Source organism: Pocillopora damicornis, chromosome 13 (assembly GCF_964200805.1).
Source record: "Pocillopora damicornis chromosome 13, jaPocDami1.2, whole genome shotgun sequence".
Classification (NCBI taxonomy): Eukaryota; Metazoa; Cnidaria; class Anthozoa; order Scleractinia; family Pocilloporidae; genus Pocillopora; species Pocillopora damicornis.
This window is the reverse complement of record NC_142682.1, coordinates 16,581,781-16,862,051: the sequence shown is the minus strand read 5'-3', so window position 1 is coordinate 16,862,051 and position 280,271 is coordinate 16,581,781. Positions and strand designations below refer to the sequence as shown.

The 280,271-nt window shown below is 38.5% G+C and overlaps 29 protein-coding genes, 5 long non-coding RNA genes and 2 pseudogenes across 54 annotated transcripts in view; 14 read left to right on the top strand and 22 right to left on the bottom strand.

Moving 5' to 3' along the window:
* LOC113681134 (2-aminomuconic semialdehyde dehydrogenase) overlaps positions 1-11,770 on the bottom strand; it is a 13,241-nt gene extending 1,471 nt beyond the window's left edge. The window contains exons 1-11 of the mRNA XM_027198202.2: positions 11,280-11,770; positions 8,657-8,852; positions 8,255-8,459; positions 7,192-7,380; positions 6,697-6,791; positions 4,912-5,063; positions 4,451-4,592; positions 3,387-3,543; positions 3,239-3,294; positions 1,837-1,970; positions 1-579 (exon numbers count right to left, since the gene is read on the bottom strand). The exon at positions 1-579 is cut by the window's left edge and continues 1,471 nt beyond it. Coding sequence (XP_027054003.2) covers positions 438-579; positions 1,837-1,970; positions 3,239-3,294; positions 3,387-3,543; positions 4,451-4,592; positions 4,912-5,063; positions 6,697-6,791; positions 7,192-7,380; positions 8,255-8,459; positions 8,657-8,852; positions 11,280-11,314 — 1,503 coding nt within the window. The 5' untranslated portion in view covers positions 11,315-11,770 and the 3' untranslated portion in view covers positions 1-437. The remainder of the gene's footprint in view (positions 580-1,836; positions 1,971-3,238; positions 3,295-3,386; positions 3,544-4,450; positions 4,593-4,911; positions 5,064-6,696; positions 6,792-7,191; positions 7,381-8,254; positions 8,460-8,656; positions 8,853-11,279) is intronic.
* A 1,803-nt stretch (positions 11,771-13,573) lies between these two features.
* Positions 13,574-15,915, bottom strand: LOC113681146 (uncharacterized). Its single transcript, XM_027198213.2, has 4 exons — positions 15,719-15,915; positions 14,748-14,930; positions 14,026-14,058; positions 13,574-13,780 (listed from the first exon to the last, which is right to left on the bottom strand). The coding sequence occupies exons 1-4, from the start codon at positions 15,804-15,806 to the stop codon at positions 13,773-13,775; spliced, it is 312 nt and encodes a 103-aa protein (XP_027054014.2). The 5' UTR covers positions 15,807-15,915; the 3' UTR covers positions 13,574-13,772.
* Positions 15,916-17,116: 1,201 nt separating this feature from the next.
* On the bottom strand, positions 17,117-18,264 carry LOC149035737 (5-hydroxytryptamine receptor 4-like). The gene has a single exon (XM_089190795.1). It carries the CDS (start codon positions 18,134-18,136, stop codon positions 17,198-17,200), a length of 939 nt encoding a protein of 312 aa, XP_089046921.1. The 5' UTR covers positions 18,137-18,264; the 3' UTR covers positions 17,117-17,197.
* Positions 18,265-20,029: 1,765 nt separating this feature from the next.
* LOC149035736 (melatonin-related receptor-like) lies at positions 20,030-21,117 on the bottom strand. Its single transcript, XM_089190796.1, has one exon. The coding sequence runs from the start codon at positions 20,971-20,973 to the stop codon at positions 20,038-20,040; it is 936 nt and encodes a 311-aa protein (XP_089046922.1). The 5' UTR covers positions 20,974-21,117; the 3' UTR covers positions 20,030-20,037.
* Positions 21,118-21,862: 745 nt separating this feature from the next.
* Positions 21,863-25,223, top strand: LOC149035735 (uncharacterized). Its single transcript, XR_016182532.1, has 3 exons — positions 21,863-22,050; positions 22,876-23,214; positions 24,975-25,223. It is a non-coding gene; the product is annotated as an uncharacterized LOC149035735 (long non-coding RNA).
* Positions 25,224-30,137: 4,914 nt separating this feature from the next.
* Positions 30,138-33,934, top strand: LOC113666200 (uncharacterized). The gene is made up of 2 exons (XM_089192288.1): positions 30,138-30,213; positions 32,438-33,934. Exon 2 carries the CDS (start codon positions 32,455-32,457, stop codon positions 33,457-33,459), a length of 1,005 nt encoding a protein of 334 aa, XP_089048414.1. The 5' UTR covers positions 30,138-30,213; positions 32,438-32,454; the 3' UTR covers positions 33,460-33,934.
* Positions 33,935-37,005: 3,071 nt separating this feature from the next.
* Positions 37,006-48,595, top strand: LOC113666196 (tryptophan 2,3-dioxygenase). Of its 2 annotated transcripts, none has more exons than XM_089192689.1 (16): positions 37,006-37,140; positions 37,234-37,300; positions 41,476-41,569; positions 42,050-42,123; positions 42,793-42,858; positions 43,145-43,206; positions 43,535-43,610; positions 44,089-44,123; positions 45,001-45,076; positions 45,307-45,414; positions 45,662-45,718; positions 45,881-45,935; positions 46,586-46,643; positions 47,111-47,190; positions 47,459-47,549; positions 47,665-48,595. In XM_089192689.1, the coding sequence occupies exons 1-16, from the start codon at positions 37,115-37,117 to the stop codon at positions 47,930-47,932; spliced, it is 1,293 nt and encodes a 430-aa protein (XP_089048815.1). In that variant the 5' UTR covers positions 37,006-37,114; the 3' UTR covers positions 47,933-48,595. The 2 variants fall into 2 exon arrangements, with proteins under 2 accessions (XP_089048815.1, XP_089048816.1); XM_089192690.1 differs by having other exon boundaries at positions 37,032-37,140; positions 37,237-37,300.
* Positions 37,682-40,413, bottom strand: LOC113666198 (uncharacterized). The gene is made up of 2 exons (XM_027181961.2): positions 39,317-40,413; positions 37,682-37,861 (listed from the first exon to the last, which is right to left on the bottom strand). Exons 1-2 carry the CDS (start codon positions 40,269-40,271, stop codon positions 37,740-37,742), a joined length of 1,077 nt encoding a protein of 358 aa, XP_027037762.2. The 5' UTR covers positions 40,272-40,413; the 3' UTR covers positions 37,682-37,739.
* Positions 48,596-49,298: 703 nt separating the features above from the next.
* LOC113666199 (cathepsin O) lies at positions 49,299-56,991 on the bottom strand. The gene is made up of 12 exons (XM_027181962.2): positions 56,640-56,991; positions 55,826-55,934; positions 54,769-54,886; positions 54,384-54,426; positions 53,756-53,769; positions 53,419-53,578; positions 52,480-52,550; positions 52,053-52,097; positions 51,448-51,539; positions 51,097-51,171; positions 50,214-50,306; positions 49,299-49,734 (listed from the first exon to the last, which is right to left on the bottom strand). Exons 1-12 carry the CDS (start codon positions 56,844-56,846, stop codon positions 49,700-49,702), a joined length of 1,062 nt encoding a protein of 353 aa, XP_027037763.2. The 5' UTR covers positions 56,847-56,991; the 3' UTR covers positions 49,299-49,699.
* Positions 56,992-61,310: 4,319 nt separating this feature from the next.
* Positions 61,311-62,514, top strand: LOC149035734 (uncharacterized). The gene has a single exon (XM_089191717.1). The coding sequence runs from the start codon at positions 61,452-61,454 to the stop codon at positions 62,151-62,153; it is 702 nt and encodes a 233-aa protein (XP_089047843.1). The 5' UTR covers positions 61,311-61,451; the 3' UTR covers positions 62,154-62,514.
* A 3,365-nt stretch (positions 62,515-65,879) lies between these two features.
* On the top strand, positions 65,880-68,821 carry LOC149035733 (uncharacterized). Its single transcript, XR_016182531.1, has 2 exons — positions 65,880-65,994; positions 68,553-68,821. It is a non-coding gene; the product is annotated as an uncharacterized LOC149035733 (long non-coding RNA).
* On the bottom strand, positions 68,665-81,436 carry LOC113681136 (uncharacterized). The gene is made up of 21 exons (XM_027198204.2): positions 81,143-81,436; positions 80,296-80,391; positions 79,534-79,692; positions 78,676-78,782; positions 78,312-78,370; positions 77,699-77,853; positions 77,285-77,347; positions 76,417-76,523; positions 75,943-76,001; positions 75,508-75,644; positions 74,937-75,257; positions 74,328-74,428; positions 73,751-73,809; positions 73,353-73,498; positions 72,679-72,732; positions 72,068-72,283; positions 71,585-71,644; positions 71,041-71,133; positions 70,218-70,466; positions 69,594-69,774; positions 68,665-69,305 (listed from the first exon to the last, which is right to left on the bottom strand). Exons 2-21 carry the CDS (start codon positions 80,354-80,356, stop codon positions 69,254-69,256), a joined length of 2,439 nt encoding a protein of 812 aa, XP_027054005.2. The 5' UTR covers positions 80,357-80,391; positions 81,143-81,436; the 3' UTR covers positions 68,665-69,253.
* A 783-nt stretch (positions 81,437-82,219) lies between these two features.
* LOC113681125 (monocarboxylate transporter 10) lies at positions 82,220-87,718 on the bottom strand. The gene is made up of 4 exons (XM_089192286.1): positions 87,283-87,718; positions 85,015-85,589; positions 83,801-84,173; positions 82,220-83,189 (listed from the first exon to the last, which is right to left on the bottom strand). The coding sequence occupies exons 1-4, from the start codon at positions 87,443-87,445 to the stop codon at positions 83,002-83,004; spliced, it is 1,299 nt and encodes a 432-aa protein (XP_089048412.1). The 5' UTR covers positions 87,446-87,718; the 3' UTR covers positions 82,220-83,001.
* Positions 87,719-89,477: 1,759 nt separating this feature from the next.
* LOC149035732 (monocarboxylate transporter 10-like) lies at positions 89,478-97,334 on the bottom strand. Its single transcript, XM_089192287.1, has 4 exons — positions 96,906-97,334; positions 92,560-93,137; positions 90,691-91,063; positions 89,478-90,035 (listed from the first exon to the last, which is right to left on the bottom strand). The coding sequence occupies exons 1-4, from the start codon at positions 97,066-97,068 to the stop codon at positions 89,848-89,850; spliced, it is 1,302 nt and encodes a 433-aa protein (XP_089048413.1). The 5' UTR covers positions 97,069-97,334; the 3' UTR covers positions 89,478-89,847.
* Positions 97,335-101,749: 4,415 nt separating this feature from the next.
* Positions 101,750-105,322, top strand: LOC149035731 (monocarboxylate transporter 13-like). The gene is made up of 4 exons (XM_089191329.1): positions 101,750-101,960; positions 103,014-103,600; positions 104,103-104,475; positions 104,817-105,322. The coding sequence occupies exons 1-4, from the start codon at positions 101,750-101,752 to the stop codon at positions 104,999-105,001; spliced, it is 1,356 nt and encodes a 451-aa protein (XP_089047455.1). The 3' UTR covers positions 105,002-105,322.
* Positions 105,323-106,401: 1,079 nt separating this feature from the next.
* Positions 106,402-111,797, top strand: LOC113681077 (monocarboxylate transporter 10). Its single transcript, XM_089192285.1, has 5 exons — positions 106,402-106,749; positions 108,400-108,626; positions 108,834-109,405; positions 110,156-110,528; positions 111,164-111,797. Exons 2-5 carry the CDS (start codon positions 108,419-108,421, stop codon positions 111,349-111,351), a joined length of 1,341 nt encoding a protein of 446 aa, XP_089048411.1. The 5' UTR covers positions 106,402-106,749; positions 108,400-108,418; the 3' UTR covers positions 111,352-111,797.
* A 773-nt stretch (positions 111,798-112,570) lies between these two features.
* On the bottom strand, positions 112,571-118,106 carry LOC113681099 (monocarboxylate transporter 10). Of its 2 annotated transcripts, none has more exons than XM_089192284.1 (5): positions 117,903-118,106; positions 115,721-115,979; positions 113,936-114,516; positions 113,285-113,657; positions 112,571-113,123 (listed from the first exon to the last, which is right to left on the bottom strand). In XM_089192284.1, exons 2-5 carry the CDS (start codon positions 115,761-115,763, stop codon positions 112,936-112,938), a joined length of 1,185 nt encoding a protein of 394 aa, XP_089048410.1. In that variant the 5' UTR covers positions 115,764-115,979; positions 117,903-118,106; the 3' UTR covers positions 112,571-112,935. The 2 variants fall into 2 exon arrangements, with proteins under 2 accessions (XP_089048410.1, XP_027053968.2); XM_027198167.2 differs by having other exon boundaries at positions 115,734-115,979.
* Positions 118,107-119,713: 1,607 nt separating this feature from the next.
* Positions 119,714-125,536, bottom strand: LOC113681117 (monocarboxylate transporter 13). 4 transcript variants are annotated; one of them, XM_089192281.1, is made up of 5 exons: positions 125,388-125,536; positions 123,549-123,788; positions 121,627-122,201; positions 120,318-120,690; positions 119,714-120,194 (listed from the first exon to the last, which is right to left on the bottom strand). In XM_089192281.1, exons 2-5 carry the CDS (start codon positions 123,763-123,765, stop codon positions 120,007-120,009), a joined length of 1,353 nt encoding a protein of 450 aa, XP_089048407.1. In that variant the 5' UTR covers positions 123,766-123,788; positions 125,388-125,536; the 3' UTR covers positions 119,714-120,006. The 4 variants fall into 4 exon arrangements, with proteins under 4 accessions (XP_089048407.1, XP_089048409.1, XP_089048405.1 ...); XM_089192283.1 differs by having other exon boundaries at positions 125,397-125,520; XM_089192279.1 differs by having other exon boundaries at positions 119,714-120,690; positions 125,388-125,529.
* Positions 125,537-127,259: 1,723 nt separating this feature from the next.
* On the bottom strand, positions 127,260-137,781 carry LOC113681118 (monocarboxylate transporter 10). 4 transcript variants are annotated; one of them, XM_027198190.2, is made up of 5 exons: positions 134,409-134,633; positions 129,336-129,577; positions 128,557-129,131; positions 127,638-128,010; positions 127,260-127,514 (listed from the first exon to the last, which is right to left on the bottom strand). In XM_027198190.2, exons 2-5 carry the CDS (start codon positions 129,550-129,552, stop codon positions 127,327-127,329), a joined length of 1,353 nt encoding a protein of 450 aa, XP_027053991.2. In that variant the 5' UTR covers positions 129,553-129,577; positions 134,409-134,633; the 3' UTR covers positions 127,260-127,326. The 4 variants fall into 4 exon arrangements, with proteins under 4 accessions (XP_027053991.2, XP_089048403.1, XP_089048402.1 ...); XM_089192277.1 differs by lacking the exon at positions 134,409-134,633 and adding an exon at positions 137,712-137,781 and having other exon boundaries at positions 127,260-128,010; XM_089192276.1 differs by lacking the exon at positions 134,409-134,633 and adding an exon at positions 134,685-134,912 and having other exon boundaries at positions 127,260-128,010.
* On the top strand, positions 130,597-132,335 carry LOC149035730 (uncharacterized). Its single transcript, XM_089192278.1, has 2 exons — positions 130,597-130,889; positions 130,995-132,335. Exons 1-2 carry the CDS (start codon positions 130,874-130,876, stop codon positions 131,846-131,848), a joined length of 870 nt encoding a protein of 289 aa, XP_089048404.1. The 5' UTR covers positions 130,597-130,873; the 3' UTR covers positions 131,849-132,335.
* A 6,725-nt stretch (positions 137,782-144,506) lies between the features above and the next one.
* LOC113681101 (tolloid-like protein 1) lies at positions 144,507-160,952 on the bottom strand. The gene is made up of 15 exons (XM_089192274.1): positions 160,134-160,952; positions 159,588-159,728; positions 154,138-154,255; positions 153,523-153,701; positions 152,512-152,745; positions 151,518-151,853; positions 151,084-151,193; positions 150,084-150,315; positions 149,451-149,573; positions 148,832-148,998; positions 148,179-148,350; positions 147,723-147,848; positions 146,691-146,830; positions 145,856-146,063; positions 144,507-145,247 (listed from the first exon to the last, which is right to left on the bottom strand). Exons 1-15 carry the CDS (start codon positions 160,228-160,230, stop codon positions 144,859-144,861), a joined length of 2,772 nt encoding a protein of 923 aa, XP_089048400.1. The 5' UTR covers positions 160,231-160,952; the 3' UTR covers positions 144,507-144,858.
* A 753-nt stretch (positions 160,953-161,705) lies between these two features.
* LOC149035729 (uncharacterized) lies at positions 161,706-163,466 on the bottom strand. The gene is made up of 4 exons (XR_016182530.1): positions 163,233-163,466; positions 162,522-162,608; positions 162,301-162,422; positions 161,706-161,986 (listed from the first exon to the last, which is right to left on the bottom strand). It is a non-coding gene; the product is annotated as an uncharacterized LOC149035729 (long non-coding RNA).
* A 9-nt stretch (positions 163,467-163,475) lies between these two features.
* Positions 163,476-167,228, top strand: LOC113681074 (uncharacterized). Its single transcript, XM_027198141.2, has 5 exons — positions 163,476-163,608; positions 164,997-165,080; positions 165,998-166,105; positions 166,553-166,775; positions 166,938-167,228. Exons 2-5 carry the CDS (start codon positions 164,999-165,001, stop codon positions 166,942-166,944), a joined length of 420 nt encoding a protein of 139 aa, XP_027053942.2. The 5' UTR covers positions 163,476-163,608; positions 164,997-164,998; the 3' UTR covers positions 166,945-167,228.
* A 1,332-nt stretch (positions 167,229-168,560) lies between these two features.
* On the top strand, positions 168,561-179,862 carry LOC113681138 (endothelin-converting enzyme homolog). The gene is made up of 17 exons (XM_027198205.2): positions 168,561-169,403; positions 170,785-170,838; positions 171,262-171,375; positions 171,526-171,606; positions 171,902-172,029; positions 172,777-172,999; positions 173,198-173,296; positions 173,755-173,841; positions 174,014-174,117; positions 174,979-175,037; positions 175,226-175,280; positions 175,454-175,521; positions 176,041-176,171; positions 176,457-176,522; positions 176,780-176,878; positions 177,689-177,765; positions 178,346-179,862. The coding sequence occupies exons 1-17, from the start codon at positions 168,660-168,662 to the stop codon at positions 178,464-178,466; spliced, it is 2,310 nt and encodes a 769-aa protein (XP_027054006.2). The 5' UTR covers positions 168,561-168,659; the 3' UTR covers positions 178,467-179,862.
* A 634-nt stretch (positions 179,863-180,496) lies between these two features.
* On the bottom strand, positions 180,497-188,344 carry LOC113681123 (patched domain-containing protein 3). Its single transcript, XM_027198196.2, has 4 exons — positions 187,759-188,344; positions 184,105-185,313; positions 182,514-183,658; positions 180,497-182,104 (listed from the first exon to the last, which is right to left on the bottom strand). Exons 1-4 carry the CDS (start codon positions 187,851-187,853, stop codon positions 181,896-181,898), a joined length of 2,658 nt encoding a protein of 885 aa, XP_027053997.2. The 5' UTR covers positions 187,854-188,344; the 3' UTR covers positions 180,497-181,895.
* A 698-nt stretch (positions 188,345-189,042) lies between these two features.
* On the bottom strand, positions 189,043-198,806 carry LOC113681096 (uncharacterized). Of its 3 annotated transcripts, none has more exons than XM_089192272.1 (6): positions 198,675-198,806; positions 197,046-197,375; positions 194,820-195,093; positions 192,831-194,510; positions 191,137-191,675; positions 189,043-190,877 (listed from the first exon to the last, which is right to left on the bottom strand). In XM_089192272.1, the coding sequence occupies exons 2-6, from the start codon at positions 197,127-197,129 to the stop codon at positions 190,695-190,697; spliced, it is 2,760 nt and encodes a 919-aa protein (XP_089048398.1). In that variant the 5' UTR covers positions 197,130-197,375; positions 198,675-198,806; the 3' UTR covers positions 189,043-190,694. The 3 variants fall into 3 exon arrangements, with proteins under 3 accessions (XP_089048398.1, XP_027053963.2, XP_027053964.2); XM_027198162.2 differs by lacking the exon at positions 198,675-198,806 and adding an exon at positions 195,832-195,858 and having other exon boundaries at positions 197,046-197,247; XM_027198163.2 differs by lacking the exon at positions 198,675-198,806 and having other exon boundaries at positions 197,046-197,480.
* A 1,876-nt stretch (positions 198,807-200,682) lies between these two features.
* Positions 200,683-207,102, bottom strand: LOC113681121 (leucine-rich repeat-containing protein 59). Its single transcript, XM_027198193.2, has 7 exons — positions 206,907-207,102; positions 206,246-206,305; positions 204,287-204,550; positions 203,588-203,660; positions 202,886-203,038; positions 202,721-202,774; positions 200,683-201,890 (listed from the first exon to the last, which is right to left on the bottom strand). Exons 1-7 carry the CDS (start codon positions 207,006-207,008, stop codon positions 201,760-201,762), a joined length of 837 nt encoding a protein of 278 aa, XP_027053994.2. The 5' UTR covers positions 207,009-207,102; the 3' UTR covers positions 200,683-201,759.
* A 9,669-nt stretch (positions 207,103-216,771) lies between these two features.
* On the bottom strand, positions 216,772-218,747 carry LOC149035728 (uncharacterized; annotated as a pseudogene).
* Positions 218,748-220,467: 1,720 nt separating this feature from the next.
* LOC149035726 (histamine H2 receptor-like) lies at positions 220,468-225,615 on the bottom strand. The gene is made up of 2 exons (XM_089191327.1): positions 225,007-225,615; positions 220,468-220,837 (listed from the first exon to the last, which is right to left on the bottom strand). Exons 1-2 carry the CDS (start codon positions 225,498-225,500, stop codon positions 220,468-220,470), a joined length of 864 nt encoding a protein of 287 aa, XP_089047453.1. The 5' UTR covers positions 225,501-225,615.
* LOC149035727 (uncharacterized) lies at positions 220,838-223,432 on the top strand. 6 transcript variants are annotated; one of them, XR_016182524.1, is made up of 5 exons: positions 220,838-221,628; positions 221,941-222,049; positions 222,200-222,267; positions 222,435-222,476; positions 222,753-223,432. It is a non-coding gene; the product is annotated as an uncharacterized LOC149035727 (long non-coding RNA). The 6 variants fall into 6 exon arrangements; XR_016182529.1 differs by lacking the exon at positions 222,200-222,267; XR_016182526.1 differs by lacking the exon at positions 222,200-222,267 and having other exon boundaries at positions 221,941-222,121.
* Positions 225,616-233,722: 8,107 nt separating the features above from the next.
* Positions 233,723-235,825, bottom strand: LOC149035725 (melatonin receptor type 1A-like; annotated as a pseudogene).
* Positions 235,826-236,711: 886 nt separating this feature from the next.
* LOC113681116 (melatonin receptor type 1A-like) lies at positions 236,712-239,597 on the top strand. The gene has a single exon (XM_027198187.2). The coding sequence runs from the start codon at positions 236,712-236,714 to the stop codon at positions 237,708-237,710; it is 999 nt and encodes a 332-aa protein (XP_027053988.2). The 3' UTR covers positions 237,711-239,597.
* Positions 239,598-240,957: 1,360 nt separating this feature from the next.
* On the top strand, positions 240,958-258,680 carry LOC113681103 (octopamine receptor beta-2R). Of its 6 annotated transcripts, none has more exons than XM_089192208.1 (3): positions 240,958-241,009; positions 241,525-241,816; positions 256,063-258,680. In XM_089192208.1, the coding sequence occupies exon 3, from the start codon at positions 256,666-256,668 to the stop codon at positions 257,770-257,772; it is 1,107 nt and encodes a 368-aa protein (XP_089048334.1). In that variant the 5' UTR covers positions 240,958-241,009; positions 241,525-241,816; positions 256,063-256,665; the 3' UTR covers positions 257,773-258,680. The 6 variants fall into 6 exon arrangements, with proteins under 6 accessions (XP_089048334.1, XP_089048333.1, XP_089048335.1 ...); XM_089192207.1 differs by lacking the exon at positions 240,958-241,009 and adding an exon at positions 241,156-241,289; XM_089192210.1 differs by lacking the exons at positions 240,958-241,009; positions 241,525-241,816 and adding exons at positions 251,809-251,867; positions 252,438-252,505.
* LOC149035724 (uncharacterized) lies at positions 252,172-254,583 on the bottom strand. Its single transcript, XR_016182500.1, has 2 exons — positions 253,798-254,583; positions 252,172-253,125 (listed from the first exon to the last, which is right to left on the bottom strand). It is a non-coding gene; the product is annotated as an uncharacterized LOC149035724 (long non-coding RNA).
* A 2,588-nt stretch (positions 258,681-261,268) lies between the features above and the next one.
* Positions 261,269-280,271, bottom strand: part of LOC113681104 (gem-associated protein 5) — a 22,150-nt gene continuing 3,147 nt past the window's right edge. The window contains exons 5-27 of the mRNA XM_089192205.1: positions 279,847-280,081; positions 278,717-278,861; positions 277,569-277,781; positions 277,093-277,178; positions 276,439-276,512; positions 275,695-275,822; positions 275,378-275,451; positions 274,928-275,055; positions 274,114-274,194; positions 273,374-273,522; positions 272,600-272,774; positions 271,686-272,147; positions 271,097-271,231; positions 270,303-270,428; positions 270,076-270,213; positions 269,531-269,678; positions 266,659-266,778; positions 266,484-266,568; positions 265,855-265,980; positions 264,909-265,059; positions 263,996-264,189; positions 262,376-263,632; positions 261,269-261,823 (exon numbers count right to left, since the gene is read on the bottom strand). Coding sequence (XP_089048331.1) covers positions 261,614-261,823; positions 262,376-263,632; positions 263,996-264,189; positions 264,909-265,059; positions 265,855-265,980; positions 266,484-266,568; positions 266,659-266,778; positions 269,531-269,678; positions 270,076-270,213; positions 270,303-270,428; positions 271,097-271,231; positions 271,686-272,147; positions 272,600-272,774; positions 273,374-273,522; positions 274,114-274,194; positions 274,928-275,055; positions 275,378-275,451; positions 275,695-275,822; positions 276,439-276,512; positions 277,093-277,178; positions 277,569-277,781; positions 278,717-278,861; positions 279,847-280,081 — 4,640 coding nt within the window. The 3' untranslated portion in view covers positions 261,269-261,613. The remainder of the gene's footprint in view (positions 261,824-262,375; positions 263,633-263,995; positions 264,190-264,908; positions 265,060-265,854; positions 265,981-266,483; positions 266,569-266,658; positions 266,779-269,530; positions 269,679-270,075; positions 270,214-270,302; positions 270,429-271,096; positions 271,232-271,685; positions 272,148-272,599; positions 272,775-273,373; positions 273,523-274,113; positions 274,195-274,927; positions 275,056-275,377; positions 275,452-275,694; positions 275,823-276,438; positions 276,513-277,092; positions 277,179-277,568; positions 277,782-278,716; positions 278,862-279,846; positions 280,082-280,271) is intronic.
* Positions 267,665-269,096, top strand: LOC149035723 (caveolin-1-like). Its single transcript, XM_089192212.1, has 2 exons — positions 267,665-267,887; positions 268,622-269,096. The coding sequence occupies exons 1-2, from the start codon at positions 267,801-267,803 to the stop codon at positions 268,958-268,960; spliced, it is 426 nt and encodes a 141-aa protein (XP_089048338.1). The 5' UTR covers positions 267,665-267,800; the 3' UTR covers positions 268,961-269,096.

Here is a 280,271-nt window from a genome sequence, read left to right as displayed (position 1 = left end):
AAAAACAAAACCAAGTTGATCGGTAATAATCACAGCGAGCAATCAAAGCAAAGGTTTACATCATTATCAGCCAATGAGAACTCGAAGCGCGGGAAAAAAAACGCGAATGACAAAGTCGCGATTGTTTTTAGTTTTGCATCTGATTGGTCGAAAGGATCGCGCGAGTTTTCTGAGCCAATCATAGTGAAAATTAAGCAAAACGAACACAATCTCGGAATACTTTCGACACGTAATTGAAAATTGCTCTATCAAACTGCCAGAAACAAACGTAAAGGAAGAAGAAATATTGCTTTATATAAAGCGCTACCTTGATAAGGAAATCGGAAATTTGTGGCAGGTTTTTCAAGGGGTTTTTCGATCCTAACATTTGAAATGTTTTTTGATAATAAACATGACGAAAAACTTGGCACGATATGACGAGATGTAGCTGCAGTGATTCAAAATGTTATGCTAACAGTTTTCAATTCGGTATAGAAATCTATGGAGTAAGCCCCGCCTGTTCGCCCTAGTCCACTCTGCTTCCAGGATTCGTGAGGCATGTTGGGTTCGTTTGGAAGCCAGCTGTTAATCCATACAGAGCTAAAAAAACAAAATCAAATAAGTTCACGTGAGTGCAAGGTATTGAAATTTTCTTCATTGTAAAACAGAAGAATTTGGTGCAGAACGGCAAGTACGTACGTTCTACTACATCAGCATGCAATCCACTACTCCTTCGCGCTTTTTGTGAATTATTGTTATTTTTTAACTACTGCTTTTAAGGAGGTTCTAAAGAGAATGCTGCTCATGCATAAGTACTCTTGCTCGTATCCGCCTTTTATTATATACTCAACAAAATATCGCGTTTCTGATTGGTCAATGATGAATGCATAAATAGGTTATAGAGTGCAATAGAGGTTATAGAGTGCAATACGGAGAAGTTGCCATGGAAACACCGGGGAAGCGCCAAATTTGAACACCAAATTATAAAAAAAAAATTATAAATTATAAATTATAAAAAAATCGAGAATATGATAAATAAAAAATCGTATGAACCTGCTCGTGCATTTCGTGATTTATGGTCACTCGTGATGTTTTGAAAGTTCTCAAATTGCACTCGCCTACGGCTCGTGCAATTTTGAGAACTTTCAAAACATCACTCGTGCCCATAAATCACGAAATGCACTCGCGTTCATACGATTTCCCATACTTACTGTGTCACGCGCCACTCCTTTCAAATCTATGTGGGTTACGTGACAACCCTATAACCGCTGCGAAGCAGACTTCAATGCGAATTGCGAAGTTTGTCAAATGCCGGTCTTAACTAAGTTACGTCTACGACGTTCTCTCATGAGATCAAAAAATTGCAAACCTTTCCGGGAAATCCTTTGTTGAAATTTTTGTGGGAATGTGCAATTTCTTGCTTCTAGGCATCTTCATTTAACTCTTTGTTTTCATGGGTTTAGAATGATGGGCGGTTCATACTTTACAAATTGTGATAACTAACAAGTATCAAGTTAAACTGGTCAGTGGGTCCTTTGGTGGATTTTCAACGCAAAAAAATTACAATAAGAACAAAGAGTTTTTGGTTTAAAAACTCCATACGTATACAAAATCATAGGGCCAGTGCGTAAGTAAGGTGTTCACCAACGTGACTCCACGGAGTCACCTCACTGAGGATCATAAAATCTCTAGATTCACCCGTGACTGTCTGCACCCCATTGAGGGTGGCTAAGAATGGCTTTACATCTCACCGAAGATAACGGCTAGGGGAAAATCAAAGATGAAAGCCATAATGATGATAATAACAGATCGCGGAAAACATAAATTTGCCAATTAGTTTCTGTAATAAAGCCTTACCCGACATTTAACTGGTCTGCAATACTGTGAGCTACTTTAACATCTTTGCACCAGACCGAGGCTGATAAGCCATACATTGTTCCGTTTGCTCCTACTATAGCCTCGTTTGCAGTACGAAACGGTATGATTCTTACCTAAGGGAAAAGCAAGCTGTATATATTTCATTCCGAACAAAAATTAGAGGGGATAGAAGGAAACGGAGACAGAGGGTTGTTAAATTTATAAAAAGCTTACGCAAACTGAAAAAGAAATCAAAGCACTCAAGAGAGTTTATTTTGTTGCCGCGTTTTCTTGGTACAACTGCTATCAGTCTTTCATGTTTCGTTCCTTAAAGGAAAGAATCAAACTGTCCTTTGAAAGGAAATAAAAGAGAGTGTTTGGGCTAATTACTTTGCTGAACCTTGCGTCTTCAGGAGTTGGTTTTTAAAGGTTTTGTCTGACATAATCCATGTAGGAGACGCATTGTAATCTAACCAACGGCAACACTTACATCAGTTTTGCTGTTTACATTTCTTTCTTTTCTCATTAATGATAAGCTTCGATTATTCTGAGAGATTCTATTGACTTCTCGTCGAAATATAAGATTACAACGTATCGTATAAATGGACAATCCGTTTCCTAGGGGTCACAATAAACTACGATCTATCTTGGGGTAAACACGTTTCCTACATGGTAAACAAGGCGAACAAAGTGTTGGGTATAATTAGGCGATCACTTGGAAACGATAATCGCTATGCGTTTTCCTGCCTCTTTAAGTCGTTAGTAAGACCTATACTCAAATACGCTGTCCCCGTCTGGAGCCCCTACCAAAAAAAGGATATCGAATCCTTGGAAAAAGTCCAAAGAAGGGCATCTCGGTTGGCATTAAAGCAAAAACGCGGAGAAATGAGCTATGAAGACCGCTGCCGCCTACTGAATTGGCAAACTTTGGAGAAACGAAGAGAGTTTTTATCTCTGATCCAGTGCTACAAGATAGTTCTGGAAATAGATAGTCTTCATTTTTCGGACTTTTTTGAACTTACTAAATGTAATCGAACTAGAGCCAATCACAATTATAAGCTCTACGTAAAAATAGCTATCGTAAATTGCTACAAATTTTCTTTTTTTGTACGGATCGTTAATATGTGGAATAATTTGCCTAAAGATATTGTACACGCAGGATCATTGACTTTATTTCGTAACAGACTAAAGATTTACATGAATATTGATTGAGATGATGGTAAACAGTTTTTAATTATCTGTATATAATGTTTTGATCTTTTTATTCGGGGAATCTTTTATATAGGGTTAACCTCTAGAATATCCCCTTTCGAGAGATACTTTTTACAATTTTTATTTTCCTTCTCTTGAATAAAGTATTGTAATTGTAGTACTTTCTGACAATAGAAAAAGGAGTATTTACCACTGGGCCTTGAACCTCCAGGGTGTTTATAGTACTAATGGTTGAACTTTGGAAACCTGCATATAGATATCAAATGTTAAGGGGTTAGTAGGAATTTAAAACCATTATCATACTCCTGACTGATTGACGTAAAGCTATTTATGCTGACCTCCAAGTACCGTGGGCTCCAGGAAGAAACCTTTGGCTAACTTGCTGTCAAGTTTTGGAATTTTCCCGCCCCACAGAAGCTCTGCTCCATCGTTCACTGCGCCTTGAATAAGACCTATGATCTTCTGGCGATGTTCCTTGCTGATTAAAGGACCAACCTAAAGTATATGATAGATTTTAACGACTAGGTTCTCAATAAAGTAAGTTGAAGATAAACTTTTTGCATCCTCATGAACTTAATCTACATGTTTGAGGATGGTTACTTAAAATCCACGGAGTCTTTTTCTTCAATCAATCTTAACTGTTAGTTTATTCCATCTTTGCAAACTATTACTTGTTTCCCTTTCACTATTTAAGCTCTTGACCCTAGCTCCCAAGATTTAATTAGTAATTCTCCTTACTGTCTATCATACAATTCATGTAATGTTAGCTTGAAGAATTTGGAATTGGATCAACCAATAATTCCCTAATTTATATTTTTCTTTATTCGTATTACTTGTCTCCTTCATATCGTACCGATAGTGTAAGGAGAAATTCTGTCTAGGTCACTATTGGGACTTGAGGGGTTAAGGGAATTAATTCTTTATGTTGCAAAAAGGACCAAAAGACTGTTATCACTATTTACGTAATGCGGGCCATTGTCACGTGATAGGGTAGTGTGAGGCATCAATAAACCGCCATTTTGAATTTGGTGCGATGTTGGTTTATTTTGCAATTGACCTTTTGGAACTTTGAACATTAGTTATTTGGATTTTAAATTTGGATATTTGGATGTTAGCCTGGCTAACAGTGGGTAACTTCGCTACCTTTAAGACTTTTTAAACTTATTTAGGTACTTTTTTTGTGAAATAGAGTATTGTAATTTTTTCAATCTTCGGCACTTACGCTTAATCTAAGATGGTCAGAATAGATTGAGAGATTTCAGTCCTTCTATAATCGTAAATGAAATGCTGGGATGCAAACAAGAAGATTTGTGGGCTTGACTTGCCAAGATTTTCTTCGAGGTTCAGTGTTTTCCTGTGATTTGTGAGGAGGTACATGAGGCCGAGAAAGACGTTATTTTACCTGTATCCCTGTCTCATGTGCACTGCCAATCTTCAACCTCTGTACCACTCTGATGAATCTTTCAGTAAATGTTTGCAAGATGGATACGTGAACGAAAATGCGGTTGATAGAGTGGACGTTTTGACCCTCGTTGCGGAGAAAACTGGGAACAAAACAATACGCTATTGAGCTGGTGCTAATTTCAACCTAGTTTTAATTATGGCTAGAACCCACTTTAATCATCCCTTGATGTATTTGAGGGCGACAGAACCCGAATATTGTTTATCATGGTGATTGGAACATTTGGATTGCGACCAGCACTCCAAGAGGATCTACGACACAAATTATTCGAGATTGACGCCGCATGATCGTAATAAATTCAGCGCATATGACTGATTCACAAACAGCGAAAACTTGAAATGATAAACAAGTCAGGCAGGATTATGTGGGAGTGTAACTAAAAGAAAAGCTATTTTCATTACCTTCCTCTGATTGCAACTGGGAGAACTTCCTCTAAATTAGCGTCGTCGAAGACGATCATCGGATGACAGTTTCCTAAGCGAAACATGAACTTTTTTGTATAAAGAAGCTGACTTACAGCAAGTATGGCAGATGCAGTCCTCTCGCTTCCTGCCTAAAGAGATGGAAAAATTAACGGTTATTCTGCATTAAGAACGTCAATGCACATGCACTTAAAGTGATATATCTCTCAAGTCAATCACTATTTTAACCGTATAAGCGGATTGAATAGTGTACGAATGAAGAAAGGAAAACTTCCAGTATATCTGTCAGCTTCTTTAAACAACTTGTAGGGAATATCCTGAGTATGAATCTTGAAAGTCGAAAAGAGGCGATAAAAGAGTCAACATTTCTTGCTCAAGAAAATTGTCAGTGTTATAGAGAACAGGGATCCAGACCTATACGTAGTCTGCGGAGTATTCTCTTCATCTCGTGTTGGAAGAGCGAAGGCTAGATTGAGTCCTACGCCTTCCTGTTACTTAAACTTCTCCGTTGGCCGAGGAGAAAAGATGAGGACTGCCACGCAGGTTAACCCACACGCGCATCGCAAAATTGAATGGGCAAAACACTGGGTTCTTCGCTTCTCTCGAATTAGATGGAGGTCTTAAAATTTTAATATAACAAACTTTCTTGAAGACCTTCTTGAAACTAGTGAAAAGCCAACTAGTAAAAAACATTCTTCCTCAAATGGAAATTAATACCTGCATTTCTTAAAACAAATCTTATAACATAGCGCGCGTGCTTGCCCTATATAAGTCCTATTAAGCCGCTATGAACAAAATCTTTATTTACGCACGCCCGTGTGTAAATAAGATGACGTGGCATTTTTTTTTAAACCTGGCTTCAGAGTTTCCGTCCTGTTAAGCTGCAGTGCAGTTTTCCTTCTCTTTGAAGTTTGGAAGAAACCAGCGAAGAACTGCCCAATTTTTCTATCGGCATTGACCTTTTCGGTCCTGATCCAACAAGCAACAAAAATAAAGCCGAAAAAAACTCACAAGTAACACGTTTCGCAAATTTGTCGGAAGCGTAAACATTATTTTGAACTATCAAATCCCTTGATAACTTCGGGTCTTTGACTTTTAAAACATTTTTTAGTGACACGAGTTCATTTGGCTTTCATTTCCTTCATTTTCCCCGTAAATTTAAGCTTTTCATTCACAGTTATCGGTTAACTGGATCAAATGTTTTCGCTCAAACCAAAGGATAAAATGTGGCGTGTTTTTGGCCAGCCAATAAGGACGTTTGTTTACTTTTTTTGTGCGATGTGAGAATTTTCAATAAGAGGCTTCTTCGCGCAGATCCTTGTTGTCGCTCTGTTATAAAAGAATTTGCTCATGCTTTTAGCTGTACGGATATCGAGTTATGAACGTACTTGGGAAGTTTGGAGAGCACTCAAAAAGCTAGAGTTGCTCTCGGCTGCGCCTCGAGCTACTCTTACGCATTTTTCGTGATCTCCGAACTTTCCGCGTGCATCCATAACTAGATATACGCACGCTAACCATGAAAAAATTCTTAATTTCTTGCTGCGGCTGATTATTAATAAGATATTTGTAATTGCCTTAGTCAGCAAAAGAACATCTTGATCAATGTTTTTTTAGGCCTCTCTGATATGATATCAGCACACATGACTACATGTACTGCATCTGAAGGTTCGATGAAACAATCAGCATTAGATATTTGGAAGAGTCGACAGATTCATTTCTATTTTGATGAAGTTATCCAAAAACTTTTAACGATAAATATCTTACCAATGCCAACGCTTTCACAGTTGGATGCGCAGCCATGGCTCTTCCAAGCACGTCACCTTTGCCATAGACTACGTTCACGACGCCCCTTGGAATCCCTGAAATCAAGGAATCGAGTGTTACGTACACAAAACGAATATTGACTGAACAGATAAAGAAACAAGTAAATAACTGAATGAAAGGATAAATATATCATGCCATTTGTTACCTTGTAATTTGCTTCCTTTCCTTAATTAAATTCGAATAAATTAAGTTCTTCAGCCGGCCTCAGACAAATCTTTAATTTCAAACTTGATTCGCGAGAGCATTGAACGTTATAGAGCAGGAATTACCCCTTCTCCTACCACGTTAATGCCGTTCGTGTCCACCAATGTCCACCACAAGGGTCTGGGACTCGATTCCTCAGGGAGAACGCCTTTTTTCTACTTTGTTTCACGCTCGTTCTAAGCTAAAAACATCTTTCGTCTTAATTATAGAACTTTCTCTTGTCTCAATTACCTGCATCGCTGAATGTTTTGGCCAGCAAATGGACTTCAACAGGAGCCAAAGATGAAGGCTTTATAACCACACAGTTGCCGCTGGCCAGTGCTGGGATTGCATGCCATAAAATCGAATGTAGAGGAGAAGCCCAAGAAGTGATTATACCAACCACACCAAGAGGATACCGCGTACTATAGCTAACAGAACCTGAAAAATAACCAGAGTAGTGCAATCTTCAACTGAGTTTTGACCTAGCCAGGTCTCGCACTTGGACGTGTGAACCCTGAGTTCTGGGCACCAACCATAAGGACACTCTGTCTCCAATAGTCCATTTTACAGTTGCGTGCTTGGTTGCCAAACCTTTGACCAGGAGTGAGGCTAAGAGTGACCTTTTCATGATACAAACCTTGCTTGCTTTTCAAATGCAAATTACTTTGTTATCATGCTAACTAGATACTGGTCGCTATCACAACAAGGTCACCTTCAGCTTCACTCCAAATCAAAGGCTTGGCAACGAAGTATACAACTGTAAAATGGCCTATTTTAGACTGCAATAAATACTACTTTTCCGGAAATCTGTGGTGTTACATAGTAAGTTTACATTTTACTGTAGATTTTATTTGCCATTAAGAGTTTGCCATCAATTTCCTAAGTAAACCTCGCTCACCGTGGAGTCTCTGTGACTCAGTGGTAGAGCGTCGGGGCGCGGAATCCGAAGGTCTGAGGTTCGATTCCTCATGGGGACTCAGAGTTTTTCCTTTGTCCCAAGCTCGTGACAAGACGAAAAACATCTTTCTTTACCTCTTTACCGAGCTCAAAACTTACCATCTCTCTAATTTCTATCTACCAACATTACTCTATCGACATTGCTGATCCTAGCAGTATGCAGGACACGTGTCATATGAACTTCGTAATAGACCTCGCTCACCGTGGATTCTCTGTGGCTCAGTGGTAGAGCATCGGAGCGCGGAATCCGAAAATCTGAGGTTCGATTCCTCATGGGGACTCAAAGTTTTTTCTTTTCCCACGCTCGTGACAAGACGAAAAACATCTTTCTTTAATTTCTTAAGTACTTTCTTACCTTGTGATTGTGTTGCTGATTCCACAGTAGCAACGGCTTGCGCAGTAAAATATTTAATATTGAGAACCTCTCTGGTAATGTCGTTGTCTTCCTTGCTTACACCATGGATTGCTCTACCCTGGTCCATAATCTCGGCGCGAATGAAAGCCTCAGACCTTTTCCCCAATAACTTCGCCACTTGATTTAAAATCTTTGCTCTCTCATTCTATTTCCCGCACAAAAAAGTCAAAAGGACAATTAAAAACACAAAAAATAAGAAAACTCGCATATCTTACGATCAGATGTCAGGAGGGGAGAACTTGGGTTCGATTCCGCGTGATAATTGTACATTTTTTGCTTTATCTTACGCTCCTGACCTGCATACATAATTTTAGAGTCATGAGACAAAGAATAATCATTTACCTTACATACTTTAGACCATGAATAAAATGCAGACCTGGCGGCGTCTATAGCTCTTTCTACATCCTTCACAGTCGAGACTGGGTATTTGCATAACACTTCCCCTGTACTTGGATTCAAAGTGTCGGCGAATCTTCCATCCTCTGGAGGTACGAACTCGCCGTTTATAAAATTTTGGATTTGTTCCGAAATGTCACGCCTGCATTAGAAGATAAGCACGATGTAAATCAATCGCGCGGTGTGATCATTAGAGTCAGCGGCAGTCTGGAAAAAGGATTGAGTCATTTACTCGAAAGTTTTGGAAGTTACCGATTTTGAAAACGTCTTTTTCCCTTGTTTTTCTGACAAGACTGGGATATCAAAAGTTTGTTAAAAAAAAAATTAAAATATCAGGAAAAGAGACGAATTGAACTAGCATTTGAGCTAAGACCAGCACTACTCTCCCTTAAGATTCTTATTTAAAATTAGTTATGACTTCAGGCCCGCTTAGTTCCCGGGACTTTCGAGAAACGGGCCCCAGTGACTGACGTTTCGAAAATCTTAGCGGAAGTCTTTCTTTATTTTATGACGACTTCCGCTAATGATTTCGAAACGCCAATCATTTCTATAGACAATCTTTCGTTTTAAGACTACCCTTTCTTTGAGGATCATACCACGCACCGACTGTCGCACGCAATCGGCCGTGTTTAAACCGTTGAGGATCTGAAAGGCATTAACTGACAATACTAGCACTGAAATCTATGACCGGAGGTACTAATAATTTCACAGCATTAAGGTATTAATTTTCTACGGGAGTAGACATTATGTCGCGATGTTTATGACTGAGTCATGAATGAAACAGCTGCACAAACAGGTTCTTGGCCTTTAGAGTTATTTAAATATCTCTATCAAATTACTTAAACCCTTGTTTTACATAAAGCCTTTGATCGGCAGATGGCTTTTAAACGATGATAATGGCTTTAATCATTTTCCAGTCCTTACCATCCGAAAAAACGAAATGTTTCACATTTCCACTTCGATTGCGTAAAAAAATAAATAAAAATCACTAGGGGAAATAATCTATATAAATCATGATTGCATCTTTAGATCTCTTGTCATGAAATCATGTATTCAAAGGTTTCCCGGAGTTATTAACATAAGACACTCCTGAATACAAAATTATAAATTTGCTATTTCCATCTAGATCGAGAGAAGTGGGACAACTGTGTTTTCAGCCGGCCTTCACAGAGAATGTTTCCGTTACTACAAAAGGTTGCAATACCGCCATGGCAAAAAAAAAAAAGAAGAAATGGAATAATTTTTCTAAATTGGTCAAGCAAAAACCAAAATATACAAAAAATACAATGAAAACACCAGAGGCAGCCTGGAACATTTTCAAAGCGATCAACGTGATTAGGTGATCGCTATAATTCATTTATATGCAGGTTACCCAGGAAACAACACCAATTCGAAAACATTGTCTCTTCGGGCAGTAATCAAATTGCTATTCCAAACGGGAAAGACTTTGTTATGTGAAGTTGAATAGTTGCTGATAAGGCGGGTTTAAAAGTACTGACTTTGAAAGCAGCTGTAGCGAAAGGACACTAAATGAAAAAAACAACATATTTTAAAAGATAGTTTCTTCGACCTATTCTATAAAGTTTGCGATGAGATAGAGTAGTATAGTTTCCACATCTCTTTAAGGGTCCTATAAGACATTGAAATGCGTTTTAAACAGGTCAGAAAGCCTTGGGGCTAAATCGCAAACGTATGACGAAAACACGAAGGCGAAACACGGTCCTAAATTCCCGAGAAATAGAGCAAATTACAAAAACCCATCCCACGGAAACCAATAGATTCAGTTGTTCTATAAATATTAACATAAACGTTGACAAGTGCGAATTTCTTTGCAATCAAGTACGACTTCCATGAAAACATGCATAAAAACGTGGGATAATGTGTTTCGCCAGCGCATGACAAAAAAAGTTAGTTACCTGTATCTTCTGTTTTATTATATATAAACATGAACCAGAGAAGGTTCATGTATATATAGAAAAGAGAGGTTAGAGAATGATCTTGTGAGCGAATTTTCAAGACAATAACTGGGTTTAACCGGGTACAATTCCAACAGATATCACCAAGATCGTTTGTTTTTATGAAGCTTAAATCTTGAATTTAAATTTATTCCCATCACTTTATTTCGCGAAGGCTACAGATGCAACAAGTTCGAGCTAATTTCTCTAGGTGACGACGCCATTTCCTCACCTTTCGAAAAGTAACTGAAGAAACGATCAGTCGAAAGTAAACACAGCGCTTGTTGATAACATGTCTTTTAAGGGAAAGTTGAAGTAGATTTGCTTAGAAGGTTCGTTGAGATCGAAATAGCCATGGTGCGAGCGTCGAAGAAGTGTGACCACAAGTGTCACAGAGGGAAATTTCTTTTTCATTAAGCATTGGCGACACTGAACGTCTCCCTCGGTGATCGATTCTGTTAGCAGTGTTGTCTGTAAAAATTAAAGGCCGGAAAACGCCGGCAACAGGTTTTCTGCTTATAGCTTAGTACCGAATGTAATCGCTGTACAACAAACTGGTATTGCTCGCACATTCGGATTGAGATAATTTAACGGATATTTTCCAATATTCTTACCGAAAGAGGTGGTTTATCTGGGACAGAAAATCCATCTGTGATGAGTACGCTCCTGATCGAGTGTTTTGTTATGTAAAAATCTCGCAGCTCCTTCCCAGAGACCGAGCTTCAGTCAAATCCAGTACACATATGGTTAGACACGAAGCCTATACGACTTTTTTTCATCGCAAACATCGAGACCGCGCATTAATTAACACCATCCAACGACATTTGAACGTCAGCTATTTCTAGAACCAGAGTTCATTATAAATGCGAGAGCCGCCGCGAATTATGCTTATTAATTGTTATGTTGCTGTATCCAACGAACCTGGTCAATTGCATGAATTGTAAAGTTCAGTGTAAGTTGAAACGCTCCGGGCTAGGTCGCACGGAAACATCATGTCTTCCTCATGAAAGAAAGTCAGTTGGCTTCGAGTTATTGTACGTTAAAGCTAAAAATTGAAAATGCAATTATTTAAGGTGGTCAAGAAACGTGCCAGCTGTTATTCCCCGTCGTCTGTTTCTCTCTTCGAATTAATATTGGTAAATAAAAGTGATCAGAGTGTACTCTCACTGTCAAGGAACACGTCAAAATTGACAACATTTTAATTCATCTTTGAGAAAATGAACCTGTCTATCATTTGAGGACAGCAAAGGGGTGGGGGGGGGGTGGGATGGGGTGGAAGGGGAAGAGAGCCTGGGGGTCGTTTGTCGAAAGTTCCGGTAACTTATCAGGCCCGAAGCCATATTCTAAATTCAAAATTTAAGAACAGAAAAGAAGGCTGTGGCTCCCTAAACAGTCCATTTGGTTTCTTTAGCTGATAGTGTTACAGCGTCATTGTAAAGTTTTCAAAACTTTTGAAACCGCCATCTTGAATGAAATCAGAACAGCTTTACGGGCCCGTTAAGTTACCGGGTCCTTCGAGAAGCAGGCCCCTGATCCCGTTTCACGTACAAATTTCACAAAAATTCACATGTAACGTATACTTTAAATAGCAATTAGCGTGTCACGAAAGCCTCGCCTTACTTTGACTTTGTGTAAAATTCACTTGTCACGTATAAACTTTGCGCTAAATCACGCGTCACGCACAAACTCTTTGCTAGTCTCTTATCTGATCAACAGGCCTCACTTTTACACTGTGTAATGTTAACCACGTAACAATGTTGGCAATACACGAAAAAATATCGTAGTCACGTCGAGTGGGGCTAATTTCCTAGCAACTCAAGCCTTCGAATTCTGTTCAGATATAACAACCAGCCATATTACTGGTAAGATTGAGGAAAAACTCGGCGAATTCGCAGAAACGCAACTACAAACAGGTTTAGAGCACATACCAAGCACGAAAATTTTAACAATTTCTTTAAAAAAACTTCAATTTTTGCGAATTTCTTGAATGGTAACCAACCTTTTGAACACAAACGAATCATGTGTTTTGCTCCGTTAGACTTAAGGGCATCCTCATATTTCGCCCATATTTGCAAGAAACTCTTTGAAGCTAAGTTTCAAGCTATTTTTCTTGACTAATATCACCAAATATTGTGAAGAACGAAAAACAAAGCTTTTAATTGACATTTACATAAAAAATATCACTAAATCAGGGCAGCAACATTTTAGTCACTTTTTGGCTCTCCAGTGAGCGACTTTCCAGTATTTCACGAGTACAATCTGGAGAGGCCTATACAGGAGAACTCGGTGAAAATTCTGAATTCTGTTCAGATATAACAACCAGCCATATTACTGGTAACATTAAGGAACAACTCAGCGAATTCGCAGAAACGCAACTACAAACAGGTTTAGAGTACATACCAAACACGAAAAATTTAATAATTTCTACGACGCTTTGCGTTAAAAATACACACTAAATGTCGTAATCATATTTGAATTAATTTTCTGGGACAAACCCAACCAGGTCCGAGTTAACAGTTAGGGTTCTTTATCAAATGAACAAGAGAGAAAGATTTTGCCAGCCAAGCCATACACTACGTCTACGTGTATTGTATAGAAAGCCCCCTACACACAGCTGGGATCTGCTATGCCCAAAAAAGGAGAAATTTTTGTGATCGGTTGTTAAAATAGAGAAGAGAGAATAAGTGCAGCGAGCGAGAAAACAACGCAAAGGCAAAAAGCAAAAGGGACCAGGAGGAACGTCCTCGTTACTCCTTCCCAGACTCCCACAGATTTTTTTGGTATTTGTGTGGTATATACCAAACAGTGATTCCACAAAATGTCAGTGAAATTGGATATATACTGTACCTCCATTTTGATGAATAACTGTTAACTGTGTTGTCAATATTTCTCAGCCTCTCAAACAAAATACATCTTATTCTTTTATTAACTTCAAATCAGACCACTTATATTTACAATGCAAAAAATAACTAGAATATTTTGAACTGGTGAGTGTTGGTTGATGTAACAGTAGTTGTTACAGTTTAAAAAACATGTTTTGATGGAAAAGTCAAACTAAGACACTCTGAGTTTGCAGTACCAATTAAAGGTTCCTCCAACATAAAATGTTATTCATCTGTGAAAAGAATGATACAACATTAGATAATGTATGGTTGATCACCATACAAGTCAATAAGTCAATAAACACCACAAAGTACATGTAGAATAGGGCTTGTGAAGGCTTTCCAGTAATGGATACATTTATTTTCTCTATGAGGTTCACTTTGCCTGAATTGACAGGGAATCTTAGGTAACAGCTGATTGCCTCCCAACCACACTGATAACTGATTTTAATCAAACAATACATAACTTCACTCTCACCTGATTCTTCTTCTGCAATGTCTGCCATGATCGCTAAAAATACAGAGAGAAGAGCAATTGTGAAATGATTCACATTCTTGAATGTATCAATATTAGGATCATGACACATGTTACTGTTGTTGGGCTTGCACCAAAACAATTCATTCATATAAAATGCAAAATACCATTGACAAAATTTTGTCTTGGTGTCCTAATAGCTGTCTCGATGCTATAAATCCTAGAAGTAACACTCACTTATCAAGCAAAATTATGCCTCTCTGCTTCTCTCCTCCATTTTCACAAATGAATAGAAACTCCCAAGGATTTGTTATATAGATTTTGTTTATTACTTCTCATTCAGCCTTGCAAAATTATACAGTACTAGGAAAAATTATCATGGGTGCCATGCACCTGTACCATGGTTGAACCTTTAGGATCAGCTTTGTTAATTATTACACAGCTTATGTTGATATCAACCATACACCACTTTTTATAAAATCATCGTCTTGTAACAGTAGCTATAAGTGTTTGTATGCACAACTAAGATCTTATTTCCCCCTATAACATTAGTGCTGAAGCAAACATTATGGTCGCAAGAATGAAGGACATGATTGCCAGCTGAAGTTCTTGATCGTTTAACATATTATTCTTGTCAGCTCTTGATGAAATGTGTGGTGAGTAACATGGGGAATATACATATTGATGCTAGAGGGTTGAGGGAAAGTTCTGCAAAGCCTACATACCTTCCTTTAAGACTTGTTCCCTGGCAGCTTTCTCTGCTAAGAGCTGAGCCTTTGGCCACCATGGTACATTTTTGTGTTTCTCTACCATCTCTTCATACACAGCTTCTCCTTTATCCTCCCATTTATGGATCAGATAGCCTGCATACAGCCCAATACTTGTGAAGAATGTATGCATCATGGGTTCTGCAAAAATTTAAAGTTTTCAGAGTTATGCTTTCCAACATACATTCCTCATATCTGATAAAATATATTGAAGCGATTAAGAGATTTGGAGTACCCTTGTACAGGTCTCCAACTTGTGGAATGTTACATAAGTGCCTTAAAGTAGTCATAATTATTGTCACTTTGTCAGGAATTGTGTCAGATTTTGCGAGCTAAAATAGAGACTTGAGAATGAAAGGCAATTGTCATAATTAAGAAGCTTGGAAATAAAGTTAAGATTGAAAAAAAAATTCTCAGGAATTAACCATGTGATAATTAATTCATCTTATTACTACAATTTTCAATGGTTTGAATGTTTTTCATATTATTGTCTGTTGAGTACACCTACAGTATTGGATGGGTGAACAAATGTGGAACAAAGATTTCATACAGCTGCACTGTACCTATTTCGAGCACCGTTAGGGTTCTTGACTGCATTGATTTTGTCTAAACTTTGCGGAACGTGTTCTTCACTAACTACGCAAAATATTCCCACCAGCAGAAAACTTTTAGATTTTCAAGTGGGTTCAACATTCTACCCTCAAGACGATCAATATTATGGTTTGTGTGAATAACCATTCGCTGAAGTGAGATGTCCGGATAAATGCATCTCCAAGCTGGGAAACTGTAATTTTAATGAATCTCAATTCGGTTATTTTAGATTGCCGGTACTCATGTTTAATTTCAATACGCTTTACTGCTGAAAAGTTATCTGCGGTTACAGATGAGCAAGCGTTTAAGGCATGGCAGCAAAAACATCAAATACTTACTTCTCATCATTGGCAAGCCTCGCACCAAATTGGAGTAACTTGAGGCAAAAAAACCAGCACCACCAAACCATATAATTGTTCTTATCATGACTACAGAGCTCTGAAGAAAGACAACAGCACCTGTACTACACTAAACGCTAAGAAGTTATCAAGAAATTCAATATGGCTTCTTCTTCACCATGAGCTTTGTAACCTGGCTTGCAGATGAAAGCCGCTGACTCCATGTTTACAAACATCGTCAGAAAACGGAGCGCGGAAGGAGAAGTGAAGCACGATGGGGAAAAAATATAAACAAAAAAAACAAAAAAACAAAAAAAAAACTATGACTTTGCGTGATTATCGGTGTTTTTAGCTTTCTCACAGGGTTGTGTAGCAAACAAAAAGAAGGATGGGCCGGCTGAACTTGGTGAGAGAAATGTGAATGGTCGCACTTCTCGCTAAAGGTAGGGAACGTACTACGGCTACCAGTGTTATGGGCTGGCACTGACTTTATTTCCAAAAATTCCACAATTAGGGGCACTCGTGGAATTTATCTTCAAACATCGTTGACGGTAGATTTGTAACCATTGACGGTAAATTGTGACCTGCTTTATGTAAGTTACAATGTTTAATGCCAAATTTACAATGCCAAATTCCAAGTTTTACAAAGCGCATCAGAGCTTATTAATATGGAGAATGCACTAAATAAACTGGGAATTATTTATCATTATCATTGCCACAGAAGAAGGAACGTGACGTGAAAGACGAGTTTTGTGCGATAGCAACTGCAATTTTTCTGGTGAAAGGTTACTGCTTAGGTTAGAGGGAAACCTGCTTATTTTTTATGAGACTGAAGCTAGAAGTGAACTATTCTTATCTTTGTGTACATGATAATTAATGAAGGGGGTAAGTTTCTAAAGAAACTGTGGCGTTGCGTCAGTAGGAGAGTATAACAGGGTAATTTAGTGTTATCAACTGAGTTGAGAACGTAAATTGGCCACCGTAAAGAGTTTAAAACTGACGTTTTGAGTTTTAGCCCTTCGTCAATCGCTCTGACGCTCGAAACGTCAGCCTTACAACTCTTTATGGTGGCCAATTTACGTTTTCAACTCAGTCGATAACCTTAAATTACCCTTTATGCTAATTATACAGAGATTCTTTGTATTTTGATAGTATTCGGCTAGGATTGCTACTTAACCACTGAAAAAATTCTATATATTCAATGCCCCTATTCTTTTCAGAAGACATCCGGTTTCGCTTGTACTTGTATGCCAACAAGGCTGATAGATTTCATGAAAGCACAATGTTACTCGACCAAGAATAAATATGAATCAATTTTTTTGTTTAGTATAAAGAGATTCATTTATAGATTCATTTAGCGATATTTTTGACAGCAAAACGTGGGGGGAGTGAGGGGGGGGGGGCTGTATGTGCCCTCAGATTTTTGTTTCGGGGGAGCTACGCCTCCCTTCCCTACCCCCCTCGCTCCGCTACCATTGTTCATTCCGAGCCTTTTCTGCAAAATATTAGTTTTCCAAATTCCTTACGCATGGCTCGGTTCATAAAGCCATAGATAACAGGGTTTATCCACGAAGAGATTGAAACCGAAAATGTATACAGCGACTGTACATAGAAAGGAATGGACACTTGGAAACCAAATTCTAGAATCAACGTGACGATAAAGGGAACCCAGCAAATGCAATAACCAAATACCGCAGCAAAAAGTACTTTAGAGATCTTGATTTCCTGTGCGTTTATCGGCGTTCCTTGTTGCCGGTTTGCTTCACGTCTGCGCGAAGGTACTATGGCGATGTTATGTCGGCTGACATGACGGTAAACACTGAAATATCCCAGTATTACTATAATCATGGTTACTGTAAAGATACTGCAGAAGAAGACATAAAAGATTCCCAGAAAGCGTTCATCGTTAGACGTTGCTCGGCAGTACAAAATGCCAGAAGTCCATTCGTATACAAGAGGCGCTATATGAAAACTTACAGTGACAACAAGGGATGAAGTCCAGACAGCAATTATGGAAAAAAATGTTCTTTTTCTGGTGAAGTACAAGGGATATTTTTGTGGCCTCACAACGCAAAAATATCGATTAATCGATGTGAGAACCAGAGTGTAGGTAGATACCTGCCCCCAGTAAACTGAGACGAAACCGTGGAATTGACAAAAGGTAAAACCGAATGGCCATCTATCTAATCCAGAGGCGACTGCTCCAAAAGCAGACATTACAGCCATCATTAGATCAGCCAATGCCAGAGATAACACGTAGAAATTGGTGATAGTTCGTAAACTTCTGTTTCGGTAGAAAGCCACGCAGACGAGCGCGTTTCCTGTGAGGGACAGAAGTGATGTACATGCAAGAAGAACCGTGTGCGTCACAACTGCAGAGAGGATTCTTTTACCTTGACCGAGATCCATTTCTTGCATACAGAGAGGACGCGCTAAACTCGATTTCTTGGGATGATTCGACGTTTCTCTATTCACTGAGGATTGAGCTCGGCGCTCGTATGTATCAACACCTGCTCTTCAGGCTTGATTCTGTCCTATCAACAGTCGACCCCTATTGTGACCGCTTGCGTGCAATACAGTTTCCTGCAACTAAAAAAGGCGATTCTATTGTCCTTAAAAGAAAACACACACACACACACACACGCGCGTTAAGGTGATTTCATTATTTGCTTGGAAGAAATCTACTTTGATGGACTTTAATCTAAGCTAAACAGCCTTTTGTTGGTCTGTATCTCTTCGCACCTCTTTGTTTTGTTGTTTATTGTGGAGATCTTCGCTTACACGGGAGATATTGAATGGCCTAATTGTGAAGCAAATTTTACCCACCATTCAAGTGTTTATGATATCTCTAAAGGGTGTAAAGAATGAATGACCTCTGAGAACCTGCAGGTGTACCTTGCTTACTTTTATTTTCATTTCTGATTCCTTTGTCTTCACTGTTAGATTTAAACTGAGTAAAAAATTATTAATATGTGGGATAAGATCTCCATGAGATCTTTTGTAAACAATCAAATCAATTTATGTAAATATTTTTCATTGTAGACTTACAGGTAATGTATTTTTCCAGGGTATATTTTTTTTCACTTCAAAATTTGAATCTATATTCACTTGCGAGTGCGTATTAAAATGCGGAAGAATCGCTACGCTACCATGTTTTGTTAAACCGCACTTTGTAAAACAAATTAATTATTAAAATGTTATTATTATTAAATGAATTAATAAACAAAGCATTGCAATAGTTTTGTGATGTAAAGATGCACTACATGTTTCACTCAATTTTAGCTAATGTAAACTTAAACCTTCTACAAACAGTAATTCTTTACTTTCTTCCTTTTTGTCTTACTTAGAGCAATTTCCAATTGAGTGTTGAAACTATTCAGGGATTGCTTAGGTTTTACTGAAATTGTTCTGTTATTAGTTTAGAAAACTTGCCCCATCCTCTCAGCCAATCAGATGCAAAACTAAAACTGTCTCTAGACATTTTCATTCGCGTTTTCCCCCTCTCAAGTAGTTTGATTGTTTCAATTTGAGTTCTCATTGGCTAATGATGATGTACATCTTTGTCCTGATTGGTCTTTGTGATTACTTTCGGTTTTGCTCTTACGACACTCAATTCAAAACTATTCCAATGCACTCGATGGTTTTTTCCCTTAACTAAGGAACTTGTTCGATCACCAACGTGCTTTTCTTTTCCTGAACTGAAACGGATGGCATTGAGGTACCGATTCAATTAAGCTCTCCATTTGATATCAATGACTTCGAAACTAAATTTCGTTGTGGTTGTGGATGAGAGAAATATCTTTCTGGCAATTTTCAAATAAGAGCGAAATTTTATTTGGTCTTGAACTCCACACAATACACATGTTATGAACTAAAAAATTAATGAACTTCGCCAACAACGACTGTGACCAGCAAAAATTTGCAAGGAGTTGGGAACTTCAATGCATGAAAACCGCTTTCATGGATAGTTGTGCATATAAATTGTCGCTTTGAATGCTTGGTGGAACAGGGAAAGGAAATTCTCATTTGGAAAAAATGTAATTTTTTGGCGTAATAACATACCTATTTTTTAGAGACCTTACATATTACAAACGGTTATGGGGAAACTTGCATACGAGCATCCAGATAACCGGGCTTGTTATCCACTTCGCTTATGTCACAATAAAGATAAACAAACAAGCAAACAAACGAAGAAAAGGTAACAACATATTGAGAACCGGCAAAACGCATGGCCCTCGCCTTTGCAGTCAGCTATTTTCTTTCTACTGAATGGAAAACTTACAGAGAAGAAAGATATAGTTAGTGCCTAATTTAAAGAGTCAGTTTTCTTTCCGACAGAAAATAATATTTCTATATTCCCTGTGCATGGCCCTATTCATGACGCCATAGATTACAGGATTAATCCACGCCGAGGTAGAAGCGAACAAAAAAGGAATTGACCGCGCGGTCGAAGGTATAGACACAGCGAAGCCATATTCTAGAATGATCAGAACGCCTGCAGGAATCCAAGAAACGCAGAAACTGAACACTGCCGCAAATGAAACTCGAAAAGCTTTCATCTCGTGCACTCTAAACGTTCCCTGGAAGTTCCTTGAACCTTGTAGTGAAGGGAGAACAGCATTATTGTGTCTCCTTACGAAAAGAAGGATCTTGCCATAAGCAGAAAACACCATGGACATCGACCCGAAATTAAGACATGCAAAAGTTACCTGAAACGTTTTATGAAATCTCCACCAGCCGTAAGTCCCTCTACAATATAAATCTTCTGGTTGCCATTTGTAGATGATGTATACGACGTCATGAAATACAACGTAAAAAATACATAGGATAATCCAAACCGAAGAGATTGATATGATAGAATTCTTTCTGGTGAAAAGGGAGGCATATCGTTGTGGTTTCACGACGCAAAAATAACGATTAATCGCTGTTATTGCGAGAATAAGAAGCGAAAACTCAGCCCAGAAAGTTGTGAGTAAACCAGTAAATTTACAGAAGCCGTGACTGAAGGGCCATCTGCGTAGACCAGAAGCGAGTAGAACAGACGGAAACACAAAGGTGGCTACCGTTAGATCAGCCATTGCAAGAGAAAGCAGGTATATATTGGTGATGGTTCGCAGTCTTCTGTTTCGATAAAAGGCGAGGCAGAAAAGTGAATTTCCTAATAGAGACAGAACCATTGCTTGACTGATTAAAACAGTGTGAACGACTACCTCTGCGAAGCTTCTTGAATCTTCAATTTGTTCCATTTTGTCCATTGACTAAAGAACAATTTAATTGAGGCTGGGAAGTTGAGCTTTCTTCTTCATTCTTTTATCTCTTATTCATTCAGGGTTAAACTTATTTTAAGCGTCATTTGTTAAGTTTTTTTCTAATTACCTTTCTATATGCTTGCCTGCATAATTATAATTTGCAGGGCGATTGGACTCTTTGTTTGCAAAGCACTGTGGTTTATTACAAGATTTTACCTTTGCTGTCAATTATGATCTGGCACAAAATTAACCGATCTAGCCTTCAACTTTACACAATAGGTGGAATGTGAATAATAAATCGATCGGATGTCAAATAGCAATGTCTTTAAATTTGACAGCTTGTCAGGTAATAATCAGAAAGGAAGCTCGAGAGTCTATTTTTTTGGTTCAACAGTTGATCTGCATGTATTCTCACTACAAATTAATGTTTGCCTTTTTCTCGTTTTGCTATCTATTATATATGCAATCTTAAAAAACAGAAGCCATAAACAATCACTTTTTAAGCTACAAAATGAAAAATAGTCGGTAGAAAAGAAAAATGATTCAGTTGTCTTTTGTAAAGCGATATTCACGATTTGAAAACATAGATGGCCAAATCATCTCTGCGGAAATGAAATAACTACTAAAGAATAGTCTATCATATTTCCTCAATTAGGGACCCGGCGTGTACCTGCCTGTTTTTTGTTTATGCGGCATGGAAGGGTGTGTATTCGCGTGGAGTTCATTTCAGATCGTGGGCGCTCGTTTACAGAAACAGGCGCACAATCAAGAAAAAAAATTGAATTGAGATGGTTATCTGTCACTTCTTCAGCTGAAAACGTAAGGTCTTCTTTGCGGTCGCGATCGACTGTTGTCTTATAAACAAAAAAGTTATGGAGAAGGGGGATATGGTCAGTAATGACTCCAAATCTTATTTTTAAATGAGAAAACCGAATGTTTGGCCATTACAAGAGATAGAAGGTTTATCAGTTGGTGATGGTTCGCAGTCTTCTGTTTTGATAAAAGACGAGGCAGATGAGTGAATTTCCCAATAGCGACAGAACCACTGTTTGACTGATTGAACAGTGTGAATGACTATTTCAGGTAAGCTTCTTGAATCTTCATTTTGTTCCATTTTTTTTCATTTATTTAGAACGCCTTTTGATTGAGTCAGGGAAGTTGGTTCTTATGTTCTGTGTTATTACCTTGTCACTCTGTGTGAATTTTGTTTTTCCATAAACGTAAACTGCAGAAATTCTCCAATTACTTTTCTGTATCCATGTCTGAATGATTGTTTGTTAAATACTTGATTTGAAAACTTGTTTACAAAAGGCAGCGGTTATGATACCGCTTCGAGGACAATTGTAATCAGAAAATTAACTAAGATGACACCGGCTTGATATGGATTTTACACCGTCAGTAGATAAAAAAAAAAAAAAATGGTGCATAACCGTAGCTAAAACCATCGACATTTGACAGGCTAGAGAAGTCGGTATGGAATCGCGAAGAGCCATAATTTTTTTGGTTCATCTGCATGTGTTTTACAGGCCTTAGTTTCTTTTCAGTTTAGAAGGCTCAACATAATGACAAAACTTTCATTTATACTCCAGTCAAGTACAAAGCAAAGATTGAACTCAGCCTGCAATGCTGATGAGTGATATTTTTGGAATACACCGACTCTAACAAACTAAATGTAAAATAAAGTGTACTTAAGCACATAAGTTTTTCAACTTCTGAACAACCTTTGGTCAAGCCAGTATAGATGCGCATTTAGAACTATTACTCGACAAATAAAAGTGTCTTCTCCAGTGACCAAGAAAAATATAACTATTTTTTTCACACTTGACTGATGTGTTGTTTACCAACTTGACGTCCTTGAATCGAAAATTCAGATCACTTTTCACTTGTTGTCTCTCCTTTTGTCTGAAGCTGTGTACAAACTGCCGCCATGGCTCGTCGAAACAAAACTGTCATTGATGATCATCCGCGCATAACTGTATCAGCGACATTGCCGGAGTATGATACTGAATGATGATTTATTAACTGTAGTAGAGAAACAGAAACAGACACAGTTCGACCTAAGGGAACGAGAAGCATTATACTCATGTCTATAGATCTGCTGTCGACAGCACCATAGTTGGGTTTATCAGTCGTCCAGCTTGTTGGAGCCATACTATACCCCACAAAATACGGCTCAGGAGACAGGAGAATAAGGTTTTCTGACAGGCTTGATATAACTGCCCACAGGTCAACAACGGCGAAGGAAAGGTACGGAATAATCGATCGGATTTTTGCGATGCATGACATGAGATCAGCAACAGCTATATTAATTTTTGAGGATTTAAATCAAGCCACGTGTTTTTTCTGAGCTTTTTAGCCGCCGGATAGTTGTTCATTTAAATGTGCTTGCCAATCACCTTCTTATGTCTAAAATCATTTCTTGAAGCTTTCTCAAATAGGCAAATGAGGAAATGTAATTAACAGGCGACGCTGAAACGCATCAGTGGTAAAATGCCATAATTAACTCAAAGAAAAACAAAACACTACACAGCTGCACGAAACGCTCCAAAATTTATTTCGGGTGTTTTTCTGGCTTTAGTCAATTCAGACCGTGGAGAAAAAAAAACTCCTTGACAGCAGCCAAATCAGAATGATTGTTCTTTAACTCACGGTAAATGGATCGATGACGGACCGAGATAGTTCATTAGCCGACTTAGGCTTCTTTGAATTATCTTTTGAATAGCTGGTCAAAGTTCCCCTAAGCAGTTTGTTTTCTCATTGATCAACACGCACCGATCATAAGATCATAACTGCATGAGTTTGCCGTTTCCAAGGAACAGTACCAAACGATGCTTTGGTACGCAGTGGACTGAGACAGTTCACTAGCCCACTTAAGGCTTCCTTGAATTATCTTTTGAATAGCTGGTCACAGCATTTTGGTAGGGATCCACTTCCTTTTTTGGAAAGATATAAACCACAGACTTCCCTACAGCACTTTTTTTTCTCGCTGATCAACATGCATGATAAGATCATAATTGCATGAGTTTGCCGTTTCCATGGGACAGTACCAGTAATGCTTTGGTACACAGTCCCCCACCAAGGATTTAAATCAGAAATAGTCTCATAACTTGCTTACATACAGAAAAAGGGTTTCTGATTAAGGAACAGTGAGAATGAATACCGTTTACTTCCAGTCCAATTTCACTTTTTGATGGCAGTTACTATTAGTTTCTCTTATGTTTCCTCGCTACAAAAACATGAAGGAAAGACAAAGTTAACTGGTCGACTTAAACTTCTTGTTGAATTGCAGATTGCAAGAATTTGGTCAGGGTCCACTTCCTTTCTCAGAAAATATCAACCGCAAACTTCCCTTTCAGCGCTTTGTTACTTTAATGATTGACACGTATGCATAACATTATCATAACAGCTTTCGCTGTTTCGAAGCAAAAGTACGCAGTAATGTTTTGTGTCCCACAAATGATTTGCAAAAGAAATAGTCTCATAACTTGCTTACAAACGCGAAAATAGTTTTATCAAAGGCTTATTGAGGGCAAAGCTATTTCAACGAGAGAGAACAATTGAGAAAAAGAAAATTGAACGAATGTGAAAGAGATTTTAAGCATTGACGTCGTTCTGCAGCTATTCGCTTGAGTTTCACTTTCCTCTTTAAACGCTATTTACTTCCAGTCCAATTTCACTTTTTGATGACAAAGTTTCTGTTACTTTCTGTTATGTTTTCTAGCAACAAAAACATGAAGGAAAAACAGAACAAAGTACATTGGTCGACTTAAGCTTCCTGTTGAATTGCAAGTTTATGGAAAAATATCAAGCGCAAACATCCCTCTCAGCACTTTGTTACCTAGCTGATTGAGGGTCAGAGTCTACTTCCTTTTCTCAGAAAAATATCACCTGCAGACTTCCGTTTCAGCGCTATATTACCTTGCTGATTGACATCCCCACCCTTAGGCACTACAAATTTTGCATAAATTGGCTTGGTGTTGGGCTGTTTACTATCACTTGGACTTCAGCGGAGTCAAATCGGAATTACTGACTTCAGCACTTTGTTACCAAGCTGATTGGGGGTCAGAGTCCACTTCCTTTTCTCAGAAAAATATCACCTGCAGACTTCCGTTTCAGCGCTCTGTTACCTTGCTGATTGACATCCCCACCCTTAAGCACTACAAATTTTGCATAAATTGGCTTGGTGTTGGGCTGTTTGCTATCACTTGGACTTCAGCGGAGTCAAATCGGAATTACTGACTTTCGGGAAGTTATAACTAAAGGTAAGCGCAGCTGTGTACGTAACTTTAATTGTGACTTTTAGTCAACCTGGTAGATCCTGTTGACTACTGGCAGGAACTTGTTGTAAGAAAAATGAGTTTCACTTTTAATAGTGTGTATATCTACATTCTGTAGCTTTGCAATCTAACCTAGAGAAATTGAAGTTTTATTTGCTGACAAGGGTCCTATGTAATGCTGAATTCGAAAAATTTTTGGAATATATAATGACTCACCGTGCACGTTCTTATAATTTAGCTTTGATTGGCGTCGCAGTTTACGCGGCTCTAAGCGAGAGAGGCACCATGAAACCACTTGTGAATTGTGAGTGGTCAGTTTTAGGCTTAGATATGAACGCTGCAAGACAGAAATACTACCACTCTAAAAAGCGTTCACATTACATGAGTTTTCAGCCATGCACGATTGTATAACGATGCCGGAACACGAGTCGTCCAAAAATTCATATGGCCATCTGGTTGCCAAGAAGTTCGAATGTATCGTCTATAATCTTTTGAAGGTCAAATTGCGCAACTATGGGTTGAGAACACCTTAACGAAGCCTTGTAAAGTTGTCAAAAAAAAGCGGATATGAAAGACTGAGGGCTTTATCATTATTATCCTGGCCTTGCCTCCAGAGGGTCAGTTTATCTACATATAGATGTCTAATGAAACTTTAGACTCCTTCCCTATTGCGGAAAATGAAAGTGCGTTAGCCAATGACTTATATACTTTTCCAGTTAAAGATATGGTTAAAATATGTCATTTAAATAAGAGTTTAGAATGGTTTTGCATGCAAGCATCAGACCGAAAAGTAAAACGAGCAAAATGGAAAGAAAGTAAATTTTGTATGGAGATTGATCGCCTATCGTCAAAAATCACGTCTCATGGCACTAGCACGGCTTATCAATTTATTCCTGGAGAAAAACAATGATGGTACTTACGTAACACGAAACGGAGGAGATTCCAATGCACCCGATGGTTTTTTCCCTTAAGTTAACTAAGGAACTTGTTCGATCACCACCGCGCTTTTCTTTTCCTGAACTGAAACGGATGGCATAGAGGTACCGATTCAATTAAGCTCTCCATTTGATATCAATGACTTCGAAACTAAAATTCGTTGTGGTTGTGGATGAGAGAAATATCCTTCTGGCAATTTTCAAATAAGAGCGAAATTTTATTTGGTCTTGAACTCCACACAATACACATGTTATGTACTAAAAAATTAGAGAACTTCGCCAACAACGACTGTGACCAGCAAAAATTTGCAAGGAGTTGGGAACTTCAGTGCATGAAAACCGCTTTCATTGATAGTTGTGAATATAAAATTGTCGCTTTGAATACTTGGTGGAACAGGGGAAGGAAATTCTCATTTGGAAAAAATGTAATTTTTTGGCGCAATAACATACCTATTTTTTAGAGACCTTACATATTACAAACGGTTATGGGGAAACTTGCATACGAGCATCCAGATAACCGGGCTTGTTATCCACTTCGCTTATGTCACAATAAAGATAAACAAACAAGCAAACAAACGAAGAAAAGGTAACAACATATTGAGAACCGGCAAAACGCATGGCCCTCGCCTTTGTAGTCAGCTATTTTCTAGGCTAGAGAAGTCGGTATGGAATCGCGAAGAGCCATAATTTTTTTGGTTCATCTGCATGTGTTTTACAGGCCTTAGTTTCTTTTCAGTTTAGAAGGCTCAACATAATGACAAAACTTTCATTTATACTCCAGTCAAGTACAAAGCAAAGATTGAACTCAGCCTGCAATGCTGATGAGTGATATTTTTGGAATACACCGACTCTAACAAACTAAATGTAAAATAAAGTGTACTTAAGCACATAAGTTTTTCAACTTCTGAACAACCTTTGGTCAAGCCAGTATAGATGCGCATTTAGAACTATTACTCGACAAATAAAAGTGTCTTCTCCAGTGACCCAGAAAAATATAATAATTTTATTCACACTTGACTGATGTGTTGTTTACCAACTTGACGTCCTTGAATCGAAAACTCAGATCACTTTTTCACTTGTTGTCTCTCCTTTTGTCTGAAGCTGTGTACAAACTGCCGCCATGGCTCGTCGAAACAAAACTGTCTTTGATGATCATCCGCGCATAATTGTACCAGCGACATTGCCGGAGTATGATACCGAATGATAATTGATTAACTGTAGTAGAGAAACAGAAACAGACACAGTTCGACCTAAGGGAACGAGAAGCATTATACTCATGTCTATAGATCTGCTGTCGACAGCACCATAGTTGGGTTTATCAGTTGTTCAGCTTGTTGGAGCCATACTATACCCCACAAAACGGCTCAGGAGACAGGAGAATAAGGGTTTTTCTGACAGGCTTAATATAACTGCCCACAGGTCAACAACGGCGAGGGAAAGGTACGGAACAATCGATCGGATTTTTGCGATGCATGACATGAGATCAGCAACAGCTATATTAATGAGGATTTAAATCAAGTCACGTGTTTTTTTCTGAGCTTTTTAGCCGCCGGATAGGTGTTCATTTATCTGTGCTTGCCAATTTATTGCATAGATTTTAGGTCTAAGGGTTTAGATCGAATCCCGCTAGGTGTTTTCATTGACACCGGGTTGTAAAACGTCTTAAGTGCTCCGTAATACTGTGGGAATTAATCCTCAGCGATTTTTCCTTTACTAGTTTAAGCAAGTATGGTTAGAAAAATACCGGAGCAATATATAATATATACTCTGGAACATCTAACAAAAGCGAGATGAATTGTTTTTCATACCAGACAGTTATGCCTCGCCTTGTAAGATAGACGTATTGTTAAGAGAAATAGTATATATATTACCTTTCCCATAGTATGTTCAGTAGAGCAGTTAGGATTCTGCAAACGATGTTTGCACAGGCCTTTAACATAGGGAACCGACGTAATGATAAGTTGTGACGATAAGTTTTCGTTCGCTACCCTGGAATTTTCGCGGGAACGTACAAACGAGGGAAAATAGCTCGGTAGAGATCACTCGGCTTGCGAGAACGGAACGGAAATTCGTCACGTCTGGTATAGAAAATAATACCTATCTTAATTGCAGCAGTGCAGCTTAGGAAATAAAAACGGAAAAGCAGTTAAAAGTTTCTGCTTATCTATGCAAGGTTGGTGTGGAAACTATCGTATGAAAATAATTTAAAGTTACGAGTATAAACTCAGCTGCTAACTACCATGAAAATCAATGTTTCCAGAAAGACTATTAACACTTACATTTACCTAGAAAAACCATGTAATAAATAACAAAAGTGCTGACAAGCAGGTGCATATAATGAAAGCGAGTAACAAGCAAAAATCTATTTCAAAAGCTACTGTGGTTTTTATGCATTTTTTGATTGACTAAAATGAAACGACTTGTTTCTTTTCGTTTCGTCAAGGAAGCCAAGTTTTTCATGATGAGTGTTCACAGTCGAAAGCCCTTTGAATTTTCAACCGCCAAAGCCACCCCCTTCCCTTTCCCATAACTGCTGACCAAAAGTTACCTTCTTATGTCTAAAAACCATTTCGTGAAGCTTTCTCAAATAGGTAAACGAGGAAATGTAATTAACATGTGACGCTGAAACGCATCAGTGGTAAAATTACCTTAGTTAAGTCAAAGAAAAACAAAACACTACACAGCTGCACGAAACGCTCCAAAATTTCTTTCGGGTGTTTTTCTGGCTTTAGTTAATTCAGAACGTGGAGAAAAAAAAACTCATTGACAGCAGCCAAATCAGAATGATTGTTCTTTAACTCAAGGCAAATGGATCGATGACGGACTAAGACAGTTCATTAGCCGACTTAGGCTTCTTTTAATTATCTTTTGAATAGCTGGTCACAGGTTGGGATCCACTTCCTTTCTCGGAAAGACATAAACCACAGACTTCCTTGTTTTCTCGCCTATCAACTTGCGTCATAAGATCATAATTGCATGAGTTTGCCGTTTCCATGGAACAGTACCCAGTAATGCTTTGGTACTGACAGTCCCCCACCAAGGATTCAAATCAGAAATAGTCTCATAACTTGCTTACATACAGGAAAAGGGTTTCTGTTTGAGGAACAGTGAGAATGAATACCATTTACTTCCAGTCCAATTTCACTTTTTGATGGCAGTTACTGTTAGTTTCTCTTATGTTTCCTTGCTGCAAAAACATGAAGGAAAGACAAAGTTAACTGGTCGACTTAAACTTCATGTTGAATTGCAGATTGCAAGAATTTGGTCAGGGTCCACTTCCTTTTCTCAGAAAAATATCAACCGCAAACTTCCGTTTCACTACTTTGTTACCTGGCTGATTGAGGGTCAGGTTCCACTTCCTTTTCTCAGAAAATATCAACCGCAAACTTCCCTTTCAGCGCTTTGTTACTTTAATGATTGACATGTATGCATAACATTATCATAACAGATTTCGCTGTTTCGAAGCAAAAGTACGCAGCAATGTTTTGTGTCCCACAAATGATTTGCAAAAGAAATAGTCTCATAACTTGCTTACAAACGCAAAAAGAGTTTCAAAAAGGCTTATTGAAGGCAAAGCTATTTCAACGAGAGAGAACAATTGAGAAAAAGAAAATTGATTAAAGAATGTGAAAGAGATTTTAAACATTGACGTTGTTCTGCAGCTAGTCGCTTGAGTTTCATTTTCCCTCTTTAAACGCCTTTTAATTTCACTTTTTGATGGCAAAGTTTCTATTACTTTCTCTTTTGTTTCCTAGCTACAAAAACATGAAGGAAAAACAAAATACTCTGGTCGACTTAAGCTTCCTGTTGAATGGCAAGCTGCAAAAATTTGATCAGGGCCCATTTCCTTTTCTCAGAAAAATATCAACCGCAAATTTCCCTTTCAGCACTTTGTTCTTACTAATCGACTTACGTAATGTTATCATAATGAGATAATTTTACATAAATTGGCTTAGTACTTGGCTTGTTTGCTATCACTTGCCTTCCGTGGAGTCAAATCGGAGCTTCTGACTTTTGGGAAATCATACTTTGAGGTAAGCGCTGCGTAAGTAGGTTTAATTGTGACTTTTCGTCAACATAGTAGATCCTGTTGACTACTGAAGGCAAGGACTTGTTGTAAGAAATATGGGTTTAACTTTAAATTATGTGTAAATCTATTTTCTATAGTTGTGCAATCGTACTTTGAAGAAACTTGAAGTTTTGTTTGCCGACAGGGATCCTATGCATTGCTGAATTCGAAAAATGTTTGGAATATAGGGCTCACCGTGCACGTTCTTGTAATTTAGCTAATATTCGGGTTACAGTTTACATGGCTTCAAGCGAGAGCGGTACCATTTGCGAATTGAATGTGGTCAGTTTTGGGCTAAAGTATGAAGTTGCAACGCGGAAATACCACCGCTACAAAAGCGTTCATTTTGAGTTTTCGGCCACGGTTGTACAACGATGCCGGAATACGAGTCGCCCAGGTTAGAAATTAAAATTCACATGGCCATCTTGTTGCCAAAATATTCGAATGCATCGTTCATAATCTTTTGAAGGTCAGATTGCGCTTTTACGGGCGGTGATGTAGATCCTAACTCGGTAACTATGGATCAAGAACACCTTAAATAAGCCTAGGCCTAGTGAAGTTATTAAAAAGAGCGGATAAGAAAGACTGAGGGTTTTATCATTATTATCCTGGCCTTGCCTTCAGAGGCTCAAATTATCTATACGTATACATATATAATGAAACTTTTCACTCCTTTCCTATTGCGGAAAATGAAAGTGCGTTTTTCAATGACTTGTATACTTTTCCAATTAAAGTTGTTGCTAAAATGCGCCATTTAAATATTGTTCGTTTAGAATGGTTTTGCATGTATCTAAACGAACAAAGTGGGAAGAAAGTAAATCTCTCGTAGGCACCCGGAACGGCTTATTAATTTATTCTTAAAGAAAACAATGATAGTACCTACATAATACAAACTGACGGAGTTTTGATGTGCTAATTTTTCGGGTGTATCAAAAAAAATACCTTCCTTCTCAAAAACAATCAAAAAACGCCCGACAGGGCTCTTAAATTAATTCTAGTCAGTGCCAAACAGTTCTGTTAGAAGCCAAAAAAAGTACGGAGTTTTAACGTGTACGGAATTGGGCTACAAAATAAGATTCTCATGCTTTGGTCAGGAAATTTTGCAGCTTTGCGTTTAAGATTTTGAAAGTTGTTTGAACTTACTCAAAATCTAACCCTAAGTTATGCTTTCAAATTTTTGTTTAGCTAAAGCATATATTAAGCAAAACTTCATGTGCACGTAGTTATAGGCAATTTCTTTCTCAGTTTTTGAGCCGTAGTATTCGCTTCGTTTATTAGAGAGGAAAATTCGTTGCTCATTTGTCATTTTTAAGCCTAAATTTGTCGGAAAGGTTTTCCTATGTTTATTTACTTTTTACTCTTTCGCTTAGAGCTGCTAAAGGTTTACATCAATCAAAAGAGCACAAAAGAGATGTTTAAATTCTTGGAAGTCGGCTGAGCGGACGAAATAAATATAAAGTCTTCATATGATTGCAAAATGGTTATTTTACTCTCTAATACAGATCAGATTATTATCTTTATTACACCCATTTTGAAATCACTGGTGGTCCCTGTAATCTGATTGGCTCTAATTGATGCGATTTATTCACGAATCACACCATTTTTTGCTTTAAATCACATCTTTTTTCCAGCCAATGAGGTGGCTACACTAAAAACAAAACAACCAATCAGATTTCAAGGCTTGTTTAAAGTAACCGATCAAATTGCAGGAAAATGAAAGACAAAGAGTATCAGTGGCAAATTTTGCAACTTTTGTTCCTAAAACTCTTACTTTTTCCCCCCCAAAAATGGATAAATTTAATTTCAGACTGGCTCAGTACTGCATCAATAAAATATTTGAACTTACCAAGTCCTGTATTTGGGTGATTTCAAAATGGATGTAATAAAGTGGTAATCGAACCTCGTGTCGTGCAATTTTGGTCTGAAATCATACTTGTGATTTCAAATCAAAGTCGCGCTGCGCGCTCGTTTGATATTGAAATCACGCGTATGATTTCAGCCCAAATTACACTCCACTCAGTTCAATTACCATTATAAAACAGATCAGACAAGAATGATGTCTATTTGTCGGTGAAGTATCGTTGGTTTATCATCAAATGAGGGATTGATTTATGTCCTAAAGCTTATATTTTCCTCTACTAATTGATTCCTACCTTAATATCTTTGTTTATCTTTTTCTATGCATTAAGCTCTTCAAACTGGTAGCATGGCTCGTATTATGAATTTGTCATTGCTAATCATCGGAACCCTTCTCGCGATATTGACTCAAGTTGCAAATGTTGATGCACATGATGGAGACGACAATAGAAAATGCAGCGACTGTATTAATTGCTGCAATAACAATAACGAGGAGGAGAAGACAAGTTGTGTATCTGGTGATATGCACGTAGAGGAGCAAAGCAGAGGAATCATCCGCGTATCACAGCTATCCGATGGAGACTTCATCCGAGGAATTTCCGGAGCTGATCGTAAGCCTGGTTGGTGCAGAGTTGAAGCCGTATATCCCTCGTCATACGATAAAGTAACCACATATGAAGGTTTCACAGCAAACCACATGGTCGTTGATGATGACTCAGTACACCAATTCGGAGAGAAGGGAAACGCGACCGAAAACATACCATTTAAGCTGGCCACAGAATGCGATGCAGCCTTGAATACCGCTGGTCAAGTGTTTACACCCATTAGCACCGCATTCTGTCCACATGATCTGGCTTGGAGCGAGTATCTGACTTTGATGGGCGCTATTCGACGCGTCACAGATCGCACTGGGTTTTTCTGGTATTTCAGTGATGCCTTCTATGACAACGACACAGCCCATATTCCACAATGGATGGACATGCTGCATGAAATGTGCCTGGAGCTCCTGAGCTGCGCCCGCGATGGAAAATGCCAGCAGTTTGAGAATGTGATGGCCGAGTTCGTCCGAGAACACGTGAATAAGAAATACGTATACATTGTTGACGTGGTGTTTCCCAACATGGGTGGTGATTTGAGCAAAGAGGAAGCAGGAACTATCTCAGAAACTGTTCGACCTAAGGAAACGAGAAGCATTTTGCTGATTTCTGCTGTCGGCAGTGCCATAGTTGGGTTCTTGCTCGTCCTCCTTGTTGCAGCCATACTGTACCGCAAAAGATACAGCCGAGGAATCAAGAAACTGCAGGATCTGCAAGCCAAGCACCCGCAAGTCAACGCTGATGATGAAAAGGCTTAGAACTGTTGACTGGATTTTTGTGTTTCATGACAGGCGTTAGGTGTTAGTGTTAGTGTTAGTGTTAAGTTTGAACGCAGCTGTTGAACTCTTTAGCTCATAATATAGCAGCAAATAAATCGAGGTTAGGCATTTCCTTGCATGGTTTTCACTTTTTTTAAGTATAAATTCTGCGTGATAACTGTATGTGTGACGTTTTATATCATTTATATTTTAGGAACGCTGATTGACGAAAAGGTTTTCAGCTTTTTAACGATATTTGTTGTTGAAGCTTTAAGCGTTTTTGGGTAATTTTGAATCAACATTCCGTTTACTTGTTTTTTTGAGCCAAACTGAATGCGATCTTTTGTTTGATTTTGAAATATAGATTTTAGGATATTTTTTTTAACTGAGAGGTTTACACAATTATTTTATTGATTTTGTGACGCTGTTTTGAATGCTTCGTTCATAGAAAAGAATAAACTGCTTTGTAACTCAATCACAGGTTCTGAACGTCGTTAGACGAACAGAGAGCAGAAGGAGGGGACACAGAAGAATGTTGAGACAAAAATTTCTTGTTGGGGAGGGGTGTGCATACTGATTGACCCAGTTAATTTTTTGTTGGGTAGAGGGGTGGATACTGATTGGCCCACTTCGTTCATAGTGGATTTCCGAAAAAACACAAATCCACCTACAACCGTGGCCACTCACATTTTATGATCACTTTGCAATTGTTATCAAACCTTTGCGCTTGGATAAAGACTGTATCTATAAGACTCAATAGACCTTTTTAACCATTTGGTCACGTGTTTTGAAGAAGGTTAACAAGAATTCAAAATGGCTGCCAATTATATGCCCCAGACGACATTTTATGGACGAAATTCCTTCTCCTTTTGCTGAGATTTTCATATTCACCGATAAATCTGTACTCAAAAGACTGCGGTAGTAAAGAAATCGGCCACGATCTAATTGTAGTCTTTAATTGAGATTATAAGCAACGTCAAATTTGAAAAGCAAACCCGTTGCGTTTTGTAGAGAATTTTACACGATTTGAAAGCTAGATGGTCTATTCGTCTCTGCTAAAATGAAAAGATTACAAAGGAAAGGTCTATCATCTTTCCTCAAGGGGCACCCAGTGCTTGTAAGATTTAAAGAAATGAGATGGGCACATACCCGGAGCCGTCACTCGTTCTTATTGTTTTGGCTCTGTTTCCTGATAGAGTTTTAGCCAATTGTGCATCATATTTGTGTATACCCTCAACTTCTCGCTTTGATAATGTTTCACTCATTTTACGTTTTCTTCTTTTCTTGTACGAAGCCTCGTGGCATTTCTCAATCCTTCTCTTTTCTGCAATTACGTTTCTGTAGGCGTGTCAGAATAATTCACAGTACAATCTGAGGCGATTGGACTCTTTTCTTACAAAGTACAGTGGTTAAGATCTTACCTTTGCCGTCAATTGTGATCCGGCACAAAATTAATCAATATAGCTTGCAACTTTACACCATAGGTAGAACTTTAATAATACTCGATGTGGAATATTGATATCTTTGACAGCTCGTTATATATAAGATCAGAATGGAAACTCGAAAATAATTTTTTTTGTTCGTTAGTTGATCTGTAAGTATTGGGATGATTGCATTTCTCTCGTTTTGCTATCTTTTTGCCCTATAATGAGCGACTAAGTTAATCCACTGTAAACAATAGAAATCTTGAGTTTTAGGGGCACGTATCGCATGAATCGTGAGGGAGCAAATCAACGGGCAGATTCCAGTTGCTACAGGAGCTATTAACTGTCACTATTTAAATTACAAAAAGCAAAGTAGTTCGAAACAAACCAGAATAATTCAGATGTATTTTTGGAAAACGATATTTACAATTTGAAAGCGTATAGATGACCTAGTCGTCTCTGCCGAAATGAAATAATTATGTTTAACTAATAGATTCCAAGTTTCCGTGTGTCTGTTCAGTAATAGATCACAGATGACGTCAAAATGTGGTAAGAACAAAAAAGTGGCACACGAGGCGCAGCAACTGATTTTCTTTTACATTTTGACGTCCTCTGTGACTGAAAAGACGCACGGCAACTTGGAATCTATTTGTTTTATATAATAAAGAATTAAAAAAAGTTTTAATGATGACGTCATCTATATATCTTTCCTCCAATAGATCATAAGTGAGAACCAATCAAAACGCGTGCATAACTGAGCTTATTATATGATAAAGAATAGTCTATCACATTTCCTCAAATAGGTTATGATATCACTAATAGGACAATAGTGTGCTCGGAAAATTAACCAAGTTGACACCTGCGTGATATAACTTGTATTTTAACGCAATAGGTTAAATAGAATCGCGAAAAGCCTATTATTTTTGGTTCATCTGCATACCTGTTCTGTATTCAGACTGATGTTTGCTTTTCCCACGTTTTACCAACTATTGTTCTCATCTGATTTGATGATGCAGAACGAATTAAGAGGGAACCAATCGACTGGCAGATTCTATTTCTACGAAAGCTGAAAAAACTGGAGAAGCCATGAACCGTTACTCTTTAAGCAAAGGAAAATGGTCCGAAGCAAACAAACATGATCCAGTTGCCTTCTGTAGGACGTTTAACACGATTTGAAAGCGTACGTGTTCTATACGTCTCTGCCCAAAGGAAACAATTACAAAAGAATCGTCTATCATATTTATTCAAATGAGCACCAAGCGCCTTTTGGCGATTAAACTGACTTACTGACTCGGAGATGGCTACATGTCTGGAGCTGTCACACTTTAATCCGAATTGTTTGACCTCAACTCACTTTCATTGCAGTGCCATTTGCTTACAATTGGTCAACGACATCAATAACACACAATCAAAGGGGTTTTATACTGAAGTTGACCTTGCACGAATTGTTGACGCATTCGCCTTAGAGGCAAGCTGCACGATATTTTTTCATACACCCCGCGTTCCTCTTGCCACCCTTGCTATCTAAGCACCTGCCACGGTTGCAGACAACTTCAAATTGGACTTGAGGATCGAGTAACGAGGAAACTGCTTTTTAAAATTACCATAATTTTTCTGTGATACGGTCTAAACGAACGCTTCGATGGGGATAGGGAGAAACTAACTGCGGAGCTGGTACTATTTTCTTAGCAGAAGGCATCTAGGACCCGTGTATGCTTATCAGAACATTAACAAAACACTTTTTACGAGGATTTCACGAACGAATGACAAAGTACTCAATTCTTCCGATCTAAAAATCAATCCTTGATTAAGAAAGCGAAAATAGGAACTTTAGAGTGTGTCCAAGGCAATGGAAGCAAAACAAAATAGTCTTAAAGAGGAAACTCATTGTGACAGCTAAGTCCCAAATAAATTCGCACTTTAAATCTAGATCTGTACATTAATCATTAAATCATAACCACCTAATGAAATAATATATAGTTTTGTGTAGTATTTCGTATTTCCTTTAAAAAAGATTCTGAAATCGTCTCTTTGAGGAACACTATGATGATGTACGAAATGGGCCCAAGGGGTTCTGTCGTAGGGTATCAATTAAGAGCCAGTGTTACGCCTCCAATCACGCCCCTTTAGAGTAAACGGTTCCAGTCATTTCGTTCGTGAGCCGGTCACGATCGCTTTTCGCGCGAGTAGCAGATTGTTGGTCAGAGTTTTCAGAAAATTAATCTTTCACTATGAGTTGCCCCTACGCTCACGACGGGTAAGAAAGTTCGATCGATATCTTAATGTGTTCGGAGTTTTACGAGTCGATTCTGCTGTTGAAGTATTTTGATTTTGTATGGTTTTGATTCAGCAGGGAGAATATACCAGTCCGCAAGAATGGCGACGACAAACGGATGTCTTATGGAGATTATCTACAGGTTTGAGATCGTTTTTGGTTCGTTTTTACGTATAATTTTTGGTTAAAACGGTAACCTTGCCTTTTACATCTTTCGGTAGGCACATTTATCAAACAGTTGATTGTTTGTTATCGCCATGATTCTCGAAGTGAGCATATGTCTGAGTTTTACGCTTCTGTGAGCTCCCGTTATGTAAATCGCATGCGTCCCTTGCGGGAATACCTTATTAGCCCTTGGTGATTCAACTTTTCGTATGTAAATGCCATTTGGAAACTCATAACTTTTAGGAGTTTATTGTACGAGTTAAGTCTTAACAAAGCGATGGTTACATCATACAAACATAACTGTGTGTGTATCAAATTTCTCGCGCCTGATTGTTATTTATTTCTTGTTATAAAATAGCGGAGCACATTTGGGAAGTGCAATCAGTATTTCTCATGGTACCGTTCCTTTATGTGAATTATTTATAACTGGAGGCTATGACAAGGATTGTCGAATAAAACACTGATAAGATGTTGCGATTCTCTTTAATATCCACGCGGTGGCTCTCATCTGGAAGGAGATTTTTCGCATCTGAAGTTTCTGAAGAGTAAAGGAGATTGAAATATTTTGAATGAGCTCATTTTGAGTATTAAAAGTGTCTTTAGAAAGGAGAAAAATTCCGACAGTATAAAGAGTTGTACATGTACAATAAGTAAAGAAAATTCGCTAAAACTTAAAACGATGTTCAATTACCTAGTTTAGCCTGTTCAATATTACATATATGGTGATATTTCGTGCATGGAAATTGCTTTTTGTGTAATTTGGAATGAAACGTCGTTAAATTATGTCTCTGAAGTGTGTTCCTGTTTATCGCTATTAATTTTGAATGAGTTTATGAAACATTTACTTAATTCCTGTTCAGATATCACAAGTTATTTGCATATGTATAACATAAATAGATTTTATGCATGTAGTAAAATAATACATGACGTTTATGTGATGACAGTCATGAACAAGAGTAGAGAAAGAATATGATCATTACTGCGCAAATATTAGATTAGCTTTAAAAAAGCTTTTCCTCTTCATGCATTCTCAGATATGCAGGGTTCACTGAATTAATTTTCTTGCAACTTATGATATTTCTGGTGTAATTTTGTTTAAGTAGGTCATAAAATGATATCTTGTTGTGATCTATGACACACACAAGGGAAGTTTAATGCTACTGAAATTTATGATATCTGTATAACTCTGATTTCATTTGTGGAATTATTTCATGGAGGCTGATGTAGCAAAATCTTATTTTATGTTAGTTAATTTCCATGTGTATGTTGAATATTTAATTTGGTACAATTAGGAAGTTAACCCTCTAACTCCCATGAGTGACCAAGACAGAATTTCTCCTTACAATATCAATACAATATCAACCAGGCAAGTGATGAGAATAAAGAATAATATCAATTTGGGTGTAATTAATTGATCCAATACTAAATTCTCCAAACTAATGTTATAAGAATTGTACGATTGATAGTAAGGAGAACTACAAATTTGATCTGGGAGTTGAAGGGCTAAGTCAGAGTATTTGAGAGTTTATAGCAAAATTTTACAACCAAGTTCAGACTTTTAAATGCATTTGAATCCTAGTCTCCTTCACTGCAGATGTTTGGTCTCATCAAATACAAATACAGGTGTTCTGTCTTGGTACATGATATTTTGATAGAGAATGGGATTATTTTCTGCTGGCTCCGATCATACCTGTTCTTTATTCAAAATTTTTCCTTCCTGCTTTTACAAATTTTTATACAAATCAGATGCAAGATTTAGATGTCATTTAAAATTTGTTACAATGACCTGTGATGACATGTACATTCTGTAACTTAATTATTTTGCACAACAACTGTTTAAACACCAAATTTTGTTTACATTACTTATCTCGAGGTTTGGTAGCTAAAGACCAGTACAATTTATGATCTAGAACAGCTGGTGTGGGCAAGAGACTATCTATGCGATCGGTTAGATCCAGATAATCATTACAGTCAATTTCACTGAAAGACTTACTGTCTAACAAAGGCAGTGTAGTCAGTTTGTCTTCCACATCAACTTTGGATTCTACATTGAGAAGTTTCCTGTTATCACCAAAAATTTCTATCTTCTGATCTCGATAGTTCTTTGGAGATATTTTTCTTGCTTTTGAGTATTTTCTGTGTATCTCTGATGACATTGTTGTGAGGCTTTGGTTTCTTATTTTCAAATCACGCTCATTGCGGAGTTCTTTGGCTCGTTTTATAATACAAAATTTACTTTCAGTATCAAGTGTTGGTAGTGAGTAATGGCAAGAATCCTTCCCCTTTTTTTGAAGTGAATTTTTTGGACTTACCTCAGGAATTGGAGGTAACAGTACTTTTTTATCATGTGGGCTTTTTTCTTGATCTATGAAAAGTTTCTCACTCGTCAGTGTGCTTTCTCTTGGGAAGCTATCATAACCTTCTTCAATTTTTGCAATTTTTGCAAACTTTCTATTGACCTTGGCAACATCCAATTCTTTGTCTGGAGAGGGATGCACTTTTAACTTCTGACTCTTTCTAATTGTTTTGGCTCTGTTTTCTGATAGAGTTTTAGATTGTGGGCCATTTTTGTTTATACCCTCGACTTCTAGCGTTGACAATTTTTCACTCGTTTTACTGTAACTTCTAATCTTGCATACAGTCTCATGGCATTTCTCAATCCTCCTCTTTTCTGCAAATTCATAAGCACTATCAGAATCTTGCATGCTTTCATCCCCAGCTTTCAGTATGCTCATCACATTTCTAAGTGTCTGTTGCACTTCAACATTTTGCATGAGTTCCACCTGATTGAGTGTCTGAAGCCATTTGCTGCGATAGGTGTATTTGGGGAGCTTGTGCCCCTGTGTGACTGTACCAAGTTTGGATGCCCATGATCTTACTACATAGTTTGGATCTTTACCACCAGTTGTATATTTGTCAAGTTCAGATCTTGGTAAACTGTTCCTCATGGTTTTTTCTTAAGCTCTTTGACAAGTATCAAAGTTTGATTCTTCATTTTCTGTATAATTACATATGTGGCATTAGCACTAGATAGGGGTTATTTCCTGACTGAGCTCTGTGGAATTTGTCTTGAGAATTTTGGTAAAGGAAACTTGAACCTGGCAGTGGGTAGGTTTTCTGTTTGCTTCTTTTGTCTGGAACACTCAATACAACAACCATACATGTAGCTCCATTATCTTCTCTCAGTCACTGAACTTACAATTGTTCATTCCTAAATATCCTTTATAAAGACCAGCTTGGACAGATCTGTCTCTTGCTAAGGTTTCAACTTTTAAGGGAATCTTGGTAGCTTGCTTTCGTTTAGATATTGATGACTTCAGTGTTGCTGTCAGCAGACTTCTTAAACACACAAAGTAATTGACTCTTAATAATGCACCAGTCAACAAATCCGACAGCCTTAGAAACGTTATGAATAAATTATCAACTTTCGATCCTTAATTTGTTGACATAGCAATATTCTCAGGGGAATAGGCGAGCTAATGACTATTGCACAGTTCTTCAATAAAGGGATTAAGACTTTTGTTTATTATCTTCCTCTCACAGTTCCTCATGAGGCATATGGAGACCAGATATGTAGCATTTTATTTTTATTTTCATTATACTCTTGGATGGATATCGAAGTAATGAATCAGATATAAATCCGTGATCATAAAAGCTCTTTTTAAATTTCAGTACATTTGCTATTAGCTAAATCAACTCTTTGACTTTAAAAGTTCTGCATCAGTGCCAATTTGCAAGCTATTGTTTCATCACAGGAAATGAAATTTTCCTTTGGAGTGGAGAACAAAAATTCATAGGAAATCCAATAATAGGACAGATGGTATTTTTTCACACTTATATAACTATCAGGAGAAACTTGATTTGTAAAGTGAGAGGTTTCCTTCCGTGGCAAGCAAGATCGTCACGCTGTATCACTCAGAGACAAGCAGTCAAATGAACGCGCAGAAAACGCGTCAGAATTAAAGCGTGCACTTTCTTGTAAATTTCCCAAACGCGCTTAATCGAAATTTATTAGCACGTGTAAGCTGTTGTTCATTTGCATGTTGAATATTGGTAACGTTATATTTCGGATGCTATTTTTCAGTAAAGTACGGCGGCGAATGGTACCGTTGTTTTAAAAGTTTCCTCTCTGTGCATTATTTTGTTTTTTAGCTCAACACTCTCCTTGAATGCCAGAAGCCAGCAAGCACTAAATTTGGTGATGCAACCGTCCATGATGAGCTCCTTTTTATCGTGGTTCATCAAGGTACGTCTACACAAGCTTTTTTACCCAGGGCTCCGTGGCTCTTTCTATGGAAGCTCTAGGGTGGACAGAATGAGTTTTGATCTAACGGATAGCAGAGGTGGTGTCAGGAATTTTTGATGGAGGCGGGGGGGAGGGGTCCAGACTTTGGTTTAGAAAACACAGAATCTTTTTCAGCTCGGTTATTACCCCTTCGACTAATCCACGCCCGCTAATTCCCCCCTCCCTTTCACTCCTGGTTCTCACAGCTTGTTGAGAAATCATAAGCAATCTTGCTGTTGCATGAATTTTGATGTCATGCAAGTTTGGAAAAAAAACCCACGGGACTGAATTTAGGAGTGGAGTCCAGACCCCGATCATCCCTCTGGATCTACCATTGGATAATGATGTCTCAGTGAAACAGCCTATTGCACAGTAATCGTTGAAAAGTATTTTGAAAATGAGCTTAAATTGATTAATTATTGGTACCTATTTTTCCTTTAGCTTATGAATTATGGTTCAAGCAGATTATTCATGAGTTGGACTCCATCAGGGACATTTTTACCTTTGAGGAATTGGTAGGTTTATTTCAGTTTTGTAGTTGTTAAGTTTAGCATTCATTTGTGTTTGTACAGTCATGTTTATGTATGTAACGAATGGATGGACGGATTTGCGTTCGGAATTCGGGCTTGAGAGCGCAGAGAAGCGCATGGAGAGAATTTTCTTAACCTCTAGCGCAAGTTTCTTCTTCTAAATCACCCGCGCGCCTCTCAGATGGAGCACCCGCCACGCAAGCTAGGCAAGGGGGTAATTCATTCTTTATCCAAGTGACTTGCACTGCAGCAATGGAAGTCTGAAGGTTTGAACCTGCTTAGCGTGGGGAGGGGGGGGGAGGGGGAAGGGGGGTGGGACAGGCTGCTGAAATTAATGGAAAATACAGATATTCATTTATCATTGATTTGGAATCTCCTGTAATAAAGAGCAAGAGACGGGAGTGTGAGAGAAAGCAGGGTAGGTACACGGGGTATACTTAACTACTTGTTTGATATCCTGCCAGCGTCTTTGTTACTCTAATTAGGAGTGTGATTGAAAATTGACTTCATTTACCTGTATCTTGTGACACCCCGCGTTCAGTTTGTTTCTACGCAAAGGAGGACAATCCGGTGGAGTACACGAAGTTGGTGCTTTAACTTAAAGTTTCTAAGAAATTACCTTTATAACTCTGATAATGTTTGGTATTTTCCCAGGGCACTGATGAAAGAAAGATGCTTGTTTTAATCTCAAGACTGGGTCGCATTGTACAGATTCAAAAAGTGAGTCATTGAATTAATTCTTGTCCAGAACTGAAAATGTTTTTACTTGCCTGTTTGTTTTGACCCGAATGAATTTCAATCCACCCTGCATAATTATCGATAAAAGATGGGTTGGTAGTCTTTTCATCGATGAGGGAATTTCTGCGTTATTTTCATTAGAAGACATGTAAAGATCTTTGATTTTCAAAAACCAGCTTATGCTCCCTGTAATAATGCATGATGAAGTGAAGTTTAGACACTTATAATCAGCTTGGTTGATTTTCCGTTTATTTGTATTATTTTTTAGCTGTTACGTGATCAGATCATGATCCTAGAGACCATGACTCCACTGGATTTTATGGAATTCAGGTCAGTCACTAACCAACATCCCTGTCGATCAAGTACAGTTTTCTGGCGAACTCTGATCTTTCAGGCCGTAACGGACTTCTTTCTTTCTCAGGGTTAAATATTTCATATTTCTTTGTTGAGATTGAAGATTTTAGATCCTTTTGGTTTATTTCTGCAGAACTGGAATGGAACATCCCCGAATGTACTTCATTTGTTTTACAAATCTAATTGCAAACCTTAACATTTGAAAGTGTTGAACGGGAAATAACGGGATGATGAAGGGTTTCTCGTTTGAAGATGGATAAACCTTTTCTTTCCTTTTTTTTTCTCTTACTTTTCTGGCCTCTAGAGATTACTTAGCACCCGCGTCAGGATTTCAGAGTCTCCAGTTCAGGTTGATTGAGAATAAACTTGGCATCAACAAGGTATGTATCATCAGTATGCATATTCTCCATAGTAATCCCTTGACATTTCCAAGGGTTCTGAAAAGGAGAATTTGTTCAACAATCAAGTGCCTCCTTAGTTGGTGATCATCTCCTTTATTCTCATGACCCTAATGTTTGATTCAGGGGGGGTGTTGTGAGGAGAAATTAGATGTTAGTCATTCTTAGGGGTTAAATAGTTAACAAATTTTGAACATACCCCACGGCAGAACACTTGAGAACAGAAAGACTCTGAGTTTTCTTCAGGGTGAAGTAAGAATTACTCTGGCCTTGTTTATGAAAATTTTGGAAAGGAACCCAATAAATAATCGAGATAAAGAATCTTAAGTGTCCAGACGTACAGTGGCAAGGACTTGATCATAGCTGAAAGAGCGCTATCGCCATGCCATGGGGATAAAGGAATTAATTAAATCTATAACTTTTGCTTCTGTTGTTGTTTTGGTTTTCTTTTCGTAAACAGACCCACAGAATCCGCTACAATTACCAGGATTACAGGTGCGTGGGAATAAAATTTTAATTGTGTCTTAGTTCAATGCACCTTTGTTTGAACTCACGAAGGCTTCCTTCGTAGTCTTTCATGGTTATGGCATTACCCTATCTTAGCGAACTCCAGCTTTCTGAGCTATTCCTATGCTTTTCCTATAAGACTCAAGCACCTGAACTTATGATATGAAATCCATCATGACATCGTGCAAACTCTGCGGTTTACTCAAGTAAATTTTGTGCGAAAAATCCCTCTCCCCAGATTTCACATACCATTTGTTCCTGAGGTATAACATTAAATTTGCTAGAAAAAAAAATTCTTATGGCAAGGGACGTCAAATGAATGGTATTTGTATAAAAATTTGTGAATACTTTTCTCTTTAGTAACCGCCTAAAAAAATCAAATCAGCCTTTTTAACGGTTGTAAATTTGTCAGTGGAAGTTTTCCTCACCCTTTCTATGCCTTGACCCTTTCACCTCTAAGAGTGATAAACATCTTATTTCTTCTTGCAATATCTCCCCTGATTATATCCTGATTATTCACACGAATAAAGGAAATGATTACCAACGAAAGAAGGCCTTGATTGTTAAACAAATTCTCATTGTCAGCACCTTAAGAAATGAATTATGAACTGTATGGATAATATACATACTGATAGTAGCGCGTAAAGGGTTAACTCTTGAAATCCTTACCTTCCACTTGCTCTTAAAAATTCAAAATTATACGTATACCCTCTTCCACCGAATAGGAATGAACGAAATCGTTATTACTTTTTCGTTGAAGGCGCCAATTCTTAGTTGGCCACACAAAATATTTATTTCTTATTCCAATGTATTATTTGCTACTCCTTTTGCTGCATTTTGTTCTTTGTTGTGGTTTATTCTTCAGTAAAGCATTCGATTCGCAAGATGGGAAGCAGCTTGAAGAATCTGAAAGCACAGCTTCACTGTTAGAACTCGTCCAGGTGGGTTTTGTTAACAAAGCGACCTGTCATTTTGTGATTTGAAAAAGCGGACAATTTTTCACTCCGTAATTTTTTAGTTTTTCCAGTGGCTGAAAGCTTTCAGAAAACTCTCGAATCTTCCCAAAACAGTTCCTGAAGACAAGATGACTTTTTGATTCTTTGAGACTGTTTGCGATTTTGTTTACAAATCAGAGGCTTGCAACATGGATTGATTTTTTTCTTACCTTCAGTGTTGGTTGGAGAGGACTCCTGGCCTGGAAGAGGATGGCTTTGATTTTTGGAGGAAATACAAGACAAGTGTTCAAACAATGCTTGAAACTCAGAAGGCCGAAGCTGAGGTTTGTTTGTCCTCTAGATGTTTTAATTACCGTCGTAGCTGTTTCGGCAGATTTGCACGAAAACCGACAAGTCTTCTTATGTTCTCCTCCACAAAACTTCGTTTTGAGTACACAGGGAACACGGAAACTTGCAGAAAACGATGCAGAAAGGCTGAGAATCTTTTGTCTAAGCTCAATACGATAAACGCAGCTGCATCTGCTTCTTTTGTCGAAATTTTTCAAACAATTTGTGGCATGCATTTCACAGGCTGAAGAAGACGAAGAAGTGCGAGCGACTTTGTTCAAAGAGATCAAAAAGCAAGAGGTAGGCCATGCGATTTTTTATTCTCTCATTTGTAACCTTGAGGTCATTCGTCGTTAGGTTTTCGCAAATACGCCTCTTAATCAACTAAAACATAGTTATGTTTCCTTTGGTTTAAGTTAGTGAAAGGTAATCACATGTTTGTATCAAACGTTTTGTCAACAGGATCATTTTGAAACAATCTTCAGTGAGGAGAGGCATAACCAACTTGTGGCTCGAGGTAAACTGTTATTAAGCTCCACGGTCATGTTATCCTCTCATAAGACCCAGAAAACGGCCTTTCAGTAGAGAGATACTTTAGAAATAATAACTGGGTGGGGGAGTGGAATACCAAAATAGCGAAGACAAATTTTATTAGGAACAAACTGGGTTTAGATGAAGCAGATGAGGGCGAGTTTTTACCACTCGAATCTCTACGTAACCATCCTTTGGTGAGTGGCTTTTACCAGAGGGTAGTTTAGTATTGAGCATATTTGATTCGCTCCGACGAAGGGCTAACGCTTGATAGGTCAGCTTTGTAACTCTATAGGGAGGACAATTTACGTTATCAACTCAATTGATAATACTGAATTACCCTGTGATACTCTTCCACCGACGCAGCACCACAGCTTCTTTAGAAACTTACCCCTTTTTTGGGGGGGCCTTTTTGTTTTCACCAGTTTTGTATCAGTCGACCTTTAAGTTCAGTTGCAAGCGACGGCACCAAACGTCTCGTTGAGTACAAATAAAAAATTCAGGCTGCAGCGTTGTTGAATGAATAACCATTCGCGTAACTTGAACATTTAGAGAATGGTGTGACGGTATGACATCAGTGATATTATAAAATATTCAAGTGTATGAGGACCGATCAATTTTCTTGCTTTGTTGCAGGCGAAAGAAGGTTTTCCCATAAAGCCATGAAGGGGGCATTGATGATTTACTTTTATCGGTGAGAATTTAAATGCTTTATCCTGCTTCATTCGTTTAGTTTCATTGGCACGATGGCTAATGAATAAGCCGCACCCGGTTCTTTAGACAGATGGTGTTCCCCAACTTTCAAGAGTATGGAGGGTCGAGGGGGAGGGGGGAGGGGGGGGGAAGGTGCCAAGTAGATCGTGTGCCGCACTTAGGCCTATATGGACCATAAAACCAGGTTAAATTTTCGGGGGGGCAATTCTCCCGGTCAGGTCTTGCTTTGCCTTTCTCTTTCATCTTACCAGAAATCCTTTTTTTTAAGATTCCATTATTCGAAGCATGGGTAATACTTGGATAATAGCTCAGTTTATTCAGAAAACCTCAAGGGATTTAGTTAGGATTGCCTTCAATTTTTTTTTTGTTCTTTTTGCAGCCATCTCGTTTTCAAAGCCTAACTTCTATAAAATTTAACAAGTTGTTCTTATATGTCTGTTTCTCCAGGGACGAACCTCGATTTAACCAACCTTTTCAAATTCTTCAACTGCTGATGGACATCGACTCAAATTTAATCAAATGGCGATGTAAGTCTAGTTCACAATCGTTTAGTCCGGTGGTTAAAATAACGTTGGAGGCATCCATTTCAAATTGGCTGCAGAATATTATTTGAATCTCTGAATAGTCACCGGAGATTGGTTCATGATAGAATCACCTTTTGAATCAATAATTGGGTTTATGTTACCCATTCCGAATGTTAGTCAGAGACGCTAATCACAGTGGAGTGTTGCAAACTTGAGTTAACAGGTTCCGACTGTGTGCACGCTTAGCAGACCTATTCGTTTTGCTTTACAGACAATCACTTGATGATGGTTCAGCGGATGATTGGCAGTAAAATGGGGACTGGCGGAACGTCTGGATATCAGTACCTCAGGTCCACGGTCAGGTTGGTCTACACAGACGACGATTTCAGTCTTTGGTGCTCATTTATTTATTTTTTTTTAATTTTTCTTCGAATAATTCAGTTTTACTTTGAAATAAGTTATTCTTTTCCTTTCCAGTGATCGTTACAAGGTTTTCGTTGACTTGTTTAACTTGTCCAATTTCCTGATACCGCGTGATCAAATTCCGCCACTAAGCTCCTCCATGAAGGCGCGCCTGCGCACTGCGCTGGTTGGAGGTCGGCTGCACGACAGTGACAGTGCTCACTTTAGCGACAGCAGTGAAGATGATCAGGTGTCAGCCCTTTCCTCCCTTGTCAAGAACGCGGGCATTACAGGTGCACCAACTGTCGACACTGAAGGAGACGAAGTGGCAAGCAGTAATTAGTCTGAAGTGTTACCCATTCAAAATGATTTTTGGGATTCTTCCAACGAGAGAGTATTTCATATAGTAGTCATTTCGAAAATATGTGTTCCAGGAACTTAATTTTGTATAACTTCTGCGACTCGATTTTTATTGACAAAATGTTTTTTGCTTTTTCCCTTCCTGGAAAAAAAATGGTTATTTGACCGAATACGTATAATTTTATTAGGATAAAATTTTGAAACGGCTCATGAAGAGCTGCAGGAGCAGAATTTAGTTGTATGAAATCGGAATCCTACTATTTCGATATATTTGTAAATACAACAGTATATAGTTTGTTAGATTTGCAGTTGTAGTCACGTCATTGTGGAATTAGTTGTATTTAATTTGACCGCAACATTTTTCTGAATTGGCTTCCCATATTCAAAAGTTAATTACATATATACATAAAAATAAATATGCTTTAGCTAAGACAGCCAAGAAATTTTCTATCCCCGTTTTTTAAGTGGTTTTTTGATATTTGCAACGGAAACGATAAAGCAAAGATACCATTTGTAACTCGTTTTAATATTTAATGACAATGCTATTCTCGTGGAAAATGTTGTTGATAAGGCATGTAATATTTCAGGTGTCTTTCGTAATATTTAATAAAATGCGCTTTAATAAAGATACTCTTTTCAGGAAAAATTTTTCACTTTATAGTTGATGTCGTAAATTCGATATGTTGATGTTATTCTCTTGGTAATTTTTCTCAATGTTACTTTTATATTGGAAAGGTGGAGAGAGTGGGGTAGAGTTTATTTGCGATTGACTGGCACTCATTCCCAGGTTGATCAAAGGGTAAATTACAAAACCCACCAGATAAATCTCTATCCCTTGTGCGTTTTGTTTGCGCTAAACCATTGGACTTTGTAAAACTGGGCCTAAGCTCTCTGGCCACGGAACATTTAACTCTGCGACGTAGCGGTGGCGAGGGAGGGGGGGATTGGGGCGGACATTCTCTTTCCCTCCAAGAGTTGTGAAGAGAGACCCTAGAAACCAGGCTGCCTCCGCAGCAGCTTGTACCAAGCTTTTTTTGTCATCGGTGACGCGAGCAAAAGCAAACAAGCGAAGAAGGTCGGTCAGGGAAACAGCAACACACCATTTTACATTTCGTCTTTTCTCTTGACCGCAAAACAAGATACCCGGCTGCGATACATTCTGGTATAACTGATTATGGCTGATTATCTCATGATCAAAGCAATACGCATTTTCTCGGCAGTCTTCCTTCTTTACTCTACTTAAACACCACAGTGAAGGCTATCACAAGTTGCAATTTACCGGTAATCACTTCTGGGAGTTAATGGTTAAGGTTTCGAAAACAATTATGCGAAATAATACAAAAGGACAATTTTGCGGAAAATCGTTTTAATTTAAAAATGATAACATAAAATCATTTCTTAAAATATTTTTTACACAGTTTAGAAAACTTTAAAAAGCCTCACAGGAGATTTTCCATATATAGTCAGTTTTGATAAAGATTCCAAATATCTACGCAAAATAGAATAAAAGGAAAACCATAAAGAAATGTTTCAATACAAATAATTTTGCTTAAGACTTTGTACCTACTATGGGAACTTTGAGAGCTCTCTTGTGTGACGATAGCTTTTCATTATTTACAATTTACAAATTATCTATTGGGGCATGTGGGACGTGTTCGTCTTTGTTCCAAACACAACCCTTGATTCTAGGCGCTGGAAAAAGTTGCGTTGAAGTCAAGGGTTGTGGTAGTTTCTGTTGTCTGTTTTGGATTTAGATCACTACAAAGGACGGCGTGTCAGCTACACCTGAAATACAAAAGGACGTGAAATCAACAAAAAAGTAACACGAGTAATTTTTTTCTTTAAATGAAGCTATTTATTATAAAAATTTTTATACCGTTTGTTCGTTAAAGTCAATTTAGTAACCGAGAAAAATTTCTACTCCTTCAAAGTTGCGGAGCGGCCACAGACGAGATTTTCTAGCAAAGATTGGGGGAGGAGGGTCGCAGAGAGCACACCAGCTTCTAACTGGATTTTGGAGGACACCAGGATGTCCTATTCTATGATACATCAACTGCACACGGAAAGGAGGGGGAAGGTCCATGCATTCTTCGGCCTCCCCCGGCCTTTGAATATAACGTTTCTTAGTGTGACCGCTCTCATGCTGCATTAAGAGCGTTGTGCTCAATGTCCTGTGTTCTTTACGACTTTAATGAACACGACTACATCGAATAGTTTAAGCTGTTGTTGCAAAAGTACTCGGTTAAGAGCTTAATAGAACCCACCACACAAGTTATCGCCCATTTTGATTTTCAAATATCCTTGTTCGCCATAGTCTTTTCCCCAGGAATTTCTGACGATCCAATACCAAATATGGCCTAAAATTGGGAAGAAAACGAGTAATCAGTGTTAAGTAGAGGAACAGTTCCAACTTTGCCCGAATCGGAATACTAAAGCTTTGACGCTTTTGCAAGAGTCCTGAAGTTAAGAAAATTAAGAGGGATAGCAAGCAACATGTTTCAAAAATTATCTGCTTAACCATAATCCAGACGTTCCCATTTTTGTCAAGGAAAACTAATCTTAACATATTCTCTCTGGCGTTGTCTCTTAACTAAATGTCCCCGCACGGCTTGGGACAAGATTGGTTGACCATAAACTGAGAGGTTGACCAATATTTAATGAGATATCCGGAAGAAGATCAAACTGTGAAAACACAACATCCTTAAGTCTGAGTTGCGCCAATCAAGATAATGCAGTGTCCACCGTGAAGTAACGGTCAAAATCTTAGCAACCGGTTACATAAACCTCTCAAAAATACCATGAAATATGGTGGCTTAGTATTAGCGCAGTCTCTCATTTTCTGCGAGGTCCGTCGCTCGAGTCAGAAATAATCAGTGAGAAAAAATTGGAGAGAGGCGCTCACAACTCTTACTTTTTGAGCGAGTGCCTCACTCTACGAGCTCACTGATTTTTTTTTTGACTCGCGTGACAGACTTCGTCGAATAGGAGAGACTGCTCGTAGTCCAAATATTAGCGTGCCAACTCCCTCAAGAAATCCCGCTTGGTTCACTATTTTCATCCTTTACCAACTTTATTGTTGTGTTTTACTGGCTCATAACGTCTAACTGACTTAATTTTAATACTTTGTATAAAAAACAGACAGCGCACCGTTAAAATCATATCCTACGATTTGCACCGCGTGATTGATGTCTGTGTCTGTGCAGTGATGCTGTATAATCCCACCTACGAAATTAAACAAACAACGAAACGTTAAGCAACCGACCAACTGTCGGCTCAAAGTAGCCGATAAGTAAAGGCCACCTGCTGGCCGATGTGGCAGTTTGATCAGACTTATTACAGTAACCTTTCCCTTGATCTTTTCTTACTCGCATGCTTGTGAGAAACAGATTTAAAAAGTCGTTTTAGAGGCCAAACCGTTGTAAAACATAGAGTAAGACGATTCTCCTCCAATTCAAACCTTTCTCAATTGCACGACAACCTTTTATACACAGCACTAACCAAAATAATCGTGCCACATGGTCGCGTCCACATTCACAGCAAGCGGACCATGTTGACCAACAAGGTCCTTCATTCTAGTGTTCTCTTCTTTTCTGAAAATATAAGAGAAATTCATGTGAACAGGCTAGATTATACTTGAGGGCACTAAATCAGAAATTTTGAGGCGTTTGTGGCGACGGGCAAAATCTGTAAATCAATAAAAGCTCTGAAATATGCATAAATGGCAGCGGCTATTCCTAGCTTGCGAGAAAGCCCTCATTATCAGCGCTGCGGTGGCACGAGCGTTTCTTTGTCTGCAGGAAAGTATGAGGCCTCAAGCAACGCGAGAGGTCTGCAAGGGGTCTGGCACTAATAATTATTAGGGCTAGACCCCCGCAAACCTCTCCCCGACTCGTCGCAAATCTTCCCGCGTAAATTTTTATATCAAATACCACTCCTGCTGCTACTAATAATGATACTGTTATAAATAATTATATACTGAGAAGCTCGATCTTTGGTATAGATCCAAAATATTGGACCAGCCGCTCTTACCTAATTTTCAAAGTGCAAGATGTTTATTGAAACAAAATTTACGGTTAAAAAAACTCACAAGTATTATAACTCACATCTGCACCGCACATCCGCATTTTATCCTCACTCCCTTCTCAGTCCTGCATAAAATGAGCATCAAGAGATACTTATTACAAATTCAGTTCTGATGCTTGAACATCTTGACACTTGACACACTACCTAGGCCGAAAATTCTATGACTCCCCTTTTTCTGAGAAAAAATTCTGCTTCATTCCATGATTCTACCACTTGAAAAACTTCTCCATCCAAAATAACCAAGCAACTAAAAAACATCATTTAATATGGCACTGATACAAGGTGTGAGAGATGAAATATGAGTTGTCAATTTTGTTACAAACTGACACAGGACCTGAGACTAGTGAGTCTTGATTTTCTTCCTTGCTCATAATTGGAGACTTCAGCCAATGTGTACTAAAAAAAAAAAAAAAAAAAAAAAAAGTTTTCAGCAGCAAAAGTACTTACAAAAGATCCTCTCTACAAGTTGTTTCTTTATCCACATATGGGAATTCACTAGCTGAAGCAAGTGTGTAATTCTGAAAAGAAAGATAGTTACATACATAAACCATGTGGGTGACTAGAGCTTTAACAGCAGGTCATTCAAATCCATATTAACCCTTTAACTCCCAAGATCTCATTAGTAATTCTCCTTACTGTCTGCGATACAGTTATTGTGATGCTAGTTTGGAGAATTTGGTAGTGGATCAACTTAAAATCCCCTAATTGACATTTTTCTTTATTCTCATCACTTGTATGCTTGGTATTGTATTGATATTGTAAGGAGAAATTCTGTCTTGGTCACTCGTGGGAGTTAAAGGGTTAACCATGATAATATCCACATTTCATGCTAATGTACTGTAAGCAATATTAGAAAAAGTCAAAAAGCTCAGGCAAACAAGCTCATGCTGTAAGTTAAAGTATTATAAGTACTCTGGTCAGGAGTATTATTATCCATTCTGGATGGTGTGGTAATCTATTCCAGGTTCAGTCATTCCCTCTCCCTGTTCTGCTCCTTGATGGAAAGAGGCACTGTTCACGCTCAAGTGTCTTGCCCCAAAACACCTTACCATGACCTGAGCCAGGATTGTCCTGACCTTTTCACCTAGAGTCCTGGGTGCTAACCAGTAATACATGCAAGTCAGCCTACTGCATCCCCCATAGCCATTTACTTTGACCCTTTAACCCTTACGAGTGATTGGCATCTTATTTCTCCTCACAGTGTCTCTGTTGAATTAGACATTATAGTCATGAGAATAAAGGAAATGATCACTAACTAAAACGGCTCTTGACTGTCAAACAAATTCTTCTTGTAAATAACATAACAAATATATAAAAATATATTTATAGCATAGGCATACTGATGTTAGGGTGTAACGGGTTAATGTCCTCATTGTCACCACTTACCTTTGTTTGTAACCATTCAAGAGCTGCAAGGGTATTACCACCTGAACATCCTTGAGAAGGAGAACATGAAATCAGTTCCTGGACACTGAGGTCTTTTATAGTCTGGTGTTCATAATGAATTGCCCATTGGCTCTCTACACATTCAGTTGCGGTGAAAGCCCTGGAAAAACAAGATAAAAAAACACCTTTTAAAATATTAAAAAACATGTGCCAAATTAAAGACTTAACAAATAAAAAAAAAAATAATCCAAAGTGAAAAAGTAATGTTTGCTTCATTCAGTTCCTCCTTACATGACTGGCTCTAAGTCACATTTTTTTGGAAAAAAGTTTTACTCACCAACAACTTCCACACTGTTCCCATTCAGTTAATGTAAAAAACAGGGCATGAAAAAAAGAAAACTGTCATTAGGAACAGATCATCACCAAAATCATTGATTTTAGCCATCTTAACACTTTTCCTATAACTAATATTATTATTATCAATAACATTATAATGATATAATTGGAAATTTGAACAAATGATCATGACATCTGAATACAAGAATTTGATAATAAAATGTGCCATACAGCTGTCATCACAATTCATCAGTTACAGACTTTTTAAGCATAGACTGAATGAAACAAAAAGGATTGAATGACGCCAATCACATTCATTGGCGATGAGGTATCATAAATATAAAATTAATCTGAAAATAATGTAACTGTATTCTATTAAGATTTTGTTTTAACCTAATTTCACAAATCTGTCAAAAATACTGAAGATACTGCAGTGCACGCATATTAAACATAAATTATTGCACAAATACTCTTTTGAAGCTATATTCATGTTTTCTCAAGATTCTAAAGCGTAAAATAATTTGTTTTATTTCTGAAACGGTTATGATGATTACAATTATTGTAAAAAGTATATTGAATTTCGATCAAGACTTCATAATTTGATGTGAAAAATTAACAGTATATAGCACCTTTCCTTGATTGTTCACAGCTGATACTTTTCCATCTTTTCTCCTGAAGAAAAAAATAATCATGATGTTGCTTACAGAAACAAACAAAGTTATAAACAACATATTTATAAATAAATGAAGAATAAACAATATATTTATTGGCATGCAAATGGTAATAAAAAATGCTACACTATCCAACGGACAGAGATCCAGTGGATAGTATTAACCAGTCTTCCAACAAGTGGAGCTTGTTGAATAGTTTTATTTATTTATCATTTTGTTTATCCACAAATGTGTACTCATGAATTTCCTCAAGACCAATTTTTGACTTAGCAAATCCAGATTAGGATGTTCACCCCGTTTTTTCCCAGTTCTGACCTACAAGATCTTTTTTCTGCATACTTACCAGTCACGATTAGGTGGTGTGTTTGAAGAATTCAGTTTTGGTGTACAACAGCCAGAAGGTGTCATGGCATTCTTGGTAAATGAGACATGATCTTCTTGTACCCCTCTTTTGAGAAATTCTATAAAAAGGAATAAACAACACGGAAGTTCTCATCTGTTTTTCTTTCGACAACAAAGAATCTATGGACCAACACAGCAACCCGGCTATAGAGGAACAGAAAAAAAGTCACTTAGGATCAACAATATTTTGTTCTTTTCTTTTTTCTTCTTCCTTATTTCAAGGCAAGATATTTAACCCCTTCTAATAGAGATATCAGCTCTAACTAAGATATTTGAAGATAACTGATAAACATTAACCAGGAACAGCAGTCAATATAGTGTGAAGGCTGCCAGTACAGCACAGAGCTACAGCTGTAACATCCCACGAAAGAACTCACCAGTAAAGTATGAACAGTTTAATGTATTATTTCATGCAACAGAAAGTTGAATATGGCCCAGGTTATTGAGTTTAATTTTGGTGAGGAAGATGATGGACTAATTACAATGCCTCTCTTTACCAAGATGTCATTGGTAATTGCTCAAATTTGTAGGGAGCTGACAAGTTGCTCAGCATGAAGTGGGAATTGTCAGTACAATCGTTCAAGGAGAAGAGAAATTAAGTTCTGATCATTTTGTACTTCAATCAGAATGTGGTAAAGTGGAACATGCAGTTGTTTAATAATCAGTGTAGTTGGACTCTGGGTTGATAGACCAGGTGCGAGACCTGACCTGGTCACTGTGTTGTGTTCTTTTATTATTCACACAGAACCTCTCTCCAAATATACAAGTACAAGTACAAACGAGTTACAGCAAATTGTCTGGGAAGCCCAATGAAATGTTGGGGGATATTACCTTGTGATAAACTAGCATTCCCCATACTGGGGGAATTAGTAATACTCCTACTCACTTTATGCTATGGAAACCATGCATGATAAGCTCAGCTGCATGGGCCAATTTGCTTGAGTACAAACAGGAGATTGAATCAGCCCTTTTTCAGAAAATAGGAAACAGTCACCCACCTCTAAATTCTTCTGGTGTCCAATCAGAAAACTGATTTATGCCATACACAGCAGTACCATTTAATTCCAACTCTCTTGCGTTCAATTTGGCATGTCTGACCAGGCTTTGCTACAGTGTGAAGATATTTAACATATGTAAGTGTATGATAGGCATTTAAAAGTTTAAAGTGATTAATATCAATTCAAATAAATTTAATGAAGTATTGATTTCAAATCCTATCATACTATTTAATAGCAACTTGATGAACTAGATGCTTTAAAGTCACAATGTTGCAACCTTTCCGATGACTTCTAGATACAGATGATTGACAAGGAAAATGAAAACCTAAAGGGCTTTTAGTGTAATTGTTCATGGTTAAAATGTTTTTATAAGGAGAAATTAGTTTCTGTTTCAAACATCAAATATCATACAACTATCTGTCGGAAATCGACGTAACGAACAAGCATTCTTTCCGATGAGCATGTACCTCGTGATGGGCATAGAAGAAATTATTAAGGAATGTTGCTATAAAAAATTTCCAAGAAATAACACCTCAAGATATATTCTTCATCTCGTAAGTTATAACACTTCATATCATTATATAACAATTCCATCAATATGAAAATATGACAATTGCCATTCCTGAAGCATTATTGCAAAAGATGCGAACAAAATTTGGAGTACAGAAGTTATTCATGTGATCGAATTCATTCGCAGAGTAATAATACTCTGCGAATGAATGATCACTCATTAATAACTTCTATTATATTTCGACAAAAGATAAGAAGATTGGTATACTTTTGAATCCATTAAAGTAAAGGTAACTAGGCTCACCTTGAAAACAGACTGACGCCAGATGTATTCCTCGGGATTATTCAAGTAGGCCTTGTTGAATTTTCGAACAAAATTCTTAAACATCGAAGTCACAACTGTCCGGTCTGTTTCGTTGAACACGAGGCTTTGTGACCTGTTAAAAACTCTACCTTGAGCGGGAAGTATGTAAAACACCGAAGCGATCGAGATAATGTAAAACAGCGGCATGACCGCCAACTTAAGAACTTTCGATTGTGGCGATGGTGGATGGGGTTATGTTTCCTACGAGAAGAAATTCCCAGGCGCCACTTCCAGTAACGAAATGTAGGCCCGCAACGCGAACAAAGCCTCCATTTAGAAATTAAATCTGTCTTCAATGGGTCTCAAGCGCACTTGGGTCGCCGGGTAAAAGCCCGTCGTTCATTCCGCTGACATTCTCACTTTGGAGTAGTTGTAATGAGTAGTTGTAATGAGGGTATACACCTGAGAAGTGCTTTTTGGCAACTTTTAATTTCCTCTAATAGAGTAGCTATCAGAAATTAATCGTTATCGTTGGTATGTTAGTTTGCTTGACGCGAAAATAGGCAAAGAATACAACTGAATCAGTAGAGGTATGATTATGACGTCTTAACGTATACATGTAGGCCATGTTTTGTTATGAAAACTTGGGTTTGTTTGACATTGTATCTTTAATTGCTTCCTTGATAGCTGAGCCTTGAAAGTTTTGGAACTACGTATACTTGTAGCAAAAATTAAAAGAAGGGGACCGATGCAGTTCTTGTTGTTTGTTTGATGTCTGGGATCAGCATGAGAAAAAAAGATGTCAAAAATAACTTAAGCGACAACATTCAAAACAACATGTCATTTTTTTTACGCTCAGGCTACAGTTTTGAAACTGGCATGATTGCTTATATATGAAATCTTTTAAAATGAGTGTCAGTGGAAGTCGATCATATGTTCCAAGGGCAGTACTAACGAAATGTTATCACCATTGCCAATGATCTTCTCTGGTCAATCAAACGATTAAGCTTCTACCGTAATTCATATTATCAAGCTCACGTAAGTCATTCATTTGGTCACCTTGATTCTAAGAATAGGAAGTGTTTGTTATTTGAAAGGGAGCCCAAGTTCACCACCGATAAAATGTATTTTTCATTAATGGACTAAGACTTGTACCTTGAAAGCAACTCAAAGAGTTTTAGAGTCTCGGATACTTTGACGAGGGAATAATTACATCTTCGTGCAGGCGGAAAAATTTTCACAAAGAACTCGGGATTTTTAATCTATTGCCTGACGTACAGGATGTCTTCACAATGTTATTCTCTTCGTGTCCTTTTTCGGCGTGGCGTAAACCAGCGGAAAAACCAGCCTTGAAGTGACTGTCCTCAAACCTTATACCCGTGATTGACTTAGTTCTATTATCATAAAAAGTTTTTTGCTCGTGTCTCTTATTATCTAATAGGAAGACCTTTGAGTTGTTTTGTTGATTACTTCCACAATGGACTCCATTTATTTTGTGAGGAAGCTGGAACACCATTGATGACTATCCCATCGCCAACAACTATACAACCTTTTTTCATTAAACACTTGAACGCTTGAGATAGACTGTTCGTTGGAAACTCAAACTGTATTTGTTATTCACTGACTTCAAGCTGAAAAGAAGGAGATTATCCCTTCAGTGACTCCTGCAAATATGATTACATACATGACGTCTTAACAGCTCGGCCTAGAGAATAACTAAGGGGAGCCTTTTTAAGGCAACGAGTCCAGAAAATTTGATGAAGTATTTTAGTTATTTATCTCTCTGTGTCAACCAACCCTTAATTCTATCATTTGATTTTGCTGTTAATTTTATACCTTATTGATAACATGTACAAGGCAAAATATCTATAGCCCAATTATTTCATTTGAATTCCGCATATTCGAAGTGACTTTACATCGTGAGACAAACAATTATACTTCATCTTGAAAGTGCATATATTCAGCACTACGACAAAGTACAGCGACATTGCATATGTATGATGCTCACTAAGAATGCATGATAGCGAGACAACTGATTTCGAGATGAAACGTGCTAGCGTGATCGTTATGGTCTTTGCAGATTTATGGCTCAGATTTACTTTTGCAAGCAAGATCTTAACACGTTCCTTTGTTTCTACCGTGCGAAGCAAGACAGTTGCTGCGAAGTTACTGAGGCAAATAACTAACACGCAACAAACGCGTTAAAAGCTAGTTCTTTTGTTTGAGCGTGCAAGCATGCCGTGTGCGTGGGTTCACCTCATTCCCTGAAATCCCTTGGAGGTCACATGTAGTCCATAGTCTCCGTGAAGAGTTGCATATTTAACTCTGCAAATATTATTTTGTTTTGAACCTCTTCAAAAGGGGTTTGTTATTTTCTTCCTTTCTTTTCGGCGTGGCATAAACCGGCAGAAAAACGGAATTAGTTATAGACCCCTTCCAACAAATTGGATGGCTGCCAGACAAATGATTTCGAGATGAAACGTGCTAGCGTGATCGTTATGGTCTTTGCTGATTTATGGCTCAGATTTACTTTTGCAATTAAGATCTTAACACGTTCCTTTGTTTCTACCGTGCGAAGCAAGACTGTTGCTGCGAAGTTAATGAGGCAAATAACTAACACGCAACAAACGCGTTAAAAGCTAGTTCTTTTGTTTGAGCGTGCAAGCATGCCGTGTGCGTGCGTTCACCTTATTCTCTGAAATCCCGTGGAGGGTCACATGTAGTCCATAGTCTCTGTGAAGAGTTGCATATTTAACTCTACAAATATTATTTTGTTTTGAACCTCTTTATGCAAAGACAGGTTTTTTAAGAAGGAACTACCGCTCCAGTCCTGCCAATATCATTACATGACGCCTCACAGCTCGGCACAGACCATTACTGATAAGGGCCTTAGAAGTATTTTCACAAAGAACTTGTGATTTCTAATGTATAGATTGACTTACAGGATGTCGTTACAATGCTGACTCAGCGTTGACTTTGGAGGTCAACGGTTAAGGAGTTTGTTATTTTCTTCCTTTTTTTTCGGCGTGGCATAAACCGGCAGAAAAACGGAATTAGTTATAGAGCCGCTCCAACAAATTGGATGGCTGCCTGTGGTAAAGGATCGAAAAACCTGACCAGTGGGATCAACTTTTTACTATATGTAGTCCGTAATCTCCTTGAATAGTAGCACGTTACACTTTACATATCTTCTTTTGTTCTAAACCCTTAAAAGCCTGGGTTTTAGCTCCCGCTTGTATCATCACTGGATATTGAGTATCGTATCGGCCAGGCGTGTCGGTTAGCTAAAAAGCCCCACAGCTTAGGACGTACTTCTTGTACACATCGAAAGGAACTTTAACTTTAAAAGGCGTGTTATGAAATTGGCACGATCACCGTGCTATATCGTGCAAAGTTGCTGCGAAGTTAATGAGGCAAATAACTAACACGCAACAAACGCGTTAAAAGCTAGTTCTTTTGTTTGAGCGTGCAAGCATGCCGTGTGCGTGCGTTCACCTTATTCTCTGAAATCCCGTGGAGGGTCACATGTAGTCCATAGTCTCTGTGAAGAGTTGCATATTTAACTCTACAAATATTATTTTGTTTTGAACCTCTTCATGCAAAGACAGGTTTTTTAAGAAGGAACTACCACTTCAGTGACTCTGCCAATATCATTACATGACGCCTCACAGCTCGGCACAGACCATTACTGATAAGGGCCTTAGAAGTATTTTCACAAAGAACTCGTGATTTCTAATGTATAGATTGACTTACAGGATGTCGTTACAATGCTGACTCAGCGTTGACTTTGGAGGTCAACGGTTAAGGAGTTTGTTATTTTCTTCCTTTTTTTTCGGCGTGGCATAAACCGGCAGAAAAACGGAATTAGTTAGAGAGCCGCTCCAACAAATTGGATGGCTGCCTGTGGTAAAGGATAGAAAAACCTGACCAGTGGGATTAACTTTTTACTATATGTAGTTCGTAATCTCCTTGAGTAGTAGCACGATACACTTTACATATCTTCTTTTGTTCTAAACCCTTAAAAGCCTGGGTTTTAGCTCCCGCTTGTATCATCACTGGATATTGAGTATCGTATCGGCCAGGCGTATCAGTGAACTACAAAGCCTTACAGCTTAGGACGTACTTCCTGTACACATCGAAAGCAACTTTAACTTTAAAAGGCGTGTTATAAAATTGGCACGATCACAGTGCTATATCGTGCAAAGTTGCTGCGAAGTTAATGAGGCAAATGACTAACACGCAATAAACGCGTTAAAAGCTATTTCTTTTGTTTGTGCGTGGGTTCACCTTATTCTCTGAAATCCCGTGGAGGGTCACATGTAGTCCATAGTCTCTGTGAAGAGTTGCATATTTAACTCTACAAATATTATTTTGTTTTGAACCTCTTCAAAGACAGGTTTTTTAAGAAGGAACTACCGCTCCAGTGACTCCTGCCAATATCATTACATGACGCCTCACAGCTCGGTATTTTCACAAAGAACTCGTGATTTCTAATGAATAGCTTGATGTACAGGATGTCGTTACAATGCTGGGGTCAACGGTTAAGGGGTCTGTTATTTTCTTCCTTAAACGTAAACGGCGTAAACCAGCAGCAAAACGGAATTATCTAAAGAGCTGCTCCAATAAATTGGATGGCTGCCAGTAAAGGATCGAAAACCTGACCAATGGGATCGACTTTTTACCATATATAGTCCGTAATCTCCTTGAGGAGTAGCATGTTTCACTTTACGTTGCTTCTTTTGTTTGAAACCCTTAAAAGCCAGGGTTTTAGCTCCTGCTTGTATCATCAGACCTTCCGTGAATTATATCACCATGTCAAGCCGGCTAGCATTCGTAAGGTCCCTCAAACTCGTTGAGTCTCTGACACTCGATTCGCCCGCTGCCAAAGTTGTCGCTGGTAGCCTTGCTTCCTTTACCCCTGAGCTGAGTACTCAACAGATGCATGACGTCCAAAACTCCACTTTGTTGGCTCAGCTGGCGGCAACCAAGAAGTTCCCTGACAAAAGGGATGTCGGATACTGGTACCAATTTTACTTCGATGTGCTAAGCAATGTGGGCTGGGATATGCAAAAGTTCGGCTTCGACGAGTACAAGTCTCATCAGGCTTCTTTCAAGTTATCCGAGGTAACTTTGGAGCTTTTGAGCGCACTGGTGGGTAACGACAAGCAACTGTTGACAGTCGTAAAGGAAACCTTGGATAGCTTCGCTAAGTCGCCACAAGGCCTAACTCTGTTCGCAGATAATAGTGCATCAGAGCAACATGGTCTTTTCCAAATCCTTCCATGCACAGTTATGAATGGCCAAGTCAGCCTTGCTTCAATTGCTGCCTATTTTAAGGCCAGTCAGGTGTCGGACGACTACTTATTCTCCAACTACAATTCCCAAGATATAACTTTGCACAAGGCAACTCAAGTCATCACCCTAGACGAGGAGGTGTATGGGAAAGTTCGCCAAGAAATCATCGACAAGTTGGGCCCAAACGCCTATCAATATGTCAAAAATTTGCCAGTATAGACTGATTAAACTGATTCTTAAAATCGGCTGCGAACTGTACATTGCTTTGAACTGATTGTTCGTTCTCATCAGGTTTAACGATATCGTGTTGTTTTTGCTTCTTTTTTGTTCGTTTTTGAGGAGCTCAATTTTTTTAATAGTACGTAGAGGTAACGGATTTCCTTTTAAGAAAAATCAACCATGAAGCTTTTGCTATTTTTCTTCAAATTTGAGTGGCGCTTTATTAGCGATATGATCGGTAATTGTAACTTAGTTCAGTCTGTAATTTATTTACGTAATCGCTGCGAAAACTGCCCATATACCGTGCAATTACTGAGGGAGGCATTTTTAATAAAATGGTGTGTATTTAGACATTCAGAAAGTAGCTTGGTCTAAAAATTGTTTAACTTTCTTGATTACAGTTTGATGAACTTGGTTTCTATTTTCCTTTCATTAAAGGGTTCCTCTCTCATCTCCTTTTTACATGCTATACTTTCAAGACGAGCTGAAGTCATTGACAGATATTGTTAGCATTCGTGGTCCGCCTGTTGCAGACCTCAAGTAATGAACATCGGATCCCTCAGTTCCCTCAGACAAAAGGGGCCGCCCCACACCGGTTTTTCAAGTATCTAAATTTTCTCCAATTAGTTGTCAGTCGCGGTGGCTTACTTTGCTGAGCTCTGCAAGGACAGATATCATTCATGACACTCGCGCCACGCATGATCTCTTTCCTACGGACTGACGGGCTTCTTCGAGAAGAAAAAGAGTGCATGTAAACTCGCAAGAGTACAAAAGACAAGTTTTGAATTAAAATAAGGATAGGATGTCTTCAAGACAGAAGCTTCCGCGAAAGCTTTTGTTATCGGCGTAAAGCCCAAAATAACCTGCGGAAAACCAGCCTTGTAATTGCTGTCCTCAAACCTTATACCCGTGATTGACTTAGTTCTATTAATATCATAAAAAGTTTCTTTGCACGTATTTCTTATTATCAATAAGAAAGAACCTGTTTGCTTTTAATTTTTAATACTTTATCACCACTGATAACATGCACAAAAGAAGATATCTATAGCCCAATTATTCCATTTGAATTTCACACATCTGAAGTGACTTCACTTCGTGAGACAAAACAATTATACTTTATTTTGAAAGTGCATGTTTCCAGCACTATACGACAAAGTACAGCGACATTGCATTAGTACGATGCCCAATAAGAATGCATGATAGTGAAACGATTGATTTCGAGATGAAACGTGCTAGTGTGATCGTTATGGTCTTTGCAGATTTATGCATGGCTTAGATTAACTTTCATGTTGTAAAGTGATGTAGGCAGAGGCAAAACAGAAAGATGAACTGAGCACCAAGGCAAATTCAACGCTATCGACAGGAAGTTGTAAAAGAGCTGAAAAGGCAAGGGACGAAAAGCTAACTGAGAGAACGGAATTATCTTAGGAACCGCTCCAACAAATTTTATGATTGAACTCAATTCTTTGGCTGCCCGTGGTAACGGATCGAAAAACCTGACAAATGAGATCAACTTTGATTTTTACCGTGGTAAAAAATAGTCCGTAATTTCCGTGAGTAGCGTGAATTGTTTAATTCTACAAATATTCTTTTTTTTTTAAACAGGGTTTTTGTTCTCTTGGGTAAAGAGGAAATTACCGCTTCAGTAACACCTGAAAACTGAGTGTAATTGCATGACGTCTTACAGTTCGGCCCTAGACAATCATTGAGAAGGGCTTCATTAGACTTCGAGTCCAGAACATGTCATAAAAGTTTTTGTTAATCAGTCTTAGCCTAACAAAAAGCTCTTTAAACCGGAAATTGACACGATTGCGTACCAATTAATCTCTCAATTGAGTATCATTTGGATTAGATCATAATAAATATCATGACACTTCCCCCTATTCCGAGTCGCTGTTGCACAGCTACAAGGCTAAATACAATATTGGAGGTTGGAAGATAGGAGGGAGGGGGGGAGGGTGGGGGGAAGGAAGTAACAAGCATAAGCATACGAAAAAGAACCTGTTTCCATTCACGCATGCTTCAGTTGAAACTTACGATTCTTTTTAGCGAGTTAAAAGGTGAAATTTTTGGCAACGGCAAACGACAAGAATAAAGTCTAGTTTAGTTCACTTTTCAATTAATCCATTCGTACAGATGTAGAAAAACTCAAAAGCAAAAACTAGATAAACAAAGCAAACAAACAAAAAGTAACATACAAAAAAGAAATGACAAAATCAACAATTAACATGTTTATATTGTAAGGATGTAAGGACAACAATTTTTAGATCTGTATGGTGTACTGACAAAGGGCTGAAAATAGATGGTAAGAATATCTATTTTTGTTTTCCACGGCCAGCTGTTTAAGTGATACTTATTTTTTTTAATTCTTTGACCTGGTATAAACGTAGATTCGCATGTGGTACTTACAGTCTTTCATTTTGTTACCGTCAATATAGTCAAACGAAAGGTTTTATTCCAAGGTTACACTTGATGCGGTGAAGGAAGGATAGAAAATCGTTCCTTTCCAGGTAGCAGAATTTCGGCATGCGACCGGTTTCGTATTCCAAATTTCTTAATTTTTTCAATTTGCTTTTCATCTTTTCATTTATTTATCATCTCGGCAATATATTATAACCATAGTTATTTGTTCACGCTTAAAACCTCAGACCGAAAACTTTAGTTATGTGCAAAATCCAGGCTGCCTTGAAAACAAGAGGAAGGAGAAGAAAAAAATATCACTGACAAATGTTTTTCTGTCTCAATATCTTACTGCTCGCATTATTTCCTTTCCTGAGATTATCATTAGCTTTATTCAATTTTTCCAATGTCTTGCCTTGGCAGTGGAAGGTGCAACCTTAACACTAGTGACATGTTTGGTGAAAAAATGTTTTGAGAGTAGTCTTGAAAATTTACGATAAAAAAGGGGTTATTTCTTACTTCATCTGAACATCAAGCGCTCAGGGTCACAGCAAAAGAGGAAATAGTAAGTTGAGTGGAAATAAAGCATTGAAAAGATATTGATCTTCACTCAAATAAACGCGTTTCTGATACGATTCTTTTAGGTTTTTTGCTCAAATTTCGTTGATTATTTTACTTAATAATTTTTTTTTTTAATTCTTCCCTTTCAACATATTTTTTTGTAAATGCATTATTCCTTTTCCGACAGAAACATCCAGCTAAAGAGGCGAACTTTCAGTTTAAAAGCTTTATCCTTAAAACTAAAAGCAGCTCACATCTTCGCTAAGAGATGCATTAAGCACAAGAAAACTCTAATGGCAAAAGGAAGGGTACTAACTTGAAAATGTATTGTAAAAGCTTAAAAAGCGTATAATGTTAAATGGACATCACTCCATTGTTTACCAACTTGAAAGTGCTAAAAGCGTAAAGCACTACTCTTGTATACACAGGAATAAAAGGTCCATTTGATTTTCAAAAACACTCCATTAAAACACTCTCTCCTGTTAAGCTCTTTCACTCCAGTGTAATCCGTGCGGTCGAAAGGAAAGATTTTTAAGGACAAGCCTCTTTCGAACGCTCTTGATAGCACGGGAATCTTTTAAAACGGCGTGTTATTAAGGTGAACGCTTCAGTGCTCTCTTTCCGGATTCCTGATTAATTGTCGTTTAATTATCAAGGTTTAATCCATTGATATACAAGCCGACTAGAGTGAATGCAGCTTTAAGTATTTGAGTGGTGTTTACTTATTTTTAATTGGCCGAATTTCTTCGTTGAAAGCACAAAGCGAGTTCCGTAAATAGACTTACTCGCTGAACAACGAACAGACCAATTTCTAAGGTGTATGTGATGTTGAGGATCAGGACTAAGAATTGGTCTAGCTCATCTAGCAGCCAACTTCAAGGTTAGTATTTATCCATGGTAACATTGGTGTTATTTCATACATGTTAAGGCACTTTTATCGCAAAAAAAAAAAATATTTTTCTTAGGGTTTTTTTTTGTCTGCGACGTTTCGTGGGGCGGTAACAACTGCCGATTCAATAAAAACTAAATATATTTAAGATGTTTTAATAGATTTTTCTGTTCGCTAGAAAACATTAAAAGGGAGCGTCTGAGATTCGCCACGTACAGGGGACTGGATACCACTGAACTAGCTTTAAAAAAGCTTACGCTATATGATGATGTTCCTAAAAAAAAAGGAGAAATGTTTCCTTTTTGAATTAAATGCAGGTGGCTTCTTTGATCGTCTCTTTGTGTATGGTTTTGAAAAAACCCGGCCATTTCAGTTCGGCATTTAATGGAATCATAGCCATAAAACATGATCAGTCTTTGAAAATATCGGTAAATTTCCATTTTTATTTTAAATAATAATTCAATAAGTGAAGCGTGTTTTATTCAACACGTTTTAGCCAGTAATGTTCAGTTTACATTTCGTTTTTCTTAGTTAAACAATATGATCCGTATTGACTTGAGTTCATCAGAGATGTCTTGTGCGGCTTGAATTTTTTTTTTATATCAATATCAACATTTAAAACAGCACACGCCAAAAGACAAATAAAAAGATAAAACAAAAAAAACCAAAAAAAAAAACCAAAGTCCCCAAGGCCTGAAGACTTCAAAGTTTCAGTCAGAGTAGAGAGAACGTCACCATTTTCGTCAATTGACTTGGTCTTCAAATTACTTTAAATCTAAAAATTAAAAGATAAAATGCCCATGTCATGTTTTGGAAACTTAATACTTTGACTGTAGAGCATTGAATTAGATATTGACAGTTCCCAACGAATAAATTTATTTCATGCCGCAGGCTAAACTTTTTTACATTTCTTAACATTTATTTATGTCCCAAAAGGTCCATTATTTATCGCCTAAGAAGGGAAAGATTTGGGGGGGGGGGAACAAATGGTTTTCGGGCGGGGAAGGGGGGGATCAGTCATCACTAACAGAATATAGAGGGGGGACTATAGGAAATTGACGGTCAGTGAGGGGATCATTAGAATATTTCAGCCCTTGAGGGGAGGGGGAGGGGAGGAGGGACGGAAAGTTTTATTGTGATTCCATAACCGGTCTTAACCCAGGAAAAGAAAAAAACATTTCCGCTTTTTGGTAAAGCACGAATACGCATGAAAGGCAAAATGAACATAACTAAAAATTGACTTAGAACAAGAGAGTGCAGACCTAAGAGCCTGCAAATAACCTTTATTCCAAATGTTATCCGTCTCGTGGTCTCAGTTCTGAGGTATATTTAGACTAAGGGTTCTGGCGGGAAATCACGTGGAAGAATGACATATTTATCTCTGCTTGAACTTTGCGTTATCGAGGGAGAAGACAAATGTGAAAAGAACCAAAAAAAAAAAACAAAAACGGGATGAGTCAGCTATAGATCCTTAGAGAATTTTCAAAAGTGGCAGTGATCTAAAAATAACCTGCGAAGAGTTTCCTTAGCAACAACACCCATGTGGGGGTTTAAACTCTTAGACTGATACTGTCTCTGGTGTTACTACTTTCTTTCAATTCTGTATACTAAATGTGCCGGCCGGCAAGTGTCATTTTGTCAAAGCTCGATTAAGCCTTTGGAACAACAAGTATTGATTCCTTGTTTAAAAATTATTGATAAGACTTCTGGTATGTTTCGTTAGTGCTCATGACTCCTGTTTGGAGCAAGAACACCCAAAATAGCTGAATTTTAGTTTCCAGCTATGTTGAGTGTTCTCATTCCCAGCAGGGCCTTCTCTGCGACACGCACACGAACTGGAATATCATTTTGAATAAGCGGGACGAGGAAGATTTTTGGTTGAAGACGGGGGAAGGGAAAAACCCTCTCCACGTTAAGAGTACAGTAACCGCTGATTTATCTTAGATTTTGGTGGAGCTCGAAGTATGAAAAAGACTGAAACTCGAAACATAGTAACAATAATGCTTTTACAGAGCAATGATTCATAATCTTTTGACAAATTTAGGCTTAAGTATGGGGACTTGCCTGACATTGAGTTACATTGGACCCCATTGTTGATCTCTGAATTATGTTACTGATAAGGACAAAACCTGATGCAGTTCTTTCAAGTGTTTGTCCCTACCCAAGAAAGGAATGGGTAAAGATAGTTATTATTGATCAGGCTTACGGCCCCGTACGTGTTTTGAAACATTTGAAAAGATTCCCTTATAAGGGCCGTAGGCTGTGTCGCTGCGAGGCCGGGAAGAACCCTACGGCTCGCGCACAGCCCGCGAGATGAGAGAAACAGCAGCGGTCTCATTATACGCAAAACGCTCATTGGTTTAGTGAGGGGGCTAGACAGAGCTCGCTGCACTCGGACTGTGCGTCCGATGATGACCGCGGGCCAAATCTTATCCTGAACCGCTCTCCCACTCAATCGATAAATTCATACTATTAACTGGAAGGTTTGTGCCCTGCAGTGAACCGTTTGTAATGGATGATTAGTAATACTGTTATCTTATTCATGATAGGGAAACGGGAGTAAGCTGTGGAACCAAGCGGGCTGCTGAATTCCCACCAGTGGATTTACATCATCGATGGAGTAACCCCCCGCCCCCCCCCCCAAAAAAAGGGATGACTATATTCTAGACAAAATAATCTTTTAATTGTCTTTGTCTTAGCTCTTAGCAACATTTATCTACTTTAATTTTTTTTTTGAAGAAGTCATTAGGAACAATCAACTAAGTAGATTTCAATTAAGTAGGCAATTAAAAGAAACTTTGTGAGTTAATTGTTTTGATATTTTTCATCTAGAATTGATCGACGTTCTTGTATTTTCGGAACAGGTGAGATTTTGTAGATAAAACTTCACTAAGTTTCCTCAGAGTGGCAAAGGCCATTCCTCGGACTATTTTAAAGCTGGAATTAGATTTTAAGAAGGGGTAAAATTCATTCAAAATTTTGTTATTAAATAAATTTGATTAGAACTTAATCATTGCCGTAAGAACATTCCAACAGCAGATACGTTGTAAACAGCAAATCCAAATTCAATTTCACGAGGTGAAAAACATAATAAAAAGTTCTACAAATTGACTTCTAAGTGCAAAGTGTACAAGATTGATGAGGTATGTTTAAAGAAACATATGAGGTTAAAGCAAATTCAAGTCTAATTTACTCTTAGACGGACTGCGGGAAGGCTGAGCGAAAATTAACATTTTTTTTAAAATAAAATCTACATATCCATATTCCTTCCTCTTTCCATTTTTTCCATTTGCGATGCAAATCTAAAAATAAAAAGGGAAGATCACTATTTTATCCTCGTGAATGAACAAACCACCGCAGAATAAGGTGTCATAATGGTCATTTTCTAATATAGTAGGTTGAGCTTATGGTGCCTTGCTTTTTGTATCAGGGAATGATAATTGTCAAGTGTAGCCATACAACCCTTTTACCTTTACTTTAAATTTAAAGATGAATCTTTTTTTTTTCTGAGTTGAACATTGAGTCATGTTGTTGAAAGAAAATTTTAGCCATTCTTTAGTTCATAAACAACTCTAATTTATATTCCTGACCTTTTATAAATCTTCATAGCTTTTGTGCTCAGAGTGATATCTTCTCTCAGTTCTCTCTTTTTCTTCATTTTTCCGATGAAGTTATTTATCATGTGCTTAATGTTGGTTTTCCAGTGAACAAGGGGATTTCCTTGTCTTGCACCAGCGTCCATCACCTTGTGAATAAATGTGCGGCCATCCGCTAATAGAAAAAATAAATTATTGCATCTTTTAGTGTTTGGACTCGCTACTGGTAAATTTTAAAAGGTGTAGTTACTAGGTAACCACGGCATGGATAGATACTGGAATGCAATTATGGTCGCCATTCCACTGAAATATCTGCCACACCTTAATTAGCATTTGTATCATAATGAACACCAAATGAAACGTAGAAGCTGGGCATAACTGAATCTATCACAACAACAGCCATTACAGGGGTGAAAAAGTCACCCACGGCAACAACAATGATAACAGCAACAACCATATGAACAAAAACTACAGCGCATTCCAAGGAGAAGTTTTATAAACGGGCCTGAGAATCAGCCGCAAGAGAAGAATGTTAACAATAATTAATTCTTTCCTGGATCAAAATTTTTTAGTAAAAGTGAAATTTAGATTTCCTGTCTTTTCTCCCTTTGAACGTACCGGTGTTTTCAAGGCAAGCTCTCTTGTCCACGTGTTCTTTGTCATAAGCTGACAACCTTATAAGGATTGCATAATGCCAGTAAAGCCAGTATCTTTGTTCCGGACCACCTAGGAACTCTATAGGGTTTGGTTCGTCCATGTTCTGACAAATAATGTTCAAGTGACAGTCTGGCCGTGCTTGAATAACATACTCCCCGTCCTGTGACCCGATTCCAGATGCGCGGATTTCTGCGCATGACTTGGGAATTCCTGAGATGTGGATTGTCAAAAGAAAAAAATTGGCAATGAAAAATAATTTCAGATAAGAAGGCCTACTGCTTGAAACATAATTATAGATTTAACTAAGTGTTTATATATATTACATTATTGACCATTACTTAGAGGGGGAAGGGTGGAGAGAAACATGTAACGTCAAGGGTTTGTGTTACTTAGAAGGGGAGGGGTAGAGAGACACATGTAGAGTCAAGAGTTTGTATTCGTGGCGAGAAGACCACCTTTGTTACTTTATTAACAAATTATGGGTAGTTAACAGAAGTTTCAAAGGACAGAGAAAGTAAAATTGATCGTGATTTTGGTTTAAGTGACAACAAGAGTATCAGGAGAAGAAGTGATAGCTGAGTATCTTCAAATCTAGAACGAATAAAGAGCAATTTAATGGAAAATTTACAATACTTTTACAACTTTATCTTCGATTAAACGGGACGTACTCGAGCTTTGAATTTGACTAAAGTTTGAAATAAAACACACGAATGAAGAAGCTACCCGTTGTTCGCTTTCGAGCCTACATTGAAAAAATAGATGTTATAGCCTTTCAACATTTTACCTGCCGGTAGTGGTATAAGACCTCCAGTATAACCAGGTGGCGTGGAAAGTTTACCCAAGCCTGAAGTCTGTGTTTGAACGTTGGATGTTTGCCCTAAATTAGAAAGAGGCGGTAAAAGATTAACGAAGCTTCCTTCAACCCTCGGATCAAACTGGAAAATTTAATCCACCACTCGTAGTTCAAGGGACTGAGATGGGCTGTCCATAAACTATCCTCTCTTCCTGCAGTTTGGTTGGCATAAAGCCTTTTTGATTTCAGCAGGTTCTGCATGTGGTATGCGACATTCAAAAGAAGTGTTATTGCAAAGGCGCGTAGGAAAACCACATGATCGACAAAAGCGTAACTTTTTAATACATATGCTCTAAGGGTATACATACATTATGTTCTTTAAAAATCGGATTTGACATTTCACTTATTGTTCATAATTTGATCTAAGATGACTAGATGGAGAAAAATTTGCAAATGCCCCTCTGGTTCATAATATTTGTCTTCCCTCTACAGAGAGGGTAAACCAGGGTTAATAATTGGATATCAAAGAGCTTACCATACTGATCAGATGCCACATTGGAAGTGTTAGACACCGAAGTGTTCTGCTCGTAGGTGACTGAATAAAAAGGAAACAAACAAAAAAACACCTTCTTCTTATTATGCGGATACATCACAAAGACGATCTCTCATTCCCATTTGATGATTTTGCGGGAACATATTGACTTTTTTACTCCAATCGTGTTTGGTTTTACGAATGATAATTTTGTTTTTTTTTTAATTTGTAATTTGTTTTCTCCTGGTTTCCGAGAACGATTGGAACCAAGCTATTCGTACAGCAAGGAAATTCCAGAAAAAATAATGACATCCTGACATGCTCGATTTACTCATTGAAAAATTAACCACACAAAACAAACAAACAAACAACCAAGGCAAAACAAACAACAAAAACACAAATAACTCAACAAAGTAATAAAACTAAACTGGAAAAAAAGCGAAAAAGATGGAAAGACATCATCACAAGGAGGAAAAAAACCCCTACCGGAACCAGTCGGCACTTGGACAGGGGCTGCCGTGGCATTGTACACCGACTGTGTCGGAGCATACACAGCTGCAGTAGGAACTGGGGCAGGTTCAATAGCTGGTGCTACTGCTGTGGCATTGAATGTTTGAGAGGCATTGGGATAAGCTGCAGGAGCCGACGTCATATTATTAGCTGGAGCGGCATAGTTTTGTGACAAGGAGTTGTTCGACCATGCTGGAGAATATCAAGTTTAAAGAGAGAACGTGTCAAGTTACAGTGCATGTATAGTAATTGGTTTTCAAAATCTGCTCTTGTAGGACCCCGACGAAAAAAGTAACGTATATTTGGCAGAACTATTAGGAATCGATGACAATGGAAAGGATGGGAGAGATGTTACCAGAGAAAGTTTGAATTTTTGCGTTTGCGACTACTTTGATCTCTGTCGGAAATTTCCCATTGATATCACGAAAATACAAGCTCTAAAAGAAGTTCTGTTCATTGATAAAGGTTCGTTCATGGAGTCACGATCTTAGACTTCAACCATCTGGTTAACGAGGGATTAAAAACAGATACAGCGATCTTTATGCCAAGAGTTTCGTGTACGTATCTCAAATTTTGAAAACACATACCTGATGAAGGACTTGTTGGAGCGTATGCAATTGGAGAAGGTGTTGTGCCCATGCCTGGAATTGATAGACCAATCGTTAATCATGCACACAAGTATTGCATCAGTAATTTTCAAGATGAAAGAGAAATCTTTTTTTTTTTTAAAAAAAGCAGGCTTGCTTGGCGACTCAGGTTGGTAACCAGAAATCAATCCAACTGGAACAAAACAGGACTAACCATTTCACTCCCAAGATCTCATTAATAATTTTCCTTGCTGTCTGCGATACAAGCCTTACTATGCTAGTTTGGAGAATTTGTTATTGGATCAAATAATAATCTTGGAGTTGAAGGGTCAAAACCGTCTTGATTTGTTTTAATTGTCGGTGTATGATAATTTAACTTTTTTGTTCCCATGCACAACAGACCTCCTTGATAAAAGGGCAATGCTCGCAGTTTTAAGTGCCGTTTGACTTTAACTCAGCGTTCAAACGACTAACTGACATAGCTGAAAAAATTGAATCCGAGATTATTACCGTTTAATGTTCACTCAGGACTGTTTTACATAACTTAATCGGTAAATATATTTCCCTTTTGATAGTTATTTGTTATCAATGCATTTTTGTTTTCTTTATTCTTTCAAGAGCTTACTGAAAGATTTAAAATACAACCCCATGCGAATTTTTTAAAAACTACAAACCTGCTTCCAGGACAGAATCACGAAACACGGGGATACCACCAAGAAGACCCCCCTGCACGATCTGCTGTAAAGGTATCAGAGTCGGGGTCTCTCCGGGGGGGAAGGTAATCGTAAATGAAGCTAGTACTTCATTATCATTTGTCTTGCTGCAAGTGAACAAATTGAGTTAATAGATAAATGAATAAATGATTGTAGAAGGAAGGGAGGGAATGAAATTCTTTCAAGTTTCTTTAGTCCTTTACCTATTAAGAACACGCATATCTTGAGCAGAAATAATCAGATGATTTAATCATTTTCCCTACGAGAAGTTTACCTGGTCCTGTTGAATGCGTTAAAATAACTTAACAGCTTTAAGAGTTTCATAAAATAAAATTTAAAAATGTAAATGGAATGCTTACCTTAGTCCTGTAACTTTGGATGTTACTGTATACCTGTAAGGTTCGTACGCGTTTCTTATCTGTGCAATGTGTAAGGTTAAAAAAAACGATTACTAGGTGCTGTTTCCTTATTTTTAGAACTAATACGTGCAGTGCAATGAAGTGAGCGAGTGAGTGAGTCAGTTAATCTGTCATTCAGTCAGATATTCAACCAGCTATCCAGTCACGGAGACACTCAATCAGTTATTCACAATGCCGCCCTCACTCAGTCAGTGAGTCGGTCATTGAATCAGAAGATAATTTGGCTCTATCAGTTGAGTTAATAATGCAAGTAGGCCACTGTAAAGAGCTTCTAAAGCCGACATTTCGAACGTTAGCCCTTCGTCAGATCGAGCGTGAGCCGTTTCCAACATCACAGCTTCTTTAAAAACGTACCCCCCCCCCTTTTCGTTGCATGAGTCTGTAAGTTAGTGAGTGAGTTTCAGTTGAACAATTTAAAAAGCACCACAGTCCTTCAACCGATGACGCAGTCGATCCTGCATTTGACGACAGATAGACATTTTCCAAAATAACTTTAACAATTGAGGAATATGCTCACCGCTTGCTCAATATCTTCTGCTAATATCTTGAAAGTTGAACTCTGCGTATTTCCCATGTAATCGTACCACGACTCATTCAACTTTATTGTTCCATTCAAAGCTGGAATCAAAATGCAATAAGATTAATAATTTTTTTTAGCCATATCTTTTCTCCGTTGAACTGTAATGTTTGGTTTGACAAACCATCTAACACTCTAGATCTGATTGCTAGTTCTCCCCTCTGGCTGTATGGACATTATAGGGAGAAGTTACGTGTTAATCATTACTGGGATTTCAAGGGTTAAACGTTGATGTTTACGGATCAATAAATACGCTGTAGACTGCAACATACACTCCACCGCTATGATGATTGCAATCAAAAGTCGTTCAAATTTTCGAAGAGGAGTGTTAAAAAATTATGAATTGATTTGAGACCGAACATTGTCGCTGGTTATGGTACATGTCGATAGTTAAATTCTAAAGTAGTTTGGAAGCTGATTATTCATGCATTAGGCTGAAAAGCCATCAAAATATTTCCAATCTTTCATTCGAGTCTTCGGTGAACTGTTGTCCTTTACAAAATGAGAAAATGCAAAAAAAGGGAAGAAAGAAATCTCTCTGATACTTACACTCGCCAGGCTGTGCATACGGAATTTGTGAATTGGTGGGCACAGGCTGGTCTTGAGGTAGTGTAGGTTGGGGAGCAGCTGAAGTTGCTGGAGCAGCGGTGGGTTGGGCCTGGGGTACCACTGAAGCGGGAGGATTTACTTCCACTGTGTTATTCGCCACTGGGATTGCTGGAGAAGGAGCCACTGGTGATGGTACTGCTTGTACCGGAGCGGGGGCAGGAACTGGTGCAGGAGCGGCCTGAGGCGATGATGTAGCGTTCAACTGGGGCACTGCGTTATGTTGCGAGACGGGAGGGTTCTGCGTTGGATTCATCTGACCATCTGATAAAAGAAAAAAAGAATGTCTGGATCAGTGATTTAAACGAGACTGCAACTAATGGACTATTATTCAACGAAAATGAGATTGAAACCAGGTGAAGAAGCGTGTAAGCTTGAATTCAGTTAAGTGTTTTCTAACCCAACATGCGCGAATCGCATAACTTTTATCAGTTTTACTTTTCCTTAAAAAGAACAGATTCACAACCGATTGCTATTGCGGGATAACCAATCAAAACTTGTGGGATGCACTTACTCAGATAGTCATTGAAGATCGGAACTTCTCCGAGGTGACCAGTTGTTACCAATTTCTTTAGTATTTCCTCGGGATCTGTTGTATTAGGTTTAAATCGAAGAGCAATTCTTGCATGGGGATTTCCATCAGGATCTTCACTGTAAAATGAGTAATTGGGAATACTTTAAATTGATATTTAGTGCGATCTTGGATGATTAAATATTGAATGAATAGCAGACTGTCAGTTCTGCTAGTAGGCGGCTTTTATCACTGCCTCGAGCCAGGCCCCTTGCATTTATGATCTTCTTTTTAGTCGCAACTTTGCAACGAAGAATTGCACACAAATGGAATGCTGGGTCAAATTGGAGAATGACAGAAATCCATAAAGACTACTAGTATCAGACGAAACCTATTTAACTTTGATCAAAAACAAAGAGAAAGATATATTGAACTTACTTGTATCCGATTACTTTAGCATCAATGAACGATGGATCACCTGCGAATAACTTTTTGAGCTTAAAAAAAGACAAATAGATGATTAAAAAAAGAATTGCAAAAATTTATTTTGAAGGGTCTCAAAAGTTTACGATACAAATTGTTTCCTTTTACATTGTAAATTAAAATTAAAGAACACATTTTGAGGGGTGTGAGACTGTTATTCGTTAGACCAAAGGGAACTGAGCAGTTCTTTTAAAATGCCTCAAGAACTGCTAACTGTTCAGCATAACTCAAGTGCAACCAGGAATACCAACTGCTCAAACAGTAGCTGCTTAGCCTTCCATTCAATTAGAGTTTTTCACATTTTCGTTGCGAAAGACGTAGGGTTAAGATGGGAATTTTGATAGTCTAAAATCGGAGAGAAGTTTAAAAGATTGGGTTGACTTCAGAGTACCTGCAGTGTATCGTGTAGTATCAGTAAATTATACTTACAGTGTTCTCAATGGAAGAACTCAAAGTTTTCGTTTTAGGATTGTTTGTATCGCTAAGGAAGGGATGCCAAGATAACTGCAATTTCACATCGAAAGGGAAATCTTGAACTAGAACGAAGACAAAGATGAAATGAATAATCAGTTTTATGAAGTAGTAATTTATCAGTTGAATATTAATAATAGTTACTGGATAAAGGCAGGTCGGGGGGAGTGGGGTGGACATCGATATGTGCTGTACTGCAGTACTGGACTGTTTTTCTTTCGGTATTTCGGCAATTTTTATCTCGAACTGCGGTATGCGGTTTTTAAAGCATTTTCGGCGTTATTACTAGTACTCTCCAAGTCCTTCACCGTTTTCGGAGCCTTTTCCAGTTTCCAATTGTTTCGGGTACAGGTTCAAATGGGCAACTCTTAGTTGTTATTTCCTTGTTATTTACTCTAGGCGTACCAGAGTAATGGTTTCGGCATGACATCGAGCTTCAACTCGTGATTGAAGTTTTACGGTATTTGGCGACTTTCTGTTGCGATATTGCGGTATTAGCCGAATTTTTTTGTGGTATTGCGGTGTTCAGAACCTCCCCCCCCCCCCCCCAGTCTCCCCTTTGGTTAGGGACCAATCACGAATCATTATTCATCGTCGAAGGGCAAGGGGGTGGAGGAGGATTTTTGGATGATAACATGGTTTCCAGGGGGAACAGGCGGGAGATCAGTTGTTGCTTACAGAATATATTGGGGAACTATAAAGGATTTATGAAGGGATCAATAGAATACTACAGAGACTTATGAGGGGGAAGGGGTGAGGGGAAATCTGGTAAATTAGATTTGGTTCACCAATATGACAGCGTGACTTCTTGGCCATATGTACTTACTTAGAGTAGGAGTGGGTGCTACATTGCTGTTCTGTTGATCAGCAGCACTTGGGTTGTTGTTGCCTAAAATTTTCGTGATTAATAATTATATGAAAAGGTAACTTTTCATTTCATTTGCAACTCTGAGAACATATAGTATTCAAATATTTAGTCTCTGAGAATACATAAATGAAACAAGCAGGGAGTCTTAAGAAGCTGGAAACTGAACAAAGGAAGAATAAAAATTTGGATTATATTGGAGATATTGCAGAATTTTCAAGCATTATTAGCCACACACATCAAACGGCTAAGAGTAGCTCATTGGAAAACAACATCAACGGCCATAACAACACAACACTAACTAAATATATATACGTATTACTAGGACAGCACAGCAACACCAACAATTCCTGTATGTATCGCACAAGACATTACCTCCAAGGACAACAAAGTAATCTGGGTAGACCATCATGCCAGAGATGTGTCCATCTGACACAATAGCACGGAGATGTTTGACCGGATCAAGCTCGTCCGATACAAACTGCAGCTCGATGTCTGCTAAAACGTTTGACTTAGGCTCATTGGAGCTTCTACAGAAGAAGAAAAAAAAGCCAAAATAACTCAGCATGGGTAATTTTAAGTTTCCTTGTACGCTTTATTGTGGAATCTTATGCAAAGCCATTCCCTTGTTTTGTGTGCGGACAGCGAGACACCAATACTCCACAGTTCAAAGACGCTCGAAGGTTTCCGAAGACGCCCGAAGATTTTCGAAGACGACCGAAGATTTTCGAAGACGCCCTAAGATTTTGAGGGCGATCTCAAAAACTTTCTATATATTTATGAAGTTGGCTCGAATAAATAGAATTTCTATCCATTAGGGTAGCAAAGAAAACTGAACACCAACGTAACGAGATGACGTGATGTGATTTGGAGGGCATAATTGGCTAGCAGGCAAAAAGTCGCTTGGAATCATTATTATCAAAAAATAATGGCGAAATTTGGCCATGCAATTAATTAATTCTCAAATATGATTGTTCATATTACTCACTTTAACGTCATCACTGCTGAACTGAGGTAGTTTGTGTCCCCAATAAGTTCTGTTGTTATCTATAGAAATTTATTAAAAAATCATAAGGAAAAAGTAATAAATCGATAAAATGAGGTAAATGAAAACAAAGGAAAGAAATTAAGACAAAATGATTGAGGTACAAGGAATGGTTCGTCTTAGAGAAAAAGGGGGATCTCCATTTCTGGAAAGAATCAAATTATAGCAGTTTGATAACAGCAATAATCACTGAAAATCCTCCTAAGGACCACTCTTACCTTGAAAATTGAACCAGACGATCAAATTAAGAAACATTTTTCAACCAAACACATTCATCTAAAAGGATTGTGAGAGGAGAAGTACTTACCGCATCAACAATATTCCCATCCAGCAGCTTATACTGAGAACTCTGACTGTCGGACATTTCCTCAAGCCATTTCTTTTTGAATTTTATTTCCACCCTAGTTTTCGTGGCTGTAATAAAATTCAATATTTTTTTAAAGTGAGCAAATTATAAGGTTAGTGCCTTGACTTGAGTCTCCATTGCGTATAATTTGGTTTGATTTTTATATGTGTGATAAAACACTATTTCATTTCTACGGTAACAACCTAATTTCAACTTCGACGTAGAATATTCAGTGAAAGAGGAAAATGAAGTCATGATGTTACCCTTAATGCAAATTTTAATGCGCTTGCTGGAAACGCGAAATAGCATTTGAGGATAATTGACTCTTTGTAAATCCAACATTTTCTTTATATATATTTGGAACTAGATGCAAACTGCGCGTGGGCTGGGACCAGGGGGAAGATGGAGAGCCTGCAAACTTGATTCAGAATGGATGCATTGAACTGTCTAGTTTTGGTAACCTTTGATCACAACATTGATAGATAAACAATATCCTCTTTTGGACCATTTTGACGCTTATAACATAGCCCTTAACATGAAATACATTTTTTGGAATGAGGAAGCACGAGATTCGCCGTAAATTAACTTGTCGTCTATTTTCAGTAGAAAGGATTTTTCCTCATTGCACAATCCGTAAATGTCATTTTTGCCGTTTGCAAACGCTGTAAACGTCACTTTTCAACATAAAGAAGAAAAAAGTATTAAAAAACTTAATAGCTTTGAAACATCTTGTAAGGTGCACGCGTGAATGAGTCTTTTCAGTAAGGAAGGCGTTTGGAGGAATTGTTCCGTGACTTGAGCTTCAATTGTTTCACTTACGTGGACCTGTCATGAGTTCCCTCCTTCGTCTTGTTAGTATATTCCTTCTCACCAACATTTCGTACAGGCGCTTAGAGGAATCTTTAGTTTTACCATGGTCTTCATGAATTGAACGTCGCACATGAGAGTGAGGTTGAGAACTATGATGGGCTCTTTTATCTAAACAAGAAATAGAAAATTAAACTTATTTCATTTTTCCTTTTAAAATGCCACACTGGGTGCCGAGAATGGAGAAATGTATCACGTATATCAGTGCTAGGGCTAAAAACAGTGTGTCTAATCTTTCAGAAGAATCGTAAACTCTGAAACTTGATCTTAAAATATCTTTCATGGTTGTTTTTAAAGCACACCATCGTTCAAGTAAAAAATCTTCGCTCGTTATTAGATTAAAAGAAAATATACACTTAATTTAGAGATCAATGAAATTTCCACACTTGTTAACGACCGCACTGGTCAAATTTAGGGGTATTGTAAATTAATTAGTAAGAGTAAATTAGTTATGCATTACAGACATATTTCTGCCGTTTTTCCAAGCTTAGTCTAAATCTTTTTTTCTTTCTAATGATCGTCTTTTTTTAATTTTCAAATAAAGCTTTTTGAAATTCTGAGCGATTAAAAATATCAGTTAAAAATTACACTGGACCCAAATAAACTTTGTTAGGAAGACAATAAGAATGCAACCATCAATGGAATGAGATATATTTTGTAAACAAAATGAAACTTTCTATTATATAGCGGGGAAAAGTTGGATATCGTACTTACTTCCTGACGATTTTGCTACCCAGGTCAGTAAGAGAAATAATCCTAACGCATAAAGTCTCATTTGGTTTCGAGATATGCGTGAGTCACGCTTGGGTCCTAGTAGAGATCAAGAGAAAGATTCGTTTGTGTTACTAGTCATCAGTTATCAAGTAAAATAGCGTTTGTAAGTCTACGAGAAGATACGCCATAGTTTTAGAAATCTATTTCAGAAATCTCCGTCAGCACTTGTGGTCTTGTAAGATCTCTGTTCGAGCGTTGCAAGGTCTGTTACAATATTTTCTATAAGTTTACTAAAAAGGCAGACATCTTGCTTTTCGTATATTAAAGTTTCTTTTCGGTTCTTAATGTCATATTTATCGATAAAGTAGCATTCGATTATGAAGCCAGCTTTAGAGAAAAAATATCTTACGATTTAAACAAGGACATAAAAATCCTTTTGTTAACTTTTACATAAAAAAAAAATGCAAGAACATTTTTCAACCCTCTCTCTCCTGCTGTGTTAGATAGAAAACTTCAACCCTTAGATCACGGAAGTTTATCTATCTAACCAAATTGACTTCTATGCCCCACATTTACCTCTAATTCTGATCATTCATCACGTTCAGAAAGACGCTGTTAATCTAACAGAAACAACTCAGACTGTTCAAAGAATTCTACAGAGGCCAATATATGAATAAAGTTCACCTGTCAAAACCAACTCTATCGTCTGACAAAATAACGCCTTGTTATATATGCGGCTTTCAAGGAAAAGCGCATTTCAAAACACATTTAAACTCTACTTTCAGTAACTTATGTTATTCTATAATTTTTGTCGAATTTAAGCCTGACTAAAACCTGAGGTACTCACCTAACTATGATAAAATCCTGATTTTTGGCCAAAATACACAAACGAGAGGGACAAGCAACAACTAGAATTTACCGAAGTGGTCGCTCTTGGCTTGGCATTCTAAATTAAAATTCGTGCTTCAATCTTGCAGCGATCAGATCTCCATCGCACCTCTTTCGCCCGAGTTTTTAACTTTTCTTCCTTGGCGTAAGTTCTCAATTAATCTAAATGAATTGTGTAAAGAGCGGGAAGGGCCCCAGAAGAACAAAAACACCAAGAAGCTAGATGGCTGAATCTTATCTCTTATTCATGTCCAAAAAAACAGTACCGGTTCGACCTTTGGTCACGTGATTCGAATTCTCGCCACCAGTTGTGAAACGATGTTACACCTGTTGAGCTCAATCAATTAGCGAGCGTGCTCCACCCGTTAAAATAACTGTCAGATTCATTGATCCCAACTATTGAAAAATGTAAAACCAGGCGGAGTTTTTTTGCTCGAGACCTGCTTTCAGGGCCGTAGGGTTGTAAATCATGGACCGCTCAACTGAATCGACGCTTAAATGCGCTAATTCACTGATGTGATGACATCTCAAGAACTTGATTTAATTGAGACAAGAGGCTACGATAGAATGAATTTTGCAGATTACTACATGACTTAGACCATCGTGGTGAGGTGATAAACTCGATATCAGTCGATGGCAAGGTGGTTGTTAGCATAAGATATTTACTCGAGGGACGTTATTTATATTTTGTTTCTGCAAAGAGAAAAGAAACGAAAAAATCTATCACCCGTTAGAGCATTTGTAGAATGATGGCTATATTTGATTTGATTCAACAATAGCATTATGCGTTTGAATATGCTGAGCATATTAGAATTCGAACTTCGAATAAAAAGCATTATCTGAAGTTCAATACTGCCGTCAAAAATATTTTCTCTAGACCGGTTTCAGTAACTCCTTCAACCCGGTTTGCTTACATCGTGACACATGTAAATAGGTACTTTTGATTGTTTTCCAACCTATTGAAAAGCCAAAATTTGTATTTCTTTAATTTCTTTTGGTTTTTTTGAACGGATAAACTTGATATTTTTGCTCGGTTGCATGAAAATTTTTTATTTTATTCTTTTTCTATGAGCGAATCTTCTGTCTACGATTCATCTGAATGCTTTTGGTAAAGGCTATCACTTTGCATGCATTAACTCTTCTACAATCGGCCAAAGAATAGACTATATTTTTAAATTAAACGGATTATAATATATGAAGTCAAATCTCACGCTTATCTCAGAAATGCAACCATCGTAAAAACTCACCTCTAAAGTTCAATTTTCTTGCATTAAGATTATAACAATTTTAATTTCTAGCTAAGATGTCCTCCGATACGCCTGAGTTGTGAGTAGGTGGAAATAAACGCTTCAATGTTTTACAAAATTTTAAATTAGTATGGTGGAACTCTCTTGATAAAATCGTCGGTGGACCGTGCGAAACTAATTAATGATTTTTCAAAGCTTAAAAATTATACGGCTCAGTTACTACTTCCTTCACGGGGCCTTGTAAACAAGTCAAACTCTTTATTGAATAAAACGCACTAGAGTTGTGCATTCTTGTCAAATTTTTAAACATATTGGATCTACCTATCCTTCTTAGATTTAAGAACTGTCAATATTGAGAGAGCTTCAAACGAACCACGCTTTCTGAGGCAGCTTTTCAAACACTTTAATTTTTTCCCTTGGTAAGTGGGTTGCGAATGTAGCCACACGCCTTATTCAAGGATCCATCTAAATTACATTTTTGACAAAACCAAACTCAGACTTCAGTTAACCATTTTAAGGAGGGGGCAATCCGCGTAAATTGACCTGGAAATTTTCTACTCTCCGAACTCAATTAAAGAACGGTGACTTTCTCTACAATCAGAATTCCCATTTCTTGGGCTTTGACCTCTTCAGGGCCTTCGGTTACGTCCTGTTGCTTTACAAACTTCATCAGTAGTGTGATAGCAGCTCCAGCTATAAGCACTACTCCTGATAAATAAAAGGCTACCGCGTAGGAACCACTCTCGTCCGCCATAAAACCTGTTTCACAAATGACGTAAACATCGTCATGTTAGTGACATTGAGTGTCATAAAATCAAAACCAAAGCAAACATAACAGCCAATCATAGCAGGGCAAATATCTCCCTGAGCCAATGAGAACCCGAAGTAAAAACAAGCAAACTGCCTGAAGCGCGGGTAAAAAAGCGCGGGAAAACACGAGTGATCACGTCGCTCGTGGTTTTCTGTTTTGATCCTGTTTGGTTGAGAACGAATGAATGGCCTTTCCCTTTTGGTTACCAAATCAAATGTTGTGCTTTCCTTCAAGTTGAAGGAAATTTGGCGAGTCGCTATGCACAAATGTTGATCAATGTATCCTGAGATACAAATATAATTAATAAGTTTTATTGTTACAATAAAATATATGCCTGCTTCCCGCTCCCCCCACACCCCTCCAGAAAAAAAGATGATAAAAATTTTTACCGGTCCCAAATGCAAATCTCTCACTGAGTCTCGTATTTGCATACCCACGATAAACTTCGAGAACTCTTCTATCTCCCAATCATACAATTTAGCCCATAATGGCACATGCAACAACTTATATAGTATCACATGATCAATTACGTTAGGACTTATTGTAAAATGATTTTTACCTGCGAGTGGAGGTCCAGTGCCGACTCCAAAACCTACACTAAACATGGCGTAACCCCAGCCTTGATTCACTTTTCTTTGACCGACACAGCCTAAAACAAGGAGGGAAAACTGACCCAGTGCACCGCCGTCCATAAGTCCAAAAACAACAAATATTATCACCAAAGAGTTAAACGTTTTTACAAATGGTAATAATAACACACATATCCCATATATGACCACGGACACTTGATAAAGAAAGAAACGGCTGACGCATCGAAAGTCTCCCAATTTGCAGAACGCGAGGCGGCTGATAACAGACGCTCCAGCGAGGTAAGTGAAGAGTACGAAGGATTTATGTTCAGGAATCTGGAGTTCTTGCTTACAATGTTTGATCTGCAAATATTAATGAGGTTGAGTTATATTAAGTCATTTACTCCGCTTAGAAGAACTGGTTAGAAGTTCTTACTGACAATACTCTTCACTATTTGACAGGTCGCCATTCTCGCTTTTCCTCTCTGGACAACTCTAACGATACACGATCATCATTTAAAGGAAATCTTGCAAATCAAGCGTGACGTAACGGTAATTTTTAGAATTGACCTAATAAGCAGAATCCGTTACATCGCCAAGACTTCCGGCTCTTAAAATTCAGCGAGAAAGTTTGTTAGTCTGACTGAATTGAGAGCGTGGAAAACGGTTTAATCACGTCACTGAGATTATTTCAAATGTCGCGTCCTAGCCACTTGATTCTTGTCTTCGCGTTTCTTTTTTGGCGAACATTTACCATATGGTAACACTTCACACGACACATACAGGAGGGTCTCAATGGTGTTAACAATTAAAAGTAAAACGGCTTAAAACTTTTGCCGTTAGGCGTAAAAATTGACAAGTTTTAACAGTTAGTCGTAAAAAATGTTAATAGTTGAAAAAAGATTTGTTGACAACAGAAAAAAGTGTTAGCCGTAAAATGACCAAAAGAAGGCATCACTCCGTTGAGCCCCACATACGTACAGCGGTCATTCACAGACTTTTGTCGCTCACAACGATAACCCTTGATGTAAGAACAAATTCCAGATTTTCATAGCTTACAGCGATAATCCATTCCAGAGTTTAAAAGCCGTGAACACTCGCACCCCAAATGACCCCAAAAGACTTACCCTCAGAAAGAGGAGAAGAAGATGATTTATGTTCAAGGGATAAAATTACGAAGTGGAAATGGGAAAAGACAACTTACGATGTGTATAACTGGAATGTAGTATCCAAACATAACAATTGTATTTGCAGAGCAAAATACTAAAAATCTGTGGTTCTTCAGTACATGTGGTTCATTCTCCTTCTTGTCTGTTCCAATTCTATCCAGAGTTTGTTCATCACTCTCCTTTGCCCTGTTGACGGGTAGATATAAAGCTGAACACATACCACACATCAAAAACAGACCCGCTATTCCTCGCATGGCCCATCGCCAGCCAAAGGCACTTAGTAGTGCTTGAACAAATTGTGTCATGGCAAACGCAGAAACCGATGTTGCCGATGCGACGAGTCCGACCGCCACAGAACGCCATTTCACAAAATACTTTAAAACGACCAGCATCGATGTGCTATAGATCGTTGTGCTTCCAAACCCCGTCAGGAAGCCATAAGTTGGGTACATCATCCATAGCTGAGCAGAGAATGAAGCCAGGCCTACGCCTATTAAGCTCGACACAGATCCCAGAATGGCGGTAGCCCGGAAGCCGAAACGGTTTGTAACATGGACGCTGAATGGGTTAAGAATGTAGCCACAAGCCGTGTTTAAGGATCCAACCCATGCTAGGAAAAAAAGTAGAAAACATTTGAAATTACACAAGGACGCAGGCTGCAGAGTGGGGTGGGGATAGGGTGACTGACGCGTCTTCATAAAAATTCAGATCATGTTTAGGGTAAATTAAACTAATATCGAACGAGCTAGTATCGATTTAGTCTGTACGTGACTTGGCTTGTTTAATTATTATTACTTTTTTTTGTGGTTTCGCCATAGGATAAGGTGATGAGAAATGTTGAATGGTTTAAGTCAAGGTGACTTTTTTAATTTGTCGACCTTAATTCGAAAAATGATACCATAACTGTATAGATAACAATTTTTGAAAAAACTTTAAACCTCTGGAAACAGGCAGATGACTTTTACTGCAGTGTAGTTTACTCCTAAATACATCCAAACCTTGTGAAATGGTCAATATTGAGCAGATAGTTATATATATTCAGTCCCATAAAAAATAGTTTTAAGTTTGCTACTCATGTTTCGACTTTACTCATCTCATCTTCAGATGCAGTTGCTCGCGTGTTACAATTTGAATTTAATTGAACAAAACGATTTTAATTACGACGTTAGATTACGTGAAATATTTGAAAAAAAATATAGCAGAAGCTCAGAAAGGCAATATTGGTATTTTGAAGTAACCCAGAAAAAGCCAATACAATATATACTAATAAAAAAAACAAAAGTTAAATGTTAATGATAAATATGATAAAAAAATAAATTAAGTTAAAATAGAGAGATAAATCTAATTGTTTCTGGTGTTGGTATTAAGTCGAATTCTTTCATTTAATATTCATGGCCTCTTTCATCTTTATTCGAAATTTAGATGGCAGAATCCAAAATCGCGAAAGATGATTCTGCAGAGCACAAGTCTTGACAAGGTTTAGATGACTGAATTAGATTGCCAGTGCTTGTGGACGTGTGAAACCTTGTCCGATGAAAGGTTCTCACGCACACCCTGCTGTGGCATGGAATCTTCTACGCGAAACATTTTAGCACCTTGTGTCGGACAAAGCTATTCATCTTTCAAGCTGTTTTTTCTTGGTTACCTCAAAATCCTTCTGTTGCCTTCCTGTGATGCCGTTAATATATATTTTATTTACATAGCACACGAATTCATACAAGTATAGTGCAATTCGAGAACGTATTCAAGTTGTAACACGATTATCTTCAACTGAGGATGACTTGAGTAGCGTCGAATTGAAACATGTTTTGCAAACTTAAAAAGGTTTGTGTGTCTTAGAAGTATTATTGTAAGGTAGCTGAAAAACTGATATTACGTAGTCGTTGAGATTCGAAATCTCCTCGTAATGGAAGAAAAAAGTTATTTTGTACGAAAAATTACTCCCACCCCGAATCGTGATACCCAGAACTGCAGGATACCCTGTAGTAAATGTAACAAGCACTTGACGAAAAAAGTCGCAGCTGGGAACAAGGAGAAAAGACCGGCAACAAACTTTCTGCCATTCCCATCCGACAATTTGCAAATATATATCCTAAACGTCGAGAAGGAAAACAAAATTTCAGCTATGATAAAATTGGAAATCCCACCTTAGTTATTTACCTTAAAGTTTTTCTAACGTTATGATCAATAATTAAGAAGATTCCAATACGAACATATCCTTATGAACTCAATCTCCCTCAGACTTAAACGCGTCTGTCGTTGTAGATATGTATCAACATCCGGTAAAACTAAGTTCCACTTACCTGTTTCTTGTCTGTTTGCGTTGAATTCATCCATTAAAGGAGGAAGAAGCAATCCAAAGGCGTATGGACCGCCAGTTGCGATCAGAATAGATAACACGGATGCTGCACAAACCAGGCATGACCAAAAGCTATCAGGACGCCGCTCCATGATGTTATTGACCATTGCTATGTCAGATACTTTCTCACAATATTGGACAAACAAAGAATACGTTATACCTATAACCTCTGACCTCTGCTTACGTCAGTTGAATCTAGAAGTGTCGTCTTCGTGATGATCCCAAAAAAAAGGAAACCTTTCTCCAGAGCTAAAACAGATTCTGTGCTTTACCTTTCGGTTTCCGTACTAAAGAGATCAGATAGTAAATGGGAGAAAGTTGGCCCTACTTCAGGCGCTTTCTAGATAACGGCCTTTGTTCCTCCCCGACAACTGAGAGATTTCGGTGAAAAAAGAAGTTTAAACTCATTACTCAAGCAGCGGCAGGTTAATAAGCCAAGGAAACAGTTATATACGTATTCCGTCCTAACTGAAATCTTGAACTGTAGTTCATATGACTTTTTAAATAGCTGCTTTTAATTGTTTTTGTTCTGGCCTGTTTACGTCTTGTTTGTTTTATGCAGAAGATTTTGTTTTATGCAGAAGATTTTGTTTGTATTTTGTTTTTGTTTGGACTCATTCGTAGTAAATTTTTGCATGCATTGACTTGGAATACTTTACTCCTGCTAACGAGTGAAAAAACAGAGTCTTTCTCCACAACTGAAGGTCCAAATTCTTGAGCGATAATCTCCTTTTCAATAACTTCAATCCAGTAGTGCCGTTGCTAGCAAATTTTGATCTGAGAGGTAAAAATAAATGACATGATGATGAAAAGGGTGAGGTAAGATTCTTGATAAACATGTATCGTCGCGAGTCTCAAGTTACGAGAATTCCAATCCGGTCTGGTCCGTACAACCATGCTACCGAAGCACTTTTCGCGAGTTGGGATTAGGCGCAAGGTTCATATATAGTCCACAGGAGACTTGGGTTGTAAAATTAAAAAGGACTGAAAAGGTAACGTTTCTCACGTAGAAACTCTGCTGATTGCTGTTACAGCTCAGACGTGGTTATTTTCACCGAGCACCCAATTCTGCAGGCTACTCGATTGCTTAAGGTTCAAGACATACTTCAAAAAGCGTACTTACTGTATCTGGTCTACAAATTTTGCTGCCATCATTTTACTATCAAGCGAAATAAGTAAAATTTGGGTTGTGAGCTGCTACATTTTAACTCTCCACATTGCCAAATTAAACGCAGCAAATTACACTTTGCCAGGAGAACTAAGGAATTTACTTATTGTAGAGAAGTTAATTATAGAGATATTGATACCCTGGTCGGATTTCCGGTTCATAGTTCAAATCCTACCTTAAGAAAATTAACTCTAGGAAAAAAAATGAAAAAAAGCTTTCATCTCTAATTAAAATATCTCAGTTCTTAAGATCGAAGACCGAGTATGTTCTAGTTTGATGTCACGAGATAATCACGGTTGAAAGAGTTATCTGAATTAAGATAGGTCTGAAGGTAAAATTACAATAGGTTCGCAAAAATGAGAAATAAAACTCACAATGTGAACAAAGTGGTTATATAAAGAAGGAAAGAAAATCGAAAAAAATCGAGAAACTAAAAGTCGATTCGCTTTAAGAGTGGAAACATCAAACACAAACAATAAGAAGCATTGCAGGTGATGGATAACTTTGAATGGATTTGCCCATTTAGCCAGTCAGCAAACCAGAGGACTGACACCTCATCTGCAGTCATAAATGATGACACAAATGGAAACCTGAGCGGAGACTACCTACAGAATATTTCAATGACGCTGGCCTCCTTGCTCAAGGTACTAGTTATTGTTTAGTCTGCTGAGAAGTGGATAACTTTAAGGGGGATCAAATGTTTTACACTGGGAACGGAGGAGGGATAAGTCGTCGCCAGCAGAGTTTGAAGGGGGAACTATAGGGAATTGCCAGTAAATTAATTTCCAGTGAGGGGGGAGGAGTGGGCCAGATTATTGTTATCGCGACACAATCCAATTCATCCGTTATCTTCAGGCGGTAAATAATTACCGGTCGATAAGTATCTTCAGTTAATGTCTGAAGATGAACGAAATCACTGACTTCTACAAAGGATCTGCAGAGTTGTGCGTTTTAATAATCACAGAGATACATTTGAACGCTTCTTTTCCTGTTAACCAATTGCAAATAAATGGTCTTAAACTCATACAGGTAGTGACAGAACTTTTTTTGTTGTTGTTGTTGTTTTGCTTCTTTTGCACTGTTCTGCATGACAACGTAGTAATAACCACATCCTTCTGGTGGTTGATTTGCCTCAGAATTCGAACTCCTCCTTGTGCTGTGGGCCACCATTTAAACCGACATATATTAAAAGCCATTTTCTTTCACAATCGGAAAACAAACTAGTTTCTGAGGATACGAAATAAATACAGGAAGATATGAAATTGCAATAATACGGTGATGAGTATTATTTTGTGAAATTTTTGTAAATTGACCTGGAAATTTTCTTCTCTCCGAACTCAATTAAAGAACGGTGACTTTCTCTACAATCAGAATTCCCATTTCTTGGGCTTTGACTTCTTCAGGGCCTTCGGTTACGTCTGGTTGCTTTACAAACTTCATCAGCAGTGTGATAGCAGCTCCAGCTATAAGCACTACTCCTGATAAATAAAAGGCTACTGCGTAGGAACCACTCTCGTCCGCCATAAAACCTGTTTCACAAATGACGTAAATAGCAAAGTAAGGATTCAGCATCAAAGCAAGTTAAGAAAGCGAGATCACATCGTGTGAAATTACATCGTCATGTTAGTGACACTGAGTGTCATAAAACCAAAACCAAAGCAAACACAACAGCCAATCATAGCAGGGCAAATATCTCCCTGAGCCAATGAGAACCCGAAGTAAAAACAAACAAACTGCCTGAAGAGCGGGTAAAAAAGCGCGGGAAAACACGAGTGATCAAGTCGCCATTGGTTTTCTGTTTTGATCCTGATTGTTAAAGAATGAATTTGTTTCGTTCCTCTTCATTTTCACCCGTTCCAGTTCCTTTCGGACTTCTTAGTGGTGGTCGCTATGCACAAATGTTAATCAATGTAACCCGAGGTACCAATATAATTAATAAGTTTCATTGTTACAATGAAAAATATGTATGCTTCCCGCTCCCCCCCCCCTCCCTCAGAAAAAAAGGTGATAAAAATTTTTACCGGCGCCAAATGCAAATCTTTCACTGAGTCTCGGATTGCATACCCATGATAACCTTCGGGAACTCTTCTAGTTCCTAATTATTTAATTTAGCCCATAATGGCACATGCAACGACTTGTATAGTATCACATGATCAATAGGACTTATTGTAAATTAATTTTTACCTGCGAGTGGAGGTCCAGTGCCGACTCCAAAACCTACACTAAACATGGCGTAACCCCAGCCTTGATTCACTTTTCTTTGACCGACGCAGCCTAGGACAAGAAGGGAAAACTGACCCAGTGCACCGCCGTCCATAAGTCCAAAAACAACAAATATTATCACCAAAGAGTTAAACGTTTTTACAAATGGTAATGATAACACACATATCCCATATATGACCACGGACACTTGATAAAGAAAGAAACGGCTGACGCATTGAAAGTCTCCCAATTTGCAGAACGCAAGGCGGCTGATAACAGACGCTCCAGCGAGGTAAGTGAAGAGTATGAAGGATTTATGTTCAGGAATCTGGAGTTCTTGCTTACAATGTTTGATCTGCAAATATTAATGAGGTTGAGTTATATTAAGTCATTTACTCCGCTTACAAGAACTGGTTGGAAGTTCTTACTGACAATACTCTTCACTATTTGACAAGTCGCCATTCTCGCTTCTCCTCTCTGGACCACTCTAACGATACACGATCATCATTTAAAGGAAATCTTGCAAATCAAGCGTGACGTAACGGTAAATTTTCGAATTGACCTAATAAGCAGAATCCGTTACATCGCCAAGACTTCCGGCTCTTAAAATTCAGCGAGAAAGTTTGTTAGTCTGACTGAGTTGAGAGCGTGGAAAACGGTTTAATCCTAGAATCCAACGTGAAACGCTAAAACCACTGTTTGAAAATCCAAGGCAAACACCAAATAATTTTAGCTACACTTCTACTTATTATTGAGTATGACCATCACGTCACTGAGATTATTTCAAATGTCGCGTCCTAGCCACTTGATTCTTGTCTTCGCGTTTCTTTTTTCGCGAACATATACCATATGGTAACACTTCACACGACACATACAGGAGGGTCTCAATGGTGTTAACCATTAAACGTAAAACGGCTTAAAAATTTTGCTGTTAGGCGTAAAAATTGACAAGTTTTAACCGTTAGTCGTAAAAAAATTAACAGTTAAAAAAAGGTTTGTTGACAACAGAAAAAAGTGTTAGCCGTAAAATGACCAAAATTTTAACCGTTAGCCTAGAAGGCATCACCGCGTTGAGCCCCACATACGTACAGCGGTCATTCACAGACTTTTGTCGCTCACGTCACAGCGATAACCCTTGATATAAATAAGAACAAATTCCAGATTTTCATAGCTCACAACGATAATCCATTCCAGAGTTTAAAAGCTGTGAACATTCCCACCCCAAATGACCCCCAAAAGACTTACCCTCAGAAAGAGGAGAAGAAGATGATTTATGAAATTAGAAGATCCTCGCAGCTAAGAACACTACTGAAACTAGTAGTTGTAAATAGGACCTGAAAAAAATTCAGGCCCGTACGGGATTTGAACCCATGACCTCTGCGATACCGGTGTAGCGCTCTACCAATTGAGCTAACAAGCCAACTGGGAGCTGGTCAATGAATTGGGTACAAATAAACATCCAAGTGAATGAAGAATTTAGATATATGAAAATTCACATATTTGCACTGCGGTGGAGAGATGAAATTAGAAGATCCTCGCAGCTAAGAACACTACTGAAACTAGTAGTTGTAAATAGGACCTGAAAAAAATTCAGGCCCGTACGGGATTTGAACCCATGACCTCTGCGATACCGGTGTAGCGCTCTACCAAATCCCGTACGGGCCTGAATTTTTTTTCAGGTCCTATTTACAACTACTAGTTTCAGTAGTGTTCTTAGCTGCGAGGATCTTCTAATTTCATCTCTCCACCGCAGTGCAAATATGTGAATTTTCATATATCTAAATTCTTCATTAAGATGATTTATGTTTAAGGGATAAAATTACGAAGTGGAAATGAGAAAAGACAACTTACGATGTGTACAACTGGAATGTAGTATCCAAACATGACAATTGTATTTGCAGAGCAAAATACCAAAAATCGGCGGTTCTTCAGTACATGTGGTTCATTCTCCTTCTTCTTGTCTGTTCCAATTCTATCCGAAGTTTGTTCATCACTCTCCTTCGCCTTGTTGACCGGTAGATATAAAGCTGAACACAAACCGCACATCAAAAACAGACTCGCTATTCCTCGCATGGCCCATCGCCAGCCAAAGGCACTTAGTAGTGCTTGAACAAATTGTGTCATGGCAAACACAGCAACCGATGTTGCCGATGCGACGAGTCCGACCGCCACAGAACGCCATTTCACAAAATACTTTAAAACGACCAGCATCGATGTACTATAGATCGTTGTGTTTCCAAACCCCATCAAGAAGCCATAAGTTGGGTACATCATCCATAGCTGAGCAGAGAATGAAGCCAGGCCTACGCCTATTAAGCTCGAAACAGATCCCAGAATGGCGGTAGCCCGGAAGCCGAAACGATCCGTAACATAGACGCTGAATGGGTTAAGAATGTAGCCACAAGCAGTGTTTAAGGATCCAACCCATGCTAGAAAAAAAGTACAAAACACTTTTAAATTACACAGGACATTGGCTGCAGAGTGGGGTGGGGATAGGGTGACTGACGCGTCTTCATAAAAACTCGGATTATGTCTAGGGTAAATGAAACTGATATCGAACGAGGTAATATCAATTCAGTCTGTACGTGACTAAGCTTGTTTACTTATTATCATTTTTTTGTGGTTTCGCCATATGATAAGGTGATGAAAAATGTTGAATGATTTAAGCCAAGGTGACTTCGAATTTTAACAAAACTTTTTTTGTCGCCCTGAGTTCGAAAAATGATACCATAATTGTATAAATAACAATTTTCGAAAAAAACTTTAAACCTCTGGAAACAGGCAGATGACTTTTACTACAGTGTAGTTTACTCTTAAATACATCCAAACCTTTCAAAAATGGTCAATGTTGAGCAGATAGTTATATATATTTAATCCCATAAAAAAATAGTTTTAAGTTTGTTACTCATGTTTCGACTTTACTCATCTCATTTTCAGATGCAGTCGCTCGTGTTCCAATTTGAATTTAACTGAACAAAACGTTTTTTAATTACGATGTTAGATTACGTGAATTATTTGAAAAAAAATATAGCAGAAGCTCAGAAAGGCAATATTGGTATTTTGAAGTAACCCAGAAAAAGCTTATACAATATATACTAATAAAAAAAAACATAAGTTAAATATTAGTGATAAATTTGATAAAAAAATAAATTAAGTTAAAATAGAGAGATGAATCTAATTGTTTCAGCTGTTAGTATTAATTCGAATTCTTCCATTTAATATTCATGGCCTCTTTCATCTTTATTCGAAATTTAGATGGCAGAATCCAAAATCGCGAAAGATGATTCTGCAGAGCACAAGTCTTGACAAGGTTTAGATGACTGAATTGGATTGCCAGTGCTTGTGGACGTGTGAAACCTTGTCCGATGCAAGGTTCTCAAGTACACCCTGCTGTGGAATGGGATTTTCCACGCGAAACATTTTAGCACCATGTGTCGGACAAAGCTTTGCATGTTTCAAGCTCTTTTTTCTTGATTACCTCAAAATCCTTCTGTTACCTTCCTGTGATGCCTAATATATATATTTTATTTACATAGTTCACGAATTCATACAAGTATAGTGCAATTCGAGAACGTATTCAAATTGTAACACGATTATCTTCAACTGAGGATGACTTGAGTAGCGTCGAATAGACCTTTTCACAGTTCCCAGCGCCATATTGGACGTGCAACCGCGCACACGTGAGAACGAGACTGGGGTTGACTTGCGTTAAATCTCTGTGAGCGCTTTAGGTGAAATTCGTCAGTGGGAAGTAAAATTATTCGATTTTTAAGGGAAATGGATGATCCTAGCCGAAATCTCGATAAAGCTAATTTTCCTCCCGAAAAGAAAGGAAAGCAGTGTGCCGCTTTTGGTTATTCGAATACATTTTATGGCCCTAATGGTTTGCCTACGAGCTTTCACTTCTTCAAGTTTATGCACGGAGGCATGTATTTTTGCTAAGTATTTATCGTTCTATACTTATCTTATTCTCTGTGAATTATGGATGAGGATAACGATTGTTGCAAAATTAGTACAAATTTTCTATTAGGTACCTAAATTGTTTTAAGTTCGATAGAGTTTTTTTTTTTCTAACAGAGAAAATCTCGGAAAGTAATTGCTTTTAATAGAATAACCAAGACACTGGCAAACCCAGGAAACTGACACAAATTTGGTAGTAATTGTGACAAAAGTAGTTTTCAGTAATTGTTGTTTTTGTTTTTTATGATAGCATAGTAATCCAATACGGATACCATATCGAACTCCCTGCAATGCGTTCCTCTAAACACGATGTGGCGATATTTTCGTGAAACAACAGGGTAATCGTAAAGCTGAATGAAATTTGTCTCGGGTAAATTACGGAGATCGCTCGACCATCCAAGGGTTGAAATCCTTACCATAGTTTCTTCCTATCTGAAGTCGCTCTGGCTTTGTTCTAGGTCCTGGACATCTGTAAGAAGTTCTCGGTTTTCTCCACTACTGGATGGAAGGACGCGTTACATCAGCAAAGCATAAACTTTCAACACTAAGTCGGCTCTAATTCCACCCGTCGATTTTGAATTAGATTTTAAAATCTCCCTGAGATCTTTTGCTTCGAGTTTCTGGATGTCATCTAATGACGAAATTTCCATATTGTTGTATTAAAGAACTATTTTGAAGGGAGAAATCGCATTGAAAAGTGCATTAGAACGTGAAATGTCAGCAGATGAGCTGTTTGAAAGAACCGCCGGGTCAACCCCAGCCTCTTTATCGAATGTGCGCGGTTACTAATCCAATGTGGCGCCGGGAACTGTAAAAAGTCTATTGAAGCATGTTTTGCAAACTTAAAAAAGTTATGTGTCTTAGAAGTGTTATTGTAAGGTAGCTGAAAAACTGATATTACGTAGTCGATGAAATTCAAAATCTCCTCGTAATGGAAGAAAAAAGTCATTTTGTACGAAAAATTACTCCCACCCCGAGTCGTGATACCCAGAACTACAGGATACCCTGTAGTAAATGTAACAAGCACTTGACGAAAAGAGTCGCAGCTGGGAACAAGGAGAAAAGACCGGCAACAAACTTTCTGCCATTCACATCCGACAATTTGCAAATTTGCAAATATATATCCTAAACGTCGACAAGGAAAACAAAATTTCAGCGATGATTATGCTGAAATTATACTTGCCCATACCATTTCGCTATGGTATGGGCAAGTACTGGAGCATTATCCAGGGCACAAAGGACCACCTACCAGCGTCAAAAGTCGTGACGTGATCAACCCTGCCATGGCTAAGGAGGTGTTTCAGTTGTTTGATATATCTGTGTCGATATATACCTAAGCGATGGCGAGCACAAACACGCGTACGTAATGTTTTCACTTCTTCATGAGACAAACGGCCCTTTGCGGGATGATCTCATATTCTTTCAAGTTTGCACGCGACAAAAAACAATTTTCTGATGTGTAGTTACATCATCTCGACATTCATACAGAAACATTGTCTCCGTGCGACCATGTGAGGATCCGCAGTCCAGGAGACCCTCTTTTGACTAAGTACAGGCATCCGCCATGATTACCTGGTTGTTTCTATTTTTACATCCGCTGACCCCTGTAAGCGCTGACCCGCAACGTCCGTTGGAATGTAACGAGATACATGCAGCCCACCAAAGTACTAAATGGACACTATCTGAGGTTAATTTTCACCTGAATTCATCATCATTCATGGCAATAATATAAAACTGTTTCACTTCAGGATTTCTGGCGGCGGAAGAGTTGTTTTTTTACTTATATTCTACGCAGTTGCTTGGATTCCGCCGTAGTTTGGAGAAATGAGTGCTGTCACGCGATAACATTTCCAAGATTCAACTCAACTCAGCAGATGGTAAATGTAAATTATTTTCTTTTCCTACCCATTTTCCATCTTCCTTTCTCTTTTAATACCACATCATTCTATTTAGGATGGTATTTGAGCGCCTAGCAAGGTTTAAAGTGACATTTACCAAGTACGTACTTGTTACGTAACAAGTTCACGGCGCTATATTTTTAGTTTAAAGCGAAACTGAAGCAAAAGAAATTCATTTTAAATAGTAATAGGTAACCTCTACTTGGAAGATAAAAATCTGCCGATTTTAATTTTTAGCCAGAAACCATCGGTCGTTTCTCAGGCGCAGGGTCTCTTTAAACGCGTCTGTCGTTGTAGATATGTATCGACATCCGGAAAAACTAACACAGTTCCACTTACCTGTTTCTTGTCTGGTTGCGCTGAATTCATCCATTAAAGGAGGAAGAAGCAATCCAAAGGCGTATGGACCGCTAGTTGCGATCAGAATAGATAACACGGATGCTGCACAAACCAGGCATGACCAAAAGCTATCAGGACGCCGCTCCATGATGTTATTAACCATTGCTATGTCAGATACTTTCTCACAATATTGGACAAATAAAGAATGCGTTATACCTATAATCTCTGACCTCTGCTTACGTCAGTTGAATCTAGAAGTGTCGTCTTTCGTGATGATCCCTGACAAACGGAAACCTTTCTCCAGATTTAAAACAGATTCTGTGCTTTACCTTTCGGTTTCCGTACTAAAGAGATCAGATAGTAAATGGGAGAAAGTTGTCCCTACTTCAGGCGCTTTTTAGATAACGGCCTTTGTTCCTCCCCGACAACGGAGAGATTTCGGTGAAAAAAGAAGTTTACACAGCGTGAAATTATAAATTTACAAATCCGTAAAGATGCCGTAAAGTAAGCGTTAAGATCCTCCTTACGCGTCTTTACGAACTTCTTTACACTCTCGTAAAGAATGTCGTTACGCATTGAAAGCGATAGTACGTAAAAGATCACAGAGGGAGACTAAAAACGTTATCGTTACGTGCCTTGTAAAAAGTGGTATAGAGGATATTTACGATACAGTAAATAATTTGAACCCGGGGGTAACATGTAATAGTGTAGTTTGATCGTCCAGGTGAGTGTAGTCCTGAGAAGGACTGTTGTCGGTAACAGCAGTCTTTCTCAGGACTACACTCACGCGGACGATCAAACTACACTATTAAATATTTACGGCGACTGTAAAGCGATCTTTACGCGTTATTAAACTATCGTAAATGGGCAATATTTACATGCCCATTTGTCATTTTGCAGTTGTCTGAATTTTTTGGCAACATTCTCTTTGCTAATCAGACCATAACAAATGTGAGCTCGTGACAACATCGACGTAATGCGCTATATTAGTGCGTATTGCCAAAAGTCGTATCGAGAACGTTTGCGATATTTTACGCTTCTGTAAAACGATGCCGTACATGCCTTTCAAGGACTGACCTATATATAACAACACGTGTTTTATACATTGAAATTTATTTTACTGTCATAACTCTTTAGCTTGATTTTGTAATTTTCACAGTAACGTAGCCAGAGGTTTATATACACGGGAAAGAACGGAAAAATACAAATATCATAAATATAAATATTTTTACATAGTTATACAAAATGTCTCATTGGTTTCGCACAGCTTGTAGGCACATGGACCCTTGAGTTACCTTTCTTTGATTTCGTTTCCTTGCTGCCCGAGTTGTTCTCGGCGACAAGTTTACAAGAAGAGTCCGCTTTGTTTGAAAGCTCTTCGAACTTTAAGGCATTTTCTTCATCGCGCTGCCTCAATTGCTCTCTTAATGATTGGTTTTCTTTCAAAGAATCGTCCAGTAAAACTGTCGCTCACGCTGATGTGGTCGGAAATTCTTGACATTTTGAAAGAAAAAGAGTCCACTGATCACTTCAGACGCCAAAAGTAAAGCCAGGAGTAATCGCAAACGACGCCAAAAGGACGCTAATATTCGCGCCATGAATACAAATATATGATGTCTCGCCTTCTGATAGGCTCATTGCAGTCTCGTGAACACGACCCTTTGTCAAACAGTAACGAACTTGTCGGAAGAATCGCCCGAATTAAAGACTTAATTTAGTGTCAACAACTGAGTTGAAAACGTAAATTAGCCACCGTAAAGAGTTAAAAGGCTGACGTTTCGAACATTAGCCCTTCATCAGAGCGATTGACGAAGGCCTAACGCTCAAAACGTCAGCCTTTTAACTCTTTACGGTAGCTAATTTACGTTTTCAACTCAGTTGTTAACACTGAGTTACCTGTTATAATCTACCTCCGATCTGCGGCAGCCTCTTTTCTATGTATTTTCGTCTCCAGGAACTCTTCATAAACGTTCCGAGGACTAAAACAATGCTAGAACCATTGACAGTCGGATCTTAAAGTTCGACAAGCTTATTACAAACATTAGAGCATCACGCTTCCACACGTCACTGCAGGGTCCATTTATGGGAAAAAAACATGATTGTCTCATCACGACAACTCCCTGATCATCATTTTCAAAGCGCGTTAAAAGATGCGGAAAGAGAATTAAAAGCACGTTAAGACTGGTTGTGCAAAGGAAAAGTTAAAGGTCGTTGAGGAACACTCAAGATTCGTAAAGAGAATTAAATGGCACGTAAAGACTGATTTTGCGTAAAGAATGTTAAAGAATGTTAAAGGTTCGTAAAGAACAGTGAGTAAAGATGCGTAAAGAACATTGAGTAAAGATGCGTAAAGAACATTAGAGACGCGTAAAGTGTTAAAAGCGAAACTGGTCAAAATACCTCGGTAATTCGACTGAAGATGGACGAGCCATGATTATTTCACTTCTTTGAGTATTTCTCCAAATAGAAAGTGGTTAATTATATCCATCTTGATCCTAATCCTTTACGAACATTTAATATCCTTTACGCAGTCTTTACGCTTTCTCGGCAATTACGGAACGCGGAACTGGTCCATAAAGAAGAGGCTTTATATTTACGTTTCTTTACGCAAGAGTTAAAGATGCGTAAATTTGCGATTTCATGCTGTGTTAAACTCATTACTCAAGCAGCGGCAGGTTAATAAGCCAAGGAAACAGTTATGTACGTATTCCGTCCTGACTGAAATCTTAAACTGTAATTCATAATGACTTTTTAAATTAATTGCTGTTTTTAATTGTTTTTGTTTTCGCTTGTTTACGTCTTGTTTGTTATGTGCGGAAGATTTTGTTTGTATCACAACAAAATTTAGCTGACCCCCCTCTTGGACTATGTTGTATCATAATGCTCCCTCTCATTAGTAGTAAATTTTTGCATGCACTGACTTGGAATACTTTACTTCTGCTAACGAGTTAAAGAACAGAGACTTTCTCCACAACTGAAAGTCCAAATTCTTGAGGAATAGTTTCCTTTTCAATGTCTTCAATCCAGCAGTGCCGTTGCTGGCAAATTTTGATCTGAGAGGTAAAAATAAATGACATGATGGTGGAAAGGGTGAGGTAAGATTCGTGATAAACATGTATCGTCGCGAGTCTCAAGTTACGAGAATTTCAAACCGGTCTGGTCCGGTTCGTTCCGATGCCCGTACAACCACGCTACCGAAGCACTTTTCGCGAGTTGGGCACTAGGTTCATACATTTAGACCTGTGCTGTTGGCGGTTTTTTGCGAATTTTTAAGCACGGAGCGGAGAATGCACAGGAGACTTGCGTTGTAAAATTAAAACAATAAGAAGCATTGCAGGCGATGGATAACTTTGAAAAGATTTGCCCATCTAGCCAGTCAGCAAATCAGGGGACTGAAACCTCATCTGCAGTCATAAATGATGACACAAATGGAAACCTGAGCGGAGGATACCTACAGAAATATTTCAATGGCGCTGGCCTCCTTGCTCAAGGTACTAGTTATTGTTTATTAATCTGCTGAGAAGTGGATAACTTGGGGGGGGGGGGATCACATGTTTTACACTGGGAACGGAGGAGGGATAAGTCTTCGCCAGCAGAGTTTGAAGAGGGGACTATAGGGAATCGCCAGTAAATTAATTGCCAATGAGGGGGGAGGGGTGGGCTAGATTAATGTTACGCGACACAATCCAAATCCTCCGTTATCCTCAGGCGGAAATAATTACCGGTCGATAAGTATCTTCAGTTAATGTCTGAAGATGAACGAAATCACTGACTTTTACAAAGGATCTGCAAAGTTGTGCGTTTTAACAATCACAGAGATACATTTGAACGCTTCTTTTCCTGTTAACCAATTGCAAATAAATGGTCTTAAACTCATACAGGTAGTGACAGAACTTTTTTTGGCCATTTTCTTTCACAATCGAAAAACAAACTAGTTTCTGAGGATACGAGATAAATACAGGAAGATATGAAATTGCAATAATACGATGATAAGTATTGTTTTGTGAAATTAAAAGAAAAATGAACAGCTTCAAAAAGTCTAAGATCTAAAGCGTTTAAAACTCACGAAGTAAGGTAGTTCATAACATGGCTTCGGGTTGAAGTCTATCTTTTGCGTCTAAACATCTTTTTATTAGGTTGCCAAAATCAAAACACGTCTCAAGTCCTTGGCCTTGAATTGTAGTCAATGATAACATTGTGTTAAACTGATCCTCTCGCACTCTTGTCTATAGTACTTACTATATCGTGGCCCATGAGATGCACTTAGGACGTATTTGAAGGTATTGACCCTCCTCTCAGTTCTGGAGCTATAGACATCTGCTAACTGCACTTAAAATAATGTGGATCCCTCATTTCTACTCAGATGTTGCTCAAGTTTTGTTATCTTTATAATTGTCCGCCACCACGCGCTATTGTTTTGGTGTGGAAGCTAAATCTTCATCTAGTCCAAACACACTTGACGCACTGAGATGGAGGTCACTTGGAAAATCGAGTGAAAGTTAGCTAACAGCAGGGGCATTTTGTGATTGACTGTTATAAATAAAACAAAGTAACCACAAGGAGCCCATGAGATCTCAAAGTAAATATATGTTTTAGCGATCTTATACTCACTTAAGGGTGAAAACAGGTTGCAGTTAGCTTTATTGCTTTGTATCTGAATGGCTGGGGGAATGGTGTGAGGTTTATGGACAAATCACATAGTGAAGTGAGGCAACACTAACGCAGATTGTAGAGATAACGCAAGTGGTGGCGGGCAATTATGAAGATAACTCAGATTACTCTAGCTGCTCAAATGAATACCACTCTATATTCAACACATTGAGGTTTGAGTTATCTCTAGGACGATGAGCAAAATCTTCACCGAAGATTCAAACGATCAGGCTGCGGGAACCTTCAAAGGATGCGAATCCAAATGTCAGCCGGACAGCTGCTTGTCTTGGGTGGTGTGTGCTGCATCAACGATGTCGATAGCCATCACTGCTGCTATATCGTACAGCTTTGGGTTATTGCTCCCCCCTTTGACGGAGAGCTTTGAGGAAACGCGACAAGCCATAGGTAAAATGACTTACAAAACCTCGCTCTTTTTTTATTCAAAGACGTAGAATTCGTTGTTGAATTAAAGCTCGTCTTCCTTGCAGCCATGAGAGCAGTTCTGGACGAAGTTTTCTTTCTATCTAAGGAGCATTGTTATTTTCTTAGATCTGGTGTGTTCTATTCAGTACTTACCGAGTAATTTACATTCCGAGTTTCACACCATCTCACCATAAACCGTGAGGGTGATTTGGCGTAATTCATCAGTTATTCCATTACTGGGCGTTGGATATGAGATGGTAAATGGCCAACGAGGTGCGTAGCGCCGAACTGAGTACAACTAATCTCGTATCAACAAGTGCGAATGGAATGATTGTTTTATTATCAAATTTTTATTAAATCCTGAACGCTTGGATATTTGGGGCTCTTTTTCAGCATCGCAACAGTTGGCGTAGTGCATTTCCATAGAGGGTGACTTGGAATATGAGCTGATAACTGGAATCGAGTGAACCAATCAGAAAACTAGAACTATAATATTCGGAGTCGAAAATTATTTCGGTTTGGGAAGAAGAAAAAACTTACCCTATCGAAGTGTTTGTCTCACCTCTATATATATATACAAGCCTGTGCTCCGTAGCCATCTAATAAATTTTTCCCCCATGCTAGCATGTCTGCCTTTCGACATTATCGTCGAAACAAGCGTCGAATTCCTTGCGAACGGATTTCTTAAAATTGAACTTAAGGTTCACTCTCATGGCTATGCTGGCTTCTTTATTTCATTATTTGTGTCAGTTTTTCGTTACTCTGGTGGTCTTTGTCTTTATTTAGTCCCCCAGAACAATAATGATTTGGTTTATGAGCGAGTCACCTCGCCGAAACATCTCCCTATTGGATCGTATAGTTTAGTCATAATACATGTGAATCACCTTCAACGCCAAAGACAATTAAAAAATGAAACACATTCCAAAAGATACTTGATAATAACTCTTAAATTGTATTAAAAGCACTATATGGTGAGTAGGCAAATTTTTAATTCGAAGTTTAAGAATGCTATCCACAATTTCATTTTCTCTCCAGCTTGGATCGGTTCTTTGTACATGGCGAGCGGTTGCATCTTCAGCCCCGCAGGTTGCTTCATCAGCGATCGTTTTGGTCACAGGTTCACCGCCGTCATGGGTTCGTTTCTCGGGGTAGTCGGGTTCTTTCTTGCCTCGTTTTCCTCAAAACTTTGGATGATGTACCTAACGTTTGGTGTTTTATCAGGCATTGGGCATGTGATGGTTTACAACTCCTGTTACTTGATGGTTCTTCTCTATTTTGTCAAATGGCGCTCGGTGGCTGTCGGTATTGTTTCGTCGGCACCGGCCATTGGAATGTTCGTGACCACCCTGGTCACGCAGTTTGTATTAGACAAGTGGGGATGGCAATGGACAATAAAAGTGTTCGGTTTGCTAAATTTGATTTGTGGCTTGTGTTCAACTGTCTTTGTACCCCTCGATAATGGCCTCGACGAAATCTCTGACAGCGAATTTACGACTCGCAAGTCGAGGAAGAAAGAAGCAGCAAGTCAACGAAGCTCGCTTCTTGGGAACTATCCATTTGTAATCATATCAACGTCACTATCTGTGGTTCATTTCAGCTATTTCGTACCAATCATGCACATAGTAAGTAAACGTCTCCTTTTTAAGTTGAAAAATTTTTTTATGTCACTCTTCGGCTGACTGTTGTAAAAACCTAAACCAAACTAATCCCAGTTACAAATTAGTACTCAGTGCGAGGTAACAGGAAGGAAATTACCTGAGCGCGGGAAAACGCAGGCAAGGTGACAAGTGACATCTCGACATCTTAAAGCAAAGAGGAAAGAGGAAAGAAATTAAGGCAGTCAAATATGGGAATATTCGTTCGTTAAACACCAAATGTCTAGAGATCAAATGGTCAGTTTTTAACCCACGGGGCGGCGCAACCTGAAACTTGAACTGAGGTTCCTTTGCCATTTTTAGTCCGTAATCGATTTTTATATCAAAAAGCATAAAAAAAAAGTCTTCAGTCCAACTCATTATTCCCGCACGAAGCGCGATCCTGATAATGCGATTAGTGACAATATCTCGTGAATCTGTGTTCCCAACTTCTTTTGCATCTATTCCTTCTCCTTTGTTACGACTTCAGGTAAAGCATTGCAAACAAGAGCTTCGTATACCTGGAAACAAAGCCTCCATGCTGTATACCTACATGGGAATAACTTCCTTCATAAGTCGCCATCTATTTTGCAAGCTGGGAGACTTAAAGTATCTGAACAGATTCCATCTGTATCAAGGGGGTATGACTATAAGTGGGCTGTGTGTACTTTGCTTACCACTGGCAAGATCGTTTGGATCGATTGCAGCGATATTTACAGTTTTTGGACTGATGAATGGAGCAATGAATGGCCAATATGCCTTGCTGCTTTTGGAATGCACAGGACGACGCCAAGTCAACCGAGCTTGGGGATATATGATGCTCTTTTCCGGTTTAAGCGTTGGCCTCGGTTCTCCCATAGCTGGTGAGCTCCATTGTTCTGGCTTTAATATTTGTTTGCCTGACTGATAGAAAGTCAAACTTACTTCAGGAGTCCTAGCTTGTTTTACCTTCGAGATAGGGGCATTCCGAACTGAAAATTCCGCAATGAATCTGATAAGTCTTTTGACCAAGATGAAACACTACGTCAGAACAGCCATGAAAAATTTTTCGCAAGAATTTGACAATGATTATTGCTGCAATGTTTTTTAATTTCATCACGGTTGAGAACAAGATCATGCATGCATAAACCAAGCTTGCGCATGTACTGCATTCTCAGAACTTTTAAATTTGTTTTATCTCAATGTATCTGCTCATTTCTAACAGGTCTGATGGCAGACGAGCTCGGCTCGTACATCACCCCATTTTACACGGCAGGGGCAATACAAATCGCAGGGGCGTCGGTCACTTCATTGATGACTTGCGTTAAACGAGGATTACCACAAGAGGCCGAAACACAAGCATCCATTGACGAAGAACTTTTGGTTACAGAAAAGCTTACAGTCGTTTAGAAATGGTCTAGGTATAGATTCGAGCAATGAATCCATCGTGAGACCATGGAAAGAACAACCTAGAACTTTTTCAAATCATTTTTGTTGCCAAGAGCAAACTTAGCACATGCGTTTGAAGATTGCACTAATTTCTCGACGAAATATAGAAATCAACTGATACTAACTGCAAGTGAAACAAAAAGAAAGTAAATACCAACCTGTTCCAGGCGTTCAGTCAGGCGCGTCACTCGACCCATTGGGGGCCCGTTTTTCAAAGGACCTGGTAACTTAACGGGCCCGCAAAACTGTTCCGTTTTCATTCAAGATGGGGTTTAGAATGTTTTGAAAATTATGCAATAAAACTATCATCTGAACAAACAAAATGGACTGGTTAGGGTGCCATAACCATATGCCTTTCTATTTTTGAATTTTGATTTTAAAATGTAGCTTTGGGCCCGACCGATAAGTTAACGGAACTTTCGAGAAACGGGACCCACTGGTGGGGGCCCGTTTCTCGAAAGTCCCGGTTACTTAACGGGCCCGTAAAGCTTAGCTTAAAGAGAGTACAAAGCTTAGAGCTGAGCTAAAGCTGTCACGCCATCTGCCAAATTGTATCATGTTCGACTTTTTCATACACCTTGAGTAGTTTGATTTCCGATTGCCATGTTAAAAAAAAATGCGTGTTTTGTTACCACAATTCAAGAAGTGGGGAGAAGTACTCGATACGTCTCGTGTTTCTTCCTAAACTTCTTTCGTGCTCTAGCTTCTTCTTGCGTGCTTAGAGCATATTCAAGGCTTCGCTATTTGTTAAACAAAATCTTTGCTTTCATTTTTGAATTAGCTCAACTAAAAATACCGCAACGTGGCTGAAATATGATGATCCATCGACTTTTCTAGAGGAGCCATTTACAAACGGAAATCCATTAGCGAAGTTAATGCATTTTCCCTGAAAAAAAGGCCATAAATAAACGTAAAAAAGAACAAGCAGATAAAAGATAAGACAATCACACAATAAACACTGGCACAATCTTAGAAATAAATTCTGTAAATGGAAACTAGTCAAAATCTAACAATAAAACGAAGCCCTTAACAAAGCTTAAAAAATGGGACAGATTTCGCTGATGGGGGCCACTTGACAAATTTTATATTTTGTATTTTGTCTTACCTATGACAAAACACAATTCAAAAGAAATTTGCTCTGATAGAAAAGGATTAATTCATAGACACGCTATGGTTGTGGACATGTTCCACCAAAAAGTGTGTCGTCTCGTAATGCATTGCGCTTCTTACTTTTTTCTTTGTTTTTTCACGGATTTGCATTTTAAATCATGGCTTTTCTTCGCTACATTGTATTGAAAACGACTATCGCTGCAGATGGCCTAAAGTACTTCCGACCATCATCTGACCTTGCACTGTGACAAAAACGAAAGCGAACACCAAAACAATAGGCAAGGAAAAAAGCACAGTCTATCAGTTTACAATTCCGTGCGTCATCAATGCGATTTCTGCCTGTGTTGACATTGCAGGTTGTCAAAGAGAGTTGCCTCTACTTTGCAATATGAACTCGAACGGAAGATATAACCAGACCCAGGACACTAAAGAAGCGTCTGGAAAACGCATTGAAAAAAGTGTTGTTGTTCGCTTCAAAGTCTAGATCATCCTGTGAATTTCAACGATCATCAATCTCTGCAGCGAGATTAATTTTCATTTCCGAGTCGATATAAATTATTAATAGTTCATTCTGAGGGTGGAAAGCGATAGAAACTGAGGTATGTCATATAACTTGTTTGTTACACCAGAGATTCGTATTACGTAAGCGATCATCAAGACCTTTGAATTTTCCTCTCCTTGTTGATGACCTTAGGAAACAACATTTCAATTTCTCCTTTTGTAGCGATAATGTTCGAATGATATAGTTTCCTTTCAAGGGAGTTCTGATCGTAGTACTTAACTCACAAGAAATATTCAACTCCTGGTTTCATTCAGAAAGAAAAAGTACTAATATTGGAATTCCGAAATGGCCTATTGCGATGTAGAAACTTCATGCACGTGCTGTGACACGTGCATGGATACTCTGTGATAAGAGACAATCTGACGAACACTATTGGGAGGAGAATTTTGAGGAACAACTATAATGTGCTCACCATTCCTTTTTTTTTTTTCGTTGTTGTTTGTTTGGTTGTTGCAGCTTTTTTAAAATTTTATTTTTGATACGTGGAGCTATGTTTGGCAAATATTGGCAGACGCAACCTCTTTCCACACAGGCGCGTGACCAGCACGCGATAGCACAACAGCAATCAAAGCTCTTTGTTTCTTAAAGCTCTCGCGGCGCACGTACAAAAATTTTTTCGCTGCCTTTTTTACAGGCAGCCCAAGCTCACTTCTCGAGAAATTAATTCATGAAAGCGTCACGCGTTGTGTGACTCAATGTTAATTTGAAAACGTTATAAGGAATAGTATTGGGGGTGAAATACGGTCGATTTACAACTATAAATAATTCGTAATAAAAATAAACTTACTCACATCCTATGTGTCCGCCGTGGTATCTGGCGATTTCTGCCGTTTTAAGCTTGTTTTGCCATCACTGTTACTCCTGTTGTAAGACTTCGAGACGCTTTCATGAGTTAATCGTTTGCTTTTTCTCGAGAAGGGAGCTTGAGCCGCTTTTGCTTTTTTCGAACCCGCGCAATGGACTTCGCCGAAAAGAAGGGACTGCTCGTAGTCTACGTTTATCGAGTTTTAGATGCACTTAGGAGGTTTGGAAAGCACACAAGAAGCTAGAGTTGCTGTCGGTAGTTGGGACTTAGTCAAAGGTGACCACGACCGCTAAATGCAGGTTTGACTATAGTTGGATGAACCTATGTGGCAAAAACGAACTCAAGGAGCTATAAGAACATCTCCAGGCTGAGCGCATGTAACTTGCAAGTGCCAAATTCAGTGGCTTTCATTGGAAAAAGTTACTCTTTATTCAACGTACATGCATGTGCAACAGCTTAAATAGTTCTTTGAGTGAAATTAAGTAATTACAACACCAAGACACCCCGATTCCTGTCTAAGGACTTGAATTGAAATTTTCCTTTCATGCAACGAGATGTTTTTTCGATTTACTTTAAACAGTGAGATTGAATCGATCGAAGACCAACAAATAGCTGAAAGCAACTTTAAATTTTCAGATTTCTTAGATTACCGAGAAGCCTAAAGATATAAGCCTGGACAAAAATTGTTTTTTTACCGAAAATTTTCTCGTCTTGACTCGACAAGTGGTAAAAACGACCTAGAATACCAGAGAAGAAAATCTTCAACTGAAATCACCAAAATAAGCTTAATTGCCTAGACAAGTTAAGCCCTTTCTTCTTACCAGTGAACGAGAATGTTTCTGTGTTTATATCAAATATATCAAACGAATGATTTCTTTGTAGCACATTGAAAAACACAATCATGGTGAACTCACCTGCTCAAGATTCCAGCCAAGAAAGTCAGATGGTAGCAGAAAAAAAACCTACATGCCGTCCGGACAGTTGTTGGTCGTGGGTAGTGTGCGTGGCCTCAGTCATTTTAGTCATAATTGTATCGGGGATCGGCTATAGCTTTGGCTTGCTCCTTCCTCCTCTGATGGAAAGCTTTGGAGCATCCAGGCAATCTACAGGTAATGGAAACATAAAAAATATTCAACAATTTTAATTTCAATATTAGGTGACTCGGCATATGAGCTGATAACCGAAGATGCATGACCCCTAGAAATGCATTATAAGGGGTGAATATATATATTCATGAACCCTACCTCTGCGGCAGTTTTACATATTTCAAAGTCACAATGTAATCATAAAAGCACCTACATAAAATTCATTTTCAGCCTGGATCGGATCGTTAAACCTCGCTTTTGGTTATGTCTTAAGTCCTCTGGGTTCTCTGATCAGCGATCGCTTTAGCCACAGGGTCACTGCCATGGTGGGAGCCCTCACAGGGGTCATTGGATTTTCTCTGGCGTCTTTGTCTCCTAAACTGTGGATGATGTACCCGACGTATGGACTCATGTCAGGCTTTGGCCATAGGATGATTTACAACTCTTGTATGGTAGCCATCGTGGACTACTTCGTTAGACGGCTCTCTTTGGCCGTTGGTATAATGACGTCCGCGACAGCCATAGGCATGCTTGTTATGACTCAAGTCACCCAAGGCTTGCTGGATACAATTGGATGGCAAGGCACGCTACAAGGGTTTGCAGGTTTCTATTTGCTATGCGGTTTGTGTTCGCTTGTTTTTGTACCAGTGGACCGCTCAGAGAATAACAAAGGTGGCATGGCTGCGGATGAAAAAGCAGAGGAGAAAGAAAATTCATCTCTCTTTAGAAATCGTCCTTTTCTCGTCCTGTTGTCTTCATTCATGGTTGTTAATATAAGCTTCTTTGTTCCAGCCGTACACATCGTAAGTATTATTATACACCACTAATTGTTTTTAATACTCGAGCTGTAATGAATGGACAGAAGAAAAGTTTGGCCACTTTTCAACCATTTCCACTTTTAAAAGTGGAAAAGCGACGCGCCCAACTTATTCTGTGGTTGTAACTCTCCTGCTGCCAAACACTTATTGCGTTTCTAGCCAGTCCTTGAAATTTGGCCGTTTATCATCAAAACAACAGCCTTTTTGATGAAACTACCGTTGATTCTCAAAGCTAGTGGACATGACAATTTCTAGGAATAAGAGAAAAAGAGAAAGAAATATCAGTTGGTCACCAGACTGGTGATTGTGTAATCATCTGAGGGAAAAAAATCTTTAAAAGAACCAGTTTCAATTAAAGAGGTTGAAGTTCGGGTGTGTACAAGTGAAGTCCTATCAAAGTTAAGCGTGGAGCTGTTTACTAGTAGTCCCATGCGCAATCCAAGTCGTGCCATCATATCATTACCTTGTCGTAGGTAGTTGCGCAAATAAAGTCGAAAATGCGTTGAAAAGTGAATGACAATTATTTAATTAAATTAAATTTCTATTGCACAAATATCAATATAAAATTTTCATGAAACGCAAGCCACCAAAAAGTGCACGTTGGAAAAGTGGGAAAGCGACGCGCCCAATTTATTGTGTGGCTGTAACTCTCCTGTTGCTAAACACTTATTGCGTTTAAACTAAAACCGACCCATCGGACTTGGAATGAGTGAACCACTGCATATTTCTCCGTAGATTAAGCACTGCGAACAAGAACTGAACATTTCTGGAGACAGAGCTTCTATGTTATTCATATATTTGGCGACAACGTCCTTCTTCAGTCGTCATTTGTTTTGCAAACTTGGAGAGTTTCGTCACTTCAACAGGTTCCATATGTACCAGGGAGGTATGACAATCAGCGGATTGTGCGTCATATGTCTTCCATTAGCAACGTCATATGGATCTTTGGTAGCGATTTTTATAGTCCTCGGCCTCATGGAAGGATCTTCAATGGGTCAATTCTCTCTCTTACTTTTAAAATGCGTCAAACAACGCCAATTCAATCAAGCTTGGGGCTACTTGAACTTCTTCATGGGCATTACTATATCCATTGGACCACCATTGGCTGGTGAGCTTCTCTGATTCTAAGAAATTTGTTTTGCTTATCGTGGGTATGACGATAAATCCCAAGTGAATTAATGTTTAAACGTTGATTGGTTGATGTATAATTTTTCTTTTCCTCTCTTTTTCTTTAAGAGAATCGTTGTTTTCGCTTTGCGTTCTAATAGACTCGTTCTGGCAATTTTTCCCCTCTAATTACCTGTTTCATATAGTTCAATTTTTCTTTTACACGGCGGTAAATATCTGAAAATCATATATGTGAATGCGGTTTAAGAAATGAATTTGGAAGCGATCTTCCCAGTAATAAACACTACTTAAGCAGTACTGAAAATGAGGCCAAAAAAAATCTAGGGCTGTAGAGGATTTAAACCCATGACCTCTGCGATATCGGTGCAGTGCCCTATTAACTGAGCTAACAAGCCAACTGGGAGCTGGTCAGTACGTTAGTTCGTAATAAACCCGTGAATTGATGAATAAATGCCTTAAAATTATTTATTTTCACTACCGTGACATAAGAAGTGTTCATTACTGCGAATATCGTTTCTAAATTCACATTCATTCAGTAGAATGTGCTCTATCGTTTGTAAACTGCCAAAATATCGGGAGCACAAGGCTTAATTTTGCATTACTTTTTGTGTTTAGGTCTAATGGCCGACAAGCTTGGCTCCTACACTATCCCATTTTACACTTCGGGTGCGGTGCTGATAACAGGCGCGTCAATCATCTCACTGATGCCGTTTGTAAAGCAACATGCTGACTTTGAAGAAGAAAAAGAGGTGCAATTTTACAAGGAAGAACTTTTAGTAACTGAAAGAATAACCACACTTTAGGTTAAATGGCGGAGAAAACAGGCAAAGGAAAGAATAAACCTTTGATGAGGATTATGATGATGACGGTATTGAAAGAAACTTTTTCTTGTGAAACATGATTACATTACCACCCTTTGTTGGCAAAGACAAACAATAGAGAGAATGTACCTGAAATAATGGTAAAAGTAAAGAAAAATTGCCGTAATTTCTTATCGTTTTAAGAAAAAGAATAGAAACTTTTCGTTTTAGGGATAACTTTTAAACGACGGGTCATAATCCACGACGATGCATGTGTAAAAAATATGCAAACCACATGTATTCAAGTGTTCACGCTGTTTTCATGGATTTGTATTTAACAGCTTTAATTCGCTTCATTAGATGCAGTTTGTAGAACATTATTGTTCATTTCGCTGGAGCAGGCATCGGGTTGCAAAGTAAACTTGATATTAAATTCGTTCCCACCTTAAGATTGAAGAGGATATTTAGAGGGAATCGTAAATGGGTTAAGTTTTGATCACTGGGTTATGCCACGGAACACGTCCAGAGCAAAAATAAGCCGTAATCTCCATAAATTAAAAGTCTTCCCAATTGACTTGCCATATTGGCAATCGGCCCGTTATTTTTGATAAGATGCATGCTCCTCAAACTCCTAAAGCCCTGCCAACGTCACGAAATTTGAACACATATTGAACCCCTCTCATTACTCCTTCTTACGCTTCGCATATCTTAAAGTAAAATGAACTCAATTATCTATCCCCTCCCTCCTCAACGCTATTTTGTTTACAAACGCTGAATCATTTAAAAGTTTATTGTTAGGTTCAACACAAATCGGTAAACTGATGGTGAATCAAAATAACGCCCGGAAGCAATGCGACTACTCAAGTCATGAAAGGAGATGAGGAAAATGAGAACGGCAAATCCAAAAACTCCGAGAATGATGCCAAGAAAAATGGCTGAATCAAGGTTACTTACGCGCAATTCATCGAGGTTGACAAGGATACAGAAAAATATGCCGGTGATAACATGAATGACTGTCCAAGGGATCCCGTGTTCTGGATGATCTTCTCTGATGGGCATTTCGATGGATCAAAGCAGAACGAATTGATGGGGAGAGGAGAGAAAAACAAGGGGCACCATTTCTTAGGCGTTTCAAGAATCAAGACGGGAGCTGCAGCGACCCCAGTTCTCGTGGTCCTTGAGATATGATTCGATGAAGTCATGAAAAGTATACCGGGTATATGTTGGTTTGACAGAAATTTTTATTAGTGGTCCCTAAATCATTACTAGCGCCTGGGCACAAGCAAATGAGCGTCTACTTGTCTTTGATGGTGATTTCGTTGATCAGAATTGATGGTTTTCACGAAAATACTTTTTCAAGGTAATTTATTTTACGCGATAATTTATAAGGTTTACCTCCTAACGATAAAAAATGGCTGGTCCCTGATACAAAGTAACCAGTATTATTTTAGGGCACATAAAAAGTAGCCGATCTAATTTAATTTTAAGAAAAAAAAGTCACTTTCGCTAAACGACCTGACTGAATAACTCATAAGTGAAATCAGATATTTTCGTGGTCACTGTTGCTTCAGAAGTGTTCATCAGTTCTTACAATACAGTAACTTTTTCCATGATTAAAAGCTCTTCAACGGCTGACTTAACAATGCGACCGTCACTTTCTCCTGATTTTTGTTTTACACAGGTCATCAGCTGAGTGATTGAGGCCCCTGCTATCAGCACCGCACCCGCAGTGAAAAATGGGATAGTGTACGAGCCAAGCTCGTCAGCCATGAGACCTATCACAAATTGGAAAATATCAAAAAGTTATTACATATCAAAAATAATAAAAAAGTTATTACATAAGCATGTACGAGTGGGTGGGTGGTCAATGATACAAGTTTCATTGAAACAGTCTCGTATCCGTGAAAACTGATTGCAACCTTTGGCTCGAACTTACCGATTAACGGAGGTCCAATAGTGGCGCTGATCCCTGCAAAAAGCATAATATAACCCCACGCGCGGTTTACTTTTTGATGTCCCACGCATTCCAACACAAGCAGAGACTGTTGCCCCGCCATTGCTCCATCCATGAGTCTAAACCCAATTAATGGCATCAGTATGGAAACAAACGACCTTGCTACTGGAATGCATAAGATACATAGTCCACTGATAGTCATTCCAACTTGATAAAGATAGAATCTATTAACGTACGAAAAGTCTCCCAATTTGCAGAAAATATGTCTACTGATAAAGGATGCCACAGCCATATATGTATATAACATGGAAACATGCTTTTCGGACATATGGAGTTCCTGCACACAGTATTTTGCCTGAAGAATAATTAAAATGATAAAAAGGCTGGTCAGAAGTGGAAACTACGTCTTCTCCATTAACGGCTCATGAGTAGGGATCGGAACAGCACAAAAGAAGTGTTGCCTGTTTCGAGATGAATCAGTTAGTAAGCACCTTTTCTGAAAGCTTACATTTCGGTCTGTGTCCCTGAATGATTTTTTGTTTGCACGTCTGTGCACCTACCTGCCCGCTATCAGGTTATCATGAAGTAATGAGGTGCAAGTCAACTAAACAAAAATATCAAACTGATACTTACTATGTGTATAGAGGGAACAAAAAAACTCATGTTAACAACAGCGAAAGAAGTAAGCAAAATCAGAAAATTGCTGTTTCTGAATAGAGATGAAGTGGCTGATTCTTCGTGTTCGATTCCGAGTTTCTGAGACTTAAATTCGCTGTTGTCTTCTTCAGACTGTTCCCGAGGTATGAACACAGTTGCACACAATCCGCAAAAAAAAAACAAGATGGCGTATCCCCTCATTGTCCCCGGCCATCCAAACGTACTAAGGAACACGTCAGTGATTTGGGAAACGACAAACATGCCAATGGCTGGCCCGGAAGCAACAATACCAACAACTACTGACCGCCATTTTACGAAGTGCTGCAGAATCACCAAATTACAAGTACTGAAAATCAACCCATGCCCAATCCCAGACATTAAACCAAATGTTAGATACATCATCCACAGATGGGAACTCCATGAAGCAAAGATGAAACCAATAATTCCTGAGAGGGATCCCAGAATGGCGGTAAACCTGTAGCTGAAACGATCATTGATGTAAGAAGATAACGGAGCAACAAGAAAGGCGAATCCTACATACAATGTACCAATCCACGCTGCAATGCAAAAGGCTGAAAGTTAGTGTATTGTTGGAAAAATTTCTAACACTCCTTGTACAGTTCATACTTTCTTTATTTCTTTTCTTAAAAACTCAAAACAACTTGCTAGCTCGGGGTATAACGCAACAACTACAGGAACATGTCGGTTTTCAGCTCATAAAGGCGACAATTGGCAAGCTATTAATATTTGACCAACGTCTTACTTCACCAGCGAATCACATTGAATTACGTGAAACAGTTCCCGCATACTAAGTAATGTACTATCAGTTTGTTGACTCATTCGAAAACAAATTTCCACCTAAAATTTCATACTTTTGCGGTTAAGATCACCCCAAAACAAAAACAAGATTGGTAATATAGAAATTATAAAGAAACCGTTGCTTAGATTAGAATTACACCTAAAATATAACTAAATAGAAAGTAGCCCTTGAAGTCTGTTACATAACAACAAAATAAACAGAGAATTATTCGAGCCGTTCATATAAGTCAACTGATTATAAATTCAGTGCGGAATGAAAAGTACAAGTTATTTACACCTTAAATCGCCTTACAGAAAGAGGTGTTGAACGTGCTAAATTAAAAAAATTAAGAATTACTTTCTTGATCGAGAGTTCGATATGAAAATAACATAAAAACAAACCTGTAAAGAATCAAAAGTATAAGATGTAAGAATTTCCAGGAATTCATGCGCGAGATTAATTTTTAGCAGATCAAACGACTCTCCTACCGCCGATTGAAATATATCTTACCGCAAGATAATTGAAATGCTTCACGGCAAGTTTTAATCATCGTAGAAACTGATGTCAAACTCGCGATGGGATAATATGCCATAAGCACTAACAAACTTTTGTGAAGTTAAATGGACCATTTTCTCTCAGAAAAAAATATAACAATCACTCTACTTACAAAGTAAGACCGCCATCTAAATAGGAAATCATCAACTGCTTACAATATTTTTTTAACTGAATGGCTTATGCTAATATGTTATTTCCATTCATATTTCCAACACCGTGGTAATGAAGCTCTTACAATGCTTCTAGGTAAGATCTGTTTTGATTTTTTCGTTTAACAGTATAGAAGATTAAAAAGTATGATCGGTCGGTCAATGTTGTCGTTGTTGTTATTTGGTCAGTGTTGGGTGATGGGTGCTGGGTGCTGGACACATGTTCTATTCAAGACGAATAAAACTGATGTTTTATACCTTTGCCACTTACCTGTTTCTTGTCGGGTAGCCTCAAACGCATCCATCAAAGACGGTAACAGTAAACCATAACTAAATGCAATCCCGGAAACAACAATAACTGACATCAGTGATGCTGCACAAACAAACCACGATCGACAGCAGTCCTGGTACCATCTTGAATTGTTTTCCAATGCTTTCCCTACGTCCGATCGGACTTCACTTTGTCTTGTTAAGCATTTCGACATCTTTGTAAAGTGTATGTAGTAGCTTTAGGAGACTATTAAATAAAATTCAGGAAAGAATCATGTCGCAAGCATTACACTTATCGTATTGTTTAACCAAAATCAGTAATCAATGAACACCGTCGAATCATCACGAGGCCGATAAGTTTGTTCAACCAACTGCCCACGTGGGTTATTACGCCGGTAAACCCATAGTGAGAGTGGTCTCTTGCTTAAATAATAGACGGTAAAAATACGGACGGAGAGCAGAGCAAGAAAATGGTTGCTATGAAAGATCCAAACTCTGATTTTCTTCTTTCTTTGAGAATAAATTTTAAGCAACGAGCATTAAGAGCATCGGATCTTTTTGTTCGTTTTGAAGAACGTTTAATTTGTTTAATTTTTGCTGTTCTGTTCTTTTGCACACACTTTGTAACAAGAGGAGTTTCACTTGTCAATTTTACTGGACTTACGCTATTGAAAAACATAAATTCAACATGGAACTTTTGCTAAGCTCAGCAAAGCGTAAATACTACCCGTTGTTGTTGCTATATCTGTAATTATAGTTAAACTTTAACCGTTACGTGTCCTAGACTTTTCTTTAGTTTTTATCTACCTGTGCTGTTTTGAAAGTGATAAATCTTGTAAGAGGCGAAATTCCTCTCTAGCCAATTGTAGCTATAAAAATGTCTCAGATAATTCAAGCTTAACCTTGTATTCCTTTACTGAGATAATTAATACCATTACCTAATCCGTTGTAATTTAGGCTTAAATAGAACTGCGTTGTAAAGTATCTTGGGTAAGTACTTTGGTGTATCTGGACATACCAAGACCGAGGATTAAAACGTGATTGAAGCGAAGTTTACTGCGAGACTATTTTGTCTTAAGGGTAGTCAACAGCCGCAACAGATTCCAACCTTCGCGCTGCCTGCGAGTATTCCCCAGGAAGAGCCCTTTCAGTAAGAGTTTATTTGAGTTTTCCACGTCCATCCTGTTATTTGCAAGGGCAAAAAACCTGTTTTCACAGCCTTACGCCATCGATACGATGCTCAGAATTGAAAAGTATTTCGAAGGCTAGAAGCCAAAATAAACACTAGAAATAAAAACTTTACTGATGGTTTCCATATATTACGAGCGGAAGTTTTGCTTATTAATCGTTATTTACCTCGCCCCCCTACGAAGATCGATAAATATTACGTAACTAGCAAAATATCCACGCGAATGATATGTTATATCATCGAGTTTAAGTTATCAATTTCTAGTTATGTAACTATGGCTTAAAAGAGATATCGATATCTTTTGGAACGAGATCGCTGACTGTACAATTGACGGTGTCTTTAAATACCTATATATATGTATGTATATATATATATATATGTATATAGATATTTTTGAGATAGGAAAAAAACAAAGAGAATATGCTTTCGTTCTTACAAGCCTGTTTCGTGATTACTCTCTCATCAGGGGATTTTCTATTTACATATATATATATAAACAAAGCTATAGCCGAAAGAATTAAAAAAAGAAGTCCATTGACGATCTGTTGCTTTTTTTCTTCCATTCCCCTCAAGACGGATGCGACAACCCTGTTTCGCATGTATTACCATTTGGGTAAAATAATGCAAGCCACGAGTAACCGGAAGTCGACCCAGAATATATAATCGTGGAACTGTCACACAACAAGCGAGTCCCACTAAGCAATAGTCGAGAATTTCGAGGCTATTTACGATCTTATAGTACTTCTTAATAGATGTACAATAGTTTGGGGATTCATTCCTTGCATTCGTCAAAAAAAAAAAAAAAAAAATGTAGAATAAGATCGAAATCACTCTGCCGGTATTTTGCTCTTGTGGAAATTCTGACCAGCAGCTTGTCACAAAAACACGATCTTAAAAAAAAATGTTTTTAGTCCAGTTTATATTTAAATTATTCCCCGATTGAAATTTTCTTTGGAGTGAAAATGTTATATCGTCACTTACTTGACATAAGTTGAGTAACCAAGTTGAATCCAGATAGAATTGGACAGCGTGTTATAAATACCCGCACCGACTTAATGAGAAACAGGCCTGATGAGGAACGGTGATATTTTCGGTTTCAAAGTGACGCAACAAAAACCAAAAGGAGAATGGCTATAAAGGCAAAGTAGTCAAACCACGGTTAGGGACCAATCGTTATTCATCCCCTGGCGAGCGAGGGGGCGGAGAATTTTAGAATGGATCAAATCAACGGTCCCTCAATAACTTTTTACTGACACCCTAACATCAGTAGGCATATTCTCTATACTGTTCTGTATATATTTCCTAAGGTGATGACAAGGAGAATGTGTATAGCAATCATGAGCTTCTATGATAGGTGATAATTTTTTATTTTCCTGACTTTGACACGTGAATTAGAGATTACTTTCGATGCTTGTCACTCTTAGGGGTCAATGGGTTACATAACAGCCTAATTAAAGTGTTTTTCTCGTGAAGTGTGCTGTTTAAAACCTTTTTTCAATAAATCAGAGTTAAGCAGATTGTTACTCGCCTAAACGTTTATCCGGATAGCGTTTTCCTCATCGACGACTGAGTGTGAACCGGTGATATTTCTAGTACCCTTAAACGCAACCGCAAACAAAAAATCCGTAGAATCTCCAAATTCGCGGTCTTCAGCTACAGCAAAGTCAATACACAATTCATGTAACATTGCGCTTATCTGGATGAAAATGGAGATTCCTCGTCGTGATTTAATACAATGATGACAACCCTTTAAGACTCCCTTTCAAAATACACAAACGGTCACATTGTTCGTGTGGGCCCCTGTGTATTGGTATTTGTCATGGCGTCAATTAACCTCCTAGAACATGATGGAATCACAACAAACGCCGGAACAAGTTACGACTTTCTCCACACGTGCATTCCCCAGCTAGGGGCGCACGTGAACCCCACACGTGCATTCTGCACGGACCATCTTGTTGTAATACAGCTGAGCGGTCACCCAGGGAATCACTGCGGGCTCTACAGAATAGGATCGTTATGAAAAATGCCATTTCATTCCATAATTGACCTCTTGGCGTGCAAAATTCACTAAAAATGTTTACAAGTATAAATTTCGGGAGATAAAAATGAATCTAATTTTACTTGAAAGGTTGTTTTTAGGTGAATTTGAGTGGTTTTACTCGAAGTGACTGTTTAATACAGGGATAAACAGAAAGAGACCATTGGGACCACGACCGCTTACCAGAGGTGAAAAATGCAGTAACTAAAAATAAAGGGAATAAATTCGGATCTTCGACAACCGACCGCATAATACACGGTGCCCGCTAAATACGGTATCGCTTGATACATGTTCGACTGTGGTAAAATCATGTAGCTATGGGCGCACGTGCACTTCTCACGTGCATCCCGCACGCATCATCTTCTTGAAACAAACTATTGTTGGTATGAATCCACGTGCACTCAGCACGTGCATTCTATTCATTTTCGTATATTTTGCTACTGTAGTCACACCATTTTAACGATCACAGGAAGGGTCATTACTAGTAATTTCTGATATGCTGCATATATGTATTGCCGGAAGAACTTCCAAAAACTGAAGTGACAGTCCGGTAAGAAAAATTCAAGTACAAGGTGTTCTAAACAAAGGTGAAGTTGCTCCAAGCCGATGTAGAATAAAACGAGCTTAGTAACCGCCATGTAACCGCTTTTGTTAAAGCTGAATGTTATCGCTTCGGATGGAAGCTGCCAAATATTCCTGCTTTGATCCACGCCTCCGTGATAATTGCTTTTAGATCATGAGGACAAAGAAAGGCTACATACCCACAATTTATTGAGATTGACTAGAATACAGAGCAATTCGCTGTTTATATCATGAACGACTGAACAACAGTCCTGTGTTCTAAATGACCTGATTCACCCTCAGCTCTAACCTTTTTTCTACGATATCCATTATCTTTCATTCTCAGGATATAAATTGCTATAAATTGCATTTTTAGGAGATAACGAGGACAGAACAGTTAAACAAAGCAACTAGTATCATTTCAAGGCTTAATTAAAGCAACCGATCAAAACGTAGGAAAACTAAAGACAAAAAAAAATGTCATTTCTACAATACAGTTATTTTTTCTGCAACCGAAAGTTCTTCCACTTCTGACTGAACGATGTGGGCGTCAATTTCTTCGGATTGTTGATTTACACAAGTCATCAGTGATGTGATGGAGGCTCCTACTATCAGCACCACGCCCGCAGTATAAAATGGGATAGTGTAAGAGCCAAGCATGTCAGCCATGAGACCTATCAGAAAAACGTCATTCCATAAGCGCACTAGATAAAAATGAGTGGATTGTTTGTGGTGGGAGTTAAATAGAGACAGTCTCCAATCCATGACCTGTAATTGCAACATTAAATTCAACTTACCGACCGAAGGAGGTCCAACACTAGCGCTAATTCCTGCAAAAAGCATTATATAACCCCACGCATGGTTCACATTGTGATGTCCCACACATTCCAAGACAAGCAGAGACTGCTGCCCCGCCAGTGATCCATCCATGAGAGCAAATCCCATTAATGGTATCAGTATGGTCACAAATGACCTTGCTACAGGAATACTTATGATACATAGCCCACTGATGGTCATGCCCCCCTGATAAAGATAGAATCTATTGAAGTATGGCAAGTCTCCCAATTTGCAGAAAAGATGGCGACTGATAAAGGAAGCTACGGCCATGTAAGTGTATAACAAGGAAACACTTTCTCCGGACATCGCGAGTTCTTCTACGCAGTATTTTGCCTGGAGAACGAAAAAAATAAAGGGCCCATCAAAAGTTACTTCAGTCTTTATTCATGTTTCATATTTTGGATCGGATCGGAGCATCATGAAACTGGCATGGCGCTAATTTCATGATAAAATCAGTTCATCTGCGAACCATCCCCGTATATTTCTGAATGTTTCTATTTCGATCAGTCTTCCATCCCGAATTAATTTTTTCATCTACATGTCTATGCCTAACCGCCCACCCGTTTACTTGCTTATTTGCTGACTTTCTCTGTCTGCCTGCCTGCCGGACTGTCTCTGTCTGCTTGCCTGCCCGCCTGACTGTCTCTGTCAGCCCACATACCCGACTGTCTGCCTACATGTCCCACTGTCTCTGTCTCCTTGCCTGTCTGCCTGTCTGCCTGCCTACCGCCCGACAACCTGTCACCATGCCTACCTACGTGTTTTCCAACTGTCTGTCTCTCTGCACGTGTGTTCGTCTGTCTGTCTTACTGTCTTCCAGCAAACGTGATTACCTTAGTACCTCTTGCCTCCCTACCCGTCATGCCGTCTGCATGACCCGTTGTCTTTCCTTCAGGCAGAATGTCCAAATAACCGTTTGTCACTCTGTCTATCTGCCTGTCTGGTTTAAATTTCGCAGTAGAGAGTAACTTGACAACAACAAGTTTCTTTGCCCTCCTCTTGTCTTTATACCACGACTTTTATCTGCGCAACGGATCACCCTTCTTGTTTAGCTGTCTGTCGTCCCTTCTCAGTCTTACTATCTGTTTCGTTTATGTTTATCCGACAAGCATTTCTGACTACACAAACTTCCACATCTCCGTAAGTTTCTTTATTTCTCTCTCTACGCAAGGCGACTGTCTCGGCTAGGATGAAGTATCATAACGTGATAAGACTGCAATTCAGTATAGCCAGTCTGTCTATCAACCAAAACATCAAATTGATACTTACTATGTGTATAGTAGGAACATAATAACTAAAGTGAATGATCACAAATGAAGAAAACATAATCAGAAAATGACGATTTCTGAGGGGAGATGATGTTTTTGACTCTTCACGTTTTATTCCATGAGAATTGATGTCGCTGTTGTCTTCCTTAAATGTCTTAAGTGTCACGAACATAGTGGCACACAATCCGCATACAAAGTACAAGATGGCGTATCCTATCATTGCCCCTGGCCATCCAAACGTGTTTAATAACAATCGAGTGATTTGGGAGAAGACAAACATGCCAATAGCTGGCCCTGAAGCCACAATACCGACAGCTACTGAACGCCATTTCATGAAATGCTGCAGGATCACCAAAACGGATGTATTAAAAATCAATCCATGCCCAACACCAGACATTAAGCCAAATGTTAAAAACATCATCCACAGATCGGAACTCCATGAAGCAAAGATAAAACCAATAATTCCTAAGAGGGATCCCAGAATAGCGGCAAACCTGTAGCTATAACGATCATTGATGTGAGCAGATAATGGAGCTACGAGATAAGAGAGCCCCACGTACAATGTGCCAATCCATGCTGCAACGGAACGAAAAGGACGAACATCAGTTTATAGTAGAGTAATTGGAAAGAAACGCTAAACATTAAGAATTATTGTCGGCAATAGTGTTACCCTCACCAATACGCGAGGCGGCGAGGCGTACGAGGCATGCAAGACATGGTGCAAGGTGTGAAGACAAGTTATAGAAACAACTAAATTCACTGAAAAACCAACTGCAATGAACGTACGAGCAATAGTCCTTATGTTTTTTATGTTACCATAAAAAACCTAAGGATTTCTAGGTAACTAAAAGACCATTGCTATTTTTTCAACATAATATAAACTGTATTTTATCGTATTTTACGTAATCATGGTGAATTACAGCAGTTCCTGTCATATTCTACAAATTTCTCCTAATGCGAATGTAATAATAGCTGGCAATGAACTTAATTATCAAAAGAAGTTTTAATTATACACGATCGTATATGCATCATCAATGCTCCAAAATGCTCCAAAGTCGACAGCGGAAAAATTAAGAGCTTAACAAGCGACAAGGATGCTCGATTCCCACAACAAAGATTGAAAAAGAATAAGAGGATTGATTCTGCAAAAAAAACAACAACAACAACACCAGCTAAGGACACGACGAGCGATAGGAGAGAAAAATCCATCCAAGAAGGGGAGAGTAATTCGTTTGACCCAGGATCTTCCAATAAATATCAGCGGCCGTGACACAACGTCTCATGACGACTGTTATTCTGTATGCATTTTCTAGCTGCGGAACAATAACGAAATATAACATTTTTCATATATTTCCATGTGGAAAAAGGTTTTCATATAAATACACTTTGCGATGGCTCGCATGGCTAGCATACTTTGCATGCCTCGTCGGTTCGCCCTTTAAAACGACCCTGTGGGCACCTGAGGCACTGGGCGAGAGAGGATGGGTAAATGGTCTCTTGGCACTGGTTCAGTGTTGGCTGATGGATCTTGAATGTAAGTGCCTTTCACTTATTCTTTATTATTATTATTATTATTATTATTATTATTATTATTATTATCACTATTATTTTAGACGCGAAATCGATATTTTGTGTTCTTGCTAAGTACCTGTTTCTTCTCGAGTAGCTTCAAAAGCACACTTATGGACGCTAGGAGTAAACCATAACTGAATGCAATCCCCGAAACGAACAAGGAGAGAAAAGCTTCGAATTTCTCTGTACGTGCATTCCGCACGCATCATCTTGTTGAAAATTAAAACCACGTAGCTGTGGGCGCATATGCATTCTACCGCATCATCTTGATGAATGTTAGCGCCGTGTACAGATTTGTTTCTTTTTCGTAATTATTTTAAACGCGAAATTGATGTTACTCTTGTAACTTACCTGTTTCTTGTCGAGTACCTTCAAAAGCATCCATCAAGGACGGCAGAAGTAAACCATAACTGAAAGCAATCCCCGAAACCACAACAACGGATAACAGAGATGCCGCACAAACGAGCCACGATCGACAGCTATCTGGATGCCATCCGGAATTGTTCTCCAGCGTTTTCCATGGGCCCATATGGATCTGTGAATTGTGTCTTGTTTTACATTTCGACATCTTTGTATAGTGTACAGCGGTAGCTATAGAACACCAATTTAATCAATGTAAACAATAATGCCATACTTATTACACTTTTCGTCTCAAAACCAACTAATCCCAACAGGGAGAGCTGACCTCGTGTACTTTTCAGTTCCTCAATGCGCCAAGGTGTCAAGGTCTTAGTTATCAAGGTTATAGGTCCAAGGTCTTAGTTTTCGAGACACCCGATATTTTCCATTATTAAACCATTTTACCATATTAGGATAATGGAACGCAAAAAATGTGCCACGCTGTAAAACAAGGCAAAATCAGACGTCGTGAAACATGTCGTCACGGTCCAATTCTTAGAAACTTAGGCTAGACATGATTGGCATACATGATAATACTCTTATTGGTGCAAGCATACCCAATGCTGTGATCTGACAGGTGCGAGATACATACTCTACGCGGCGATCTGATGGGTGAGAGATACCTACCCTAATGCAGCGATCTGATTGGTGTGAGATACGTACCCTAATATGCTGCGATCTGATTGTTACGAGCAACATACCACTCGATACGCTAAAAAATAATTACTTTTAACAAAAAAAATTAATAAATAAAAAAGAAAACTAAAAACAGTACAAAATTAAGTACTTTCATCTTGGGTTGAAGAATCCTAAATGAGCAAATAAACGATATTTTGCGCAGAATCAATATATTATTTTTTCTGATGATTAATTGACGGCCATTTTGAAAATGTTCCAATCCAGGACACGTGATGTGATACGTCATACGTGTGTCTAGTAAAAGGGTCACGATAATACCTGAAACAACATCGCCCTCGCTTTCCAGCTGCTGTCGCAATTTACGAGCGGAAAAAAAGGATTTGTTCCATTCTGTTATCAGCCACCATTAAGAGAATATGAAATTCGAAATGGGATATCATTTCTCCCAAAAGGTGGAATAATCGAAACGCGACAGATCGACAGATTGTCAGAGCTACGGGTAAACTACACGCCATGCAGAACAGCTAATAAAAAAAATTTTTCCTCTCAGCCAATATCGAACCCAATATTTAAAGAAGTATTTTTTAGTTCAAGCCGAAAAGGATTTAACAAAAGTTTTTAGACGGTGTATATCACTTTGACCTCAGGCCCATCGATTCCGGAGCGAGCGTGACTTAGGTGCAAAGCGTTGTCGCATATTTTTGGAGGTCTTCATCTGGTTTCTTGAACGAAACTCTTCCTCCAGGTTGTGGCAACTTACAAGATTTATCTTTTTTGATGTTTTTCTTTTCTAACGGAGGCTAGTGAGAAGTACAAAGGTAGATTTCTCGTTGTTGTAACTTTTCCGACGCGTTTCGTCTCTAGCTGAGACTTCTTCTAGGAATGATTACAGCTAATATTGAAAAGCATACATACGCATTTGTGTGCCTAAGTTTAACTTGCTATGGAAGTGAACATTAACTGAAACATGCTATAAACGGACGTCACAAGAAACGCCTTGCGTGAGCGCCACACTCGAGTGTTGTTCGCCCAACATTAATATAACTGTACAATAGTTATTGCAGCTTTGAACCAAAATTTATATTTTCGTTCAAAATTCATAGCGACGATTCAATATTCGTGAGACACAAAATGGATTGTACGATGACTTACATCACTTACTCTGTGAAGAGTAAAGACGATTCCCAGGAAATAATTCTTAATTCGCAGCGTCTCGCGAAGAAGTCTCCTCAAGATCCTTACGAAGCCCGTATGATCCACATTCATTATCGTTACGTAAAATAGCGGTTTGTATGATTCTCAGGAAGCAGTGATATTTCCGGTTTACTTACTGGGCACACGTGCACTCCGCACGTGCATTCCGCACGTGCATTCATCATGAATCATCTTGTTGAAATGGGTGCATGCGCACTCCGAACATATCACCTTCCTGAAATTCTACTCTCCCGGAAATCGCGCGATTGATGACAGTTTCTCTGGTTTCGCCGCATTGTTTACTCTTCTGTCAAGCAGTTCACAATTAATCGCCCAACGGGTTGGAAAATAACCATTCCAGCCCTAAAAGCGCAAATTAGGAGCAGAAAACTATCATAACACTGACCATCGTGTTTGAGGAAAAAATGTAAATTTTGATTTCCCGTTACGAAGCCATAACATCTCCACATCACGAAAGAAATGTTAATGTTTTGATGTACTTTGGCTGACCTATGTTATTGATATTACGTATTAAAATTCCTGATAGGTATCTACCAACCTTCCGAATCTAATAGATTATAGTTTTCTAAGAGAGGTAAATGTTGGTGAGTACAACGCTCAAGCGCCATAAAGAGCATTGAGAGTTCAAACAAACAAAACCAAAAACTGATTGAATTTACATGTAAGATAAAGATCTGAAGCGTCTCGCGAAGAAGTCACGAAAGCCTTATAATTCACAGTCATTGTTGTTACGTAATATAGCGAATCGTATTTTTCAAAGGAAATACACCTACCTTGCGAGACCAAGATGTCACGGTAGTTATATACTTATAGATATATTTACGATAGTTTGATTGGGAACGTTCCGTGTGCTCTTTGAATAAAAAAAGAAAGAAATCCATCGCACTACTGGTAATTTAGCCAATTGAAAAAAAAATTGACCGGCTGCTACTGCGACTCGAAAAGACAACCTCAAAGAGATTTTCGACCGCTTTATGAGCTAAATATTTTCTCGTTAAAATTTCCCATGACATAATAAAATTAATGGGTTGTTACACATCTAAACGTTTCTGTTATAGAGACACTAGTAGAAACGGAAGGAACGCAACGATACCCAATTGACTGTGAGCAAATCCCTGCACGTTCATTCCGCACGATAAAATCATGTAGCCATAGGCACACGTGCACTCCACACGTGCATTCTGTTTTGTAAAACCATATAGCAACGGGTGCACTTGCACCCCGCCCTTGGATTACATTTCGGTAAGGTAGTTACTACACTTTTTACGACCACAGGCAGCCCAAGTGGACTTCGTTAAGGGTCATTATTAATAATTTCTAGTATGCTGAATATATGTATTGACCGAAAAACATTTAAAAAACTGAGTAGCAGTTTACTCAATATAAAAGTTTCGAGTAACGAGCGCACTCAACTAAGTTGAAGTTGCACAAAACCAACGAAGAATAAAATAAACTTTATCATCTACGCTCCCCTGTTTTTTACTGATGGCTGATAACGAAAATCTGTCTCAATGGCCAGTATAAAGCGATAACATGACGAATCAGTATAATGCAAGAAAGCAACAACATACGCTCAAGTCTTTAAAGGATGCGCAAGGATTGAAAAACGCTGCACGCCCGCAATTCTTTGTGATTCACAAGGATACCAAACAATTTGCCGTTTACATCATGGAAGACTGGACAAGAGATCCTGTGTTATAGATAAACTTACTCACCCTCAGCTCTACGTTCTATTCACGATTTCCACTACATTTACCCAATGAATCTTATTTTTAGAAGACAATGAGGACGGAAGCAACTAATATTATTTCAAAGCTTATTTATTTAAAGCAACCGATCAAAACGTAGGAAAACTAAAGACAAAAAAATAGCATTTCTACAATACAGTTATTTTTTCAGCGACCGTAAGTTCTTCCACTTCTGATGGAACGATGCAGGTGTCAATTTCTTCGGATTGTTGATTTACACAAGCCATAAGTGATGTGATGGAGGCCCCTACTATCAGCACCACACCCGTAGTATAAAATGGGATAGTGTAAGAGCCAAGTATGTCAGCCATAAGACCTATCAGAAAAACGTCATTCCATAAGTGCACTAGATAAAAATGAGTGGATTGTTTGTGGTGGGAGTTAAATAGAGACCATCTCCAATCCATGACCTGTAATTGCAACATTAAATTCAACTTACCGACTAAAGGAGGTCCAACACTAGCGCTAATCCCTACAAAAAGCATTATAGAACCCCACGCACGGTTCACATTGTGATGTCCCACACATTCCAATACAAGCAGAGACTGTTGCCCCGACATCGCTCCATCCATGAGTGCAAATCCCATTAATGGTATGAGTATAGAAATAAACGACCTTGCTGCAGGAATGCAAAGGACACATAGTCCACTGATGGTCATGCCCCCCTGATAAAGATAGAATCTATTGAAGTATGGCAAGTCTCCCAATTTGCAGAAAAGATGGCGACTGATAAAGGAAGCCACAGCCATGTAAGTGTATAATAAGGAGACATCTTTTTCGGACATATGGAGTTCTTCTACGCTGTGTTTTGCCTGGAAATATAAGATGTAAAGGTCTCATCAAAATTAACTGTCGCGGTTTATGATTTGCTTACCGCCCACCAGCTTGCCAATCTGCACGTCAGTTCCCCTATCTCGCTGCTTACCTACCCCACCTTTCTCTCTTTATAAGAGTCGTTTGTCCGTCTGTCCGTCTGTCCGTCTGTCCGTCTGTCTGACCGTCTGTCCGTCTTTCTGTCCATCTGCCTTTTCTTTGTCTTACAAAACCTCTAGAAACTCGGAAGCAAATCTTCTCCGGCCTTCTCTTTCTCGTTCGTTCTACCACTAAATCTCTCTTTCCACGGGGTTACTCTTCTGCATGTCTATCTTTCTGTCTTCTCTTTGTTTATTTTCTGTTTATGCGACAAGCTTTTCTGACTTCACAAACTTCCACATCTCTACAACTTTCTCAATTCTCTGTCTACCATTATGAGACGACGTCTCTTGGTTAGCTTGGATTATAATTATGCGATAAAGTGGCAATTTGAAGTATAGTTCTTCCGTTTACCAAACAAAAAAATAAGATTGATATATACTTACTATGTGTATAGCGGGAACAAAATAACTAAAGTGAACGATAACAAATGAAGAAAACATAATCAGAAAATGACGATTTCTGAGCAGAGATGATGTTTTTGGTTCTTCACGTTTTATTCCATGAGAATTGATGTCACTGTTGTCCTCCTTAAATGTCTTAAGTGTCACGAACACAGTGGCACACAATCCGCACATAAAGAACAAGATGGCGTAACCTATCATTGCCCCCGGCCATCCAAACGTGCTTAATAACAGTCGAGTGATTTGGGAGAAGACAAACATGCCAATAGCTGGCCCTGAAGCCACAATACCGACAGCTACTGAACGCCATTTCACGAAATGCTGCAGGATCACCAAAACAGAAGTATTGAAAATCAATCCATGCCCAATACCAGACATTAAACCAAATGTTAAATACATCATCCACAGATCGGAACTCCATGAAGCAAAGATGAAACCAATAATTCCTAAGAGGGATCCCAGAATGGCAGCAAGCCTGTAGCTAAAACGATCGTTAATGTAAGAAGACAGAGGGGCGACGAGAAAAGAGAATCCCACGTACAATGTACCAATCCATGCTGCAACGTAAAGTGACGTAAGTTAGTTTATAGGAGAGCAAATAAAAGGAGACGCCAAACATTAAAAAGTGTTGTAGGTACATGGGGCACTGGGCGACGGAGAATGAGTTGATCATCTGTGCGCAGATGGATCTTGATTGTAAATGCCTAGCACATCCCTTTTTTCTAGACGCGAAATCGTTGTTTTAATTCATTGTTACTTACCTGTTTGTTGTCGAGTAGCTTCAAAGGCAAACATCAAGGACGGCAGGAGTAAACCATAACTGAATGCAATCCCCGCGACAACAACAACAGATAACAAAGACGCCGCACAAACAAGCCACGATCGACAGCTATCCGGATGCCATCTTGGTTTGTTTTCCAGCGCTTTCCATACGTCTATGCGGATCTGTTGACTGTGTCTTGTCACACCCTTAGACATCTTTGCATAGTGCACAGTGATAGCTCTAAAACACCATCAAGTGTAATTCAGTAAAGAATAACATCGAAAACATTACACCTTTTGTCTTAAATCTAATCCCGACAAAGAGAAACGACCTCAGGTATCTTCTAGTTTATCAATGCGCCAGGTACCGTTTTCAAGGTCTTAATTCTTGAGGTCTTCGGTCCTAAGTCTAGTCTTCGAAACACCTGATATTTTCTAGTGCGCCATCTTATCAAAATTTCATCAGGGTATGTATGGTAATCGGATTTTTTTAGTTTACCTTCTAAAACAACAAACTCTCAAGCGCTTCAGATCTTTTAGCAATAAAAAACAATTACAAATGGTTTTGCTTGTGTTGTCTTCGTCTTCCGCGCTTGTCTTATGCTCAGATGAAGTCGTAGGCTAAAATACTTGAAAGAGAAGTTTGGGGTAATAAATCCTTTAATCGTTGGTTTAATATATGATAGGAACGGACACTCGCATTTTCCTCACCCTTGCGTGGCTATGGAAAAATACAACATTTCCGCCCGCAAGATACGTTAAACCATTGAGGAAGGTGTATTTCTGTTTGTAAAGGAGCACATGAACATTCTCTATCTTAAATTGAATGCTGTCTCGCGAACTAAATTTTGCTCTATTGTTCGCCTAACATTAGTATAACAATAGAAGACGTAAGTTCTATTAACATTCTAGATTCACAGCCACGATTCAACATTCACGATTCGAGAGTGTTGAAAATCAGTAGAGAAGAGTGAAGACAAGTCCTGAGGAATCAGTGTTTCTTGATTGGTCCGAAGTCTAGTCACCTCAAATCTCTTGTGAATGGAAATTTTGATGAATATCTGCTCTCTCGAAAGCCGAGCGATCGATGCCAGTTTAGTTTCACTTCATTGTTCGCTCTGTCAAGCAGTTCATAGTTAATCGCCCAAACGGGTTGGAAACTAACCTTCCCAGCCGAAAAGCGCGGATTAGAGGCAGAAACCTATCACTACACTGGCCATCGTGTTCAAAGTAAAATAAGTTTACAAAACTATGACACAAAGGGTGCGTTTCTTTAAAAAAATCCAAATCCGGATTCTTGAATCCAAAAACGGATTTTGCGTTTCTTTAATAAAATCCGAAAATGGATTTTGAATCTATAGAATCCACACTCCGAGTGGATTCATTAGATCAAATCTAAATCCGGATTTTTAGGATTCATGATCCGTGCGTTTCTTTATTGCACGGATACAAAAAGCAGTACGTTTGGCAAGCGGTCGTCTTCTTAAAATCCGCCACATTCCCGCCATTTTGTTGTAAATATTAGCTGCTGCCGGCCATGGCGAATAAACAAGGTGAGTTTTTTTGTGTAGTTTCACCGAAATTTTCCGTCCTGTACGTATTTTTATAAATTTTCCGGATGTTTGATGCGTCTTGGCATCTTTTATTTCTATCTACAGGACAATATTGGACGCACAGTTTATCTGCAGGTGAATATCCAGAATATCAGTGGAACGAAAGCCACGTTCAACCGGGCATTCAACCTTATCTTCCTCAGTTCATGTTTCCACCACCGCAGGCATCACAGTTCAGCCATGAAACAGTCAGATCAGTATCACCTCAGCCTGGTCCAAGTTTTTCTTCTTTGGAAACAGCTGCAGCCACGTTCAGTCAGTCGCGTGAAGGCACCGAAGGCGAATCGAGAGCTCTTGTACGCTGGTCTAGAGCTGATGTGCTGTTGTTAATTTCCTGCCATGTCGAACGCAGAGAACGATTTAAAGATATAAACAAAAAGAACAAGTCCCTGTGGGAAGAAATCAGCGAAGAATTAAAGAAGAACGGAGTGTTCTTTAATGCCAAGGCGTGTGAGACGAAATTGAAAAATCTGAAGAGAAGTTATGTTGCTTGTGTTGATCACAACAAAGTCAGCGGAAATGACCGAAAGAAATGCAACTTCTATGAGGAACTTCACGAAATATTTTCGAAAGATGATGCCATCGCTCCAAAAACATTGTGCAGCAACATTGATGGTAAACGGAGCAAAGATGCAGTCAAGAGTGTTAAAAATTCCAGTTCCACATTGAGTTCCACAGGTAGTGACACAGAGGAGCCTGTGGTTACAAAAGCAAAGAAAAAGAAGTTACCAGAGCGGAAGAAAAGAGAAGACCTCGTTGGGCTCTTTAAGGAATTTACACAAGACGGGAAAGAGGAAGAAAAGGAAAAGATTAAAAAGTTTGAAAATATGCACAATGAACGCATGGCACTCATCGGCCGATTTTTGAATGTTTTTGAAAAATCATTGAACAAAGAGTAACCTTGATTCCATAATTTTTTATTGTGTTGCAGAACATGGGATTATTTGACCACAAACATGAACATAGATACAGTAAACCTGAGTTTGTTGTCAGTATTGAGTTATCTAAAAGTTTATTATATCATACATGTTAACAGTATTATTGCAAGTTGTATGTTTTTTTTTATCACATACATACAAGGAACTACAACAGCAACATTAGGTGAGAGGGCCTAACTAAACTGGTTTTGATATTATTTATATCCTTTACTTTTTTTAGCCTGATTCTCAGATGCTTCAGATCACTTGTGTCACGCACTTCCTCCTTTCTGTGCGTGACACAAGCAACCTGGACTGTCAGAGTATTAGGCTGTTACATTTGTGTTGAAAGTTTACATTTCAAGCAACACCATAAATGTTTCAGGTAGTATAAAGTGATCCATGTACATGGCTCTACTATTTTCTTATATACTTTTAAAAACAAATAAAATATTGATATTTATAGCAAAAAGACTTATACAGTATAAACTTTATGAATGACATACACCACCTATGAAAGAAGTGTTCATGAAAACACCACAGTACAAAAGGTATCAATACATAAACCACTTATAAATGCTAGGTTTATGGGATCAGTCTCATTATCATGTTTCTCTTATCAACTGCTCCTACACCTGGTGGAAAGATGTCATCATCATTGTCATCATTGTCATCATCATCATTAGAGTCATCTAAAGAATCATCGATGTCATCTTCAATAATGCAAATGTTGTGTAAGATGCAAGAGGATACAATAATTTCCGGTATGTCCTCAATTTTGTCAACATCCATCATTGTTTTTAGCTTCCTAAACCTGTTCTTAAAAAGCCCTATGGACCTCTCAACCACCATTCTGGTGGAACTGTGGGCAGTATTGTAACGTCTTTGTTGAGCAGTCAAACGTCCGTTGTCTCGAAATGGGGTCAACAGCCACCTCTTCAAGGGATATGCTGCGTCTCCCAAAATGTGGGAGTTTCCAGGAAAATAATTGTCTGGGTTCACTTCAACTTCTCGGCAGATCGGAGAATTACGAAACACGCGAGCATCGTGTACTGAACCAGGGTAACCACAGAAAACATCGGTTATGAATAAATCCGGGTCACAAATGACTTGTAGTTGGACGGAAAAGAAACCTTTGCGATTTATGTATTGTTCATGATTGTTATGTGGTGCTTTGATTGGTATGTGGGTGCCATCAATAGCCCCCAAAACACCCGGGCCGGAAAACCCTTTTTCTCTTCAAAGGCCTCCATCACCGCTTGGGCTTTTAGACCAGTTGGAAACTTGATAAACTCATCCATTAAGTTCCTCACTATTGCTTTGCAAACTCGTCTGTAGACTCTGTACGCAGTTGCCCTGCAAACATCAAATCGATCGGCAACAGAGCGTAAACATTCTGGATTCCCAAGAATCCACAGCGTAATAAGGATTTGCTTTCTTAACTCGACCGGTGGTCTTCCTCTATCGCCGGTGTATTGAGGTAAGTCGCCGTGGACCGAAAGCAAATGTTCGAGAACTGTAACTGTATGCCGTGACATGCGGAAGTGACTTCCGAAGTCCTCCGGTATGTAACTAGGTACGGTTATTTCGTAAAAATTCTTTGTGCGAACGTGTTCTTTTCGGACGAGCTGTCCGGCCGCCAAAAGGAATAAAACTGCTTCGTCATCGGCTCCTAAAAGAACCTGTTGTTGTTCAAGGTCATCGGCAAGGACTTCTTCGAACAGTTCAAACATCAAACCAAAACTTTCCGCCATTTTGAAAACTCCCCCCAAAACACGCGAACTGCATGCTGGGGTCGTTACGGCTAATTGAAAAAAAAATCCATTTTCGGATTTTTCGTGTCTTTAAAAATAACGAATCCGCATGATCTCGGATTAAGAATCCAATCTTGGATTTTTTTAAAGAAACGCACCCAAAGTGTTGTCGGTATATTGATATCCTTTTGAATGTTATTACCGGCTTTATAATATTATACCTAAATTACTAATAGAAGTATATACCTGCCTTCCGATCGAAATGGGAGAATTGCTTAAATTATCATTTTATAAGAAAGGTAAATGTTGGTGAGTACAGCGCTCAAGTGCCATAGAGAGTATTGACAGTTCAAACAAACAAAACCAAAAACTGAGTGAATTCAAATGTAAGTTAAAGACCCGCAGCGTCTCGCGAAGTAGTCTCCTCAAGATCCACGCGAAAGTCTTAAAATATTATATTATGTTATTTAATATAGCAAGTCGTATGACTCCAGAGAAACGCCACACACCTAGCTTACGAGACCAAGAACGCCCATATAAGAGATCTCATTGTAGTTCGAATGGATATATTTACACTAACTTCTGATAGTTTGAATTGAGCGCGCTCTGTGTAATGACTAAATCAAAAAAGTAAAAAAAAAAAAAACAATCGCACTGCTGGTAATTTGATCAATTGAAAAGTGACCAGTAACTACTGAGGCACGAAAAGACAACCTCAAAAAGATTTTCGTCCGCTTTATGAATTATTTACACCCGTAAAATGGAGAGAATAATGGATTATTACTTACCTAAACTTTTCTTGTCTACATATACGTGGTTAAATTAAATAGGAGTGGATCAAACGTAACGATACACTCTTGACTGCGAGCGAATCGATATCGATATTTTCAGCGCGTGTAACGCAACAATAACATAGCCGCATCGATTTCTGGTCAAACCTGTAGAAACCGAAAAATTTAACTGGTTGCCACTGAGGCACGAAAATAGAACCTCAAAAAGATTTTCGTCCGCTTTATGAATTAAATAAACCCATGAAATGAAGAGAATAATGGATTGTTACCTACCTAAACTTTTCATGGATACATATACTTGGCTAAATTAAATAGAAATGGAAGGAAACGTAAAGATATATTCTTGACTGCGAGCGAATCGATACCGATATTTTCAGCGCGTGTAACGCAACAATAACAAAGCCGCATCGTTTTCTTGGCCAAACCTGTTACTGAGAAACTGCTATTGAAAGGTGTGACCAACTGATGTGCGACGTTTACGCCTTTTATATGCTGTTTATGCTTTTTTTAAAAGATTCAGAACACCGTGCAAAACTATTAAGGGATTGTTACTTACCTAAACGATTAAAATGTATTAAATGGATAAAATTGGATGAACCGTAAAAAATGTTGATTGAATGCCAGGCGGTGAATTTCCGGTGCACGTGTAATACAGGAACAATAAAAGTCATTCGAAACAAAGAAAAAAACTTCAAATCGCAAATTCGCCGTGTCAGCAACAGTAACGACAACAAAAGTTCCAAATATGATTTCCTTTATTTTCATTTTTATGGAGAATACTCATCGAAATTTAGCACGATTACTAGAGGTTTTTTGATTTCCCATTCAAAGGTCACTTTGTTTGCGTTGGAGTCCTTAGGTGGCGACATCTGTCAATACGTCATCCAATTAGTTAACACGCAATGGGATTGTTTAAAACACCTGATCACCTAAAATTTAAAGGTTTTTTTAAAAATATTTTTCATTTGTATTTTCCCGACAAGGAAAGAGTATGTCCACATGTTTAACATCAAAGAGGGCAAAGAAAAGGAAACCAAAAATCAAGAAAGCCACCAACGACTGTTTTTGCGTATCTTGAGAGAAAACATTTCCGATGTCAATTGGCCGCGCTCGGAAATAAACCAGATCAAAAACAAACAAATTTGTAGATACATCTATAAACAGGTAATCTTCCTCAGTACCTGTGCTGTTAAACACGTTCATTGTTTCTACAGCACAGTAACTTTTTGTTCGACCAAAAGTTCTTTGACTTCGGATTAGAACACGATCAGTTTCTTTGGGTCGTTGCTTTTTAGACACGTCATTACCTACGTAATCGTAGCACCTGTTATTTGCACCCCAGCCGCAGTGAATTATGGGATACGGTATGATCCATATGTTTATTGGCCTCCAAACCTGTGACAAAATAAGGTAATTTGGTATTATCATCTGAATTAATAACGTAAATTGGCCACCATTGAGAGTTTCAAAGCTGATATTTCGAGCGTTAGTCCTTCATCAGAACGAATTCGTTTTGTGTCTGTGGAGAGTTCCCCCCGGCCTAGAATGTGGAAAAGATGACGACCGACGAAAGCTCCTACGGCCATATATGTGTATAACGTGGAAACCTGTTTTTCGGATATTTGAAGGTCTTGTAAACAGTGTTTTGCCTGAAGAACAATAGCATGAATTTATTTATTTATTTATTTATTAATTTATTTACTTGCGACATCTTGACAGGTCGTCTCAGGTTAGCAAGCGCTTTAAAGCTGGGAACTACGTTCCCTTCTCGATCGAGGTGTATGGGTTTTTTTAACTTCCACTGCCAACTAGTACAGAGAAGAGACAGGAGACGGCGCCTACGGCTCATCGTCCTTATCCGAGAAAACTAGAAGGTCTAACCAGTTTACGGATGTCATAACAAAGGCATTGGCGCTGGCACATTCTCCTCAGTTATATTAAGACCCCGAGCGTTAGTTCGGTCCGGAGGCTTGAACCCTCGACTTCCCGCACGGCAACCGGCGCTCTATAGCTACAATATGGGCAAGAAAGCGTAATTACAACGTTGCAAGCACAACGTAAGCAAGCGAAGTTAGACGGGGAAATGCTTTAAAAAGTAATCAAATTGTTACCCGTTTCCATTCACGATTTGTATTTTTGGGTAAGGCATACCACAAAAAAAACCAAGTAAGCCACCACGTAAATTTTTTATCTCCTGGTAAATCCAGTGGATCGTGGGGCTTCCTTCTGCTACTTTGTCTATTTTTTTGTCTACTTTTTCTTGCTATTCTGATTAAATGCAGTGTGTTAATCAGTCTTATTTCCGTTAAGTTTTCATCCCTATAACGAGTAGATTCCATGTTACCGTACGCGTGCTTCTGTTCAGTAATACATCAGAGATGAAGTAAAAATGTGGTAAGGACCAAAACGTCAGTGGCACATGAGGCGCAGCTAAGTGCATTTTTCATTGGTAATCTTATCATATTCCATGTTGGTGCGGGTCTGTTCAGTCTGTGATCTATTACTGAACAGACCCACGCCAACATGGAATCTATTTGTTTTACATCAGAATAAATAAGGAAAAAATTGCCAGTCTATGCGTCTCTCCTCCAATAGATCATGAGTGAGAATAAATCAATGTTCTTCTATCTGCGTGTCTGTAAAACATGTACTTAGTCGGGACTATTGCTGTTCCACCTACATGCAGCTTTGTCTTGCTCTATTTCCCCTCTACGAAGTACGAGTCTTTAATAAAGCTATCATGGGACAGTTTGTGGTCAAGGGGAACGAACCAGCGTTGACAGTCGGCTCAAAACTGAACCCATTCTAATGCGACAGAGTAGGTACAAATGAGTCGCTTAATGAACGGATGCAAAACTAAATATATGTCCTTAGCTTCTGCCGGACTTTCCGTGATCTTGCTTTTCTCCTCCAAGGAGTTCGAGGAGAAAAGTGGCATCTAAAAAACCTTAAGATTTTTCTCAAACAGACTCACTTGACCAGATAACTCGAAATATTTTTCGTTTCCCTCGAGAGATCGAGTTCGCGGGGTCCTACAGTACATGTCACGTGCTCTAGTTCCTTCACAGTTGGCAGTGTACAATGGCTTAAAAAAATCTCATAATTCAGAAACTGAAAGCTAACTGGGTAAATGGATTTTGTCGTAAACTACCGGCATGTTTTCGATACTTTTGAGTCTGTAGAGTACGTTGATAAGGAAGAACAATAAGGTTTACTGGTTTCGCGTCAACACTTTTCCGTGTCAAAATTGGCAACCTTTGCTTGACATTCTGCCGACTTATGTTTAAGAAATGAACTTACATGAAAGGAGCCTCAGTGAATTCAACTCGGTCTCAAAGATGCTGTTTTCCCTTGCCTCATTTCACGGTACTTGAACCACTGAATAAATTTTTTACTGATAGATAACAAAAATAGCGTGCCAGGTGCTTAAAAATTACTATCAAACTGGTTTGTTTTTTAATTTGCGGTAATCAGCCGGATCGATGCCGATTTGGAAATCTTCTCCTTCAGAACGGTCACATTGTTATGTTGAAGGGTAATTTGAACTATGTTCCATAAAACTTGTTGTGATGTTTAAATCAGTTAAAAATTGCACATGAGTGTTGCTATTGAAAAAACGACCTGAACACCTTCTTTCAACTTTAGCTGTCTAGGCAAAATTTACATTTTGCCTAGACAGCTGTTCTTTCTGTGTGGTCAGTATTTATATCATCAGCTGTTAATTGTAGCGGAAGGTCTGTTTGGTTTTCCTCTTAGAAAGAACGTTATATTTCTTCAGTTCATTTTTTCTTGTGGCTTGCAAAATTTGTCTCACAACGGCGCTTATTGCATAACAATTCGAGAAGCCTGACCTAACGGATGAGTTCTTATTTTCCTTGTCCGCAATGGTGTCGATATAATGCAATAATACTGCAATAATCTACTGATTATTGCAGTAGCCATAATGAAAGCAAGTCCATAGATTTCACGGAGTAACAATTCTCATGCTCCACGAGTAAGAGACTCTACTCTCAGTAAGAAAAAGCTGATCATGTTCACGCTGGCCCATGCCAGCCATTTTGAAACGAATCAATGTCAAGAAGGAAAGTTTCTAAAGAAACTGTGGTGCTACGTTGGTGGGAGAGTATATTATAGCAGGTAATTTAGTGTTAACAACTGAGTTGAAACCGTCAGAGCGCTGGACGAGGGGCTAACGCTCAAAACGTCAGCCTTTTAACTTGTTAAGATGGCCAATTTACGTTTTCAACTCAGTTGTTAACACTAAATTTCCTGCTAATATCAAGAATCCTTCTTTTACGACCACTGCGCACCACATTTGCATCGTTGCAGATAAGACATCAAAAAAGATATGAAAGCGATATTCGCAGTAATAAATCAGGAATGTGTCATAATCTCGGACCTGGGCGAATCCCCTGGGGGAATTTTCGCGGCAACAGCTCATTTTGGGGCTCGTTTTTCATGTTATTTCCATATTTTGTTTACATCGCGCACTTTACAAAATTCACAGGTGGAAGCTCTTTGCTTAAGGAAAGATTATTGCTCATAGAAAAATCAAAAGGGGAAGAAAGTCCTCTGTAAAAAAAAAACAAACAAAAACAGGCCCATAGATGAAAGAAAGAGTACCATAGAAAAAAAGTCCTTTGTGAAAGCTTCTAGTACTGGCGGAGCCTCACGCTGGCGTCCAGATTTCGAACAAAGAAGTCGCCATCAACCAAAATTTGCCATACATAATGATAATCAAAGTGCTCTGTGAGCAAACTCGTGAATTGACACATGATTTTTGAGATTATGTTTAATGTTATCTGGTTTAGGGAATTTTGTGGTTGATTGTCATCTAGAGTACGAGCAGTAGTTCAGTGTTCGCTAATGTAACAAAGAAACAAAGTAACGTTGGGACAAGAAGGCATTACAATTGAAATGATCATGCTATTACATTTAACAAGGTGGATGATGTAATGTGTTTTAAACGTCTATCATTTTTGTTTCTGGCTCAAAAGAAAAGGTTGGAAGTAAATGTGGGTGAAAAGTGAAATTTACTGTCTTTCGTTGTAAATATTAGAAAGTCAAGGCAATACTGTCTTAATGAAAACATTAACGATTCCCTCTTTATCAAATGAGACAAACGGGAACGAGTTTTGAGTGATATAACTAAGCCAAGCCTGCCACCGTCATTTTAGGAAAGCACACTCCGACATCCGTCAGAAGGAGGTCATCTCGGGTAGATTTCCGATTACGAAATCCGAGCTCGCCCGATGTTGTCTTCGTGATGAAGGCCCTACACGTGCTTCGTTTTCGCTCATGACTTCGTATTAGGCGTAAGATAGTGCTTTTTTTTTTGTTGCTTACCTTCATTACAGACTCCACAAAATTTTTGCGATGCCTCCTTTTCACGGATGACCGATTATAACTACAACATAGTAACACCTCCACGAAATCTGTCAAAAGGAGGATTTTAAAACACCGGAAATGGAGAGGAAAGATAAATGATACGGTCGATTGACTCCCAGACAATTGAATGGTCCAAACTAGCAAAGGCGGGAAATTTGTCATCATGCGAGATATCAAAGTATCTGTTTGCTCACTCAATTCGTATTCAGCGTTCGGCCGTATTCCAATCGATAATTTCGCTTTCTGAACAAAATTTCCAATTCTATGATGGCACGTAAATTAACTTGTCAAGAAGTGAGTTCATTGTTTGAGAGAAAGTTGTCTGAAAGGTGAGGTCTCTCCTGAAGTCTACTATGAAAAAGAATTCGCGCAGGATGAAAAAAAAGAAAGTAGACTATAAAAGGCTGCCAGTATCTCAGAAGAAAAATCCTTTCACTGGACGTGTAGGGGAAAGAGGAAACAACATGAAAAGGGGGTATAACGTCAGCTTAAACGATATAGAACGCCAGCCTGCCAAACAGCCGAAACTCGCACACATCAAGAATGCCAACTCAAGCGCTGAGGCTCAAATAAACATAAACCCATAAAAAAATTCAAACGCCAATCAAACTGTAAAGGCAAGCACCCCTTACACACCAAACACGACCACATGCATCACCAACACCGCAAACGCAAACACCATCTCCTCCATTAACACAACCTCGAGCACGACCAGCACTGCAAACACATGCATCATCCTTACAGTAAACGCGACAACGAACACAAACCTGGCCCAGCAAAATAAAAAAGATGGTGAAGTAGAATTTGTAAAGACCTCTCACAGAAGCGCCTCAAAGGCCGGTAAATTCCATCTCTCGGAACAGGACATTAGCACCACTTCAACTGGAGACTGGCTCACCGACCACTCAGTCTGTTCTGAGGGAACAGTTCCCTCACGCAAGAGGATTGGAAAATACAACTTTGGGGCCTATTTTTAATTTTTCTGTTCAAAAAGGCCAATTTTCATAAATCCTGAATACTGGCAGCCATCATTGGGTGTTGGTATCTACTGTAGGATGCTACACTCCTTCTGTAGTTTATCTGTACGACAGCCTGTTTTCGGGAAGAATTGCAGCCCTCGTGCAGAAACAGATTGCATCAATTATATACGACGAAGGAACCAGTTTTAAGGTCATTGTACCAAATGTGCAACACCAGAACAATTCCGATGACTGTGGAGTTTATGCTATTGCTTTTCTGGTTTCGCTACTACATGGCCTCAATCCTTCTAATCTGACATTTGACAGGAAGCTGATAAGACAACATCTTTTAAAGAGCCTGGAGAGTGGATCATTCGACCTCTTTCCCCTCTCTAAAGTACCCGAGTGTCGAGACAGGAGGCCACTTTTTGTTCAAGAGGTCTCGGTAATGTGCGAGTGTAGAATGCCGAGGGAAGAGTCAGACTCGAAGTCTCCTTCTCGTTGTGTGAAATTTTGTAGCTGCAAGGAGTTTTTTCACAGGAAATGCATTTCAACAATTATTTTGGAAGATTCAAGTGCAAACTGGCGTTGTCCAAACTGCGAAAGAGCCCTTAAGCAGGAAGAGAAAAATAACCATTAATTTAACATGTAGTATTAAAAACTGATTCTCAGAACTTCCCATTAATTGTTTATTAAGATAATCGTCGAAGTGAAATATATATGTGTAGTAATTTTTTATCTATGTAGAAGTCAGCTAAAAGAATTTTTCAAATGTATTCATGAGAAACTGTTTCTTATAGATCTTTCCCTAAGTACGCTCTTGCGTTTAGAATTGAAAATCCTCATCTAAATATTGTAAAAAATATTATCGTAGAATATTTTCAATGATGATCATGGCACAACGCAGATAGAGAAAATATAATAGGTGAGACAAATCACGGATTATCCTTGTCGACAAAAGTAATATCGCCTGCTTTATTATATTCAAACTTAATCTCCGTCCAATCGAGGTAATGTACAATTTTTTTTATCAATTACCATATTAGAAATAACAATATATCGTAACTGCGTTAAATTTATTTCATCAGAAATCCAGAAAATTTCCGGTGTTTTAAAATCTCCTTTTGACAGATTTCGTGAAGATGTCATTACGTTGTAGTTGTGATCGGCCATCCGTGAAAAGTAGGCGTCAAATGTATTTTGTGGAATCTGTCATATAGGTTAGCAACGGAAAAAAATGCAAATATCTTAACGCTAATACAAAGTCATGAGCGAAAACGAAGTAAGTGTTCCTTTCTACTCTAATTTGCGGCTCTAAAATGCGAAATAGGGCCTTCATGAAAACATCGGGCGAGCTCGGATTTCGTAATAAGATATCTACCCGAGATGACCTCTGGTGTTGTAACATCCTCCTTTTGATAGATTTCGTGGAGGTGTTACTATGTTGTAGTTGTAATCGGCCATCCGTGAAAAGGAGGCATCGCAAAAATTTATTGGTGTCTGTAATATAGGTAAGCAACGGAAAAAAAATGCAAATATCTTAAGGCTAATACGAAGTCATGAGCGAAAACGAAGCACGTGTTCGTTTCTACTCTGTTTTGCGGGTCTAATATGCTAAATAGGGCCTTCATCACGAAGACAACATCGGGCGAGCTCGGATTTCGTAATCGGAAATCTACCCGAGATGACCTCCTTCTGACGGATGTCGGAGTGTGCTTTCCGTCTTTAGATCTCCGCCTGGGTAGATTTAAGTCACGTGCTAGGCAACGTATAATCAATAACAAGATAGAATTTCATTTCAGGCCTATTTATCAATTTTGTGGTGTGTAATTTTCGCATTTTAGTACGTTGTATATATGTTGAATCTTCAAATTGTCTTGAAACTTACAAGAAATTTGTTCTTTAAAAATTCACTGAAAATCGGTAGCTAAAATTGTTTGTCTAAGTGTTATTTGATTTTCGTGTTAACTTGTTATTTAGTCAGTCGCCGGCATCTTTTGTTGCTTCACACAGGAAAAACACATGCGACGAAACGTAATGATCAATTTTGTCCTCAATCTCACGCTATAACAGAAAAAGCTTTTGAACATCTGTAAACTCCGAGCGCTTCGCAGTAAGTGATATTTTCAATGAATCTTCGGATTGTTTTCAAGTTCAAGGATTGTAAATTACAATTTTATGAAAACCGAAGGTTGTTGTTATTTCAGTGTGAATCCTTGAATGCTTGCCAGTCGCTGGCGCCGCTTGTTGAAACTAAAACGAAAAAAAAACTCTTTTAAGATTATCATTGGCTTCTTTTTCACCCCACCACTATTCTTAGCAACAAAGGTCGCCATTTCGTCTGTTTATTGCTCGCCAAAAACTATCAAATGTACTCAAAAGCCTAAAATCTAAAAAAAGTTTACAGGAATCGACCAATCGAGCGAGCGAGCGAGCGAATGCTATTCCCCACATCGTACCTATAACTCGCTCTTGCGCATGCGCGCAATTCACGAGTTAAAAACGAGGTTTCCTTTTCTTTACATAAGTACCAGCCTTAATACAAAAAACATTACCGATCGCCTCGAATGGTAATTTTGAAAGATGTCTGTCTATTTGTTGTCTTGCTCCTCAGCACATTTTGCGGTTTTTCCATTTTTTCCGAGGGTTTTGCCTTTGCCTTTGGCAACTTTACTCATTAATGTGTCGGCCTCCTTAACGTTCCTATGAGCAATCGAGATAAAAAAACGTTTCTGCAACGGGTTTCTTTTCCCGGGAAATCTTGATCCATCGTCATTGTTGCCAGGAGGTCCCGTTGTCCTATTGGTTTGCGGTTTCAAGAGGTGCGATAATCTCCTGGCGTGGCGCGAGTTGTTTGCAAACCTTTATGAGCTAAAATCTCGCATTTGATTTTAAGAGGAATACAACCACTTTGAGCGAATTTATAGGGTATATCGATTTGACCGATTTTCGTCAAATTTCGCCACAACATTTCAGAAATAATGACAAACAAAAGTGCGTCGGGAAATTTTGATATTTGAAATATTTGTCCCGTGATGTCCATTTACGCAATGAGCCTCGCATATTTTTAGCTACTCCAACTATAGATGTCGATATCTAGAAAACCAATCAGAATATCAAAAAAGCTTGGTACACTTTTGTTGATTGATGCCTTGTGAATAAGACTGTGCAGCCATTTTGCTCGTGCTGCGGCATCCGATACCCGATAAATTCAATAGAAGAATCTGCGGTCCTTTCACGCCTTACCGGCTCTGACACTTCCCTAAAAGAAAAGTCGTTTAAATTATTATTTTTATCGTAATCTGCAGTTCTTTCTTTACATGACTCGTTTTTAGGTTTTAGAGCAGATCACTACGCCTGATAAACTAAGGAGGCAGTTTGAGTGCAGGAAAGGTGCAAGCTCAGTTGATGTTTCCACAGGGTCCATGTGTCCTTAACATGTATCAACGCGATATTCTGTCACGGCATCATAAAATAAGTGTCCATTAATACGGAACACGGTCTCCAGCAAATCAGCTTTACAGTCTGGTCAAGACGCATAGGCTAAGTTAGGAGCTGAATGCGTAATTCCTTCTCTCGAAAAGGTGCCACCATAAAGACAAACGAGAACAAAGAAGACAAAGCTTGCATTCCTGAGAAATGCTTCATTAAAAATCGCATGAAAATGTACTTTATGTATTTTTAGAAAACTGTTGTTAACGTAGATAACGCAAATCTTCTATTTGACGACCATAGAAACTCTGGAATCTTTTATATATATATATTTTGTATTTTATTCTTTTTTCAGCGGCATAGAATAAATTAAAAAAAAAACTACACAATATCACATTAAGAAGAAATTTGAACAAAACAGTCCGGGAAAGTACAAATCACAGGTTATTGCAAATCCCTAAAAAGTGTAGCAGGTTGAAACGTACTAAGAGTAATAAATAAAAATAACTCTTGCTTTAGTTAAAAATATTTTTTTACGTTTACCTTATTTGATTAGCCGGTTATGACTTAATAGCGTAACAGGGATTTTTTTAAGGCTGTCTTAACATTTCTGCTTTAGCGCTAAGAAAATTTTTCCACATACATAAAGCGACTGCTACTGTCTTTTCCTATAACGATCGTTTTTCATTTTTGCGTGATCTAAAATACTCTGCAATGAAACCTTTCCTGTTGTTTGTCAAGTCCGTTTCAAATTTTATCCACATTCGATTTCCGGTTGATACGAACTCGTGCGAAGATTGAGTCGACGTCTGACCGCAAGCTCGTCCCAGTAGTGGGGCGGTGTTGTTAGTTCCGTCGCGGATGATGACGTAATCGTATCCACAGAGCTTCTCGTTTTCAACGTCAAACTGCTTGAATCGCAAACGAATAATATATCCAGGCCGAGTAGTCAGCCGCCATGAACACCGGAGGTTTGATTTGTAATTGTCGCTGCCATAACTTGGATGAGAGAAGAACTGACGTTTGTTATTTGATACGTGAAGATTTGCACTGCACACTACAAAGAAAAAAAGAACAATATGAAAACAAAAGAAAAGAAATAAGAAGTAGAACGAGTTTTCTAAAATTGATGAGATTATCCTCCTAATTATGGAAATGAAAAGAAAGCAAAGCATTTTTGTAGATACCTAAATCGCTCTATGAACTTGGATATATTGGTTGAATGTTCCGTAAGGCTGTATATGTTAAGGAGAAAATGTATAAAGATGGCAAAGTAGGGCCGGGGAACTAAAAGCGAGCTAAACGGCCGTAGATCAGCCTTGAAAACTGACAAGGTGAAAATGAAAAAACGATAAAGCAAAGTAAATCTGTTTCTATTCAAAGCTAGTTCAGATTTTCGGGTCAAGAAAGTGACCGTTCATCTGTTTCAAATCTTAATGTTTCCCCTTTCGGGGAACAGAGATATTTCGAAATATTTTAAGAAGGCTCACTGTGCGAACTTGGACTACTTGAAGGGGAAATCGAAGAACTCGGTAAGAGAGCCCTAAGAGAAAGGATGAGACGAAACAGCGAACTTAACCCACGTATATAAATTCAGGTTATAGGAAATAAAACCCAGGCCCCACGAAAGAATTTCTGCCGAAGAATTTAAATACAACGACTGACCTGCAGTATACTGTGCTCTGAACCCTGTGTGGCTGATCAATTTATCCGAGTGAAATTTCACCAACATTTTATGAGCTCTGGAAAAATGAATATCTGCAGAAATTCTCCTTCCGCAATATCGGCCCAGGCTCACGGCTTGTTGGCCAGTACCCGAGAACACTTCTACGTAGTCAAGAGAGCAGTTCTCATGATATTCAATGTCGATTTCCTAGTAAAGTAAGTCGAAGATGCGTTTATTAGGTAAATCATACGGTTTAGAGGAGACTGATAATGAAAGGCTTAAACTACGGTGCGGCGGTTTAGTTCGGTTGCGTCTTACTTTTTTTTTTTTTCGTCATATGGTGATTGAGTGAATTTATGTTATCAAAGGATAAATTAATTACTTCATCAAGGAAACAGGCAACAGCAAAGTGAAAAAAACTTCAGTCTTAAAAACGCTAAGGGCTGGTTATTCGATTGAAGTCAAACTTTGGCGCCGATATTAGACCATCAACTGAATTCGATATTTCTTTATGGGCTGGTTGTTTAAGTGAAGTAAAAAATATCTTTCCAGTGCAAGCTGTAAGTCCTCTCAACAATAAAAAAATCAATAAAAGAATAATTACTACAAAGGCACTCTCAAATAGCAAAATATAAGCGAACACATAAAAACCTCGACAGGAACAAAAATATGCTTGATTTAAACGATTACTGAAATGCAAGATTGTTTACGAGGCGGTTTCGGTAAACAACAAGAAAAGTAAGTAATTGGTTCTACCGTAAACATTTATTTTGCGGTAGAATCCAAAGCCATATGCATTTTAGCATTCACTCTTAAACAATAAATATACTATACGTTGAAGGTAAGCTGTATGTGACTTCCTGGTGGGACAACAATTTTCCACGTACAATCTCTGTTTGATTGGTAAGATCCTGGGTAATTCGGAGATGTTATTTCACCAGATAAGGCTGTCAGAGCACCACCACAGCCATTTACTTTAAAAAAAAGCAAATCAATTTATTAAGTAAAGAAAAATTTTCAAGAAATGTGTTACTCCTTTCGTTACAAGCATCGGACAAAGAAAAACGTGAGTTATGGCCATTTATGCGCCAATCAGTTCAAAATCAAGATCAAGTCTCAACTTCCCCCCTACCCCCCCCCTCTCTTTGACCGTCGTGCGTACCCGGGGGAGGGGGGGGTGGGATTTGAACCTGACCTGGCTGGAGTGGGAAATCTGAACCGGAAATGTCAAGTCTTTCCAACGGAATACAAGTGTTATATATTTCAATATGAAAGCGTTTAGGTATTTGAACACAAATTTTGGTCCCGGAGAGAAAATCGAACATACCAATCTTCAGATTGAAACCTTAAAACTAAAATTTCGCTCTCCGCTGTTCCCCTAATGATGACCTTCAAAGAACTCAGAGGAAGAGCAGGCCACTACTGAGTTCATTTGTGACAAGTGTGTGAGGATCAGCGATGTAGAGATGTCGTAAAGTAAGAAGAATAAAAAGATAGGTAATTGTGATTGTAGAAAAAAAAAGAGAAGTTTGTTTCGTTTAGCCTCCAGTAAGGGACGAAGATGAAAAGCTGAGTTTTCCATTAGCGCTCTGACCACAGGCCTTCGGGATGCGCGGTCCGATGCTTTTCTACTGAGCTACGGCAAGGGGAGCCCAATAGCATTATAGGTTACATACTAGATTCATATGTTGAAAACAATATTTGTAACTTTCAATTTAGCGATATAGATGAAATGATATTTCTAAAAAACCTCGTTTTATTTAGCTATAAAAGACGCTTGAGTTCTGACAAGCCACCCGGCCTAAATGATTCCCACTTTACTAATAGGAATTGAAAAGTCAGGGACAGGTCTCAAACAGTTATCACCTTCTTTACAGCTATGCTTGTCCTTCTGAAGAACAAACCCTTCTCTGCAGGAACAGATGTAACTGCCAGCTGTGTTCATACATTTATCCTGGCATCCACCGTTGTTATTTTGACATTCGTCTTTATCTTAAAGGGAAAAAGGAAAACTCTGATACTTCTTTTTGAAAAAAAAGTATTAATCTTAAGGATTCACATGGGATTCAGCAGAGGGGAATGCAATAGGCTATGCTGGATCGAGTAATGTACTTCAGATTCGCCGAGTCATGTCCATGACGAACAAAAACAACTGAAGAACATAGAGTAACACGAATTTTAAGGCAATCTTCCGAGCTGAGTGAAAAATGAGTGATTCACTTCGTTCCCATATAAAGCCTCCAAGTAAATTGGAACAACTACCTCTCGATTGTTCAAGAGCGTATAAGGTCCTTATACTGATCTTCATTCTGCCTCAGTTACCTGCATAATACACAGCAGAGAATCCAGCCCGAGATTGAGAGTGATCTGACTCGAACTCCACCCACATGAGGTTTGAAGAGCTGGTCACTGTTTGAGGAATCTTTCCACCACAAAACGTTCCAAGAACCTGATCGTTCTTATCTTTTACTTTGACGTAATCGTACTGGCAAACCTGAATAATTAAGCAGTGAGGCATAAAGCTTTGCTATATGGCAAAAATCGAAAAGTTAAAACATGGCAATAAGAGGAGGAAAAACACTCGCCTCTTATTCCGATAGTGTTCTACAAATTTCGGTGTGATGGAAACACTTACAGAGTCTTACGATACATTCACCTTTGAATTTCCTATAACGAAGTTTATTGGACTGTGTATATCTTTTGTACAGGTCATGGTTCAAGCCCAGAAGTAAAGTATAATCAAATATTCAGGGTAGGATTGTCGTAGATGACAAGAACTAAAACATATAAGATTCTAGAACCACTTTGACCACGCTGGAGAGTGCAATTTGAATTCAAAGTTAATTTTATCACACTATTTAGGAAATACAAATATCCTGGGGTATTCCTATACCGTTAATAAGCATCATACGTTTCTCGGTTGTTGATTCCAGACGAAATTTAAAATTTTTTTCTGAAAAACTATACAAACTTACTCCATTTCCAGTTCCCTCCAATTGAAACTTGTCAAACTTCAGTGATATCTTTTGTCCTTCGGGTCCCATGATTTTCCAAAGGCAGCGTTTATTCTTGGGATAGTTACCGGGGTAGCTTGGTGACGTTATGTTTCCGTTAGGAGCCCTTAGTGTTCCTCCACAGGCACCTGTGTAAATCGTCATTTAGAATTAGAGACGTTAACGCACTCAAAAACACACGCAGTGTTTGTGAGTGTGATGAATTGAAGAAGAATTACTTAGCCCTTCTACTGAAATTTACCCGGACTCGTTATTCGCTATGCCAGTGAAATGGCAACAGATCTTACTCCAGCTCACATCCCTCTCGAAAAATCCCGTTCTATCGTCGCACGGGACTGGACATTGGTCAAGAGTCGTCGTTAGGTAGTTATAACCGTGGAATATTCAGAGACATATGCAGCAGCAAAAGAGTCATTCGTGCCCCGGTAAAAGAATGCATGCATTAATTTTGAATTCAAATCTTCAAGACCATATGAATGCTTGAGCCAAATTAACGTATGGGCGTTTCTAACAAAAATTGTGATACCAACAGCGTTCTTTTCTATTCCCTGCTCCTTGCAATATTGTTTGCTCCCCCTACCTTCGCAATCTTTGTTATTCGACCTCAGCTCGTAACCAGGGTCACATGAACAACGGTGGCCACCAATGGTATCCACACAGATTTGTTGGCATCCGCCATTGTTGGTTTTACACTCGTTCATCTCTGAAAAATAACATATTACATCATAATCATCGTAATACTGGCTCTAAGATCCTCCAGTAGTATGACTCACATTCCTTGTTCAGCTCCAGCGGGCAAGATGAACCAATCTTTAATGGAATGGTGACGAATTATATCACGACTCATTAGAGTGCAGAGTTAAATTTCCGAACCTAGCCTCATATGAGGGTTAAGTTTAATGCTTTTTTTTTTCGTTCTTTCTCTCTGTGTTCTCTTAGAGTAATCTTTCGGCCGACATAACTATTAAGCCATTTTCTACTCTCAGAATTTTCAAAAAGCGCATCTTAAAAAACCCCTTCCTTCCCACAATGTCTAATAACTGTAACAACCAGTTTCCATTCAGCTCCCATAACTAAAACTTAAACATCAGATTGTCAGATACTCCTGTATCTAAAGTAGCCGCAGCCTCCGGTATCATTCGGCATAACCGATCAAAAACGTTCCAGATCGCGCTCTTATGGCAACCACATCAAAAGACAAACAATAGATTACCTGAGAAAAAGTTCAAGTAGAAGCCAGGTTTATTTACGGTTCCATCTGAAGAGAACTGAATTGTCACCTGACTGGAATTGCTCCTCAGCTCCTGAGGAATTTTTTTCCCACAGTATCGTCCTAGTAAGGACGAGGAGTCCTCAGGTCCGTCTTTTATTTGAAGATAATCATACAGACACTCGCTATGGCTCTCGATATCGAAATCAATAAAGCGAATTCCAACCCTAAAATGCTGAGAAATAATTATTCACAAAAGCTCTTGTTAAGTTATATGATCAAGAATCAGGCCCATAAACTTGCATGTGAAACAATGGAGGAGTTCGTAAAAGCATATATGCATAGCTGATCCCAACAGTATGTGGGATACGTGTCTCATATGACCCTGGTAACGACTGAGCTCTCCATATGGAGTCCCTGTGGCGCAGTGGTAGAGCGATAGGGAGAGGAATCCGAAGGTTTCAGGTTCAATTCCACATGGAAGATCAGAATTTTTTATCTGAACCCCTCTCTAGACAAGAAGAAAAAACAAATTTTTACCCGTGATGCGCCTTTCGCGCTCTCCTCGCGCTCGCTTTTTCCTCCGCTCCCCCAAAAAGCGTAAAAAAAATAACACCAGTTTCGCAAGCTACGTTGTAGCTCACTTCCCCCAAGAAGCTAATTTGAAGACATTAAGTTGTTAAGGCATGTTTTAAACAGCTGTAGGGTATAAAAATGGACAGTTTTTCCGTTCGGCAGAAATAATGGATGACTGTCAGTATCTGAGCATCTGTGCACTTACATTGTGTACCCCTCCCCTAACCCAGTAACAGTCAACAGATAACAAGGTAGGGGAGGGGTAGGCGTGCAGTTGTTCAGATACTAACATTGACTCGCAGCGATCATACCGCTCGTCATTCCTTGTTATTCAAACGCAGGTAAATCATCACAAACTTACAAAACACAGACACCCCTGCAATAATGATAAACATTTATAATCATGGTATCTGAACGTGTTACGAACCGCTGGCAAAGTAATTTTCCAAGTACACTTCTTGTTGTATGGATACCACTGCGGATACTTCGGTGACTGAATGGTTCCTTGAAGAGAAGTTATGTCACCACCACATACCGCTGCAAATAACGATACAAATCATGCCTTAAAATAATAAATCCTACAAAAAACAGGTCTTTGTCTTATCGAGTCCTTTTCCTCCATCTTACCGCAAATACAAAATTTCTTCCCTTATTCTCTTCTTTTTCTTTTTTATTCCCTTTCGTAAGTCATTCCTATCGTAAGTCATTCCTTTTTCTCCAGTCTGATTGCGCCCTTACTCTCACAGCGGTGCTCTTGCTACCGTAAGGTAACACAGGATCCGTAATTACTTTTACACGCGGGCGCTAAGTGGCGACTGGTTTCTTCAGGTTTCTTCAATTACCACACGAATTTTTTCTTACCTTTGTAACTTGCCTTGAATCCTTGCTTTCCTACAACTTCAGACGACTGATACTTTATCCACAATCTATTCCCTGTAGACCATATTAAAGGTGGCACTCTCTTCCCACAATATCGACCAATCACAGGCGAAGACTTGGAATGACCGTCCCGAACCTCCACGTACTCGTCCCTGCATTTTCCTGAGCTTCTTCTGAGACTAAAGACGGTAAAATTAAGAGAGACTCGCTCCCCCGGCGTCACAGCAATGCGCCACACACATAACTTGTACTTCTGACTCTTGGGGAATCCAGGAGACGAAAACGTATCAGCGCGCTCATGTAGTGCTCTTCCACATTCTAATTGAATAATAGCAATGTACATTTTAAAGACAAATCCATATTACCGTGTAAGAAGTTTCTCAATAGTCAAATTGAATTACTTTATGCTCAAAAACAACTTGTCGCAGGTCTCGCGGCGTTACCTAAGAACGGTAAGCCCCAAAAGAAGGAAGAAGGCGTGCCGTCATGATCTTAAACTTGTTTAAGAAAATACCTTCCTTTCGCTCTCCTGGTAAAAACTGTGTTTATTTTGGTATAACGACCTCAGGGAGCCACTTCTGACATAGAGCGCACTAAGGTTGAGTGTCGTAAAATCAAAACTAAAGCAATCACAAAACCCAGTCAGAGCGAAAACATATCACAAGAGGCCAACGAGAACTTAGAGTAATTACGAGCCACCAAGAGTGCCTACTGCGAAGGAAAGAGCCGATAAGAGCGGAAACATATTAATAGAATCCAACTAGAACTTAAAGTAATAACGAGCGACCTAGAATGCGCACTGCGAAGGAAAATCGAGTTTCCGTCTATTTCCAGCGGGTGTCAGATCTTACATTGGAAATATATTTCTGTCAACTTCATGCAACAACTGTCTAAAAATGGACGTCATATTCCAGCAGGACTACACTGATTGAGATTAATGAGAAGCTTGTGATAAACGTTCATGTAATCTACCAACCTGGACAGCGGTACATTTTTTCAGTTTGTCTGATATCTCCAATACTGAGCTTTTCCCTTTGTCCAATTTCAGGGGTAAGATCCGTTTGTGAATTCTTTTTGGGCAAAATCGTTACTTGATGGCCTTCCCTCGCAAACGTGTATTTCCCGTAGTGCATGATGGATGCATAATCATAAGGCTCGTTCAAAGAATTTATTTCTGCGGAACTGAGTTTTAGAAAGTTATGTTCTTCACCTAAAAACAAAACACAACAACAACAAAAATTGGTAAAAGGAAGAAAGGCAAACAAAGAAATTAAGAATTGTAAGTAAGAGAACGCAATGTAACAAAAACCATCACGAAAAACTCAACTGCTATTATTAATAGGTCTATTTTTGGAAATTCGTCGTTGTAAAATCAAAACCAAAGTGATTAAAGCCATGACAACGATCGATCAAATCTTATAAAAATTTGCAAGGAAAGAAAGCAATGATGACACGCATATAAAAAGCCTTAGTAAAAAGGCGGAAAAGGCGAGTGATAAAGTCGCGATTGGTGTCAGTTTGCATGTGAATAGTGAAGAGATCGGAAGCTGTCCAAGGGGCGGATAACGCTATTCAATGGGTAAATCGCTATCCAGTGGATAACTGTTAATAAAACTTACTACGCTATCTTCTGAATAGAAATTTATGGAGTGGATAGCGTTATCCACACTTTACTAAAGGAGTTTGAGGCTCAATAATTGCTCCGATGCCATTACGTACCCGCGCCTCTTAATGAGAGTCTTAATGGGGGGATGGCTTTTACGGCTGACGGTTAAAACTATGGCCAATTTACGGCTAACAGTTATTATCTTTCCATAGTAGTCACCAGAAATTTTGTTACTGTTTGTTACCTCTTTTTTACGACTAACGGTTGAATTTTTTGGCGGTTTACGGCTATCGGTTAAACCCACTGAGACCCTTCTTAATGTGTACAAATCTTCGCAACCCAATGGGTAAACACGTCTATGGATTTCAATGTACTACTAACCTTTCTTTATATTCTCCCTGAAAATGTTAACAAAGTCAGCCCGATCAGGCCGCGTATGCTCGTGCCAGAACCCCACTGTGTGTCCAATCTCGTGCACCACTATGCCAAACTTGTCGCAATTCTTGCCAATAGAAATCCCTTGACGCCCATTCCCCTTGCGTCCAACATACGAGCAGCAGCTGAGAAAAAAGAATGTTATTAGAAGGAACATAAAAGGTAGAAGATCCAAATTATTTTGGCATCTATAACATATATTGTAAAATAAATATGTGTTGAAGTTTCGACTCTTCAATTTGGTTGTTCTCTCCTCTTTTTATAATTTTCACCGCTCCTTCATTTATGGTACCAATTGAACTCACTTCCTTTAAGGTAAGTGTTTCGCGTAGCTATTGCTAAGCAACGTCAGAGATTCTCCTGACGCAGACCTTGTCAACTTGTCTAATAAGCTTATGACAATAAAAGGCTACGAGTGGCGAGGGAAAAATTTGCCCGTTTCAACAATTTTTACCCATATCGATGAGGTGAACACTTAGTTTTGATTCCTCGTCCCTTGCGTGACTGTTGACTGAGTAATTTACAAAACACGATCGCAGAAAGCAAATACCAAATACTAACCCACAGCGTCCTTTATGGAAGTAAATATAGTCTTTCTCTGTCGTTCGCTCAATGAATGTTAAGCAAGTAGTGTTTTCCCAATGACGCATGGCTTGTAAGATAACCGCTCTCTGATCTCCTGTGGGAAGGGAAATACATGGACTTTCATGATTTTGTTGATAAGACAGTAGATCGCATGATCAAATTAGAGATCTGGTTCTAAACAGTACAGCCTCTTAACCCTGTAACTCCCACAAGTGTTTGGCATGTAATTTCTCCCTATAATATCCATAAATTATCCAGCAAACAGGTATTGAGAAAACTCCAACTTATCACGTAGAAATTGTTATCTTGATCTAACACTAAATTCTCATAACTGATTAACAAGAAAATGTGTAGCATCTAGAGGGAGGAATTGACAATCAAATCTTGGGAGTTAAAGGGTTAAATTGAGGTATGTAGTCGAACCTTTCCACAACCAAAAAGGTCACCTTTGGGAAAGGGCAGAGTACGCAGAGAACCGCAGTAGGGAGGTGGCCATTTTGGGAGGTGGGTTGTAATATTTCTCGAAGGGCAGAAGGTGAGGAATCTCACTCAGACTTTACCTATGCCAAAACAAGAGTTTTCCAGGGAAGATGCTGGAAAACTGCAGAAATCTAGGCATATAAGGAACTAAAACGTGCCTCCTCGTTCTTACCCGAACAACAGAGACGATCGGGTATTATGTCGGAAAAATCTGGAATGATGAAAACAGTTTACTTTGCGATCACCCGGCGGGATTCAGCTGCCTGCAATATACACTAGTCAAGAGAAAGTACGTTTCAATTTATGTCTAGACATCAATCAAGCTTTTATCCGGTTTAATTACGGAAGTATCAGAAAACTGGCGGACTTATAGCGATATTCAATATACCACATGGTGTTTCAACTACCCAAATTACGTCAAGAATTTCCAGAAAAATGTCACGATGATGTACTAAGTTGACTACTGCATTGTGCAATAGTGATTGAAAGCTTTTCCTTCACTTTTCCTTTACTTTTCCTTGACAGCCACAAATGTTCCTATTGAGCATGAAGCATACCGAGCTACAATTTTTTATTTTCACTCCCCCCTTGGAAAGCTTTGTTTATGTATGTTTGTTTGTTTGTTTTTAGGCACAACGCACGTGATCGGATTATTTAGCAAATCATGATGCAAAGACCTTGAACTTGAGACCTTGTACTTAGAGTTTGAGACTTATTATTAAAGGCTTAGTTTAAATCTTAATGTATCCATTCATTCGTTACACTTATGTTGACGGAATTTGGACACCAGCTTTTTTACCGCAAATATTTTGTCTTACAATTTTGTCTTACAATTTTGTCTATAAAAGCTCCGTATTTGTTTCACTCCCTGTCAATCGATGACAAATGATCATTAACTTAATATCACTAATTTAATTGTAGGAAATACTTCGCATAGCTATTTAAAGATAACGTCCCTGGTTTTTTAATAATAAATTATCGGATCAGCATCATCGTGCCTGAGAGGTGGCCTCTCCGAGATACGACGTGCTAATCTACTTACTATATGAAAAAGGCAAAAACAAGTATCCTTTTTTGTTGTTGCAAATTTCAACACCAAGATGAAATATCTGCCCGTCTCGCATCTACCACGCAGTGTATGCGTGAAATACGCATTTAAAGACCTTGGAAAGAACCTACAGCTTGGTAACACAACGAGCACTCCATCAAAGAACCTGTCTATAAAAAGTTTCAAATTTCAACTTCATTTTGATTTCAAGATAAATTTTATAAATAAAGTTTAGAAGAATTTCCGACACAAATGAATCTTCTAGAACGATAAAGCTAATCCTTTTGAGATCAATTTAGCTCAGAAAGCCATACACGCTCGTTCAGATATCATCAGAGCATCAACAGTTTCAAATCGGAAATGGCTACATAAATGTAAACCTTGGCGCAACGAATTAGTTTTTCTTATTCGCTTCAAAAGAACATATGAACACGGCCATATGAGCCTGTACTGAGAAGTACCCAAGTCGGTGCAACCCATGTAGCTCGTGAAACACTCTTTTCCGTTTCCTTTTATCCAAGCGAGAAAGCATGAACTATGCGAAAGTCACGCAGAGGCATGGAGCGAAAGTAAGCTAAAAATTAAGTGTGGTGGAAGGGGCCAGGAATTAGGGAGAAAAATCTTCTGCTGTCAATGCAATTATTCCCTTTCGTTTCTTTCCTGCGCGCGACTCCCGCACAATAATCCCTATGTCCTCTTGGATAATCTCTTGGGAACGGAAAGACTTTTACACAAGCTACAACTTGCATCAACAGCGAAAAAATCATCTAAAATTTTTTATTTTTCAAACCATTTCTTGTGTAGTTCAATGTCCAGTGTCATTTTTAAAAGTTTATTGAACATAACTTGAGAATATAATTTTTGAATTTTGAGAGGGCGAAAAGCTGGTTAACGATTATTAAAAGCTTACCTCCGCTTTTTAAGTATAATGTGGAACGAGTACGGAATTTGAAAACTGTGGATCTAAAGTGTGCGATGATTGCAAGATCACTGGATTACTTGGAAGCCCGTGTTTAAGATATTACAAATTAATTGTTTAGAAGATTATGAACTAATCCGATTAAACCAGTTGTTTAACTCACTCCCAAACGAGAAGAATGACCAAGATTTCCACCTATACTGAAGTAACTGCCTATGGAGTTATCATAACCGAACCAATTTGCAAAATCTGGGTTTCACTGAAAGCGATATGATCCATATCCATCTTTTCCCTCCGCTACTCATTCCATGGACTGCTACTTCTTTTCAGGAGTCTCTAATGAACATTATTTTGATGTCAGATGTCATTCTGGTAGGCCTATGAAGCTTTCATCGCCAAAACAATTTGCTAAAAACCATGCTTCAAAGAAATTGTTTATATCCTTTTGTACCCTGGTGTATCCTTTCCCATCGAGTTTTACTCCTCTACGCGAGTGGCCAGTGGACACTATTTTGATGTCAGATGTAATATAAGCTAGCCTATGCACTTATCATCCCCAAAACAATTTGCAAAATCTTTGCCTCATTGCGAAGTCTGTATCCTTCTTTCTCCTCGTTCACCCCTTCCCATGTATGCATTATCATTCTTCTGCATAATTTTGTGAGTTTTATTGTTTAATTCCTGGCCAAGAATAAGTTTCTGTGAAAAGAATCTTTATTAAGTAATTGTTTGCGTCGTTTCAATAAATGCTGCCACCAAACTGCCAATCTGCCGCCAGGAAATTGCTGTCAGCGTTAAGTTACATTCTGTTGACCTGACCTTTTGATATTTCCGAAAAACAAAAGGAGAGATCTTACAACGGCTACGAATTCCTCTCGGAGGAACAATTCCTCGATTATCGCAGACGAAAATATTCATTGAATATGAAGCAAATGGATTTGATATTAATTAAAGAGAGCTGAAGAAATTCTTTAACCCTTTAACTCCCATGAGTGACAAAAACAGAATTTCTCCTCACAATATCAATACAAAATCAATAAGACTAGATGAGAACCAAGAAAAGTATCAATCAGGGGATTATTAGTAGATCCAATACCAAATTCTCAAAAGCTTCATCAGAAGAACTGTATAGCAGACAGTAAGGAGAATCACTAATGAGATCTTGGGAGTCTAGGGCCCAGCTGAAATGCTGCAAATGCAGCAGTAGGAGTAACGTTCCACCCTCGAAAACGTCCAAGACAAACCTTAGTCCCGTAATTACTTCCTAAGCCGATAATGAACCACTCGCTTACATTTTAAACGGATAAAAAAATTAGCGCCGCCTCACAGATAATCAGATCACAATGTTGCCAGTTAGACTGTCACAAGATTGCTTTGGGTTTGCGTATACGAATTCCTAAAATAGGACCTTGTAAATTATTCTAGGATCGATTTCATTTCGTGACACCATAATGAATGTTTCGCTATGAATTATGTTTTTAAAACTTAAGCTCACATATTTTGTAGGAGCTTATGCTCATAAAATCGCCGATCAACCGTAGAGCTCAAAGCGAACCTGACGAGAGTGTGTTTCACCATGGCTCGTGAGGAACTCCCCTTCCGACGTCTCCTTCACATTATAGAATTTACGAAGGCAAATCAGAATTAGGTCCCGCGCAGCGCTAGGAAATAGATGTGAAAGCTACAAAATGGAACCTTTGATAAAAAGAACGAAAGGAAGACCGCTGTTCCATCCAGTAGAAAAGCGGATAGGTTTACGGGGAACACTATCAGAAGTCACAAGCACACCACACTATGTTTTCGTAGTGAATAATTGTTGACATGAGACGAACAAAATCCAAGAGAGTTATGAATAAAGCCTTAAAACAAATTGCATATCTAAATTACATCTTGGGCTGAATATGCCAATAAAGTTACATAAAATGTTAATGGACTCATTCGTAGTATTTTTCCGCCTTCATAGACCGTTTGAAGACACTCTAAATGGCTCATGAAGGCGAATAAATGATACAAATGAGGGGATTAACTTTTCATTTTCATTAAAATACTTTAGTTCCATTGTCGGCAAAACGTGGTGTAGTGGGGGTAGCGTGGCTCAATTCCTACTGTGATAATCTTACTAGCGTCGCTGAAACGTCAGTGACATAAGTAACCTACGCCTTGGGTATTCAATACAATCAATGGGAAAAGGCCACTTTGGGGTATTCGGCATTAACAGTTTTCATTGGGTCGTTGTTCCCTTTTTTACTCGAAGATTTTTATGACTGGCCCACTTAGAAAGACATCCACGATCCTTTGGTTAGTGAACCCAATACACTGAAGGTATAGGACTCCAAATCAATATCAGAGACCCAGTTTTAACTTTGCAACAAGGACCGAAAATTGTCAATAAACGATTGTTTCATTGGTTTGTCGTAATTTATAAAAATAATTATGCAATAGTTGTGTTAAACTAACTGATAGGAAATTAAATGTTTATGTTTACAAATGATAAAAAGTGACAAATTAATGGATTACGATAAAGAATTTTAACTGAATACTCTTTCTTCTAATGCTTTAAGCACTGAAAGACGATCCGCGCAAAACGCTTTCGAGAATGATCCTAATGACATCATTCATGAGTGAGGAAAGCTTAACGATAGGCATCCGCAAAATAAGTTAAACAAAAGGTTTTTACAGTAATTACAAATAAACTTCTTAAGGCCAGAGTCATCGGTAAAAAGGCAATACCTAAACGATATTTGCTTTTTAGTGAATCCTCCAAGAGAGCGCATTTTTTTGCCCAAGACTCCCTTGAAGTTAAGTGAAAATACACCCTGTTGGTGAAGGATTATTTTCCGATAACAGAAGGTCTATTTTCATGCATAAGGTCACTCAATGTGCAACACAAAAGTGAAACAATGAATTTGAACTTGAACTGGTGCCCCACATTTAGGGGATCGAACGAAGTATGACGCAGATTCGATCCGATTTTCTTACCTGTGTAAACACCGTCTGCTATCTCAAAAGGAATTACACCATCTCGCCAAAGCCTCTTGTTGAATGCGGTCGCAGCCCTTTTCCTTCTGCTTTGACGCAAGTCCGCCTTAGAAACTGCAATATCACCCTGTACGATACCATCTGCAGGCATCAAATTAGGTATTAAGGCTTGTGTTAACTGAAGCGATAAAATCTGATGCAAATGATTGATGCATTTAGACAAAGGGAACCAGAGAGGGCTGAAGTACAGTACGCATCAGGACTTCGTTTAAGTAGTTTTCCCAATGAGGGAAAGAATTAAAAAATCTCGTCATTGTTCAGGGGACCGTGAAAGAAACGGGTTGAAAACAGCAGCCGGTTTAATCCGAAAATTGCGGGAATGGCTTTGTTTAGTTACGACTATTAATCTGACAACTGAACTGATAGGAGCGATCAAGAGCGCACGCTGATACTCGTGTTTCTCACACGAGGAAAGATGGCTCGTTTGACAAAGAAAGAAACGCAAGAAAAGGGAATTGACGACGAAACGTAGATAAAAAATCTTACCAGCCTTGCAAGGGTCGTAATCCTCGTCATCAGCTTGAACTACGGCGCCCTCAAAGGCCAGGAAAAACATCAGAAAAAGCAAACCAACGAACAGCATCGTTGTGTTTGGTCAACCGTCGGTTCGTCTAACGCTTGAACCAAAACAAACTAAGCCAAGAGGCAAATAATCCTAAATATCTTAAAGTATTTTAGCGGTGCGTCGGGAGTGGTGGGTTTTTTAGTTCGCTTTCAGTGGCACAAAGACCGCAGTCTCTCAACGGTGCCTCTCTCTCAACACCTTTACAAAAATACCTTACGTGGATTGTGCGAAATGTCAACCGATGATTTATAATTGTTCCTGTGGCTGAGCAATCAACTGTCGCGCGTCAGGATCTCAAGGCCTTAAGTTCCATCAAATGCTGAACTTTGTTGGACAAATTTGTGAAAGGTTTAGGCCCGAGAAACAGACCGTGAAACCATTGTCAACGGTTTAAGCGTGAGAGCTGATTAGTTTCTCGATTGGCCCTAGCGCTCATAATTAAATGTCAAATGACGGATATTTAACACCTACTTTTCGTGATTTATGTCAGCCAATAAAACCTTTGTACGTAACACTTTCTTTGGACTTCTGCCGAGCTGTCCTCTTCTATCCTTTCCGCCCAGTATGTTAGCGTTTCTCTAGTCACAAGATTGCCTAACTTACATTAAAAGGAAATTTTGTTTCAGTTTAAGGGAAATAGCGACATTTGCGAGAGCCTTAATGAAATGATGCAACAGCAGGACGGCTGTCGGCACCCAGTTGAGAACACATATCGCAAATAAGCCAGATTATTTTTAAGCACCGGATATTATTTGAGGACTTCCCTTTATTTGTTTTTGCCGTTTGAAAACGATCACGCCTCAAGTTGCACCATTCCACCGGTGTTTATTCAGCAACGAAAAATGTTAATCGCTTTGAGTTGGGATCTGGCACCCCCCAATAAGCTATACGGCTAGCAGAAGCTCATTGTACACCATGCGATCGGCAGAAAATTATAAATCATTTTTTATTTGGCGCAACTTTTGTATGAAAGCAGGAAATCACTTTTTGATATGGAACGTGTGATTTTGCCCCGCCATGTCCGGCCTCCTCTGATATATCCAAAATAACTCCGGCGGCAACTTCCTCGATTTTTCACCTAAAACGTATGTCTCGGTCTCAGAAGTACAGGTAAAAAAAGAAGTTCATAATAGACGTGTTCGATCCACTTTGCAATGATTGACAGCTCAGTATTTTGATACCTGCGTAGATGTGCGTATTGAGTGGCAGGGGCGCGAAAATGAGCCGTGAAGCCAACTGTGTTCGCTCGTTTACGCGGCTCCGCTGCCGTTATTTAAGTGCCAAAGAAACCGCTGGCAGAGAACGCCCTAAGCCTTCTTAGGAATAATGAATGGGGAGAAGGAGAGAAGAGACAGAAGACCTTTGCTTTTTCCTGTTTTTGAATAAGTACGCTCCCAAAAACCTATTAATGTTTTCCTTCCCGTCGTTATCTACAAAATAATCTTCGCGGAACACCGCTGCTTCGCGCTCGGCTCTCATTCTTTTTCCTGTACTTTTTTTTTGTTTTGTTTGATCTGTTTTTTATTATTATTTTCGGATCCCAAGAACAAGCGAGGGGATAAACGTAGAATCAAAAGAAATTAATGGATGACATAAGAATAAAATGCAAAGTGTTCATCAAACATATGCCGTGCATTTTAACCTTAAGTATCGGTGAACCTGTCAAGTTCATTTGATGCCTGCCTGTTAAGCCCATCAGCGGATCTGTAGAATACTGTAGATGTACCATCTCAGCATAGAATTTTCACTGATTCTTACTTTTCCGCTGTATGTCCTGTATAAAACATAAATAACATTTCGTGGGGGATTAAAGGTCAATATGTAACTATAGAATTTGTCTCCGTGTTTCTGGAATATTCCATCACGTTGATAGTATCCAAGTAACCATGGCTACTCGTTTTGCGTCATTTAGCGGAAGTCACTGATTCGCTTTATTGTTCGGAGAACAAATGAAGTCGCTACTTAAAAACGGAGTAAAGTTAGGGAATATCAGTTCACAGTAATATTTGTCTTATATCATGTTTTCATATATAGAAAAAGATCAATTGGAAAAATAAATTTGAAAGCACATTCTGAATGAATAATTACCTGAAGATTCATTAATGCCGAAAAAGACCTGATAACTGTGGTTACACCAATAAGACGTCATTTCAGCGGAAATTCTGCTGAATCCGGCGTCTTCAACATTTTTATTACAAACAAACAGAAACCTTTAGAAAAAAAAACAAAACAAAACAAGTGTACCATTACACCTTCACAGTCTCTGTTACCACTTGGCTACGACTTGGATCTTGACGTCTAAAACTTGCCTGTTGACGGGTTCAGTTGAACGGGAAGTCCAGAGATTTCGTTCAATGCTGACGTGTACATCGCACAGACCCCAACACATCATTTTCCTTTAAAAGAAACTATTGATTTCAGTATCTTTTTGATATTATGACCGATTGTTCCATTTCATTGTTCAACCGGCAATATGCATATAAGCTTTTGTCTTCCAAACATTTGCAATGATACAGAACCGCGTACGTGCACAACTGTGTTATGTCTACCCTTGTTTAGAGTTGAGATCTGAAAGGAAGACTATGATTTATTTTTACTGGACAACTACGTGAATATATCATATTATCATAATGAGTTCCTCACTTTACTTGTGCGCGAACATGTTCTTTCAGTCGCATGTTTTATTATTCAAAGTCGGTACATTTAAATTCTGCCGGTTCGAGGTTGGTGCAGCAAAGCTTATTCTGTTTATATGAGACAAAATAGAGATGACTTTTTGAAAATTAGTCTTATATTTTCTCGCTGTTAGGTTGTGAATGCGCATGCACAAAACTCAGAACAAGGATGGAATCCATGCTCGCACGCGCTCCCGCCTAGCGCGGCGCGACTTTGAGAAATGAACCGTCATTGAGATGTTTAAATATTGTTAGCGCTTTAACAGACTATGATAAATTCAATCAACAACGTAAAAAATGAAATGAGAATCCAATCTAATCGAAGAAAAACATAAAAGTTTCTACCAGTGTAAGTGAAAGGCAGTTGATGCGCAGAATTTCACGTTGCAGTTGATTTCATTTTTTGCTTTTATTTTCAGTTTAAATTTTTCTTAGCGAAGCCATCATAGCTTAATCATAATCATTACTAGCTGCCATCGACAAGAGAACTTCCAAATTAAAAGTGGTGGAGAAATTTTACTGAAGATTTCTCCCTGAGTTTAGGTTCATTTTCAAAGTTAGGCAAGATTAGAAGTCCTTCTAAACTGCGCATGCGAGCATGCGTCTTAATAAAAGACATGATAACTACCTGTTGTGATCAGGTTTCGGGGAACTCTTCATTAAATATTCGTCTTCAGTGTGTTTTGATAATCTGTTGGATCTTTAGCTATATTTTCTAAAGGTGAGTGAACTCCAAATTATTTCATATTACATGTAAGCCTAGAGGATCTTGGTTAAAATTTATCGAGCCATGTACTGTTCGTTTCTAGAGGTCCAACAATGGTTTCCTCTTCGCTTATGTAACGCTTTCAAACAGCCCCTCCTACTGTGGGGTTGTATCTGTGACAAACGTCGCTGTCCTCTTGACACAGGAGAAAGGTTTCGATTAAAATCTCTTAGGTTCGTCAAATGCAACATTCGCATATGAATTTAAAGGAGTAAGAAAAGATCTTTTATTCCACAAATTTCGAATCCATGTATGTCTTCTGAAAGTACTCGAGGATCAATTAGTTTCATCTTCAAACAAAAATTTGATGGGTCTGTAAATGCAGAAGTCACGGAGTTTCTTGCAACTTTGGCATAAGGATTTGTTTAGATCGACACGGCTAAATGCACGATGTATTTTGAGACCCGCGGGCTTTGTGCAATACAAACTGAGACGTGTTTTCTAACATATTCTACTAGTATCTTTATTCAAACGATCTCCATTGTGTAAAGAGCAGGTACCAAGTGTTTGGGTTTGCAGGTACCACGACTAGAAAAACCAGGAGTGACAAAGAGCAGATTTCTATTCTATTAGTCAACGCCATAATAGAATAGAAATGAAATTTTTTTAAAATCAAAGGCTCCTCTCTGAACCTTGTTCAAGAGATCAGGGCAAAAAGACCACTGAAAAAATTCTTAGTGGAAGATGTATATTATGAAGGGACCTTACAATAACCGCTGACCGCATTCAAATTCATTGTATTGTCTTTTTTCAGTAACACAGTTTTATTACTCGCAGGGAAACCTGACAAAATACCTTTTGGGAGAGGGGAGGAGGGCGGATAAGATTCTAAGGAAAATGCGGTGCTGTGTCGTTGGGTGGTATTACAAGATAATTGAATTTATCATCTGCGTTGATAGCATAAACTGGCCACCGTAAAGAGCGTCTGAAGCCGATGTTTTAACAGTAGTCCTTCGTCTGAGCGAAAGACGAAGAGCTAACACTCGAAAAGTCAGGTTTAGACGCTCTCTACAGTGGCCAATTTACAATAACATCTCAGTCAGTTGATGAAACCAAACTATGTATGCTTAATGTGGTCTAGCAGAAAAAACGGTGAGAAACCAAGAGATATAGGGTCGATTTTGCAATTGACTGTGGCTTGCTCCAAAAACGTTCCGTCTGAAGTGCGTCGTGGTGGCACAAAAATGATGGCACTAGTGCCCTAGAACAGCGCTTCATTAACAACGACGTGAACGGTACTTTATATGATAATTAATCGCAAACGTACTTAGATTCAGTAAGTGAAAATGAGGAGTTTGTTTGACAGGTCTTCTTTAAGTACAACGACACCATTTGCTTTTCAGTCATGTGGGTCCTGTTCCTCGCTGTGTTTGGAGTGTTCTTGACACAGGCCTCAGCCTTATCTGATCCTCTTCCGTCAGCTTTAAGTAAGTGATAAACTTCCGATTGAGTTTCTGTTGCCTTGAATTATTTGCTATGAGAGGAATGAGGGAGGGGTGAGGGGAATAGGGGAGGGGTGAGGGGAATAGGGGAGGGGTGAGGGGAGGGGGAAAGTATGTCATAATTACCAGCTGAGGGGGAGTGTAGGACTCGTGAGAGTAGTTTCCAATTTACTTTCGGACTGCTTCGGATCTGCTTCACTTCGCCATGTGATTGGATCTTGAAACTCACGTCATCCTTTCAACCAATCAGATTCAAAACTAAAACCAATCGCCACTTGGTCACCCACGTTTCCCGCGCATTGAACTGTTTGTTTGTTTTTTTTCTTTGCGTCCGCGTTGGCTTTTTATATAAATCTCCTGTGCTTACATTGGTTGTTCGAAATTCTTTGGTTTTGGTTTTACAGTACCCAATTGAATTGTTCCTTTTCTTGCATGCATGCATTTGATCGTCAAAATATAGATCGTCGAAAGTACCTTTTAAAGTTCTTTAAGGTTCTAATGAGTATCCTAATTGCGCATAATCTCCTTCATTAATGGACCCAGGCACATACGAACGCAGCTTTTTCTCGTATTTGGGTTTCGCAATAATTTCCTTCCTATGAAATAAATAAAAGCGATGTCCAGAGCAAAGCAAGAGATAATTTCTCGAAACTTAAATTCAGCGGGAGTAGTCCGTTAAGGCTTTCTTAGGATTTATTTGTAGGCATGGAAACCCACTACCATACTGCAATTCTTCCTGTAGAGCAACTCAGACAAAAGGTTTCATGTAGGTCTTTGTAGGTACTGAATCTTCGTCTATACTGTAATTAACGAAGGATTTGTGAGAGGTTCTTCAACCAGTAACAAAAGTGTAAAGGTGTTTTGGTTAAAATCCATCCCCTATTCTTTGATTTCTGGAACAGTTGAGCCATTCTCAACATCAATTCGATGTCCTGCAAGCAAACAATTCCACTGGACACGATCAGACACCAGCGGCTTAGACATTGTGTTCTACTACACTTGCGGTCAAGGTAATATTTATCAATATTGTTAACTGGAGATTCGAATATAGCGGAGACTTAATGATTGGTGCGCTGGAATGACGATTTGATCTTTGGGTGATTGTTATTTTTGTGTTAGTGATAAAACACACTTATCCCACGCAGTGCATCCCTCTATTCAGGAGAATTTGTGAGAACCAGAAAAAAACTGTTAGCTGTCTAGTCGGTTAGGTGAAGTAATAATAGTCTTGGTCCTTTCATGACACGAAAATTGAGTAACGTCTGACAGATTTGCAGTAGAATAGATGGCATTTTATGTTTAATAAGATTATTTTTCCAAATACTTACGAAGGGAAATCCTCCCCTGCTGAGGATGCGCATGTCTTTTAGGAAAGTGTTTTTGGTCTTGAGTGGAGAATATCTCAAGGTAATTTTCACACGAGATGCTATTGGACGACGCTATTTTTTTCTCAACAGATCAAGAAATGTCCCAAACCTTGCATTGCACTAATGGCTATAAGGCTCAATACAGGAAAGACCTCATCCCAGACGCCATGAAAAAAGCCGCCATCCCAATGGCCATGAAAAAAGGTTTCATCACCGGACTAGACCAGGAACCTTCTTTTGGGCTTTTTGCTACGGGGCCCGATTTTAACACTAAAAATGGAGCCGTGGTGGTCTTCGCATGCCTTAACCCAAAGTAAGAATTAAGTTAAAAGATTCCCACGTGGGCGTAATTCAAGAAGTTTTGATCATTTGTCAAAATTATATTTTGTTGTTTCAGAACTACGAAGTAACCACATTTCATGCAATGATAGCTATGAAGTAACTAAACGTTAAAACCTTCTCTTCTCTGTTTTAGCAAATAAACCGTGCTGTCGTGCGAGACATCTACTGAGCATGCTTGGCTATGGTTAACAATTCAAGTGATCTAAAAGTCACATGTTACAGTCTCCGACGTAGAAATGTTCTCCATTATTTTCTTAGCAGATATTCTACAAATAAGTATAAATAAACATTCTTGTATCATCCTCGGATCGAACTCAAGGCCCCGGTTGTATAGGTGAGCATGTTTACTGCTCGTGCTTTATGAATAAAAGGAATCAAATCAGGTGAAGAGTGGTAATGAAGATCGCCAACAACCTGAACAATACCTACGCATTCTGTTTTATTTTAATTTGTTCAAACCAGACTACGATTGGGGTGGATGGGGGGGGGGGAAGAGGGGGGAGGGTGGATGGGGGGGGGGAGGGGGAGGGTGGATGGGGGGGAGGGGGAGGGTGGATGGGGGGGAGAGGGGGGAGGGTGGATGGGGGGGAGAGGGGGGAGGGTGGATGGGGGGGGAGGGGGAGGGTGGATGGGGGGGGGAGGGGGGAGGGTTGACTGAGGGAAGCGAGATCAAGAGTCGTTTGCCAGGTCTAGCTCTGATTTGTTCAATTTTCAGTTCTTACTTATTACTACCCAGAAGAATTGAGACAGTATCAGTGAAATATTGCGAAATGATGTCAAATAGGTTGGGGATTACCTCACGATGGACCATAAATGGTTGAACAGAGCAATCATAAAAATTCGACTCCCCCCCTGTTATACCTATTTTCATTTGCAAGAGAAAACGATTCAACTTAAGTTTGAGTTCTATGCTTTCTTCCCCGCTGTAAAAACACGATATAATCGCTTTTGCTAATATCACTTTTAAATGTAAGATTATTGAACGTTTTTTGACATAATGCGTTTTGGTTCAGAGGTACTTATGTCAGCCAATATTTAGCTTTATAAGTGGAGAGACAGGGTATTGCCATGCAACATACTGTCCTGACTTTCGAAAAAGTGCACATGGCTTAGGTACGTGGTTTTGAACATTAACGTTTTAGACCACGTCTCTTGCATCGAAATAGGAACTTCCAGTGGAACTGCAGGCCAGCAATCTTTAACCTTTTGCTCTCCAAAGGAGTAAGCGACATCTACAAGTATAGTCAAACCCTTTTTATCGTTTATTTACTGTTTATTTGCTGGTACCAGTTGAGATTGGCCAAGCTAATCGAAAGTGTCATTTATAGTGAAAGTTTGTAGTTTTCAACGATACGTTCAGATTAAGTTAAAGATTAGTCTCTTAGCACATACAGCGTTGATGAGATTAGTGAACGTTCCGAACTTTTAAATCAAGTTCATGGACTTAAAATTGTAAAAATATCCGAAATTCAACAAGGCACTTATGAACGTCACCTTTTACGACAGAGACGTTAGCAGCCATCCTTGTCTTAATCCAGGAAAGCTAAAGGCGAAACGAAAGTGAAGCAAAGTGATTTTAATTGTAAGAAAAACGATACCACTTTTAAATGGAAGTTAAGTAAAACGTAAATTTCCCTTCCACCTATAAAGTTCAGTGTGTCACTTTTCCGTTTAATCCCCGTGCTCCGAATGGGCAGCGTCCGATCCGTGAATTACAAAACACGATTACGTGAGATTCTGTTGAACTGGTACATAATTGATAACTTGTCGAGTTGATACGACGGATCGGGAAGGTCATCTTGGGGTATCAGGGAAGTTACTGAAATATCACAAAGCCCCAGAATCGATCACACAAATGGGGCGCGATATTTCGAAAAGGAAACGGAGCGCTGAGGGATCCCAAATGAAAGACAGTGTGTCCCATTGGGGCTGTGGGGCACGGTTTATGGGTATCCTCGGTGTTTTGACAGTCATTTTAGTGGTGGCCGTTGTTCATGTGGCAACAAGTGACGAGCACAAAACGTATTTTGATGAACTTGTAAGTACTGGAGGCGCCATACGTTCAGCGCGCAGTGTAAACTCTGTATCCAACGAGGAATCAGTGGAAATTTGCCGTAGTAAAGAATGCAAAAAAGTAGCGAAGTATATAAACGCGTCCATGGATTACTCCAAAGATCCCTGTGTAGATTTCTTTGATTATGTTTGTGGAGGCTGGATCAAAGCAAATCCTATTCCCCGCAGCTCGTCCACCTATTCCACGTTTGCCAAACTGAATGGTCGCGTTGAACGCAATATAAGACATATCTTGGAAAAGGGCATCACATCTGCGAGCAAAAAATTATTCCAATTGCCGAAGCATTTCTTCGAGTCGTGCATGGATTTGAAAACTATTGACAGCTTGGGGGATAAGCCAATTCGTGATCTGATCAACGACATCGGCTCTTGGAGCATCGATGTCAAGTCAAGATGGAATGAAAAGGATTGGGATTTGGAAAAAACTTTGTTATTTATTCACAAAAGCTACACATCCGCCGGCGGGCCGTTGTTTTCTGTTCATATTAGTGATGATCCTATAAACAACACCAGGCACATAATTGAGGTGAGGGCCATTTAATGGGAAACCTGGTGTGAATACTAAAAATGTAATGGTACTTTTTAAACTCTACATGAGTCTTTCATCCCGCCATTGACAGATTTCATTTTCTCTTCACGAACTGGGAAATCATTAACCAATCAAGAAAAGTGATTTTAAACTTTTAAGATTCATTAGAAAGACTTCATTGATTGTCAAGAGAATTCACCCTCTTATTTACACGAAAATTCCCTACAGGCAGTATTGATTTCATTTTTACTCTTAAACAAGCGGTAATAATACGAAACCCAGATAGACATACAGCGAACGGGTGGGCAGATTGATAACGAAACACATGTTGGTAGATTTTATGAGTTTTTGAAATTTTGTAATGGAAAATCAACAGTTATGACATTGTTCTAAAAGTCTGTCATGTTTACCGACATAATTCTATTGTGACAAACGTTTAAGAGGCTGTTCTTGACCTGCTGAGCTACACCAGGTTACTTGGCACTTGGCTTGGTTTACCTGCTGTAGATAAATGCAACTTGGCAGCCTCCAAACGTTCGCGCTACTTAAAACAAAATGACATTTCAACCAAATCATCGACCAGAGCTTGACCCTAAAAGGCCTTTTTCACAAGACTGGCGGCAGCATATTATCAACACATTTAGGACTTTTTAAATTTACGACACTATGCGAGCGGAAAATTTGAATGTTCGACAGGGTAGATGTAAAAATCAAAATATCCCTCCAGTTGGGACTGTTGTAGATTTTTTTTTACAACGCAGATAAATACCTTGAGGGGATTTCCTATATTTGATCAAATTGTACCGCGTTTAACGTCAAATAACGTCAAAAAATTAGTGAGATTGTCTATATATTTAGCCCATGCACATTTTCTTGAGCGCATCGAAGTAAAATTGAGTTGCAACTAAACACTACCGTAATTATCGATGATTTCTGCAGCAGTTAATCCCGATCCTTGTTAGGCATGTGCAAAATAATCTTTACATTTTGACCCGGGTGAAATATTAGACCAGATTTTATACAATACCGTGGAATGTTATTTCAACACCTTATCAAAGCAAAAAAGGAAATTAAAAAAATCTCACCAACGGATTCCAGCGAGGAATAAAAGGTGTAACTGTATTGTGTTGCACTTATTTGTTGACAACAATCGAAAGCGGTCCTTTCCTGTTCCCTTTTAAACAGGCATTGAATGAAGTCTGTTTCTCGGCATCCTCTTTAGGAAAATGGATATCCATCTTTTATCTCAGGCAATACTTATTTTCCACATACTTAATTTTGCTTTTGAAATGTTTCCAAGGACTTTTCATCATTATTTTGCATAGATCTCTATCTTTTCATGCACTGAGCTACAACATATTTACTTATGTACCACCAGATAGATCAAGCCGGACCCAGTCTCTCTAGAGAGGTGTACTTCGACAGTCCAAAGGTAACAACATTGGACATAACCGTGAAGATGTGCGAAATGACAGGGAACTACAGAGGAAACGGGCATTTTACCATCTAGCGACGTTTTCCTTGCGGGAGAGTTAACTTGACCGATTGAATGTTTTGGAGGAGCAGAGAGAAACGCTAAAATTTGATCATACAAGTTATATTAGGGTTTTGATCGAGGGATGTCGACTATGATGCATTGTGCCTGCAAATTGCATGTCAGAGAACCATTATGATAATAATTATGATAATGCCAGGATCGTGTTAAGCCATGGGCTATAGAGGAACAAAAGAAGCTATGAGCGGGAGAAGGGTTTGCGTGAAAAAATAGCTCCAAAGGTTCATAAGGCGCATATGTGTAATTCTGTCTGTCCATTTGATCTTCTCTTGCTCTAACGTGATGTTTGCTCTGATCAAGATTATGAAGGCGTACAAGCAGTTTATCACGACAGTCGGAAAACTGCTCGGTGGTGATGACCAAATGGAGAAAAGAGCTGAAGAGATCGTGGCCTTTGAAAAGAAACTGGCAAAGGTGAGATTAATAACCACACAATTTTCATTACACGATTATTCAAAGTTTATGAATATCTTAGATAGATCAAGCACTCTAAGTGATCAAAAATCATTGCCGTTAAGTATTCTCTCACATCTGTGTCTGACCTTCATTCAATGTGTTCTTCAGATAAGTGTCCCTGATGCAGACAAGACTGACACGTGGTTCAACCGAATGACTATTGGTAAACTGAATAAAGAAGCACCTGGGGTAAGGAAAAGAGAATCAAATAATATCTCTATTTTTTTTCTGGAATAAAGATGCATCAGTTTTCAATAGACTGGGGCCTACGAATAAAGTTGGAGAAACCTGCAACTTTCGAATTTCCCTAAGGGAGTGTACTTAAAAGAATCTTCGGCTAGGGGGAGGAAGAAATGCAAAAAAAAATTGTTTAAGTCATTCTGTTTCCTAGAATTCACTGTTCACCTCATCTGAACTTAAGGTTTCAACAACGTCAGTTATAGTTTTCCGTATGTTTTATCATCCTCTAATGTTTATTTTACAGTATCCCTGGATGAAACATCTATCTTCCATCTTTTCCAACGAAACGCTGAAGGATAGTGAAGAGATAATAGTTCCAGCGTTGCCTTATCTTCAGAATATGACAAAAGTTATCAAAGAGACTCCCAAGAGGTAAGACTTTCCTGCCAAAAACATTTCGCAAATTCTTCATTCAGGTTATGCCATGTTATAATAAAGTTGGGATATAACGTGCGCCATCATCGGTTGAAAGAGCTAGTGTTTCTGGTGTTTCTCCCTACACTTCTTTCGAGCTTTAGCCACTTCATGTGTGCTTTACAACAGAACAAAGAACAGTCAAGGCTTCTCTATTTGTTAAATAACAGTACAGTAGGGGAACGGTCATTATTTATCACCTGGGAGGGGTCGGAAGATTTTGGTAGTGTCACAAGAAAATTTACCTGATCCCACTGGGGCTCTGTTATATTTTTGTATGATCTGCTCTCTTTGGCAGTTACTTGGTACTCAATTTTCTATATCCTTCACTTTATACTCTGTTGGCGACTACTGCTTCCTCCTTTCCCCCTGAAAATCCATGTGATAGCCCCCCCCCCCCCCGGCCCCCCCTCTCCCCCTTATCCCACCCAGGCGATAGCTAATGACCAAGAGAATATCAATTGATATTCTCTTGGTGATGACAGGTCTCTAAACCAATATCAAGAAGATGATTTGAACCAATTCCGCGATAATGCAGTTCTCCACTCATATCCTCAACTATTCGTTAAAAAAAATAAATAATAATGCTCCAACAAATGACGATTGTGATGTCAATGTCACTCTATGTCTGCCTCACATTAACAAAACATTGTGCTTGATACGGTATTACCAGGTTATCACTGCTTTGGTCTCTCTTTATTTTAGAATCCTAGCGAACTACATCGTTTGGAATGTCATTCAAGACGAAGTCTCTTTCCTTTCCAAGCCCTATCGCAAGGCCCGAACGCAGTATAGAGAGAGGGTCCTGGGTTCCAAGGGTCAAAAGAAGAGATGGAAGACGTGCGTGACTTTTACGAACGAGCTTTTGGGAGACATTCTAGGATCCGCTTACGTGGAGCATCATTTCAGTAACAGCAGCAAAAAGATGGTGAGGAAAAAGTCGTACCTGATTCTTTTACAAGCACAAAAATTAACAAGACATTTGAAAACAAAAAAAAATAATAATTAAAAAAATAAATAAATAAATCAACCATAAAATTAAATGACAAGTAACTGCAGTAAATGAAAGTTATTCAATGAAATACGGACTACGTAATTAACTTGCGTTTTTCATCACGTGTTCTAGGCAGAGGATATGATTGTGGAGGTGCGCAATGCTTTCAAAGATAACGTTAACGCAATCCCATGGATGGACAAAAACACAAAAATGGTGGTCATGGAAAAGGTTTGCTTTATTAATTAGGTCGTTTTCATCACAAAGAACTGAAATAAATCACATTCTGACCGGTAAATGATAACAAATATCGATTGATTCTCGCAAGAGAACTGCAAATGAATAAACTGCCTGAAAAAGACACTTGCAAAAAGTCAAGCTTCCATAGGTTACGAACCAGTGCCTCTCAGACGCTAATTGGTAGTTCCGCGCCATTACCAAATGATTGAAAAGAACTTGAAAGTGGGAATTTAAACCGCGTCGACGCCTTGAGTTTTTATGCTTTTTGTACAATTCTTCAGTCGCAGTTCAACAATGGGGATCATTTACTGGCCCATTTTGCCTCGTATTGTCTTTAAATTTTGGATTGGTAGAAACTCCCCTCCTCCAACCTTCTTAGTCTCCGCTGTAGCAGTCTTATGGCTATCCAGTCTAATATGCATTTTATAAAATCTTTCTTTTTCCATCAGGCAGATGCAATGCATGATGAGGTCGGTTTTCCGCGCTATTTAGTTGAACAGGAAAAGTTTAAGAAGAGATTCAAGAAGTACGACCACGTAAGTACTACGACCACGTAAGTGCTATTCTAACACAAGTTTGTGGTAAGTTGTTAGTTAAAACTACAGAATCATTTTGGAGTCATTTTGAAATCATGAAAGGTGTAAATTTGTAAAGAATTAAAGATGCAGCATTTTACTTTTAGTAATCTATTCCTTTTTTACTTCTTAGGTAGAAATAAAGAGCGATAGTCTCTTTAAGAATAGAATCGCGATTTTAAAAATGGCGCACCAAAGGATGCTTAAGAAACTAAGAAAGCCCGTTGATAAAGAAGAGTGAGTTATCACTGCTGGTTTTTTAAATTGTTTAAAGTAAAGGGATAGTATCAAAAGTAATAAAGTAAAGGGATGGTATCAATAATAACGATTTACATGAAATATTACGTACGTCTGATTGGCTGAAAACGAGTGCATTCTCATGTAACACGAGTGCAAATTACAAATAGCGCGTGCGCGCTGCCAAAATTTACGTCTGTCTTTACTCTCTGTGATGTTTTGTCCTTGGCATTAATGAAAAGTAACAACATGATTTCTCGTGCAATTTGGAGTAAATAAGAATTTGAAATTTTTTCAAAGACTACACATTGCACTTGCCCTACGGGCACGTGCAATTCTGTTGTCTTTGAATATGCTTCTTAACACAAAACTGCACTCGAAATCATGTTATTACCTATACTAAGAAAGTCCTTTCTTTTTGGTGCTTTCATGGTCGGAATATGAGATCATACACACATTTGGCTCGATCAAATGTGGTTTCTCTTGTACATTTGAAAGTGAGAGGATTGCAAGACTTTCTCATGTGAACAACAGTGACGTTATTGTCTTTTGACTCCGTAGTTCATTGAATTGATATACGCGAGTCCTTATTCACTTTTTATTCAAGTTTTCATTCATTTATTTATTCTTTCCTTCATTCATCCATTTCTTGCAATCATTCGATAGTTCGCTCGTCGGTTCATTCGTTCCCTTTTTCAGTTTATTCCTTTGTTCCTTCATCCGAATTCATACATCGATATCTACTTACTGGATTTCTTACGTTCTCCAAATGAGATACAGAATTGTTAGTAATGTGATTAGTATTACAGTGTGAACAGTGTTTTTAGATGAGTGTTCTCAATTCTTTCTATTAAAACTTAGGTGGCCGATGGACCCACAAACGATTAACGCAATGTACAGTTTTAACGAAAATGAAATAAGTGAGTAACATAAATTATAATTTGTTTCTCCAATCATACATTCTTTTATTCATTTCTGCGCGACTTTTGTATGTTGACTTCACCTATTTTTGCATGATCTCTAAGCTATAAAAAGCCAGCTCTTTACATTTATGCGAATATCTTATTTTAAACTTATCATCTCCTGTTTTAACTCCTTTGATCTTCAGTTATTCCAGCCGGAATTCTCCAACCTCCATTCTTTTACGCCAAGGGGAGTCCAAGGTATGAGTTGAAAATTTCCAAGACGAAAATTGAAATAATTTTTGATGAATGATCAGTTGCACTGCCATACGAAGAAAGAGCTTTAACAGCGAGTCTTGATTTCCACTTGTAAATCTCTAAAGAACATTTGATGGAAATATAATGGAAACAAGATATCTTTTTCTTATCATCAGATCGTTGAGTTTTGGAGCTATTGGATCAATTCTTGGTCATGAATTGACTCACGGATTCGACAACACAGGTTAGTAATGATTACTTTATTCGACTAAAAATCTTCAACTGCATAACACCCTCTCATCCGCTTAGCTTCGATCGACATTGAGAATGAATTCTTCTCAAGATCTCGAAAAGACTGTAATGTTTCCCTCAAACAGTGCGCCGGAGTGATTGACATTGCTCAAGCGGGAAGTCAGTCGTGCGATATCTGCTCTCTTTCTGATTGCTGGCTACGAAGGTTCGGATAAGTTATTCAAGAAAAGTGTCGTAGCATCAGCTTGAAGTTCCTGGGGGTCAGTTCGGGATATCAGACTTAATAAGAATAAAAAAAGTGATTCATGACTATCGGTATATGGAACACAAATCTACGCTCGAGGATGCAGTCTCTTGTTCCGGAGTTCAAAATATCCAAGTCTCGACAAAACAAAACTCAATTTTTTTTATCCTCCTTTATTTTAAAGGGGGTTTATGAGATGCTTAATTTATCAAAATATTTCCTTATTCAATTTGCGTATTTATTCATTTAGTTTTTTGCCTTGAATAGGTCGAAAATTCAACAAGAATGGCGAGCTAACTGCTCAGTGGTGGTCTCAAGACTCGCTCGATGGATTCAATGCTAAGGCAAAATGTGTGGAAAACCAGTATTCTATGTACAAAGTCAGAGATAAATATCCAGTAAGTAGAAAATTAACAGGCTAATTTCTAGTTCACATTGCCACAGATATCAGTCAGCAATTTATCATTTAACCTCTATCTAATGTTGCTTTGGTATGATTTTCCAGGGAGATATTTTTTACTCAAATTCTTCTTCTTCTTCATATCTTGTTTCCATGGTTATGAACAAATAATTGTACAACATAGAGTTATCATGAATTTTGTATTAGAAAGTTCTTGCACAGTTCTTATCAACGATGATTACTCTCCTGGCGATCGATTTTAATCCAGGTCATTTTTCTGTAGATTAACGGAAAGCTTACTCTTGGCGAAAACATTGCTGATAACGGAGGGTTTAAAGCGTCGTTCATGGTAAGTTGAAATGAATTTCTTATAGTTACGGATCTAGATATCAAGAATACACTTGAGCAGTATAACCCTCGTGAAATTTATAGATTGATTTTTTTTGTTTTGTTGACTTCCTAACTTGAGACTATCTAAATTAAAGCTATCGTGAATTTGATTACAAAGCGCTGATGAGCCATGATAAATTAACGCTATAGAAATGACTGTGAGCGTCGCTACGCGTTCTTATTCATTCAGTCCTTTTACATTTTTTATATTTTTAGGCCTACAAGAACTGGTTGCGCAAAAATGGCCAAGAAGCTTGGCGATTACCGGGCATAAATTTCACAAGTGAACAGCTATTCTTCATAGGATTTGGTCAGGTAATTAACTGATTCAATCAAACTCTGTCATGAATATAAGTTACATAATGCCAAGAGGAGATCTGGTAATACACCAGGTTCCTTAAACTCTCATGAGTGACCAAGACAGAATTTCTCCTTACAATATCAATACAACCAGATAAGCGATGAGAATAAAGAAAAATGTCAATTTCGGGATAATTAGTTGATCCATTACTAAATTCTCTGAACTAACATTATAAGAATAGTACGGTTGATAGAAAGGAGAATAACAAATTTGATCTGGGAGTTGAGTGGTTAAAGCTTGAGCCACACCTTGATTGGTGTCTCGAAGGGGCTTGGAAAGTGATAGTCTCCTTGAGAGCCATTTCTTGGTCCTCTCACGCAATACCCTTCTGCTGAGAGTCTCGACGGGGTTAACCATTGGACGAAATCGGCGAGAAAAAAAGGTGATTGTCGTTAGGCGTTAAAGTTGACAAATTTTAATCGTTAGTCGTAAAAAAAGTTAACCGTGAAATTTTTTCTTTATATCACAATGAAAAAAAGTCAACCGTTAGCCGTGAAATAGAGAAATTTTAACAGTTAGCTGTAGGAGCCATCACCCCATTAAGACCCTCTTCTGGTAGAGGAGAGGGTGTGTTGCGCTATGGGATCAAAGAACGGACAAAGGGGGAGAGGTACATGAAACGAACATTAAGATACAGAGAACGGAGATGTGATACCAAAGGAGGAGGGGTAAACAGCCAATGACTAACGAGTAGGAAGGAAAATTGGTGGTAAAGTACTTGGACTGTTTCATTAACCACTCTTTTCATCTTTATTACTACAAAGGCTTATTGTAGTAATAGCCGTCCAACGGAACAGTACCTGGCGACATTAAGTGACAGGCACTCGGAGGAAAAATTCAGGTGAAATACGAAGTTTATTGTTGTTGTTGTTGTTGTTTTTTTTTTTTTTAACAGACTGGTCAATACGTTTTGTAGCTTCCTCTCTCTTTACAAAATCAAAAGCAATATCATCTGCCTGTTGCGAATTTGAAATCGGGCAATTTCGCCGTATCTACATTTCAGATAACCTCTCCTTGAATCCAATTTTTCTTTTTCTTTTATAGAATGTAGAAGGGTGCCTTCAGGTAGAACACGCATGTACTAGACCAAACATGAGTTTAATCTAAGTTTAGGGACGTAAGGAACATTTTCTACTTGGAAGGAGTCCAATATTCACATTATGTCTGTACCTTAGGGGGCTCTCATAGAGGGGGGGGGGGGGACTGTAATGTGGTGTCATTTTTAGAAATTATCACTGAGAGACCATGAGCTCTATCACGCTATCACTTTTGAATATCACTGATAAGGTTTATATACACCGTACCCCAGCTACGTCCTTAGAGCTTGGGGAATGTCTGCAGAATATAGGGGAGGATTTTTTAATTGTTAATCTTTGCAACGCCAGGTTAACATTCCGATATTTTCTCCATCCAATTGTTAGAGTTATCGGAACGCTGTCTAACTCATACGACTTTGCCAAAGCGTTTAAATGTAAACCCAATCAGCCTATGAATCCCACAAGCAAATGTGCCGTGTGGTGTAAAGACGAATTGGAACTTTAGGGTGTGACTGGTTACAAAGCACCTACGCGGGAACTTTCGGGTATGGCTGGCTCGATGTATCCCACATGGCCTCTTTGTGCCTATGCTGGCCGTGGATGCGAGATGATAGCTTCTAAAAGGAATGGAGTTACTTTTATTGTGTGTAGTTTATACTGCATCGTCTTTGACAGCTAGTTTAACATCCTGCCTCTAAATCATTTCTGTTTCCTAAGCTTGTTGCCATTTTATTTCTGTATTATCGATCATCATGGATCTATGTCAGTTTGTAAAATAATAATGATGATAATCGAACTGCTGGAAATTTATTTCATAAAATGGAAAAAGGAATTAAATTGAATATCAACAAAAGCTTACCAATTTCCTAGCAATTAGTAAGGTCCAGTAAAAAGTTATTTTGTTCACTACCAATTTTCAGGCTGCTTTTGGCTCGGAGGAAAGTCTTTCCAACTTCGGCGGCGGTGGAAAACTTTCCAAAATAGAGGCTGATTGATTACAAAGAACTTAATGGAACTGAAAAACATTCCATTTTTCAAACGCAAGCAGACAGTGTCTATCTCTGCAGAACCGGAACATATTTTAAGTAGATAATCTGAGGCTGAATAGTTGACAAAAAAATCGTGCACTGCGCCGATTTGCGTGCGGTGAATTACTTCATCTGATTTTCACAACAAAATGTAAAAGACATAATAAAAAGAAGGATGAAATACTGATGAGACATTGAAAGTTACAGGGTTTATAAAATGCAGGTTTATTCAAATCCACAACTATTTATAGTCGATTTATGAATTTTCAGTCGACTCTGAGCAGATCCAGGCAAATCTATCTTCGTCTTCCTCTCGCCATAGTATAAGACTATGAAAGCAAAAAAATGACAATAATTGTAGAAAATTTCTTGGTTAGTAACAAAAGGCATTTATGCAAGTCTAGTCTAGAAAAAGAATTTTAGTTTTGTTTTGTTTTGTTCGAGCAAATGACATGAACGGCTGATACATTTAAAATACAGGATGAAATGAGTACTCTTTATCCTTCTTTGAATAAATTGGCGAGAACAAGACGATATAAAGTCAATTTTCCATCTCTTGGCCGCTAAGTGATTAATTTCTCATCGAAATGCGCGTCCACAGCGGACTCGCTCTCGATAAACTTTCCATGGACGGCCGAAAAAAAAAGAAGAGGCCAGCCAGCTTTCTCTGATCTTGTCAGCATACCTCGAAAGCTTCACCATGACATCACTTCTCAAGTCTTCTATCGCATTCAGGGGGACTGAGAACGAATTTGTCAGTGACAAAGCTTTAGGTTGGGTGAATGATATTTTTCTTAATTACTTTAGGTGATACTTGTCAAATGAAATTTTATTTGTAATTTTAATAAAAGAAGCTTGCTGGAAAGAAAGAAATAGTAAGAGTCTATTTTTGATCCTCTGGATGCCATCATTTCCCTTGCTCTAGTCTGGTAATACATAATTGCCATTTCGAGGGTCAAATATAGATGTCTTTTTTAAAAGCAATATTCATTTTATGTGTCGATATCAATCAGATATTATCCTGGTTTTGCTTTTCTTCGCTCATTGAACCGAGACTGCGCCGCTTATTTGAGTAAATGCGGTAATCAAACTCAAAAGCATTTTTTCAAAGACGAGTTTGTGCAAACATTTTTGTCTTCACTCTTTCCAAATCCCACAAGTAGACCCGAACAACAAAGAGCCCGCGTGCCTTCCATGCAAACATGCACGGTGTAAGCGGTCTGTAAATGGAAGGATTTTAACACACTTAAATGACTATTTTAGGTAACCTGTGGCAAAGGGTTTTTACGAAACGCATGAAAGGCGAGGCAAGTTGAGATTTGAAGTTTTCCCTTTCAATGCGTGACGCGTGAAGCACTGTTTAAAGTCCGCGTGACGCATGAAATGTGCGTGAAAGGGGATAAGGACCCTACCCCCCACCTCCCCCTCCTCCCCCCCCTCCCCCAATTCTCTACGTCTTCCTCTACGTACAGCCTACTCTATCCAGTAAAACATAAAATTAGACTTCTTCACTAAAACCACCACTGTAAAGCTGTGGTTTCTTTAATCAGTTTCACAACAAGGGTTGACCAAAAAGGTAATCCTCCTTACAATGTCACACCATTTTCAAACAGTAAGGTAACGAGAGAAAAAAAACACTAAGTAAAGTATACTAATTGGTTGATTCTAAACACAAATTCTCAATATCAAAATCATATGAAAAATAGAGCGGACATTGAGGAGAACTGACTCCTATATCTTCTAGGTTGTAAGGTTGAACAAATGGATCTATTTACTCATCACACACAAAGTACACATCCATGTATTACATGAGAGTCACTCGTCATGAGAAATTGCCTCTTAATTTTTCTTGTAACCCATAATTTTCCAAAGTCACTCTTGAAAAATTTAAATATATATTAGAACGGAAACTCTGATAACATTTTATCGTTGTTCCTTTTTAATAATTAGATGTACTCTATACCCTTTAAAATATTTCAAAATCCCCAAAAGGGTATGGTCATCTTAAATAAGTTAGCTGCTATTTACATATAAAACGCTACGATACCGGTACTTGACTGCCACTTAAATAATAACGCGTTCTTTCAAAATCTGTTTTAAAACGTTCTCAGAGAAAAAAACAAATGTGGATTAAACTGACTTAAAAATGTCTTAAATAAGGATATGAACACCAACCACTTTATATTTCCAAGATAGATTACACACTTTCTAACTCACTAAAGTGTAATTCCATAAATACTTGACGCAAAGTAAAAAGAATTTAGCCGTAACCTTGTTAATTAATAAACTGAAGATTGGTTCAAAAAATAAACGTCTGCTCATTAAAACTACATTTGTAATCATTTGTAATTTGATTTGAAATCAAAGTACAACAAACTTCTATCTCTCCCAAAGAGCACAACAGAAGTTGCTTTCACCCTTTCACCTCAAAGAGTGACCATCATTTAACTTTTCTTTACAATATCACCCCGGAATCAAACTATAAGGGAATAGGAGAATGGAAATAATCACCATCTAAAGAATCTATTGATTGGTCAACATATTCTCCTTATCATTATCATGGGAAATGTATAGAGAACAGTTTGGAGAATAAGCACACTGATTTTAGGGTGTGAAAAGTTAACGGGGCGGATTCGAATTCTCCATGTGTCTCTTTCAACGTAAGAGTTAACCCTTTAACTCCCATGAGCGACCAAGACAGAATTTCTCCTTGCAATATCAGTACAATATCAACCAGATGAGTGATGAGAATTAGGAAAAATATCAAATTGGGGATGATTAGCTGATCCAATACCAAATTCTCTGAACTAACATTATGAGAATTGTAGGTTAACAGTAAGGAGAATTAGAAATTTTATCTGGGAATTAAAGGGTTGAAAACCCCACCTCATCCCCTCCCTCTTGGATCAAACATCTGTTTCCCTTATTAACAGATGCGTTGGGTCTCTCTGAGTCACAACTGGTTTACAACATAACAGGGACAGTTGAACGGGTAATATACATAAGCCGTGGAGAAGTCCGAACGAAACAATTCCCACAAACATGCGGAAAAAAATACGATAGATCTCCGAAGTGGCAAAGACTAGCACCAGCATCCCAAGAAAGGTACTGAAACCTGTTTAAAGGATAACAAAAGTTGAAAAACGTGAGAAGCATGAGGAACAATCTAATTAGCCTAGAAGCACTAAATAATCTGATAAATTGCTTCTCCTCATGATGAGCGAGATGCAATCGCATTAGTCAGTACGGTAGACTTTGAATAAAGGGGTTTCGGTTAGACCTTTACGAGTGTTAGTGTGCTATGTTGCAAGGCCCGCCAATCGAATATAAATGTCTGACATTGTTTCAAATTTTATACTTGAGATTCCCAGGAAATGCCACACTGATTTGGTGACGCCTTAGGATAGGACCGAATAAAGGGGGCTTGTCTTGGCGCTTCAATTAATTTCCCGTGCGATTTAAATCGTGTTAGTGGCTTCGAGTTTAATTCACCATCGAAATGAGAGAATAAAAGAATCGCTTACCTCCCATGAAGACACTGGCACCAAGCGTGCTAACAGCGTCAATGACTCTCCTGTTAGGTGTGTCTTCCTCAGACATCACAAACGCATGCGCAATATGCGCACTGTAGTCCACGGCAAAACCAATGGCCATGACAAGAGTGATCATCGAGACGCCATTCAAAGACACGTCCCAGATGAACATCAACGCAAACAGCTCGAGGACCAGAGCCACAAAATTCACCACCACCAGAAGTGTTACGGTGAAGTTGACCAGGAACAAAGATGTTACCACCAGCACAGCCAGGGCTGCTATGATGAGGTTCCTCGTGGTCTCTCTTCCAATGATGGCATACTGTTCGAAAAAGATGAATGGACGGGTGATCGGTATCACGTCGAGTGGAGATTTCTTGGCAAGATCCTCACGAATTGTCAACATGGCGTCCTTCTGAAAGGTAGAGCTTGGGTTGTTCTTCAAGAAAGCCATGACACGAGACGCAATGACGCGACTTCCGTTGGACGACAGTTTCACATCTTGTTTGAAAGATAAATATTCAGGACTTTCAAGGAACAGTTTTAGGGCAGGCATAAAATGTGGTCCAGTAATGTTCATCCCACTCGCAGCAGAGAAATTCGTAAAAACTTCAATCCAAGACACAGCCTGAGTTCGGTAATAGCAATTGTCCTTAACAATTTTCGACAGCTGCCTGATCTCGTCTTGGACATCAGGATCGCTGTAATCAATGTTACCCGTTAGGACCAAACTAACAGGAATGGTTTGTTCGTAATATTTCTCTCGAACGTTCAGAAATTTCAAAAGCGCAGAGTCATCTTTTGCCAGCATTCTTCTATCGAAATTTTCAGTCACCTTGGTCGTTCCATAAATTCCCAAGGCAAGGATTGCCACAGAAATGACAAGCACAAAAAATTTCGTTGCAGGTAACATAAGAAATTTTGCCCAACCCTTTAGTAAACGGTTCGAGGTCTGAGGGCGCGGTGCGTCCCAGTGGGGTTGACCATCTTTCGTGGGTGATACTGTGCATACAGGCAGGCAGTCTCTTCGGCCTGATTTTATTCTTCTGATGTCAAACGTCATTGCGGCGACGAAAAAGGTTATCATCATAGCATAGGAGAGCGTAACGGCTAAGGCTGCGTAAGTGCAAAAGTATCTGAAAGAGATAGACGAAGAAATCTAGTCAGGAAGTACAGTGCAAAATAGTCCCTACATTGCAGTTGAAATATGCAGTACTTTAAAAACAAAGATAATACAAAAAACAAGTGACAAATAAAAGACTTTTAACACTGACTCAAAGTGATCCCTTCCAGCCGGTTAGAATACAAAGGCGCGATCATATCGGAGTGGGTACCATTCCGTCGTTGTTTTCTTACTGAAAGGCTGGAAAAGGTTAAATTTCACGTGTCCTTATTACGAAGGTACGTTCTTGCTGAGATTTGCGTTTAAGTGTATAGTATAGTGGTAAGTGCTCCAGTCGAGCCTATTACACTCCGGTTGAGAACGTCCGTCATTGTACGTTGTCAGTCTAAATACTGGGCTACGCACACTTACAACTTGAGCAATGAAGGAATACAAGGACAGAAAACCATTAAATCTTACCTGATAGCGGGAAAAGCAGTTGATGTACTCACGGCAAATGCAACTAGGTCAGTCATGGTTGTCATAGTAACTGTGGCTCCTGTGCGCGACATTACTTCCTTGACAGTCCTGATCACGCCCATATCACGTGGCTGTCGATCAAGCTCATCCACTATAATGAACATATCATCGATGCCTATACTTAACACTAGAAATGGCACCACGCCTATCATGTTCACGTACGTCACTCGGGACCAGGTGCCCAGACCCATTCCCGCCAAAATACCGAACGCCACTGCGAGAACTCCTACGTTTGCGAGCATCGAGTGACCAGTCAGCGGATTAACAAACTTTCCAAGCATGAAACAGGCGAATGAGATCATAATAGTAAATGTGATCGATACCAGAGTTATATCAGCGCTACTGTTTTCTTTAATAGCGTCATCTGTGCTTCTCTCTGCCTCGTAGTAAATCTCAAAACAGGAGGCAGACATAGAGGCCACTTTGTCAAGAAAGGTCTTTTCCCATTCCAGGACTTTCTTGTTGACGTCATCCTCAGGTGGGTCTCTGATCAGATATTTCAGCTGCATTGCACGTGCGCCAGTAATCGTACGATTGCTTGTCTGTTTTGTCACGTCACCGAATATCTGGGGAAAGTTTCGCAGGAAAAGCTGTCCGTCTCGCATTAGTAAACGTGTATTGTTGAACGCTATATTGATTTCTGCTTGAATTTGTATCAACGACTTGTTGCTAAAATTTCTGTCTTGAAAAATTTGAAACGGATCAATAGTCACGCAATTATTCAAGGAACTGGCTTTCTGTCCAGAGAGAGTCAAACAAAATTCTGTAAAAGACTTCAATGTTATAATTTGACTGTGCACGTTTTGGGCCTCCGCCAGGCATTCTGGCGCAAGAATGTTAGGATTTTCTGCATGGGCTACCAAAATTACACCCGCTACACGAACCTTCAGTCGAAAAAACTTTTCAGCTCTGTTTAAGTCGTTGATGGCTCTACTATCTTGAGGAATAAAGAGTTTTTCAGTTCTGCTTTCTGTTTTCAGCCACAGGAATCCCACAGCACAGAATAAAACGAAGAAAATGCAGATCGCCATGCAAGCCACAGGGTGCCCAGCAATGTTTTCTCCAAGAAACCCAACGAGATGTTGTAACAGGCGAATAAACCGACTGCACAAAGCAGACCACTTATCGCACAGACTGCAGCGATGTTTCCTAGTGGAACGATAAAAATAAATAAAAAAGATGTGTGACCGGTTATTATTGACCAAAGCATCAGTTATGTGTTAAACGTTACTGAAAAAAATAGCGTCTGTGTTAGCTTGGGGTTCAGCTCATTAAGTGGAGGGTCAGTTGGTTAAACGGAGAGTTGCGGGGGTAGTCCTGGGGTGCCCGTCGCGTAGTACTTCCCCCCCCCCCCAAAAAAAAAAAACACGGCGTGAACATGGCAATCTGGTGTGTATCCTCTGTTTGACACGGTGTGATCCCACCCCCTCCCCCCTTTGAGGAGATCACGACTACGCCCCTGGGAGAGCATAGGCACGATAGTATTGGCGAAGCGCAAAAGGAGCAAGGCCTGGGGCGGGTCGAAACAAGTGAGGGGTCGGGTCACGCTACATTACGCGGATCGTCCCAAGCCTCCACTACTATAGCGCCGTTTACGATCTCGCTTCGTGTTACTGAGTAAAAACTTAAAAGTAGGCTAGTTTGTAATGATTAGTTAGTGAAAGATGCAGATCCAGGGTTGAGCCCTGGCAAGGTCACTTATTCTTAGGCTGGACACACTTAGGTTACAAAGCCTCTCTCCACCCACCAGTGTGGTAAAGATGAAGGCAGCAATTAGGCCCACTGGCTCATGTGGTCAGGGTTTATCCCAGTTTCTGTGGCACAAAGCAATTAGAGACTAGGATACTGTATTTCCTCAGATAAATGCCCAGGCACTTATTTAGCATTTTGGCCAAAAAAAGGGGAGGGAGGGCACCTATTGGAAGAAGGGCACATAATTGGAGGGGGGTGCTTATTAAGTTTACCCAGCAAAAGCACAAAAGTGAAAAAAACTGATCACTTATAAAGGAACATTATAAGTACAAGGAAATAAAAATTAGTGGAATGGAAAAGATTCTGCTGTAGTTGACGCTTAAAAAGTTATAAAATATAATTAATAGAATTACGTTTTTCATGTATCCCCACTATTGAAGATGGTAAGGGAAGAGGGGGGCAGTTATTCAAGGGGGGAGTGCTTTTTTGAAATTATAACTTGTGGGGTGGGTGCTTATTCAGGGGAGGGCACTTATTAGAGCATGGGTGCTTGTTAGAAAAGGTACAGTACCTCTTGTACCTCTGGTAAATGATCAACAAGAACCCTCTCCTTATGAAATCTATCCACAGTCACGCAAAATGGAGGAGATAAATGACACAATTTTTTCTTGTTTAAGCCAACACTCTAGTCTAACCACTAAGAAACAGCTTAAGATTGAGGAATATTTGACAATCAAAAGCACAATATTTGCAAATGAAAACAATTTTTTGTTTTTTAAATTGAAATTCAATGACCTATACAAGCCATAGTTGAAAGAGAGGGGGAGGGGAGGTGGGTCCAGGGATGCAGGATGCGTCATCAGATCAGAAGACTTCATTGCTTCTTTAGATGATTTTTCATATTTCTTGGTAACTTTATTTTCTTAAAATTAATGTCCACATCTTCATGGAGGCTTAGTTTTTTGGTTTTTCAGCAAAGAGGCCCAAAAGCATAATGTATTTAAAGAATTATTCAAATTCTCCTGCACAGGATGCTGGCCCATGTATATCTTTCATATTTATCAAGTGAACTCATCTATACTCCTCTGAGTTATAAAAAGAGTTAAAACATGAATATACATCACTTATCCCCACAGGATCATATGCAGTTGTTGTAATGATTCAGGCTTGTAACACTGAAAAAATTCAAACGTTATATTATTCCACTTAAGCATCCCTCCAAGACCCAAGCAAAATTTAATATTTGGGTCGACTTGCCATGTCCATGGTATCATAACTCAGAATGTCATTATATTACATGGTCAGTAAAGGATTACTGAAATACAATTTCGATTTCACTTTTAACTCTCCAGCACAAATAAATGGAATAATGACTCATGGAAGGGAGATTGGAAATGTCATCACGTGAGTAACCAAGGAAATCCCCCAGGAATCTATGAAATGCTGTGATCAGGGTAGACAGGGAGACAGTCATTATATTTGCAACAATACACAAACACAGCATGTTCAACATTTGTAATATCACGTCTGAAAATAAGCGTATCCAACGTGGAAAGTTGACTATGTATTCCGAAAACTTTATGGTCTGACTAAGACAAGAAATATTTAATCAATAAGATCACCCGTTCTACAGACGAGATATTGGTGTAGGAAACTTTCAAAGAGATATTTTTCAATAAGCCCTTGAAAGAAAAATTAAAATCTTCAATAATTTATGCTGAACGAATTCAGAATACACGGTGTGTTGTCGTTTCATGCGAATTTCTGTTTCGAGCTGAGTATGCACCTGGCAACCTGTCAATTGTGAATTATGCTGCTATGAATACTTAACGTATCAAAGAAAGGAACACGAATTCAGAGGTTATAGATTAAATCTAAGCTAAAAATTTAACATTTTCTCACCTTCCTTCGCTCTTTCGGTCCGTAGTTCCTTTAGCAGTGTGTATGACACCATTTTGTTCTTCCAAGAACGGCTGGTTGGTAATCGATCCGCTCATTGTACTAGACACCCGATCTAAATTTGTCTACCAAAGGAAGGAAGTGAAACAGATCGATGCGAAAGTAAAAAACCGGCAAAACCCTTGATTCTTCTGAGTAGTTTGGGTTTAGGAAATACTGCTGCATATTTCTTTAATCCATCGAAGCTACATTCAAAAGTTGTTGACTCTTAATTTGGCATCGTTCGGTCGCTTTCACTCAGAGGAGGGGAGACAAGCTCGCTAACTTGTTATCTTTGAATCATTGCAACCCAAAACCAGCGTAATCTTTTCTATCATGGACATAGTAAGCTGAATATCTTTGGTCAAAGTTCTTCTTGATATCGGCGCGTGAACCCAAACATCTCCATCAGCTGTACAGAAATGATACACTGCCAATCGACTTAAAGTCCGCCGTCGAATGAAGCGAATCTTCTCAATGTAAATTTCTCAGACAAATTACAATGACGTCACGTAAGCAACCCAAACTCAATCCACGTGTTAACCCCTCTATACCACAACCAAACCAAACTTCTCGTCTTTCCTCTTTCATTAGAGCGTCATTACCTCGATCTCAAAACTGACAGAGATGAAGATTCGGCGCCAAAACAGAAAGGTTGTGGGTCGGTTTATTACTAGAAAATCGTCTATCCAAATATTCTAACCGGATTAGTTTACATACGAACAACGAACTTTCAACTGTCTTTCTATGCGTTTCTGTTCGTGTCTGCCTTACATTTAGACAGTATCTATACTCATTGTCGTTATCATCGTCTTCATAATCTTCATCACCATTAATTCATTTGCTAAATAATTCCATTTACTTCCGGCTACGCTAAATTTGCAAATGACAACGCACCCCAAGAACGAAGACTGCTTGTTTGGAACTGCTAAAAATGTCCAATGCAGATATTTTCTTTCTCGTTTATTTGTGTAAAACACTATCACATTTGTTTGGAAAACAAGAATGCCTGTGGAACAAAATCGCCAAGGCATACCATTACTCAAGAGCCCCAACAAATAACATATAATAAAAAATGCAATAAAACCAATATATCCATCATGATCTGAAAATATTTTTTTAAGTTCCTCTTTATTATGTTTCATCAACATTACAGCAGCTCTCTAACACAAACTTTTACTATAAAAAATAAATTTACAAAACTTTGTACAAAAACATTAACTAAAAGACCATTTCAAAGGGAACCAGTTAGGTAAATAGTCATTTAATATTGCTCACATAAAAATATATAATATTATGATGACTATATAATAATACATTTATTATTCAAACTTCATGATGGACACTTCCAAATTTTGTTTAAAAACTCTAGCCTTTTATTTGAAGTTGTAGCCATCGTCAAAAGACTTAAGTAGCTACCAAATTATTGCAGCCTACCATGATCACCAATAACTGTAAGCTTAAAAATTGGTATTTCTATTAACCACACTATAAGGAAATTCAATAAAAATGTACAAAACCATTTAGCAGATACTCCATAACAATTAGGATTTCATCTACAAATTTAAGATACGCTTAGTTATTTATCTAGTTACTAAATTTAATAAGAACAGTACCATAACCAATTTCAGCACGCTAAGCCTCGAAAAGTAAGGAGATTTAATCACTGCTAGGTAACATTTTTAAAAAGCGACTCCTATTCCACCATCAGCACCAGTAATGATTAATTTACATGTTACTTCTCTACAAAACAGAACTAATTAAAAATAATGCAGTATACATTTACAGCAACTATTGTATGCATCAAAAAAAATCTCAAAAAATGATCGTAACAAAGGTCATAAATTAATGCCCACATTCTGACTAAATACTTCAATGCTCACATGCATTCTTAGTAACTGCAGTACTTGGCATCTTTAAGCTGACCCAGAGAAACTAAATTTAAAAAATTTACAGTTTACTTGAGCCTTTGGCCTTGTCAGTTGTCAACTATTCTCTAATTTCTAGATTAGAAAAATTACAACTGCTCCCAGTTAAACACCTTTGCAATGTACCACAACATTGCAGTATTCTTGTGATGCAGTTCAAGAGCGAAACAGAACATTTTAAGTTCTATTACTTTCAAAATCACTCTACTTTAAATTGCATCATGCTTTACAACTATGTAAAAATATCATGCACGGACAGTACTCTACAAAAAAAAATTAAAATCAGAGGGTGGCAATGCAATTTCACTTTAAAAATGTTTTTTAAGTTTTGTTATGTTTATTTGCAAAGAATCACAATTATCAAGTTCCAAATTCACTCCTTCTTTGTGCATTATAAATTTATTGATAAAAGAGGAAAATATTTGTATACTTAGATGTCTAAGTAAATTAATTTGTCATATTGATACCATCTACTATACATTTGTTGATTAAACAATTTACCTGTACAAAATGATATATACATTGTGCAGGTAAGTAAATTGTCACTGACAAATAAAATTTTTAAATTCTGTATTCAAAATCAAATATAAGGCTGAAAATAAAAAAACACCTCTACTAGTTACTTTGTTAGGAATCATGATTTATCATGAAATTACTGGAATCACTACACCTTACATACTGTACATTTGAGTCTTCTTAAAAAAAAAAAAAAAAAGAGTTTATTGCATTCATACAATTTCAACTTTAAATAGATGAACTAACATCATGCCATATTTCTCTAAAAAAAATATTTGAGTGTTTGAAACAAACCAAAATGACAAGCTGCATAATCCTCAATATGATTTTCTTTAATTTTTTCTCTCTTTTTTTCTCTATGTCATAACAGAACCCCTTCATTATCCAAAAAAAGGGAGAAATCATTTATTGTTAAATAGTGCAATGTTTGTTTTTTGATCAGTTGTATTCACCCACTCAGCGATTCCCTCTTCGCGCATTAGAGGTTTGCAGAAGAGCTCTGGTAGATTCCTCATTTATGTAGGTATAGTGGGTGTTATTAGATTTCTTGATTACCGCAGCAGCCTGAGGCTTGTGCTGAGGACTGTCCACAATCTCTACCTCTGCATACAGAAGATCTTTTCTTTTCCTCTGTTCCATCTAAATATAATTGGTGGTAAGCAGAAGTTAAGGGGTACAAATGTACAATATCAGCCTCTAATATGTGACATCCAGGAGGTCATCCTCAACATCAACATAGACCCAGTCCCCTATCCCTTTTCCTTCCCAGGTAAAAGAATGGAAGCCTGAAAAACAGCTTCTGTTAAACCTTTGTTTAAAATGGGATCTGCTCACATAATTTAGTATGCTGCAAATTTACTGCATTGGTATTTGACTTGATACAACAATCACCACTTACTGGCATTGGTGAAGAGGCATGGCCAGGAGTCATGGTGGTGTAAACATCATCATTCTCAGCCAGAGAGGATGATGAGGAGGAGCTGCTCTTTGCACCAGAGAGCCTCCTGCTCTGCATTGCTGACATGTCCTCATAAAATTGATCATTACCATGTGGCTTGGATGATCCATCTTTATCAAGACTATAGCATCTTGTCCACTGTGATCTTGTGGGCGTCATTTCACAATACTCTAAATCGTCAACTGCACCCCCAGATTGCCGCATGTTCCGCTGGCTTGGCAAGGACCCAACCAATGGGTTGTTATTTAAAATCCTCACAAGGGGCAGATTCTGAGGACGTGGTTGCGATTGATAGTTTATGTAACTATGCTCTGGCTTAGGCATAGCGTTTCTCTTGTACTTGCTTTGTCTATCAATAGGTGGTGCCATGTTACAGTAACTGTGGTCTTGTGATGCCTGAGTCTTTGGCTTAATAGCTCTGTTGACTTGTGGTGGTCTTTTAAGCGTGCGATCAACCATTGGTGCTGCTGTGTTTCCACCTGAATTCACCAAATGACATAAAACTTTTAAAATCAAATATTAATCAAAGTGGAATTTTTTGTGTTGCTGCATTAAGGTATAGTGTGTACCCCCAATAACACATTTTTCTTTCAATGAAACAGCCAAAGAAAGTCTAATTCAAGAATAGAAAACTTCCCTCCTAAAATTCACCATTTACCTTTCAATGTTCATTTACAAGTTTGTTCCCAGTTCCCATCCAATACACAAGTAGAAGTGCAACAAAATTGTCAAGACAGCCAAAAATTTTCACTTTTCAAAAATCCATACACTCCAATTTAAAAATTAAGTAGATGGTAAAAGCTAATTGATGTACATGTTGTCATTAAATTAAGCCACGTATAGACAAATCTTTTTATTCTATACTTTCTCTGATCTTAACATCTTTACACTCATGTTCTAGAAAATGATTTGACATGATTTTGCTACATGGATTTTTTTCTTATGTGAAAGCACCACAAGGTTACCAGGTGAATTACCAACTCTTTCCTATACAAAGGGGAGGAGTGTTCTGACATGGACTGACTAACTGTCAAAGCCTGTTGAACTGTACTTTTTCGTGCTGTCTGTTGAAGTGATTGACCTACTGACATGCACCAGAAGTTAAAATAACCTTAAATGTTTTCTTTTTTACAACTGGCTGGTGGTAGGTGAATGGATTGCTCTTACCACAAAAGAAACAAAACAAATCTCTAAACCTTTTAACCCTTTAAAACCTAAAAGTGACCAGCATCTATTTTCTCCTTACAATAATACGGCTGAATCATTCATTTAAGACCATGAGAATTGAGGAAATGATCACCAATGACACAAGCTCTTGATTGTTAAACAAATTCTCCTTATAAACACCTTACGAAATTTATAAATAACAGTGTAGAGATTATCCATACTGATGTTAGGCTGTAAAAGGTTCACTTCCAGGATCTGATAATTAATTCTCCCCTCTAGCTGCTACAAATTTCCTTGCAAAGTAGTTGTGAGAATTTCTTGTTACTGGTCAAGATAACAACTTATTCCTGATTAGTCTGAGTCTTCTTATTGTATGTTTGCTGGATTATGTATGGACATATTGGGAGAAGTTAAGTGCTAACTACTGAACAGTACTTCTGGGAGTCAATAATAGATAACCTGCATACCTTGATTGGGGATTGCTGGCGGAGGCACATCATAAATATCATCAGTGTATGTTGGAGGGACATCATACAACTCAGTTGGATGTGTGGGTAACACATCATAGGTAGCTTCTTGCCTAGGAGGAACATCATAATTGGAGTCTCTAGATGTTAAATTTGGTGGCCTGTCATAAATATCCTCAGAATTAAGGTCATAATCAGGAGTCTCATCACTTAGAGACCCAGAGTCTCTGTCTTTTGGAACTGGAGGTAAAGGTGCATCATACTTTTCATCCTGGTTCTCAAATTTCAAGGAACTAATGCTTGAAAATGAGGCATTCAGCCCAGAATCTGCACTGACAGGACGGTTAGTTTTTGGTAACGTGTCATAATCATTTTGAGACTGATGTGGGGATGGTATTGGAGGTGGTACCCAGTTGTAAACATCAGAAGAATCTTCATTAGTCTGGGGGCAATAACTGTCTGAAAAACGGGGGTCCTGATTGTTTTTATCCATTGGCAAGCTTGTAACACAAGCTGGTCTTGCTGGGGGAACAACATCATATACATCTTGTGATGTAGGGCGTGGTAATGGTACAACATCATAATTTTCCTTTGATGCATCCTGCTGGGAATGTCTGGGTCTGTATACAGGTGGTGGGGTGTCATAATCACTCTGTTCCGATAGTCTTCCACAAGGTGGAACATCATAGATTTCTTGGCCATCTTGCAGGTCACTTCCTGAAGATACTGGTCTTGGTTGAGGAACAATGTCGTAATTTTCACTTTCTTGTGCTCTATAGAGACCCTGGCTAACATGTGCATTCTTTTTTCCTATTGGCTTTGGAATAGGAACAACATCATAGTTTTCCTGTTCATACATCTTGGTGAGAGGAGGAATGTCATAAAAACTTTGGCCGTCTTGCTCATCTACAGCAGATGCTCGCCTGGGAGGTGGAACAAAATCGTAGTTTTCTCTCTCAGGTGACTTCAGTGTAGGAGGTACATCATACAGCCCCTGGTCCTCCTGTGTCTCACTACAAGAAGATGTTGGCCTTGGAGGAGGCACCATGTCATACACATCCTGTGATGATCTGTTACTAGCCTGAGAGACTGGACGTGGAAGAGGTACAGCATCATAGTCATCTTGTGTAGGAGACAAAAGGCAAGCATTTGGTTTCACTCTTGTTGAAGAAGGATGAGCAGAGGAGTTGATTGGTCGAGGAATGGGTACATCATCATAATTATCATCTATTTCCGGAACTCTCTGGGGACTAGGTAAAGTGTCATATGGCTCTTGAGATACACTTCTTGGAGAAGGTACCACATCATAAGTTTCAGATGGACCCCAAGTCGTGGCCATGTTATGCCTTGGTGATACACCAGAAGGGGAGTGCTGTCCACTATGTACATTCATGGGACATGTAAGGCTTCCAATTTGTTCTGACTGCCTCCTCTGTTTATCGCGGTAAACTTGAGGGATTGGAGAAGGGTCTGGAGGATCACTTATTGACCTGGTTTTGTTTCTTTCATCCATTATGTGTTTGGGAATGGAAAGTGGACAAGGACCTGTTGGAGATAAGGGTGATAAATTGCCAGAAGGAGATCCAACAGGACTTGTTGGCCTAGGTCTAGCAGCAACAATCGGACGTGAATGTACGGGAGATGGCTGATGTGTGTTTGTTCTCTGAGGGGAGCTTGCATCTAAAAGGAAGAAAAATGCAAATAAGTAAGAGGTCACTAATTTTACAGGCCAACTTTTTTTATTCACAAAAAGGGGAAAAAAATGCACTCAAAAGTGAAGCTTTTGGAACGATGTTGTCATTCTTTTAAACTCCTTTCATTATCCTTGTTCTGATTCTGTTCATTTCATTTTGGACTCAATGTGAGGACATTCAATCACAAAAAATATATAAAAATAGTAAATCATGGAAAAAACGCACCAAAAATTTCACAACAGCATGGCACTTACTGTCAGTCTAACATCATTATTTCCTACTCAAAATATCTAACCTTGATTTTTAGTATCTATCCTTGAAAATCCACAAACATCGCAGATTTTATCCACCCAGTTTACCATTTCCAATTCCGAGTCTGCCACAAGATAGTATGTTCTTGTCTCCATGGCAATACTGAACACATACTTGAATTTTGAGTTTGTTAAATGTGACTCAACAGACTTGCAATTCCCCAAGTTAAGTGCATCTTTTATTGGTCTTTTGTCTTTGTCACTCTTATAATACTGAAGTTTTTGATTTCTGTGCAAAACAAAGTAGCGTTTCTGCCACTAAAAAGACATAAAAACAACGTTAGAACCAAGCAAAAAACATGATTCAATTAGAGTTAATTTTGTCTGTAATACATTCAATCAAATGACAGATTGTTATGTTTCACCAAGCACAACAAAAACTTAATAACCTTAAATTAGATAATTGTCAAACTACCTTGTTATTCATTTCTAAGATGTGATATTGAAATCAAAAGTTTACTATAAATAACTTCTTACAGGTGCCAAAAAATGCAAATAATTCAGAAAAACAAAACAGAGCAAGCCATAATTTGCATTAATGTTTATGCAACTTGAGAGGGCCTTTATTCCAAGAGAAAAGAACTAATTAAGGAAAGATGTTTTTAGATGTTTTTTTTTTATTTTCAGACCAGATGTGATGAAAAACAGCCAACAGCAAATATTGATGAGTCACTGAAACCAACTACACGTACATTATATTAAGTGCATGCAAATTACATATCAAGGAAATGCTTGTCTACATGACGTGCAATACTGACCAAATTATTTCCTGGAGCTTAAATCAACAATTATTAATTTTATATAATGACAAAAAGAATTTGGAAGGAAACAATATACAAAATTAACAGTAGTTCCTTGAAAACTGAGCTAGGAATGCTTCAAACTCAAAACTTAGTAGGAATCAACTTAAACATTAAGTATTTATCAAACCCTCCAGGCAAATTTATGTGGATTTTTAGCTAACAAGAAAGTTGACAAGTTAACACAGTAACTTACAAATTTTAGCTGCAATGAAATATGTCTCTGAAAAATAACACCATATACAGCATAAGTCCACCTCAGAAAATGAAATAGTAGTTTTCTAAGAAATGCCTTCCTCCTTCCTTATTTGTTTTGTTTTTTTCCTCTGTGCAAACAATTTACGACATTTTTAGGCTTAACTATTAATACTAATTAGGAAGTTCCATATTTAAATTTCTTTAGTAAACATGTTAGCAACAACTTTCCACAATGACAAGATATAGAAATTAAAAGTTGAATTTTTCAGAAAACGTATTAGAGACATAGTAAGCAAACACAGTTTACCACGGTTAAAATTTGCAAAGTTCTCTAACAGCAAGGACGAAATTATTTTGACTTCTGATATTGCTAGGGTAATAGACCTTTTCGTATCTCGTATTGCAAATTTATGTAATGTGTTTTCAATAAACCCACTATTGCAAAAGCCCGCAGGCTAACAAGTTGAAACTCGCATGCTTTAGAGAAACTTTGCTCTCATTTACAGATTAATCCCCTTTACAAACACAACACTCGGTAGTAAATATATCTTCATTGACTAATCATATGAAAAACGTTTGCATTAATGAACACTTCTGCGTTCCGAGAGATGAGAATGGTCGGAGTAATATTCATAGCGAAAAAGGAATAATTCCAGTATGGACAGAAGAGTTGCTTAAGACTTTCAGTATTCCCTTTGTTGCAACGGGAAAAACCGGTGAGATCATTTGTCGTTCGAAAGGATTCCCTAATTAAACTGATGGCCTACGGAAGTCGTAGCAACCATGAACACCTTGTAGATTAAGCGAATGCCACTAACATCTTAATTGTTTATCATAGTCTGTTGTTCGTAATTTATACCTTGCAAAACCCCGAATCATTATAAGGGAGTTAAAATCGGAAACACTTCAAACATGGTAGGGTTAGCATGCCGGATAGAATCTTTCGATCAGCTCGCTTCATTGATAGAAGCCCCGATCGACCAAAGATCAGTCAACCAGCGTACGCTACAACGAAGTCCCTGATTAAACAATTGTTCAAAACTGTCTCAGGCTAGGAACGGAAACTGGGTATTGATGAAGCGCTTAGCATATAAAATAAGTATGGATGTACCTCACAGGCTTCATATCGTGATAACGACCAAATGCACTCGAATTTAAACTTACAAAATCGAGGTATTAAATAATTACAGGGCATTTTACATAATCGCTTACCGAGCTGACTTTAAATTTGTTTTCTGGAGGCGATTTCCGCAGATATCCTGAGATCACGATATCTTCATCATCCATTCTCGTCATGAATACGTCTTGGTTCTTGTCAGTAGGGCAAATTGGCAGTAATTGCACCTTCTAGCGAAACGAGCACTCGACAACAAAAATACGCTGACGATCGATCCAACACGGAAGTCACCCACACTCACCCAGCAGACTAAGGCGAGTCTCTGATTGGTCAATGAATATCACATGGTACAACAATGCATACTCTTTGAGATCATATGCCAGCAAACAATCCGTGCGCTTTTCAGGCTCCGGCAATTTCCTGACCTAAATTGGCAAAAGAATTCCGACTTTAAAATCTCTCGTGATTCATGCAGGTCAAAGAATAAAACCTTCAGAGCGGTCGGAAATCGAAGAATGGATTTCTAGACAAACATGCCCTTGTTGAGGAAGTATTTCACAATTTTCGTGGGTGGAATGAGAGTGTCTCTAATGCGATGTGCAACTTTAATTACGTCATTTTTAGTTAAATAAGCTATATATTATGTACTTTTTTATTTGATTATTGTTATCATTTTTGTTGCTGTTCACAAGCTCAAGAGAATATTTCAATTTCGTTATGACAGATCCAATGCACTGTTGGCCCTAAACGGAAAATGCGGGTATTTTCAAAATCCATCCTATTTACAAGTCAGATTAGCGAAAATTTCCCTTTCCATGTAAGCTGAAGCGAAGATGTATTTTAACAGTGAAATTCGAGAATTTAAGTGACGTCACAAAAATTCACTTTAGATCCTCTCCCAGTTATTTGATCCGTCTCTAACATTATTGTTGTAGAAGGAAAGAGCAAACTTTAAGCTAACCGTCATTTTATAGCTTAAAAGTTTTCGTGCCAGCTTAAGCAAGTCAAACACATACACAGAACCGAAACTGAGTTTTCACGTACTTCTATTAATTACGGCTGGCCTCGATTGCGAAAAAACCGATCATGTATAAAGGCTTGAGGAGACAAAGGAAGAGGAAAAATAAAACTTAAAAGCATACACGAGGAAGAATCTATCAGGGGATTGAGTTTATTTTCCGTTTTCTGACGATTTCTATGATCGATCCCGAATGTGCTCACACAATTCGGGATATATTTTCAAGGACTTCGGGAAATGAGATCATCATGACCTTTCGCTAGGTGGTTTCCTCAGTGTCTAAGTCACGACTCATTAGGCAGTCACAACTTACAAGGAGGAAACAGAGACGTGATTAATCTGAAACGCCTCTGAAAGCGTTTCTGCTTGCCTAAGCAAGTTGCTAATCTCTTTCCGTGTTCGTTGAGTCGGCCTGCGGTGAAACCGCTGAGAGATGAATGTGTATATGGTTTACGAGAACATAAGCGTGAATCGCGATCGTCTTGGATTTCAGTCAAATTTAGCCCCTAATAAGTAATCATGATATCTGCCTGGGCAGAGAACGGAATCAGTCGAGATGCCAAATATTATCATACGTCATCAGACACGCGTGAAATAGACTACGAGGTACCAACACAACCTGAGGTCGTCACAGTTTCTGTAATTGGAATAGTTTTCTTAAAAAAAATTCTGAGTTAGTGAAACAAAAGTTATTTAAGCACGTTACCTGAATGAGATGTAGTCGAAGCTAGCTCTAATTTTGGACGTGTTTTAATTTGTTGCTGGTCGCTTATATAATTAGTCCGTCTCGTTGTTTCTTTATAAGTTGTTTCTGCGCTCATTTCAAATTCATCACCTCAGTTTCTTTCCTCTTCTTCCCTTTTTTGTAATTTGCATATTGAAAGCGTCTAAGCAGAAAATACGATCGATTATTACGATCCTGAAAGGAGAAAAAATATGTGGCCCATTTGCACCTATCATAAACTGTTTTTTACAAAATATTTCTCCACAATGAGTGCGTGTTTGACGGGTTTTTCCTCACGGTAAGCGTCTAAGGATTTCGTCAGTTTTTTACCCTGTTAAGTCGATCCTTAAAATAATCTCTAACCGGGTAGATAACAAAATATATCTGGAAAATGTTAGTCAATTAAGTTTGAGTATCTGCGTAGTAATGAGTTTTTCTTAACAGTTCAAGTGCGTCAAAGCTGACGATGAAATCAGAGGATGACTGGTTTCAAATTTTCCTGGTCATAAAACGTTGTTTAGCTCACGATGTTTATCGGTGTATTTTGATTCATTGACCCATATTTTTTTTAATTCAATAAGGCAATCAGCTTTGAATTCCTTGTTATTATACCAGAAGCATTTTGCCGTCTTATGAATAACAAAGGAACCCCCAATTCATGCAAATTATTTTATTAATAACCAAGGACGTAGAAGGGCTTGAGAGACAAGTCCGTCTGAGGCTCTTGCCAATCCAAGGTCTATATGGTTATTACTTTAAAATTTTTAATTATATACTTTGACCTTTGCTTTTTGATTTTGGGCCAAAACAGCGCGAAAGTGTCTTATGTCTAATAGGCCGAACAATTGAAACGCCTCCCCATATTTGTTTGCATACACCAAAGTTTTCCTTAAGTCACCCGGTGAGTGATTAGTTGTTTAACCTTCTCACCCGTCGACCGAGGCGGATTTCGATTGTCATTTAGATCATTTCCAATAATTTCAAATTTCGCGCCGAAGCATTCGGCTAAGAATCGATAATTCAAGATTTTTTTTTAAAGCAAACCAGCAAATTAATCCTTTCGAGCAAAGTATATGTCCCTAAATGGCGCACTCATCAGCCCTATTGTTAGACCGGATTTAAACCCAAAGTTTGATATCCATAGAGCAACACATTATTGGTACCTCGTGAATGAATGTTTCCAAGAGTGAATTTAGGGCGATCATGAGCGCTGTCCAAAGAGCTCTCTCCATCACACAACTGCTGGCCATGACATCAATACAGATGGATGAAAAGGAGTCAAACTCAACATTGAGGCTTGTCTTTATTGTTCGATAGATAAACAAATCTCTTTTGATAGCCCTGATAGATATCAGTTGTGGGTGGAACAGTCTCCATCTCAATTTTTATTTTGAAATAATCTCTACCCGCTGGTAGAAGGAAACATCGCTAACAGTTTGTCAGGTATTCATCCAGTTCTAGTCCATGCTAGGTTGTCGAGAAAAAATATTTCCATTCAGTCGAAAGATACTCGCCCCGTAACTGGACTAGAAGATTCACACCCTCCTCCCCACAGGTTATACGGAAAACTGAAACTGCGCCACTTAGACAGTCAGATTTTCTTGCGCTTCAGGTGGTTTCTTATTCAGTTTTTAAAATTTTTTTTTTGAGTTCTCATTGGCTCCTTGAGATAGAGCGCATATCAACTTACTGTCTTAAAACCAAAACTAGAGAAATCACAGCAAACAATCAGAGCGCGGGAAATTTCGAGTGACTAAGTCGCGATTGGAAGTTAGTTTTTCGTCTAATTGGTTAAACTGCTGGAGTGAGTTTTTTAGACCAATCAAAGCCCGCAGGAAAGCAAAACCAATGCAAGCCCTGATTAATTTCAACGCGTAAGTTAAAACTGCTCCACTCTCGCGTGTTTTGATTGGCCGGCGTGAACGATACTTATTCGAAATGAGCTCTGACAGTCACCATCTTTCAAACACATTTAAAATAATGTATCATATTTGGAACTGCATCATGTTTAATATCCTGGCTGCCTTTTAATATTCTAGGATAAGACAATCTGAATTCTGTACCATTCAGCACAGTACTCCAACTGTATTTTACAAAAATACAAGGTACGGGCGATTGTAAGAATGTCTACGTATAATTAAGAAATTAGTATTTTGCTTGAGCGTTTCCTTTAAATCATTTTCATATCAAAGTTCCCTGACTTGTGTGCTAAGGTCGAGGGAATATTCATTCAATAATAAGCTGTCTGATTTTCATAACTTTCAAATTTCCGCTCCTTCACTACAAACAATCCAGCACTCATTCACCCTTTCACTCCCAAGATCAGATTGTTAATTCTCCCCTCTAGTTGCTACACATTTTCTTGTGAACCAGATAAGAGAATTTGGTGCTTGGTCAAAATAACTTCAGCCTGATAAGTTTAAGTATTCTCATTACCTGTTAACTGGATAATGTATGGATATTACTAGGAGAAGTTACACATTAATCACCTCTAGGAGTTTAAGGGTTAAGGTGATTAAATCACTCACCAAATGGTGTACCTTTCTGTTTGTGTGCCTCATACCTTAATATTTTCATTAAATTCATTTTAATTGATTTCCTGGTTTATTTCATCTGTTTCAGAGAATGAAGTAAATCCCCCTTCTTTGTTTGCATTTGGGTAAACAAAGTTCTTGTGGTTGAAATTAAAGTTGAAGAATTGTTCTTGTTCCCAGAGACATCGACTGGATTACTGAGAGAAAAAAGACTTGGAGTGTGCATAAAATAAGCCCCCCTCCTCCCCTTCCCCCCTTCTCCCCTTCCCCCCTTCTCCTTCCCTACCCCCCCCCCCCTCCACTTTGGCTCATCTATTTCTAACAACTACAGAACATCACCTGCACTTGTATCACAAGAAATTGGTTATGTGACTGCTGATGACCTAAACTGCATTTTAGAACTTTCAATTAATCTTCAACTCCATAGCTTGGAAATCATTTAAAAGCACAATATTTCAACTCTGACTCTGACCTTTCTGACCATATTGTAATTCTATTATAGTTAAACTATTCTCTGACACAATTAGGTGTTGTCAAGATGATAATGATGATAACAATTCATGGCAAGTGGCATCATGATGACAGAAGATAACAATGGCCATGGCAACACCCAGAGTAAGAAGCGTGCAAATCAATAACAGTCCCATCAATCCTCCATCTTCCTCTGCAAGAGATGGGAAAAATTATAGTAAAATTTTACATGCATCTACTGTCATTAGCCCTTTTACTCTAATGATCTGATTGATAATTCTCTCCACTAGCACCTACAATTTTTTTTTTTGTAAATTAGTTACAAGAATTTGGTGTTAGATCAAGATAATAACTTCTACCAGATAAGTTTGAGTATTCTCATTACCAGTTCACTGAAATTGACTCATGTCATGAATGGTATCATATGGAGAAGTTATATGTTTATCATTTTTGAGAGTTGAAAGTTTGAAAGAATCAAACTTAATCTTGGCCTAAGCCATGCCTTTCCATGCTGCAACTACATAGTATGCAGAGTTCAATGTACATGTAATAACATACTATCTCAACATTTACATGCAAAAAGTACTCTATAAGGAGACTTAAACCATGTGAAGCTTCTGCTTGTAGCTGAAACAGTTGATTCCAATAGAACATGACATTAGAATTATGAAAAAAAAAAAAGTTACAGGAAAGGAAAGTGCTTGCACAGCCATTTGATCATTAGCCTTTGAGTCACTGGTGTATATAACAACAAAAACATTCAGATTTTTGTGCCTTCAATCAGTGTCTCTCTTACTTAACCCTTTAACTCCCACGAGTGACCAAGACAGAATTTCTCCTTACAATATCAATACAATATCAACCAGATAAGTGACGAGAATAAAGGAAAATATCAATTTGGGGGATAATTAGTTGATTCAATACTAAATTCTCTGAACTAAAATTATTAGAATTGTATGGTTGACAGTAAGGAGAATTACAAATTTGATCTGGGAGTTGAAGGGTTAAGATAAAAAATCCTACCTTGGGTTGGAGCCTCTGGTTTAACAGGTCTGGTTTCCATGAATTCTTCTTGAGCTAAGCGAAAAAAGCAAGAAATGGTATAGTTTGGAAGGCTATAAAATTATTCCTGTCAGTTCAAATCTATCTCTTTATGATTAGTTCTATCAACAGAAAGGACTTTTGTACCTTTTATAGCCTTATCAGTTTCTTCTGCCATCATTTTTTTCTGTCTTTCCATTGCTTCATATGCTTCTCTTTTTAGTTGTTTTTCTTGCTGTTTTTGTCTCTTTCTAACTTGTTTTTGCAGTTGTTCTTTCTCTTTCTCAAGTGCTTTTTGCTCTACAACAGAAGAATCCAGTGTTAACCTTTATATCCAAACATCAATATCCATCTTTCCCACACTCATTTCCATAGTATTACATTTCCTTTGGTAATGACAAGGAGAGTTTCCTTAACAATTTAAGTTTCTCAGCTCAGCAATCATTCATTTTATTCCCATGATCTTTATGAATCATTCAGCAGTATTACTGTAAGGTCTGAAATTAGATACTGGTCTCTCTAAGGGTTTACAGAGTTAGGGTTACAATCCAATAAAATAACAGCTAAATACACAAATTACATGTTAATCACAGTTAAAACATTTTTTTTGAGTATTTGAGGCCCAGTATCAATTTGTGACCCAAAAATGGTGAACTTGTTTCTGAGGATTAAAGAACTTGTGGCACAGGAGTGAGATGAAACCAGGTATCAAAAACTGTTGCATTCACAATTTGTCACCTTCCACAGTCACTCCACCAATTAAATTTGCACAAAAATACAGTGGGTACCAGAAATTAATGGTTATAAACTGTTGATCAATGCATCTTAAGTACAAGCATACATGCTCACCTCTTTCTAATATTAGCCTTGCTTGGTTCTCCTGTTCCTCATTAGCAGCTAACACTTTAAGATAAGTCAGCACCTAACAATTGTTATGAGATTTGATACATATTTTAAGCAAAACTATAACAGAATTCTTACATGTAATTGGTTGTCATCAGCCCAATTTGAACACCAATTAAACAATTAAAGGGACAGTTAACTTGTCATGCCTGTGTGAGACAGCATGTGTCACGTGTGTGCACTGTTGACTCCCATTTCCCCAAGTTAACTGTAGTTTTTTTTTTATGAACACCTATAATAATTATTGATGTCTAAGTTCCTTTCTCAAATTTTGTCATATTCTTGTTTAATTGGTAACAGGACTTTGTGTTGTCCAATTCTGTCTGTTATTATACTTGTGATTACAGACTGACATTTGTCACTGAACTTACAGTGAAGCAGTCTTTTAACAACTTCTCTAAGAAATCATGACATCATTAAATTGCTTAAGTTTGATTTAAAAAGCTGTATGTCAGTGTTCTTATCCAAGTGTGTTGTACCTTTTCCAAGATGCTCATCTAGTACTTTTGATACTTATCAAGACAGTTTACCCATTTGCAAGAGGAGCAATAATCTCCTGCATAGCATAAAAGACTTTAGACTAAGATGTGTTGTTCCCTCAAATTTTATATTAAATCAAACATAAAAAAGAGTTATTGTACTTACATTTATAGCACACTGTCTACACTCTTCTTCCTTTAAACAATTTCCAATGATGTCTGGCAATAATGTTTGCATAGGATTATTCTTTAAGTCCAACCATCTCAGCTCCCTGAGGCTTACACAACTAACTGGCAAGGAGCTCAGCTGATTACTATAGAGGTCAAGTCGCTTCAGTTGGCTAAGATTACCAAAGTCCTTTGGAAGTTCTGTGAGAGCATTCTTACTTAAGTCCAGTTGTACTAGGTGTCGTAAGGTACAAAATGCATCCTAAAAAGGTAAAGCATAACACAAAGGGATCAATGCAGTTGTTTGTAGTCATAAGACACAGTCAACATTTTAATCATCTACAGATGAACTGAGTTGCTTAAGCCCAGTTGTACTAAGTGTCGTAAGGGGCAAAATGCATCCTAAAAAGGTAAAGCATAACACAAAGGGATTATTGCAATTGTTTGTTGTCATAAGAAGCAATCAACATTTAAAATGAACCCCTCCACAGATGAATTGAGTTGCAGTTGAGGTACAGTGTAAGTACACAAAGTCTATACTCAAGCTGCAGCTAACAGCAGTTTCCATAGCATGGAACAACTAGATTACTACTCCCCCCTGGATGGGATACCAGTCCATCACAAGGTTGACTCTAGTTGGATAAAATTTCATCAAGCTTCCCTGACAATTGGCAGGTTCCATTTGTAATCCTGGGTGGAGAGACACACTGTAAAGGTAAGTTCTCTCGCCTATTAATTTTTTTCTACTAGCAGTGATCTCTTTAAGAGAGCTTTAAGACAAATGGGAGCAGGGAAATTTAAAGACCTCTTGAAATTTATATTTTTGCAATAAAGAAATAATGGTTAATGTTCTTATAAAGTCTAAAAGCCACAAGCTAAATAAAGATTTCTACAGCTTAAAAATATGCATGCATTTGGTATAAATTTCACAAATTCCTCATTTGCAATTCATGTTTATCTTATCAATTCTAATTCATCCTTACTCGGACCTATTTTTGCTTTTAGTCACCTCTGAAATTATTTGAGAAAAGTACATTGCAATTCTGTGACTTTAAAAAGATGCAAAAAAACTATAACTCCAATCTCATTGCACCTTGACACCACCTTTTACATCTGTCAGTGACCAATATCTCCTGTAGGTTAATTTGCACTATAAATTAAGCAAACTGCCAAGCTAAAAAGGCACTGCAATTTTAGTAAATAACCAGGGGATATATCTTTAAAGATGAAATTCTCAGGACTCCTAGTCAACAAAAAAAAGACATGTTTAACCATTTTTCTCACAATGTCAACTCACTCTATCACATAAAATTTAAACCTGCTTGCTTGTCACTGAGAGATAATCATTATTAACACTAAAACCCTTTGTCAAAAAAAATTTTAGTCAAAAATACTTTTAATTATACATTCAGAATTTCCTTAAAATGTGTTAGCAGCCTTCATATTCAGCTGTCATACTTAAATTGTTTAACTACCCTAACAGCATCATAAATAAAATATTATAAATAGGCCAGCATGGACTGTAAAATATACTTTATATGCAAAAAGTGCTAAATTCCCAATTTATATCTGCAGAAAGGGCTCAGCGGCAATAAATAGCATTTAAAAATCCCAAATCATTTCTGGCGCCAGGAAAGAATCTTTCGAATTCCCGACAATGAAAACAATTCCCGTTCGATTTTTCAAATAAACAGCTGGTCATTTTAATCACCGTTTGAATGCACTGGATATGGACGCAACATAATACCAACATCGCAGCGGATATAAATTGTGATTTTTCGAACCTCAATGGAGTCTTCGCTAGAGTACTGTATTCGTGAGCAACATTTCCTCCAAAGATTTTTTTTTTAATTTTGCAACCTACAGTGCAAATTTTATGTGTAGACGCTCGTCTCGATTATTAATGTTGTTTCTGGTTCTAAGTGTCGCATTAGAATATAGATTACAAAATTCTCACCGAGAGTATAGTTAAATTGTTACAGGATAAATCCACAATCGTCGCCCTTGGCAGAGAGGCCTATGGAGATAATACATCCACAGAAAATGAATTATTGGAGGAAAAAGATACGCAACCTATTACTCATAAAATACAAATAAATAAACTACAAAAAAACATTATTAATACCGGATTTGCGCGCTACAAGCAAGTCGATTGAGATAGGTTTTTCAAGCAACACGTCTGTGAGAAAATCAACGCGCTCGGGAAGACTCAGTAAAAGTGGCCGAACAATTCTATCATCTCTCAGATGTGTCTTAATATGTTTTTATGCACTTAAATATCTATGAAACTATTTGACTGATATGCTAGCGACCTCCTACATACATTGTTCGTCATTTAGTACCCTATCAATTTATCTCCTAACTTGAAGATACTCTGTAATAGAGTGAGTAATGGTTTCAGAATGTATCAACCTTTTTCTCTTTAAATAGAACCCTACAGGACAAGTTTGCCGCACATAAGGAGACTAGGAAGATAAATGCCTATTCACCCCAAAAATTAAAAGAATCAACGTTAAAAACAAATTTACAGAAGACAGTTAGCACTATAAAAATAAATGGAAATTCGCGCGTGGTCTCTGAAGTCACTGATCTTTCGATCGGAAGTTAAAAACGCTCACCATTTCTCGTATTGGTACTTTTGCCAAATTGCACAGACTCAAGTCTAGTTCCTCTCCATCTAGTTTGTCTTTGATTTCCTCCTTAGACAATTTTCTAGTCATCTTTGATAGCCTACTTCAACTTTCACATCCCATACACAGCTAAGTAGATGTACAGGGTACTCGTCATCCCAAACGAGACTGAGCCCGCTGTATCTTTATGGAAAAGCGATACAAAAGAGCAGGTGGTTCCCAATCTCTTTGGAATGCCGTGCTACACGGCCATCGTCCAGCTGTACCAAGCTTCTAGATTTGGGCGGGGATCACATGGTTTTCGGGGAGAACGGAGAAGATCAGTCGTCTCTCAAGATATTACAAAGCCTTATGGGATCATGTTTCGTTCAACGCCCCTCACTCCCGCCACCCGGCGATTAACAATGACCAGTCCATTAACGAGCCTTAAAATACCCTTTCCTCCTCTTGCTTAGTTTTGATACACTTTAAATTAGACTCGAATAACAAATTGAAATTTATGAACGATATCAGTTATATAGTTTTGGCTGAATCTTTAAAGTCTATCGTCATTCTCTTCTAAGCAACTCCCAGAGAGACAGATAAATACGGATTCATGACTTCTGTGCATTTTATTGATCAACTGTCTGACAACCAACTAACAAAAAGGAAGGAAATTTTATGTTATCAACTAAGTTGATCAATACAATACAATACAATACAATATTTATTTGTCATATACGACATTTACACATGGAAAAAAAAAATGAAGAAAATTGATGACAGAAAATAAATGGCGAGAAAACCTGAAAGAAACCACGAGGCTTATAACAAGTCAGGCTTTCTCACTTAAAATAACTAATCTTATATTAGAATTACAATATGGACTTATGGTAATTAACTTTGACCGCGCACACGTACACACACACACACGCACACACATATTAAGTAAATTAGTTAAGAATTACTGCCTTACAGAAGCTAATACTTAGAGAGAAGAAATTCCTTAAGCTTTCTTTTAAAAGAAGCGGAGGAGGGAGAACTAGTTATGTCAGAATTTAACGAATCATCACGTAAATTGGCCACCGTAAAGAGTATAAAAGCTGACATTTCGAGCGTTTCGATAGGTCAGCTTTTAGACTCTTTACAGTGGTCAATTTAAGTTATCAACTCAGTAGAAAACATCAAATTACTTTGTTACACTCTCCCACCGACGCAGCAACACAGTTTCTTTAGTAACTTACCCCCATTATCCCTTTCGCAAAAAGGTAGACTGAGCGTGAAACGAGAGTCTAAGTGGGGTAAACCGTTAGCCATAACACAGTGAAAAATATTAGCTGTTAGGCGAAAAATTTAAGAATTTTAACCGTTAGTCGTAAAAAAAATTAACCATAAATATTGTTCTTTTAATAACAAGGAAAAAGATTAATCGGAGACCGTGAAAAGGTCATGACTTTAAACCGTTAGCTGTAAAAGCAATAACTCCTTTGAGAATCTCTTAAACATTATCAATGCAAGGCTTCGAAAGGCTCCTTGATAAATGGTTAAATGAAGATAGAATGAAAAACCAAACAGAATTTCAAAAGTAAGAATCGATAAACACCCATTTCAATATAAAATCTTCTCTCAGGACTGCTCTTCTTATAGAAACAGAATAACTCGCCTACAGGATTTTTTTTTTTTGTCAAATAAGGTTTTACAAAAGGCCTCATCATATTACGTTGTCAATGGCAAATAATTATAACGTTTACTATGGTATGATTTTTAGGAAACATAGCTCCTCTTGGGAAAAATCTAACAGATGTTAAACGAATGCAATAAAGGAGATAACCTGCCGATCCCTAGTCCAAGGGGTGAGATGTTTATATGACAGAAATATTTCAATTTTTCACGCAAGCTATTATTATTACGAAAGAAAGTCCAGCTATAAGAAAGTTTTCATTAAAAAAAAAAAAAAGATCACATGTTCCTTTTAAACAGAATGATTTCGAGAAAAGTTCACCATTGATTGCAGCAAGTATCAAAGACCAGCAGAACTGAGCACGCTGTACAGCATGGAACTCGGCTATGACTCCTTCCCGGCTCAATGTTTTACGTTTTTAACATTAATACTAGATGAAATAATCTGTCTTTTAACTGATAAATGGGTTCAAAATTTATGGCTAATTTTACATTGAAAACATCCTTAAATTCGCCAGAATTTGACCGAGAAATATTATATAAATGTTTAAACTAGCAATTCATTCTCTTCTCAGCATGCATCGAGAACATTCAATTGCTGAACCTTTCGCCAACTTCTTGAAAAAATATCGAAAAATCTGTTAAGCATTTGATCTAACAGATAGTTGAGTTTACTTTGGACCGGCAAAGGGTACTATTTGTGAAGGAAAAACATTAACTTGCTAAAACTAATTCTGTAGGGCAGACACCATAAATACTTTCTCCGTTTTTGAATCTAATGCTGCCCTCGCTTCAGGTTTACTCTACCAAGTGGTCATTCACAATGCAAAGGTGTCATTGGATGGATTTTCTTGGCCACCGTCAATTCCGACATAGAAGTATGTTTTGAAACTCCCTTCGCATTGCTCGATTCATCACACCATAGATCACCGGATTGATCCACGCAGAGATGGATGTTGACAACATTGTAATCGATAGTGCAACGGATGGAATGGAAATATTAAAGCCATATTCTAACATTGACAAACAAATCCAAGGAAACCAGGTGGTGCAGAATCCAAACACGGTGGCAAAAAGAACTCGACAGGATTTTATCTCCTGTGCCCGCACTGCACCTGAGCTATTAGCTCCTTGAAGAGAAGGGGCGACAGCATTATTGTGTCGTAGTATGACTCGATAGACGCTTCCATAACCATACACTACGATCGAGATTGACAGCAAACCAAAGCATGAGTAAGTGATATTACCAGCCTTAGCAGTCTCTATACGGAACATGGGGACGTTTGGATTCCACATGTAAACAAATTGCGAAGAGAAAGCAACGGTAAATGAAATAACACACATTACTAACCAAACTAAAATGATCGACAGAGTCGCTTTCATTCTACTGAAGTAAATGGAGTACCTTTGTGGCTTTACAACGCAAAAATATCGATTTAAAGCTGTTAGTATAAGGGTACAAACGGACGCTCCAATCCAGAGGAGCTGAATACAACCTACAAACTGGGCAAAATTGTAACCAAATGGCCACCTACGTAAGCCGCAGGCGATTGCTTTAAAAGGAAAAAGAAAGGTAGCTACAGTCACATCAGCCACTGCCAGAGACAGCACGTACAGGTTAGTGATATTTCGTAATCTCCTGTTCCTGTAGAGAGCGAGAAAAACGAGTAAGTTTCCAGCTAGTGCCAAAAGTGTCATGAGACCGAAATAAATTGTGTGCGTGACGACGATTGTCAAACTTCGTGTATCCTCCTCTATTTGTATCATTCTTCAGTGACACCAAAGGTTAGACAGCTGATAACAACAAGCTATTACTAAAAATACAAGTAATAAAAAGGATCACCGCCGCTTAAAGTTTTTAAATGATAGAAGCCGTTCCTGCTCCTTCGTGGACTTATCATCCCCAGATGAGAGCTAATTACCTTCAGATTTAATCAGACTGCTCTTTTGGAAGCAATAGTTCTTCTCTCCTAAAAAAAATTGGCAGTACAGAACTTTTTCGACCAATAGGGAGCATATTCGGGCTATAAAAGTGACAATCGTGCAGCACGCTGTTATTAGTTTGAAACTAATTCCTTACCTAAATTGAATCAGTGACAAAGCATCTTTGATATCTCATCTGCCTACCATATAATTGGAACTTAATTCAATAGGCTTAATCGGTGCGTTGGTACTGCACGTGTTAAACCGACTCTGAAACCAGTCATTAACTTAAAGACTGAACTGTTTGATCCAAATTACATCTCAGTGTGAATGAAAACCGGTTCAAAATAGATAAAAAGATTTTTTTTATTTTCCACAACATGCACAATATATCATACAAAAAACATCAATCAACAACTGCAGTCCACGCTATATCATTGGGTAACGTGTAAACAGTAATTCGTCCAGAAGTCCCGGTCTGAATATTACCTACCAAAAGCCTAGCAGTTTAATATGAAGGGAAGAAACAAAATAAAAATGTCATTTAATTTTATATTGCATAATCTTCGAACCTTGCTGCACATAATACGTTTAAAAAGTATAGACAAATACAAATTATTTTTTGGAGCAAAAAGCTGCAACCAACATTCTGTTAATTTTTGGCAACGTAGTAGTTTGAGAATTTTTTCTCATGACTCTGTTTATGACACCGTATACAACAGGTTTTTTTCAGCCATGAGCTAAAGCAGTTGGATCGAAATTTCAACGAACGACTACTGCAACCAGAGTATAAAGCTGCCATGAGCACCAGAAGGAAAAGAAAAATGCAGGAGTCTGGGTTCGAAGCTTCTCCACTTCATAGTGTTGTGTTCTTTGGCAAGACGTGCCGCTCTCACAATGCCTCTTTTCACCTTAGAGTGTAAAATGAGTATCGGAGGACTCCCAAGGAAACCTGACGACATCCCATTCAGATGGAATAGAGGATGGAATTACCTCAATCCACAGAACGTGGGATTTGCTCCAGCAGGATTTGGCTCTTGATTGTAGCAACAACTTTAACTTGATGTTCCTTTTATCTGTTACTTCACAACGCAAAAACATCGCCAATAACAAATTAAGAGCCAGAACGCAAAGCCCTATCATAGCTGGGCGATTTTTAAGAAACGTTTATAAATCAATTTACATGGAAACACGGCACTTTCGATGATTAGGGCTAAATCTAACCAAAGAACTAGGACAACAGAAAAATAAATCTGTTGAGTTAAAGTTCTTTCAAGCTAGGATCGATCACAAGAAGTACTCGAGAAGTTTTTATTTCCCGCGCATGCGGTACACCTTGGATATTTGCTTCTTGTACAAAAGGGACTACAACATTCTTGTACTGCCGAACTGCTTTCAAGCTAGGATCTAGGTACTGCTTTCAAGCTAGGATCGAGTACAAGAAGTACTCGAGAAGTTTTTATTTCCCGCGCATGCGGTACACCTTGGATATTTGCTTCTTGTACAAAAGGGACTACAACATTCTTGTACTGCCGAACGACGCTGTAGACTCTAAAAGACCCAAATAAAACCATCAGCATTGATAGACAAGCAAATATCGCAAAACTTATAGAGGTGCCAGTTGTAGTATTTTCTTCCTCAAAGGTAATTTTGCAGAAGAGGGTATTAGGGTACTATTTGAAATGAGCTTACATAGCAAAGTAGAAAGTTAGATAGAAAATAAACATAACAATCCAGACGTAAAAAATGGATATTATGGTTTTTTTTCGATTGAAGAAATAAAAGTATCGTTGTGGTTTCACAACGTAAGAATATCCATTAATCGATGTTGGAGTTTAAAACGCTCACCATCTTTCGTATTACTACTTATGTCAAATTGCACAGACTCAAGTTTAGTTCCTCTCCATCCAGTTTGTCCTTGATTTCCTCCTTGGACAATTTTCTAGTCATCTTTGATGGCCTACTTCAACCTTCACATCCCCTAAACAGCTGATTAGATGTACAGGGTACTCGTCATCCCAAATGAGACTGCATGAGCACGCTGTATCTCTAGGGACAAGCGAAACAAAAGAGCAAGTGGCTCCCTAATCCTTTTGGAGTGCCATGCTAGCTACACGGCCATCGTCCAGCTATACCGAACCCATAGAAACTGGTCATTATTTGGGGTCAGAGGATTTGGGCGGGGATCACATGGTTTTCGGAGGGAATGGAGGGGATGTCAGTTGTTTCTCAGAGCGCTTAGTAGGGGGGGGGGATGGGTGGGGGCTACAGAAAATTGACTGTCAATGGAGAGGAATCATTAGAATACTACAAAACCGTATGGGGGATCAGGTATTAAACTCGTCCGACGCCCCTCTCCCCCGCCACCCGGCAGGGGAAAGGGGCGGCTTTAAAATTGAACCCTCCCTCCTCTTGCTTTAAAATTGAACCCTCCCTCCTCTTGCTTTAAAATTGAACCCTCCCTCCTCTTACTTTGTTTTGATACACTTCAAATTAGACTCGAATAACAAATTTATGGACTATATTAGTTATATTAGTTTTGACTGAGTATCTAATGTCTATCGTCATTCTCTTCTACGCAACTCCCAGAGATACAGATAAATAGGAATTCATGATTACTGTGCATTTTATTCACCATGAATTGACAAAGTCATATTAAGTAAATAAATAGATAATCAAATAAATACATCAACAATGCATCTGCACAGAAGGATCAGCTGTCTGACAACCAACTAACAAAAAGGAAGGTAATTTGATGTTATCAACTGAGTTGATCACGTAAATTGGCCACCGTAAAGAGTATAAAAGCTGACATTTCGAGCGTTTCGTCACGTCCGTTTTTAAACTCTTTACGGTGGCCAATTTAAGTTATCAACTCAGTAGAAAAAATCAAATTACTTTGTTACACTCTCCCACCGACGCAGCAACACAGTTTCTTTAGTAACTTACACGCCTTTATTCTTTTTCTTGTTAGCCATAACACAGCGAAAAATATTAGCTGTTAGGCGAAAAATTTAAGAATTTTAACCGTTAGTCGTAAAAAATGTCAACCGTAAATATCGTTCTTTTGATAACAAAGAAAAAAGATAAATCGGAAATCGTGAAATGGCCAAAATTTTAAACTGCTAGCTGTAAAAGCTATAACCCCTTTGAGAATCTCTTAAACATATCACTTCTAGACCCTTTGCATGCATGCAGACCTCTAGCCGGCTAGCGTTTCTCAAACAAACCCTTACTTTTTCTTAACACGTGGCAAAGCGTTTAAAAATGATGAGGGTCAAGGGACTTTAAACCGTTGATATTCTCATGTGAGGGCCTGGTCCCTAGCTAAGCGAAAAATAAAAAATGAATAAATAACGAGAGAATATTATATTCTCTTGATAAATAGTTAAGTGAAGATAGAATGAAAAACTAAACAGAATTTCAAAAGAAAGAATCGACAAACACCCATTTCAATATAAGGTCTTCTCTCAGAACTGTTCTTCTTGTAGAAACAGAATAACTCGTCAACCGGAATTATCTTTTTTACAAAACAAAAGGCCTCAACATATTACGTTGTCAAGGAAACATAGCTCCTCTTGGGAAAAATCCAACAGGTGTTAATTAAACGAATGAAATAAAAGAGGTAATATAATCTGCCGATCCCACGCAAGCTATTATTATCACGAAAGAAAGTCCAGCTCTAAGAAAGTTCTGTCGTTAACAAAAAAGATCACATGTTCCTTTGAAACAGAATGATTTCGAGAAAAGTTCACCATTGATTGCAGCAAGTATCAAAGACCAGCAGAACTGAGCACGCTGTACAGCAAAGACCTCAGCACGAACAAAATATATATCACAAAAATTATCGAAGCACTCTGAACCCGGCTAAGATGACTCCTGCCCAGCTCAGTGTTTTACTTTTTTTACATTAATACTGGCTGAAATAATCTATCTTTCAATTGAAAGACGGGTTCAAAATTTATGGCTAGTTTTACATTCAAAACATCCAAAAATTCGCCAGAATCTGATCTAGAAATATTGTATAAATGTTAAAACTAGCAATTCATTCTCTTCTAAGCATGCATCGAGAACATTCAATTGCTGAACCTTTCGCCAACTTTTCAAAAAAATATCGAAAAATGTTTTAAGCATTTGATCTAACAGATAGTTAAGTTTACTTTGGACCGGCAAAGGGTACTATTTGTGAAGGAAAAACATTAACTTGCTAAAACTAATTCTGTAGGGCAGCGCCATAAATACTTTCTCCGTTTTTGAATCTAATGCTGCCCTCGCTTCAGGTTTACTCTACCAAGTGGTCATTCACACTACAAAGGTGTCATTGGATGGATTTTCTTGGCCACCCTCAATTCCGATATAGAAGTATGTTTTGAAACTCCCTTCGCATTGCTCGATTCATCACACCATAGATCACCAGATTGATCCACGTAGAGATAGAAGTTAACAACATTGCAATCGATAGTGCAACAGATGGAATGGAAATGTTAAAGCCATGTTCTAACATTAACAAACAAATCCAAGAAAACCAGCTGGTGCAGAATCCAAACACGGTGGCAAAAAGAACTCGACAGGATTTTATCTCCTGTGCCCGCACTGCACCTGAGCTATTGGCTCCTTGAAGAGAAGGGGCGACAGCATTATTGTGTCGTAGTATGACTCGATAGACGCTTCCATAACCATACACTACTATCGAGATTGACAGCAAACCAAAGCATGAGTAAGCGATATTACCAGCCCTATCAGTCTCTATACGGAAGATGGGGACGTTTGGATTCCAGAGGTAAACAGATTGCGAAGAGAAAGCAACGGTAAATGAAATAACACACATTACTAACCAAACTAAAATGATCGACAGAGTCGCTTTCTTTCTACTAAAGAAGATGGAGTACCTTTGTGGCTTCACGACGCAAAAATATCGATTTACAGCTGTTAGTGTAAGGGTAAAAACTGACGCTAAAATCCAGAGGAGCTCAATGCAACCTACAAACTGGGTAAAATTGTAACCAAATGGCCACCTACGTAAGCCAGAGGCAATTGTGTAAAAAGGAAAAACAAAGGTCGCTGCGATCACATCAGCCACTGCCAGAGACAGCACGTACAGGTTAGTGATACTTCGTAATCTCCTGTTTCTGTAGAGAGCGAGAAAAACGAGCAAGTGTGCAGCTAGTGCCAAAAGTGTCGTGAGACCGAAAAAAACTGTATGCGTGACGACGATTGTCAAGCTTCGTGTATCCTCCTCTATTTGTATCATTCTTCAGTGACACCAAAGGTTAGACAGCTGGTGACAACAAGCTATTACTAAAAATACAAGTAATAAAAAGGATCACCGCCGCTTAAAGTTTTTAAATGATAGAAGCTGTTCCTGCTCCTTCGTGGACTTATCATCCCCAGATGAGAGCTAATTACCTTCAGATTTAATCAGACTGCTCTTTTGGAAGCAATAGTTCTTCTCTCCTAAAAAAAATTGGCAGTACAGAACTTTTTCGACCAATAGGATGCACATTCGGGCTATAAAAGTGACAATCGTGCAGCACGCTGTTATTAGTTTGAAACTAATTCCTTACCTAAATTGAATCAGTGACAAAGCATCTTTGATAGCTCATCTGCTTACCATATAATTGGAACTTAACTCAATAGGCTTAATCGGTGCGTTGGTACTGCACGTGTTAAACCGACTCTGAAACCAGTTGTCGAAGCTTTGTCATACCAAGTCATTAACTCAAAGACTGAACTGTTTTGATCCAAATTACATCTCAGTGTGAATGAAAACTGGTTCAAAATAGATAAAAAGACTTTCTTATTTTCTACAACACGCACAAAATATCGTACAAAAAACATCAATCAACAAGTGCAGTCCACGCTATATCATTGGGTAACGTGTAAACAGTAATTCTTCCAGAAGTCCCGATCTGAATATTACCTACCAAAAGCCAGCAGTTTAATATGAAGGGAAGAAACAAAATAAAAATGTCATCTAATTTTATATTGCATAATCTTCGAGCCTTGCTGCACATAATACATTTAAAAAGTATAGACAAATACAAATTATTTTTTGGAGCAAAAAGCTGCAGCCATCATTCTGTTAATTCTTGGCAACGTAGTAGTTTGAGAGATTTTTTCTCATGACTCTATTCATGACACCGTATACAACAGTTTTTATTCAGCCACGAGACAAAGCAGTTGTATCGAAATTTTAACGAACGACTATTGTAACCAGAGTATAAAGCTGCCATGAGCACCAGAAGGAAAAGAAAAATGCAGGAGTCTGGGTTCGAAGCTTCTCCACTTCATAGTGTTGTGTTCTTTGGCAAGACGTGCCGCTCTCACAATGCCTCTTTTCACCTTAGAGTGTAAAATGAGTATCGGAGGACTCCCAAGGAAACCTGACGACATCCCATTCAGATGGAATAGAGGATGGAATTTCTTCAATCCATGCACAGAACGTGGGATTTTCTCCAGCTGGATTTGGCACTTGATTGGAGCAACAACTTTAACTTGATGTTCCTTTTACCTGTTACTTCACAACGCAAAAACATCCCCAAATAAACAAATTAAGAGCCAGAACGCAAAGCCCTTTCATAGCTGGGCGATTTTTAAGAAACGTTTATAAATCAATTTACATGGAAACACGGCAGTTTCAATGATTAGGGCTAAATCTAACCAAAGAACTAGGACAACAGAAAAATAAATCTGTTGAGCTAAAGTTCTTTCAAGCTAGGATCGATCTTGTGCCCCGCGCAATCCATTCCTTTACAGTGAAGCAACTGTCAGAACATTTTCATTTAAAGTTCTTCTGTTATCATTAGCTCTTACGAAAAAGCTGGCACCACAATTTTGTCTTCTAATCCTTCCACCTTTACATACACCGCAGAGCAAAATGTTTTGGAAACTCCTTTTGCATCGCCCGATTCATGACACCATTAATCATCGAATTAATCGAGGCAGAAACACAAACGAAAACCACTGGCGTTGATTTAAAACCAGAAGGAATCGTCATTCCAACACCAAACTTCACAATTGTCACGATAATATTGGGTATCCAAGAAACGCAAAATCCAGTTACGGTAACGAGAAGTACTCGAGAAGTTTTTATTTCCCGCGCATGCGGTACACCTTGGATATTTGCTTCTTGTACAAAAGGGACTACAACATTCTTGTGCTGCTGAACGACGCTGTAGACTCTAACATAACCGAATAACACCGTCAGCATTGATAGAAAAGTAAATATCGCAAAACTTATAGAGGTGCCAGTTGTAGTATTTTCTTCCTCAAAGGTAATTTTGCAGTAGAGGGCATTAGTGCACTATTAGAAATGAGCTTGCATAGCAAAGTAGAAAGTTGATAGAAAATAAACATAATAATCCAGGCGTAAAAAATGGATAGTATAGTTTTCTTTCGATTGAAGAAATAAAAGTATCGTTGTGGTTTCACAACGCAAGAATATCCATTAATTGATGTTGGAGTTAAAAACACTCGCAAACCATCTTTCGTATTGGTACTTTTGTCAAATTGCACAGGCTCAAGTTTAGTTCCTCTCCATCCAGTTTGTCCTTGATTTCCTCCTTGGACAATTATCTAATCATCTTTGATGGCCTACTTCAACCTTCACATCCCCTAAACAGCTGATTAGATGTACAGGGTACTCGTCATCCCAAATGAGACTGCATGAGCCCGCTGTATCTTTAGGGACAAGCGATACAAAAGTGCAAGTAGCTCCCTAATCCTTTTGGAGTGCCATGCTTGTTACACGGCCTTCGTCCAGCTATACTGAACCCATAGAAACTGGTCATTATTTGGGATCAGAGGATTTTGGCGGGATCACATGGTTTTCGGAGGGAATGGAGGGGATGTCAGTTGTTTCTTAGAGAGCTTAGTAGGGGGGGGAATGGGTGGGGGCTACAGAAAATTGACTGTCAATGGAGAGGAATCCTTAGAATACTACAAAACCGTATGGGGGATCAGGTATTAAACTCGTCCGACGCCCCTCTCCCCCGCCACCCGGCGATTGACAATGACCAGTCATAAGCGAGCCTTAAAATTGAACCCTCCCTCCTCTTACTTTGTTTTGATACACTTCAAATTAGACTCGAATAACAAATTAAAATTTATGGACTATATTAGTTATATTAGTTTTGACTGAGTCTCTAATGTCTATCGTAATTCTCTTCCACGCAACTCCCAGAGAGACAGATAAATACGAATTCATGATTACTGTGCATTTTATTCACCATGAATTGACAAAGTCATATTAAGTAAATAAATAGATAATCAAATAAATACATCAACAATGCATCTGCACAGAAGGATCAGCTGTCTGACAACCAACTAACAAAAAGGAAGGTAATTTGATGTCATCAACTGAGTTGATCACGTAAATTGGCCACCGTAAAGAGTATAAAAGCTGACATTTCGAGCGTTAGCCCTTCGTCACCTCCGCTTTGAGACTCTTTACAGTGGCCAATTTAAGTTATCAACACAGTAGAAAAAATCAAATTACTTTGTTACACTCTCCCACCGACGCAGCAACACAGTTTCTTTAGTAACTTACCCGCTTTTATTCTTTTTCTTGTTAGCCATAACACAGCGAAAAATATTAGCTGTTAGGCGAAAAATTTAAGAATTTTAACCGTTAATCGTAAAAAAGTCAACCGTAAATATTGTTCAAAGGAAAAAGATTAAAAGGAAATCGTGAAATGGCCAAAATTTTAAACTGCTAGCTGTAAAAGCTATAACCCCTTTGAGAATCTCTTAAACATATCACTTCTAGATCCTTTGCATGCATGCAGACCTCTAGCCGGCTCGCGTTTCTCAAACCACCTCTTACTTTTTCTTAACTCGTGCCAAAGCGCTTAAAAATGATGAGGGTCAAGGGACTTTAAACCGTTGATATTCTCATGTGAGGGCCTGGTCCCTAGCTAAGTGAAATAACGAGAGAATATTCTCTTGATAAATAGTTAAGTGAAGATAGAATGAAAAACTAAACAGAATTTCAAAAGAAAGAATCGACGAACACCCATTTCAATATAAGGTCTTCTCTCAGAACTGTTCTTCTTGTAGAAACAGAATAACTCGCGATCGTCTACCGGAATTATCTTTTTTACAAAACAAAAGGCCTCAACATATTAGTTGTCAATGGCAGATAATTATAACATTTGCCAGTGTATGGTTTTTAGGCAATATAGCTCCTCTTGGGAAAAATCCAACAGGTGTTAATTAAACGAATGAAATAAAGGAGATAACCTGCCGATCCCTAGTCAAAGGGTTGGATTTTTATGTGAGAAAAATATTTCAATTTTCCACGCAAGCTGTTATTATCACGAAAGAAAGTCCAGCTCTAAGAAAGTTCTGTCGTTAACAAAAAAGATCACATGTTCCTTTGAAACAGAATGATTTCGAGAAAAGTTCACCATTGATTGCAGCAAGTATCAAAGACCAGCAGAACTGAGCACGCTGTACAGCATAGACCTCAGCACGAACAAAATATATATCACAAAAATTATCGAAGCACTCTGAACCCGGCTAAGATGACTCCTGCCCAGCTCAGTGTTTTACTATTTTTACATTAATACTGGCTGAATACTTTCAATTGAAATACGGGTTCAAAATTTATGGCTAGTTTTACATCCAAAACATCCTAAAATTCGCCAGAATTTGATCTAGAAATATTGTATAAATGTTAAAACTAGCAATTCATTCTCTTCTCAGCATGCATCGAGAACATTCAATTGCTGAACCTTTCGCCAACTTCTTGAAAAAATATCGAAAAATGTTTTAAGCATTTGATCTAACAGATAGTTGAGTTTGCTTTGGACCGGCAAAGGGTACTATTTGTGAAGGAAAAACATTAACTTGCTAAAACTAATTCTATAGGGCAGACGCCATAAATACTTTCTCCGTTTTTTAATCTAATGCTGCCCTCGCTTCAGGTTTACTCTACCAAGTGGTCATTCACACTACAAAGGTGTCATCACCGACATAGAAGTATGTTTTGAAACTCCCTTCGCATTGCTCGATTCATGACGCCATAGATCACCGGATTGATCCACGTAGAGATGGAAGTTGACAACATTGCAATCGATAGTGCAACGGATGGAATGGAAATGTTAAAGCCATGTTCTAAAATTATCAAAGGAATCCAAGGAAACCAGGTGGTGCAGAATCCAAACACGGTGGCAAAAAGAACTCGACAGGATCTTATCTCCTGTGCCGATACTGCACCTGAGCTATTGGCTCTTTGAAGAGAAGGGGCGACAGCATTATTGTGTCGTATTATGACTCGATAGACGCTTCCATAACCATACACTACTATCGAGATTGATAGAAAGCCGAAGCATGCACTGTAAAATGAAAAGAGCCAAATTGACCCCAAAAGCCAAATTGGCCCCAATTTCTCGAGGGCCAGTTTGGCCCATCAAGGTTCGTTTTGGACTATTTGAGCCAAAACGGGCGTGACAAGTACCATTTCGACCCCTCCAAAATCTGAATTGGCCCCTATGAATTCTACTTTGGAACTTTTTCTCAATTTGGCCCTTCCAAGAGCCAAGTAGGATTGACCAATTTGGCCCCAACGAGGTGCAATTTTTGAAAAAAAAAGAAAATATGAAAATAATTTTCGTTTTTCGACCATATTTCGTTGCCTATACTATTCCTTATAAAGTGTTCAAATTTTCAACGGTTCCTCTCGTAACTGAACACCGAGTCACACAACGAATTAATCGTTGGCTTTTTCTCGAGACGTGAGCGTGAGCTGGCTGTGATGGCATTAGTCGAACCTAGACCACGTGCGTCGGAAACAATAATGAATTATAGCAGCGAATTCGTCACTGAAGAGGCTGTTTCTTGGCTACAGTCGCATGGAATGAGACTTAAGAAAGGAAACGTAGGCAAAAGAAATTTCTTAACAACGTATTTTACTGCAACTTTACATTCACAAACTTGACCGCTCCATTGATCTTTGTTCGTATCTTATATTGCAGAAAAAGACGGTTGCGGTGGCCAAGATCTCCTTGCGATCGCCCAAGATGCAGACGTACCAAGGCACTACATCCCTATTATAAAAGAGCGTCTAAAGCTCAAGAAATTGATTGCAATGAACGCTGAACCTAGAGATGACACGAGTTCTTCGTCGGTACGATAATTAATTTTCCCACCAGAGAATTTGACGCATGAATGGTTCGCCTCTTCTCCCGAGTCTTGTTGAGTCTCAGCGGTTTCGCAACTAAAGTCACGTGATCAAATTTTGGCGCCGAGAGATAGAGACGGTTACAGTTCGAATACTGCATTTGCACAAGATGGATTTAACTTATTTCAAGATTCTCTGATTTTAGGATCTCTCACTCTGAATTCTTAATCTTTTTCTTGAAAAGATGAACTGATATTTTTATGTCTACGTCTTTGTTTGCATCCACTTAAGCTGATTTTTTGGCTATCACTCTTTCAGCGTGCAGAATCAAGTCCTTCGAGTAAGACGGTTCAAACGTCGATTGATGATTCAGAAAACATCAGCGATTATGAAAATTTAGAGGTGACATTGGCACCGAAAGAAATGGGTAAATCAATATTATAAATCGCTCAAGGATCTCTGTTTTATGGACGAGGCGACAGAACTGAGCACTGTCTAAGTAAGTTCTTTTATATTAAACTTAGCAGGATGGTGAAGAGTACATTATCGACTACTTTCTTTCGATTATATCCTAAAGGAAAACACACAAGGTGCCAGTTGGTCAGTTAAAGATGACAAATCTCGGGGATTGCACCTACAAAAATGGCGAGATTTGCTTTATTTTTATTGAAATATGTTAGATATGTATTTACTTGCACCATACATAAAACAAAGTAAACCCAATTTTTAAATCTGGTAAATTAAAAAATTAGTGAATTGATAGGATGTTATCAGACAGTTTAATTTTTTTGAAAACAGATATTTACCTACAGGTTCCTCCTGAATGGCTTTCGAAATTCCAACTACCATCGAGGGTAAGAAACTTTTCTTTGTTTTGTTTTTTAAGTCTACAAGCAATCCTTATTTATTCATGAATACTGAACTAAAACTGAAGTGCATAGATGTATGATTTCTTTTCTTGATAAGTACATATACAGTTTGGTGAAAATACATCATTGATGATCACCATTATTGTGTTTTTACTTCTTATGCACAGTTTGCTTACAAATATTTTGCAACTTTGTAGTTGCAAAAATTTACTGTTCTCCGACAACAAATTAATTTGCTCATTTGTTTGTTTTTTTGTACAGTTCTCTGCCTCAGTAGAGTTGGATACCCAGAAGGGATATCTCATCAGCAGTACTCTGAGCAACAGTGGATTGCAAAAAAAAATTATTGCAGAGTATCCTTGTATGGTTAGCAGGATACTAGACTAAGTTGACTGGGAAACTGAATGGATTGGTATGGTCTAAAAATCTATTGCTTCACCTCTTCTGCTTGCAGTGAAGAGAGACAATTTTGTGGTGCTGAATCTCTTGCCTTAAAATAAAAAGTTGCAAAATAATCACTCTCACCTTTTAAGTTCATGACCTTTGTTCTTGTGTGTTTGTCATCACATGCATTTAATGAAGTTGTGACCATTTTGGAGGTACAAGTCCAAAAAACTGCTACTTTGGTACTAAGATGAACAGCTAAAATTTCTGAGCCCATTTGCCAATGAAGTCCAGATACAAAGGTTCAAGTACTTTGGGGTTGTATTAATTTTGCCTTTTTGTTTAGTTTTTTTGATTTTGCAATTTTTTAAAATATTCCTGTTGTCAAACCATTAGATAAAAATTGGACATAGAATAGCTGATTTTTTTCAGATATTTTGGGAGTCATACATTAGTTTTTCAAGTCTTGAATGGGAGACAAATTACACACATTGAGCTAAACTTCCACTTCCATTTCTGGTGTTTTAGCTTATAGTTTTAGAAAAACAATATGTATATATAAATATATGTAAATGTGGGGATAGAGTCTACCTTGGCATAAAGTGCTCAATGCTGTGGTAGTAGAGCTAAGTATACATAAGTTAAAGAATTAAAGAGGACACATCAATTCTCTGTGACTCAAAATTTCGCACCTAAGCGCTTGTCAGACAGAAAAGTTCTGTCTGACAAGCACTTAGGCACAAAACTCAGTCACAGAGAATTGATGCATCCTCTTTAATTCTTTAACTTAAGTGTGTATATATATATATATTCTTTTTTTCTGGCTACAGGCACTTTTTGCACTTTGGCTTGATTTTAATGTGGTTGTAAAACTTGTTTTTATTGCATAGAGTAGCTGATGTTGATTCAGCAATCAGAGATTATGTCCAGCACAAATTTTAATTGTTGGAGATCTTCAATACATCAATCACCTGAATATAGTAACAGAGGGAAGTGTAATTTGTCACTTCTCATAAGAAAAGATTCTTGATGCTCTCTTTGGGTTACTTGGCTTATTTATATTTTCTTACAATCGGTCAAAGGCAATTTTGACTTTTTTTAGAGCAAGCATTGCTTGAAATTGGGCACAGGCAGACTCTTGTCACTGTTTCCTCTATTTTCAATGACTTGGCAAATGCCTGCGGTAGTACTTGCTGATAGTTTATATTTTGATAATATCTAGAGTAGTAATATGAGTGCATGTATTCTCACATCCACTGGAAGAATACTCTTTGCTGCTCTAAGGCTCTTTGTTTTTCATATGCACAAATCAAACAAGATCTATATTCTTGTGCAGGAACTGGACCATTTGTTGCCTCTGTCTTATTTTGATAATTTTCTGTACTTTAAATCAGTCTTAATTATAAGCTGCTTTACATTACCACATTTGCTAAGTCATTGAAAAGGGAAGCTTTACTCACAAGTGTCTCTTGGGTGTAATTTCTTGCAATGCTTGCACTGTTAAGAAGTATACTGATTTAGGGAAGAGATCTATTTTAGAAAATGGTTGAATTAATGTAAAATATGTATGTATGTTATATTCTTTCACATGATGTTTCAAAGTTTGTCTGTTTTATACCACAATAAGATTCTTAATAACTGTAAAATCAGGTAGCATAAAAGGTTTTTACAGAAACAATATCTAGAAGCTAATAAATGAGTGTTTGAAAGATAAAGTATGTGGTGTATTTTCATTATTTGAATGTAAGGGGGAAAATCAGCATGGAGAGGAAAGAGCCCTCTACTTCTGAAGTGGCCCACAATGGAGCTGAATTGGCTCTTTTTTAAGGGGCCATTTGTGAGAGGGCTGAAATTTCGGGGGCTGTTTTGGCCCCTATAAATTTCAAAGTGGCCCCTGTATTTTTCAAATTCACCCTTCACATGGTCCAATTTGGCCCCTACAACGGGGTCAATTCAGCCCCAAAATTGGTGCCAAAAACAGCCCCATTTCAATGGGGCTGAATTGACCCTAAGCAAGTGCCAAACTGGACTCACTCGTTTTGGCCCCATTTTTGGGGCCAAATCAGCTCTTTTAATTTTACAGTGTGAGTAAGCGACATTACTAGCTTTAGAATTCGTAATAACACGGAACATGCAGACGTTTGGATTCCAGAGGTAAACAAATTGCGAAGAGAAAGCAACGGTAAATGAAATAACACACATTACTAACCAAACTAAAATGATCGACAGAGTCGCTTTCTTTCTACTGAAGTAGATGGAGTACCTTTGTGGATTTACAACGCAAAAATATCGATTTACAGCTGTTAGCATAAGGGTACAAATTGATACCCCAGTCCAGAAGAATTGAATACAACCTGCAAACTGGGCAAAATTATAACCAAATGGCCACCTACGTAAGCCAGAGGCGATTGCTCTAAAAGGAAAAGGAAAGGTCGCTGCAATCACGTCAGCCACTGCCAGAGATATCACGTAAAGGTTAGTGATAGTTCGTAATCTCCTGTTTCTGTAGAGAGCGAGAAAAACGAGCAAGTTTCCAGCTAGTGCCAAAAGTGTCGTAAACCCGTAAGAAACTGTATGCATGACGACAATTGTCAAGCTTCGTGTATCCTCCTCTATTTGTACCATTCTTTAGTGACACCAAAGGTTAGACAGCTGGCTACAACAAGCTATAACTAAAAATACAAGTGATGAAAAGGATCACCGCTTCAACTGTTAGTAGCCGTTCCTGCTCCCTCGTGGACTTATCATCCCCAATCTTGCGAGAATAAACAAGAGCTATAATTCCCCTCAGATTTAATGAGACTATTCTTTTGGAAGCAATAGTTCTTCTCTCGTAGAAGAATTGGCAGTATAACATTTTTTCGACCAATAGAGAGCATATTTAGGCTATTTAAGTGACGATCGTGCAGCAAGCTGTTATTAGTTTGAAACTAATTCCTTACCTGACTTGAATCAGTGACAAAGCGTCTTTGATAGCTCATCTACTTACCATATAACTGGAATGTAACTCAATAGACTTAATCGGTGCTTTGGTACTGCACGTATTAAACAGACTCTAAAATCATTTGTCGAAGCTTTGTCAAAACAAGTGTTTTGATCCAAGTTGCATCTCATTGTGCATGAAAATTGGTTCAAAATAGATAAAAACGATTTTCTTATCTTCTGCAACATGCTGCCATAGTCAATAGCGTGAAATAGCACAATATATCGTAAGAAAAACTATCAATCAACAATTGTAGACCACGGCATATCACAGGGTAACGTGTAAACAATGATTCCTCCAGAAGTCCCGATCTAAGAGCACAGCAGTTTTATATCAAGGGAAATAAACAAAATGAAAATTTCATTGAATTTTATATTGCATAATCTTCGAACCTTCCTACAAATAATACATTTAAAAAGTATAGATGAATACAAATTGTTTTTTGTAGCATAAAGCTGCAGCCATCATTCTGTTAATTTTTGGCAACGTAGTAGTTTGAGAGATTTTTTCTCATGACTTTATTCATGACACCGTATACAACAGTTTTTATTCAGCCACGAGACTAAGCAGGAGGATCGAAATTTCAACGAACGACGACTGCAATCAGAGTATAAACCTGACATGAGCAACAGAAAGAAAGGAAAAATTCGGGAGACCGAAAAAACCACCTGGGGACGCAGGGTAAAAAAGATTTTCGAAATAGATAAAAAAGAAAAAAAAAATGAAAAAAAATAATATGCGGAGGTCAAGGAAGGAAGCGGAAAGGGAGTCCTTGAGTGTACAGCAGCTGGTGACCAAGAGAAATGGATTTACTGAAGTTTGGAACTATAAACTGGGAAAGGAAATAATTTTTTAGAAATAAATGGCACTAAGTTAATGATAACTTATATTTTATCGTATGCCTCTTGGAGATTACTTACACGGAAGGATGCAACGTGAGAGTGGCAAGAGGTTAGGTGAGGAGTACCACAAGGCAGTGTTCTTGGGAAAAATATTTCTTATAAACGATTTATTCCTACAAATCAAAACTTTACAATTAAGCCTATATGTAGAGGATGGTCAACTCCACAACTCCAATGCGGATCCAGTATCTATGAAAGAGCGTGTCTCAAATGAGGTAAAAACTCAGCTAATGTCTGGTTCGAGTTCAACAGAATGATATCTAATCTTAGAAAAAAACGAAGAGATGATATTTAGAAACATTGACCGTCAGTTTAATTAGGGGGACACGATCGGAGGATTTGGTTTTGATACGACTAACTAAGCCATATTCATGGAATGAATCAACTTGACAAAGTGCTAAATATCAAGCAAAGAGGAGATTCTTACTTCGTAAGATCATGGGAAGAATAAAGAGTTCCTGTAATTGCAAAACTGGCACATAACAAGACAGAAACGATTTCAAGTAGTCCTCGAAGGCGCAGCCTAAAATTTAGAAAAAAGAATCAAATATTAAAGCGGCTTAAGCTTTGGAATAGAGGTAAACAATGATAGATTATGCGGAAAAATTTCCGCACAGCCCCATACTTAATTATGCATGTACATCTTACTGGTGATACACTGAATAATAAAGCCCCATATATGGATGTATAATGATGTATGAGGCTGTGCGGAAATTTTGCCGATTATGCTTGCTAAAAACACCAGATTTAGTGGAGTTTCCGTATCCTTTGCTTAAACGAATGCGATGGAAGATGTGGAACAACTGCTGGCCTTACTATCCACAGCTTTAGGTTCATGCGTCTGCGGCAAAGTGACATTCAAGAATACTATAGGGCAAAGACTTAAATTACACTACAGCCAACTATCGACAACAATAATTACGATCACAAAGCGAAACATCAAACGGCAAAAGACAACGCAAAAAGTACCTGACGGTTCGGATAGAAGGAGCACACGAGATGCAGCAAAGAAACGATCATAGCACGACAAACTGCATAGCAGTACTGTTCTTTTCGTGTGAAAATTTCAATATATCAATACGGACGCGAGGGGACTGAAGCCTAATTTGCAGATAAACCGCTAGCCCTTAAATTTGTTGTAACACCAATTCTGCCGTTGTTCTATGGTGTGGTATATTTCTCTAGTGAACAAGATTGTTACAAACTGGACCTTCTAAACGAATGTATTCTTCCATTTATTTTAAAGGACTTTCCCGCTGGCGAAAATATTTACTAAAAAGGGCAGGAATTGCAAATCTCAGGAATAAGCGCGTAAAAAGCATGGTTCTTACCGTTTTAAATGTCTTCTTTTTCCTGATTTTCCAAGGTATTTAAAAGATTTATTTCACTTGCACTCTAGCATTGGGACGGGTATGATTCGTCTAGTGGGCTGGTTTCGAACCGGCACAAACTGGGTCCGAAACGTCTGAATTTAGGTACAAATCAACTGAGCGTGAAACGCCTCAAGATAAAACACGACGTGAGATCATGATTTATAGGAAATAGCTGCTCTTGCAAAACATAGGCATGCTATGCATGCAAGAGTTATTTTTTGGAGGTGGGTGGATTACTTGAAACATTGTAAGTGAAGTCTACATTTTTACAAAAGGAAAGAGGAGTATTAAAGCGGAAAAGAACGAAAATGTCGAATTAACTCTCACACAGGTATTTTGTGGTAGATTGTGTGTGTTCTGCAAATAACTGTAACCAAAAATAAACTGTATTGGTGCCACGTAACCCGTTAGTACGAAATGCAGACTGCAGACCGGATAAAAAAATGTAGACTAGGTACAAAATGTAGACTGCAGACTGCAGAGTGAATACAAAATGCAGACTGAGAATCTAAAGAGTTTTTTCGTCTGGTCATCTTACAACTTGGCGACCGTCACGCAATCGCTTTTCCGCGATCAGCTTTCACGATTATTTGCACTATTGTGGAATATTCCTGGCCCGTTTCTTGATCAAAATCGATCTTAATATAATTTCAAGCCTTCATGTAGTTGTTGGTGTGATGTCCAACGAAATAAAAAGGAATATGTGACGTCACGCATGTAAATAAGATGTGACTATTGATTATTTAACTCACGCAATATTCGACAGCTTTGCAAGTGGTCCGTATTATCATCTTTTTAAGCGGTATGTGTTTCTTTTGTTGGAAAAATTGCGGACCGAAAGCTGTATCTTCGACTTAATATATTTTCGATGTTAGTAAATTACATACTACTTACTTATACTTACCTCCGTAAATCATTCATTCCAGATAACAAAATCAAATAAACATGCTAACGACGGTATCTGAATTCGTCCTTGGCCAAACGCAAACGACTTCACAAGATCACTTTCTCCAGGCATCGAAGACATACACAAAAACGTCCATAGTTAATTTTAATCAGACTCTAATCAGCGCCAAGCAAACCAATTCAGAAAAATATAATCGGCACACAACAAATCATGAATCTTGCAACACAGCTTGCCGTTAAAGAACTGCTCAAATCAAAATGTTTGGTACAATTCATCAACACCTCAAGCAATATTTGATTCAAATTTTTCCACTCACTATCGTCGTGAAGGAACAATTACCATGATCGTGCGACGGTGCACAGGACTCCATTTTCTCTCGAATAACTATCCACCATTTTTACAGCATGAGTAACACGTTTACTATAGGTAATCTAATATCTTTTTTTCATCTGTCCAGTAGTATCGAATTTCTCATAAAGCGCGGTAAAATACACGTTGAAAAAATAGAAAAAGCCAACATTTCTCATTCTAAAAGATGGTTCCATTTTACGAACCGCTCTCTCCGAATCCCCCATTACTTTGTTGAAATTTTAACACCTCTCCAACCATGGAGCAAAAACTACGCTCTGATTGGTACGAGATACATACCCTAATAAGGCCACGGGTGCGAAATACATACCCTAATACGGCCACATGATTGGTGCGAGGTCCATACCCTAAACGATCTGATTGGTGCGAGCAACAAACCGCTCTCTTTACGCTAACATAGTTGTTATTTTTTTATTATAAAAAAAATAACTCAAAAAGTACCGGGTGCAAAAAGAATGCCATAACAGAATAACCTACTGATCACTGTTCAAGGTGTTTCACTGCTCAAGACAAAACTTGATATCAACTTTCCACGCAAGTTAAAGAGGTGCAGCTTCAAGGTGGTTGTGTCATTTATTTTAATAATTAAATCCAATGGTCCTTAAAAGCGGAATGATTTAGAAAATCTCATTATCGCCTGCAGCGGGTGTTAAGACCAGCTGAGCTGAACACTGCTATAATGGCAATATGTACCTCACAATGAACAAAAACTAAATAGCTCAGAAAAATTGATGAAGCATTCTGACCCTGGCTAATTGTGAACGTTTTAAACCAATAAAAGCAGAAATGGTGTATCTTTTAAAAACATATGCTGAAAAATAGGATCAATACTTATGGCTTGTTTTGCTTTAAAAACATCCCAAAAAATTCACGGAGTTTGGTCTCGAAATTTTTTATAAATGACCGAACTAGCAATTGATATTCGTACCAGCTTGCATCAAGCAACCTTCGCTTGCTAAATTTTCTGGCCATCTTTATGAAAAAATCCTAGAAATTTCTTAAACTGACACGAGATATTTGGTGAAGCATTTGATCTGACGGAGAGTTTGATCTAGTTTGGGCAAATAAAAATTTCAAGGAAATCATATGGGCAGGGAAAACATTAACTTGCCAGTGAAAACAATTTAGCAGGGCTGACACCATTAGTACTTCCTCCGTTTTTGAATCTAATGCTGCCCTCGCTTCAGTTTCTCTCTACCAAGTGATCATTTGCACTACAGCGGTGTCATCGGATGGATTTTCTCAGCCACCCTCAATTCCGACATAGAAGTATGTTTTGAAACTCCTTTCGCATTGCTCGATTCATCACACCATAGATCACCGGATTGATCCACGTAGAGATGGAAGTTGACAACGCTGGAATCGATAGAGCAACGGATGGAATGGAAATGTTAAAACCACGTTCTAAAATTATCAAAGGAATCCAAGGAAACCAGGTGGTGCAGAATCCAAACACGGTGGCAAACAGAACTCGACAGGATTTTATTTCCTGTGCCGACACTGCACCTGAGTTACTGGCTCCTTGAAGAGAAGGGGCGACAGCATTATTGTGTTGTAGTATGACTCGATAGACGCCTCCATAACCATATACTACCATCGAAATCGATAGCGAGCCGAAGCATAAGAAAACGATATTAACAGTCTTTCCAATCTTTTTATCACTTTTTAAAATGCCGTTTAGGCTGATGCTGTTTGGATTCCACAGGTAAATAAATTGTAAGCCAAGAGCACCGGTCAATGAAATAACACACATTACTAGCCAAAGTAAAATAATTGATAGAATCGCTTTCTTTCTACTGAAGAAGATGGAGTACCTTTGTGGCTTTACAACACAAAAATATCGATTTACAGCTGTTAGTACATGGGAACAAACTGACACCCTAACCCAGACGAGTCGAATAAAACCTGCAAACTGGGCAAAATTGTAACCGAATGGCCACCTACGTGAGCCAGAGGCGATTGCTCTAAAAGGAGAAAGAACGGTCGCTGCAATCACATCAGCCACTGCCAGAGACATCACGTAATGGTTAGTAATAGTTCGTAATCTCCTGTTTCTGTAGAGAGCGAGAAAAACGAGCAAGTTTCCAGCTAGTGCCAAAAGTGTCGAAAGACTGCAAAAAACTGTATGCGTGACGACAATTGTCAAGCTTCGTGTATCCTCCTCCATTCTTCAGCGACACCAAAGGTTAGACAGCTGGTTACAACAAGCTATAACTAAGGATACAAGTGTAAAAAAGGATTACCGCTGAAAGGTTTTTAACTGTGAGTAGCCGTTTCCGCTCTCTCGTGGACATGTTATCCTCAATGTTTTGATTACCAAGATCCCGTTCCCGTCGCTTTCGATTGAAGATTTGTCTCTTTGGGAGCAATAGTTTTTCTTTCCCAGAAATATTGGCAATATAGTACTCTTTCGACCAATAAGGAGCATATTCAGGCTATTTGAGTGATGATCGTGCCACAAGCTGTTATCAGTTTGAAACTAATTTCTTACCTGAATTGAATCGGTGTCATAGCGTCTTTCACAGCTTATCTGCATGTTAAACCGATTCTGAAACCATCTGTCGAAGCTTTGACAGAACAAGCTATTAACTCAAAGACTGAACTGTTTTGATCCAAGTTGCATCTCAGTGTGCATAAAATTGGTTCAAACTAGATAAGCACCGCAATTTTTTTATCCCTTTCGACATGCTGCCATAGTCGGTGAAATTGAAAACGATTTTCTACGAAGAACATCAACCAACCACCGTAGACCACTAATTCAGAGGGTATTGCTAACTGAATGATCCATTCAAAGTCCTCATCTCAATATTGCTGACTAAAAGCCTAGCAATTTCTACTTCAAGAGAAAGAATCAGAATGAAAATATCATTGAATTTTATTTTGCATGATCTTTGATCCTTCCCAGATTACAAAGAATACGCTAGAATACAAATAGAAACCATTTTTTGGAGCGAATAGCTGCCTCCATCAGTTTTCTTTTTGGCGACGTAATACTTTGAGAAATTCTTTCCTCATGACTCTATTCATGACACCGTAGGCAACAGGGTTGATCCAGCCACTGAAGGCGCCAAACAGTGTGAAAAAAGACAACCAAAATGGTGGCACCGGCAAATGCATCATATCTTGTAAAGCCCTCACGGTTGCTGGTGGGATCCAGCAAATGCAAAATCCTACGACGGCAGCTAAAAGAGTCCATGATGCGTGAATTTCATGACGACTTACAGGTACATTTCCAGGACCTCCTGCTTCTTATAGAGAAGGAATGACGACAGAATTGTGGCGTCTAATCGCGTGATAAACTGCCCCATAGCAGAGAAAAATTGAGAACATGGCTAAGGCCAGAAGGCCAGTAATAAAAGAGGAGAATTTGTTGTTGAGGTCATTTCCTGATGGCGAACACAATAGGTAAAATTGGTTCCATTCGAACAATATAGGTATGGCAAGTGTAGCTGCTAAGAAAGCCAAGAAAGTTAGTGAAACGACGAAAATAATTGATAAAATAGTTTTCCTTCTTGAGAAAAGAACTGAATACAGGTGAGGTTTGACTATGCAAAAGAAACGATTAACTGCTGTTAACGCCAATATGTTCCCAAAAATTTTAGCCCAAAAGGAAACAACAAAGCCAAGAAATTGGCAAAAGTGGAAATTGAACGGCCATTCTTCGAAGCCTGCAGAAATGCAGCCAACAGGCAAATTGAGGGAAATGGTTGTTACATCGCCTATAGCGAGGGACAGCACGTAGATATTTGTCAGTGATGTCCGTAATCTCCTGTTTCAGTAAAAGGCCAAACAAATAAGCGCATTTCTTAGGACTGTAAAAACTACGTTCAGAGCTAACAGTGCTGTGAAAATCATCGACGTTTGCAAGTGTACCGTATCTTCTGTTGGCTGAATCATGATCCTTTTGAGACGAAGATCTCTTGTCAGAAGGAATCATCTACGTCGTTAAAAATGAATGAAATAATTGGCCATTCTAATGCGATTTTTCATAAACGAGAATTTGGAGCAGCCGATACCTTTTCACCATTTTAACCATTATTATTAGCCTTTAGGCATACTGATATTTGTTCAAAAAAACAAACAGTAGGCGGAGCAGTTGAATCTAAATTTTTTAAAATTTAATCAGAGAACGACGGATGCAATCAGTATAAAGGTGAAATGGGCGCTGGAAGGAAAGAGAAAAGCACGAGATCGAAAAAATCACCTGGGGACGCTGGGTAAAAAATATTTAAAAAATAGACAAAAAAATAAAAAATAAAAATAAAGAAAGAAACGAAGAACGCATTGAAGGAAACCCGAACGAACGGGTATAATTTTTGCAGAAACAATTTTATTGATATAATAACTACTGTTTTCCTGATTGTTTACACTGTGGTCCTTATTACAATACCAATTTATTGCATCCTTTACCCCACCAGAAGCGCCATTTACATATCAAGGTCACCACAGCTGCCACGGTCATCATTACCACCACGATTAGGTGCCTAGAACTGAGATAAATATGAAAGATCGAGTGATAATGCGTGTCCCTGCTGTTTCATTTCAAGGTCGCGCCTCGTATTCCTACAAAGGCTAGGTTACATGTCATATCAAGGGTTAGGTCATCTAAATGATCTATGCAAATAGAAAAACCACCCATGGAGCGTTATTGAAATTTTAATCAGACTTAAGGAAAATTTGATAGACTGAGCGTTTGTTAGGGTTAAATTGAGACGAAGAAGGAGTTAAGAAGGAGTTACTGCCGTTCAAAAAAAAACTTGTAAAGGCACCAGTTTAAGTATTGTCTTCCTCAAAGGTAATTTTGCAGTACGGGGCATTAGGATACCATCTGGAATGAAGAGGCCATAAGGTTAGTTCGATAGACTCTGGGTCGTAAGGTCTGGGTTCGAAACTTCTCCACTTCATAGTGTTGTGTTTTGGGGCAAGACGCTTTGCTCTCACAGTGCCCCTTTTCACCATAGAGTGTAAATGAGTACTGGAGGGCTCTCATGGAAACCTGGCGACATCCCATTCAGGTGGTGTAGAAAAAATACTAGTTGCTTCAAGCCATAGAACGTGGGATTTGCTCCAGCAGGATTTGGCACTTGACTAGAGCAACAACTTGATGTTCCTTTTACCTGTTACTTCACAAAGCAGAAATATCGCCAAATAACTAAAAGCTAGTACGCAAAGCCCTATCATAACTGGGCGATTTTGAAGAGACAACCCCCTTATCAGAAACAATTAGAAATTAATTTACAAGGAAACACGGCACACACAATAATTAAGGCTATAGAGCTAGGACAACAGAAAAATAAATCTGTTGTGCTAAACTTGAAGCTAGGTTCGATCTTGTGCCTCACGCAATCCATTCCTTTACAGTGAAGTAACTGTTAGAACATTTTCATTTAAAGTTCTTCTGTTATCAATAGCTCTTACGAAAAAGCTGGCACCACGTATTTGTCTACTTATCCTTCCATCTTTACCGCAGAGCAAAATGTTTTGAAACTCTCTTTGCATCGCCCGATTCATGACACCATAAATTATCGGATTAATCCAGGCAGAAACACAAACAAAAACCATTGGCGTTGATTCAAAAAACCAAAAGGAATTATCATTCCAAAACCAAACTCCACACTTGTCACGACACTATTGGGTATCCAAGAAACGCAAAATCCAATTACGGTACCAAGAAGCACTCGAGAGGTTTTTATTTCCCGCGCACGCGGTACACCTTGGATATTTGTTTCTTGTACGAAAAGTACTACAACGTTGTTGTGCTGCCAAACGACGCTGTAGACTCTAATATACCCGAATAACACCATCAGCATTGATAGACAGGCAAATATCACAAAACTTATAGAGGCGCCAGTTGTAGTTGAGGGTATTACGGTACTATTTGAAATGAGTTTGCATAGCAAAGTAGAAAGTTAGATAGAAAATAAACATAACAATCCAGACATAAAAAATGGATAGTATAGTTTTCTTTCGATTGAAGAAGAGTATCGTTGTGGTTTCACAACGCAAAAATATCGATTAATCGATGTCAGAGCTAGAATGCAAAGTGATACCATAAACAAGTAACTTGTAACAAAACCAGAAAACTGACAGGATCCGTCACTGAATGGCCATTTCCGTAATCCAGAAGCCACGATAACAGAAGGAAACGCAAAGATGGCTACCGTTAAATCAACCACTGCCAGAGACAAAACGTAAAAATTAGTAATTGATCGCAATCGTCTGTTTTTGTAAAAAGCCAGACATACCAGCAAGTTTCCAAACGAAGACAAAACAAAAATGATGCCCTGCAGAACTGTGTGTAGCATGACGGCGAGCAAGCTTCTTTAATCTTTGTTTTGAACCATTTTATTTACTTGGGCAAAGCACTGAGCTTTTTTTTTTTTCTTTTTTCCGTTTTTTTTTTTTTTTTTTAACATGGTTTTGCTTGTTATTTCACCGTGTTATGGAGGGCATAAATCCAAGTTTTATACTTGTAACGAGTTTATCATTTATTTAACCATGTTTCTGTAAGAGACAAACATTTATAAATAATTTAAAGTTGATCTATGTAATTTTGAAATGTCCATTTACCCAATAGGATTCAGAAACAGACAGCAGGGAGCAGAAAGGTGGCGAGTTATTAGGAACGAACCTGTCAAAAACTCTTTATGATTTATTGGATTGATTACACTCCAGGCAAGGCAGATGTATGGAGATCAGAGATTGCAAAATCCTCCCCCAATGAGTCTTCAGAGCGACATAAAGTCAAAAAGAGGTTTAATTTTCCTTTTTCCGGGATAACAAAATTTGTATTTGTCTTTCTAAGAAATAGCCGTCACAAAAGTAAACATACCGTTTGAGGAAGGTAATTAATGTGTCAGTTTTTATTTGAAAACAACAGTTATTCTGCAGTTAAACCTCTTTAGCCTTGTTGCTACTACGTGCTGCAAAGTAAATAATGATATAAAAATGAAGGAAAATGTTTCTGAGGGGAGCGTTGACAGCTCTATATCCCAATGCCTTGTCAGCTTTCTTTTCCCTTTGCAATAATTCTTGCTTCCCATTGGCTGAAGGGAAACTATTGTACCAATTATATTTTCTTTTAGTTCAATATTTGTGCGTCACTAGGAGCTACTTTGCACCAACAGAAAAATGGGGTATACACAATCAGCTATTAGTTGATACAAAACGTTCCAAGAAAGAGCCGTAGAAAGGACTAAGACTGTTGAGAAAAGACCTCGATACCTCATACTTTCCTTGCTTCATATCTCAAGGGAAAAAATATCAATTAAAAGGATTTTAGCTCTTTGCTTCAGCATTATAATGGTAGAAAGCGAAGAACAAGATTCGAGAGGGCTGCGAGCTGTCGTTCTACACACAGCTTTTTTTACCATCATGATGGTCCTATCTCTGGCTGGAAACGTCTTGATTTGTCTGGCTTTCTACAGAAACAAGAGTCTACGAACTATCACTAATTTCTACGTTTTGTCCCTGGCGGTGGTAGATCTCATGGTGGCAGTTTTTGTGTTTCCCTCTGTGACCGCAGCTTCTGGTTTACGCAAATGGCCCTTTAGTCACGAATTTTGCCAGTTTACTGGTTTTCTTACAAATTACTGGGTTTTTGTGTCCCTCAGTATCTTGGCTCTTACAGCAATTAATCGATATGTTTGCGTTGTAAAACCACAACATTACTCGTTCTTCTTCTCTAAAAAGAAAACTATGATTTCGATTTGTTTCGTGTGGATTTTCATGTTTATTTTCTATCTCGTGTTCATTGTTGCATTGCAAGCTACTTTCGAATGGCAGCCAAACGCCCTCCACTGCAGAGTGACCTTCCCCGATGAAAATACTACGAAGGTGGTCTACATAGGTTTTGGAATATGCACTTCTCTATCGATGTTGTTCGTGTTATTTGGTTATTGCGGTGTCTACCGTGTCATCTGGCGACACAAAAATGCGGTCGTTCCTTTCATACATGAAGGAAACAACCAAGGCGTATCACGAGCACAGGAAATAAAAACCTCTCGGGTTCTTTTCGTCGCCGTATTCGGATTTTGTGTCTCTTGGATGCCCGGGATTGCCATGAAAGCTGTGGAGTTTGGCTTGAAGATATCGGTTCCTTACTACTTTCAATCGATGCCCATGTTGTTTTCTTGCATCTCTGCTTGGATCAACCCGATAATTTATGGGGTTATGAATCGAGCGATGCAAAGGGAGTTTGAAAACATTTTGCTTCGTTGGAGAAGAAGAAAGATCAGTGCAACTTTACATTATTCCAGCCTGCGCGCTAAATCTAAAGTACGCGAAGTAACTGAACTGTAACCATTCTGTTAAAAGAAAAAGAAACAACAGATTTTGAGGTTTTCTTTTCGGCGATTGCAATAAGTCTACCCAGTGTGCAATCACCCCTTGCGTCAGGCCAATCACTGCGGCCCCACTGAGACAAAGCTGGAGTTTGATGGTCATTCTAGAAAGGTTTCATGAAAGTCGAGGTGAAACGTTCGGACAAAGTGAACTACCCGTTGAAAAGGGATGGTTCGACCATATATCTTCCCGTTTCTTCATTGGCACCTTAGCGCTTTTGAAAACTCTGGACTTGGAGCTCCAAAACATTAAAAGAGACAGTGAAATCAGCCGAAAATTGTATGATATATTTGCTCGTCTTGCATGATCAGATGATAAATGCTAAATTTTTAGTTAGTCGTTTGTTTGACGAGTCACCTTCAGTTGCACTGTGAAGCTTTCAATTTTTTAATCGCGACGACGTAACACCTATAAACTACGTGGAACATGATGATTCTGGTTGCCACTGGTGTGTTTGATTTCTTTCGTTCCCCATCATCAATCCGACCGGCTGATGTTCATTCCTTCATTGCTTCAGTTACTGACTGGCGCATGTGCTTTTTGATGGTAGACTTGCATGCTCGGGTATTTTCGATTCCACTGTATCTGATGATGTTATCCGGATGATGTCTCATGTGGATGGCTTCTGTAAGCGTTACGGGTGCTCCAGTAACAATCATAATTGAATTACTCAACCTGTTTTAATAACCCACATGTTCCGAGACTGTAAATGTTACGGGACAAGGGGGAGCTCGAAGGGGGGGGGGGGGGGGTGAGGGGTGTTAAAAAAATAACAACATTTACTGTAACACTCGTTCAAATAGGAACCAATAGCAGCTGATCACAAATATTCCTTCCTTTCTGGTTGAGAGATGCCTCTCCATCGCACGGTTGCATCATGTTATCAACATAATCAATTCTTCTTACAAGTCGCTTGTGTCCATTTTAAGCCAAGGTAAAAATAAAGTTTTTTTCGTCCACGACTACAATCCAATGAGTCATCTCATCCATGGCCCGGAACCAGAACGGAGCTTTCAAACCAAGATGTATGAATTACTTCAAGGGGTGACAGGAAATTTCAATTGAATGAACTCCTGGCCCCTGGTGTGATTGTTAATTCTCCCCTCCAGCTGCTATACAATTAATTGAAAATTAGTTACCAGAATTTTCTAATAAGTTTGAATATTCTCATTATCTGTTTGATGGATAATGTATGGATATTAGAGAATTCTCTTTATTTTCATTTACTCATTTCTTCGTTATTTTTTCAATTACAGCTTTCCAGCCGTGCGTTTACGAAACTCTGATATCTGGATACCCCTTGCGAATATATTAGGTTTTGTATAAGTCTTTCATAAAGGCATCCGAATATGCATAAAACTAGTTATAGTTTTCACTAAAAACTGCCCCCGGTCTTTTTACTTCTCTAATTTAAGAATTTGATGTACGCATTGTCACTACATGCAAATTTTATTTATAGAAGATTTAAACTACTCAGTAATCTTCCAGAAAGCTAAGGAAACGAAACATACTGCACAACAATGAAACTGAGTTGTTGAGCGGCACTGTACGAACTGAAACGGTGAGCGGCTCTCCCTGGCCAGTTTACCAATAAATACTCATCTAATTCACTGGCGATTGTGACAAAAGGATGGCACGCATAAGGGCGATCAGCTTGTTTATAAACAGAGACAGGATGACACAGAAATTGAAAACCACAAACAACTTCCTGCTTCCGTGCGAGAAAAACAAACAAAAAAAATTTCCTGTGACACATGAGGCTGTCGTCCATCAAATTATTGGGCAAACCGTGGTGCCGTTGAAAGGCCTCTGTCAACTTGTAAATAAATATATAACAAAAAGAAATGCTGGTTACCTATCTCGTCCCTTGCTGATTTCACTGGTAATCAAACTTGGGAGCAATAGATATATCTCATGAATGTGAAAGCGATCTTCGCAGTAATGATATATAAGGGACCGACGGGATATCTTTTCAACGGTCCAACTAAAGAATATATTAGAGTAGTAAAACTCGGTATAATTCAATGTATGTCTGACTTAAAGCAAACTAGTCTGCGCCACGCAGTTACGTCGTCGGACCGAAAAAAAATTACTTCTCTCTCCCTCGTCACTTGAATTTACTCTTCCTAAAAACTAGCCGATTTTCTCTCACTCGCTCATTCGTCCGTCTGCAATGAAGAAAAGGCCCCCTTATTGCAAACCTGCTTTGTGATTGGCCAACACGACACCTGCCCTCAGAGCTGGCTTTCGTTGATTGGATTTTCAATCCATTCCTACGAAAAACTATTTCCATATTAAGGAGGGGATAAATATAGACTGGATGTATACCCTTCGTCCCTTAGTGCCGAGGTATTGCACTTGAATTCGAAGTTCTGTGCGCTTTTTTTTCTACTCGTCACGGCGTCTGACATTTTTTACTTCTACCTTATGTTTTACATCAATAAGCTGCTTCGACCGTCGGTTAAATAAAGAGGAAAAATACGGAGGTCCAGTTCAGTATCCAAAATGAATCTTTTTATGCAAGTTAAAAATGTAAAACGGAAATTGCGGAAAAGACGTCGGTCTTGTCTTAACATTTCAGTCATGCACGCCCTATATGATGCAATTCCAATCGGTTCCGTAATCCCATTGTTTCACATAGATCCTGGTTATTGATGGTAAGAACTACTCCATGATTCATGCTTGTCGTCCGACTGTTCTAGAAGGAAAAAGCGTCTTACGCTAATATTAGCTGGATGAAAGAAGTATTTGCAAACATACCAGATGCTTGTTTATGGAGATAAAGAAACGGTTGTCGGAAGCGAGACCCTCCGTTTTCGTGCACGAAGCTTCCCATTGAAATAAGAACAAAGTCTAAATATCGTCATCCTTCATAAATATATATATATTTTTTTAACAAAAGGGAATTTTATAAAACTAACATAACAGAAAAATAACGAAACAAGGAGAGAGAAATGTATTTGTTGTCGAGTTGAAGGTGTCCTCTTTGCTAAAGACAGATGAGATAAATATGATATTGGACATTCGAATTCGCAACGACTTAATCCTCACCACAAAATGCAAATCTTGAAACCTGAAAAGATTTAAACACAGTGCGCTGGTGAGGCGCTGATAACCTCCGGGTTATATTGCTATACGCTGTGAGCTAGGCATTTTACACCTCTCCTCGAAATTTTTGGATTATCAGATTCTTTTTTCAGCCTGCTGTTTCATGGGACAATTAAACGACATGGGACAGTTTCTTGTCGTTTAACGAGGTAGGTTATGTACGTTATTTCTTTGCTTTCAGCACATGTAATCCGCCAGCTTCCTTTCTTTTTAGACAAGATCCTGTTATTATGCAAATGCTGGTCCTTTTGTCGTCAGGCAGTTGAAGTTTTATCCTTTGTTAAATAATCGAAACAATTGCATGACGGCTTTTACGAGTGCCTGCTAATTTATCTCTGCGAGACAATGAAATCACTGAGACCTTCCCTCGAAGAGCAAAGGGGCCGAAGTGTTTGATGTATTTCTGGTTGTTTCACCTCCAAGTACAGTGTAAGTACGATTGGTCGAGCAGCTGTTCTAAGGAAACAACATTTGAATGCGAACAATATATTGAATTGTCTTCACATTAACACTGACGCGGCTATCGGCTCAAAGAGACGCGTATTTGATTTTTGAATCATTAACAATAATTTTCAAACAATGAACTTGTACGTCAATCGCTACAGTTTAGAGCTGAGTGAAAGATTCTGAGAGAAGAAATTGCTCTTTATCGCGCCTATTACAGATACCAACCGAACCGCGTGTGGCGAGAAGAGTGGGTATGAATTCAAACTATGCTTTAAAGCAGAAGACATGACATGCTGACGTAAAGATGCTGACGGAAATGATGTTTCAGCACTGCAATCAATCATTTCATTGTCACAGTTAAGGGAACAAGTTTTCATTCCTTGCAGAATCTTTCAGTTTGACGGCATATTACTCAGTCACAGAATAATTCAAGAAAGCAATTACATGAGACGCATCCTCATTCAAGTTCTGCCCTGAGCTTTCATTCACGATCAGTCGAGATCTCAAAGGTATGTAAATTCAACTTTTGTTATTTTTTGGCAATTCAGGATTTTTCCATGTAATATTTGCCAGTCCGTTCATAACTGTATCGCAGAGTAAACAAGTTTTGAGGCGTCGAATAGAGATCAATTCCACAAAAGCCGCTCGCAGTTTTCATTTCAATTTGAAACTCAGTCAAATAAGATCGCCGAGCTAGATTGCACATTGATTTCATTTATATTTTTCACCTGAGGACGCGCATGACGAGGAAACAGTTTTTTATAGGTTTGCTTAGAACGGCAGCGATACGTAAGTTGACGTATTTCAAAATTCGAAATGAGAGGAAGCAAAGTTTGCCGAGAGATGATTTGAAAGTTAAGGTTCAGCTTAATATGTTAACATGATAAATTTGCCCGCCTAGGGACGGAAGAGACTCTAGAGGAAGGTAGATAATAGATCAGTAATCAAGAAAAAATGCAAATCGAAAGACGTAGAATTTATTTTCACATGTCGCTATTTTTTGTTCAGTCCTTTTCTCGTAAAAAGCGCATTTTTTAACCTTTTATTGAGAAATTAATGCTATTCAAAGTTGAATAAAAATATTTCAAACCGCGGTTTTATTCAAATCGCAAAAACAATGTGGATAATTACTGAAAGCCAAACAGGAATCTTTTAATAACTTACACTTTCATTTAATGAAAGCGAACAATGTAAACTAAAAATTGCTTAATCTCAGTATAACTTCACGCGGAGAAAAAACATTCCGGAAGTGAAACCTATTTGAAAATGTTTATTTCTTCTCACATTCAAAAATGTCTCAAGGTTAGTTGAAATACCACAGAGGGGATGCATTAGCGTTTTGGAGTTGACGTATTTTGTCTGTTTCAGTTTTAAATATATAAATAAAGCGAAAGCTTAAAAAAGAAACGCAATAATGAATACCAATTAACACTTGTTCCTGAATTTTACAGGATTTCATAGTACGTTTACTTTTGGTGAAATTACCGCTAATGCGTTTATAGATAAGATAAAGATTTAGGTCCCAGTCCATACGGTTAAAATTTTTCGAACCTGATCATTTCATCACGATATTAATTTTCGGCAGCTACTTCTGTAGGGCGTGTTAGAATTAATTAAAGGCCGTGAAGTACCGAGATTATTCAAAATCAAACGTCATACAAGAAGCAAACAATTAGAATCACTGCAAAGTGTGATATGAGATAATTAAAAGCATTAATTATTTCGAAAAATTGGATTAAAGTTTTAAAAAGGGGTAGGTAAGCCCTCGGTCATTTTTCTTTTGTAACTAAAGAATCTCATTATTCCATCGGGTCAATATTGTAACGGCGAGAATTTGTTATGAAATCCAACTTCACATTACAGAGAGGAAAAATTTATGCAAAAAGTATATCAATATTTCGATAGAAGCGATAAAACAAACAAATAAGGTGTCCAACTGGACATGGAAGTCGATCCAAACAAATACTATTATTTCAAATTCCCTCAAAGAATTGCTCGCACAAATTTGGCTTAATTAGTGCCTAATTTTGTATTGTGAAGTTTTTGAAGTGACTGGTGTTCATGCAAATAAAAAAAAGTCCTTTCAAAATTCAAATATGTACAGCAAGCCATTATAACTCCCAGCTTGTTATTCAATGACGTAATTTACGTCTGAACCAACCGATTAGACAGGCGATTAAAAAAAATTTAAAAACAGAGAGGCTTTAACCCTTTAACTCCAATGAGTGACCAAGACAGAATTTCTCCTTAAAGTATCAATACAATATCAACCAGATAAGTGATGAGAATAGAAAAAATATCACTTTGGGGATAATTAGTTGATTTAATATTGAATTCTCGGAAGTCACATCATAAGAATGTATGTTTGACAGTGAGAAGAATTACAAATTTGATGTGCCTTTTTCCAAACAAAAGTCCTGAGTAATTGGTAGTCCTGAGGGACTTTGGCCGAAGGGAGGCGGAAAAGCTCGTAACTGATCGAGAAAATTATCGGTGACAATTTTGCTGCACTGGAGGAGTGGGTAGTGTAAATATGCACTGGTAAAACCAATCTCCATCGGTTTACCCAGGGGTAGACTTGACCCTCGTTTAGCGCATCGAGCCAAAGGTTCGCAAATTCAAAAATAATTAAATTTAGCCCTGTTGCAGTGACTCATTTAAACCACCTCTTTCTATATGTAAGTCAAGTCGCCTGGTTTTTACCAGTCAGTTTTTTCAACGTACAAATATATTTTTTTGGTCTTACTACTGGTGTTAAATTCAATCGAAAATGACGGTTTTCTGTGGAGAGCCTCGAGGCGATTAAAGACCTTGTTTCTGGCGCACAGCTGTTTTGAAACGAGGCGCTCATCATTTTTAGAACCAGCTTGTTTAGCTAACACGAGGATCCTTCTTTGCAAAAGCGCCGAATTCGTGTAACTATGTTGATTATACAAGATATAATGATCAAAGGAATGATTTCTAGTTTTTGCGAGAGCATGTATTTGAGTTATTTTCGTTTTCAATCAAACGCGTGGCAAGATGAGGGTGTGATATTTTTTCTCTCACAGGTCTCACAATGAAGAAGGTGCGAGTTTTTTTATTTATCTTTTGCAAAAAAAAAAAGCAGGTCCTGCTTAAAAGTAAGTCTCTCTCATTAAAAACTATCAGAGTTTTATTATTGAAATTATCTCTAGTTTTTGAGAGAACATCTATTTTGAGTTATTCTCGTTTTCAGTCAAACGTGCGGCAAGACGAGAGTATGATGTTTTACTCATCAAACTGGGAGGAGATTATTCATTTTTTCTTGTTTACGAAGCGCGAAATTTAAATATACTCGGATTGAACAGTCGAGTCGAATGGGAGAAATTGACGAGCGTGTGCGACTATTTCCACTCGCCATTGTTTTTTTTAACTCCTTTCGTTGAATTGAAATACGGAAAGAGAAAGATACCCGTAAAAATACATGAATTAACGACGCGCGAGGCTTCGGACGTTATTACCAGGTTTAAATCACACGCTAGAGGAAGGAGAATATGAATCTTTTTGTGCACGTCAGGAACAAAATCTCATTCACGCAGCGCGAAATTTAAATACCCGCACATTAAACAATCGAGCAAATGACGATAGTCTCCTACATGATTCAACGGCGTGGTAGGCTTCGGACGTTAATACCAGGTTACATATGCTCTCATCACCTTTGTATCGCACAGTGAGCCTCTAATTCAATATATCTTTCGCCAGTTTTAAGCAATGTAAAGGAAAAAACGGTGACATTTCTTTACTTCAGATACGAAAGCTACAGTCGCCCCACCATCCACCCCACCGTGACTATTTGCATCCTAAATAATCTACCAGAATCACCCCCACGGGGAGGATTTGTCGTATCATCAGTTTTGCCGATGGTTTAAATCTGCCGCTCGTATCATAATCGGAAATTTTGAAAAATCCCGCCTGTATTTTAAAGCTGTTTCCGCCATTGTTCCAAGGTAGCCATATACGGTCGTTGTAATCGTTAAACAAAGCCTGCTCAACTTTCAGCTGATCCGCTTTTCTTGATACGTCGGAATTGAAGGATTAACCTCTACCCGAGAATAATTCCCCTCATTTCTGGCACAATTCCGTCAAAATGCCCACAGGCCACAAACTTCTGAACTTTTGAACACTCCTTATTTTTTGACCACATTTGATGTATCCACAGAGATAATTCATTAGTTGGTCGCAAGCTTAATCTGATAACGGAATTTCCACGGATCCCTCAAAAGATCAAAAAAAGAAATAGTAGCAAATTTATTTAAAAGAGAGAGGAAAGAAAACGTTAGGCGGAAGCGTCTTCGATTCGAAAACAACTCACGCACTTCGAGAAAAACAGCGTGAAAAAAGGAAATTCACCATCGTTTTTACTTTATAAACTTGTACTTATTGGAAAGTCAACATACCCATTTAGTTGGATCCATAATTAAATCTGATTTATTTATAAGCATGTGTAAGGGTCTTATTGATGACAAAAGATGTTACCATTGAAAAAAATTCAGCCAATAAAATTGTCCTTTGCATGTAATAATAGAAGTTTGGGTATACTTGAAGGAAATATTATACAGTCAGTTGTCATTTACGTACGAGTCCTATACAAACAAGGTGTGTAGCAGTACCGTAAAAGAGATTAATTAGAGAAGTACTCAGTAGCTGTCTTCAGCTAAGATCATTTGTTCAAGAAAAGGAGCATTTGGTTGCTTCTCTGCCCTTTTAAACGAATTAAAGCTCGTTTGCTTTGTTGATAATTTTACCAGAGAACCTTACGTTATTGTTTTGACAATGAAGCATTCAAAATAAAGGTGTGAATCGAGAGATCTTAATCTAAGGAGAATTGGGGAGATTTTTCAAACCATTCTACCCTTGAGTTTTCTTTATTTTCCGTTCCGTAACCTGAGGCACTATACAAGAACTTATTTTATCTTCATTAAACCAGGATCGTATCAACGTTCACTTTGGTGATCAGTCGCAAAACAGCTTTGAATTTGAATTGCAAGATAACTAACCCATAAGGCTTTGCCGAAAAGATACATATCACATTCACATTTGACACTATTGTGTTTTGCAAATCAGAGTACGGTAAGATCGAGAGGGGAGCAATTTTCAAGCCCTTTGGTCATCTCTTACCAACTTTTACAAGAGCACTTTCTAAATTACGTGGTCTTCTGCAATTTTAATGCCACATTTTGCGATCATATCATGCTTAAAATAACAAGACCGTGAAAACGCGGGAAAACATCTTGGCGAGGCACAAAAATAAACAAAGCTTATCTTTTCACTCCAAATTTGCATTAATAAAGCAGCTTTCTGAAATATTTGATGCATAAATAGCCAGCTGTCGAATGGGGACGTGATTTTAAATTTTCAACAAATAACATTGAAAGCTCTGAATTTTCTGTTATTTCAATAACTGCTCATCTTTTCATTTTTTTTTCTTTTAACTTCATTCATATAAGAAAACTAATTTTGTCATGATCGAAAAAAAATTGGTTGGGTGTGCGGCGAATTCGGGAATCAGTATGTTGTAAAAAATCAGCTTTTCAATTATCAGGAATGAAATTATTGTTTCAGCTTGTTCATTGTTATTTTACTTAAGCTCATCGAATTTTACTCCCCAAGTCTTCCTTTCTCACTAAGCCTAATTTACTCGGCCAAAAGAATTCAATCATTTACTTCAAGTACACCAAATCCTTCTATTCCTATACGGCAATTAGCTTCGACAGATCACTTGTACATCTTTGGAAGATTAATGAGAGATACAATTTGAATAATCAACTGGTTATTGACAAGGAAAAAATTGCAAATCTTCGACAGAAGCAGGTTGAGGTCAAGTAGTGTCCTGGTGCTTAAGATGTTTACCATCGATAATCCCTAAAAACCTATAGAAGTGATTTACAATCTCCAGGGTTAAAAAAGAGACACTGACTCAACAGGAATTTCCTCTCCAACAAAACGCAACATGAAGATAAAAAGATGCATAATCTAAAAACTTAATTTAACGCTGAATTCGTGCGCACAAAAAAAAAGGGACAATAGAAAAATTTAATCGAATGAAATTTTCATACAACGCAAGCTGGATTTGTTATAAAGCATTCCTTTATCATTTTCTTTCAGTTATCTACTTGCTTTCGTGCACGAAAACACCGTTATCCCACCAACGTAGTTTTCCATCCGACAACGGCTGCCGATTGGCTCAAAATTTTATTTTAAATATTCACGAGGTTCGACTTAAACTGCTTGCATGATTAAATTAAAAGAAACGATCCATAATTTAGATTGTAGGTTGTCTGGTGCATACAACACATTGAAGCGCGCCACGAAAAAAAATATTTTAATCTTCAGAGAACTGAGGTAAGAAAACACCATTGCTTAGTCGATTGTTTGCTGGTTAAAGCAGGTTTGATGTAAACATGAGCAAGTTGAGAACGGTAAATTCTTTAGTTATTATCATACAGCAGCATGTATCTTCATTTCATTTATGTTAATTCCCTAAGGATAGATATTCATCCTGGAGGTAAAAATCAGTATTTTCGAGAATTTCTCCAAAACGGAAATAAGTTGAATATTGCATTTAATTTTTCTCTTCATGAGCTATTCTCAAGAGCATCAAATTTGCTTTTAGTCACGACGAGGTGAAACAGCACTTGATGTGCTTACAATTACCTCAGTCAATCGAACTTTCCAGATTTATTTTCTACCACCAATTTTGATTCTGTTATATTGAGCTTCGCCATCAGTTCGAACTTTCCATGGTCAAAAAAATTCATTTCGTGTTTCAGAAACGGAAAGGATGAAAAGAAAGATTATGAGCTGCGAGACATCACCATTATACTTGGAATAATAGCTCGGTTAAAAATTTCATAACTGTAGCTGTAGGCACCTGTTAATCCATTGTATTCGACAGCGGTAGATTTTAATCAACCAACTTGACTAAAAGAGAGACCAAGTTTCTGTCTAAGTTAGGATGATGGCTCCATAAGTCGATAGAATATTTCTTAAGGACCAGAAATGAAGGTTTTTGAATTAAAAATTGAAATAAATCCAATATAATTTCTTATGCCATTTTGCCATGTAATGACATAGTTGGTAGCCTTTTTACGCGAAATGAAAATATGTTAGTTCATTTGTTTTAACTGAGTAACACTAAAAAACAAGAAGAAAAATCGCAAAACACCGCTTTCACAGCCATAAAATTTTCAGCTACTAGTCACAGAAAGTTGTAATTAATATTTTCCGAATTTCAACATTTAAATATATTGACCATCAGTTATTACTATATAGGGTGGATATGCCAGGTAAAGCGTCGTTCATGAAAAAACTTGACGATAATCTCAAAATCATGATTCAACCTTGCTTTTAATCACTCGTTTGCCAACGGCTTTGAGTAAAAATGAATATTTTCTGTAAATTCGTCATTTCGCTCAAGTTAAGTGTATTTGCTTTTCATCTGCGATGAAAAGGCACTCAAGAATTGAACGTCACACGTCAATCATTCAGTATTACGAGTATAATCAACCAGTCTTAAAAATTTAATACTTCCCATGCTCTAAATGTGCTCCACTCGCTAAATTATTTCTCCTGTCCGTAATAACTCATTTAACACAACACATTCTGTTAAGGGCATTTCACTACGTCCGTGAAACCACTTTGCAAGTTATCAAAAATATATTGCACGTTATTAAAATTCAAGAGCACTTGTTCTGGAAATAATTATGATTTCAAAAAGCCCTTTATGAGTACTTGTTCTATGAAAGTCTTCTTTGGGCCATACCCAAAATGGCTTGATATTACACTGCAGATATTTTACTGAATATATGGTTCTTGCCGGAAAAGTCCATCTCAAATTTATTACGTCCTCCTCGGCCACCACCGCTGTTGACGACCACATGGTTGAGACGATATTTATTCCTTCGTTTCAGAAAATTATTTTTGAAAGAAAATAATTCAGCATTTCTGCGCTCAAGCGTAATTTTCTGTAATCTTCAATCTAGGCCCATTTGGTCTTGATACGTAAGTTACGCAAATCAATCATTTAAGATGAATAGTCTAGCAGGTCGGTAAATTTGTTCTAAAGAATCTCAGGGATTGTTGATTTAAACCGAAAAACCTCACGGATTGCAATACCATGGATAGGCTGCCCTGTCGCACTATGTAATAATGGTCCAACTTTGTAATTAATCTCGCCCAACGGGTCTCTCTTACAATAATAGTTGACAAAAAACATCGATTGTGGGTTATAGGTTAACAGTGGGTTATAGGTTAACAGTTGCTCAGTCCAAATAGGCTTCTCAGAAGTTCGACTCACAATCCGCGACCCTCCCGATAAGTACACTTTTTGTAGTCTACACTCTCTCCCTACCGTTCGTAAGTACCGACACGCTTAGTACTGTTGAGATTGCAAAGAGGTTTGCAATTTTTTGGGGGTATATGCTTGGTTAGGTATGCAAAGAGTTCCCCTCTCCTTTCCACTTTCATAACGCTTCGTTGCCTGTGCGTTTGAACGGGAAGAGGCTGGGACGAGAAACAACCTGCTACCACATTATGGCCTAACCCCAATCATTGACCATAAAGCAATAGAAAGAGTTACCGAAACACAAGATGTATTTGGACATGTTATTGTAACAAACTACGCTGGTGGTTTTATTTAACCTCATTTCTTCACATATATGTAGATTTTATTTTCGGTATTAAGCTATGCATTATCCAAAGCCTCTACATGAACCTTCCATAATTTACGACCGGAGAGATATCAAAAAGTATTTCGAAATTTCTCTGGAATTACGCGTTTTTTGCTCTTTAAGCGTTGTCCGGTAGCCCAAAATCTGAACGATTTTTCGTTAAAAACGAAGTACTTTGGGTACAAAAATATTTTCCATAGTGCCAAGAAGATTGGTTTATATTCATCGTGCTGAGAATCATGAACTCAATGCTCGGTCGTTGGTGACCATAATTATATTTACACCATTAAAAATTTAAAATTGGAAATCTTTATGACCTTCTTTATGCCAAGAAGAAACATTAGACAAAAATTTAAGGATATTGGTTATTCATCGCGCATTGAAAAATTAGGCAAACGTTTGATGATTTCGTTTCTACATTGAGCTCTGGGTATCATTGCTTCTTTTCGATCTCATCGAGTAACTTTGGCTTATAGCTTGGTGTGTGGGGCTTACTGCCACCTGCCAAGGCTGACATCGTAACAACTTGAACTCTTGAATTCAAGAAAGAATAAACTAAAATAGAACAGCTTTCTTAGTTCCGACAAAATTAAGTAGCACTTTGATTTATGTTAGAGTCCTGCAGACTCTTTATCTAGCTTACAAAGTTTGAAGATTGGCTTGAACTCTTTTGGAGGAATATTCATGGATTCGATCCACGTTCAACTTACGAACTTTACAGAACAGAAAAATTAATGGAATATGTTTCCGTGGCCTAGTGCCGCCATGAAAAAGAGTTGATAAACATAATTATAGCGAGCTGATGAAAATTGCGCGACAGACTCCTCAGTCTCAGAACTCGTTACTGATGCCTTGTTTCTCAATTTCACAAATTCAAATTATCCTGATAAAAATTTTGAACCTCTCAGTGGTATACCAGCTGGGATTTGACTCTAGCAGATGAAAATGCTAATAATGTGTAGACTGGGGAACAGTCAGCTTAATTTATTAAACCTTTAAATGAAGTGACTCGCTGATCAATTAGAGTGCTGGTGCTTGAGTATGGCAACAAGTAACGTTTCAGCCTTTACATATCAGTGGTGCTTTACACCGCACAAATTCTAAGTTACGGTATATACAACGGCCAGGCACACTTTCGTTCGTTCTCTTGTGTTCGTTCTTTACCTTTGCTGAGGTAAGAGTGCGGGCTCATTTCTGAACAGCGGTTGGTAATCTAACCTATACAACATCAAAACAAATGAAAGAGCAACTTAAATTCTTTACAAAAACCCAGATACATTTTCCCACGAAAACGGAACTTATCTCTTATGGTCTTTCGAGGATTAATTAGAAAACGCCGGCTTTTCGCTCTTTTAATCGACGACAAACAATTTATCATTTTTTGAAGTAAATGATAAACGTTTGATGTATTGTCTAGGCCTTGCAAATTAAAAGCAGTCAGGAATTAAGCACGCAAGCCTGATTAAAATTACTTTCTTTCCAGCTTTTCTCCTGATTACCTTGGACATGAGTTTTCTAAATCACAATAAATTTAATTTTCAAAGGTTTGATATGTTGTTTTACATAAACGTACGGGAAGAGTGACAACCAATGATAGCCAAACTTCTCATTCTTCAGTTACTAATAATAACGAACGTTTACGCTGTCGTGAAACAATCCTACTAAGATCCCAAGTTTTTGGTAATAGTACCTGTTGCTTAGACACAGTTGTTAAATAATTACGCAGTAAAAAGCCATTTTGGATCCACAAAATGTAAACACTCTCAGTAGATTTAATATCATGAGCCAAATCATTTTTGCTTCAAATTTTATTTGCGACTATCTTCCAAAGCTGACCGATGCACTTTGCCACAGTAGCCTTCGCACCGAGGTAAATACCGTAGTACTGTTGTAATTTATTCTTTCTATCAGGAAGTTTAATGTGATATTTATGTTGCTGGCAATTGAAGATAACACTTTCATTTGCTTGTTTACATCACGGAGAGTTTTACGGCCACCCATCCAAGTACAATCCCCCGTCCAAACGGCTAAACTTTAACTTATTAGATTGGACATGCAAGGAAAAAGGATTAGCTAAATTTTGATTAGCTTAACATGGACACCCAAATACTAGGGTACTAGGATAAATTATAAAATTTAAGCTTTCCATGATCTTCAAACAGCAGACATTTTCAATATTCCAGGTTTACTTGATATGTGTCCGTCATTTCCATACATCTCAAAACGGAGATACTCACTTAACAAACAAAAAGCTCAGTGCTAAAATCTAATCCACAGAGGAATTAAGAAAACACTCCCAAAACTGAAGAACAATTAGCATTTGACGCAAATTTCTTCAATTCAAAAGAAAGTCTTCTACGCATTCCATAGCCTTCCTAAAGAAACAGCCTTCTTATCAATTTTACAAGATATCAAAACTCTTTAATTCATAACTTCACAGGTTATTTCACTCTGTTTACATTGTTGTGGATAGGTAACCTGTTTCACTCCAACACCGACTTTGCTTGGGTGAGTTGTTTACTAAATATTTCGCCCGAATTGAAAGCGGCACACTGCACATCTCTGTAAATGCCGAAAGAATACAAGTTTTGGCATTGTCATTAGTTAACTTAACTATTAAAATGCAGATGATGTTTTGTCGTGAGAAGGAAAATCGAAGGTTGGTTAGTGACGAAAATACCATTTATTTCACAACAGGCTAGCAAAATATTAAAAGTTTTAGAATAAAAAAAAGATACTTTCGGCGCCTTGAATTATATTACCGAAACTAAATGATAATCGGAAAACTACTACATAAGATTAAATTTTCCATAGAATTCAGATAAATAACTGAGCGCTATATTACCTTCGTTCGAACCGGCTTTTAAAGGATACGTATACATACAACTATAGTCACCGATCATAAAGTCTTTCAATTTTTGTCATTTCTGTATAACCCCTTGTAGCAATGACTATTATGAAAAAATTAATCAGGAACTCAGCAGGGAGTCAACTTCAATTTCAAATCTATCATATTCATAATGATCTTCTGTGGTGTATGGAAGTCCTGTATGGTAAAGTTCTGCCCACACAGATTTCCTCTCTTTTCCTAAGTCGTCGCCAGAACTCATGTCGTTTCATTGTAACATCTAAAGTTTAAACAGAAGGAAACCTTGTTACAGTTGTTGTTGAAAAGATTACATTGTTGACCAGGTTAACTTAGCTAAAAGGCAAGTATCCGTTCAGCTGTTTTAATTTATTTTGGAATCATGACACGATTCAAACCAACATTAATTATTCGTATCTTGACCCCAGAGTTCAATAAGTGGAGTTTTGAAATATTAGCGAAATGGTCCGTGGCACATGCTGTATTGAAGTATCGAAGACCTTTTTGATGAAAAATTTTTCAGTACGTACGAGATGTTGTGTACTTATTTTAATCAAAAGTCAATGAGTTATGAAATATTAATTTGCCAGAAATGCATTCATTGAAATGGGAAGACATCTAAATCATATAATTAAGGCGCACTTAATCAGAGACTACTATTCGAGTTAAAAAGGCATCAAAATAATCAGAATAATTGAACAGAAGGAAATTGAGTGCGTGAACGAAACAAATCGTGACTTTCGCCTTAAACGTTTTGCCCACGATCTGTTACATAGGGTAACCATCCATTGGATGTTTACAGTTTCAAAAAGCCGCAAAATATCCGCAACACAAAACCACTGATACGTAGACATTTTAGACAAAGTTGCCCAATTTTGGGAGTTGCTGTTACGCAATTTATGATTTATGGAGATTTTATGGGAAATTCACTTACACCTTAAATATGGTGAAATAAGCAGTGGTCGTGGTATAAAAGAATTACCAACTGTACAGTCTCCTTTTTCGATGAATCTTTGAGGTAGTTAAGACGTCATCGATGTTCACTTTAAACAGTTTCTGCCATCACCTTGAGTTCGTCTTCCGAACCGGAGAGGAGTGAAGGCTCATTTCCTAAACGAACAACAGCTGGTTGTCAAATCTGTCAATCCTCATTGCAAAGGAAAAGCAACGATATGAAGCGATTTCAAACGTAAAAAAAAAAAAAGTTTTTCAAGTGACCACTGATTCGACCCAAACAAAAGTAAAAATTGTAGACTAGACTAGTCTGAAGGCATCGTTCATTATTTGCACATTTGAAGCTAATCGGGGTACAACTTGATTCGTAAATCGAACATTGCGTAACAAGTTCTGGATTGCATATTTTCAAAGTAAATCTTCACGTAACCAGCTTGGGATTCTTGAGCTCTGAGTTAATTCTGCCCTTCGATTCTTTATTTTATGTCAAAATGTTTTAATCTTCATTCGACTCTTGCCATGTCTGGATCCTGACAACTTCTATCATTTTTTACTTCATTTCTTAAATTGGAGTGGCCTTGCTATGTCTTTGACCTGCAATCCATGAGTGGAACTTCCCCAAAATCAATTAAAAAACATAAAAAAGCCAGATTCTAATCATAGATTGTGAAAACGAGTTATCTGTTGCTAAGTTCCGTAATGAGATCACACACTTATCGCTACATCGTCGTAATCTCGGCAATCTGCTTGACCTGCAGGGGTTAAGCTGAGAATGAAAAATAGTTACTAAACAATAAAAGCACGGATATTTACACGATTGATGTGATAACTGCAAACAAAGAAACTACTTCATTAACAAATTTTACGATTCATTGAAAGCAAAGTGTTTTCTTCACTATTCCTAACAACCTCGTAGGGTTATGGTTCTGGTGTATTCTAACTCGAGGACAATTCGAGCACATCCTTGAATTTTTTTTTGGCATGTGGTGTATTTTGCTGTTACTCGGCGTTTTCAAAGGTAGGCGATAACACACTTAGCGAGTACAAAGAATTTCTCATTGTATAACACTGATAGTTCGCTGGCATATTGTTTCTCGGGAACTACCTGGAGTTCTGCATTGAATATCACTGCATGTCCATAGGCGAACTGTTTATTTTGGCCCCCATCACGATTTAGTACGAAAACAAAATTAATAAATCCTGACTGGTAAATATTTGAACTTTGGGCTCGCAAATGATAGACGATTTTAGGACGAATAAGAGCTGTCAATTGGACTATAAGACGAGGTTGTAGTTTTATTTCTTACATTGCTTTAAGTTTGACGTAGAAAAGATAACCAAACTTTGTTACAAAAATAGATCCTCTTACGTCCTCTGAGATAAAAATATTTATTCATTAACGTGAACACTTTCATAAAGACACATGCTAAGCTGTCGTTATGTGATGCATTTTTTGGTTCGATAAACGTTTGTAAATATTTATTGGGAGTATTACACAACATGTGCATTGCCAATAGAAAAACAACACAATTTGACAGGTGAATGTTCAACTTTGACAGAGTTGCATATTTAAGCTACAGAGCACGAACGGAATTAAAAGAGAGAAGGGAAAAGATGAAACGAAAACAAAAGTAGACCTCTTTCTTAGCTTACAGAAATTTAAATCCAATGACTTCTGCTCTGTCCACTTTAAAATTCCTCAGTTCTCTGTATAAAGGCGCTCTAGGTGAACCGCGACCACAGTTTGTTCCCTGAAGCTATGAAAAGGTGATGATAATTATTCAAGTTTACAAAGGCTCTCTAAAACAGATATAAAACATTAGATCGATACGGAAAAAGTTCGATTTCTTTTAAAGCAAAATTAATCTTTAACTCAAGCCCTTCAGATCAAACAGAGTCGATCGTGAAACTTGCAACCAATTGAGATAAATTTATCTGTGACAACGTGCCGAATTCTAATCATATCCTATGTCGTCCGGTTCAAACATATTGGAAGGATTCAAGTTATTTAAATTTTCCGTATTACTTAATTATAAACCCAACCTAATAGCATTTCATGTCTCATAGACCACGTTTAGACGACTATATCTAATTTACGAGTTTACTCAAAGTAGTGTAACCGACCGGAGAAATCGGGAGACCGATATCTCAGTCAAATTTCATTTCCTGTACGTAAAAATGACAAAGATGACGTTTGGGAAATTTTCATGACATTCAATTCTATTTTGCTAAATTTCTTTTACAGTGGTTCTTTATCGGTCCAGGTGTCGAGTTGTTTCGAGGCGTTGGATATAAACAAACAGCTCAAATCATACAAATTTGTGGGAGATCACATTGTGCGAAGAACTTCTTGCCAACCAAATCGGTAACAGCGCTGTTGTGAACATGGTTTTCGCCTCCGATATCGATTTGGCAGGGCTTATAGGTGTCGGATTTCAAACCCTAATTTAGAAGTAAAAGTTACAGGAAACAAATTTAACACCCTGAGAAAGGAAGCGAACATTTGGACGACTCACGGTGTAACCATAGAGACGACCTATCACCGAATTTTTTGGAGAATACTTGACGCAAATCCGAGGATGTTTTAAGAGTATTCGCGGTTCCGTTCGTCGAGGTTGGAAGTCTCGCCTAACAGAGAGAAAACAAACACGAACTTGAACATCGATAACAAAGGTGTTTCACTGTGAAATTAGTGACGGTAAATCGGAATTCGTGCACAGCTTTGGCGATGGTCTAAGCAATATGAAGAATGGGGCGCCGAGATAAAATCGTGTAAACTTTTCGCTGAATCAATCGATCGCTATAGAGAATTGAGTTTGACAGCTATTCAACAGTATTTTGACGCTAAATGCTTGACAATCAGTTGAACAATACAACAGGCTGTATGAAAGCAGCCGCGATGTCTTCTGAGGACTCGCGTTCGCCAGTGGCCATCGCCATACAGGCTGCCTTCATGCTCATCATAATTCTTTCTTCCCTGGTGGGCAACACACTAATTGTGCTCGCCATGTATCGAAATATCAGCCTTCGAAGCATCACCAGTGTGTTCATAGCAAATCTTGCTATGGCGGACTTTCTTCTGGCCCTTCTGGGAATGCCATTCACCATGGCTTCGTCCATCACGTACGACTGGGTTTTCGGGAAAGTATGGTGCACCATAAACGGCATGTTCAACTCTATCTTTTGCATCGCTTCAATGCTCTCCCTTGCAGCAGTATCCATTGACCGATACGTTGCAATCATCAAGCCACTTCAGTATCCTTTGATAATGACCTCCCGCCTTGCCTTCTGTATGATATCATATGTTTGGTTCCACGCAATCATTCTCTCCTTTTTGCCCGTTTTTGGCTGGTCCACGTACATCTACATTGCAAACGAGTCGATCTGCACTGCAAACTGGGGGTTAGACATCCCTTACACCTTATTTATCTTTGCGTCGAGTTTTTTTGCTCCATTTATGGTGATGGCTTATTGCTATTATCATATTCTTCGTGCGGCGAGAAGGCAATCCAAGACAATTGTTCCACGTGTCGGAGAACTTAAAGATGAGACACTGCAAACGATGGTGGCTGTACCGGTGGCTTTTGGAACTGAAAAGGGAAAAGTTTCGGATCCTCCGTCTTCAGCCGCGGATAAAGCCAAAGAAAGGGAGGCAAAGGAGAAGTTTAACAGAGAAACACGAGCCGCGAAAACGCTTCTAATAGTGATGGGCACCTTCTTTTTTTGCTGGGCACCTCACTTTATTGGAATGATTTGTTTACTTTTTCCAAGCTGCAATTGGCCTGATGCTTTCTTTGCGACTACAACATGGCTGGCTATGTTGAACAGCGGGTGCAATCCAATTATTTATGGCGTGATGAACAAAAAATTCAGACAGAGTTTCAAAGATATACTTATGTGTCGGAAAAGAACTAACAGGAACTATAGTCATCGGGAGATGAGTAGTTCTTCGTGACTGTTGTTCGTCGGCTATTCATGCCAAGCAAGGAGTTTGTCGATCACACACTCAAATAAAAATGGGAGCAAAACCTTTGCAGGTTATTCGATACTGTATACCCCTTTTTAGTGAAAAAAAAATCGCTGCCAGGTAATGTTTCTATTACGGGCGAGTATCTTCTCAACTTTTTATTTTCGGTTTCGTGTGTATTCTGGTTGTTATGACAGGTGTCGTAACTTTAGTATCGGGAAAAAAAAAACCTTTCTGGTAAAGACCGATGAAAATTTGTCTACACTTACTAAAGTTAGCTTTGTTGACAGAAGATAATTCGGCTTATCATCAGAGGAAAGGAGATTTTTCCACGACAATGGAGTTTTACTCCAGTCCGGAGACGGATACTATAAATAAGTAGAATCTTTGCCGAAGGCTAAGCTTAAAAATTAGGCATTGAAAGTCACATTTGCATACAATTTTGTTAGCCTTTGTCTGAGTAACAGTATAGCCTTTCAGCATGTGTCTAATAACAGAAAAAAAAAAACTCTCGAGGACCACCGGTTCTCCAAGGGAAAGTCAATTTCGCAAGGAAGAAAAAAAAATTGTTTACTCCTTATCGTGTTCTTCATTTTCCCTTTTCGCAATTTCCGGAAAATTACAGTTCTCTTCAAGAATGACGATATTTTTTAATTGAGGTCGAGAGAGGAAGAAGAAGATTCGGTCGTTGCCTACGGAGCATATCTGGACGAAGATAGAAATAACCACAAGTGGATTTGAATTGCCAACTGTCACTTAAAGAGTCATTAGTGTAGAGAATGGCCCCGAAAGGTAAAACGCTTGGGGCAATTTGACTAATTTCAAGTCTTTCCTGAGCAAATAAAATTCATCGTTATAATGCTTAAATTAAAATTGCTATGAATGTAAAAAAAAAATTGGTTTTCTTCTTCGTGAATACCCGGTTAGAAATAATTTACATGGCCCAACTACATGTCGGGTGATACATTAAAGAGGTTTTGTTGACCTGCGATCGTATCAGTTCAGAAAAATTTCTCCTCAAGTAAAACTTCTTTATGGCATGTGGCACACCAAATATTACTGCGACTTTTTCCTTGTTTCCTATTCATTTGATATCGAACAGCAGGGTTTACGAGTCAAATCCAAACCTTGAAATTCTATGACAATTATAGAAACCATGCATCAGCGAAGCGACCTAAGAACATGATACTCGATGTTGAAGAGCAATAAATGCGCAAACACAATATATCTTATTTCTAAAACGTTGGGTTATAGTTTACATCTAGGTGTGGGGAAAACCAAACTTGGCGCCCAACTGTCTGTCCGCAGGTGAAAGACCCAAACCACGTTTTCCAAATACAAGAACCTAAACAATCAACACAGTTACCATAAAATTCCCAATATAAGGACAATGGCGCACCTATCGATTTGGCAACAAAAGTATAAAACATTGTAAGCTGTTGCCTTCGAAAATTATGACGAAAGCATTTTAGTTACAATAGTGCGTGTAATTTTGAAAAAAAATCACAACGGAGGGTTCGCTTCCAAAACAGAAAGAAAGAGCAAAACAAAACAAACACAAGTGGAGGGACGGTAGTCAAGATGAACAACATCGAAGATTTTAAGGAAAATCTTTCAGGCGATAGAAACTGTGAATAACAACATAAAATTGAACGAACGTATCGATTTTGAAGTCTCAGTAGAATAATTCGAAATGGGAAAGGTGCTAAGGTTTCCCTCCTACGCCTAGATTTCGTCTCCGAAACTACCCGCGACAATATTTTCCTTCTGACGAAGGGCTAACGCTTGAAACTTCAGCTTTGAAACTCTTTACGGTGGCCAATTTACGTTATCAACTTGATAATACTAAATTACCCTGTTATACTCTCCCACCGACGCAGCACCACAGTTTCTTTAGAAACTTACCCCTTTATTCATTTACCTTTGACAATTAACAAGACAACTGCATAGTTCTGAGACTGGGTAAGATTTACCATCCTATAAAAAGCAACGTCGGATTACTTTCCTCTTGTTTAAAAATATCACCCTGTTTTGCCTACTCTCAGAACAATTGATACGAGGACTTTTGAAATGGGTTAGGAAAAAAAAAAACAACACAAGGCACGTTTTGCATAAGAATTTATCCTCCAATTTTCTTTGATATCAGATTAGACCTCTTGAAGATAAGTTTTTAAAACATTTAACGCCCTACGTTCATGCTGAGGGAATTTGTTACTTTAGTAAAGCTTTTCTGCGCGTCACAAAATAAATCTAATTTAGTTTATTCTGTCAAGACTAATCAATTTATCTCATTCATCAGCACTATAAGAAGACCGATCAGAGAGGTTTGTTTCCCTCACCACGCGATAAAATAAATCACGATGCTTGAAAACTCAGAGGAAAACGAATTAGCCATTCATTACGATGGCGTCCCTTTAAACTTCATAACGAGAAATAGTGGAATAATTCTGAGTTATTTTCATTGCGTGCTTCGTACACGTAAATCTAGAAAGGATATCGTATCACAAACGCACGTAGATGCACTCCTTGAGCTAATTTTGCCAATTCCCTTATCAGATTAACTGCGATTACTCCAAAATAGAACCTAAGATACCTAAGATAATATTTCAGGTAACAATTATTAGGCCTATCACAAAGTTATCTCTTCCTTCCCCACTTTCCAAAGTCTCCTAATGGGAAATATCTGAGTTGTAAATCAGAATTATCTTGTTTGTCGAAGGAATACACCAAACAATTAGCGGGGAGTCATGTAGAGATTGAAGATAAGACAAAAACCCATTAAGGTATAAATCATGTAAATCAAACAATATCCGTGCCATTATTTACCGGAAAACAAATTTCATTATCCAAACCACAGAACACGTTCAAATAAAAATATCCTATTTGAAAGCAACGCACCTAGGCTACCCAATTTTCACGTCACGTACATAATCGTGTTTTTCCTTTTATTTTAATTTTTTATTTGTCATGACAAAAGTAAAGATCCTTGCGCTGATTTCTTCGGTTTAAACTTAATAATTTTCTGAGTTGCTACGATGAAATACTTTGTCTACATACAGATTACAAAATAAAAACAAAACAACAAAAAGCAAATCACAGGCTGACGTTGAGGCGCAAAACTAAACAAAGAAAACAATTTTTCTCCCATAAAGGGATTTAATATGTTCGAAATGGGTTATAAGGTTCCTAAGCTGGTGTGTATTCAAATTCTCGACATTTTCTAAACAGATGATATTATTTAAGTTTGAAAAGGTCGAGGGTATAATCAAAACCCAGCGTTGACTTAATCCATAATAGCAACAGGATCAAACTGAATAATCCCTCTTGTACTCGGATGACACGATGTTGGACACGGATTCAAGAGTCACCTAGTTACCCACCTGCCCATAACAACCGTGCAAAATATTTTCACCTCTCAGCCTCAAGGTTCAATTAAATTAACCATAAAGTACTTTGTTCGGGCCAGACTAACAATTCAATTCAATTCACCATAACGTACTTTCTTCTCGTCAAAACATGCCGACGAGTGTTATAAACCAGACTTGAATCTCATCACATACAATTCACACAACAGCTAGAAAAATTCAGATTGTATTTGTTGTACATCTGAAATTCTCTTAGAAAAGCTTGTACTTAGCAAAATGCAACATAAAGCGTAATAAATGCTCCTTAGTCATTGGCACAATTTTCTTCTGAAGCGTAGAGGTTTAAATTTCCTTATTTTGCCTTAGTCAGCAGTTTAACACGTGCACAATTTGTATCTCATCTGCCACCTACACCAGTGGTCGGAAGCATCCTTCAGTTTTTTATTTTCATCGGCCTTATAATATCACATAATCTTGCTGTTTGAGTTGTGCATCCTATCAATCCGCCTAATTGCCTTAAGATCAGTACAAGTCTGTGCAAATCTTTGAGCCCATTGAACAACACGAATTCCCAGTTCACGAAGGTCAACGCCATAAATAGGAAGACCATCTGAACATGCGCAAAGGTGTCCCATTATCAAAGCCGACTCCAGTGGAGAGGGAAATGAGAGATCCTGCAGAAAAAAAAAAAAAAAAAATAAATGTCTGGCAGACTAAACTCATCAGGGATGTGCCACAAACGTTCTCTATTATCATACTTATTTAAGAAAAAAATGGATGAAGGGACTGAAACACAAAATTCACGGCGGATGTACCGAACCCGACACTCAAATCAACACGCTTTTTTCCCCGCTGCTCTTAGGAACCGGTCATTATTTATGAGAAGGGGGGAGGAGAGGATGGGGATTGGAGCATGTTTTTTTTTTGCGTCACGATAAAATCGACCTGATCCCCCATAAGATATTCTTAGGATTCATTCCCCCTCCCCTCCCCTCCCCTCCCCTCCCCTCCCCTCCTCATTGGCAGTAAATTGGCAGTCAATATTCTCCAGTGCTTCCTCTATACTCTGTTGGCCACGACTAATGCCCCTCCGTCGTCTCCCCCCTCCCCCCCTCCCCGGCTGTGATCTGTGATCTAAAAAAAAGGAAAACGGCATAAGTTATGAAGAACATCGACCAGACTCAACGACATACAATAGTTACACAAAAAATTATAATGTCACAAACCTTAAATTCAAGCTCCTCGAGCTCGTTTAAGGCTCGCTTTTCCTCCTCTATTAGAAACGCTAAAGTCGTTTCATTGGTTATGTATCTTAAATCGACTGGAAGTTTTCCATCTGAGGTTGAGAGTTTACCAGCAGTTGCCTCACTCGCTGAAATCGCTCCAAGCCCCTTACGTGCAGTACTCATTTCTTCGTCTCTGTGTGCTTCCTCATCCCTCACACTTCCCGAAAGACCATCGCCTCTTGGCTCTTTCTCAGTCTCCTCCGGCCGTGACTCTGAGTAGACAGTATCACCAAAACCAAACTCTTCATTTGATGTGGTCTGTGTAAACTCTCCAGGGTCAACTGAACTACCCCTGCAGGTTGTCTCGCTTGTTAGATCCCCTTCACCACGGCTCGGCAAAAAGCCTTGCGGTTGACTGGAATGAGTAAGATGATCACTTGATGTTTTAATTTTCTTCTTCTTTTGGCTTACTTTGCTGTCAGTAGAAATCGCCTCCATGAGCTGTCTTGATCTCTTCAGTACCATCGCTTTTCGAATGTCAGTGAGAATCTCTCTCAAACAGTTTATTTTCATGTGTTGTTCTGATAGCAGAAAAGTTTTCAAGTTTTCTAAAGTGGTCATCATGTCTTGTTTCCGAGCTCGATTACGTTTCGTCGATGATAACAGTTCCTTTAATTCATACGCTCCGCTGCCGACGACGTCACCGATAGTACCATAAACGCCCCTTTCGGTAACTGATTCGTCCTTATTAGTTCGGTTATATTCGGAAATCACCGAAGAGTTCTCGAACATATTTAACGCACATTTCTGTAACAATGTCTTTGAAGAGTCTAAAGGCGCTTCGTTAGAGGCATTAGACCCATTTTCGGCATTGCTTGTGCATTCCCCATTTTCGACTGTTATATTGTCATTGCAAGTGAAAATACTCAATACATCAGGGCATCTATACCAGATTTCAATCAGTATAGCCTTGTAGTAGTACGCAAGGAAATGCCGAAACAGTTCCTGTACGTCTTCCACCTTTTGTGGCTCATCAGAAGAATTTATATCCAAGTCTTGGCTCAAATGCTGCAAGTAGTTTAAAGATTCGCTCCCTTGTGGTAGCAACATGCAACACAATTGCCGTTGCAAGCCAAACAGGCAATTCTTGTTGCAATGAGAGAGCGCTTGCAACCAGTACTGACATGCCAGGTAAAGATTTCCGGTAATTGCCTTTAAGAGCCCAAGAGTGATCTCTAGGGAGATCTTGGCTAACATCTGCACAATAAAATACTACATTCAGTTCACGATAAAGGATATTTCCGAGATGGCCGAAGCCTCGTCGTTAAACGAGGTGAAGTGAGAGGCCTTTGATGCGAAATATTCTTCATTACTAAAAAATAATACTAGAGCGACTTTGCACCTGGCCAATTCAAAAAATTTGTACCAAAAAAAAAGAAGAAGAAAAACGAAAAAACCGAATAAAAAATTTCGTCCAGTGTAACTTTAAATAGGAAAGGGAGAGAGAGGCCAATTGAAAGTGCTGTAAGAGAGTTTTACCGGAAAAGTTAACTTATTTTTTTAAAAAAAAAATTTCTTTCAGCACTCAATGAATATAAATAAAGTACCATTAAAAAATACCTCAGGAATGGTATCAGCCCCAGTAGAGGTAGTTTCGTAGTAAGTTTTGATCGACTCACAAAGAACAGCAAATGATCCAGATTTTAATGCACCAGAAAGATGCCAGGCTTCTAAAACACACACAACAAACCACTTCTTGGGATGGTCATTAGCTATCCACGAAGACGTGCTGCAAGGGATATCGGTATATTTACCTGAAAGAATAAATGAGATGTTTTAAGAGTGGGGAATATTTCAAGAATTTCGAGACAATGAATGAATCCTAAAACGTCTAGTATTTAGAAAAAGTATTAGTATAGATGAGAACTGGAACATTCTAATAGGAAGATAACCAACAGAGGCGTTTATAGGATATAGAAATAGATTTCACTGAAAAAAAGGGAAGGGAAAATGAAAGAAAGAAAGAAAGAGATGGACAGGAAGGGATAGGAACAGAAGGGAAGGGGAGGAAAGGAAAGGAAAGGATTGGGAGTAAAGGGAAGGGAAGTAAAGGAAGGGAAATGGAAGGAAAAGGAACAGAAGGGAAGAAAAGGGAAGGGGAGGGAGTGAAGAGTAGGGAGTGAAGGGGAGAGAAGTGTTGTATTGTATTTTTAGCATTAGAGTAAATAGTTCCTTGTTACTAATGATATAAGTTTTTGTTTTTGATTTTGTTTTTGTATGTTTAACATTATAGTCAATAGTTCTTAAAGTATTTTAGTATAATTTAAACACGATTCTTAGGAAGACCATGTAAAATGATATGATTTCGTGTATAAATAAAGATTGATGATGATGAGAAGTGAAGGGAAGTAAAGGGAAGGGAGGGGAAAAAGGAAGAAAGTACTGGGAAGTGGTAGACATCTAAGTAAATATACCAAATTCAGATTTACGAAATTCAATCGAGAGGCTCTCTAATAAGCCAAAATTCACCTACCCCATGGTCCACTGATACTTGTGCAACTGCTTAGAATAGAACTTATGTGTGTACGCGTGCCATCTTCCAAAGCGTTATCGAGGTGGATTGTTTTCTCATCAGCAAGGGTCGCAAGCAAAAGCTCGTGAACACAAACATTCAACATGTGGGCCTAAAATAAAGTGAAAGAAGTGTGCAATCTAAAACTGTCATAAACTGCTAGATATTAAAGAAAGCAAAGTCCAAAGTCCAAAGTTTTATGTCAACTTAAGCGTCATAAAAGATTAGCTTTAACCTTTTCAATCCAAGGCTCGATTTCCGCCGCTCTCTCGTGTCCGGTCTTTTCTTACCCCCCCTCCCCCCCCCCCCCCCCGAGAGAGGCAGGAGCGTGGGCTCATATTCCAGAACAGCGATCGGTAATCGTGCCAATCTCAATCCCAAGATTTCCATGTAAATTCTCCTGCCTGTCTGCTATACATTACTTACAGTTAACCCTCTGAACCTTTTTATGTTTTGATATCATGGGGGGGAAGGAAGGGTTGGGGTGAGGGGGGGGGTTGGTGAGGGTCACTTATTTATCACACTCCCAGGGAATGAAAGGGCTAAATTGAGACAAATGTCAATGAATAAAAAGGACATACAAAAAGTCAGAAGTGAATGGATGGAAGAAAAAAGAAACAAGATTTGTTCCGATGGCGAAGATTCGCACTTGTTCCAAAAACTGAACATGTAGAATTAGGTTCAATTTTGTAAAATTTTCAAACGATGCGCAGATTCAGACTAGGTTCCTTTAAATCCTTTTTTGAAGATAAAGGAGACAGTAAAAAACCCCATTATTTTCGTTGAAAGTCTTGATAAACGAGGATCACATTTAAGACTCGTCAATTATTTATCCAAGACATTTCATGGCCATCAGTTTGTTCTTATCCTTTAGAAAAACTTAACACATTTCAGTTCACAATCTCACCTCCACTTCAGGACAATCTTTCAGAACATCATGACAACCACGCCAGTCGGACGACAGCAAATAGGAATGTATGAGCCGAGGGGCAAGAGAGGAGACGAGATCCAACTCACCACAAATTATGGCAACCTTCAAAAACGAAGTATCCAAGAATGCAATTGTCCCGAGTCAGAGTAAAAGGTTAGGCAAAGTCTTTACTCGGGTCAAATGCTCCATCCAACCGGAGTTTATGGATAGGATGCTAGTCCATCACAAGCTAAAAGTTATTATCTTCCTTCATCCATTTATTAAAAACAAAATAATAAAAAGTAGGTCGAGTTAAAAGACAGATAATTTGGTGACACTGCAACCGACTTAAAGCGCAGGAAACCTTAACCGACCACATGACTATTGGTTTGAGTACAACATCTGATTGGTAGAGTTTCGAGTTTCTGGACCAATCACAGAGCAACGAAAGGGAAACCAACGAAATCCTAGGTTACGTTCCACCTTAATTTACAAATTTCTCAAACCGGTTCGTGAAAACGATTTAGTACAAAACAGGGTAAATTCATAATTTAGGAATGTTAAAATGTCTATTGATCAATCAATGAATTTAGCTTTTAGATATTATAGAGGCCTGTCTAATTTACCTGAAGCGCTGTCCTCAAAGAAGGCTGATCGCCACGACGACACAGCACCCTTACAGCATCGGATGATGAATGCACCGCCAAGTAACTAAAAACACATAGTTTGCCGTTTATTATCTTTTGTATAATTTGAATAGCAATTTGCATATCTCTTCACTTGCTTTAACTATCAATTTACCATTTAGCTGCTTGTTCAAAGGCATTGTCTGTTTCTAGTTTCCTGGCCCACGTGCTATACAAGTCAAAAAGGACTGGGTCTGAAGGTGAAAGCCGCACCTTGGCCAATGCGATAGCTTCCCTGAAAAGAGCAAAAGGTTGAAAACTAACAAACCCGTGGTTTATAATCATATACCATTCTTGACAAACGACGTACCCTTTTATGCATACTTATAAGATATAGAACAAAAAATGCGTTTAAATCATGTGAGAGATAACTAGCCTAAGTTAACAACCCGCTCTCCCAGAAATTCTTTCCAAACTTCTGTTTGTGTTCGTAGACCTTAACAAAAACTGACAGCATTCAAACTTTTAATACTACTCAGAGCAGTTGATGAGAGGAGATGGAGCGGCGACCTGGGGCAAGTGTCTTCGCGCAAATTGTCCTTAGGTAACTTTTATAGGCTGAAGATGCTACACTTGCATCATTTTTGAGAATTTTGTTTGCTTTTCAAAAATTCCACGAGAATATAGGTCAGGTATAGGAAATATTAGAAAACACCATAGAAAAGCTAACGCCTGCCTTAGTGCATCTTCATGTCACGTTCCATAAAACTCAATGTATGTGTGCATAATGGGTGAAGTTAATATTTCCTGAAATAAGTAAAAAACTGCCGTGTTACGTCAGCGGGAAATAAAACACTTCATCGGTCATTCATTCAAAGATGGTAAATTGACAAAAGATCGTTGTTAAACCACCGGTCATTCATTTAAAGATGATAAATTGTCAAAAGATCGTTGTTAAACCGCCATGGCGAATTCAAAACATTTGAGGTTTCGAACGGGAGGCGCTGTCATTTTGAAATTAGCATTTATATCCGAAACCCGCATCAATAATCTCGCTCTGTGGGGGACACTTTCATTATGGACAGTTCACGCTTGGCCCACCTAAGTAACCAATATAGCGAGACACTTTCTATTCTAATTGCATCAAAACCATTCTGGTAATTGTTCTTGAGCAGTGAAATGTCAGCTCGAAAAGACTAATGACCACTAATCGGCTAAACGCGGAAACAGTTATATTGTCTTCATTTTACAAACTGTCTATCTGCTACCCACAGACAGAGACAGTTTCCAAAGCTTAGTGAAACGTTTTATGCCAGGATGTTAGATAGGAACACAAGATCCCAAGAACCTATCATTCTAGACATGGGAGATCGTGACCCTACGGGTATTAACTCCTATTTAAAGGTAAACTTGTTGCTTCCTTTCGTCAACTTTAGAGTAACTTGCAAATCCAACGAATTATCTAAGATAATTCGCCAGAATGTTGTGAAAGCAAGTCGCAATAGGACGTAACAAATACTTAACTAGAGTCCTGCGATTCCAATAAGGGCAGGGAGGAGGAAGGGGGGCGAGTGAAGTCTTGATAAACCTCATAAAAGCACTGTTCACCGGCTCTTATAAAATCTGCTAGAAATCAGAAGTTTACATTTTGGTTTATTCATGGGTTTGCGCCATTCGATACGTACTCAGCAATTCAACGCTACCTTTATCATGAAGTAGAATTTCAAATAGAGCGCGATTTGTTTGTTGTTGCCATATGAAATTATAAGATGCGATTGGTTTCACTGAAAAATACAACCCTCCCTAGACACGAGTCAAGCGTTTGCCGCATTGCACCTGTCACGCACTACATACTCCCTCCGTAGGCGCTGCGTGACAAACTCCAACAACGTCTGCTAGAGAGACTAACGTATATCGTAACACCGGGATTATCATGAAAAAGCTTCAATAATTTATAAAAATTATATTACGGGAACTGCTATTATTTACTTTGGCTTAAAAGAACATTTTGAAAATTACAACCACTAGGAAACCATGGATTCTATGGCAATTCTAGCGACGACAGGGCTCTAATTGGGAAGTTTGTGCACTTTTTCATTAAATTGCTTCACTGAAAAAGTTCTTAATTTTTTCCGTAGGTGGATTTCACGGATTTGATAGCTGAACCTGAAGGATTTCAATCCCACAAGAACCTGCACAATTGCGCCTCTAGAACGTACAACATCACTAAAAACGGCTGCTACTTTTGGTTGACGCTCATCTTTGGGGGTCCACTGGCATTCTGTTTTGGCTGCTACTTTGCCTGTATCGGGTTCGAGTACGTTTGGTGTGTGGTGCCTTGTGTTAAGGCGTGGCTGATAAGATTGGAGTGCTTCGGCAGGATCTTTGCATACTGCATCAAGAATTTTTGCGACCCTTGTTTCTACTCAATTGGGAAAATCTTTTCTAGAATTCATGTCAAGACTGAAACGGTTTAGTAACTTGTTAACTTGGTAATGTTTTTGTAAGTTTCGTTTTTGTAATGTTTTTGTAAGTTTGCCTCTCATGCTCCGGTTATCCACTACCTGATTAACTGCATTTCCTAAATAAATGCGCGTATATTCATAGAACCAATGACGCGAGTGAACTTAAAATTGCATAAAGAAGAGACTGTGTCAAATCATTCTGAACGAAAACATCCAAGTTACACAACAGGTCTGTGTACCCGTGATATTTAAAAGGAGTTCAAAACAAAATTCTAAAATAGCTCGTTAGGGGACAACCTTTAAGAATACTGTAAAAATTAGGGGGGGGGGAGGTAAGTCTCCCAGCTTATCCTCTTATGATGCAACCCGTTCCCTTGTACGATCTGGTTAACCACCCTACCTAGACTGCACATGCTCGGCAACTATTAGTATTAGACGGCCCGACACAAAAAAAAAAGAGAGGAAGAAATAAAAACACACACGCACACTCACACAAATAAAACAAAAAACGACACAATTTTTTTTTAAGTGCACAGTAAAGTGAACCAGTGCCAGTTAACACCGTGTGCTGTACCGACCTACCTATACATGTGCTGTTTCCTGAATACGTCAATAGCTTTGTACGTGTCATGGCACGCTAGGTAATACAAAACGGCACGCTGATACTGACCCTGCGATTCTAGCTGGTCAGCAAACGCTCGCGTTGTAGCCATCCATACTTCACGCCCACCTGAAAGTGAATTTTCGCTACAATATCGCAAATTTGCTTGACTTTAGAAGTTAGGTCAAGACGTCAAAACATATTTCAACACACTTTTGCCAGCTTACACGATGAAAAAAAGACAAATAAATAAAGACCTCTCTAAGCTAGACAAGCCTAGCGAAATACTTAAAATAACTGGATTAGGATAGGCGGCCCGTTTCTATAAAGATGTTTCAGTTTCAGCGACGTGAGAGCAACACAATGCACAGAAATGGGCCGGTTTTCAAAGTAAAGGATTTGCGCAAGACGAGTTGAAACGAAAATCAAATGTTAATATGATAGGGCACTGGTCGGATTATTTTTGGATAAAACCCAAATCGAGGGAAGGAAGCAAACACGTAATAAACCCTAAAGTGTTCTTTACCTAGGGGACTGAGAGCCACAAGCCAGTCAATAAGCTGGTTATTGTTATTCGCCATTTGCAAAGCTCCGCTAAGATTTCCTTTCCAGATCTCCAGCTGCAACTGGTAATCAAGGTTGCCGCCGTCCTTGTGATGCTCACCTACACAACAAGATCGAGGAAAACAACCGCGTCACCAACAAACCGTAAAAAAAACAACCTCTCAAATTTGACTAAATAAATCTAAATACCTTCCGTAGTAAACATCCTGTATGCGCTGCGCCTATCAGCAAACAACCCGAGGTTCACAAGCTCCTGTGATCCCGCTACTTCATGCGACGGCGAGTTACCGCAACTGGGTGTACCTTGTTCCTGACCTGTCAAACCAGTAAATATATCACGACCTTGCATCAGTGACTTGGAATCTCACGGTTACAGGGGCCCAAACCTTGAGGGAATTTATCTCAGAGTATTGTTACTTCGTCTAGAACTGGATGTTAGTCTATAGACCCGGACATTTCTTCACTAACAATTTGCAGTTACAAATTTATATTTTCTAAAAGGAGGGAAGCGAAAATCTTGTGCATTGCTACATCTACAACGGAATGACCAAGATCAAGACTCGAACCAGGATAACGTGAACCAAACCTCAGTGCAGAGGACGTTTGACGTTTGACGTTTGGCGCAATAGGCACGTTTTTGAGACGGAAACGGTGAACAAAACCAATCTGTTGCAAAGCCCGTACTTCAAAACTCTAAACAAAGCGCTACATTTAAGTACCAGCAATAAAATAGAAACAAAGCTTCCTCCTGTAAGTTATTGGTGAGAAAACGAGTCAACCCTTGTTAATTCTCCCCTCTACCTGCTACATATTTCCGTGTAAATAAATTACGAGAATTTGGAGTTAGATCAACATAACAACTTCTACCTGATGCATTTGAGTATTCTCATTACCTGTTTGCTGAATGGTGAATGGATATTGTAGGGAGAAGTTACTTGTTAATCACTTCTGGGAGTTAAAGGGTTAAAGATGGTCTTGCCTACCATAGTTAATCTTCGCTAGTTCAATGCACTCCTCTCGTGTCACTGTTTTAGATTTGCTGTCCGCAACAGCAGAGAGCGGAAACATTGATTTGACTTTCCTCTTTTTCTTGGAAGATGATGTTGTTTCTAATGAAACTGTAAAATCAAACGAAAACCACGGTGTTAGTTAATTAAAAATACAAGGGTATAACAAGTTACACGAACAAAACTGAAGTCGAAGCTTACACAAGTGGGCATCCTTGTGAAGCAAAGAAAATGTCTGCAACAGCTAAACAAGAGTGAAAGCACATGTATTTTATTGGGAAGGTTCACACAGTATTTTATCAAAGGTAATTTAAGAGTAAATTAAGTGGTCACCAAAGTATCCGTTAACAGAGCTTCAAGTGAATACTTAAATGACCCGAAAGACGTGTTTTTAAGATTCATCACACAATGAGAAACGAAGCGAACGATTGACAATTCGACAATTTTATAACGACTTACAACAAAAATGCTGCATAATATATTAACAAACATTTGAAAATTTAATCGCATCACCTTTCAACTCAAAACAAAAAAGAAACAAGAGAATACGTCACGTCCAACTTACCTTTAGATCTTAAGGGAATCACTTTCTCTTGTTTCAAAACAACATCAGGCCTCTTCTCTTCCGCCAAACAGCATGTATTGTAAATGTCCAACGACTCATTTTCTGCCACTACACCCTCCTTCGACTCAGTTCTGCCATTACTATTTTGCGCTTCTTCTGTTTTCATCACCGGCTCTTTCCCAACTGCTTCACTCTCGGAGCTAACGCTAGGTTTTTCTTCCTTTTCCTTTACTCGAGGTTTAGGTTCTGAAGTAGAGGTGGGTGAGATAATTTGCGGTTCCTGAGAATGATCACTGAAGCTGTCTGCTCTAGCTTGTTTTTCAAGAGTGCTAGTGTGCTCAAGATTGGACGTTGGCTGGTGTCGCCATGTTTCCTTGTTGTCTGACGGAGTTTTCCCTTTTCCTTTTTGCTTGTTCTTCTTGCTTTTGGAGGACTTACTTGCTGAATGGCTCGTTTTCTTGTCTGCGTGAAAAATAAGTGACAATGATCGATATTAACCACAACATGTTCCACAACAACGGATATGAGAAGGTTAAAAAACCTTGGTATCTTAAACCCCTTTTTCTGGCTGCAGGAGGTTTGGAATGGCGAGCTTCTTTTGTATTTTGGCGGACTCAAAACATACCACCGGCTTGAAGGATGGGACGTCAGAGGAAATGACTAGTGGCGAGTGGATAAGCGAAAAGTGGAAGAACAGCAGATGGCGGCGCAGATGAAAATAGCAAAGAAAAAGGCCGCTTTCGGAAAAATTTCAGCAAATTTCCATGAAACACCTCTGCCGGAATTCGGTTCGTATCTGTAAATCTGACATTGGGTGGCTCAGCCTCGGCGAGCCATTCCTAATCAGTGAAAACCTTTAGCAGCGCGCTGAATCTATAAACCTTGTCGGACAAATTCCGTCCACCTCCACCTACCCGAGACAGGTGGCTGCCGATGCTGCTGTAGTGAAGGTCTCCAAGGTCGCACAGTGCCGTCCTCTCCGCCACTGTATACCAAATCAGGATCCAGATAACTCCACACTACACACATCACACGGCTGCTATGGCCACGGAAATTGTACAAAGCTTCTCCTTTAACCGCATCCCAAACCTACGAACGGGAAGTACAAAGAATACTGACTTGGGAAGATGAGAAAAAACTATTTACAATTATTTTTATTACAACAATAACGAAAAATTGATGCATCGAACAAACTTTAAAAGTTTTCGGATCATGGTCAGTATCTAAGCAACGGTGGCACCTAGCCCGCCCCTAACTCAACAACAGTCAATTGATAACAAGTTAGGGTTAATGTTGAGTTAGGGGAAGGGTAGGTGCTTATTTGCTAACAAAACTGACATTGATCCAAGTTTCCATTAGTAACAGTGATATTTATGTCACCTGAGTGACACAAAGATCGTTCAAACTGTTGGTTAACAACGAGGTGAGACACATAATTATCGATTCCTGGAGTAGCAACTATCTTTGGCGACATATCGATTTTCCTACACACGGCATAATAAATAATTTGCATATGCAGAACCAGTCTGCTCTCATTATTGTACAGAGTCCGCAGACATACTAACCTGAATAACTTCATTTCTATGTACTACACATTAAGAACAGCCGAAGGAAAAACAAATCTCCTTATCTGAACGGTGAGACCAACTCTGCTCTTTGATACGGATCTGATCACGGGTCTCATTTACCTGAGCAGTTCCATCATACGACGAAGAAAGAAGTAGTTCCGACTGATGTGGACTCCAATTCAAATCAGTGATTCTTCCCGAATGACCCGACAGCTTACGGAAACATTCGGTGATGGGAGCCGCGTGGGCGGTAGGACTGGACAAATCATCTGTATGAAGTAATGTCTTACGTTAGGAGAAAACGAGAGAAGAGGGAGCGAAGAGTTATTATGATGAAGAGGCGGCAGGAGAGAAGCATGTTGAATCAAGGGTTTGTCCTTTTCTTTCCAGTTGTGTAGTCTTTGCCTATTTCCTCTTCGTTTGTGTGGTCCACTGATAAAGGTGTCTTTCGATCAAGGATGAAGCGAGAAGACGGAAAATCCAACTTGATAATTCTAGCGTACGGTTAAATAGGACGGACGCTATTTTGAATAATGTTGATCACTCCATGTACTCAATTAAAAATTTGCGCGTTAGTACCACTTCCCATAAATATGAACAGATGACAATAGGACGACTTTAAGGAGTGGTAGAGATCGTAGGGGAGGTCGGGGACAACGCGTTTACTGGATAAATTAGTTGTCTATCAAAATCAGAACGGAGTGAGTGAATCCAGACCTAAACCTCATAGTACGACCACGTCTATGGTTGGAATGCTTTGCAAAAAGGGAATAAATTTTGATCACGAAACAGCGAGTGAACGAAGAGACATAACAGACCATGCAATTTTTTCACGTCTAATAAAGTAACCCGCTACGTACCCAACATATTGCTGAGGTCATGGACATGAATGGTAGACTCATTGGATCCTGACGCTAACCAATACTTGCAACTAACACTACCTAGAAAGAAACACAAGCGATTTTCTTTGAAATTCTCACTTCCGGGAGTTGGGACGATAGGCCTTTTCCGAATTAAAGTTGGCCTCATTTTCAAAACGAGTCCTGGTGCTCATCCTTTCATGTGCTAATAAGTTTTCATTCACATGCAAATTAAATTCATTTTCATACGAATGGTTGAGCACCAGGCCTCATTTTGAAAAATAGACAAAAGGTAATTCGGAAATGACCTACTAGCGTTTCTATTGTCATTACCTGGCTGCTGGACAATGCAATGAAAATGTATGGAGAAGTTACATGCTAATCTCGTCTGGGAGTTATAGGGTTGATGACGTAAGTGTCAAGGTACTCAAATCACCTTATCAGACCATTTGATTATCGTATATCGCAAGTCACGTTTTTATTTTCATAATTTCTGATTTTCGCACCCATTAAATTTTTCACTTGGGTAAAACACACGCAAACAGCACACGGGTGGCCATAAGAATGTCCTATTCCTCTCATCCTTTAACTGAATCACGTACTTGTACTACCGGATAACATGGGTACCAATAACTTCAATACAGACATAACAAATAATTCCTGACTTATGCATCCCACTCTAAAGGGGTAATGCAATCCGCATCACGGTCTGACGATTACACAAACCAGGTTAAGCCTCGGTAGAGATGCGAGAATGTCTCATCTGACTTTACCAACAATACACGCAAGCATGAAGATGAAGACTTTAGTTTACCTTTGCCATTTACTACTGCAGTTAGTTCGCCGTGACCATGATGCCACATAAGAGTAGTGATGCTCTTTTTGTGCGTGATAATCATCCCAACTTGTTGCAAGTCCGGTGGAACATACAATTCAATCGAACTAAAAGTGAATGACAATAATAATAATCATAAAAATTACAATGTGACGCATTTTATTTAGGGCTTTCGTTTTTAATTGTAATGCGACTATTTTAAATTACATCGTAATAGTTAAAACATTTTTAATTATCATCATTTAAATTCGTACTGTACAGCGCATTTAATGTAGAGTACCATGAACAATTAATGAAAATGGCGCCACTTGAAGATAGATTTATCAATGTATTTTTCAGGATTAGGATTAGGATTAGGAACAGCTTCTGCCTCAGCATCAGCTTTGTCTTAAGCGTTTTTCAAGGGATATAAATTGATGCCTGACTCACCCATCTTCATTTCCCAAAGCCATCACGGAACCATCTGGATTCCATGAAACATCCGTTCTACCAAACGGCTTGTGCTGTAAGTGAAAATACAAAAAAAAAAACCAATATTTTCGCCAGAATAAAACATATTACAATAGAAACACAAACAGCTATCCAAACGTGCTCTTCTCTTTAGTTTGACAAACAAGACCACAAGTCCAACATCGTTCATTTTGCATCAAAATCAACGGACACACGGACCTTTGAAGTTGCGTTTTACTAGTATCACAATTAAACTCTAGCGGAAGAAGCAGTGAAATGTTTCAATCCACGCATACCTTGAGGTTATTTGTTTTTAGTATTAAAGCATTCACATCTACTGCATCATCCATAAAATGTCCTGTTTTGTGCTCAAGGACACTTCCGTCTCCTGCACAGCTGTACAGGTTTAGTGTGTCACCATCACCTACGATAAAAAGAAAAAGAGAAAAACATTTTCAGAAATTGGTCACACAACATGCTCGCTCTTCAATCATTTCTGCAGAAATCAATCTGGAAGATATATATCTAAACCTTACTTCAACGCAAGTCTCAGAAAATTCCAGTTTGGCTTAGTAGATGTAAAAATATAAACTCCTTAGAATTTTAGCTTGGGCTTTCCAAACCAAACCGCACAATATAAATACAGCCGATGTTTGTTTAGGCGAAGATTTCTTGTCTCACCAATTTACAACCATTAAGCACCAGTTGTGTATATGTTTTGAATATCAATATATGTTTTGCTAAAGAAAGACGTGAAGCACTTTCAAGGAACAAGTGACGAAGAAAATATCTTGGTCCCCCGAACGGCTCTAAACCACAGCCATGCGATAAGCGGGCCAGTGGGCAACATAGCAGGCTCATAGATGACAAGAATCCTGTAGACTGTAAGAATAAGCCAAGTCGAAAGGATCCTTTTTGGAAATGATGATACATTTGGAGCAAAGTCGTAGACTAGAGAAAGTTTTTACACTTTTGTTAGGAGCGTAGAACTTAAAAATATGATAAAATATTAAAGTAACCATACAAAAACAAAAAGGTACCTTCCGCGGGGCAGGGAGGGCCCCAAGACAGAGAATACACTGTCTTCTTGTGGTATGTTGAAGAGCTATCTAACCTGGAGGAAATTGAAGGAAGATACAGAAACATATTATAATAATTGTCTTATCAGCTATACCACAAGAGTTTTGAAGAGATGGGCCTAGATCCCGTTTGGTGTAAAGTGCGCTTTGGAGAAAAAACAAAAACAAAAGAAAACCAAGAGATCTGAAACTTAATACAGCGAGTTACGGTAAATGGAAGTTGAACGATTTTTACAAATTACTTCATTCAAATTTATGACAGTCTACTTTCGAAGTTCGAAGATCATGCCAACAGCCTTGATTAGTTTGGTTTATAATAAAGTTTGAAAGATATTTCCTTTCTGTATATCTTGTATAAGAACGTACCAATATTAGTAGAAGCTAATTTTGTCACAGTAAAATAATGACCAGTGTCCAGTTACCCATGCATAATGTAAAATTCGAGCCAGGAATTTCTATCCCTGTGCTTCAAGGAATTCCTTTTTGGAGAGAAAAAAGAATCTCCAACTCTGAGTTAGCCTGGTTCAAGTGTAAGTAGATTAACTGGGTGTGCATGAAGAGACCAGCAGAGAGAGGAAAACACACACAGAATGCTCAATCAACATGGACACACACTTTTTTGAAATTATATTATAAACCCCAACTTGTCCATCATCTGCTCCAAACGCTAACAAGCCTTCCTTGCTTGGATGCCATTTGACCTGCAAAAACACAGAAATGGAATCACAACTAATCTCTCTCACAGCGGTAGTCCGACCGTTAGTGCGCTCGATTCAGGCCGGAGCATGAGGTCTGGATTAAAGTCCCGACCCTGACCGTGGCATTGCGTTGTTACATTGAACACAGTAATCTCACAATGTCCCTCTCCACTCAGGGGTACATATGAATACTTGCCAACTGTTAGCAAAGACTAATAAAACGTTAAGGGCGGTAGGATTACTTATGATAAACCAGCGTTGAAGAGCCTGGGGAAAAATACCCCCCCCCCCCCCCCCCAAACACCTGACCTTGCTCACGTTCTGAGCATTGAAGATATGCAGAAAACGCCTGGCATAAAACTTCCTAACAGAGTTTAGTTTAAAAATACTTACCACCATCACTTTAGATTTGATCCCTTGCCAAACAGTCAAAGCTTCATAAGGTCCAGCAGATGAGGTTGTTTGCCAAACTCGAAGCATGTTGTCTCCTACTCCTATTCCTACAGTACCAGGATCCAGGGGGGAGATGCCCAGCGAGTAAGCAAAGCCACCAAGGGTAGGGAGGGTTTGTAAACTTCGTAGCTGTTGAGGATCCCAGATAACAATCTGAGGTATGGAGAGAAGTGAAAGATTAGTGTGGCCATGTGATAATTGTTGCTGTTTTTTACTTTTTCGCTTAGATGATGAACGAACTGGGCTGTGATGTTGACTTTCAATCTCTGCCAGTTTTAAAGAGGAACAGAACTGTGTTTGACTACTGTGAATAATATGGTAGTCTTAAGACTACCATCATGTCCTCTGAATCAGTGGTTTCTACTGTCTAGGTTTGATTATCAATTTGCTGTACATAGTGCAAGACAATTTTCCTGTCTACCAACCATTTCTACTGAAGGATTTCTTTTTACATGATAGCAGGGCAACTTTTTCTTCCATGCGAATTCACGCTAGTATCCTAACGTTAATCTGTTTTCGTTTACATAATAGCACCACAAAATAATGGACTGTGCCGAGAAACCAAAGCGTAATTTTCGTCAATCCACGAAGAGAGCGTCACGTTGGACGGGAGACGAGGAGAAGACAGACGCATTTGTACACGCGATTTGGAACTCGCGCCCATTCTAGTTTTACCGATTAAACACCCCCTGGTAAGGAAGAATTAGGTAGATACACCCTAGACAGAAAAACAGGCGTCATTTCTTTTTTTGCGTTTTCTAGGTGACCGGCGATAGGCACGAGGTGGGCGCACAGGCGATTCGCGAAGGGCAAGGGGCTCTGTTATATTTCCTCCCTCTTCCTTACGCGTATGACTCGTGCTTTGCCTTTGCCTCGTAGTAATAACACTACATTAGTAATAACAATAATATCAACAATAATAATGATGATGAGAATATAATAATGATGATGACAATATGATGACAATACACCTGTTTTACGAGCTATGTACACCCTTTACCACGTGAAGTCTAAAAACTTACATTTATGGTAAAAGACAATTAGAGACAGCAATGTATTGCACCAGTGATATAAAATGAGTACTGTACCTGTCTGTCCATGGAGGCAGTCAGCACTCTTATACCAGAAATGTCACAGCTGATATTAAACACAATTCTTGAGTGGCCCACGCCAAATGTTTGGCATTGAGCTCTTCCTTCATTCTTGCTGAGATCCCACAACAAAATTTCGCCACTATGCACCAGATTATGTAAAAACAAATTAAGGCATAGATAACAATTTTGTTTAACTTAACAATGCTGTGTCCCTGGGATTTGAACCCATGACCCCTGCGATATCGCTGTAGTGCTCCACTACCAACTGAGCTGAGAAAACAAGATAACTGAATTTTAAGCAAATGAAGATCATCGCAGTATATACTCAACTTAAGCAGTTGAGAAATAAGGCCTGAAAAAAATTCAGGCCTGAATGGGAATCGAACCCATGACCTCTGCGATACCGGTGCAGCGCTCTAACCAACTGAGCTATCAAGCCAACTGGGAGCTGGTCAATTGTGAGTTCGTTATATACCCGTAGATGGAGAAGGTGTGATAAGAATACATGAAAGTCATATATTTGTACTGCGGAAAATACATTTTAAGCAAATAAAGATCATCGCAGTATATACTCAACTTAAGCAGTTGAGAAATAAGGCTTAAGTTGAGTATATACTGCGATGATCTTCATTTGCTTAAAATGTATTTTCCGCAGTACAAATATATGACTTTCATGTATTCTTATCACACCTTCTCCATCTACGGGTATATAAGCCTTATTTCTCAACTGCTTAAGTTGAGTATATACTGCGATGATCTTCATTTGCTTAAAATGTATTTTCCGCAGTACAAATATATGACTTTCATGTATTCTTATCACAAGATAACTGAAGTGGTGAACAGTCATTTGTTTGAAATCTGTTTACTACAAGATCTTAGGCCAAGCAAACAAATAGGATCTAAGTTTCAGAAATACTTTTCATAATTTTCACAATATAGTATCATTATTAATAGCTGTTCAAGAGTTCACTCATTTCTCACGAAACTCATCACAGACAGGTTAGAAAACCAGGCATACTTTTCAACACATTTTTCCAGTTTCTTGTGCATAACTATCACCTGCATCAAATTTTCCTTCTTTCAAAGGATTTCCTCCTGCTCACTGATTCTGCAAACTAACTTACCCATGACTGCTAGAAATAACATGGCCTGGTGATGCAGCAGGCCAGCAAACACTGACCCACAATCTGTCTCTAGGGCCATAAGAATCATGTTTGTCCTTTCGTGATGATCTTTTAGGCAGTTGTTTAATGGACAGAACTTTGCCTTGTGCTGCATTCCATAACCTGACTGTCTGATCCCTTGAACCTGACACTATCAAGTGTCCTTCAGCAGCTGAAACCTTGTCTTGTATAGGACCTTAAAATAATGCATGTCTTATAAACCCTCTAGTTAATACTATAACAAAATTCTCTAATGTGATTAGTAATCGCCAGCCCAATTTGAGAACTAATAGGAAAGTATACACATCATGCTTGCAATGGGACAATGTAATAGGACAGTTGATGAGTCATACCTATGCAAGAGGACATATAACGGGTGTCTAGTT

Coding starts and splice junctions, on each gene's coding strand:
- LOC113681118 (XM_089192277.1), bottom strand. CDS start 129,552: ATGTCTAAGGGTGTGACAAGACACAGTCAACAGATCCGCATAGACGTA. Junction 129,132..129,335: donor AGCTACTCGACAACAAACAG/GTAAGTAACAAT, acceptor TTTACGTTGCAG/CATGGATTGGTACATTGTAC. Junction 128,011..128,556: donor TTGTTCCCGCTATACACATA/GTAAGTATATAT, acceptor TTATATTTCCAG/GCAAAACACAGCGTAGAAGA.
- LOC113681101 (XM_089192274.1), bottom strand. CDS start 160,230: ATGCTGTTCGTTGGTTTGCTTTTTCTGATGTTTTTCCTGGCCTTTGAG. Junction 153,702..154,137: donor TTCCATAAAGGACGCTGTGG/GTTAGTATTTGG, acceptor CTTTTTTCTCAG/CTGCTGCTCGTATGTTGGAC. Junction 151,194..151,517: donor ATTCAAGGCAAGTTACAAAG/GTAAGAAAAAAT, acceptor CGTTATTTGCAG/CGGTATGTGGTGGTGACATA.
- LOC149035723 (XM_089192212.1), top strand. CDS start 267,801: ATGTTAGATAGGAACACAAGATCCCAAGAACCTATCATTCTAGACATG. Junction 267,888..268,621: donor GTATTAACTCCTATTTAAAG/GTAAACTTGTTG, acceptor TTTTTTCCGTAG/GTGGATTTCACGGATTTGAT.
- LOC113681125 (XM_089192286.1), bottom strand. CDS start 87,445: ATGGTCAATAACATCATGGAGCGGCGTCCTGATAGCTTTTGGTCATGC. Junction 85,590..87,282: donor CGCAAACAGACAAGAAACAG/GTAAGTGGAACT, acceptor TTTTTTTCCTAG/CATGGGTTGGATCCTTAAAC. Junction 84,174..85,014: donor ACATTCCAGTTATACACATC/GTAAGTTGTCTT, acceptor TAATATTTGCAG/ATCAAACATTGTAAGCAAGA.
- LOC113681096 (XM_027198162.2), bottom strand. CDS start 197,129: ATGACGAGAATGGATGATGAAGATATCGTGATCTCAGGATATCTGCGG. Junction 195,859..197,045: donor ACAAATTTAAAGTCAGCTCG/GTAAGCGATTAT, acceptor GTTATTTTTCAG/AGACATATTTCATTGCAGCT. Junction 191,676..192,830: donor GCCAGCAATCCCCAATCAAG/GTATGCAGGTTA, acceptor TGGTGAATTCAG/GTGGAAACACAGCAGCACCA.
- LOC113666198 (XM_027181961.2), bottom strand. CDS start 40,271: ATGAGGAACAGTTTACCAAGATCTGAACTTGACAAATATACAACTGGT. Junction 37,862..39,316: donor TACACTGCCTTTGTTAGACA/GTAAGTCTTTCA, acceptor TTTACTCTTCAG/AAACTTCAGATGCGAAAAAT.
- LOC149035726 (XM_089191327.1), bottom strand. CDS start 225,500: ATGGTACAAATAGAGGAGGATACACGAAGCTTGACAATTGTCGTCATG. Junction 220,838..225,006: donor TGGAATCCAAACGTCTGCAT/GTTCCGTGTTAT, acceptor TTCATTTTACAG/TGCATGCTTCGGCTTTCTAT.
- LOC113681123 (XM_027198196.2), bottom strand. CDS start 187,853: ATGAGCGGATCGATTACCAACCAGCCGTTCTTGGAAGAACAAAATGGT. Junction 183,659..184,104: donor ACTGCTTTTCCCGCTATCAG/GTAAGATTTAAT, acceptor TATCTCTTTCAG/ATACTTTTGCACTTACGCAG. Junction 182,105..182,513: donor TGCCAGTGTCTTCATGGGAG/GTAAGCGATTCT, acceptor TCCTTTAAACAG/GTTTCAGTACCTTTCTTGGG.
- LOC113681121 (XM_027198193.2), bottom strand. CDS start 207,008: ATGACTAGAAAATTGTCTAAGGAGGAAATCAAAGACAAACTAGATGGA. Junction 206,306..206,906: donor AAGTACCAATACGAGAAATG/GTGAGCGTTTTT, acceptor TTATCTCCATAG/GCCTCTCTGCCAAGGGCGAC. Junction 203,661..204,286: donor GTAGACAGTGTGCTATAAAT/GTAAGTACAATA, acceptor AACAATTGTTAG/GTGCTGACTTATCTTAAAGT.
- LOC149035736 (XM_089190796.1), bottom strand. CDS start 20,973: ATGGACAAAATGGAACAAATTGAAGATTCAAGAAGCTTCGCAGAGGTA.
- LOC149035737 (XM_089190795.1), bottom strand. CDS start 18,136: ATGCAAGAAATGGATCTCGGTCAAGGTAAAAGAATCCTCTCTGCAGTT.
- LOC113681099 (XM_027198167.2), bottom strand. CDS start 115,947: ATGTCGAAATGCTTAACAAGACAAAGTGAAGTCCGATCGGACGTAGGG. Junction 114,517..115,733: donor GGCTACCCGACAAGAAACAG/GTAAGTGGCAAA, acceptor TTTGCATTGCAG/CGTGGATTGGTACATTGTAT. Junction 113,658..113,935: donor TTGTTCCCTCTATACACATA/GTAAGTATCAGT, acceptor ATTATTCTTCAG/GCAAAATACTGTGTGCAGGA.
- LOC113681074 (XM_027198141.2), top strand. CDS start 164,999: ATGTGGGTCCTGTTCCTCGCTGTGTTTGGAGTGTTCTTGACACAGGCC. Junction 165,081..165,997: donor TCCTCTTCCGTCAGCTTTAA/GTAAGTGATAAA, acceptor TTTCTGGAACAG/TTGAGCCATTCTCAACATCA. Junction 166,106..166,552: donor CTACTACACTTGCGGTCAAG/GTAATATTTATC, acceptor TTTTCTCAACAG/ATCAAGAAATGTCCCAAACC.
- LOC149035732 (XM_089192287.1), bottom strand. CDS start 97,068: ATGGTTAATAACATCATGGAGCGGCGTCCTGATAGCTTTTGGTCATGC. Junction 91,064..92,559: donor ACATTCCAGTTGTACACATC/GTAAGTTGTCTT, acceptor TAATATTTGCAG/ATCAAACATTGTAAGCAAGA. Junction 90,036..90,690: donor CACTGGACCTCCACTCGCAG/GTAAAAATTAAT, acceptor TTTGTGAAACAG/GTTTTATGGCGGACGAGAGT.
- LOC149035734 (XM_089191717.1), top strand. CDS start 61,452: ATGTCAAGCCGGCTAGCATTCGTAAGGTCCCTCAAACTCGTTGAGTCT.
- LOC113681077 (XM_089192285.1), top strand. CDS start 108,419: ATGGTGAACTCACCTGCTCAAGATTCCAGCCAAGAAAGTCAGATGGTA. Junction 108,627..108,833: donor AGCATCCAGGCAATCTACAG/GTAATGGAAACA, acceptor ATTCATTTTCAG/CCTGGATCGGATCGTTAAAC. Junction 110,529..111,163: donor CATTGGACCACCATTGGCTG/GTGAGCTTCTCT, acceptor TTTTGTGTTTAG/GTCTAATGGCCGACAAGCTT.
- LOC113681136 (XM_027198204.2), bottom strand. CDS start 80,356: ATGAGACTTTATGCGTTAGGATTATTTCTCTTACTGACCTGGGTAGCA. Junction 75,645..75,942: donor GCTAAAGTAATCGGATACAA/GTAAGTTCAATA, acceptor CTCATTTTACAG/TGAAGATCCTGATGGAAATC. Junction 73,810..74,327: donor CAGAAGATATTGAGCAAGCG/GTGAGCATATTC, acceptor CACATTGCACAG/ATAAGAAACGCGTACGAACC.
- LOC113666199 (XM_027181962.2), bottom strand. CDS start 56,846: ATGCCGCTGTTTTACATTATCTCGATCGCTTCGGTGTTTTACATACTT. Junction 55,935..56,639: donor GGCGTCAGTCTGTTTTCAAG/GTGAGCCTAGTT, acceptor TTCACACTGTAG/CAAAGCCTGGTCAGACATGC. Junction 51,540..52,052: donor TGCGGATGTGCGGTGCAGAT/GTGAGTTATAAT, acceptor TTATATTTTCAG/AAAAGAAGAGAACACTAGAA.
- LOC113666196 (XM_089192689.1), top strand. CDS start 37,115: ATGAGTTGCCCCTACGCTCACGACGG. Junction 43,207..43,534: donor CTGGATTTTATGGAATTCAG/GTCAGTCACTAA, acceptor TCTGGCCTCTAG/AGATTACTTAGCACCCGCGT. Junction 45,077..45,306: donor CACTGTTAGAACTCGTCCAG/GTGGGTTTTGTT, acceptor TCTTACCTTCAG/TGTTGGTTGGAGAGGACTCC.
- LOC113681146 (XM_027198213.2), bottom strand. CDS start 15,806: ATGATAAGAACAATTATATGGTTTGGTGGTGCTGGTTTTTTTGCCTCA. Junction 14,931..15,718: donor AGGCTTGCCAATGATGAGAA/GTAAGTATTTGA, acceptor AAATTTTTGCAG/AACCCATGATGCATACATTC. Junction 14,059..14,747: donor GGAACAAGTCTTAAAGGAAG/GTATGTAGGCTT, acceptor CTGTATTTTTAG/CGATCATGGCAGACATTGCA.
- LOC113681117 (XM_089192279.1), bottom strand. CDS start 123,765: ATGTCGAAATGTAAAACAAGACACAATTCACAGATCCATATGGGCCCA. Junction 122,202..123,548: donor AGGTACTCGACAAGAAACAG/GTAAGTTACAAG, acceptor GTTCCGTTGCAG/CATGGATTGGCACATTGTAC. Junction 120,691..121,626: donor ATGTTCCTACTATACACATA/GTAAGTATCAAT, acceptor TTCGTTCTCCAG/GCAAAATACTGCGTAGAAGA.
- LOC113681103 (XM_089192208.1), top strand. CDS start 256,666: ATGCTTGACAATCAGTTGAACAATACAACAGGCTGTATGAAAGCAGCC.
- LOC113681116 (XM_027198187.2), top strand. CDS start 236,712: ATGGTAGAAAGCGAAGAACAAGATTCGAGAGGGCTGCGAGCTGTCGTT.
- LOC149035731 (XM_089191329.1), top strand. CDS start 101,750: ATGAGCAAAATCTTCACCGAAGATTCAAACGATCAGGCTGCGGGAACC. Junction 101,961..103,013: donor GGAAACGCGACAAGCCATAG/GTAAAATGACTT, acceptor TTTTCTCTCCAG/CTTGGATCGGTTCTTTGTAC. Junction 104,476..104,816: donor CCTCGGTTCTCCCATAGCTG/GTGAGCTCCATT, acceptor CATTTCTAACAG/GTCTGATGGCAGACGAGCTC.
- LOC113666200 (XM_089192288.1), top strand. CDS start 32,455: ATGGCTCGTATTATGAATTTGTCATTGCTAATCATCGGAACCCTTCTC.
- LOC113681138 (XM_027198205.2), top strand. CDS start 168,660: ATGGGGCGCGATATTTCGAAAAGGAAACGGAGCGCTGAGGGATCCCAA. Junction 173,842..174,013: donor GATTCAAGAAGTACGACCAC/GTAAGTACTACG, acceptor TTTACTTCTTAG/GTAGAAATAAAGAGCGATAG. Junction 174,118..174,978: donor AAGCCCGTTGATAAAGAAGA/GTGAGTTATCAC, acceptor ATTAAAACTTAG/GTGGCCGATGGACCCACAAA.